Source organism: Schistocerca nitens, chromosome 1, assembly GCF_023898315.1.
Source record: "Schistocerca nitens isolate TAMUIC-IGC-003100 chromosome 1, iqSchNite1.1, whole genome shotgun sequence".
NCBI classification, from domain to species: Eukaryota; Metazoa; Arthropoda; class Insecta; order Orthoptera; family Acrididae; genus Schistocerca; species Schistocerca nitens.
The window spans coordinates 1,219,216,699-1,219,505,056 of record NC_064614.1 but is presented as its reverse complement, the minus strand read 5'-3'; the positions used below and the strand labels follow the sequence as shown (position 1 = coordinate 1,219,505,056).

General features: G+C 40.5%; 3 protein-coding genes across 3 annotated transcripts; 2 read left to right on the top strand and 1 right to left on the bottom strand.

Annotated features, from left to right (window-relative positions):
- Positions 1-26,442: 26,442 nt before the first annotated feature.
- On the top strand, positions 26,443-31,732 carry LOC126201441 (mediator of RNA polymerase II transcription subunit 9). Its single transcript, XM_049936786.1, has 4 exons — positions 26,443-26,667; positions 27,253-27,358; positions 29,574-29,715; positions 31,595-31,732. The coding sequence occupies exons 1-3, from the start codon at positions 26,564-26,566 to the stop codon at positions 29,709-29,711; spliced, it is 348 nt and encodes a 115-aa protein (XP_049792743.1). The 5' UTR covers positions 26,443-26,563; the 3' UTR covers positions 29,712-29,715; positions 31,595-31,732.
- Positions 31,733-31,896: 164 nt separating this feature from the next.
- On the top strand, positions 31,897-33,628 carry LOC126201458 (protein YIPF3-like). Its single transcript, XM_049936787.1, has one exon. It carries the CDS (start codon positions 31,946-31,948, stop codon positions 32,636-32,638), a length of 693 nt encoding a protein of 230 aa, XP_049792744.1. The 5' UTR covers positions 31,897-31,945; the 3' UTR covers positions 32,639-33,628.
- Positions 33,629-52,626: 18,998 nt separating this feature from the next.
- On the bottom strand, positions 52,627-189,133 carry LOC126201425 (GTP-binding protein 1). The gene is made up of 13 exons (XM_049936785.1): positions 188,886-189,133; positions 187,482-187,732; positions 165,060-165,171; positions 157,868-158,048; positions 127,437-127,615; positions 125,004-125,167; positions 111,927-112,165; positions 90,570-90,714; positions 90,304-90,486; positions 75,526-75,661; positions 70,464-70,597; positions 70,210-70,377; positions 52,627-53,049 (listed from the first exon to the last, which is right to left on the bottom strand). The coding sequence occupies exons 2-13, from the start codon at positions 187,596-187,598 to the stop codon at positions 52,840-52,842; spliced, it is 1,968 nt and encodes a 655-aa protein (XP_049792742.1). The 5' UTR covers positions 187,599-187,732; positions 188,886-189,133; the 3' UTR covers positions 52,627-52,839.
- Positions 189,134-288,358: the final 99,225 nt, after the last annotated feature.

The window sequence follows — 288,358 nt, the reverse complement described above, 5'->3', positions numbered from 1 at the left end:
AAACGAATTCCAACTAAATCTGTTGGCTCATCTCCGTGGATTTTCCGACTAGAGGTTTTTAATTTTTGTCTTCTTTGATGACAATACTGGCCAATGATTTTTCTCCACGCGTTTTCGGAAGGATGTATCCAAAATGAAAGAAACCTAACAACTGCTGTTCAGGATCCCCTTTAATTGCATATCCCTTATTGTAACGGTGGTATCAGGATGCACGACACTACAAAACTTCCACTATGTCTTCCTATGCTGTCATATTCATCTGGCAGGTTCTGAGATAATGCACAGATCCTTCTTCCATCATTCCTGTGTCTGTCGCAGGCCACTGCCTCCCTAGGATTGGGAGGTTTTCTTTCAATAACTTCAGCCTGCAGCCTGCACCTCTCTGGTTCAGCCCACTTCTGCCGCCGGCCGCGGTGGACTTGCGGTTCTAGGCGTTGCAGTCCGGAACCGTGGGACTGCTACGGTCGCAGGTTCGAATCCTGCCTCGGGCATGGATGTGTGTGATGTCCTTAGGTTAGTTAGGTTTAAGTAGTTCTAAGTTCTAGGGGACTGATGACCTAAGATGTTCCATAGTGCTCAGAGCCACTTATGCCTCAGCCTGTTTCCGCTGTTGTTTCTATAATGGTTCCAGTCTCCTCAATTTGGTGGGTGTGTTTGAAATTTTCCTCCTTAGATACTGAATTTGTTATTCCTGTGTTCATGAGAGTGACATTGTTCTCCCACAAACTGATACTTCTGTTACTCATTCGTGCACATTGTTCTCTCTTCCGTGCAACAGTGTCCTCACTGCAATATCTCACAAGTATTTGCTGGTAACATGTAGACAGTTTCATATAACAGAACCTAATAATCTGAGATGGATTACATGGCAAATCGAGAAATTATTTTTCCAGATGGTTATAACTTTCCACTTCTTATGATCTCTTGTTTAATTCGTTCTTGTGTTGCCTTTGAACAGCAACTGGTTAGGTAGGAATGCTTCCTTAGTCTCACTGTAGGAAGTGCAATTTAACGCAATAGATCTCATCCTTACCGCGGTTTCCCCTTTGTGGTAGCCTCAAACTCATTTCAGTTTGTGCCTTATGGCCATGATGGTAGCGGTGATTGGTCGAAATGTCCAGTCTTTGCCTTAGGATGTGAGGTCTTGCCATTTTCTCTGTACGCTTGTAATTTGTGAACTGAGAGAAGCTGTTTATAATAAAATTCTTGTTTCTCTCATGCTTTCATTGTGGCTTATGCCAATGGTCTTCCACTTTCTTCTACACCTCATAAAATGGTATAAAATTCTTGACCGAATCTCTCTTGTGATCTGCTACTACTCGTCTCAAGAATATCACGTCTTCTGAGTTGGGTGTAATAGTGTGCAACGTTTGCTTCTTCCTGCCAGCGTAGCACTTATGCTGCATTTTCTGAGTCCACAATAATCTCTCACTAAGGTTTCATTCTTATGTTTTATGTTAGCACCTCTTGCTTTTCTTTAAACGCAAGCGGCTCCTGTGCTTCTGCAGATTTCACAGTTGCTACAGAATACCTTCCATCCAAACCCTCATGTATTTTCCTGACTCCTTCCTCCACAATTGTACAGTTGGTACCTGTAGTTGTTTTGTAGCTTCATATAGTTACGTTTCTATTTCTTCTGGCAAGTGTTCAATCCTTTTTCCAATATCACTGATATGTCTTTCGATCTTCTCACTCATATTTCTCCTGCTCTTCTTGCTTCTCTTGTACATCGTTGACATCTTTCAGAAATATAACTGTGTTGTTATTTCGCCTACCTGCATTGCTAATTTTGATAAACCTTTCTTCTTTGTCTCTCTCTACCTTGAGTCTTTTATTTCCTGATACACATCCTTTAGACATTTCTTCATGTATTCCTTTGACTGTTTTGCCTCCTCATCTATCTTTTTCAAAAATTCTAGAATTTCTGAGGTTAACATTCTTTGGTTCTGATGGTCCGTGTGGTGATGGGGTGACCAGACTCAATTCAATATCTCTCTGTGGGGTGTTATCCACCCTGACACTATTCTCCAATTCATAATTTCTAATTGTCACGATCCCATCAATTTATCATGATGCCATCGTGTCCCCTTCCTCATCAACGCTACCTCTATTGCCCTCTGTTTCTATACTGTTTGCTAATTCTGTCCTGGATACTCTGTCACTAAACGCTATTTCGTTAGTATGAAATATCGTCTGCTCTCTGTCTACTAAGATCTTTTCTCTACCATGATCTGTCTTCACGATTTCTGTCTGATCCTTTCTCGCTGGTATTTTTTCAAATCTGGTCTAACTTAGAGGTTTCATTCACTGACAACAAACCGACGACACAAAAGTTTGACATCGAAACTAAATTCAAATATGCATCCCATGGTACAATGTCTGCCCCGATAGCTGAGTGGTCAGCGCGGCGGTCTGTCACGCCAAGGGACCCGGGTTCGATACCCGGCTGGGTCGGAGATATTCTCCGCTCAGGGACCGTGTGTTGTGTTGTCCTCATTATCATTTCATCATCATCAGTGGAAGCCAACGGGAAACCACCACTGGAATCACTTCCTTAGACGCTCATACGGTGGGCCTTTCTGACGAGGCTTCCCCCATGACGAGACCTACCGTAAGGCAGAAGTTTTTTTATGGTTCAATATCCCACTTTCAAATGCATAAAAAAAACTCCAAAATTTTGAAGCCCAATGACAAAACTGGTAGGTCAACATCGAGTGGGGCAGAATCCACAAAAACCTTTATGAAATCTGGAGGAGAAAAATATATATTAAATATTCGCGCCATTAAACTGAATTCCTGATTGCATTCAATTATCGATGTTAAATTTCAGTTTCAAAAAACTCGATAAAAATATACAAAATAATCGAAGGTTAATTGACTGCATCATAAAAAATCGTCTTAGTAAATTCTATCCTGGCAGGGGAGAAGCCAGTTTATGCGAGCTATGTAAGTCTTAAGTTGAACTGCATCGCATGGTCCTTTTGAGTGACAGATTGCTCCGTGAAAATCAAATAAAATTATGTGGCGGACCTAATTAACACAATTAATGAAAAAGGCAGCAACAGAATTGAATTCTAGGCAATACTATTCCCACGCTTTACTGCCAACTAACTTCATGAAAGGGATTTACTAATTACGAAATCAAAAGCCTGGCCCAGATATATCCCAATATTTATTGCATATTCTTAGAGCACAGACTGATAAAGAACATTACAAAATTCTTAATGAAACATAAACAACATTAGAATGAGACATGAAACTAAGTAATAACAGGCAATGGTATGGTTGGCAAAGATTATTTAACGGGGAAGCTGGGTTAGTGAAACTCAACTTCCTGACTTTTAATACTGTGCAACATAGCCACGAAATGAAAACAGTGTTTACATGGTCGTACCAGAAAGAGAAAATAAGATTTCATGCAACTGAATCTGTCCACCCAGTCACAAAAAAACGAGCGTGAATTTACTGAAACATTAACAAACATTTAACTCTGTTCCACACTACCCAGCTAATGTTGCTTGGTATTCTCATCATTATGCGTGTATGGACGAGGAGATGTAATGTCACAGGTAGATAGATGTTGCTGAAGCTTGTATACCAAATCAGCCTCCCCACTAGCAGTGAGAAATCTGAACACAGTCAGCCATTCTCCACCTAAGTCTCGGCCCTGTCCCCTCTGCAAGTGAACTCCACCTGTCTACTTCCATGTCTACCATCTAAGAGATATCTGCTACCAGACATGTTAGTTCCCCGTGTGTTGTCTGCTCCGAGTGTATATAGAGTACACGTCTCTTTTGGCTGTTTTTCTCCTTTGGGAAACACCAACCACCAATGAGCAAAATGTTCCCTTGGCGCTTTCTGTACTGTAATTTTTATGTTTTTAATACATCCCATGAGTTAGTGCATCAAAATCACCCTCCAGTCATTTGTCTTCCGCTCGCACTGAAAATTAGAAGGAAGTGGGTCTACATCAGAGCCTCATTTCTTTAACTGCCAATCTGCGGTCTGCTCTTGAAAATATTTTTGAAAGTAGTCAATGACCTCCACCCAAGTCGTAACTTTTGGAACCATGGGATACAAAAGCTTTCCTTGATCCCACCTATCTTCCACGAACTTGCTGGCCAACGCACAATGCCCTCTGCTGAAAGTGAATTGTCAAAAGGGAGGCGTTATGAATTATTTATTATTGCGGGACGTGAGTTAGTTGCTGCAGGCTATCTTTTTAGGATACACGCTGGATCCATGAGCGGTTCTCTGCTTTCCAGATTTCTCAGAATAAGGTGACACCGGAAAGGCAGTGCAGTTCCATAGTACCTGCCTTGGACGGTCAGGAGCCCTTTACTCCTTCTTCAGCATCCTGCTTCTAAGTAACTCCAAGTGTGTTCCTGGGAGTGCACAGTATGGTTTGGTTGTCACGTCCCTCACTTTCTGTTAATGCTAGCTGTTCACAGCCTCGGACTGTAAGCGAAAATAATACATTCATACACCGATTCCCAGTTACCAGGTAGAAAGTAGAGTAATAAAGATGGTTTGACCTATACAATCACTGCCATAATCCTCATCATTTGAATAAAAGCAGTGAATTGATCGACCTATACATGACTTTAACCTGTGTCAGATGTGGTTTGCGTATCAGAAAAATGAAAAATGTGAGGCTGGGAGCGGCTTGATACTTTTCAATCTTTTTATTATGGAATGTTTTCTATGTGTTGTGCCCAGAGAATGAACAGGAGTGCGAGAGCATCTTGTAATGGAATTATTTGGAAGCATTGTGCCTGAAGGGTGTATCTCGGTCCTGTGATGGTGCAAGAATTCCGGGCTTCAAAGTTGTGGCGAAAGAGGGAGGACTGGCAGAGAGTCCTGGAGTGGCATAGAACATGTGTAGTGCAGATTTGCGCCTGGAATTCGACTGGCAAGTATTTCTTCATCGCCGGAAATGACGCCATAGAGTGTAGAGTATGTGCATGAGCACAAAATGTGTTAACAGGAACTGAGGAGGCATTTCCACCCTTTTTATTGCTCATGGAAACCACATATTGCATGTAGTACCACCATACAGCGAGACCTTCAGAGGTGTTGGTCCAGACTGCTGTACACACCGGTACCTTTAATACCCAGTAGCATGTCCTCTTGCATTGATGCATGTCTGTATTCGTCATGGCATACTATCCACAAGTTCATCAAGGCACTGTTGATCCAGATTGTCCCATTCCTCAACGGCGATTCGGCGTAGATCCCTTAGAGTGGTTGGTGGGACACGTCGTCCATAAACAGCGCTTTCCAGTCTATACTAGGCATGTTCGATAGGGTTCATGTCCGGAGAACATACTGACCACCCTATTCGAGCGATGTCGTTATCCTGAAGAAAGTCATTCACAAGATGTGCACGATAGGGGCGCGTCCATGAAGACGAATGCCTCACCAATACGCTGCCAATATGGTTGCACTATCGGTCGGAGGATGGCATTCACGTATCGTACAGCCATTACGGCGTCTTCCATCACCATCAGCGGCGTACTTCGGCCCCACAAAACAGCAGGAAACCTCTGCACTCGCTGGACAGGGGGTTTAAGGCGTTCAGCCTGACTGGGTTGCCTCCAAACACATCTCCGACGATTGTCTGCGACACTCATCAGTGAAGAAGACGTGATGCCAATCTTGAGCGGTCCATTCGGCATGTTGTTGGGCTCATCTGTACCGCGCTGCATGGTGTCGTGGTTGCAAAGATGGACCTCACCATGGACGTCGGGAGTGAAGTTGCACATCATGCAGCTTATTGCGCACAGTTTGAATCGTAACACGACGTAATGTGGCTGCACGAAAAGCGTTATTCAACATGGTGGCGGTGCTGTCAGGGTTCCTCTGAGCCATAATCCGTAGGTAGCTGTACAGGGTGCAGCCATCTGCAGGTGGTGGCTCATGTCGGCACCAATGACGTGTGTCGCTTTGGATAGGAGCAGATTCTGTCTGGTTTCGGGCGGCTAGTGGAAATGGTGAAGACTGCCAGTCTTGCTTCGGTCTTAAGGCGGAGCTCACCATCTGCAGCATCGTCGATAGAACCGACTGTGGTCCTTTGGTGCAGAGGAGGGTCTGAATCAGAGGCTCAGGCGGTTCTGTGACCGTGTAGGCTGCAGGTTCCTTGACTTGCGCCATCCTGTGGTGGGTTTCCGGGTTCCGCTTAATAGGTCAGGAGTCCACTACACAGCCGGCCGCAGTGGGCGGGCGGTTCTAGGCGCTACAGTCTGGAACTGCGCGACCACTACGGTCGCAGGTTCGAACCCTGCTCCGGGCATTGTGTGAAGTCCTTAGGTTAGTTAGGTTTAAGTAGTTCTAAGTTTTAGGGGACTGATGACCTCAGAAGTTAAGTCCCATAGTGCTCAGAGCCATTTTTGAAGTCCACTACACACAGGAGGCGGCTACACGGGTAGCGGGGGCTGTGTGGAAGGGACTGGGCGGTTTTTTAGTTTGGAGGGTCTCAGGGAACAACAGAAGGGGCGTCCGTCTAAAAGTGGGCAGGTAAAACACAGTAAGGTAGTTGTAGAAACGATTGGTGTTCTAAATTGTCGTAGCTGTGTTGGGAAAGAACCAGAGTTCCAAGCCCTAATAGAGAGAACTAAAGCTCAAATAGTTTTAGGTACAGAGAGGTGGCTAAAGCCGGAAATACGTACCGCAGAAATTTTTTTCAAACCATCTAACAGTGTTCAGAAAGGATAGATTAAATACAGTTGGTGGTGGAGTATTTATTGCTGTCAGAGGTAGTTTGCCTTGTAACGAAATTGAAGTAGATAGTTCGTGTGAAATAGTATACGTAGAGGTTATACCTCACAATAGGACTAAACTATTATTTGGATCGTTCTACCGATCCTCCCCCCCCCCTCCCCCCCCCCTCCGACTCAGAAGATATAGTTGCTGAATATTCGGTGGTGACTTCAATCTACCCTCGATATGCTGGAAAAATTGTACGTTTAAAGCCGGCGGCAGGCGTAAAACATCATCCGAAATTGTACTGAATGCTCTCTCAGAAAATTATTTTGAACAATTAATTCATGAGCCCACTCGAAGCATAAATGGTTACGAAAGCATACTTTCCAATCTGATCATGTAAGTGTAGAATAGTTGTTGAATGTTTTCAAAGAGATAGTATCGACAGCAGTTGAGAGATATGTACCACATAAATTAATAAATGATGGTACTGATCCCCCATGGTACACAAAACGGTCAAATCGTTGTTGCAGAAGCAACGAAAAAAGCATGTCAAATTTAAAAGAATGCAAAATCCCCAAGATTAAGTTTCACAGAAGTTCGAAATACAGAGCCTACTTCAATGCGATATGCTTTTAATAATTTCCACAACGAAATTCTGTCTCGAAATCTGGCAGAAAACGCAAAGATATCCTGGTCATACGTGAAGCACACTGGTGGCAAGACGCAATCAATACCTTCACTGCGCAATAACAACGGTGAAGTCACTGATGACAGTGCCACTAAAGCAGAGTTATTAAACACGGTTTTCCGAAACTCCTTCACCAAAGAAGACGAAGTAAATATTCCTGAACTGCAATCAAGAACACCTGCCAAGATGAGAAACATAGAAGTAGGATATCCTCGGTGTAACAAAGCAGCTTAAAACACTTAATAAAGGCAAGGTCTCCGGTCCAGATTGTATACCAGTCAGATTCCTCTCAGAGTATGCTGATAAAATGGCTCCATATTTAGCAATTATATAGAACCACCCGCTCACAGAAAGATCCGTACCTAAAGACTGGAAAATTGCTCAAGCCACACCAATACCCAAAAAGGGACGTAGGAGTAATCTGCTGAATTACAGGCCTATATCACTAACGTCGATTTGCAGTACAGTTTTGGAACATATACTCTATTCGAACATTATGAAGTACCTCGAAGAAAACGATTTATTGATACATAGTCAGCAAGGATTCAGAAAATATCGTTCTTGTGATACACAACTAGCTCTTTATACTCATGAAGTAATAAGTGCTATCGACAGGGGATGTCAAATTGCGTGCCTACGGAGTAACGCCTCAATTGTGCGACTGGATTCGCGATTTCCCGTCAGAAAGGTCACAGTTCGTAGTAATAGACGGAAAGTCATAGAGTAAAACAGAAGTAATATCCAGCGTTCCCCAAGGAAGTGTTAAGGCCGTCTATTGTTCCTTCCTCCAAAGTTGTGGGTTCAGTTAATGACTCAACAATGAGAAATTTCAGGGAAAATCTTCAGCAGTTAGACTGGAATGACGTGTACAAGGAACCCGATGCTAATTTAAAATATAACTTATTTCATGATACACTTGTAGCAGAATTTGAAAGCTGTTTCCGCAAGAAAGTAGTTAAATCTAATTATAAGAAACCATGCAAAAAACCTTGGCTTACTAAAGCAATAAAAATATCTTGTAACCACAAAAGGGAACTGTATCTAACAACAAGAAAGAGTAATGACCCAGAAACAGCCAAATATTATAAAAACTACTGTGCTACATGAAGAAAGGTTATGAAAAAGGCCAGAAGCATGTGCATCATATCTGAGATTAATACCTCCGATTACCAAATCAAAACAATTTGGGATATTATTACAAGGGATACAGGGCAACCAAGAGTACAGGATGACGGCATTACCATCAAAGTGAATGGAAACTTGACAAACAACAAGCCGGAAGTCGAAAACATTTTGAACAACCATTTTTTAAATGTTGTGGAGAAAATAGGATCTAAATGTGCATTAGAAGAAGCAAAGCAGTTAATTGAAGAGGCCTTACTCACACAATTTGATACAATTGAAATTCCACCCACCTCTCTTTCTGAAATTAGGAAGATAATAAACTCTCTCAAGAATAAAAGCTCACATGGAATTGATGGCATTTCCAGTAGGATAATAAAAGCTTGTTCCCAAGAGATAAGTGGGATTCTTAGCCACATCTGTAATAGCTCTCTAAAGTAGGGTATTTTCCCAGATAGACTGAAGTATGCCATTGTTAAACCACTGCATAAAAAATGGGATACGTCCGATGTCAACAACTACCGCCCAGTCTCTCTTCTTACTTCCTTATCCAAAATTCTTGAAAAAGTAATGTATTGTACAGTAGCTTCACACCTTTGTAAAAATAAAGTTTTAACAAAATGTCAGTTTTGTTTCCAGAAAGGTTTTTCATCGGAAAATGCTGTACATACTTTCACTAATGAAATATTAAATGCTCTGAGTAACCGGAAGTCACCCGTTGGCATTTTTTGTGATCTCTCAAAGGCTTTTTATTGTGTAAATATTGGGATACTTTTAGATAAGCTCAAGTACTGTGGTATGAATGGAACAGTGCTCAAATGGTTTAAATCATACCTAACTGGAAGAGAGCAGAAAGTTGAAGTAAGCAGTTCACGTAATATGCAAAAAACTGGTGATTTCTCAAACTGGGGAACAATCAAGAAAAGGGTGCCGCTAAGTTCGGTCTTGGGTCCTTTGCTGTTCTTAATATATATTAATGACTTGCCATTCTATATTCATGAAGATGCAAAGCTGGTACTTTTTGCTGATGATACAAGTGTAGCTACCACACCCAACAGACAAGAATTAACTGATGAAATTGTAAACGATGTTTTTCAGAAAATCATTAAGTGGTTCTCTGCAAATGGGCTCTCATTAAACTTTGACAAAACACAGTATATACAGTTCCACACAGTAAATGGAATGACACCATTAATAAATATAGACTTCGATCAGAAATCGGTAGCTACGGTAGAATATTCAAAATTTCTAGGTGTATGCGTTGTTGAGGGGTTGAACTGGAAAAAACACACTGAAGATCTGCTGAAACGTTTGAGTTCAGCTACTCATGCTATTTGGGCCTGTCAAATTTTGGCGACATACACCTCAGTAAATTAGCTTACCACGCCTATTTTCATTCTCTGCTTTCGTATGGCATCATATTCTGGGGTAACTCATCATTGAGTAAAAGAGTGCTCATTGCACAAAAGCGTGTAATCAGCATAATTGCTGGAGCTCATCCAAGATCATCCTGCAGACACTTATTTAAAGAGCTAAGGATCTTCACTGTAGCCTCACAATATATATATTTACTTATGTAATTTGTTATTAACAATCCGAACGAATTCAAAAGTAATAGCAGTGTACATGGCTACAACACTAGGAGAAAGGACGATCTTCACTACTCAAGGTTAAATCTAACTTTGGTTCAGAAAGGAGTAAATTATGCTGCCACAAAAGTCTTTGGTCACTTACCTAATAGCATCAAAAGTCTGACAGATAGCCATATAGCATTTAAAAGGAAATTAAAAGAATTTCTGTATGGCAACTACTTCTACTCATTAGATGAATTTTTGGATATAGTAAGTGGGTAATTTCCCCATCCCCCCCCCCCCAAAAAAAAATATTAAGTATCATGTAATATTATGTTAATGTAATATCTTGTATAGACACCTTTTATTAACCTGACACGTTCCACATCATTACGAAGTGTCGTATTCATGATCTATGAAACAATTACTAATCTAATCTAATCTATATTAACGACATAGGAGACAATCTGAGTAGCCGTCTCGATTGTTTGCAGATCATGCTGTCATTTACCGTCTTGTAAAATCATCAAATGATCAAAACGACTTGCAAAATGATTTAGATATCTGTATGGTGCGAAAAGTGGCAATTGACCCTGAATACAGGAAAATGTAAAGTTATTCACATAAATACGAAAAGAAAGAAGCTAAATTTCGATTGCGCGATAAGTCACAAAAATCTGAAGGCTGTAAATTCAGCTAAATACTTAGGGATTACAATTACAAATAACCTAAACTGGAACGATCACATAGATAATATTGTAGGTAGAGCAAACCAAAGACTGCGATTCATTGGCAGAACAATTAGAAGGTGCAACAGGTCTACTAAAGAAACTGCTTACAACACGCTTGTCCGTCCTATTCTGGAGTATAGCTGTGCCGTGTGGGATCCGCATCAGGTGAGACTGACGGATGTCATCGAAAAAGTACAAAGAAGGGCAGCTAGTTTTGTATTATAGCGAAATAGGGGAGATAGTATCACAGCCATGATACGTGAATTGGAGTGGCATTCATTAAAACAAAGGCGTTTATCGTTGCGACGGGATCTTCTCATGAAATTTCAATCACCAGTTTTCATCTACAATTGCGAAAACATTCTGTTGGCACTCACCTACATAGGGAGAAATGATCATCATGATAAAATAAGAGAAATCAGGGTTCGCACAGAAAAATTTAAGTGGTCGTTTTTCCCGCGTGCCGTTAGAGAGTGAAACGGTAGAGAGACAGCTTGAACCCTCTGCCAGGCACTTTATTGTGAATAGTAGAGTAATCACGTAGATGTAGATGTAGATCCACTGCAGTAGTAGCCCTTGGGCGGCCCGAGCGAGGCATATCATCGACGTTTCCTGTCTCTCTGTATCTCCTCCATGTCCGAAAAACATCGCTTTGGTTCACTCCAAGACGCCTGGACACTTCCCTTGTTGAGAGCTCTTCGTGGCACAAAGTAACAATGCGGAGGCGATCGAACCGCGGTATTGACCGTCTATGTATGGTTGAACTACAGACAACACGAGCTATGTACCTCCTTCCTGGTGGAATGACTGGAACTCATCGGCTGTCGGGCCCCATCCTTCTAATTGGCGCTTCTCATGCATGGTTGTTTACATCTTTTGGCGGGTTTAACAGTCAGAGGGCTGTGCCTGTGATACAATATCCACAGTCAACGTCTATCTTCAGGAGTTCTGGGAATTGGGGTGATGCAAAACTTTTTTTGATGCGTGTATTTGTAACATTTTACTCCTATTCTTACTAAGTTCTTGGCAAAATGAAAATGTACTAACTATGCCTTATCAGAGTAAAATTTCAGTTTAGGCGCTGGTACAAAGTAACAGTGTTTTTCAGAATAACTTTAAACCAGTCTTAAATAACAAAGAATTTTCCTATATCTAATGCTCTGGTTAAATTTAGATCATGCCAGAAGGAAATCAGGTGTTAATAAGAAGTAAAAACAGTGTTAATTCGGTACTGCAGGCTTACTTCGAAATGCCAAGATATTTGTATCGATCTTGCATTGTTCAACTTAAATCACTGTCATCAGATGCTCTATTCACAGCTAACGCGATTAAAGGATAATCACAAGCATAAGAGCTTGTAGGAAGTTGGAAAGACAGGTGAAATACTGACCAGAAATCACAGAGGTAATAAAACTGTTATTTTTAGTACAATGTAATGCAAGTAGTTGGAGCAGCAGCCATTTGAACCAAAAGTGTTAAGTGAAACAGAGATACCCTGACCGCTAAAAAGCATGACTAACTGTACAGCTGTTGGTGGGTGCCTCATGCACTGGCTCTTTCATAGCGAAATGCATTTCATTTAGCACTTCTCTAGCTTTACAAACAGCAAAAAGATATTTCTACTCTACAGTTGTCCACATTTAAACTATCACTTTAGACACACTATTTAACTTCACGAGGTAGATCCGAAGCATGTTACGTAATGGCCCCCACGTATGAGCGGAGGATTTCAGCGCTCTGTTGCCTGCGATATCGCTAAAATCATCGGTCGCCTCGATGCCGCCACACACGAACAGTTTGTCAAGCAGTTTTAACTAGTATGACAAGCACCATGGCGTGTTGAAATCCAGCAATGGGAACTGAACTGCTGTGTTTAGCAGCGGCCATAGTTGTGCTGCGTGAGTCTACTAATACTTGTAAAAGAAAAACTTGGACCAAAAATAGCTTTTAAAGAGAGAAACATTATCTCATACTAATTTACTGAAGGATTTACGATGATTTTAGTTAATGCTATTAAACACAATAATAATTAATGTGGGCTTTAAAGCAATGCTTCCTCATTCCCATAGATGAACTAATTTGGGTAAAAAAAATTGTAACCACATTCACACAAGTACACAAACAAAAACAAATTAGTTTTATTAGCATTATGATAGCGAAGCATTATCGAGAAGTGCAGCGTTATGTGCAGTCTAGAGCTATACAAAAGCGATTGCTTTTTTTAATGATTTTGGTGCAGTCACTGACTTATGTGTTCTCTTAGTTTTATATATGTTTTATTCTATCACTGAATGCACTTTTTAAAAGAGTCGTGTGACTTACCGTCTAGTTTTTTATGTTGAACTAAACTTAATTTATGTAGCCCTGCAGCAACTGGTGGCCCCAACGTGATCTCTGATGGTAACTGGCGTAAAACTCGACAGCGATTAACGCTTTATATCGTGCCGTCTCACGCTAAGTACAAACATCCATGTTAACCATATTGTGCATCTTCTGCATCCCAGTTCACCGTAATTCTACGATGTCAGACCTGCCACCAACTGATACTGGTACAGTAATTAATCATGTGACAGTAAAATTGCCACTGTTTTGGCAACAGAATCCTCTGCTGTGGTTTGTGCAACTAGAAAGTCGGTTTATTCTAGCACACATAACCATAGGCGACATGAAATACAGTTATGTAGTTTCTGCACTCAATGAAGATATACTCACTGAGGCGCTAGACATTCTGACATCATGACCGAGCAGTGACAGTTACATAACCTGTGGTGTCACCGCCAGACACCACACTTGCTAGGTGGTAGCTTAAATCGGCCGCGGTCCATTAGTACATGTCGGACCCGCGTGTCGCCACTGTCAGGATCGCAGATCGAGCGCCACCACACGGCAGGTCTCGAGAGACTTACTAGCACTCGCCCCAGTTGTACGACGACGTTGCTAGCGACTACACTGACGAAGCCTTTCTCTCATTTGCCGAGAGACAGTTAGAATAGCCTTCAGCTAAGTTAATGGCTACGATCTAGCAAGGCGCCATTAACCATTTGTAACGTTGCATGTACCTCAAGATAGAGTCTCACTTGTATCATCCAGAATGCTGTATACCAAAGGACAATATAAAAGTTAAGTGTTCTAGTAGCTACGTTCTTTTCTTTATCACATTCATTACGCATACTGTTCCAGACTTAACGCCAGACGGCGTGAGTTGACGCGTGCCCTTTCGGCTACTTCATTGTGGACTGGCTGCTTTGTCAGTCCACTACATAACCATCAAGAATGCCCTGATAACCTGTTTCTCGCAGTCTGAGGCAAAGACATTGGAGAAGCTACTCCGCACTGAAGAGCTAGCCAATTGGACCACATCGCAGCTATTATGCCATCTGCATACATTAGTGAGCAATGCAGTCTGTGACATTCTGAGCTTGGCACCTGATGCGTAGAAGATATTGACAGTGTGCACCAATGGTCTAGATGCAATCGCGCGAACTGTGGATTGCATAGCAGAAATGTATCCATCCATGTGGATCACTACAGTTTGTCTAAGGCCTCAGGCCGATAACACTGTCACCGTGCAACAACCACAGGCTGCCGTGCTCACTGTGCAAGTTGCTGCATTACAGACCCAGACTACCTGTCACCGATCTCTTTGCCGCCACTAACCAGAAAAGCGTGGCCACTCATCTGCATCAGCAAGAGTCCGCTGGTGCAACTGAAAATATGGTTCTGAGGTGTGGAAATGTAGCCTGCTGTGCAAACAGGGAAACTCAGCAGAAAGTCAGTGACTATGGCCGCTGGCTCTCCAGATGGCAGCCGTCAACTGCTTGTAACATAACATGAAACAAAGTTATAGTTTTTGGTAGACACAGATGCTAATGTGTCGGGTTATCAATCTCCTCAACTGCCATGTCACAACTGTGATGCCACTATCTTTTTGCTGCCAATGGTTCTACAATCACATCTTATGATCATGTCACATTAGTGTTAAACTTAGGCCTATGACGTAAATTTGAATAGTAGTTCATTGTAGCAGACGTCATGCACTCCGTACTCAGAGCAAATGTTCTATCGTTTTATGGACTCCTACCTGTACTCCATCACTGACGCCTTCTTGGCACTACTGCCAACCTAGCAATCCAAGGGCAAGTGCACTGTGTGGAAGACACAGCCGTACGGATGATTACCAGTGATTTTCCATTCATGGAGCTCTGCAGACAGTTGTGAGAGATCATATGCCAAACTCACAGACTAGTACCTGTACGGCACTCGATGGTGCACTATATATTGATTACACCAGGACCATCGCTCCTCCATTACAACCACGCCACTTGATAACCCAGAGACTGAAGATGTATATACACTCCTGGAAATTGAAATAAGAACACCGTGAATTCATTGTCCCAGGAAGGGGAAACTTTATTGACACATTCCTGGGGTCAGATACATCACATGATCACACTGACAGAACCACAGGCACATAGACACAGGCAACAGAGCATGCACAATGTCGGCACTAGTACAGTGTATATCCACCTTTCGCAGCAGTGCAGGCTGCTATTCTCCCATGGAGACGATCGTAGAGATGCTGGATGTAGTCCTGTGGAACGGCTTGCCATGCCATTTCCACCTGGCGCCTCAGTTGGACCAGCATTAGTGCTGGACGTGCAGACCGCGTGAGACGACGCTTCATCCAGTCCCAAACATGCTCAATGGGGGACAGATCCGGAGATCTTGCTGGCCAGGGTAGTTGACTTACACCTTCTAGAGCACGTTGGGTGGCACGGGATACATGCGGACGTGCATTGTCCTGTTGGAACAGCAAGTTCCCTTGCCGGTCTAGGAATGGTAGAACGATGGGTTCGATGACGGTTTGGATGTACCGTGCACTTTTCAGTGTCCCCTCGACGATCACCAGTGGTGTACGGCCAGTGTAGGAGATCGCTCCCCACACCATGATGCCGGGTGTTGGCCCTGTGTGCCTCGGTCGTATGCAGTCCTGATTGTGGCGCTCACCTGCACGGCGCCAAACACGCATACGACCATCATTGGCACCAAGGCAGAAGCGACTCTCATCGCTGAAGACGACACGTCTCCATTCGTCCCTCCATTCACGCCTGTCGCGACACCACTGGAGGCGGGCTGCACGATGTTGGGGCATGAGCGGAAGACGGCCTAACGGTGTGCGGGACCGTAGCCCAGCTTCATGGAGACGGTTGCGAATGGTCCTCGCCGATACCCCAGGAGCAACAGTGTCCCTAATTTGCTGGGAAGTGGCGGTGCGGTCCCCTACGGCACTGCGTAGGATCCTACGGTTTTGGCGTGCATCCGTGCGTCGCTGCGGTCCGGTCCCAGGTCGACGGGCACGTGCACCTTCCGCCGACCACTGGCGACAACATCGATGTACTGTGGAGACCTCACGCCCCACGTGTTGAGCAATTCGGCGGTACGTCCACCCGGCCTCCCGCATGCCCACTATACGCCCTCGCTCAAAGTCCGTCAACTGCACATACGGTTCACGTCCACGCTGTCGCGGCATGCTACCAGTGTTAAAGACTGCGATGGAGCTCCGTATGCCACGGCAAACTGGCTGACACTGACGGCGGCGGTGCACAAATGCTGCGCAGCTAGCGCCATTCGACGGCCAACACCGCGGTTCCTGGTGTGTCCGCTGTGCCGTGCGTGTGATCATTGCTTGGTTCAAATGGCTCTGAGCACTATGGGACTTAACATCTATGGTCATCAGTCCCCTAGAACTTAGAACTACTTAAACCTAACTAACCTAAGGACAGCACACAACACCCAGCCATCACGAGGCAGAAAAAATCCCTGACCCCGCCGGGAATCGAACCCGGGAACCCGTGCGTGGGAAGCGAGAACGCTACCGAACGACCACGAGATGCGGGCTGATCATTGCTTGTACAGCCCTCTCGCAGTGTCCGGAGCAAGTATGGTGGGTCTGACACACCGGTGTCAATGTGTTCTTTTTTCCATTTCCAGGAGTGTATCAATGAAAGAAGACCTGAAAGCCATGAATACAGAACGTGCTTATGACTTGCCATTACGACTAGCCAGCGAGTCCTTTGCCAAGGTGCCAGACGACTACGCTGACCCGCCGGACTTCATACAAAAGCTGCATACACAAAGCTGGCAACTATGCCTCGCTGCTCCAAGGAATCACCAGACCCGTCTGTCTTTTGTTTTTGACGAGCAATGGGAGTGCCATCATGTCTTTGTAAGGCATCATGCAGTATGTAAGCCACTGCAGCCACCCTGTGATAGACCTTACAGTGTCATCAGTATGGAGGACAAAACATTCAAAGTTGTTGTGATAGGTACGCCAACCACCACCTCTGTCGACAGGCTCAAACCAGATTTCTGTGCACCCTACGCCGGTACAGACTCATCTACACAAACACAGACTCAAAAAACGCTCCAGCTGCTCCATCGATCATCACAGATCAGTCACAATGGATGTCAAAGGCTGTTTCTGATATACAGCCAGCAGTTGTGCATGGACTATTGTCACTAGTGATGCGACAGACTTCTGCTTTCGCTTCTGCAGAAGTTCCGACCATTTATTCACACCCGCTTCTGCAGCCAGTTCCGCATTTTTATATAGCAAGTTTATCGGAACTTTCAACAATGAGGAGATTGTTGATGTGCACGCTTCGTGACCAAACGCGGCAGCTTCTCCGAAGATGGGAGTTCGTTGGATGGGGCTTGTACGATTAAGCCGACACATGTCCGTAGCGATTGTTGCCCTTATTGGATTATTACGCAGTGATCCCTGTCCATTGCCGCTAAAGTACGACGTTTTCTCGCTTGTCAGTCCACATTGTGTTGCTGTGTAATATTACTGTACAGTATTTTCTAGCCAACAGTTTTGTGGTGTAACGTTAGTTACGAGTGCAATAATAAAACCAAAAACAAGTCTTATTTGTAATTATTTTGTTGAAATTAATGATCTGAATGAGAAACGCAAAATCTGTTACAAAGTATATCCGCAAAAAGGGCGCATGACCACTACATTGAAGAGACATCTTAAATCATTACATGTCGATAAATTTGCAGAGTTTGAGAATTTAGATGAAACTATCAAGCTTCCAGTGGAGGCGTGAAAACAAAAGATTAGTCAATATTTATACAATAATGATGTCAGTACTAATAATATAGTTCCATTATTATAGGGTGATCTCTGTCCGCTGCTGGAGTAACGCTTTTTTTTGTGAATGATTCACATTACTATAACATTTTACAGAGCTCACGCCACGCTTACTTCTGCTCAGGTCACGTTGGCACAAATCAGTGGATAAGGTGCCTTTTCTCGTTGCTGCCAGCACTTACCGATTTAACCATATAAGTCTGTGGCACGAAATAAATACGCCAATGTGGCACATGAGCTGCACACGAGTGTATGTTGGCGGCACTGTACGAAATATAAACTAGTTTTACGTCCCTGTCATTCACCCAATTTGAGGTGAGCACTTTCATAAGTTATCATACTCTATGTGAAAACGTTTCTAAGAATTTTATTCTTCCATTTAATTATAAAGAAGTGATGGTACTCGCATAACTGTTTATAATATGAACCAATACCAATCACATTACATATATTCAGTAGAATGTTTATGTATTGCATTTTATTCTCCATATTGCGTACCATGTGACAGTAACTTCTTTACCATCATCAGTTCTAAAATAAACGCTAATTATGGCAAATAAGTTACCAAAACCTAGTATGGAAAATGAAGAACAAAGTTCAATATTTATAAATTAACACCCTACTGAGAAACTGCAGCGTGATTTATAAATTGGTTCAGAAACGTTTCCTTTACGGTTGTCGCTTTAGCATGGCATACTGCAAATTATTGATGTGCTCTACTTAACAAGTTGAAATTTTATTTTTGTATTACTTTTTATGCAGTTCATTTCTTGGGTGTTTTACTGTTTTTATTGTGTCATTGTTATAGGTTTCTTTTACTCTGGCCAAAGACGCTAAACAACAACTTATATTGCAACACAGTCTGCAGCTCAGTATGGGGAGTCCTCGCACCCAAAATCTCAACAAATCGATCGTGTGATTGCTGAAATGATTGGCCTCCAAACTCACCATTTAATTTTGTCAAGGGTACCTGCTTTCACAGAGTAAAGAACTATGCTCTTCCAAAGTATAAATTGAAAGGTAATAATTTTTTTACTTCATAGTTGAGTGATATCTTGTACAATAAGTTGGCAAGAGAAATAAAAAATTTATTTGAAGAAAATACCCTTGACAACTGACATATGGTCTGATCTATAGTCTGTAACTTCATAACTTAGTTTGACTTCTCAACATACTTCAAAGGATGTTCACAGGATGTCTATAATTTTGAAATTTAAAGTCATGACTGGACGTCATTCAGGTGACATAATGTCGACAAAATTTGAGACGATACTCCAAGAATGGGTCATAAATCACCAAGCAGTGCACTGCATTGTTCGTGATCGTGGATCTAACATGATTAAAGCATTGCAGTTGTTTGGCTTTGATGATGTGAATTGTGCAATACATCAGATAGGACTTTATATTTGAGTTGCTGTGGAATCACAGGAGTGGCTCCTACAACTTACTGCTAAATTCAGAAAAGTTATCACCCATTTCAATCATTCCTTGGTTGCACAAACCGATCTGGCAAAAATTCAAAGGGCACACCTTAATCAACATACTTTATCTGTCATTCAGGATTGCCTAACATGGTAAATATATAATACATATAAATGAATTTTAATTTAATGGTTTATCTTTAGTCTAAGTATTGTGTGTTTTGTTTTTATGAAAATCCTATCTCTTAATTTAATTTCCAGCTAGAATAGCATGTTCTGTATGATGGAAAGATTTTCAAAGCTTGGGGATTCGTTAATTTTGTATGCATGTTCAAATCTAGTCACAAAATTAATGGTTTCAAGATGGCGGCGAGAACAAATTTCGAGTGTCTTAGCTCCACAAATATGATTGAGAATTGTGATAAAATGTGTGTGATTTGAGAAAAACTCAAAGTTTATTGCTACAGTAAGTGCATATCGTGTTATATCGTTAAAAAAGTAGTGGAAAACAATGCGGAAATAAGAAAACACGTTGATGAGATTGCCTGCTCACCTTCCACATCGTTTTATGATCAAGCATGTGTAATTCAGGATTTGAAACCAAAAGACTGCTACTGCACAAAGCCTGCGACTAAAGGCATTCAGTGCATTAAATGCTAGACCATTTATCATCTGACCTGTGCAAAGGCGAATTCGAAGCGAAAAATCTGGTTCTGTCGTCAGTGCTGCAAAAATGCTTTAAGTCTAAAACTAGAAAATGTCGACAGCAAAAACATTGTCATCTCCATACTACTGGATGAGATAGACGTTTTGAATCATAAATATGACGTATTATCGGAGAAAAATGGACTTAATGGACGTGAAACAATAAAGAAGTGTAATTTGCAAGGTGCTACCAAACATTGCTCGCGTAATTTCAAACTGGCCAAGGAAAAAAATAGCTGTACGCCAACGAAAAACGTAAACGATGATGCTAAACGCACAGCTGATATCATAGAGAAAACATTCAGCCACTTCACAACCACGACTAAAAACGTTGCAGATAAAACTAGTAGAACTTCCAAGAATATCAAAACTATGGCAAACAAAGTAGTGAAGTCGAAGTGTAGTAATAAAAAACTTATGCTGACTGATATCCATGGACGTGGCTGTGCATCAGTCATTAAAGAGATGTTAACCTTGGACTGCAAAGCATCAGCGATAGTTAAACCAAATGCACGTTTTGAAGATGTTGTGAAGGATGCAACTGAACTCACTGGTGACTTCACAATGAATGATTCAGTGATTGTTGTATCAGGTGCTAATGACATTAACCAACAAAGAAGAAACTTTAGTGCTGCTGCTCAGAAGCTAATTTCGGTGATGAACCATACACAGATGATACTATGTACAATACCATACCGATACGACAAGCCATACTTGGACAACTTTATTTTTAACCTCAATAGCATTCTAATGGATGTTATGAGTGATATAGTCCGAGTAGTGGATATCAACTATCTTTTACAGAGGTATGATTACACAAAACATGTGTTACATCTCAATGCAAGAGGAAAACTTAATTTGTGCAGAAGCCTTGCTGTTTCAGTAAATGCACATGGAATAGAACAGAGGTAATGAAACAGTTCCCAGTTCAGAAAATGGGTTTAAATCGGATGTGAGGCAAATTACACAGTTGATGGAATGCAGTAGGACTACTACCCAGCCAGAACTCCCAACAGAGGAGGATGTCTGCAAAAGCCAACACACAACCTGCAAATGTTACTGTGATATATCTTTATTCTCTGCTGAGGTGGTGCAAAAAGAAAGCAACCAGACCATGTGTGGCATGAAACAAACTGCAGTATAGGTGTCCTTTAGGGCAAGAAAGCTACCAAAGAGAAGCAACGGTTTTTTATGGTTAGCTCCAGGGAATCTGCATCACCAGCGCCTAGATCCAGCATCAACAAGGAGTTAGCAGCATGTGTGAGTAAGCCAACTCCAAGTAACAGAAGAATTCACAAGGCAAGTTCACAAACTGATGTACAATTGCAGAACAATTTAGACCAACCATCATGTAACAATGAATCCCTTTTATTCATGCATATAAATATCATGTCTTTAAGAAATAAAATTGATGACTTGAGTATTCTCTTAGGAAAGAACAGAACCACCATACTATGTGTTAATGAACATTGGCTAAGTGAACGTCAGTTGGATTTGTATGTACCACGGGGCTTTGATTTAGTTACAGGATTCTGTAGAAAAACACAACAGCATAGTGGAGTTTCAATTTATATTAGTAGTGATCTAGAGTTGCAATATAGTGTCTTTAACATTGCTGAATAGTGTATAGAGAATGTGCTTGAAGCTGCTGCAATGCTACTTCCAACACTAAAACTCATAATAGTGTCAGTGTGCCATACTCCATATAGTGACAGTGAATTATTTACACTTTGAAAAGTTAAGCAAATATAGAATATTAATATTTGGAGACATAAACATTGATATAAGACTAAAGACATCAAAGCAGCTTTATCTACATAATATGTTAAGATCACATGATCTATATTGCATTAATAACAATCCAACAAGGCAGTTATCCTGTCTCGATAATGTTATCACCAATGTTGAAAAAGATCTGTATTAGCTAGGGTTGTTCAGTACCTATTTTCTTTCAGACCATTAGGGGATATGGTTAAAATTAAAAATCAATAAACCTATATCTAATTGCCCGAAAGCAAAGCATATCAGGCTGCTGTATGATCAAAATATTGACAACTACAGGACACAGTTGCAGATGGTTAGATGGAATGACATCCTACTTGACAGTGAAAGTGTCAAGGATGCATTTACAGTTTTTATCAATATACTCACAGACATTTTTAAGACCTGTTGTCCAAAAGTTCTGAAAAGAAATATGGCAACAATCAGAAAACATGACTCTACACCCAAGTGTTTCACACCCACACTGCAGAGGCTTAGAGCATTGGTTACGATTTATTATGATAAATATAAAAATCATGATGCAGAGAAAGCTAGTTATATTAAGTAAAAGAGTAAATACAGATCAGAAATCAGGTTAGTAAAGTGTAAGGCAAATGACAATTACATTAATAATTCTGACAGCAAATGTAAAGCTGCATGGAATGTTGTAAAGACTGAACTGGGGAGAAGAAAGAACTGTAAAAGTGATGACTGTAATGTGAATATCACACCAGATGAATTCAATGCCTATTTCATTAATGCTTGTGACATAAGTTCCTCTGCTGCAGCTGAGTCAAATAATAAACATCAATAGGACCTAAAGGAGCTGTATCTTTCCTACAACATTTGGAACACATTTCTCCTACATGTGAATGGAAAGAGGTACAGTTAGGTGATATCATGAGATCAATTGCAAAATTAAGAAGTTCAAGAGCAGAAGACATTTATGGTCTTTCTAATTTTGTAATTTAAAAAATAGGAGATATAATAGCATTTCCACTCTGTGTACTTGTAAATTGGATGTTTACTAGTGGTTGTTTCCCAACATGTTTGAAAATGACAGTGGTCACACCACTACACACAAAGGAGACAAGTCATGTCCAAGTAATTATCGACCAATTTCTCTTACACCTATTCTATCGAAAGTAATAGAGCATAGTATGCAACTCCAAATCCATAAGTATCTTTCTGCCAACCACCCCCTTAGTGATCCTCAATATGGATTCAGACCTATGTTATCAACTGTGAAGGCAGTGGAAAATATTATTTCTTTCACTTCGTCTGCATTCGAATCCAAACTTTCTGTAAATGCCACATTTGTAGATCTAAGTAAAGCTTTCGATTCTGTCAACCACAGAATTCTATTAAATAAGCTCTGCTCGTAAGGTTTTGAAGACAAAGTACTATCTCTGATTACGTCTTATCTGAGTGAGAGAAAACAAATAGTACATTTTAACAGAAACAAATCAAACACACTGGGTGTAACACAAGGTGTGCCACAAGGGTCCGTGCTTGGACCCTTGCTTTTCATAATTGATGTAAATGATTTGTCCAATATGATGCCTTGTAAGTCCATACTATATGCAGACGACACCACCTTTCTTACAGTAGATATGGCCTTCATACTTAAGCACAAAAGTGGAGAACAACTCAGAATATCAAGTGTATGGTTCGGAGCAAATGAATTACAAATTAACTGTAAACATTCTATTCAGCCTATGTAACAATGACAACTGTAGTTCCTCAGTTAAGCTTCTTGGCATTCATCTGGGGAACCTGGGGAATTGACACCAATTATGTATGCAAAACTTTATCCCGAGTCACCTATCTGCTAACTAAGCTCAGGACTTGTGTGATGGATGAGCTACTGCTAAATGCCTATTATGCCTTTTTTTCATAGCCACCTCACATATGCAGTGCTGTTATGGGGCAACGCCTCTGGGACAAAAAGAATTTTTCTTTGGCAGAAAAAGGCCATTAGGTGTATTGCTGGAGTGAGAAACCATGTATCATGTAGAGACTATTTCAAAGAGTTAAAAATACTGACACTTACATCACTGTTTATTCTCAGTTGCTTAGTGCACATAAAGGAACACCAAGAAAGCTATAAACTGCACGAGTCTGTATATAGCCATGACACACACCAAAGGCAGATGATGGACATCCCAGTTACTAGGCTTAAAAAAACCCAAAACAGTTACACATACACAGGGATACAATTATTTAACATGGTACCACCTACAGCACACAGTGTATCACTGAATGTCTTCAAAAATATTACAAAAAGGTGGCTTGGACAAAAAGCATTCTATACAACAGAAGAATTTAAAGTATGTAATAAAAGTGATCTAATCTATTAAAACTGCTGTATGACATGACCACCATATTACATGAGCACTTCTGAAAATGTTATTGTATCATGTGGTTGTGATTTATTTACATAATGTATGTTTACTCAATAGTTAACTGCTGTATGACATGACCACCCTATTGCATAAGTTCTTCTGAAAATGTTATTGTACCACACTGTTATGTTTTATTTACATAATGCATTTTCCCCAATGGTTAACATGTATTAAGCCTGTCTCATTTATATTTGTTAAAATGTTTTTTTTAGCATGTGTATTGTGTTACACATATAGTATCTCCTTTTGTCATTCTGCATGACACATGTATGTTTAATGACTACTAAACATGTGCAGTATAAAACATATTTACTCATTCAGAATGTTAAAAATGTATGACTTATTTTGTAATTATATAATGTGTGTAAAATAACGACATCAATTGCATGAAAAATGCCCAAAGATGGATCAATAAATAAATCAACAAAGACCTCCACTGAAGACTGGATAAATGTTTAAAAATTTGTAGAAGTAATGAAACCATTCGAAGAAATTACTAGGAACTTACGCAGTTCTCAAGTGAGCATGTCATCAGTCATACCGGTAATTCAAGTTCTTGTGACGACATAACAGCAAGAAGAAACAAAAAGTGATACTTCAGAACAATTCTAAAATTCTACAAGAAAATTACATTATGAACTGAATTCAAGCACAAGATTTGGAGAACTGACCAAAAACGATAAGTACACAATTGCGACGTACTTACATCCGCAATACAAGTCAAAAGTTTTCAACAGCATCGTCACAGAGCTAGTTGGGTCCCAATTTGATGATGACGAAAGCCAAAGATCCAAACTCATCGCAAGATGGCTGCACACCTACTACCTCTAAAAGATACCGATTTGAAATTGAAAAGCAACCTTCGACAAGTTGTGGCTCAATTATAGAATCTCAATTAGGAACATAGTTACAAACATTGTAATTCTTGTTAAATATGAACAAATATCAGCAAGACCCAACTACGACTAACGAAAACGACAATCTGCATTTGATGCTAGAATTAAACCTACTGCAGTACAAAAAGGAAAGAAGACTTCCTCTAAAAGATAATCTGCTAATGTGGTGGAAATCAAAATCAAGCCCGTACCACTATTTATTGCCAATAGCTCACCACTATTTGTCAGCTCCTCCCAGTAGCATAGCCTGTGAACAATCATTCAATGGAGCTGGCCTCATATATGAAGAGAGTCTAAATGGATTGAAAGGTGAAAAAGCGGCATAAGTATTTTTTGTTAAATATAATGTGCCGTTGATGGATTTTTAGTATTAATATAATAAAAAATAGTGTTTGATGAAGAGTTGTTACTTTTTTCTTAATATATACAGTTCCGCTTCCGTTCAAATTTGCGTTTGACATATGTTTACGCTTCTGCTTCTGTTGTCTCACCACCGTCGCATCACTAGTTGCTAAGTAGTCTGCACAACGCCTCCGATTCAACAGAAAATATCATTAAGTGCAGTGTTATGTGCAGTTAATGCTAAGCACAAGTGATTACTGTTTTAATATTTGTTTTATATATGTTTTATTCAGTTGTTGAATGTGCTTTTAATGGATTCTTACAAGTCACAGTTTAGTTTTAATGTTGCATCTGGATCCGCAACAATCGATTACCAGTTGTAAAACACAATTTTATCTTCGTAAATTAATTTGTAGTGTTCTCTAAACCTTTGGGTAGTTAAGAGTCGTTTCAGTGAGTCGGATGATAATGATACAGTATCAGGGAATTTCAGTTGTATTCATTATAAAACTCTATCATTTTCAAACTCAATTTGCCAAGGGCTGATGATAAAATTGTTTATAAACAAATTGGATTCAGCATGGCAGCTGTACTGCATGCACGTATCCCATTACAGACTTTCATGGGATAAGCGACGCATCGCTGCGATATGCCCCACACGTGTGGCATCTATGAAGCGATCCGTGTGTCGTGTTTGAGGCCCTTACTACAGAAATTTCCGACGTACACTTTTGTGCATTTAAGTCATAAACATATATGTATGTCTGTGATTTAAGTAGTATGCCTCCGTTGGAGTTGATATCTAATATTAGCACAATTTATTTTCACAAATTTCATAAGAAGTAAATAAATTTAAGTTGACCAAAGTCACGTAATAAATAACAAAGACAATTGTGTAGTTTACAAAAATTACTAAAAGTAATCTTTGACATAGTGCATTCTGCAAACAACATCTGAGAAAACCTTATCGTCTGCAATAGTGGCTGCGTGTTGTGCTACATTGGAATTGTTTAAGGAAAATAGTACTAAATAATGGCTCGTTTCTTAAAAACTAAGTGAAATGGAAGCGATAGAGCAAAATGGTTCAATTGCAGCTCCAACTAACCTGACAGTCGACGACGTTGATGTTGATTTCTTACCACTTATATACGATATTATTAGAAGGTTAGTTTTTCACTTCTGTTCAAAAGCGGAAAAAAAGAATTTTTTCAGCCTTCGCGATAATTACTAAAGGTGTTTACAGGGCTAATATGTTAAAGCGTCAGTTTAGAGAAACAACACGTGGGGAAAAATACTATATGCTGATTTCCTGTTGATTTAAGCATAGGACTAAGTATCTTTAAGTATGGCGTTTAGTAATAGCTGAGTTGAATAACGAATGTACCTCGAATTGTGTTTTTCGTCTAGTAGAAACGAAGTTTGTTGACATTATGTTAATGTTTCGTAATTTTTTCAACATAAAAATACATACTCGACAAAGTCCCTGCGAAGTGCATTACAGAGGTACCACCCGTTAGGATTCCTTCCCGTTCCAATCATGGACGGAGCGTGGGGAGAATAACGCTATTCTGTACATAGGAAACGCAGTTTGTTGTACCGGTAATGGTGTAACTCATTATAATGAGTGTTACTATCTTAACACACATTACTTTAATGTTCGTGCAGACAACAAAAGTTGTAGATTATAAGTGTTTGCATTTTTCATCCAAAAACCATTCTAAGTGAATTTAATACCTGTTGCATTTGTAGTGTGGAACGTGATCCTCATGACTCGACACAGAAAACAAGAGAATCTCAAGATATAAGCCAAAAAATTTTGGAACTACATAAGAAGTTTGATGAAGCAAGAGCTCAGGTAAGTTTCACACACTCTGCAAACTTATACTGTTGTTTGTTTCGAAGTGGGTTTGTATCATACGGTACAAAAACACACAGATTACAAAATCTTATTTCATATAGTCTTTTATTTAGTGACATTATTTTGCATATGGTTTCAAAACATTGAAATTTCCCACTGTAGTAAATGTTTTAGAGAGTGAAATGAAAACCAAATATCCATCACATCGGGACCATGGAGTGGTTCCATTCAAAAGTACCACACCATGTTAAGATATTTATCTCTAGATGCAATGATCAGTTTCTGTTTGTAGAACATGGCTGGCTGGTGACAAATCCACAACTGCACTCACCCTTGCAGTTCTTCATCTGACTGAAACAACATTCACACATCTTCCTTCAGCTCACCAAAGATGTGAAAATCGGATGGTGAAGGATCCAAGCTTCCAACCAAATTGCTGAAGTGTAGACTTCATCCAATTGGAGGTGGAGGGGGGAAGGTGGTGTTATGCAACAGCGTGTTTGTATCTGACAGACTCAGGGCAAACAGCAAAGCCAACAGTGGAAATTTCCCACACTGTCCCACCAAAGAAATCCAGAGCTGTTCACACAAGTTCTGGTAAGTCACTATGAACTGCCTCTTCAAGTGGAGGGCCCCTCTGCTCGTAGAGTTCCTGAAGTGTGGAACCACAGTCAAATCGTAGCACTATGAAGACTTGGCAGGAATGCTGTTGGATGGGATCATCCTGTTGCAAGGTAGTTCCTGTTGTCATTCTGCCAATTGGACAAAGGCTACCCTTCACTAATTTTGTTGGAAAACATTGCAACATCCTCCTTCCAGAGTGGATCTTTCACTGCATGATTTTTCGTGCCTTTGGGGACCTGAAGAAAGATACGCATGTAGGCCTACATCTGTTTCAGTTGTGGGTGCATTTGTGGCTCTGCCAGCGACGTACTGTGTTCTGTGAAACAGGAATTGATTATCTCATCTATCCAGATATCATAACGTGTGGTGGTTAGATCTCAATGGAACCACTGCCTGGTCCTGTTATGGTGGCTGTTTGATTTTAATTTGACAGCACGTAATAAGATTTGACAGTGCCTATAATATCAACTGGCAATGTAGAGGTTTGAACTACATTAGCTCCTATGTTCTGAAAGGCAATAAAAACCAAGTGGCATTAAGTTCATTTATTTCGAAAAAAAAAAAAAAAAAAAGATGTAGGTTTAGAAATAATTTTTAAAACTAACATCAGTATTAGCATCTGTGCTCTTCACATGTGTGTGTGTGTGGGGGGGGGGGGATTTTTTTTCTATCTCTCTTCATGCACATGGAGGGGACACATCTACACACTCATTTTTTTGTTATACATTCAATATTTGAAAAGATAGGCATTTTTCAGACCTGTGTTCTCAACAATATGGTTGATTTCGGTAATTATCTGAATTTGACACTAGGAATTTTGTCTCCGACAGCTAAGGTCTGCGAACATTTCTCCAGATATTTTGGCTAATTACAGAAACTTACATGACAATTACTGCTGTTCCACTTCCAGTGATCTGCAGTATGTGAACAACTACAATCATGGGTATTAAGTACATCACCAATAGCTTCTGCTGTTTCAGCAAGATATTAATAAAAGTTGTGAAATTTTAACTTTTATCTGCATATTGAATGTTAACTTCCCTGTAAGGGCTCCAGCCTTACATGGTTAAAAGGCACTTTATGGGAATCCTGTTTGCAATACTACCTGCAGAAGGTAAGAAATCTGTAGACTTAAGCACCATCTTGTCATACTCATCACACACCTAATTCACCATAGCGCAAGGCACATATGATTTGTCTCTCAAGTATACCCATGCTGATGGAAGGTAACTCATGGTGGCCCCTACGATCTAAGATACAAAGTACCCCTCACGCCAAGCTGGATAGTGACAACTGTCAGCCTCAAGATACAAAAGTTTGCTTCATAACAATTTTACAGTCTAAACACAACAACAAAAATAACATTCTCACTTTTCTACTGAAAAGTTTATCCCCATTGAGCTTCTCCCAACATGCCAATGTTCAAATAATATGCATGATGATGGCATAGTTGATTTTCTAGCTGGAATTTAAAAATTTATATTTAATGGCAAAGTTTCAAATCTTTGCTAACATTATTAATGACATAAGAAGTGAGTTGCGTAACTTGTTCTAACTGTGTACTGTTGACAGTGTATTTTTACTTCAGATTGGGCGCCTGCCAGGAGTAGAGTATAGCAAAGAGGAGCAATTGAAAAAATTAGAAACCTTCCGTAAGCAGCTGCAATTAAAAAAAGACTTGTTGAGGAAGTACCGTGAGATGTGTACTTTTGAGATTCCTAAATAACTGTGTAAGTACCATTATCCTGTACAACAGAATTTTATTTAACAGTTCATAATGTGAATAGTTTCTATGTATAGATGATACATATATAGTTTGTTGGGTAGGATGCTTCAAAGTTCATGTATGTTTCTAGTTTTCTGCCAGGTATGGCTCTTTAGTTTTCAGATTCTTTATACAAATAAATGATTGTTATTGCCATGCCCACAATTGTAAAATAATTGTAATGGCATCTGAGATTCAAAGTTGAATAGTTTGTAGACAGTATATGTCAAAAGGACATTTTAGACATAATACATTGTGTGCATGGATGCCAGCGATAAAATAATTTGTTGATTTTTTTTCCTTTCTTTCATTGCTGTAAGTGATTGTTCCAAAGTGGCTGTTGCGTTTGTCAGTTTATTCAGTAAACTAGCAATTTGTTGATGGGAACTATTTCATACTACTGAAGTTTCCAACAAACATTTCTGAAAATAATTTAATTTAAGAAATAGTTACCAAATTGGCAGATATGAACTGCATATTTGATGAACACAACATGACAGTTAAATCTTTGTATAGGGTTTTGCATTTATCTGATGACCATGCGCTCAGCGCAGTATGTGCTGGGCAGCAAGCGCTCTATTGCCCAGCGAATCAGATGCCGTGTGACCCATCTGTTGCTGCAGAACTAAATTAAAATACATGCAAATAAATTTTGTATTCACTTATGCCCTGCATGGAGATGGTGGAACTGCCTGCCAGTATTTTCTACACATTTCAGACATCTACTCAATAAGTTATTAATCGCACGATGTAATTCTCCTTGAGGAATCACATTGACTTGCAAATATTAGTCCTGAGTTCCTGTGACGGGTGTTGTGTACACTTTATCCTTTAGTGCTCCCCACAAATAGAAATCACACGGGGTTAAATTTGGGAATTCGAGCAGCCCAGATATTGTTGGCAATGATTGCCATGGAGCAGGAACAAATCATGACGTGTTCAGAAACGTTGGCCATATGAGCCCTTGGCGAATCCTGTAGAAGAAATGCTAAGCTTCATTCTCTTTCACTGTTAACAGTATCATGTAAAAAGATTGGGCACATTATTGTGTCTCCGCTAACTGCACACAACTCATATTTTCTGATTGTGAAATTGGTTACTCATGAAGAAGAATAGGTCTACTGGCACTCCAGTGTTGACATTTTTGGGAATAAATATACCTATGTAAACAGAACCAAGCCTCATATGAAAATAGAATGAGGTAAGGATCCATTTCAGCATCGTGCACTAGTTTTATGAATAAAATCTAATCCTGTACACAAGATCACCAGGTTTCAGTGCTTTCACTACTGTTAATTTGTAGGGCCTTAGCCCCAGTAACTCAACAACAATTTGTACAAACATGTAAGAAATTTGCATTTGCTGTGAAAGGCAGCTAAGAGACTTTTTAGGGGAATTTTCCAGGCAGTACACAATGTCATCAAGGTGAGATTATGTGAGCACTGTAATTCATCATTTGCAGTTCTTGTCAGGAACATCTTCTGTCTCACGGATTTTATTCACTAATTTGTGAATTTCATAATGAGCTGGAAACTTTTGTCCAAACAATCTCAGGGCAATACAAGCTGACTCTGTACCGACATATGAATTGCAAATACTTTTTGTGGGATGAAATAATTTGGTCTTGCCATTGTTGCTTTTGCAGACTTCTTTTATTTCCCACTGTTTGCATGACACTTACCTAAAAGACTTGTAGTGCAGCATGAAAAGAGAGACATAGGACCCATCTGACTAGCCTAGGCTGCTCCACTGGCCAGCAAACAAAATCCTGCGCATACACTCATCAAATAAATGGAACACCCTCTATATGTAAGTAAAAGTAATTAATTTTTCTTTTCTTTCAGGTGCACACAATTTAGTTGCCAGAGAATGGTGTTACGCTGGGTCATACGTTACCTGGCCAACAATGAACAGCTTGTGAACAGAATAGCAGACTCATACCCTGTCAGAAGGGCGGCTCAACTAGTTGTGTACCTATTCAATGTCGGAAAGTTAGCTGCGTCGAACTCTCGTGTGGCAGACAATGTGAATAAAGATAGTCTGCGATCTTTCATTGCTAGATTCCGAGCTGAACTAAAAGATGCAAAAGAAGAATTTAAAGAAAAGGCTGAAGAACTGAAAAAACAAAATAAAAAGTGAGGGATGATACACAGTCCGTGTACAGCACATGTCTGTGACTCTCTCTTCTACATTGTATGCTTGGATTTTCATTTTTTCTCTTCTTGTTGATGCGACCTAGAAGAATGCAGGGCTCACAGGAGCCCTGTTCTGTGATTTATTTGGGCCGAGACAATCTTGAGAAAACCCATGAGAAATCACTGAAAGAATGGCTGAAAACACATTTGATTGTGCCTCCAATGGAACTAATTTCCCGTATATTACACTCACTATTTCCAACTTCACGGCTGCCCCCTCCAGATCTTTTGGGGCCTGGTTTAGCATTTTTTATCTTAGCGGCTCTCCTTCACACAGGGCATTCAGCTAAAGTATTACAGACAGCATCATCTGCACCATCTCCAATTCTTGCTATTCTGCTATACACAGCCCTGATTCCAGCAGCAGCATATGTTTCTGTCTGCATAGCAGGATCAACATTGTCGCTGATGGAAACAATTTCACTTATGGGTTACGCTTCCTATGGCCACATACTTGCAATGGGTATCCCAGTTCTCTTTCACCAAGAAGAAAGTGAAATATTCTTCTTTTGGTGCCTTACTGTATTTGGAGGGCTCAGTTCTTTAAGAATTATACTTGTACTGCTAGTTTCAGTACGTATTCCTGCAGCCCGGTTAGTAGTGTGTAGTCTCGTAGCAACTTTACATTTGCTTTCTCTTGTATTCCTGCATTTTGTTTACATGCATACGACATTTGTGTATGGTGGAAACTGAAGTGTTGAGGCTAAAAATAAATATTTTATTTGAAGCCCTGTCAGATTTTCCCATATTTTAACTGAAATCAAATCATTAAAAGAGTGTATACAGATAATTTCACTGCCATAAATATGGAAAATGTAATTCATATCATTTCAAGGAGCCCAGCAGAATCTTTGTTAGCAATACAGACCACAGGATTGTGATACTGAAGTGTCAGTGGTGGAATGCACTTCAGCTTTCAAAAAGTTACATAATTCTTTCATAGTGCCTTGTGCTGAACAATTTGTAAAGACTGGAAGCTGATGTGCTTTTATTAAGGTGGCTCTTCGAACAGTTATATCCTGAGTAGTAGTGGTTTTCCCCCCACCCCCAAACTAGTGGAATATCTTCATTGTATTGGTATAAGTGGTTACATCAGAAAAATATGAATGTAGAAGGTAGTTTTGTAGCTGGTGCTGAAAGTGGTATGACTGTGCCCTATAATAAAATATGGAAACAAATTGAAGTATTGTGTAGTTTTCACTGCACAGATTTGTTTAGTCAAACAGGTGAATCATTATAGTGAAGTATTCCAAAGTTCATGTACAGAGATCCCATGAAATTAGTTGCATATTACAAGCAGTATTACCCCTATTTATTTGTATTCTCATGACCATTTAATTGTTGCATTTAGAATATTATTAAATTTTACATAATATGCAGTCTGACCACCAATCGTTGCACATTGTTAGTGCCTGACGTGTTCAGAGCAGCATATGATAGCCGAACAGATTTGATGTTCAGATTGTTGTCTACTGTATTATCAACAGTTTTGGCCCAAAATTGAATTTTGTAAAAATATTCATGTAATACCTCTTAGTAGCATAGCAGAACTACTTCGTGTTGATGTATCAAGACTGAAAATATTGTAATCAATGTGCCCAAGAGTTTCATGTATGCACTTGTAATGTACTTAAATTTCTTGAAGGCATTCATCTTTATTCCAAATAAATTTGTTATAAAATACTTTTTGTGGGATGAAATAATTTGGTCTTGTCATTGTTGCTTTTGCAGACTTCTTTTATTTCCCACTGTTTGCATGACACTTACCTAAAATACTTGTAGTACAGCATGAACAGAGAGACACAGGACCCATCTGACTAGCCTAGGCTGCTCCACTGGCCAGCAAACAAAATCCTGCACATACTCTCATCAAATAAATGGAACACCCTCTATATGTAAGAATAATGAGTTTAAATAATCATTCTGTAAGTAAAAGTAATTAATTCAGTTTTGAATCGTGAACTATTGGTAAATGATCATCTTAGCAATATATTTTCAAGACAAGAAATGTACTTAGCTGCTGGGTATTTGGAATACTGTTGATTTTATTCGAATTACTGTATTACGTCAACTGTTTAATTAGTAATCGTACTTTGAACAGTAAAAGCACAGAAGTTGTATTCGTGACATATTTGCTATAGTGAGATGTTCATTTGCAGTTACAATTGCAAAGTGCTCTCCCCTCTCAATCTTCCTCTTAAAGAATATGGCAGGTGTACAGAATTTCAACTACTTCCTTCCCCACCCCTCAAAAAAGTTTTCAAAATAATGGCAACAGAGATTCTTCCTATTAAATTTCTTCTTTTGTGTGGAAATGTGTAGGATCAGATTACCATAGCACAAATATTTTCATTCATCAGGATTCATTAAGAGGAAAAATATTGGGTTTCCTGATGACATGAACAGCAATTCTTGAATGTATGCATTTGCTGTTGCGCGGGATTAGCCGAGTGGTCTAAGGCGCTCCAGTTGGTGGTGAACACTGTGCAACATTACTGTTACCTTGTTTAATTCCTCTCTTCACCTATTACCCGCTTTTGTGAAGGCAGTGCAGTTGCTGGTTCATTGGAACCTGCAGTATCTTCCATTTCTTCAGCTTGTATCTCTTGTGGAACCTGAAGATAAATTCACTTTTTTGCATGTACCAGCGATTGATGATGAATGACTTGAGAAAGAAACTGTGTTCAGCCAGGTAATCTATTTTCCCCATTGTGTGAGAAGCATATTGTCCTGTTGCTAGTGCAAGTTAATTTTACAATCACAATGGGGCATTTGTTGCCTGCTGATAGTAACGGCAATTATAAGTCTTATATGCTGATTTCGGCTACCAAGGAAGGAGTTTAGATGGAGGAATTGTTACGAATCTGTCACTAATTGAACTAATAAGAAAAAAAGATATGTATTCCTGGCAGATGATGATTTTCCATTACAGGAAAACATCATGAAGATATGTCCCGGAAGGGACAACAAATACTCAAAAGAAATAATTTTTAACTACTGATTGTCTATGGCAAGCATGGTTGTGGAAAATACAGTTGATGTTATGGCCTCAGTGTTTCATGTCTTCGAAAAACCAATGCTGTTGCCACACAACAAGGTGTGAACTATCAGTATGACAGTAACATGTCTCCATATTATTCCCTACAGACAGGCGAAATAATCCCAGAGGCATGGAGACAAGATGCTGCAGCATCATTTATCATTGCACTCATAAATATGTACCACAGATAACTTGAAGCACATACAAAGAATTTCATGACAAACTTGCAAATTGCTTTGTAAGCCCACAATGACTTGTACCATGCAAAAATAATTACAGCTAAATATTGTGGTACAGTACAGCATACTAATAAACATAAACACACAGCCTTGTTTACCTCTTTTTCAATTGTGTCTTGTTTTGTTTGATTTCTGAATATCATCCAAGAACTGTAAATAACTGAAAACAAACCACTTCAGTTTATACAAAGATTCTGTATCACAACCAGATTTCTTGCTCTCTTCAAGTTTCCTTTTAACTTTTGTATTAAGCTACGAGACACTTCAGTTTTTTCTCCTCGTCACTGCTGCTGGTGCTACATAATGCAGCGAATTTCTGCAGAGACCTGCTTCATTTTAGTATTTTTGTAAATGATTTTACATCTATTCCAGAGGCACTCCCCTGCTTCATATGTGCGACAACTTCATACTTCTTAATTGTTGTCCACTCCATTTTTCACAATGCAAGGCAATATGCAAAATTGCATAAGTAGGACAGAGAATAAACAAACACTAGTGTTGTAGAGCAGCTTTTAGGGGTATCAGACCAGATACAGACTTTCCTTTGATCTTTACTGACACAGCCATGGAACACTTTTCTTTTTTTGTTAGCAACATGCTGCAAACATCAGTAGTAATCCAACTTTGTTGCAGAACCTGTGTCAAACTGAGTGTAAACACAAATTTATAGACTGTCACAAAAATGAGTAAAAGCCCTTGTACAAGTGCCTGGGCCCTGAATACAAGAAATTTTATTATTTAAATTTTACAAAGAGTCCGCCTTTTTCATCTGTCGCTTTTCTGCTGATGCAGCGACAATCAACCAGTTCATGATGGCAGAGGCCAAATTGGCACCAGCAAAGCCACCCTGTCAATCAAATCACACCACAGATCACCTGACTTGTAAGACTGATGGACTCTCAGAGTCACAGGCAAAAAGCATCTCTCTCCAATGCTCTGAACTGCCGCTAAGTGGCTTAGTCTTCTTGACCACTGCAAATCCCTTCTCCTCCAAGGTGGGTCTTGGGCTATTAGAGCTACCTTCTCTCATCCTCCTAGCAATCATCACCATGTATCTCCATGGGGAAATAACTGACATGGTTTCTTTTTCTGGACATGAGTATCGTATATTATTTACAAGTCCACACTGCTATCCAATCCTGACAACACCTCCAATCAGATGAACACACTGCTGTCAGAATTGGGATGCTGAATTCGCCTGGTTTAGTTCTGAGGAGCTACATTCAAATTAGTATGCTATGAGCAGATGCATGAAACTGTTGTGCAGGGCTGTCCAGCCCAGTGCTGTGACGCAATGGATGAGTAAAGTGCAGTAAATGGGGCTGTCCGCCATAGTCTACTCACCGTCACCACTGCTGCAACTGTACAAAGCCATCTGAGCTCACCTGCCTCCTCTGCCACTTCGCACAAAGCCATGTCGCAGGTATGATGAGCAAGGGGCCACCATAACGCTAGGTGCTGCTGCCATGTCATCGCCCAATGTTGCCATGCCATTCATCAATCAGCAGATGTAAGTCCGAGCTTTCGCTTTTAGAGAGAATCTTTACTGACACAGCCATGGAACACTGTTTTTTGTGTTAGCAACACCACAGTCCAATGCCACCAGATGAGTTGTTGAGAACTTTGTGTGTAGAAGACATACAGATCACAGGAAAGCAGGAAATGGATCCATAGTTCCAAGTTAGGATGGAGCAACTTTGGGCAAAGAATAAAGATCTGCAAAGATGCCTTAATGAGACATTATTAAATGCAACACCACAAACCAGCATGTGCCTATAGCTAGCCTCGCTTCTCCATTTCCTGAGTTCCCACAGTGGTTCCATCCTGACCCGTAATTGATCTTGCAATAGGTGTGCTGGTTCCCACCTATGCATGAAAACCAAGTGAAAATGTCCACACTTTTATACAAAATTTAATCGATACAGGAAAACTGTCCACATGGGGTACAAAGTGCTGAAAGGTAGTTGCCTACCTAATGTTGCAAGTGGAGGCTCATACTTACGTAAATTCCATAGAAAGGCAGAGATATAGAGTGGTATTTGGAGAGATATGGAGATTAACATAGCATTAGTTTCTATAGTGACAAACTTTCCATCCTACACCAAAATTCTGGAGAGGATTTAGAGCACTTTGCTGACCAAATGAGAGCTTTGTTGTATCATACATGTGTACTGGGGGAAGTAATGAAAGGAATGAGGTAATATTCAGCAAAGCAGAAGCTCGCTGTTTGAATGTATTTGTTCTTGGGATTTAGTAGCGCGTAGGAGCTGAGGTGAAGTGTGCTTCACCCTAAGTGAGGCCATATGACTTACATTTCTGTGTGAGGTGGCTCAGCAATTCGACCAATCTCCCATCACAGAAAAAGTGTGTTGCATGCACTGCGAAAGCCCAGGACACAAGGACCCTGAGTGTTTGGCATGGCATCAACATATCCCTACTGTAGAAAGATGAGAAATGAAAAAGTAAATGGTCCACCTTTACAGGATCACTCGGCTAATAAAATAGGAGCTAGATGAAATGTGAATATGGGAAATGCAAATGGGAGCAGTTCTTTCATTCCCCTCTCCCCCTTCCAAAAAGTAAATCCAGTAAGTGGGTTAGGGCTCCATCAGCAGCAAACATAACTTTGCAAGGTAAAATCAACAGTATCATTGCCACGGGCGTATAAATACGAGGTGTGGCTAGAAAAAAACCGGACTAGTACTGGTGAAACAATAAAACGAATGCAATAAGGCTGAAAGTCGCGTGGCCTGTCACGTGACTCTCGCTCCGCCTACTGCTCGAGTTTCATCTGCCTTCTGCACTCAGTCTGCCCGTGGCGTCTGTTTTAAGTAGTTGACGTTTTGTCTGTGCGTCGGAAAATGTTGAGTGTACAGAAAGAACAGCGTGTTAACATCAAATTTTGTTTCAAACTAGGAAAATCTGCAAGTGAAACGTTTGTAATGTTACAACAAGTGTACGGCGATGATTGTTTATCGCGAACACAAGTGTTTGAGTGGTTTAAACGATTTAAAGATGGCCGCGAAGACACCAGTGATGACACTCGCACTGGCAGACCATTGTCGGCAAAAACTGATGCAAACATTGAAAAAATCGGTAAACTTGTTCGACATTTTCCTTGTCAACTCCTGTTAACTCAGACACTGCTCTGATTGTTAAACGGCGATCTTGTCGAACAAGTTTACCTATTTTTTCAATGTTTGCATCAGTTTTTGCTGACAATGGTCTGCCAGTGCGAGTGTCATCACTGGTGTCTTCGCGGCCATCTTTAAATCGTTTAAACCACTCAAACACTTGTGTTCGCAATAAACAATCATCACCGTACACTTGTTGTAACATTACAAACGTTTCACTTGCAGATTTTCCTAGTTTGAAACAAAATTTGATGTTAACACGCTGTTCTTTCTGTACACTCAACATTTTCCGACGCACAGACAAAACGTCAACTACTTAAAACAGACGCCACGGGCAGACTGAGTGCAGGAGACAGATGAAACTCGAGCAGTAGGCGGAGCAAGAGTCACGTGACAGGCCACGCGACTTTCAGCCTTATTGCATTCGTTTTATTGTTTCACCAGTACTAGTCCGGTTTTTTTCTAGCCGCACCTCGTAAGTCACAAAGGAATTACAGACATCAGCTGCAAGTGGGCATTGATTTAAATCCACAGGGAAAGTTGAAAAATTGTGTTGGACCATGATTCAAACCTGGTCTCCTGCTTACTAGGAAGATGCTCTGACCACTAAGTCGTTTGGACATAGTGGTCATTACAAGTGCATGGACTACTCCAGCACGCATCCCATCAGACACAATTCTCAACTCCCATTACTCACAGCATTTCGCTGATTCCCATAAAATTTTGAGCCTGTTGTGCCTCCGCACTGAAGAGATCAATGACTGTCCTCGAGTTAATTATATATTTTCAAATTTCCCCTTTGATTTTAATCAATGCCCACTCACATCCAATGTCTATAATTCATTTTTGTCTTTATTCATAGTGACTGCTGTACCAAAAACGAACAGAAACCAATTATATATAATCAACGTGAGGATGGTCAATGATCTCTTCAGTGCAGATGCACAACAGGCTTGAACTCTTAGGGAAATTAGCAAAATGTCGTTAGTAATCAGTGTAATGACCGAGGGGCACTACATTCGTAGTTTGTGGATAAGCTGTGAATTTGGGTGGTGTGCTAGGATAGTTTATGTAGTCATAAAGACCACTGTGTGCAGACTTAGTGGTCAGAGTATCTGCCTAATAACCACAAGACCTAGTTTCGAATCCCAGTCCGGCACAAATTTTTGACTTTCCCTACTGGTTTAAATCAATTCCCACTCGCAGCCAATGTCTGTAACTCCTTTGTGTCTGAATTCATAGTGGTTGATGGATCAAAAATGGTGTCTGTTCTTTCAGACATGTCCAAAAGGACACACACACACACACACACACCTGCGCGCGCACACACACACCTGCGCGCGCGCACGCACAAATAAGGGTTTTGTTCATTAAATCTACTCATACTGTTGTAGACAGTGGATCCGGAGAAAAGGTATACCCAATAGGTTCGCAAAATGGGGAACTGGAAATAAGACAGAAGGAAGTACCAGTCCACATTCGAAGCAGTTTAAAAGTATGACAATGATTTTAACATTATTTCAATGTCAATTTTCTATGCCACTGACAAGGTCTAGTTAACTTCTGAACATAGAAAGTCCAAATAGATGGTGATGTTTGCCATTCTGGTAATGTTCCCACTGTAAGGACTCAAGGGGGTCCAGAATGAATGGCCACATTCCGACAACCCACTAAACCATTTACCATTGCAATGAAGTTAAAAAAAATGAGAAAATATCATACGGTACATGATAAATACTTTGTATAGATGCGAATAAACATTTTTTAAGACAAGATATTTTCTTAGTGGATCCATTAACAAGAAATGATATGTGGTAAAAAGACGCACGTGAAGCACAATTTATATAGAATGAGTGTGACAGATGAGATACATTTTTGCCAGTGAGCGTAGATAATTTTGGAAGCAGTGACATTAAAATTCCCTGGGGTACCATCCTCAGCAGCAAAGTGCATGAAGTAAATACTGATAACACCATACCCAGAAAAAGAACATCCTGAAAGAATAGTTTACATAAATTACACCTCAGTTATGTCACCTATAAAAGCAGAAATTGAAAAGAATCTTGAACTTCTGTGTAAAGCAGATAGGCGTTATACCCTGTTCCACCCAAATTTGTGACTTTACGTGAACAAAAGAAACAGCCTCTGGCAGCCTTCTTCACGTACCAAGAGATTCCTCATGTTAATGCTAGGCCTACAGCACAGACACCTTATCAGATACCCTATCACGTGCAGCCCATAGCAGAGAAAAATGTTTCAGGTTTACTAGAAGCAGAAGTGATTCAATCTTCTTTTAGTCCATGGACTTTTCCTATAGTGTTAGTCCCTAAAAAAACAGTAATTGAAAAAAAAATTGGGTTCTCCTATAGTGGTAGTCCCCAAAAAACAGTAATCAAGAAAAAATTAAAGCAACTGTTTAGACATGAGAGTAGTCAATAAGGTCATGCAATCAGATACTGATAATGTATGACACTTTGGATCACCTGTCCAAATGCAAATTCTTCACCAAGTTAGATATGCTCTATGGCTACCATTCAGGAAAAGGCAGATTTTGTTGTGCCCTCCGGGCTTTATGGATTCAGAATGATGTCCTTTGGCCTCTGAAACAGTTCTGTCACATTTCAACATTACACTGTTTTACTTTTACAGGTTTAAAGCCAATCATTTGTCTAGTATATCTGGATGACATATTTGTCTTCTCAAATACAATGAAAGAGCACGCAGAACAACTGAAAAACATGCTAACTTGTGTTAGTGATACTAATCTAAATCTGAAATTAGAAAAATAATGTTTTGCACAGTCACAAGTGCACTATTTAGGCAGATGGTGTACGACCAGATCTCTCATTGATGAATCCAGTAGACAATTTTCCACGGCTGAGGAACTGTAAAGAATTGCAATTATTTTTTGGGTTAACAAATTACTAATGACATTTTGTGGAGAACTATGCAGCTACCACAAAACCTCTCAAACAGTTACTAAAATTGTCTGGTCAGCAGACTGTGATAGTATTCCGTGTTAAAATTGAAAGGAATTATTAGAAGTTCACCTGTTTTGCCTTACACAGATTTAGTGCTTCTTTTTAAATTGTCGTTTGATGCTAGTATAACAGGTACATTCAGAATCAGCCCATGCTGAGCACCAAAATGTACTGGATCAGGGACATCTGTGGAGAAACCAGATTTAAACATGAGCAGATCTTAGATATCAGGATGGGTTCGCACCTTTCCTGCGAGTGTGTTAAGGTCTGTAGATGGTTTGGGAGACAGCTGAAATGTGTGGGAAAGCTTCATACAAATCAGCAGTGATCACACACAGTCCTTTATTCAGTCATTAACAAGATCCCTCAACACACATAAACAAGTCTTTAATTATTCCACCCAGCTAATACAGTCATTCAAATGTGTTTCCATCCTCATGTAATATTCTGGCACATACGGATAAGCTGTTCACACAGTGGAGCACTGACTCAATGGTGGTGACGCAGGTGCTACATGGGCATACAGTGGTTGCTGTGCAGAACTAGGCCGGCCAGCAGCATCTTCTGTCTCTACAGCACGCTGTGGCATTCCCAGTAGGGTAGTGACGACTTTTCCCAGATTCAAAGACTGGATAAACAGCCAAAAGAAGGGGCAGACAGGTTGCACGGTGTTGGCTATCCAGGCTGGGCAGTCTGGCAGAGGTCCGTCGGTCATGTCCCGGTGGCAGCAGAGGTACAGGGAAGACTTGAAGGTTGTGTCAGTAGACTCGTAGCGACAACTGTTACACGACAGGCACCGTGCATGGCCCTGCTAGTCAAACAAGACGTATTCAACTGGGCCATCATTTAAATGGTAGTTTTCAGCACTGGATTTGTGGGCCACTGCGGACTATCTGGAACAGGGCAATGATCAAGGCCTGTCATAGTAGGTGGTGCACATCGGTGACGCAAAAGTCAGTCAAGCCAGAGTGACATTTCAAAAGCTGACCCCAGGCTATTGACACCCTGAACTGCGATCACGGAAGTCTTATTACTGCTGAGGAATGCTGATCAAGCATGGGTGATGATCAGCTGTGGCCGATGTCCATGGCTTATGACCTGATTTTGACGCTTATTGCAGTTCTGGGCTTTGATTTCTGCTTCGAGTGCCCAATAGTTTCGTCCGTTACAATATCCCCCCTCTTGGGAAGAAAATTTGCCCCTGAATTTTACTGGCGCGCACACACACACACACACACACACACACACACACACACACACACACACAAATAGTTTATTTACACTTTTTTTTAATTTCAAATTTCCAATTCTACTAATAGTATAACTTTGCACTATTTACATTTCCTCTCAACCACAGAGTCCGTATTTTCACATTTGCACACATTTTACTTCATCTTGCTTTTAGTTCTATTAGCAGTGAAATAATTTCATTCCTTGGGCAAGGAATGGGGCCCTGGCGGATTAAAAAATCCCCCATGTTCTTCTAACAGCTCTTCCGTACCTATACCATGTCCTTTCAGATGCGACACTTTTCCCCTCACTGCAGTTGAATTGGCAGATTGTCCCAGCTTCTGGTATTCTGCATTGAAATCTATTTCTATTTCATCTTCTAAAACCTCTAAATTAGCTACTAGATTTCCTTTTGCTAGCCTCACTGTTTCTGAACCAAAATTATATATACTGAAGGGCACTATCCACCTACCATCTAACTCTTGCACATATGACAAACTGTGCTGTACAAAGCACTGCACCCAATCCAGTGTCTTGTTCTCTGGCAGGGGCTCTACAACACATACAGTATTAACCAGATCAGCTCCTATGTTCATCCGGATCAGCCTTCCTGTAACTTTTGGTCTCACACCAGTTCAGCTCTTTCAGCTGTAAAACTGAGACCGAACAATGTATCATCCAGCTCTATCATGTGCTGCTGCAGAACAATTATGGCAAGATGTTTACTCAGGAAATCCAGACCCAGAGTGACATCGTAGCAAATGCCCATGGAAGGCAGAACTTCCACACAAATTCGGAAGTCTCTCCCTCCCACTCAAAACTCAATAGTGTGGAACCGAGAGAATTCACACTTTTACCACCCACACCACTTAGCCAACAGTGTGATGAGATCAAATTCACTGTACTCAATATACTCTGGCTAGCTGCAGGTACCTATGATCCCGTATCCAACAACAACTTATGTGACCATTCCTTTACATAGATGAACAGACAAATGTCTGAGACTGATTTTGCAAATGGGGTATCCCATAGATGAACAGGGGCACAAGTGTTATGGTGATTCCACCACCTATGCAACAGTGTATTCTTTTGAGCAGCGTGCCTCACTTGCCTGCACTTCTGAAATTCTGAATTTATACAGAAACACTGAATGTGACTTGGAGCACCACACCTACAACATACAATCTCTGCATTAAACACTACCCTTCGTCTAGTTACAGAATCAATTTCATTCTAAGATACTGCAGTTGCCACTGCCCCATCCAGGGTTCTTGGCAACTCCATGCGTATTTTCCATGATATTTAGGGCAGCAGGCCCCGCAAAAATGCATCAACTGCCAGTTGATCTGCCTCTGCAAAATGGTTTTATTGGCATGATCATCATTCTTAATTCATATGTACTGACAGTGACTTGCCTGATGTGGTCCACAAAACCCTCTACTGATTCCCCTTAATTCTGCACTACACCATTAAGTTGTTCATAATAATGCTGCGAGGTATTCTTCCTGTAATGATCCACTAACCCTTCCTAAAAGTCTATGAAGGACTGAGCTTCCTGGAGTTTCTTATTGCACATCATGTATGTCCTGGTATCCCCTATCAATTTTAAACGAGCTGTTTGTCACTCCAACTTCCTAATTTCATGACCATGTGCAAATTATCTATGAATACAAAAGTATCTCCACCATATTTACCAGAAAATGGAGCTATCAATGAGGCTATACCAGCATCAAGGATAAGTGCACATATGCCCGAAGATGACCCTTCTCTTCTTTCACCCTTCAAACAATTCAATTCTCTGCACAAAACTACATTGTCAGCTATAATCTTAGCTACTTCATTTAATAGATGCTGAATTCTCTCCTGGGTTGTTGCTTTCTCAGGAATAGCCATTTCATTTGTCACTATCACCACAAGCGTACAGTATACCAAAACAGAAAAGTAAAGAACAAACATCACCACAAGTGTACCCAAACAGAAAAGTAAAGAACAAACACGAGACAATCACTGGAACTTACTTGAAAATTTGCATTGAATGCCACTGCTGCACTTTCTTCTCTTCAAGACTCCACTGAACAACCATTTCCAGCTCCAACAGATATTCTGACACCAACATAGTATGCCAATGCAAGCATTCCCCTTAGAAGATAGCAGTTGCCTGTCTATCACAGTAGACTGGTGGTTAGTGGCTGTTGGTGGCTGGGTAGTGGCGCAACAGCATGGTGAAGTCCGTTGGCCCAGGTTGGGCACTCAGGCAGCAGTTGTCGATTCGCAGCCCAGCACAGGCAATGACATAGATGCGGTGATGACTGACAAAGACTGTGCATCATCAAATGGTCCAGATGTGACTACCTGCTGATGGGCTGGTCCTGAATATTTAAATCCCATTTCCACATGCTGACAGCTGAGGAAGATCTCTTGCACGAGGTCATGTTGAAACATCTGAAGTGGGGTCAATGGCCTGGTGCAGCATGGTGTAATTGGTAGGTTGGTTGATCATGCAACTGGAGTCTGTGTCACATCTGTCATGCGGAAGCACAACTGTGAAAGCCATGTTTGCTGACGCTTCTGAGCTGTCAGGTCATTGGCTGGCTTGACTGTGGTCCCCGCTGCCAGTGTCTGGGACATTACACTAACAACATCGCTGTTGGCTACATTTTGAGTCAAATACAAGAAGTGAAGAAAAAGCAATTGTTCATGCATCGCATCTGATGGGTAATGATGAGTACAACTACAGAACTACAGAAAAAGAACTTTCGGCACTTGTTTTCGGCACTCATTACTTTCAGTGTTACCTATATCTGCAACAGTTCATAGTAATTATCGATCATGTGGCTTCACGATGGGTATTGAGTTTGTAGGATCCCAGCAGCAGACTTGTTACGTGGACCTTAAAACTCACTGAATATGACTATATAGTCAGACACAAACCTGAGACGTCAAATCAGAATGCAGTTTTCTTCAGCATGTCAATTAAGATCCTGCAAGTAAACGACATGCTTATTGAGGAATAAAAAAGGCACTAGAAACTGATGCTGAGTGTAAGAAATTGGCTACTTTCCAGATTTTATTATAATAGATATGTTTTATATAAGGAAACACCTCTTGACGAATGGATAGTAGTAAGAAAGACTATCCAAAAGCGCAAACAGCTACAATGTCATGATAGGATACAGGAGTGTATAATGGGAAAAGTGCTATGCAAGCATGCATTGCAGACAACAATGAATGAGAGATGTACAAAATTACATTTATAATTGACTTCCTTGCACTAAAGCCATCGGCACGCCGACCGTGATTTAGAACGACAACGCTGAGCGTGCCGAGTTCAATGTGCTGCTCAATACTCAGAAACAATGTCGCTTGTGCATACGGTACATGAGCCCCAAGCAAGGTACATGTGATCACATGCCCCTGCGGCAATTGTTGTCTGTATGACAAATCACATTGTTTACAAAATGGATGGGTGTAAAATTCCTACATTAACTCGTTTCTTCCCTTGTCCATATGCTAGTCATATTGTTCTTCCTGTAGTATGCATAAATAAAAACTGTGAACATGTTATATAGCAGCAAAAAAGAAAGTACTACGTCCACTCAATAACGTCATCTGCTTATAAAAGTTCCATTACAAACAGTGCGATACAACTTTACAATAGCTCTCCACACTTTTTTAGTAAAACCCTAGGATCATTCTTATTTGATCACATTTCCTATTCTGTATCAGAATCTTTACAACATATGAAATACAAAACTTAAAACAAGAAGCAGTGCTAGCTCTCCTGTAGATTAAGTCAATCGAACAAACTCACTCCTCAAAAAAGAGTGGGCTTATATTTACATAACATCGAATATTATACTATGTACTTAAATGAAACTAATAAGATAGTATCAAAACCTACTAAAATGCAAAGACAGTGAAAAAAAACACATGTATGAAGTTGGACACAAATCATTTGCACTTCTCACTTTCACTTACGAATCTGTGATGCTACTCACTGTACTAGACTGACCACAAGTTGTTAATGACTATACTTACTATGTTACATCTCCTGAAAGCGTTAACTGTAGCTATGTTACCAACTGAAATTTAATTATAAGAAACTGTACCAAGGACAATACTTTTTGGTGGATCCTCAATGTGCTGTTGCCTTCAAACAGCATACTCTAGTAATATGCAAGTTACAATAATTCTTTAACCATAAATATGATGCCGAATCATACAATTAACAACAGGTTTTTGAAATACGCCCACTTTGCTGGCGCTCAGAAACGGCATACATACATATGAGCTTCAACTGACAGACAATATGGCTCCTCTTGCTCTGTAATGAAGGGAGATGGTGTGCATGTGACGTAGGTGGCTTCCTGCTATGTCTCTGGTCAACATTCAAACACATGTTCAAAATATCTGACATTCTAGATATTGCTCTGCATGTTTAGAAAGACTGCCAAATGTGCTATTCCACACTATGACGTCAGAAACTAGGCATGCTCAACGTTCCATGTTCGAAAGCATGATCTGTGTGGCAATGGCTTAAGGGAGCACGGGGACAAAAACTAAATATACCCCTTCAAACTTTACTTGACACAGCAGAACCTACAGAAATCATAACACTCAATATTAGACCATTTCCCACAATAGCCAAAAATAACATATACGTTTTATTGATCACTGACCATTTCTCCCGTATTATTAGGATACCAACTGATGGCATGACCACTGGGACAGTTACTAAAGCATTCATCACTCATTCAATATTACCATTTGGAAGCCCTGAGACCATTATAACAGATCGAAGAACAAGCTTTATTCCAATTTTATTGTACAGGTATGTCAACTACTTAAAATAAAGAAGCAGGTAACTATGCTGTTTCACCCTAAGAGTAATGGAAATGACATTATGTGAACAGCTCACTTTTTGACAGGAATCGTCTATTGCCATACGTGATTTCATCCTACGACAGGTTTAACTCCCTATGAGGCTGCTTACTGATGCAAACTGCATTCCCCTTCTGAGATCAAGAAGTTGCCACCTGGGATAAATTCCAGCACAGTGAGGCACCTGGCTAAAAATTGATTTTTATTTGGAAGAGAGTTCAGTAGAACAATGCAGACATGACACAGAGAAAGAGGAAAAGGAAGGAAAATTGGGTTTAATGTACCATCAACATCAAGATCATTAGAGATGGAGTACAAGCATGGGGAATGATGTCGGGCATGCCCTTTGAAAGGAACCATCCCTGGCATTGCTTGGAACAATTTAGGAAAATCACAGAAAACCTAAACCTGGATGGAGAGATGTGGGTTTGAATCACCATCCTCCTGAATGGGAGCCCAGTGTGGCAACTCGGTGAGACAGAGTTTATTTTGATCACTTAACCAAGTATAAAAGTAGCAATATACTATCTCTTGTTGTGTATCTAGCTCAACTCAAAGAATCTGTTGGTATAAAAGGCAATACCAAGTAAAACTGTTACACAGCAACCAATGCATTCTGATCACTATAATTTATGTTCTGCCCCTCCGTACAATTTAGTCTATGGATGAAAACAATTTTATTTTTCCTTGAGTCTTAGGTGGAAGAGTCTGTCAGAATTTCGTATGTCATTCTAGTTTATATCCATACTGATGATTCTGTTGTGCATTTTTGTCTAATCAGGCCCTGATTAGCTAAAAATTTTGTTTAAGCGTTGCATATATGTCACTGTTGTAAAGTTGCCCCTGTGACTTACAGGTTTTTAAGCGTGTTAGTCTGATATTACCACTTCCTGGACAGAACTTCTCCCCCACTGATCTATTCACTATGAATAATAGCTTGTCTGTTGAGGGCAATTGGCCTTCATCATACAATGCCAGCCATAAATCTGACATCTTTTTTTCATTGCATGTCACTCTGTGTTTTAGTGTGACTCTCTATGGTTATAACTTGGCTCCCTATGTCTAGGTGCTACTAATGCATAGTGTACATTACTCTTGTACATTACACATTACACGCTCATTGTTATCTCAAAATTAACTAGTATGCCCTTTTCAGCTCCATTTTGCTTTACTACTTAATCCTCTATATTTTATTATCCACCTTAATCATTGAACAGTTCTGTCATATGTTCACATTATTTTGCTATGTTGAGGCACTGTCGCCACACATTGACTTCCTTTACCAGTTTAAAAAAAAAAAAAAAAAAAAAAAAAAAAAACTGTTAACATGTGTTGATTATTTTCAAAATATAATCTAGTCCTTGTCGTATGGGTGTTTCAGTTGCTTGTACCCCTTGAAACTGCCTCCGAAACCAACGTTGGCTACCTCTGTAACACTACCACCGCCCCAGTCCTGAGTCATCAATCATAGCCCCACAGGGTTACTTAACAATTGTACTCACATTTCAAGATTTGAATTGTTACAGAAAATAAAAATATGTTATCCTTAGATTTCAAGTTCCATTGATATTGTCAAATCCACCTGCAATAAATTCTTTCAGGGAAAGAATATGCAAGAAATTTTACTACTTAAATTTTACAGACAGATCACCTTTTTTTTGTCTATCGCATTTTCACTGATGCAACAACAAACAACCAACTCAAGCCAGAATAGATCCAACTGTCACTGTCGTTGATCAAACCGTGCCACAGGTTCACCTATCTTGAGATTGAGGGACTCTGAGCCGCAGTCACTGCCACTGCCACTGCCACTGCCACTGCCACTGCCACTGTTCCAAGCCACTGCCTCAAGCAGACATTAAATGGCTTGGTCTTATTTACCTTTGCACATTCCTTCCCTTCTGATGCGCATCTGGGGCTGCAATAATTACCTTCTCCTGTCCCCCTGGTAAGACTGCACCCCCAAGAGGGTGTACAGTTTGTTCTGCAAATCAGCTACATAAAAAATTAAATACACGCATTACCTTTTTCTCTTATCTACACTACTTAGCTGAGGTGACTCCCATATCTTCATAGTCGAAGCCACATGAGCTGAAACAGTGGTAACACATCTGCTTTGCATTTTGGAGGACAATGATAGAAGTCCCCAACCAGCCAACCAGATTTTGCTTTTTTATGAGCTCCCTATAAATAATTTAAAGTGGATGCTGGGACAGTTCCTTTTAAAGAGCACTACCTATTTCCTTCCTAAAACCTGACCTTGTGCACAGTCTCTAACAGCCTCATCGGTGGCAGCACATTGTAACATAGTCTTGCTTTCTTCCAAATTCCAATGAAGATCTTTTAACTGCAGTGCGACAGCAGCTGTAATTTTCAAACTGAATATACTCCATAGCACTCAGTTAGTATTAGCACATGATCTGTTTTTATGATTTTAACAAAAACCTTTTCACCTGCACAGCCTACTGTCTGTCCACCACCCTTCTCTGCATTTGAAAAACATGAGATGTGAACAAACAGTCATGATTTTTTAAAAATATTTTTTGGTGATATATGAACAAAGCTTTAAAATTCTTCAAAGTAGTTACCATTAGCATCTATATATTTTTTCCAGCATTTCACCCATGATTGGTAAGCCCCCTGGAGGCCCTCAACCAGTACCTCATTTAAGAGCATTGTCACAGCCTTTTGAATGTCCTCAATGTTCTCAGCATCCTTTGAGCGCAGTTTTAATCCTGGGGAACAGGAAGAACTCCAGCGGAGAGAGTTCAGGACTGTAGGGTGACTGCAGCAGCATTGCCAAGTTGTTCTTGGACAGGTACTCACGTACATGCAGACATGTGGCTGGGCATGTTGTGGTGATGCAGCAGCCAAGCAGTGGAAACCTCTTTTCACACTGGTAGGACCCTTTTTCTTAATCTTTCCAGAACATCGATGTAGTGAAGAGACCTAACGGTCTGTCCTTGGGGTACAAACCCTTTGTGCACCACACCCTTGCAGTCAAAGAAGACAATTAGCATCGTTTTCACTTTGGATTTGTTCGTCGTCACCTTCTTGGGTTTAGTGGGTGTTGAGGTACCCCATTCGAAACTTTGGTGCTTTGTTTCTGTGTTATACACAAAAGTCCATGTCTCACCACCAGTAATAACACTGTCCAAATAATCCGGTTCAATGTCCACACGTTCCAACAGTTCATTTGCGACCAACAGTTGACTGGCCTTTTATTCGCCCAACAGAATTTTAGGGACCAGCTTGGTGCATACCTTTCTCATGTGTAACTCCTCTGTACCAATGTTGAACATGGAACTTTTTGGAATGTTCAGACTGTCGAGTGTCAGCAAAAAACTGAACACTCAATTGGTGGACAGAATTATTCAACAATTCACGAAGACAATACACATTCGCTTCATTTCTGCTTGCTGATGCTCTTACAGAGTTCACCCCTTCATGGCCATCCTCAAACTTCTTCACCCACCTCATAACCTGCACATAACTCATCGCAGACTCCCCTTAGGCTTGCTTTAACATTGTGTGATTCTCGGAAGGCTTTTTATTCAGTTTTGTGCAAAACTTGATTGTCCAACATTGTTTGACTGAATCAACCATTGCGTGTCATGACGAGGTCACAAAACAAAAGGTGCACTTATTCAACAATGCTAATGCTGCCGGTGCTCAGAGCAAAAGCTGCCCCCCCTCCACCACAACTGTTCTGAGTGCAGTGTGACCAATACCTTGTGTATGCCTGCTACAACATAAATCACACAAGGTCACGTTTTCTTTCCTGCTAGTATCGGTACACTCTACATGAGTCACAGTGACATGCAGAGTTTTAAAAAAACTATTCAGTATGAAAATTACGTATTTCAAATTGCATAAAAAGATTCTATATAATACACCACAACAAAGAACACTAATGTATTAAAAACTGTGCATGAAAGTAAAACATCTGAAGTTTCATATTAACTTTGAGACATATTTCGGATTCTCTACTTTGAATCAACATCATTACTAGTATTGAGCAGTACTCAAGCTAACAACCTATTCGTAATTTTCATCCTTGTGCTAGCTAAACAAAACATTTTTTGTTTTCCATGTTTCTTTAACTACAAAAGTGATACCTAGCATCAAACATAGCCATGCTGAAATATCATGAGTACAGGGTGGCACAAAAGTCACTGGACAGCTGGTTAAAAGAAAACAAAAGTAACAGCAAGACGAAGCACACTAAAAAGTTTTAACCCGTTATTACCAAAATGATGATAATTACACCTTGTCAAGGTGGAATACAATGCAATGACAAACATAGTGCAATGACAAACAAAACAAACACAATAATCAAACTAGTGAATTGTTGAAAGCATGATCCATGAGATGTGTTTACAGCTGTAGTTTTCCAAAGTGTCACGATGTTAATGAAAGAAGAAAGAATTTTTGCTTTAAAAACATTTTATAAAAATGGCACTACTGCAGTTCTTAATGACTGACCACCATTGGTATACTGACAATCAAAATCTTTTGTTACGCCAACTACTAAATCAACCTGGTGTGAGTGTTTGGGGTGGGGGCAGGGAGGGGGGGGGGGCAATATCGTCATCTGGTGCACTTGAACCATATCTTTTTCGAGGAACAGCAACAGCAAATAATTATTTGAATATGCTTCGGAATTACATGGTACCAGAACTAATGATGTGTGCTGAAAACTTTCAAGAAATTTACTTTCACCACAATGTTTCCCCACCACATTATGCCATTGCAGTATGTGATTACTTAAATGAAAATTTCTGAAGAAAAGTGATTGGTCAAAGGGGAGATATTGACATTCCTCCATGTTCACCTGCTCTCATTCCCATGGATTTTTTCCTATGGGGTGTCACAAAAACTCTGTTTATTCTCAAAAGCCTTAGACCATTGCTGAACTAACAGTTACATACACAACACATTTCATGATTTGGGTAGTGATACCATACTATGCAATAGAGCATGTAATGGTGTTCCAAAAAGACTACAGATATGTATTAATGAAGATGGAAAACAATTCAAACATAACAAATAATTGTTTAGTATTATTTGTATTTTCAATAAGACACAAATTCAATATTTTGTTTAAATTAGTACCCACTGTCCAGTGACTCTTGCGCACCCTGTATGTGGGATTGTATCAATGAGGATGTTAAAATACAACCAATTAATGTATTTTTGTCATTACAAAAAGGTGTACGACATCCTTTTTCAACCTGAAAGCAAACACTAGATCACATATTTAAATACTGAAATCTCATCAGAAAAGGACAAATTAAGAAGTTGTACTTCTTGACAGTTCATATTCACCTGAAGGCATCATCAAAAACTTTTTGAGATAATAAATATCTTCATTGGCACCAAAACCTATCTATGTTTTTGCACTCCGACCAGCAATCACAGGATTCTGCTCTGCAAGAGGTTTTGGTGTTGTTCCTGTTCCCGTTCCTCCTCCCCCCGATCTCCCTCGGCCACCCCTCCTCCCCCTACTCTTCCTGCCACTTCGCTGAGCCATATTCTCTCTCTTATCAGCAGACACTTCAAATGGCGAGTCGGCATCTGCTCTGTGGACTGGTGAAACCTGCAGAGAAACAGAATACCTCATGAACACAACGAAAAGCAGTACTATCGTCAGTGTTCACATTTTGATATTGGCATGTTACAGTCGTTAAAATCTGATATGCAGATCACATATTTACATCACTTGAGAGAAACATACAATTTAAAGACTATAAACAATGTGCTAGATGTGTTTAAAAAACATAACATGTAAATGATGCTCTGGAAATGGTTCCTTTGCTATGGTTGCTGTCATATATTTCCACAGCATTTGCTGAACTGTGAGATGTGGATATATGAGGATCACATTTAAAATAGGCATTGGAGGATTCTGTTTAGCATCTTCCGGTGACTCTGCACTGGCAGACGTTTAACACAATTCTGAGTACTGTTTCCTGGTACATAAAGGAGAACACCATAAACTATTTACTGAAGTAAGTTTAGTGGATCTTTTAACTTGATATCTGTACATTACACTTCTCTTCAGATTAATGATATTTTGAAAGAATCAATGTTTCATGAATTATAAAAAGGACAGCAACTATCAAACTGTCTCCCAATGAAACTGAGCAATCAAGTCAGCTTACACCACCCATATATCCCACAGGCCATAACTGGAATGTGTTAAGAGAGGTCAGAAGCTGATGAAGTATGTCATAACTACATATCTGCAACATTCCAAAATGGTCTGTGTACTTCTTTGTTTGAATCTAAATAAGCTCCCAGACAAAATATTAGTCACAAAGCATGTAAAGCTAATAGCAACTTTGCTCTTTAACATGGAATGCAATACCAATGTAACAGTGTGCTTTTTAATGGCACTGTAATGTGGGGTGCAATACTCATGGAACAGAGTCAAAAGTGAACAACTGACATTGGGCATACCAAAAGTTAGTTAATGAAGAAAATGGAGGATTTCATGGGTATTTTACAATGAACTGTCCTGAACTGTCCTCTCAGTTCGCCAAAGTGGCAAACAAACACAAACAAGCACACGCACACACACACACGCGCACACACACACACACACACACACACACACACACACACACACACAAAGAAGAAGGGATCACCAGTGATTTACAGTTTGTGTCTAAAAGTGTCCTTTACTGCAAGTAGGAATTGTGGAGGACATTAACAACAGGTTTTGTTTATCTGTTTCCAAATTAACAGACAAGCTCATATTATGTAAGATGGATATTTGGAGTGAAATTACAAGTAAGAGACTCTTGCTCTCACTTGCCCACAAAGTTGCGATATCACCCTGACTTAAAGTACAACAACAATTGGGTGTAGGAGGCTGAATACTTGTTATCCGAAGAGATCAGTCATATTTCTGTTCACACACAAATTATGTGTGACACCACATTTACCACATGATAAGCCTTCTGGAGGAATTGCATCCGACTAGTGGTGCAAACCTATGGACATTTTATGATATTCTACACATGTTTTAGTTACGGAGAAATGAGCTCTTTGGTCAAGATGCCGTGAGTCAAAAATGCCACACTGAGTTTCTGGTGAATGCTGTTTGAGATTCTACCATTTCTGGGTCTACCTTCCACCAGGATAAAATTGTGACTTTATGGTGAAGGGTGCTCAGAAGCAAGACCACATCTGGAGTGCCGTGCAAAGTTTCCACATTTGAACTCTACTGAAAAGATTTTACATTGCCCAGAGCAATGTGCCAAAGATGTGGGAGACTATTCATGAATTTTAGTCAAAATATATGGACTGATGTGCCAGGAAAGTGGACATCAATGTCTCCTACTCAGTACATTCCATGTGACAGGGAAGCACACCTGTTATCTGTGCTTAGGGAACTGACTTGCACTTTTAGGAGAGACGTGAGTAACCTTTTGTCTGGTGAGCTTGCATATCATGCAGAGGACACCACAGCGTGCAGTAAACACACATTCGGCATATTGGCTAATAATGTGAAGTGCAATACAATACAATACATAAAATAAATGCTTACAAGAAAATAAAAATAAACATTTCATATATATCAGAAGAAAGCCATAAAAATTGTGGATAGAAGACATGCAATTCTGTTCCAATCAGTTAAGATAAAGAAAGGCAGTGAACGTCCCACAAAACTATTCTTCCAGAATAATGAGTAACACCAATTCATTCTTTATAAATTGCGTATACACTTGTGCTACGATGTGCTTCATATGTCATTTATTATTACGCTGAATTATCCCAACTTACCATAAGAGTTATGAAGTAACTACGGTATCTGTGCATCATATTTAAACAAGGCTGAATACTTCTGAATCAAAATCAGAATATGGGGTTACAGCCCGCAACTACTCACCATATAGGAAAAACTTTTGCAGCAAACAGGTGCTCAAAAAAGTTGTGGCTCTGTACATTAACACTTTTGGCACTAATAGACATGTTTACAAAAAGTAAGTTTGAGAGAGAAGAATACTACTTACAAGGAGAGGTCCCCAGTGGTGGGATTGACTTTTTGAAAGCATCTATATGGCGACGAAGTTTAAGGTCCCAGATATTACACCCTGCTATCATTCATCCCTAGGGCTCTTGTTTGCGAGTAATTGATGATACAAAATTTCAGAATTTTGTATTCTGCTCTTGAGTTTTAAAAAACGGATGTTTAACAGTCTGGTTGCCCAGTATAATGGTTAAGGTAGAGGCCTCGTGTGCAAAAGTTGGGGGTTTGAATCTCATAATCTTTATCGAAATGAATTTGATGATCATTTTTATTCAGTCAACTGGATTGAACATAATTTGTTTACTTCCACTGCTTTATCACATCATTTTAGTTAACATATTAGCTTTAACAGTTGCTCTCATTTTTACTTCCTATCATTCTTTTTCCACTTGGGATCTTTGTGCATATGAATTTAATTATTTTTATTTATCTAGCAGTCTTCAAAGAAGACTGGAATAGAAGGGAGGACCAACAGAGGTACCAATAGTACCCTCTGCCACACACCTTCAGGTGGCTTGCAGAGTATGGATGTAGATGTAGATGTAATATTTAAACATTTGAAACGCTGATCTATCGGTTGAAAAACAAAAGGCCTATTTGCACTGACTGCAGAATTGTGTCAAAAATGTATGTATCATTGCAAGATGTACATTTTTTTTGGATGACTCATGTCATAAAAACATTAAAAACATTCATTCTTATTTCACCACGGACAAAATAATGCAGATGAAGATTTAAATGGAAGTAGAGATTACAAATAAAATTAAATAAAACAAAATGAGAAATATCATTAATTAATGCAATAATATGGAAAAAATTTATTATAATAAAATGGAAGAAATCAAATCGAAGTTAATACATAAAAATAATGAAAATCCCATGCACAAAGCTTCCAAGTGGAAAATGAATGACAAGAAGAAAAAATGACAGCCATATGAAAAAGTTACTGTGTAAGATTTGAACCCACAACCTTTTGCACATGAGGTCTGTAACTTAACCATGAAACTGTGCAACCAGTCTGTTAAATGTGTCTTTTTTATAGCTGAAGAGCATCACACGAAATTCCGATTTCTTCCTTTTTGTCAGTTACTTGCAAATGAGGGCCCACCATGGTGAATGGCTTCACGGTGTGAAACTTTGGACCTTAACCTACATCACCGTATACATGATTTCACACAGCAGATCCCACCAATGGGAACCTTTCCTTGTCAGTAAACAGTTGAAGAGACACAGAGAGAGAGAATGAGGCTGATAAGAATAGCACAAGAAAAAAAAATGAAACAACAAGTTTCAGTGTCAAGAATTTATTTAATGTCGAGGTAGGAATGGGGAACAACAGGAACAGGGGTAGGAGAATGAAAATGGTCACGAGGATCTACAGGGATGTAACTCGAGTGATGGAGTACTGCTGTGGGAAGGACAATAAATATTTTGTTAATGATATTTCTCATTTCAGGATATAAAGAAAGCGAGTGAAATGTCTTCTGGAAGATGTAATTTAGTTGTTCAAGTCTGCAACAGATCAGCTTAATAAGGAAAGTGCCTGTGGGAGTAATTTCTATCTTACTTCTCTGATTATTTGTGCAGTAATGTTTGAATAGCAGACAGACTCCCAAATGACAGATATTGATAGAAGCATCCTAGTAATGGAAAAAATTAAGACTCTTCAAAGCACGAGGCCCACACTAAATTCCACCTAGATTTTACACGGAATCCACAGCAGATTAAGTCTCTTTTCTTCTTCAAATTCATCAAAAATCTCTTGCACAGCAAACAGCAACATGACTGGAAAAGAGTATATGCCACAACTGTTTATAGAAAGGATGAAACAATTGATGCACAGAGTTGCAGACCAGTATCACTTACATTCATCTGTTGCAGGATTCTCAGCTCGAACGTTATTACGTTTCATTAGGAGAAGAAACTCCTCTTAAAGAATCAGCTGACATTCATGAGAAACTACTCATGTGGAACACAGCCTGCTTTATACACACACCAGAGCTTGCAGACAGTAGATTCAGGTGAACAGGTAGGCTGTTCGGCATGATACCATGCGGTCAATTGCTGACCAAGATACCATTATACAGAGTATCTTCATAGGTATATGACTTGCACCACGAATAACTTACTAACAGAACCTAGTATATTATCAGGGCGTATGTGCGAACAAGGGGGAAAAAAATCCTGGATTTTTACTGAATTTTCCAGTTAAAAATACACATTTTCCTGGGCAAAAACACACATTTTCCTGGGTGAAAATACACTTTTTCCCCCATGTTAAGCGACAATATACTTTCCCTAGGAGCCATAAAACTTATCAATCTTTTGTATGGTACAGGTTTTATACACCGACATAGAACTTCCCTGCACTTTAGGAAAAGAAACCCAGCAAAAAACACGGTTTGGACAGCTCTTTGATGTGCACTGTAAATTTTCATATTATGAAAGCATAAATACGAATTACACCAAATACAGCACGGCAGCTTCCGAAGCACTGAAAACGAGATTATGACACACTTTTGTCAACCAAACATAGCTCACATCATGTGATCTCAGCAGCCAATGGCAGCAGATATTCAGAGGATAGGACACATGATGTAGTCAACGAATAGTAACATCAGTGATAAGTGGCGCGAACACACAAGTTAATGGTGTAAATTAATATACATACAGTACAGCTACCAGAAACGCTAAGCTTTCACACATAATGTTGGTCTATTTTACTGTGTACTACCCTTTAAGATACATCAAACACAAATGTGCAAGTGAAATTTTAAATAATGGCACAAAAGGGTGGTCTTCTGGGCCCAAAATTTTGCTGAGTAGCTGGTCCTCAAAGTGTTAAGTTCTGAATGAGAGTCAAATGCTCCTTGATTTCAGAAATTCATCATACATTCTCACGTGGAACATAATTTATCTTACCTACAGGGAAATTTGCTTTGAAAGTAACACTTCTCAAAGCACAATTCGCAATATTTTCCTGAGACCTGTTAGAAATGTAAACAAACAGCCTTGCCACACTGGTAACACCAGTTCCCGTCAGATCACCAAAGTTAGGTGCAGTTGGGCGTGGCTAGCACTTGGGTGGGTCACCATCCAGGTCTGGCAAGTGCTGTTGGCAAGCACGGCGCACTCAGCCTTCGTGAGGCCAATTGAGGAGCTACTTGATTGAGAACTAGCAGCACCAGTCAAGAAAACTGGCAATGGCCACGAGAGATGTCTGCTGACCACATGTCCCTCTGTCTCCACATCTGGTGATGCCTCAAGGCTGAGGATGACATGGCAGCTGGTCAGTACTGTTGTACCTCCAAGGCCTGTTCGGACAGTGTTTGTTTGTTTTTGTTAGATGTAAACCGTTGTAACATCATGTTCATCAAGAGCAGTCTGTTGTTACAACTTTGACACGTTTTGCTGTCAGCAGATGGCTGTGTGTGCACTGTGTTTTGTCACTGTAAATGGCACATTTCCTTTATAACTAAGTTTTATTTTGGTGTTATTCTCTCATTCATGTTTTATTGCTGCAGTAGTATTCTCTAGTGACAGGCTAAAGTAAAATTCTTTGCTAGATTATCAGTTCCAACCAATCAAAATTACTAAAATTGAACTGAAAACTAAAGCAATTGTAAATTCCCAGAATTCTAAGAAGTGTCTGGGTTTTTCCTGGATGTTTCCCCAATGAAAAAATTCCTGCATTTTCCCCAGATTTCCCATGGTTACAGTGCTGGTTATTGTGCAACAGAAATTAAAGCAACGAAGGGTGTGCCCCAAGGAAAGATAATAGAACACGTAATGTTCTCAGGATATATAAACAGGTTGTTTGTTGACAGTGCTGTTGCTACATGGATAAGGAAACGCAGAAACACTTGGCCACTTTCCACTTGGTGGAATGAATGGCAGCTCTGATTAAATGTAGATAAATGCAAGACAGTGCTTATAACAAAGAGAAAGAACTCTATTTTATCCACTGACAAGATTAATGGTGTGCATTTTGAGCATGTCACATCATATAAATATTTACGGGTAACAAAACAAAAAATTATATGAAATGGGATGAACGTATAAAATTAGTATTAGGGATGGCAAGTGGAAAACTTAGATTTGTTGGAAGGGATCTGGGAAAGTATAGCGCACCTGTAATGAAACAGCATACAGAATTGTAGTGTGATAAATACTAGGATACTGTTCCATTGTTTGGAGTCCTTATCATGGAACTCTGACACCAGACACTACACAATTTCAGGGATGTACTGTTACAAACGTAACAAATTTGTATAGCCCATATGAAAGTGTAACAGAGATATATGGGAAAAATAAACTGTAATCTCTGAAAAAAGACATGGAGTAAATTTAGTGAACCAATATTCATGGAAACCTGTGGGACTATTCTGCTGATACCATCACATATATCACACAGAAGTCATGAGAATAGGATAAGGAGATCAGAGCACATAAAGAGGCAGACAGACAGTTGTGTTCTCTTGCTTAGTACATGAATGTAATAGGACGGAAAACTGCTAATATTGGTGTGTACAATGGTTTGCACAGTAGGTACACATGTTACTCCCTCAACTACTGTGCCTTGGTCTCTCTACCCCTTGCTTCATCAGTATTCTCCACACCCATCCGAAATGTAATTGGTATTCAACTGGCAGGCCTGCAGCGCAACTAAGGGAGGCTGTGCATGTTTCTTCACAGAGTACACTTTTTCAACAAAGCTAAGCTAACACTGATGTTACATTTTTTCCTTGCCTGTGAACTGCGCCACACATAATCTATATGGTGAGTGGCTGTCTGTTCTCTCACAATTTTTATAATTACATTCTTTTGAAAAACTGACTGCTGGACGTTTTCCAACACTGGGAAACACGGTGACTGGTGAGTATGGTACACATTAGGATGTGACGCAAATGACTGTCCTTGGCTGGAAACATCTAATACAAAAACACACCCATGCATATACTTTCCTGCTTTATACTAACAGAGAGAAATAACTATCCATCACAGATACGTTGAATGACACACACATACTACAAAAGAAAAATTCAATGAACGGAAAGACTCCACCGAGAAACATAATTTCTGTATACAACAAAAGTACATCAATTATTGTGTATTGTTTGCCATCAACTTACGTGCCCCACTATGGGATGAAGATAGCACGCCTTATTCATATCTGAAATAGAAGGTATTGCACTTAAGACCACTCAAATATTTCTACATATTTATTTCTGTGAGGAAGTGAAACAAGATGGGAAAAAGAAAATTGACATTTCACTTAAAGCTCACAATGGTACCTGCAGCCTGACAACAAAAACAATTGTGCTTTCAGATATACTGTTAGCTGGGTCTTAACACACTACAAACACAAATTCACATGCACAAAAAAGTAGTATATTATATTAACTGTTACACCATGCTCTTCACACTATCCATTAAATGGGAACACAACCCCTCCCTTTCTCCCCACCATTCATTTTTAAGTCTTGTTGCTGCACTACGTCATCAATGACAATTTACATTAAACAATGGACAACATTCACTGCAAGTAATAACAGAAAAGAGGCTGTCAAAAGGAGAAAAATTTAACTGGAAAAGTTACAATTTGAATGTAGCATATCATTACATTTAATATTAACTGAAAAATATGTTAATATGAAAGCTTAATAAATTTCATTTCTGTTCAGTATGTTTTAGGCACAATATATACTTTCATCGTCACAATTTTTAAAAAAAAAGACAGAACAAATATTGTCATCATCTTTCAGTTAAAGTTTTAAAAGAAGACTTTAAGAGTAGTAAGGAAATTATGTTACAAAATATATATTTTAAAGAAGATAGCTCAGCCAGATGTTGTGGAAGGAAAAACAAAATTGAGAATCAGGCACAGGAATTACACGTCACCAGAGGTGTGCAGATGGAAAGAGAGGAAGAGAAGTGAAAAAAAGAAAACTGGAAATTCAGGGTTGCAGAATATCAATCTATTAAGATTTACTCCAAACTACCTTTATAATAGATATGTCTATTGTAAGTGGTAAAATGTAGCTAATCAACAACCACCAGAGTTCTTGCATTTCAAATAATCCCATGCTGTCATTAAAACAGAATGTCAGTGTAGTAAATCTTCAGCCACATTACTGATTTAAGAAATAGTTACTACACTGATAAAGGATTCACCCATAATATGTACTTCTAACATAATATTATTGAGCCCATTTAACTTGCAAGGTGGTGTGACTTCCGTGCCTCAGTGATACAGATAGCTGTACCATATGTGCAACTACAGCGGAGAGGCAAGACAAGCCATTTGGTACTTGAAAAGGGGCAGCACCCTTTTCAGTAGATGAAAAGGCTCCCCTTGCCATGCTGATACTGCAAAGTGCTGTAAGCAAAGGGAAACTACAGCCATTATTTTTCCCCGGGGGCAGGTAGTTCTCCTGTATGGTCAAATGACAATGGAATCTTCTCGGATAAAATATTCTGGAGGTAAAATAGTCCCCCATTTTGGATTGCAGGGCAGGGACCACTCAGGAGGATGCTGTCATGACGAAAAATAAAAGTTCTATTCTATAGGTTAGAGCATGGAACACTGAACCCCCTAAAAGAATAGGTAGTTAGAAAATTTAATAAGATAAGTGGACAGGTTGAAGTTATTTGTAGTGGGAATTAATGAAATTCAGTGCAGGAGGGACAGGACTTCTGGTCATGTGAGTACAGGGTTATAACTGCAAAATGGAATAAGGGTAATGACGGAGTAGATCCAATAATGATTTTAAAAAATGGGAATGTCGGTATGCAACTACAAACAGCACAGTGAACACATTAATGCCGCCAATACAGACACAAAGTCAACATTGACCACAGTAGTACAAGTTTATATGACGACTAGCTCAGAAGATGAAGAGACTGGAGGTATGTATGGTGAGTTAAAAAGAAATTTAAGGGAGGTTTAAATCTAATCATGTTACAGGACTGGAATTCAACAGTAGGAAAAATTAGAGAAGGAAAAATAGTAAGAGAACATGGAATGGAGTAAAGAGTGAAGGAGAAACACACCTGGTAGAAATCTGCAAATAGCTTGATTTAATCATCACTGACACTTGGATTAAGAACCTCGTAAGGTTATAAGTATATATGGAAGAGACCTGGAAACGCTGGAAGGTTTCAGATTGATTATATAATGATAAGATAGAAATTTCAGAGCCAGATTGTAATCTGTAAGGCATTTCCAGGGGCAGATGTGGTCTATGACCACAATTTACTAGTTATGAACTATATATTAAAAGTGAATAAACTGCAGAACAGTAGGACATTAAGGAGATGGAACTTGGGTAAATAGAAAGAGTTAAGAATTTCAGAGGGAGCATTAGGCAATGACTGACTGAAATAAGGTAGCTTGGACGGTTTTTTAATTATTTTTTTTAAGAAAAAAGACTAATAGAAATCCTTGGATAACACATGAGATATAGAAAGTAACTAATGAAAGGAGAAAATGCAGCAAATGAAGCAGGCAAAATACAGATGCGTAAAAAGTGAGATTGGCAGAGAGTGTAAAATGGCTAAACAGGAATGGCAAGAGGACAAGTGCAAGGCTGAAGAATCATGCATAAGTAGGGGAAAAATAGATACCACCAATATGAAAATTAGACAAACATTTAGATAAAAGAGAAGCAGCTGTATAAATGTTAAGAACTCTAATGGTAAGCAAGTACTAGGCAAAGAAGGGAAGCTGAAAGCTGGAATGAATATATGTTGGGTGGGCGAAATAAAACTGGCCTGGAAACTATTTTATGCAGCCTAGCTTATATTATCCAAACCGACGGTAGATTACATAAGTTGGGTTGCCTATCTTATGAAATATCTTCCAGGCCAGTTTCATTTTTCCCACACTTTATAAGCATTGTACAAGGGAAATGAACTTAAAAGTAATACTATAGAAAGAGAAGAAGAAGAGACAAAGGTGAGATGAGAGATGATATACTACGAGAAGAATTTGGCAGAGCACTGAAAGACATAAGTAAAGAAAGGCTCCTGAAATAGAAATCACCCCTTATAGTTCTTGAGATCCTATGAAGAGCCACCAATACCAAAACTATTCCACATGTAACATACACTATGTGATCAAAAGTATCCAGACATCCCCAAAAACATATGTTTTTCAAATTCCGTGCCCTGTGTTGCCACCTCCTGTCAGGTACTCCATATCAGCGACCTCATTAGTCATTAGCAATTGTGAGACAGCAGAATGGAGCGCTAAGTGAAGCTCACAGACTTTGAATGTGGTCACGTGATTGGGTGTCACTTGTGTCACACGTCTGTACGTGAGAGTTCCACACCCTAAACAACCGTAAGTCCAATGTTTCCAATGTGATAGTGAAGTGCAAACGTGAAGGGACAAGTACAGCACAAAAGCATACAGGCCGATCTCGTCTGTTGCCTGACAGAGACCGCCGAGAGTTGAAGAAGGTTTTAATTTGTAATAGGCAGACATCTATCCAGACCATCACACAGGAATACCAAACTGCATCAGGATCCACTGCAAGTACTAGACAGTTAGGCGGGGAGGGAGGGGGGGGACTTGGATTTCATGGTCAAGTGGCCGCTCATAAGCCACATATCATGCTGGTAAATGCCCAATGACGATTCGCTTGGTGTAAGGAGCGTAAACATTGGATGTTTGAACAGTGGGAAAAAATTGTATGGAGTGACAAATCACAGTTCACACAGGGTGTGGGTATGGTGAATGCCCAGTGAACGTCATCTGCCAGCATGTGTAGTGCCAAGAGTAAAATTCAGAGGCGGTGGTGTTATGGTGTGGTCATGTTTTTCATAGAGGAGGTATGCACCCCTTGTTGTTTTATATGGCACAATCACAGCACAGGCCTACATTGATATTTTACGCACCTTCTTGCTTCCCACTGTTGAAGAGCAATTCGGGGATGGCAATTGCATCTTTCAACGCGATCGGGCACCTGTTCATAATGCACAGCTTGTGGCGGAGTGGTTAAACGACAATAACATTCCTGTAATAGACTGGCCAGCACAGTGTCCTGATCTAAATCCTATGGAACACCTTTAGGATGTTTTGGAACGCCGACTTTGTACCAGGTCTCACTGATGGACATCGTTACCTCTCCTCAGTGCAGCACTCTGTGAAGAATGGGCTGCCATTCCCCACGAAACCTTCCAGCACCCGATTGAATGTATGCCTGTGAGTGTGGAAGCTGTCATCAAGGCTAAGGGTGGGCCAATACCATACTGAATTCCAACATTACAGATGGAGGGTGCTACGAACTTGTAAGTAGTTTTCAGCCAGGTGTCCAGATACTTTTAATCCCATAGCATATACGAGACAGGAAAAAGACTCTCAGACATCAAGAAGAATGTACTAATTCCTGTTCCACAGAAAGCAGGTCCTGACAGGTTTGAATATTATCAAACTAACATTTTAATAAGCATGATTGCAAAATACTGAAATGAATTATTACAGAAGAATGGAAAAACCGATAGAAGCTGACACCAAGGAGGATTAGTTTGAGTTCCCAAGAAATGTAGGAATACATAAAGTAATACTGACCCTTAGTCTTATTTTAGAAGACAAGTTGAAGAAAGGCAAACCTACATTTATAGCATTTGTAGATTTAGAGCAAGCTTATAACAATGTTGACTAAAATATACTCCTTGCACTTCTGAAGGTAGGAGGAATAAAATACAGAGAGCAAAAGGTTTCATACAACTTGTACAGAAATCAGACATCAGTTGTAAGAGCCAAAGGACATGAATGGGAAGCAGGGGTTGAAAGGGGAATGAGGTAGTGTTGAAGCCTAACCCTGATGTCGTTCAACTTGTACACTGAGTAGCAAAGGAAACAAAGAAGATATTTGGAAATGGAATTAAAATTCAGGGAGGAGAAATAAAAACTTATTGGTTTGTCAACAATATTATATTCTGTCAGAGATGGTACATCAATTATCTAATGAGGAGGTTGTGAATAAAAGTGGGGAAAAAAGAAATTTATGGCTCAACTTGTGTAAAAGATGAGATTGCAAGGAACTAATAAAGTATGCAGCTTCAAATGCATGTGGGTTGCAGTAGTTACGTCTGCACAGGATAGACTAGCATGGACAGCTCTATCAATCCAGTTTTTGGACTGAAAACAACAATAACAACATCATTTCATTCACAATTGTGATTGTCCTAGGACATATCAGAAACGCTCAAATGGTTCAAATGGCTCTGAGCACTATGGGACTCAACTGCTGAGGTCATTAGTCCCCTAGAACTTAGAACTAGTTAAACCTAACTAACCTAAGGACATCACAAACATCCATGCCCGAGGCAGGATTCGAACCTGCGACCGTAGCGGTCTTGCGGTTCCAGACTGCAGCGCCTTTAACCGCACGGCCACTTCGGCCGGCCCAGAAACGCTCACAAATACAGTATGTGGTTTGGATGAATTAATCAGTACATGTAAAGTGAAACAGAAAAATATACATAATGCTACAGGCTTAGGATGGAAAGAACCTTAGCTTTCTTATGAACACCGAAACTGATCCACTGTCTTTCAGATAGATACAGCATACCAATTAGTGGTGTGTTAAATGCAAGTAAATAACTAACTAGCTATACAAATAAAATAAAAATTCTTATCTTATAGTAGATCTAGATTCTTCTTCTACTTCTCTTTTGTTAAATGCTCTGTAGACCACAAGTACTCTTCACCATTTGCATTTTCTTCTTGTCCTCTGAGAACCTCTTCATTCTCTCACTTCTCTCCTGCTCTTCAGAAATCTTTACTATGCTCTTCTCTTATCTTCTCCACTGGTGGCACTATATCCTTTCTTGTATCCTTCTCTGTTGTCAGTCTCTGCTGTATTAGTTGATATACAAGGTGGGGCAAACAAAGTGGTTGGAGAACAGAGTTCCAGGGAGCAAAGAAAAACAGCAGAGGAAAGGGAGTATAATACTAACCTGATTATAGCAGATGAAAGTGACCACCATTCACCTCTTGATTTTTGGGCCTGGTCAGCAAGTTGCTTAAGGCAGATTGAAGCTGGACTGCTGGAACTGCTGCAGTCTCATCCGAAATATTCTGGTACAGTTCTTGAAGAGTATGAGGGTTGTTCTGATATACCTTAGAACTGAGGACTCACCACAGAAAGTAATTGTTTGCTACCCTCTGTCAGGTGTGAAGATTGTGTAAATGTGCTCCACAGTTTGGTCAGCTGTATAGGCAGCTGCTTCATCCTGGCAGAAGTAACTGTAGATCTTTTCCTCTTCCACTAATGCTGTCACAAATTCATGTCCAATCATATCCACTCGCCTGGGCCACTTTTATTTGCCACACCCTGTGTTACTTCCTTCTCCAATTTTGTTTCTCTCAATTCTGACCAATCCTTCCTGAATTCGACAATGCATTTGGTTCCTGTCATACGGGAGGCTGACCTCACGTTCTTCATCCTCTTTATTGTCCCACGATTTCTTCCATTTCTTCCTGTTAAATATTCTCTCATATTTCTCTCAACTGTGTCTTAATTTCTGGCTATCTTGATGTTTCTGCTTGCTCCATTCATCTGTGGCTCTCTATCCCTGTTTGGAATCCAATAGCACTTGTACAATAGTGATCCGATTCTATTCTTGTGTTGTTCCTGACCTTAGTGTTTGCAGTCTCCTTACTGTTTTTCCTACTGATTGCTATGTGGTCAATCTGGAACTCCCCAATGAGGGTGGTAAGTGAATTTGCCCATGTCATTTTCTTACTTGGTTTGGCACCAACGTATGTTGCCATCAGTTCTAATTTCATGTCTTTGAAACAGCTGAATTAACCTTCCCCCATTCTTTGTTTGCCCTCTAGTGTGCTGTGTATCCCTCTGCTATTCCCTTATGCCAATTCTCCATTCCAGTATGTGCATTATAACTGCCTATGAGTATCTTTGCTTATCTATGTTGTATGTTTTTCAGTGTATATTGTAGCATCTCCCACAAAACGCCTAACACTTTCAGGTCCTTCCTGTTCTTGTCATTAGTTGGTGCATGGCTGTTTACTACTATACACATTTTGTTCTCTGCTTGACACATCATCGATATCCTTTCTGACTCACTCCTCACTTCAGCTATGCCATCCTCACATCTCTGATCTACTACGTATTTCTAGTTTGCAACATACGTTTAGCAGGAACACCTCTCATTGTCTGACCAGATGTGGTCTGTTGACTGGCCACTGCTATGAAGTCTACATTAAATATCACTGGGTATCAGCACTGCAGTGGCGTGTACTCAACACATCAATTGTTTGGTCATTAACACCCTTTTCCTACATGACCACTTTTCCTTAAAGTAAATACCTAGTTACTCTCACAAGTATGAGTGGGCCTTGTTTCAGTCACTTCAATAAAGAAAAAAATATTGGCAATAAACAAGTAAATGGCAATAACAAGTAAATGTATTGCAGGTGGCAGTCACTGTGCAGACTGTTCAATCACAGAGGTAACAACAGGGAAATTTTTGGAAGTGAACAACACACCTCAGTTAGATTAACAAAATATATTATTAATGATAATATTATGAGAAGATAGATTGCTACTCACCATATAGAGGAGGCATTGAATTGCAGACAGGCAGAACAAAAGGACTGCTGCACTTTTGAGCTTTTGGCCAGAAGGTCTTGTTCTACAGTAGAAAACACACACAGACACAAACTTTCACATAAGCACAAATGCCTTAATCCATACAGCAACTGCATCTGATGGAAGAAACAATCTGGTGGGGGTAGGAAAGAGACTGGAGTGTGGAGAGGGAAGGATAATATGTTAGAGGAAGGTGTAGCTCTGCTTATGGGAGCATGCAGGGACATTGTGTGGACAGGGTAGGGCTGCTAGGTGCAGTAAGGATATTTGAGGGAAAAGGAGAGGGGGAGGGGGGGGGGGAAGCAGAGAGGGAGAGAAATAGAGAAGTGGGTGCACTGGTGGAACAGAATGCTGTGTAGTGCTGGAATGGAGATAGGAAGGGGGCTAGGAAGGAGGAGGACAGGAACTAGCGAATGTTGAGGGCATGGTGGTTATGAGAATACAGATGATATTGTAATGAGAGTTACCAACTGCACGATTCAGAAAAGCTGTATTCTTCCTACCACTACCAGCTTTTCTGAACTGTGCAGATGGGAACTCTCTCCGCAATATTCCCTGGCCTCAAACTTTGTTAGTCCCTGTCCTTCATTTTCCTATCCCCTTCCCTATCCCCACTCCAGCACTCTACACAGCCTTCAATTCCACCAGCACACCCACCACTTGTCTTTTTCCTGTCCTCTACTTCTTCTCTCCTTTTCCACTGCCTCCCCCTCCATGCCCTACTGTATCTAACACCCCTTCCCTGCCTCTCCACCATATCCCTGCATGCTCCCACAAGCAGCACTAACATTCTCCGGTCTGTACCCTACTATCCCTCTCCCCACTCCAGCCTCTTCCTTACACCCACTACCCACAGACCATCGCCCTCCATCAGGTGCAGTCTGGCCTCAGTGGTCAGAAACAGTGCTCATGTGTATGTTGTGCTTGTGCAAATATGTATATGTTTTCTACTTCACAAGAAGGCCTTTTGGCATAAAACTCATATGTATAGCAGTGATTTTGCTGTACTTGTCTTTGATGTCTCCTCTATACGGTGAGTAGCTATCTAGCATTTTCATAATATTGTCGTTATTACATCCTGGATTTTCCACTGTTTAAAATAGATTTTTACTTGCAAATTATGTGGTACCAACCACTGAATGTAGTAGCACCAACATTTGAAAGTGAGTATTTTCACTATTAACACATACCAGACGTCTACTGTCAACCACTGATAAAATAATATTTACTGTGTTATATAAAGGAGAAATAGGTCATGGTTTATCCAAGAGTGATCATAATGTGAAGGTCCCTCAGCTGCATATTTTATAAAACATAAGAATTTCCCACAGTACTTGCAGGAAGAGATTTATGTCTTCTCCTTTTTTTGCGTAGGTATTAGTAAAAGCTCTTGTCACAACTAATATTCACAACTTGAAACAGGATAAATAATGTCACAAATTACTGCTCCTGATTATGAAAAAGTAATAGGCTAACCACACAGCAAGTGAGACGCATCTGTGCTTTCCATGCATTTAGGACTTCACTCTGAAGCATGACAATGCTTTGCTGCAAACACATTCTGAGGCTAATCCTATGATGTCAACATAATACACTGTTCTGTTTGATCTTCACATTCATAGTCTTCATGAAGTAGCAGTAATGTCAAAATATGTGATTCCGAACAATAAATTGGAATGAGCTGAACACCTTACAGGTGAGCCCATTACAGATGTAGTCCCATATAAAGCATTTAAGTTGCATCCCCATCTAATTGTTCTTCAAACTATTATGTCATCATAGGGTGCGATTTTCCATAAATGGACCTAGTCCAACTTTAATACGTTAATGCAGCTATCCCTGAAATGGTATATGTTCCGCACTTGGGTGTACAGCACTAATAAACAGCCCAAGCAACTAATCAAGATTCATTTCTATCTGTATATTCTGTAAGATCATGCAGCTCAGAAACATAGCTGAGACAAATAATACAGTATCTTGAGGACAAATGGATACTTTTGGTCCAAACACTGTCAGCTGCAAGAAACCTCACACGAGCTTGTGTGCACCATTATAGTATAATTTCTTTTTTTGTCTCAATGTTTTGTGGTTGGCCTACCTGCTGAGGTGACTGTGGAGCAGCAGAGGAGTGTGATTGCACTGAGCAGCTGCTTTGCTTCGACTGCATCTTGTTGGGTTTGGATCGTGCTACCTGTGCCCCTGGGTTAGCCTGGGGAATCAGCCTCAAGATGTTACCGACAGCTTTGGTGCGGCCTTCACGGAAGACCTGAAACCGTGGCAAGCTATTCATAATAATTCAGTTTAAACAACCAATCACAAAAACAAGTCAAGATGATGAAATATAACAATTACCATTCGCTGTCCTGGCTTTATGTACTCCGGGTGCTTGATAAATCGGAAATGGACTATTGCTTTGTCCCCCGTTCGTAAACATTCTTTGGACATTGAGAGAATAGACGCAGTTTGTCGGATACTTCCACAGTGAACTGGCAACAAAAGTTTTACATGATTATGAATTAAAATCAACTGCTTCATGAGACCATTAAAATTTTTATGCGATGAGCAGTAAAACGTTAAAGACTCCACAATCACTTGTCATGAAATTTGCAAAGTAAGAAACTCAAAAATACAATGGTGACTTTGCTTATCATTTGTTTAGAAGTCATTCCAGTCAGAGTTGGCAGCTCAGTGGGATAAATCTTATGAGAGTAATCCTTTGGCCTTTGAATTTTATTCGACTAACATAATTTCATCGCTTTAAACTCATTGTGATTTGTGAAAAGTATCTATCAATACACTTCCCTGAATTTACATTAAATCTTACAACTAAATATTTTTTATCTTAAGAGAATGTCTCAGAGCTACTAACTTTCAATTCAAAAAAATAGTGATTTATAATAATGAAAAGTATTGGTTGCATCAAAGACAAGACTAATATTTTATGCAGAAATATCACTACAAGTTGTTCTTCGTATTACAGTAACAAAAATTAAAAGATGAAAAACAGAAATGAGTCTGGAGTACACATATGTGCATCAATGCAGAGACGTAATAACTTTTTGAGATACCACTCTTTTTCTACTGTCAATACCAACTCGCACACTTACTTGTACTAGAAAAAAGAGTGGCATCTCATAAGCTAGTAATGAGTATGTGCTGTTGCGTAATTCCATTCCATGCACCACACATCACTCACCTACAGTTGAGTGGTAGCCTCTCCTTATCCTACCCCCCCCCCCCTTTTCCTCCACTTGTACTAAACTGCTGTTGCTATGAGAAGACCTTGAAGCTAAGTTCCATCATCAATTCCATAATCAATTCTTAACGAGATCCAACGCATACTCTGTAATATTATGTAGCCAATGGGTACCAAGAATTACAAAGAAACACTGAATTATTATTAGTAATGACATATAAAAGTTCATGAAGATCACACACAGGATGACATCATTCGAACAACAGTTTTCATTTTGGATCATCTATTTTTCACATGGTTTTTGTCATGACCGAAAACAAACTATAGTCTACAAATATTAAGAATGACAGAAAGCAACCATCTCAATTCTGCTATTTGTCATTAAATCATAATTAAATAAGAAAATCTGAATTTGGAATTGTAAATCGTGTTAAAACATAATTAACAAATATCACAGGAGGGATTTCAAAGTTGGCAATTCATTGCCATTCTATCACAGTGACTGCATTCTGCCTTCAATTGGAAATGGTATGTAAATGGGAAGAACATCTTTGCAAACTTGGAATTCATACAATAGCAATTTGTGGCTATCAGTAAAAGTGCTAGACATTACAACGATTTGTAAGACTAACTAAAGTTGGGAGATAGAAAACCTTATTACTCAGAACAATTAAGGGTACTCGTAACTGCAGTTGACAATGATTACATAACAGATGAAATCACAGCTTCGATAGAAGAATAGTTAAGTGAGTTCAAACTGAAAACAGCACAATACTCTTTTGGAGCTTGGGTGTGTATTCATCAATTTCATAAGAGTCCAATGTTTTTCAAGAAACTGTCAGGAGACTACATGGGTCAAACAGCAATGTAGTTTGAAACTTCCGGACAGATTAAAAATGTGTGCCAGAACGAGACTCAAACTCGGGACCTTTGCCTTTCTCATGCAAGTGCCGTACCAGCTGAGCTACCCTAGCATGACTCGCAACCCATCCTCACAGCTTCAATTCTGCAAGTACCTCATTTCCTACCTTCTAAACTTCACAGAAGCTCTTCTGTGTACCTCGCAGAACTAGCACTCCTGGAAGAAAAGATATTGCGGAGACATGGCTTAGTCACAGCCTGGGGGATGGAAGTTTCATATCAGCACACACACTACTGCAGAATGAATATCTCATTCTCGAAACATCCCTCAGGCTGTGGCTAAGCCATGTCTTCGTAATATCCTTTCTTCCAGGAGTGCTAGTTCTGCAAGGTTCGCAGGAGAGTTTCTGTGAAGAAGCACTGGCAGAATTGCAGCTGAGGATGGACTGCGTGGGTAGCTCACCTGGTAGAGCACTTCCCCGCAAAAGGCAATGGTCCCAAGTTCGAGTCTAGGTCCAGCACAAATTTTTAACCTGCCAGGAAGTTTCACATCGGCGCACACTCCACTGCAGAGTGAAAATCTCATTCTGTAATCAGCACCATAGTTAGTTGAGCATCTCTGTAATGCTCTTGCACTGATTGAATAATACCGTGAGAAGATGTGCTGCTCTTCAGTGGATCTTCTCTATCTCTTCTATTATTCGTACCTGGTAAGGATCCCAGATTGATGAACAAAACTCGAGAATCGGTCGAACAAGCACCTTACGATTCTTGAGTATTGTTTATTAGCTCCAACAAAAAGAGGCACTTTTCATCACACGATTGTTTAATCGACACAAAAGCATTACACAGATGCTCAACAAACTACAGTGGTAGATGTCACAAGAGAGGCATTGTGTTCAAATGTGTGTGAAATCTTATGGGACTTAACTGCTAAGGTCATCAGTCCCTAATCTTACACACTACTTAACCTAAATTATCCTAAGGACAAACACACACACCCATGCCCGGGGGAGGACTCGAACCTCTGCCGGGACCAGAGGCATTGTGAATCACAGTTACTTTTACTTCCGAAAGTTTGAGAAAGCGCTTTCTGAGAAGTCGGGCAACGTGTTAATTCCTCCCATATTAATCTCACGAAATTAACATGGTGAGAAAATTTGAGGCTTACCGTCAATTACTCTTCCCATGTGTCATTTTCGAGGGGAACAGGGCAGTGGGGGAGGGAGGGGGGAGGGGAGAAAATCAAATTGTGTTACAAGAAGTACCCTACGGAACACACCGTTAGGTGACTTGCAGAGTATGATGTTGATGTGGAAGGTTCTGCAATTGTCACAGATGACTGAAGCTCCACCAATCTTACCTCAGACAGGCCAATCGGGATCAACTGACCACCATGTCATCCTCAACTAACAGCACCATTTGGATGCAGTATGGCCATCAGTGGCTTTGCTGGCCTTGAGCCACCACTTCTCATTCAAGTAGCTCCTCAATTGGCATCACAATGTGGAATGGACTCCATTCCAGTCCTCCCACCATAGAAAAATCCCTGGTGGTACAGGGAATTGAACCCAGGTCCTTCATATTGCAGTCACCTACAATGACCGCTCAGCTACGGAGGTGGGCTGTAGATGACTTAACAGGTACATCATTATTACAAATGGGATGCAGACACAGGGATGGCCTCTAGTAATGCAAATAGGCATGCGCCATGGAATGCAGTACAGCCCATAGAAGGTGCAACCCACATGGTCTGGAGAATGAATCTTTCAGTCGGTAACACAGTCCACATTGTTATAAAAATTCGTGACATACAGGGTGGGCAAAATAAACTCGCCCAGAATATATTTATAAAAAGACTGACACAGGATTGATCCCTGTTAATGAACACAGAAGATGCTGGAAATGGCCACTATCAATATCAATGGAGTGCTGTGTTCAATTTATCAAACTGTGAGACATGCAAAGCAGCTCTGCATGAGAGATAGCAGCAATAGTATTTTCACTGTTCTGCTGTATTTCTTCCAGTGAACGAGGATTATCTGAGTACACCTGACCCTTCAATTAGCCCCACAGGGATACAGATCAAACGATCAAGAAGGCCAGGCTACTGCACAGCCTCTGTTAATCCTCCTCTCCTCACCAAGCATCGAATGCACTACTGACAAGGTAGTGTGTGCTGTTGCTCCATCTTGCTGAAAACATGTTTATAGTCATTCATCTCCAGCAAGTTGATCCACATATAGACTACAAACAGTTTCTGAACCTACTGGTTAGCAGCAACAGTTTGGTGAAAGACTCTTGTTATGATGTGGATACCACACATTGTGTACCAAACACCAATCTTGAGATTATGTAATGGCTCTCCAAAGTACTCATGGGGATCTTCTTAATGTATAACAGTGCATGTTCTGCAAGTTCACATGCCCTGACAGGCTGAATCAGTCCTCGTCTGAAGAAATGAAAAACTGAGGATCCAAATAAAATTACAATGAAATGACTGTACAACAGGTTGTGGAAAGAATAATGTAGTTGAGGAAGAAGTGTGGACACTGATAAGGAATTAATTTGCTACACTGAACATGTACGGAAAGGCGAAAAGATATGGGGAAGACTGGAATGCAGGAATTATAGAGGCCATGCAGGAAAGGCAAGCTAACAGAAGATATTTATAAAGATGCATGGAAACTGGGTTGCAGTAAGTGGATAAAGATGCTGTATAACACCACTGTAATACAAGACTATAATATGGCTCTAATTCTTGTAGTTCAGTGAAATTAGCTTGTGGCAACTAAGGCAGTCGCGCGGCTGGCAGCCGCAATCAGCTGAAGGAATGCAAGTGTCAACGAGGTTTGCCCGCCGTGAGGAGTGCTGACATGTACTTACCCCATGCTGTGGCGTGCAAGGGTTCCATGGCTTTTAAATGATGTGCTACGTTTTAACTGTTCCATTGTTGATTTCACAGAACGTTTCTTGAGACTTCTACCCAAGATTTCAGCAACGTTCCATTGGTTATTATTCTGTAATCACTGCCTATGTTATGTGTTCTTTCCTGAGTGATCTTCATAAAAACATGATAATCATAGAAGACGTACTTCTTCTACAATAAGAACGCGATAGATAATCGCGAGCCTAACGCACAGTGGGAACGCAATGAGCTCATCTGTTCAGTTTTATGCTGTGCTAAAGGTTTGTATGAAGTCGGATGTACCAAGAAATCATGTTATGCAGCAGCATCTTATGTTACAGTGAAGGCAAGTTCAAGTTTCTATGCTTATTAAAGCTATCTCTTCGAAAACTGTAAAAAAAATCACCACTGCTAAATTTAATTAACTATTTAAACAAAAGTTTACTTACCCATTGCCTGATAACGAGAGCTTATGGTTGTTGGATGATGTAGTACAAGAATTTCACCTTCAAATTCCCAACAAGCAGTTGGATTTAATGCAGGTGACACCATGACCATGCCTTTTCTTATCTGCGAACGTTTGATCTGGAATGCAACAGAAAATAGCACAGCACATAATAACAGCAAATTTTCAGCTTGTCAGACATGAATTCTGAATAAACATACTGTTACTAATGCTTGCTAGCAAGTGCCCTAACATAAAGTATCCCATTCTATGGTAAAAAAAACTTCCGTCTTCTGATACTACTGTACTTCACACATCTCTTTTACTGGAAGGGTGTCCAATTTTATCGTTACAGTTTTACATCTGTTTACTTAAAACATTACCGCTTCTATTAATCTCAAATCAGTGACGAAAGCTTCTGCTAGTCTTACAATATGAATCATCTCTGTTGAACATTCCATGAATACTTTGCATGTGTGTGAACTGTCACCCAACAGCTGCTGGTCATAATAGAGGATGTTTCAGGATAAACAGTAAGTATTTTAATAGTAAATAGTACAGACTAATTTAATTAAAACCTCCCATATCACAAGTGTCCAGTTTTTATTGGTCATTGAGATGCAGTTGTATGTAATCCATACTGACAGAAAGTATTATGCAAAGGCTAATGATTAAGTTGTAAGTTGATTTTTTACAAATACCACCTGTGACATCAATGCATTTTCGAATTCTCTTGACAATACCACAAGTAGCTCCTCTGAGGTTTTCTTGGCACTCTTTTATCAGAGCAGTGCTATTTGTAATCCAAATGGTTAATTTGTCTCTTGCTTTCACTTTTTCTGTGCACTCTTTGCCTTGTCACCCATCCCCACTGCCAAAAATCTAAAGGAGTAAGGTTCCAGGACATTGTTGGTGAACTATCTCCCTTTCATTCTTTTATTGCTGATAGGGGGTTTATCTCCTTTAATGCAATGTCTGATATTAGAAATCATTCTTTCTAGTATTAATTTGCAATTTGACAGAATTCATTTGCTGATTATTATTTTACATTTGATTAACAGGATAAAGTTTTGGCACTCAGTTGGAAGATCTTGAATTAATCAAAATACACTGAGATGAAAAAAGTCATGGGATAGCAATATGTGCATATACAGATGGCAGTAGTATAGCATACACAAGGCATAAAGGGGGAGCACACTGGCAGGGCTGTCACATGTACTCAGGTGATTCAAGTGAAAAGATTTCTGACATGATTATGGCTGCACAACATGAGTAAACAGACGTTGAACATGAAATGGTTGTTGGAGCTAGACACATTTTGAAAACAGTTAGGAAATTCAATATCCTGAGATCCACAGTGTCAAGAGTGTGCCAAGAACACCAAATTTCAGGCATTACCTCTCACCACAGGCAACAGAGTGGCTGATGGCTTTCATTTAATGACCAAGAGCAGCAATTTTTACATGGAACTGTCAGTGCCAACAGACAAGCAACACTGTGTGAAATTACTGCAGAAACCAATATGGTAAGGGCAATGAATGTTTCCATTAGGACAGTGCAACGAAATTTGGTGTTAATGGGCTATGGCAGCAGATGACTGAAGCAAGTATCTTTGCTAACAACACGACATCACCTGCACAGCGCCTGTCCTGGGCTCGTGACCATAATGGTTGGAACCTAGACAACTGGAAAACTGTGGTCTGGTCAGATGAGTCCCAATTTCAGTTGGTACACGTTGATGGTAGGGTTCGAACGTGGCGCAGACCCCACAAAGCCATGGACCCAAGATGTCAACGAGGCACTGTGCAAGCTGGTGGTGGCTCCATAATGGTGTGGGCTGTATTTACAAGGAGTGCACTGGGTCCTCCGGTCCAACTGAACCGATCGGCCTTCATGCTCTCAAACAATGATGGAATTTTTATGGATGCCATGTCCCCAGGCCACAATTGTTTGTGATTGGTTTGAAGAATGTTCATGACAATTTGAGCGAATGACTGGGTGACCCCTACTGTCTGACATGAATCCCATTGAACACTTATGGGACACAATTGAAATTTGAGTTCGTGCACGAAGTCTTACATCGGTACCAGTTTTGCAATTATGGATGGCTACAGAGGCAGCAAGGCTCAATATTTCTGCAGGGGACCTCCAATGACTTATTGAATCTGTGCAACGTCAAGTTGCTGAACTACCCCTGGCAAAAGGAGATCCAACACGATACTATGAGATATTCCATGACTATTGTCAACTCCCTGTAATGGAAAAGTTGTCCTTACTAAATGAGTATCACTTTCAACCAACATGATCAATTTTTCTACTACTCTGCTTACTGTTTTCTAACAGCATACACTGCAGTATAGATAATGCATGCATGTATTATCTGAGACCACTAATATAGACAAAGTAGTTAAAAATTTGTTACTGACCAAATACAAAGACATCATCAAATAAAGCAGGTTTGACTTAAATTGAAACACTTTTAATAACAGAGCCACAATAATGCTCAATTGTTTGGTTGTCAGAGAATACACTCTAAAATTCTACAAGACACTCTCACATATTGCTATATAAAAGAAAAACGTTTTCATCATATGGGGTTAGTGATTACTTCTGCAAATTAGTAGTACAACTATTTCATAAGAATTATAAATGGCGCGGGTCTGTGGTGGCAAAGACACATGAATTGCAATTAATTCAAAATAACAAACGGAAGTGGGAAGAATGCAGCACTTGGTACTTTGGTACTTTTATAACAAAACCATACATACAAACTTATCACACAATATAGACGTAGCCATATACTGTCACTGACAAAAGTAAGAGAAATATTGGTAAACTGATGATTTCTCATACATATATTACACTGTCAGATAACTTCTGGAAATCTATTACAGTGTCCACAAAACACGAAAATTTCTGCTGATCCATCTTCCATAGAAAGCTAAATTATGATGATATGTCACCTGACAACTAGAATTTGATCTGGGGTAGGGTACCAAACAGTGAGGTCATCGATCCCATTTCATTGGGGAAGGATGGGAAAGGAAGTCGGCCGTGCCCTTTCAAAGGAACCAACCTGCCATTTGCCTGAAGCGATTTAGGAACATCTTGGAAAACCTAACTCAGGATGTCCAGATGCAGATTTGAACCACTGTCCTCCCAAATGTGAGTCCAGTGTACTAACCACTGTGCCATCTCACAGCCCCATCGTGCTGGAAGAGTATAGTTTTCACTACATAAAAATGTACTTCTTCCAATAATACTGGAAGTTCATTTTGAAGAAAGTCCAGGTAACAGGGCACAGTCAGACGATGCAGTAGCAGATGAGACCCAATCAACTGATTGTCTATCGTATCAGTCCACAAATTTACACAGAAATTTTCTTCAAAATGTATCTCCACAAAGACATGTAGGTTTTCATAGGGCTATTGACGAGATTTACAATTGTTGCTGATACCATCACAAGTAGATGGGCATTCATCAGTATACAGTATTAATGAGATTACTCGGCAAGTTGGGATTAGGCTATTACGAATACCTGTTGTCTATCTTCATCTCCTTCTCAAAAGTGTTGAAACCACTGCAAATGATATGGATGGATGTTGTGTGTTCATAATGTCTTCCATATTACTGTATGTGAAACACTGATATGTGTACAAATTGTTAGGAGACAATGTTCTACACATCTGAATAACACTTTTACTTCATCCATTCCCATGAGACATGACTGCTGGGCACTACACCAGCCTCAATGCAATTTAGTGAAAACATGAGTAAACATTCCTGAATCTGGAACTCTAAGGTTAGGTAATCACCTGTAATATTTTCAACAAGCGGCAGCAGTGTTTCCATTACAAAACTCCAACACAAATACCATATTGGCATACTCAGAATCTGTAACTATGTGTGACACATTGGCCAACAAATCACAATCACCGTTGAAATCCAATTATGTAAACTCTAGCACAGCTTCACAACTTTAACATAAAATACCCTAGCAACTGAAGTACCAGAACATGAAACAAAAACTTATATCTGTAACCAGCTGTTTCTCTGAAACCAATAAAAACTGGAGACATGTCATTTGAAATGTTTTATTCAAATTAGTGTATAATATCACCACCACCACCATCATCATTTAAGACTGATTATGCCTTTCAGCGTTCAGTCTGGAGCATAGCCCCCCTAATAAAATTCCTCCATGATCCCCTATTCAGTGCTAACATTGGTGCCTCTTCTGATGTTAAGCCTACTACTTCAAAATCATTCTTAACTGAATCCAGGTGCCTTCTCCTTGGTCTGCCCTGACTCCTCCTACCCTGTACTGCTGAACCCATGAGTCTCTTGGGTAACCTTGCTTCTTCCATGCGTGTAACATGACCCCACCATCTAAGCCTGTTCGCCCTGACTGCTACATCTATAGAGTTCATTCCCAGTTTTTCTTTGATTTCCTCATTGTGGACACCCTCCTGCCATTGTTCCCATCTACTAGTACCTGCAATTATCCTAGCTACTTTCATACCCGTAACCTCAACCTTGTTGATAAGGTAACCTGAATCCACGCAGCTTTCGCTACCATACAACAAAATTGGTCGAAAGATTGAACGGTGCACAGATAACTTAGTCTTGGTACTGACTTCCTTCTTGCAGAAGAGAGTAGATCGTAGCTGAGCGCTCACTGCATTAGCTTTGCTACACCTCGCTTCCAGTTCTTTCACTATGTTGCCATCCTGTGAGAATATGCATCCTAAGTACTTGAAACCGTCCACATGTTCTAACTTTGTTCCTCCTATTTGGCACTCAACCGGTTTATATTTCTTTCCCACTGACATTACTTTCGTTTTGGAGATGCTAATCTTCATACCATAGTCCTTACATTTCTGATCTAGCTCTGAAATATTACTCTGCAAACTTTCAATCGAATCTGCCATCACAACTAAGTCATCCGCATATCCAAGACTGCTTATTTTGTGTTCACATATCTTAATCTCATCCAGCCAGTCTATTGTTTTCAACATATGATCCATAAATAATATGAACAACAGTGGAGACAGGTTGCAGCCTTGTCTTACCCCTGAAACTACTCTGAACCATGAACTCAATTTATCGTCAACTCTAACTGCTGCCTGACTATCCATGTAAAGACCTTTAATTGCTTGCAAAAGTTTGCCTCCTATTCCATAATCTCGTAGAACAGACAATAACTACCTCCTAGGAACCCGGTCATATGCCTTTTCTGGATCTATAAAGCATAGATACAATTCCCTGTTCCAGTCATAACACTTCTCCATTATTTGCCGTAAGCTAAAGATCTGGTCCTGACAACCTCTAAGAGGCCTAAACCCACACTGATTTTCATCCAATTGGTCCTCAACTAATACTCGCACTTTCCTTTCAACAATACCTGAGAAGATTTTACCCACAACGCTGATTAAAGAGATACCTCTGTAGTTGCTACAATCTTTTCTGTTTCCATGTTTAAAGATTGGTGTGATTACTGCTTTGTCCAGTCTGATGGAACCTGTCCCAACTCCCAGGCCATTTCAATTATCCTGTGTAGCCATTTAAGACCTGACATTCCACTGTATTTGATGAGTTCCGACTTAATTTCATCCACCCCAGCTGCTTTATTGCACTGCAATCTATTGACCATTTTCTCCAATTCGCATTTTCACCTACATTGAGCAACTCTTCAAAATATTCCCTCCATCTGCCCAAGGCATCCACAGGATTCACCATCAGTTTTCCTGACCTGTCCAAAATACTTGTCATTTCCTTCTTACCTCCCTTTCGAAGACTGCTAATTACACTCCAGAATGGTTTTCCAGCAGCTTGACCCATAGTCTCCAACCTGTTTCCAAAGTCTTCCCAAGATTTCTTCTTGGATGCTGCAATTATCTGTTCGGCTTTGTTTCTTTCTTAAACATAACTTTCTCTGTCTACCAGAGTTCTAGTATGTAGCCATTTTTGATACGCCTTCTTTTTCCTTTTACAGGCTGCCTTGACTGTGTCATTCCACCAAGCTGTTTGCTTCATCCTACTTTTACATACTACTGTTCCAAGACATTCTTTAGCCACTTCTAGTACTGTGTCCCTGTACCTTGTCCATTCCTTTTCCCATGACTGTAATTGACTACATTCAACTAACTGGTACCTTTCTGAGATCGCTGTTATGTACTTGTGCCTGATTTCCTTATCCTGAAGTTTCTCCACTCTTATCCTCCTACATATGGACCTGACCTCCTGCACTTTCGGCCTCACAATCCCAATTTCACTGCACATTAAATAATGATCAGTGTCATCAAAGAATCCCCTGAATACATGTGTGTCCCTCACAGCCTTCCTGAATTCCTGATCTGTTATTATATAGTCAATGACAGATCTGGTTCTCCTGCCTTCCCAAGTATACCGGTGAATGTTCTTATGTTTAAAAAAGGAGTTTGTGATTACTAAGCCCATACTGGCACAGAAATCCAAGAGTTGTTTCCCATTCCTGTTGGCCTCCATATCCTCTCCAAATTTACCCATAACCTTTTCATACCCTTCTGTTCGATTTCCAATCTTGGCGTTAAAATCACCCATGAGCAGAACACTGTCCTTGTCCTTTACTCTAACAACTACTACATCACTGAGTGCCTCATAAAAACTATCCATCTTATCTTGATCTATCCCTTCACAATGCGAATATACTGACCCAATCCTAATTTTCTTGCTAGACACAGTCAAATCTATCCACATCAGTCGTTCGTTTTGCAACTACGCTGGGTTCCATTTCTTTCCTGATGTAAAGCCCTACACCCCATTGTGCTATTCCTGCTTTGACTCCTGACAGGTAGACCTTGTATTCTCCCACTTCCTCTTCTTTCTCACCCCTTACCCGAATGTAACGGCTAAAACGTCCAGTTCCATCTTACTTGCAGCCTCTGCCAGCTCTACCTTCTTCCCAGAGTAGCCCCCATTGATATTAATAGCTCCCCATCTCATTACCATTTGTCTGCCAAGTCGTATCTTAGGAGTCCCTGGTTTGTCAGTTAGAGGTGGGACTCCGTCACCTCCAAAGGTCCGAGGCATTTTGCTCTGATTGTTGCCAGCATCATATATAAAGTACCAGGGAAGCAGGTTGCTAGCCTTACTTGCCCCGAGTCCCATTGGGTTTTACCCCTAACGGCTGAGGGACTAGCCGGTGGATTTGGTAGTCTTTGCCGTATGAGCACAAAGGTGACAACGACTCAGAATATGTCCGAGATGCCCAGCCTTATTCCAAAGTAACTGGTATCCCGACTGTCGGGACCACTTACTTGGCCACTCATACGTTGCCCGTGGTTCATGAACTAGGACATGACTACAGGAACCCACACTCGAGCTCTAAGTGATTTATCCTTCTTTCTCCAAACATTTCAACATTGCATACTCGTTTATTTCTCACATCCCTCTTTAAGCAGTGCAAGCTGGGGAGCCAGGATTATGAACATCACAAGTTGAGCAAAGGTAAGAGGTATCCCTGCACATTTCAGAATACAGCTTATTTTCAGCATTTCAAGCATTACATGTCAGCATCCTGCACTCAAACCTGCACATTAAAATAGCCTATTAAATTATAAACAGACAGAATGGCTGGCACTACTTACCTTCGGGAAGTGAAATTCTAGTATTGCTAACAGTTCTGAAAACTATGAATGAGTTTTTTCCAAGTATGTCTATCAACAATACTGTAATTTCCCCTCCTGAAGTACCAGGTAGCCATTCTGTCTCTTAGAAATTTCAAGTTTTTCTCAAGTGAATTTTCCTTTTGATAAATTGAAATCTTCTGTCACTTAGCAGGATTTGTTTGTTTGTTGTTTGCTTATGGAAATCACAGGCATACTACTTTCTACAAAATTATCTTTTCATACTTTACAGGAAGAAAGTCTTGATATTCAGTGTAGTGGCCTGAATATTTTCACGGAACAATCAAACACAAGATGAGAATATTAACACACTACTGGAAAAACTTGGGTGGAGTATAAAAATAATTTGAAGCAGTGAGAACCATAACGGCCTATGTTCATATACACTATGTGGGCCTACAGCACAGAAATCTTGGCTCAACATAAGATCAATAGATGTCAGAAGCATGAATAAATGCTACAATCTCACAATTGATGCTGATGTGCTTTCAGCCCTTACAGTTCTAAGTCATGTGGAACATTCTGAACTTGGTCAAATTATTATGGACTGTCACTGTCTGCATTCCGTGATAGACTCTGAGTTTCTGTAATTACTAGTGTGTGTGTGTGTGTGTGTGTGTGTGTGTGTGTGTGTGTGTGTGTGTGTGTGTTGACTTTAATTTTTCCCAGGTACGAGGATCCAATGATTTATATTGTATTAATATTTGACGGCCAGTAAATACTGTAACTATAAAAGTGTTTATTTAGTGCTGCAGGTTAAAGCAGCTAAGGATTCCTCCCTGTAGAAAGTGGAAAAAACTCAGTTCATATGTTTGATACTTGCGGGATCTGTAGTTTCCTATTGAGTAAATTTTTTGAGTTCAAAAAGGTCTCAATACATAAGCGTAATATTTGTTACACATTTCTAAAGCTATTGAATCAAGTATATTGTACTGTGCATTACATTTTGTAACTGAATGATCAAGATAGCACTTGGAGTTTTTTGGGCAGTGACCATTCATGCTAGTGATTAAGATCATGTAGAAGGGCTGTCAAATGCTGACAATGAAACATGTATCAAAGTATTGGAGTAGGAAATTGTTATATTAAATTTTATGCTTAACTTCATGTGTTCAGTTGTTACATGTTCATGTTCTCCATAAACAAACAAATAAAATTAATCTGAATACAATGGGTATATATGTTTCACTTTTTCTTGTTCTTCTGTCTTCTTCTCGTCTCCTCCTTCTTCACCACTACAGGGATTAGGTTCTACAAAATTATCCATCCATCTCTCCCTACATGTCTCCCACCTGCCAGTTAATAACCTAGTGCGAAATTTAGAAGTCTTATGTTTGTATGCCTTAATAACAAGTGTTGCAACGTTTGCCTATTCAGTTCATTCCACTAACTATTGCCTTTCTTGAGAGGTCTGCTCTTGAGTATCCTCTTGGTCTTTTCACAAATTTCATTCCTGCCTCTTGTATTTTACTTAAGGTTTTTTTGTACGTTACCAACATTCATTCTTGTTATCCACAAAGATATTTGTTTAGACTGGATCTATGGCAAAGAAAGCCACTACTCCAGTCTTGGTTTTAGAGATCTCACTGCCATACAATTTACACTAATGATTCAAGTGGCTAATTGTGCACATTATGTCATTATCTTTTCCATATAGTATAGAGACATCATCTCCGTACAGTAAAATACAACAAGCTCCCAATTATGGGGCTGTGCATTACCTGGTTTGCGGATTACCCATGCACAGTTTGGAAATTTTTTGAAAAAGTAAAATAATGAAGCCTGTTTAGTCTGTTATAATTAAAATAAATGTTTTTGTTTGTAACACACTAATATGCATGTGGCTTGTGTTTTACAGCTCGAATATGATTCAGGCCCCAATCTCACCACCTGATGTCCATGAAGTACTTTTCCATTTTTTCCCATTTCACGTTCAGGCAAATGCAAAGTTTCTACACTTGTAACATGTCTGTTGCTGCTTTCCTTAATATATGCTTGCCTAGCCCTTTTCCTATAATCTAAATAATTTCAAACACAAAGCTGATGTAAAAATAAAATAACTTAGATTTTCTTCCAGGACAGTTCCTTTCAGAATCCTTGTTATGTGTTGATAGGAAACAAACACATTGCTAAACATTACCAGGAGAAATGCACTGTTTCTAGCATCTGACATATCTCAAAACACCACAGCTTCTAAAACAGCTCACTGAAAGTGTGTGTTTACCTCTGTCACACTTCTTTTGTTGTTACTGAAGTTAGGAATGATTTATATGTGCTACTAATACGAAAGATAAATGTAAATCTATTGGTCCGATGATCAAAAGGAAATTACAGGTTATAGATTAGTTAGAAAAGAACAAATCACGGTAAAACTTTCTCAGGATCAAAGTATACACAAACAAACAGTGCACAACTTATAGAACATAAAAAATTATGGAAAAAGGTCAAACATTTTGTGAAATGCTTTGTCCAAAAGTAAGACATAAAACAGATCAACTACACATTTAAACAATGGTAAGTCCAGGATGGAATAACAGCAATATGGAAAGAATTTATTGCTATTTACCACTTAGAGGTGGCATTGAGTCACAGGCATACAGAATTAGAAAGACTGCACTCTAATGTTGTGTGGCCTTGAGATACTATTGGTATGTGATGTCAGGCAGTAACACATTATACCAGTTGAAATACTACTGCCACAAAAAGACAAAAAATTAAATGCTTTTCTGATTCAGTTACTTGGGTTATGCAAATGTTAACCGTAACAGCTCAGATGCTCATACACTATGTGATCAAAACTATCCAAACACCCCCAAAAACATACATTTTTCATATTAGGTGCATCATGCTGCCACCTACTGTCAAGTAGTCCATATCAGCGACATCAGTAGTTATTAGACATCGTGAGAGAGCAGAATGGGGTGCTCTCTGGAACTCACAGACTTCGAACATGATCGGGTGATTGGGTGTCACTTGTGTCATACCTATGTATGAGAGATTTCCACACTCCTAAACATCCCTAGGACCACTGTTTCCAATGTGATAGTGAAGTGGAAATGTGAAGGGACAGGTGCAGCACAAAAGCGTACAGGTCACCCTCGTCTGTTGATTGACAGAGACAGTTGAAGAGGGTCATAATGTGTAATAGACATCTATCCACAGCATCACACAGGAATTCCAAACTGCGTCAAGACCCACTGAAAGTACTGGACAGTTAGGCGAAGGGGGGGGGGGTGAGAAAACTTGGATTTCATGGTCCAGTGGCTGCTCATAAGCCACATATCATGCTGGTAAATGCCCAATGACACTTCACACTTCGCTTGGTGTAAGGATCGTAAACACTGGATGATTGAACAGTGGGAAAACATTGTATGGAGTGACGAATCACAGTTCACAATGTGGCAATACAATGGCAGGGCGTGAGTACGGCAAATGCCCAGTGAGCGTCATCTGCCAGCGTGTGTAGTGCCAACAGTAAAATTCGGAGGCAGTGGTGTTATGGTGTTGTTATGTTTTTCATGGAGGGGGCTTGCACTCCTTGTTGTTTTGCATGGCACTATCACAGCACAGGCCTTCATTGATGTTTTAATCAGCTTCTTGCTTCCCACTGTTGATGAGCAATTCGTGGATGGCGACTGCATCTTTCAACATGATCAAGCACCTGTTCATAATGCACAGACTGTGGCAACAGAGTGGTAACATGACAATAACATCCCTATAATGGGCTGGCCTGCACAGAGTCCTGATCTGAATCCCATAGAACACCTCTGGGATGTTTTGGAATGCCAACTTCATGCCAGACCTCACTGACCAACCTTGATACCTCTCCTCAGTGCAGCACTCCATAAGGAATGGGCTGGCATTCCCCAAGAAACCTTCCAGCACCTGATTGAATGTATGCCTGTGAGAGTGGAAGCTGTCATCACCGTTAAGGGTGGGCCAACACCATATTGAATTCCAGCATTACCGATGGGGGGTGCCATGAACTTGTAGATCATTTTCAGCCAGGTGTCAAGGTACTTTTGATCACGTAGTGTACGTTAGTGATGTAAGGAGACCAATGAGTGAAAGTCTGCAACTGATTCCAACTGCTATCTGAATGAAGGGTCCAATTTTATCCAATTATTAGCCTTTTTCTGTCATCACACATTAGTGAAGAAGAACAGTGTTATTTCAACAGCAATGGGAAGAAATGCACTATTTCCTTCACCACAGATACCTGTTTCCTAGTACTAGTATGGTTCACTAATGCAAAAATTTTCAGAACCTACTACAGGCCTTGAAAAACATTTAAAAATTGAAAGTTAGAAACAAAGAAATATAGTAGCTCAAATGCTTATACATTACTGAAGTAGGAAGAGCAGCAAATAGAATCTATTTTTTTTTTTATATTCACTTTCTTTGTCAAGGAAAGTGATTGAGCACGAACAATGATGTTGACAGCACTTGTGATGAAGACATTACTTCTTATTCCATAAGAACACTCTTTTCATAATATTTGAAGAATCTCTATCAGAAAATTTTTTAGACTGAAAAATTTGTGGCACCTTTTATACCTCATGGCATAGATAACAGATATATGTCAATGGGACACAATAACAGACTGCACAGCCTATACAATTTGTCAGGCAAATATCCTGTGGAACTCTTAAAAACTGTAAGAATCTAGGTAAAACTGAACATTCTCCATAAGCACTGCATTTGCTGAACATAATTTCAGAGATAATGCAAAGGAGTGTCAAATGTTTCTCTAACCTATTTCATTTCTTACTTCAATGTAAATCATTTCACAAAACATTTGACCATCCCCCCAAAGAAAGCATGAAATATGACATATTATATTAAGAGTATACAGATCAAGAGAAAGATGAGAAGTTTCAATTTATGTCATGATTTGAAATTTATTTTATTTTTTCAACATGAAAAAAAAATGTCCATTTCCCACTCTTCATTTGGTATTGAACATTTGGACAAAAATACATTGCGTAACTTTTCCACAAACTACTAAGTAAGTTTTTCTTAGTTAACCACAATACTTTCAAGCAATTAAATCCTTCTCTGCGAAATTATGCCTCATGCTGATCAATTAGATGCCCCATTTGTCTATTTCCCACTCTTTTTTTGGCTATAAAAATTCGCTCAGCTTGAACATTTGACAAAAAATAAATAAAACCTGTTAAATTTTGCAACATCTCTATAGGATTCAAGAAACTGCTGTTCAAAGCGAGAATCTTGGCGTTAATAAATAAACAGCTTATGCTTTTCGTGATGAATTCTTCTGTTACACTGAACAGAACAATTTTCTCCCGTAACAGATTTACAATGTTAATGAAACTGTAAAAGAAGTGCATGTTAATGGACTTAAGCCTAGTAGCGAAATGCTAGATGGTCTTTTCTGCACCATTTAACAAGTGAACAGTGATTGAAGCCAGCTGTTATTGGAAAATAAAAACTAAATAAATGAAAATATTGTGCAAATTTGAAGGAATAATGAACTTAGTATTTTTTTTTCCATGCATTAGAAAATAGCCTGGTTGGGCAGTGTTACCTAAGAGATTGGTTTTAGTTTATGTTTATTCTAGTTGTGTGTGCATATTTGGAAAGAGGTGTTCATTTACTTGACAATGCACTTTCTCATTCCGCATAAGATGTAGTTGCTACAGAAGACTGAACAATTTTTGTGAGGTACTCAATTTATGATAAATCATGCATACAGCCAATGGACCAAGGTGTGATTTCATCTGTGAAACATTACTGGCTGAATCTCATGAGGCAGCCTGTGCATGAATGTTCAAACATCCTCAATTACTGAAAGTCTCTGAATATGGACGATGGAATACACAGTATTTTTAATGTCTGGCAAAACATGAATACAATAACACTAACTTACTCATTAAAGGAAACTGCAATACCCTCCACTGAAAGTGGTTTTGAAGGTTATAGCAATTGGAATGTCATACCGCTGCTTGTCTGATCAATCTTGTGAAACAAATTTCTGGTTGTGAGAATGTAGTGATGAAAACATCTGTGAGTGGTTAAATACTGATGTCTATGAAATGGGATTTGAGCAACTAAATGACAGATATAGTGAGCAAAGTGTGTTTGGTAGAGGAAGAGAACAAAGACAAGGTGACTGAACCACTGTTTCATGCACACCAAGACAGTGAAATACATTGATCTCTTATTACAGTATGCAGAACAAAAGTCAATTACTTTACCTATGTCTTGACTCTCCGGAAATGAGAACCTTCATCAGGAAAAAAATGAATGAAAAACAGAAAGAGAAAAATTGGATGATTATTTTTGAAGAGAGAACTGGAAGCAGGTATCATGAAATACAGTGTGTTCTAAGTATCATCATCATCATCATCATCATCATACCATAACCTTCACTTTTAGTGAGAACGGACCTGTAGGCATAAAGTTAAAAATTTACCAATGGATACACCAATGGACGGTTAATCTTACATGGACATGAGGCATCACCTACAAGGCATACTATAGGCTTAAGTAGCTACTGCAGAGCGAAGTACATTTGATTGTGATATACACAAATACCTCTATAAGCAAGTTGCCTGTTCTCCCTGTAAACACATACGATCATCAAAAATCTCATCACCCCAGTACTTCAGCTGACAGATGAACCTCCATAATAACCACAGATCTTAAGGAGTAACAGACACACAATCAAAATCATACAGTTACACTAATATTCATATTATTAAAAATTTAGATTAAAAACATAATGTGGAAATTTTTGGAACAATCAAAGAAAAGATGGAAATTAGTTTTGAACATCCAGCAGGCACCTAGCTCATTAGAGACAGGAACACAGTGGTCCCTCTGGACACAAACAGAAGGAAAGTATCTGCCAGGAGTATCTGTGATAGGCGCAGCTCTGTAAGTGACCCCAAGCATACTGCATTACACTTCTAACAACATAATGTTGAATTTTGTTTATATATGGTACTGTATCATAGGAATCAAGATCTTTCTCAAAAATTAAGCACAAAGTCAATTCTTATGAAATATTACGTCATCAACAATGACAGGTTGTAAATGCATTCAGAGCATTAATATTATACTCACAGTACATGTACTGGAAGCAAACTGACCTTTTTCAGAGCAAATGAAGCTGTCTGTCCACCATGAACTTCACGGACAACCATTCTCTTCCGATGAATACTTTTAACAGCTATGGGCATGAAATGACCCAACGGATCTGGCCCAAGCATTAAGGTATCATTCAATCTGATCACTCCTTTTAATGTTGTACCAGACACAACTGTGCCAACACCCTGTCAGAGGGGTTAAATTCATTAATGCATTTCACACAAAATATGGCTCTGCAGTATATTCAGATTGTATACATTACACTTACAGGTACAGAGTAGGTGTCATCTATCTGGAACTCTGCTGGTTCATCATCACAGCTAGAAACGCGAGTTGTAAGTAAGTTCAGAAACATTTTCAATAGTTCCAGGTTCTCTCCAGTAACATTTGAAACTTGAAATATGGGGCACAACCTGAAACAATCAATGGAAACACTATTAATATCATTAGTATCTTTATTTTCCATAACAGTGATTATAATGTTGGATACGGTGAAGTCTACATGATACCTACAGCTTCCTCAAAAGTAGGCCTGGGTACAGTGGTTTTACAAGGCTTTACACTAGATATGTGTGGTTCTGAACAACAGTATTATACTTTGACTAAAATAACTTTGTTATTCGCGTTTGAGTGAATCGAGTGGTAGGAGCCACCCGACAGCCAATCGTAGTTCTTTCTCAAGTGTCACAAGCTCACTGGTGGCCTGTTTTGCAGATGCACGAAACAGCCTACTCCGGCGTGCCTGGCTGCAGTCTGGTACCAATGCCCCTCATCGCTGCAATCTGTCACAGTTATTTTAACCGTGCTGTATGTTTTGTATTTCACTATGTTTACTACATCCTGGGTTTCTAGACAGAACACTCTTCAGGTTGTGTAGTACTGATCCCAGGGCATCAATGACAATGGAGATGACATCAGCTTTGAAATCCAATATTTGCCTGAGCTCGGTGCTTGAAGCCTCATATTTCACGTTGTCCTTAGCCACCTTATCGTTAATGCAATAAAGAGACATGATCTTTCATCTGGCTGGTGTAAAACAATGCTGCGCTGATCAGTCGATATGTATTTGTTGGTTGTAAAGGGTACTCTTGCATTCAGCTGTTGTGATGCTATAGGTGTGTGGTCACATCACTTGTGGAGAGATCTTGTGCTCCTAGGGCTCTACATGAGCACACAATATTGTGTACATTCAGGTATTCATTTTTCACTAATATTAGACAGCCTGATGTTATATGGTCCATAGTCCCAAAGTGTGTTTCAAAAAGTCACCAAGTATCACCTTAAGTGGTTTCCACTGTAATTATAGCAAAATTCCCTATCATCAAGGCCTGATCTTGGGCAGGTTCTATTACAGCTCCTGGGTTGACTCTCATTATTTGTGTGTCAAGCCAAAGGTTGTGTAGTCTGTTTCAATATTTAAGTTATCTAGGCAGTTTGGGTACTGACCCTGCAGAGATCCCTATCTTCAGGTTTGTTTTAGCTTATTCTGAGTTTCCACTTTGATGTTACCTTGCAAAAGTGAGTCAGTATCACCAGCTTCTGAATTCTGTGAGAACTTTCTTGCAACTTTTTTAGCTTGGCCAATAATTCCTCTGTTTCAATGTGCCCTCCCAGCCTGCATATTTGACACATTAGTTGATCATTCTTAACCTGTGTCACATACCAACAGTGGCATTACAATGTACTGCCTCTATTTGTCTCAGCCTTCTCACATTAAGTACAGTCTGTCATTGTCAGCTCTGGGGTGAATGAACTACATGATACACAGTAATCAATTTAGAAGTCTTATAAACTGCAGATCAAGTATCTTGTTGGGTGCAGCCTAGCATATCAAACCTGCATTCAATAACAGGAACTGACAGTGATCCTATAGTCATAATTTTGTTCTTGGAATTGAGTTCAGTTCTTAGCATAGTGTTCTCGAATAGCTCTTTTCTTCACTGTTTCTTACACAATTTCATTATCTAGATTTCTAATGCTGGTATCATCAGAGTTCTGCCTTCGAAAAATTGGTGGAGTTTGAAAATTGTTTTAAACACTCAACCAAACCTCGTCTATTATTAATTGGAGTTTTTCCAGTTTTATTCCGATTTCTCATAAACCAACCTTTAACTCAAAAGTATACCAAGCATAAAATGTAGATGATTAAATTCTGAGATGATTAAATACTATGTTTCAACACTAAAAGAGCACAAAAGATGACTTCCCTAGGAAAGCAGGAAGAAGATATTCATTAATAATACATAAACATAATTAAAGGAGGTGTTGAGCTGCAGCGAAGCACAATGCTAAACATTTAAGCTTTCAAACAAAGAAACACCTCTTCTCTCCGAAACATAAATCACAACCCAACAAGCCACCTTCCTCAATGCTACCTCCACCTCAACCTGGCTGTATCAGTACCTCTGTCCACATCAAATCTACCACCACCAACAATCCCTCCACTTCAACAGCTGCCACCCATTCCATATAAAGAAGTTCCTTCCACATAACCAAGCCACATGTGGTCAATGTGTATTTAGTGATGAGCAGTCTCTGTCCAAATCTGCCAAGGGCCTCAGGGAGTCCTTCACAGATCGGAATTACCCTCCCAACCTTGTCCAGAAATATATCTCCTGTACCTTGTCACTCCAGTCTCTTATCACATCTCACTTACCTATTGTCTGCCCGCAAAGGAGCACTTCTCTTGTGACTCAATAGCACCCTGGACTGGCGAAACTGAACCACACTCTCTGCCATGGTTTCAACTACCTCTTGCCATGGCCTGAAATGAGGAATATCCTCTCCAGTATCCTCCTCACCCCTCTCACAGTGGTATTCTGCCAATCACCCAACCTACACAATATCCTTTTCCATCCCTGCTCCCAACCCCTAACCTCATGGCCCATACATCCATTAAAGGCAGAGCTACCTGTGGCAGCAGCCATGTGACCTATAAAGTAAGCTGCAACCACTGTGCCAGTTCCTATGTAGGCACAACAAGCTATCTGACCACATGAATGTCCTGCTTGACACAGTTATGTTGTATAAATATGTGAGTGTAATGTTGCAAAGTGATATGAAATGGAATGAGTATGCAAAGATTGTGATAGGAAAGGTGAATGGTCAACCTCAGTTTATTGGGAGAATTTTAGGGACGTGTGGTTCATCTATAAAGGAGATCACATCTAGAATGCTAGTGCGATCTATTCTTGAATACTGCTCGAGTGTTTGAGATCCGCACCAGGTTGGATTGAAAGAAGACATCGAAGCAATTCGGAGGCGAGCTCTTAGATTTGTTACATTAGGTTTGATCAGCATGCAAGTGTTATGGATATGCTTCAGGAGCTCAAGTGGGAATGCCTGAAGGGAAGAAGACATTCATTTTGAAGAACACTACTGAGAAAGTTTAGAGAACCGGCATTTGAAGCTGACTGCAGAACAATCCTACTGCTGCCCACATACATTTTGCAAAGGGACCATGAAGATAAGATACGAGTAATTAGGGCTCACAAGAAGGCATATAGGCAATCATTTTTCCCTTGCTCTATCTGCGAGTGAAACAGGCAACATACCTCCGCCCACCCCTACCCTGCTATCTCTCTCCTTCCCCATGCCATGCCACCTCCTCAACCCCACAATCAACTCCAGCAGATTGCTGCTTACATCAGAAGCAATCACAGTCCACAGTTGCGCCCCGGCGCCCGTAGCCTTGTGTATGTGTGAGCTCTGTGAATGTGAATGTGTTTTCTGATCTGGAAGAGGGACTTCTTTGTCTGAAAGCTTAAATGTTTAGCGGTCTTTTTCATTGTTGCTGTGTGCGACTCAATGCCTCCTCTACAAGGTGATAGCAACCTGTCCTTTTCATATTGTTATTTCAGCCTGAACTTTCCATTGTTTGAAAAAAAAATTATAAGCAAAAACTGTCATTAATGTGAGTAGCTATGACAGATTCATTGGGGATGTTGTACCTAATTACATTTACAGGTTCTTCAAACCTAGTTCAAAAGCTTCGTCCAGTCTGACCCACATTTTGTAGTGACAGTTGGATTTATAGTGTGTGACAGTCTACTACATAATTAATTGCTGATGGGTAAAGCATCTCTTACATTATATGGTCTAAATACATTAGCAATTTTCTGTGAAATGGCATCAAAGTAGAGAAGGCATACTGCCCTGGTGTCTGTCTGATTGCTGTTCTTATTTTTGTTTTTACTTATTCCTTTCCTAACTTTCTTAGACATTTGAGAAGTCCAGGATGGAATGTAACAATATAATGAAAAGGAAAGTTGCTACTATAAGGTACGGATGCTGCATCGCAGATAGGCACAAATAAAGTTTACAGCCAGTAAGCCTTCGTCAAAAATATACCACACACACACACACACACACACACACACACACAACTCATACACACATGACTACAGTCTCAGGTAACTGAGGCCACACTGCGAGCAGCGGCACCAGTGCATGATCGGAGTGGTGACTGGGTGGGGGTAAGGAGGTTGCTGGGGTGGGGAAGGGGACGGATAGTAGGGTAAGAGAGGCAGACAGTGACATGCTGCTCGGGAGCGCGTTGGTACGAGATGCAGTAAAAGTAGGGCAGCTATGTGCAGTCAGAAAGTTAGACGGAGAGAAGGAGAGAGGTGAGAGGTGGGGGGGAAGGGGCGAGGGGGAGGGGGGATGGAAAAGGAGAGAAGTAAAAAGAATGGGTGCAATGTTGGAATGAGGGCTGCATAGTGCTGGCATAGGAACAGGGAAGGGGGTGGATGGGAGAGGACAATGAGTGATGAACGTTCGAGGCCAGGATCCTTCCCACCAATACCAGCTTTTCCAAATTGCGCAGATGGGAACTTTCCCTGCAATATATCCTATGTTCTAGTAACACTCCTGTCCTCAACCTTCATTAGTCATTGACCTCTCCCATCCACTCCCTTCCCTGTTCCCATTCCAGCACTACACAACCCTCATTCCACTATCACACCCAATCCTTACCCTCACACAGTCGGCTCTCCCATCAGGCACTGGTGCTGCTGCTAGCAGGGTGACATCAGTTGCCTGAGACTGCAGTCAGTTTTGTGTGTGTGTGTGTGTGTGTGTGTGTGTGTGTGTGTGTGTGTGTGTGTGTGTGCGGGCGCACGCGCGTCTGTGCGTGTCGTATATATTTCAAGAAGAACTTACTGGTTGAAAGCTTTGTTTGTGTGTCTTTTTGTTGTGCCTATCTGCAACTCAGCATCTGTGCTATATGGCGAGTAGCAACTTTCCTTTTAATTATATTGTTTCTTAGACATTTTGTCTGTGAGAGCAGGTTGAAAATAATTTCCAGCTGCCATTTGTTTAATTACTCCCACTTCGTTTTGATGCATTTCATTGCTCAATGGCATTTTGTGTACTCTGTGCAACATGTATCAGTATGCTACTAATTTGTGTGTGGGAGCATGGCACAAAGAAGCTTGGATGTTTCTACCTGTAGGAATTAGTGCCTCAACTTCTTACTTCTATTCCCCCTCTATTATTAACAATGCATCATCCACATACCTTGTGTCAAACTTAATATCTTGTGAACATGTTATGATGATTTTAAATAATTTTTTCTCATGGTGGTTTAGAAAGTTCCTAACTACAGTACAATATGGACAACATAAGGTGGGATCTAATTACTGCCCCCACAGCATAGGTCATTTGGATCACTCTTCCCAAAACCAATAACTGAAATTCCTCATTATGATAACTCACTCTTCAATGCAAAACTGGCTCCCATCTTTCTTTTACTCCTCTATTCTCTCCCAAGATCTTTCTTCTACATTTTTTCTATTAATCTTCTACATTATATCTCTATTAATGTCAATCTATATTTTTTTAATATTTTATTTTTGTCCTTAATTTCTTCACTTTCATCCCTTTTTTCCTTTCTTTGTTTATATCTTATTTGCAGAGCCTAATTTCCTTCTTTTTATGCCTTTCCGGCAGTTTCCCATTCAGCATTGGTATATTTTGTCTACTAAAGTCTCGCGCATCTCTTTCAAGCAACAGTGTCAACAAGGTAACCAGAACATTCATCTTCACCAGCCATTTGTAATCTAGTTTTGGATGAGATCTCCTCCAGACTCTCAATACATTGAAATCTTCAGCTATATGCATCCATGTTGCTACCAAATGTTTTCTAATATTATGTACCCACTTTCCATTAAGTTAGCCCCTCAGTCTCTTTTGATGAAAAAGAACTTTCTTGGTCTGCATACCATCTGCTTCCCTAGTTACATCTCCCTCACTTCAATTTCATTGTCATTACATACATAATTACATCTTCCAAGCCAGTCTGTCCTCATACCCATTTGTTTGCTTTCCTGTGTTTCTTAACAATTCCCTGCATGCATCACTCAATGGTTTGCTGAGCAATCCACACTTTATAAATGGCCATGGCTCAGTGCTGTAAGTCAAGGCTGGCAATACACACTGATTGGAAGCTTCCCATTTCATATACATCAGGAGCTTGACTTTGGAAACCTTACTTAATTTACCACAAAAAGTCGACCCATGTATACTCTCATGATTATTTCTTTTGTCCAGTTATTGTTTTCAACTGCACTAAATATAAATGTCATCAATTGGTCCCATGATTAATTTCTTTTCAGTATGCTGATTAGACATAATTTTAGCTATATTTTAACTGAGTTTCTGGCCTGCTTTCTAACTTGCTACAGTAATTTCTTCCACTCATTGTTGAAGTTTATCTGCACTAACTAGATGAAAACTGTTCAAGGCCATAACTGACAATGATTCACGTACATCCCATTAACATACACTCCTTTTCTGTGTACCCCATTTAACTATATGTAAATTTCCTCTGGGAATTCCAAGAATAGTCTTGATAATATGCAATCTTCTTGCTTGACTAATTTTTCCATTTTATATTTCTCACTATGATGCGGAAGTCTGTTGGGTACAAATACACTCGTACTATATACTGGTAGCACATATTCGTATTTGCATGACTTTACTGGTTGGGTGGTGACATGAATATATAGCATCTTTCACCCTTGTGTCAACCTCACCTGCCCAGCCTAGATGATGAGCCCCAGACAACTGATACTGGCAATATAACTGTAATAATCTGGAGCAGAGGAAATGCTATACGCACTCCTCAAGATCAGGGGCTTGGATACCAAGCTCAGGGACGGCTAATGTCGCTCCTGCTACAGGTTGGTCCCTCATACAGGGACAGGTAAAGACTCCTAATATTACAAGTTTGGATAACTAGATTGAATCTCTAATGACAACAAATGGCAAATAAAAATGCAAACAGTTTTGGGTCCCAGAAAAACTAAAAATGTCCACATGGAATGTTACGTGATTAAACAGAAAAGGACATGAGTTAATAAATATACTAGCAACTATGAAAACAAGTACTGATGTAATTACGAAGGACCTACTCATATTCGGAAAGGATGCATTAAATTCAGTTTATGGTGGCATGTTTGTTGCTATTAGAAGTAGTTCATCTTGCAATGAAATTGAAACAGATAGTTACTGTAAGTCAGTATGGGTGGAGGTCATACTCAACAACTGGAATAAATTAATAATTGGTTCCTTTTAATGATTCAGATGATCGAGGGTTCAAGGAAAATTTGAGTCTCATTTCGAAGAGATACGTGACTCAAACTATTATAGTTGGAGATGACTTCAATCTACCCTTGATATGTTGGCAAAAACGAATGTTTAAAGGTGGTGATAGGCATAAAACATCATCCAAAACTGTATTAAAAGCCTTTTCTGAAAATTACTTTGAGCAGTTAGTCCAAGCTTCCACACAAAGTATAAATAGTTGCAATAACATACTAGGCCTCTTAGCAACAAACAACCTCTTAGCAACAAAGCAAAAAATCATCATGATGGAGACAAGGATAAGTGGCCAAAGTGCACTGGTTGTAGCGAGATTGAATACCATAATACCCAAATCCATTAAAAATAAATATGAAATATATTTGTTTGAAAAAGCAGATAAAAATTCACCTGATGCCTTCTGAAGAGACAGTCTCCCTTCCTTCTAAGCTAACTACAGGGTGACAATTATTGAACTATACGAAATAAAATTGTTATAACTTCTGAACAGTTTGCATTAGGACGTTCAAACTGCACGATTGGCCACGGGGCATGATGGGAATTAGTATGCACTTGCGTACGCACCTTGTTGTTGTTGGCCATATGCATGTGAAAAAGTCACAGTAAAGTGTGCCCGAGTGTATAGTGCTTGTGAGCGATAGCAACCCAACTACAGCTCAAAGGTAGTTTGCGAACGAGTTCAAGCTGAAGACAACCGGTCCAAGTGTGCTCACAGTCAAGAATTTGATTCACAAGTTTAAGAGAATGGGTAATGTTCGTGATGACAGTGTTGCAATGCAAGTCACTGAAAGAGGGTGAAAACACCTGAAAACATTGAGAAGACACACACTGTGTTTCAAACCAGCCCCAGGAAATTAGACAGGGTGCACAACATGTGGGAATCAACCAGGAGACACTGTGACAAATTGTTGTTGAAGACCTGCATCTCTTCCCATTGGCCATTATGCCCCAGGGCCATGGGACAGTGGTTGTGTTTTGCCAACACTATTGTCCACAGAATTGATGAGCAGAACTTTGATATGAATATGGTTTGGTTTAGGGATGAAGCCCATTTTCATTTGGATGAGTTTCTCAATTAGTAAAATTGGTGCATTTGGGGGACTGAGAATCCACATTTCACGATCGAGAAGTCTCTTCACCCTCAAAGGGTGACTGTATTGTGTGCAACGTTCAGTCACAGAATAATGGGACTGATACTCTTTGATGGTACAGTCACTACAGAACAGTATGTGAAGGTTTTGGAAGATAATTTTATCCCCACTATACAAAGTGATCCTGATTTCAACAAGATGTGGTTCATGAGGGACAGAGCTTGACCGCATCAAAGCAGGAAAGTGTCCAAGTCCTGGAGGAGAACTCTGGGGACTGCATTCTGACTCTGTGTACCCAGAGGCCACTGACATGGGCTTTGATTGGCCACCATATTCTTTGGATTTGAACACATGTCACTCCTTTTTGTGGGGGCTATATTAAAGACAAGGTGTACAGCAATAACCCCAAAACCATTAGTGAGTTGAAAACAGCCATTCAGGAGGTTATCGACAGCATTGATGTTCCGACCCTTCAGGAGGTTATGCAGATGTTCACTATTTGTCTGGACTACATCATTGCCAACGATGACAGGCATATCGAACATGTCAGAACCTAAATCCGAATATCTGTAATGACAATGGAAAATCCAGGATGGAATGTAACAATACAAGAGAAGGAAGGTTGCTACTCACCATATAGTGGAGATGCTGAGCCGTGATAGGCACAGTAAAAAGATTCACACAAACATAGCTTTCGGCCAGTAAGGCCTCTGTCAGCAGTAGACACACATACACACACGCACACACACACTCACACAAGGGCAACTACCACACATATGCCGTCTCAGAGAGCTGAAACTACACTACAAGCAGCAGCACCGGTGCATGATGGGAGTGGCGACTGGGTGGGGATAAGGAGGAGACTGGGGCTGGGAGGGGGAGGGATAGTAAGGGGAGGCTGGCGGACAGTGAAGTGTTGCAGTTTAGACGGAGGGTAGGAGAGAAGATGCGGAGGGGGGAGGGGGTAAGTAGTGGAAAGGAGAGAAATAAAAATAAAGACAAACATAAAAGAAATTAAAAGACTGGGTGTGGCAGTGAAATGATGGCTGTGTAGTGCTGGAATGGGGACAGAGAGAGGGGTGGATGGGTGAGGACAGTGACTAACGAAGGTTGAGGCCAGGAGGGTTACGGGAGCGTAGGATGTATTGCAGGGAAAGTTCCCACCTGTGCAATTCAGAAAAGCTGGTGTTGGTAGGAAGGATCCATATGGCACGGGCTGTGAAGCAGTCATTGAGATGAGGGATATCATGTTCGGCAGTGTGTTCAGCTACAGGGTGGTCCACTTGTTTTTTGGCCACAGTCTGTTAGTGGCCAATCATGCGGACAGACAGCTTGTTGATTGTCATGCCTACAAAGAATGCAGCACAGTGGTTGTAGCTTAGCTTGTAGATCACATGACTGGTTTCACAGGTAGCCCTGCCTTTGATGTGACAGGTAATGTTAGTGACCAGACTGGAGTAGGTGGTGCTTAGCTTGTAGATCACATGACTGGTTTCACAGGTAGCCCTGCCTTTGATGTGATAGGTAATGTTAGTGACCAGACTGGAGTAGGTGGTGGTAGGAGGATGTATGGGACAGGTCTTGCATCTCGTCCCCAGCTTGCTCATCTGTCTCTTGTCTGCATTTGTTAGGCAGTTAGTGTCTGTCTGTCTGTCTGTCTGTCTGACGGTCTGCTGTACGTTAATAGCTGCCTCTGCCATGTTTGTTGGATTTGGTGTTAACGAATTTATTCCTTAAGGTGTAAAGGCCGAATTCCTGAAATTAGTTTTTATCTTGCCTATCATCTTGAGAGGCGGTATATGTGTAATGTAGAGCATGTTTGCACATTTTATGTAAGACTGCATGGATTTTTATTTAAATGGACATTTTAGTATATAAAGTTGCCACCCTTCCACCGTAAGAGTTCTTTTAAAAACAAAGTTGCACTTTCGGTGGCAAATAATTTTTAATGTGAGTGTTTTGTACCATCTCCATCCCTCCTACGGGGTGCATAGTTTACGTGTTTGTGTAAGTTGTTAAAATTTTTAGTTTAAAGTAATCTGGTGTGTTGCAGATTTGGACCAGTGTAGTCTTTCAGAGGTCGTTGTGAGCGATCATGACCACGGCCGTGTTAAAAAGGGGCGGCAAGGTTCTCAGCCCAAAAGCTCATACTGTCAAAAAAAAAAAGAAATTTTTGTTATTTTTGCCTCTGAATAAATTGTAACTTGATATTTACAGGGTGCTTTCTGATTATAATTTTAAATGTTTCAAAAAAAAAAAAAAAAAAAAAAAAAAAAAGGGGGGGGGGGGGGCTTTTAGGAATAAATTTCCATTTATTGAAAAAAAAAACTTAATTTGTTTTCATCAGTTACCCACAGGCAACTACTTCCACACTCACATAGTGTGATTAAATGCGTTAATGTTCTTGATGAATTGCTAGTGAATAAAGTAAATTGCTTACGAAAAGATTTTGAAAGTAAATTCACAGTTCAATGGTGAGTAGCAACTTTCCTTCTCTCCTATTGTTACATTCCATCCTGGATTTTCCATTGTTTGATTTTTGCCTAACGGCTTTTCTTCTATCCAAACCCTGTGCTGTTTTGCTTTGTAACTACTTTCATTTGTGTCACTATACTCAATGTCCATCCTTCTTTCTTTTCTTTCCTGTGTTTCTGTTGTCGCCTTACGAACCGCACTGCACGAACTACTTATGAGCCACACTCTATCAACAGACTTGGCCGCGTGCAACAGACGGCATCAAGAACACGCTGATCGTTGGTATAGCATCCCACTTTACTCCCTACAATATAATTAAGCCTATACCTCCAAACTGATCACGCTCCCTGTGTCGGTTCCCGTATTTTTGCGTGTTATCTCTTGCACTTTTCCGGTGCCACACGATCTTACATTTCTAACTACGAACCCCTACCCAACCCCCACACTTTCTCCGTTTTATCCCTGTTCGCACCCACTACATCCGCCTCATCCAGTCACATCTGCCGTCCCCCTTCTCTATGCTTATCCGCCCTCAAACCTGCTACGCACATTAATATACTGATATTTATTAATGATCAGTTATTCTCTACTTTGACCTTTGTGACTCTCACCAATTTTAGTGCATTTTCACCTTCCTCTATCGTCGTCTTCCTCAGATTTCATCTCTTTTTTTTCCCCCTGTGCATCCATTTCGTACTTTACACACTATTTGGGTGTATTTTTGCGTAATTTTTCGGACATAATTCTACTTTCTTACATATTTTTTTCGCATTTTTGCACCACCATGGATCCTTGCCCCTTCCATCTGCGTCAATACTGAAAAGTTCCCTTATCCCTGGCCCACATTCTGTTCCCGCATTGTTGCTTGCCTCATGAAATCCCCCCTAATGGCCTTACCATCAAATTACCCATCACTGGTTGCCACCCCCCCCCCCCTTTCCACAATGACCTCCACCTGTTCAGATTCCGCCAATCCTTAGCCCTCACCAACATAATCCAGCAAAACCATATCAACCAAGCCAAATCCTCCTTGCAGTACCTTCTCTCCATCCGCAAAATTCTCCTGCTATGTAATCCCAGATTCCTGGAACCTATCACACAGATTGAAACTCTTGCCCTGCAGGAACTTGAGCAACATGCACAACACCACCTCAAAAGGTCTCCATCCTGCTCACTTCCTACTCCCGCCTCGGAGTACCACTGACCACCACTTCTACAACCACCTCCAAACCTCCCCCACGCCCTCTCATAGCTAACAAACCTTGTCTCGCAGACCTACTACACTTACCCCACCCTCCGAAACTCCCTCCCACCACCACACAGAACTCAAATCATAAACAGACCCGCAACACAGTCATGAACCTTTCCTCCAGAAGCCTTAGTCCCACAGAAATATCAGTCTTTTCCAAAGGCCTCACCTTTTGCCCCACTCCCAAATTCAACCATGCAGGACTAGTTAAAGACATTCTCTCCTTCTTCCGGTCCCTACAGTAGAAACACTTTTTCGCCACCAACCCGACCAATCAGACTCAACCAAAGACCAACATTGAACCTTGCCTAACTCAGTTCACTCCTCCATCCAACCGTGATCCACCCCCACTGCCTCCAAACGACCCTCTATTAACTTTCCAGAATTTCTTATCCTCGAACCTTGCCTCACCATCATTCCCCAAATCCCTCAACATGCATACTAACCTTACATCCGCAGAAAGAACCGCAGTCCACCATCTAAAAACTGATCCCAATCTTATAATCCTACTTGCAGACAAAGGCTCCACCACTGCAGTTTTGAACCGCAAGAATTATGTGGCAGAAGAACTCCGTCAGCTGTCAGATACTTCCACCTACAAACCATGCCACAGTGATCCCATTCCAGTCAGTACTCAAATTCTTAGGCCCATCCCAGAACCTCTCCCCAGAGTCCATCTCTCTACTTACCCCTACCGCTCCTGCATTCCCATCTTCTACATGCTTCCTAAAGTCCATAAACCCAACCACCCAGGACACCCCATTGTGGCCAGTTTCTGTGCCCCCACTGAGGGAATCTCTGCTCTCACAGACCAACACCTTCAAACTATTACCCGGAACCTATCCTCCCATATAAAAGATACCAACCATTTCCTAGACCGACTCTCCACAGTTCCTCTCCCTTTACCAAATGGTGCCTTGCACGTCACTATTGATGCCACCTCCCTGTACACTAACATTCCTAATGCCCATGGCCTTACTGCTATCGAACACTACCTTTCCAGACGCCCTATGGCAGGCTGTTCCAACCAAGCTCCAGGGAGCCGGAGCGCTCTGGAGCGCACACTGCGGCAGCTCGGAGCCCGCGTGGAGGGGGAAAGCGAACTCACTGTCCCCTGGCCGCATGCAGCCGTAATGATCCGTGCTCAATGACAGCTATGACTAGCCGCGGGAGCTCTGTACCTCTATTGGAGGATACCTTTCTATTCATTGAGAGGGATGGTCGACCGCAGTGTTTTGTATTTCATAAAGTATTTAATTCTGCGAAGAGGTACAATATACAGAATTAAATACAGTCAGGTAGAAGGCGTTGCACGCAGAGAACTGGTAGCCAGGCTTAAGAACGACATACCAGTAGACGTATGTTTAAAAGCGGATTCGTAATACGGAGGGTATCAAAACGTGCAACATAGTTCGTGTTCTGTAATGCACCAAGAGGCACTGTGTGCTGAAACAGTAGAGCTAGGTGGCGTAATGAAAGATGTCATGAAGTGTGTGAATTTTGTGCGTCGTCAAAGGATTCCTGAAAGATGTGGAAGCGGAGTATGGGGATATATCTTACCACAGTACAGTTCGTTGGCTGAGTCGGGGAAAAGTTCTTGATGTTTTCTTTGCCATTAGTGAGGAAATACCCATTTCAAAATGAAAGGGGAAGAAATGCGTTGTCTGAAAGATATAAAATGGATATCAGACCTGGCGTTCCTAGCTGACATAACTATGCATCTGAATAATTTAAATCTGTCATTGCAGGGCAAAGGGCAGCTAATTGTTGACATGCACGACCAGATCAAAGTGTTCATGGAAAAGTTACGTGTATTTGAGAGACAGATGAGTAATGGACATTTAACGTTCTTCAACCATCTTTCTTCTTTAAAGCCACCTGAAGGTACTTCTTTCTGCGATTACCAAGCAAACTTAAAGCAGCTCATCACGTAGTTTGAAACACGATTCCGAGACCTCACTAGTTTGGAAATGGAACTTAAGGTGTTCAGCACTCCTTTTTCAGTTTCCACCGATGACTTGTCATCGTCACTTCAATTGGAGATTATTGATTTGCAAAAATCAACTTTGTTGAACGAGAGGTACTACAACACGTTGTATTTGTCACGATGGTAGTGTTCATTACAGAAAAAACATTTCCCAAACTTCACAACAATGCCGCTCAGATCATGTGCATGTTTGGATCTACGTTTTGATGTGAGCAGCTTTTCTGAGCAATGAAAACAGTTATAAAGTAAGGAACGATCGCTTCTTCAGGATGCAACAATGAAGGCCATCCTCCACATTAACGCTGCGAACACTTTGACGCCTCATATTTCCGATCTTGCAATGAAAAGAAAATTTCAAACTACAGAGGCCCTATAAATTTAGTATGCAATTTCTTGTAAAACATTTGTTTCTTATTTATTTCCTGAAGATCATATTTCCTGGTGTAGCACGTCACCACGTCTTAGCAGCTAAGAGTGTGAGGTTGTCGATCTTGTAAGACGCAGCTGGCACTTCAAAACCCTTGCCTTGCCGCCTGCCTCAGCCAGATGTGCCACGTGCCGGCCCACTTGACTGGTCACAGCGAGCGACGCGGCTCCCTGGAGCAGGGAGCGCTCCGCGGCTCACAACGGAGCCCACGAGCTGGAACAGCCTGCCCTATGGATTCCAAACCAACAACCTCCTTCCTAATCTCCATGACCAACTATATCTTCACCCACAATTACTTCTCCTTTGAAGGCATTACCTACAAACAAATCCATGGTACGGCTATGGGCACCCGCATGGCACCATCCTATGCTAACCTATTCATGGGCCATCTAGAGGAAACCTTCCTAAAAACACAGAATCCTAAACCCCTCACCTGGTTCAGATTCATTGACGACATCTTTGCTATCTGGATTGAAGGTGAGGACACCTTATTCACATTCCTCCAGAATCTCCACAACTTCTCCCCCATTTGCTTCACCTGGTCCTACTCAACCCAACAAGCCACCTTCCTAGATGTTGACCTCCGCCTCAGAGATGGCTACATCAGTACTTACGTCCATATCAAACCTACTAACCACCAGCAATACCTCCACTTCGACAGCTGCCACCCATTTCATACCAACAAGTCCCTTCTGTACAGCCTAGCCACCTGTGGTCGTCGCATCTGCAGTGATGAGCAAAGGGTCTGATGGAAGCCTTCACTGACCGTAATTATCCTCCCATCCTTGTACAAATACAAATCTCCCATGCCTTATCTTTCCAGGCTCCCACCACCTCCCCAAAGTCCCACAGTCCGGCCGCAGAGGAGCATTCCCCTCATAACTCAGTACCATCTGGGACTGGAGCAACCGAATTACATTCTCAGCCAGGGCTTCAATTACCTCTTGTCGTGCCCTGAAATGAGAAATGTCCTACCCACTATCCTTCCCACCCCTCCTACCATGGTATTCCGCCATCCACTGAACCTGCACAATAAACTCATCCATCCTTACACAACCTCCCAGTCCCTTACCTCATGGCTCATACCCCTGTAATAGACCTAGATGCAAGACCTGTCCCATACATCTCTCACCACCATCTACTCCAGCACGGTCACTAACATTACCTATCACATCAAAGGCAGGGCTACTCGTGAAACCAGTCATGTGATCTACAAGCTAAGCTGCAACCACTGTGCTGCATTCTATGGAGGCATGACAACCAACAAGCTGTCTGTCTGTATGAACGGCCACTGACAGACTGTGGCCAAAAAACAAGTGGACCACCCTGTAGCTGAACATGCTGCCAAACATGATACCTCTCATCTCAATGACTGCTTCACAGCCTGTGCCATATGGATCCTTCCTACCAACACCAGCTTTTCTGAATTGCACAGGTGGGAACTTTCCCTGTAATACATCCTACGCTCCCGTAACCTTCCTGACCTCAACCTTCGTTAGTCACTGTCCTCACCCATCCAGCTCCCTCCCTGTTCCCATTCCAGCACTACATGGCTGCCATTTCACTGCCACACCCGGTCTTTTAATTCAGACTGTTCCAGGAACAGTCTGAAAGTGATTCTGTGAAACTTCTGCCAAGCACTCACGCCAAGGAGAAAACTCCAGGGAATGAAAACAGTAGATAATAACTACACTATGATACACTGAGGAGTTAAACAAGAAAGTAGAATAACAGCTGAGTCGATAATATTAATGAGCAACAAATGGAGACAGAATTTCATCTTATAACTGGACAAATGAGAGACTGTTGCTGCAAGATTCAAAGTCACCAGAAGAAGCCTTTTGATAATAGCTGCATTTGCACTAGAAGAAAGTTACAAGGACAAAACAGACAAATATTATAAAGATTTACAACTCAGATTAGTTTCAAGCTAGTTACGATTGCATAATCACAGCAGCAGACGTTAATGGCAGAACTGGAAATGAACGATTAGGTAAGCTAATAGGAAACAATGTAGAAGCTACACTAAATAGAAATTAAAGAGTTTCGTATAATTCTGTAGCTTTCTGTAGCTTCCAATAAACTGGTAATTATAAACTCGTAATTTAAGGAATAACAGATCATAAAGTGATGTGGATAGTCAATGAGAAAACTGCAGAACTGTTCACAGATGCAAGGGCTCAGAGATGAAATGTACTGTGATCACTAATTCATGATTTCAGATATGAATTACTACTTAAATAGTTCCAAAAAACAAATGAACATAAACTGAAATTCAGAAAGAGAAAGTGTCTGTATATGTGTGGATGGATATGTGTGTGTGTGCGCGAGTGTATACCTGTCCTTTTTTCCCCCTAAAGTAAGTCTTTCCGCTCCCGGGATTGGAATGACTCCTTACCCTCTCCCTAAAACCCACATCCTTTCGTCTTTCCCTCTCCTTCCCTCTTTCCTGATGAGGCAACAGTTTGTTGCGAAAGCTTGAATTTTGTGTGTGTGTTTGTGTTTGTTTGTGTGTCTATCGACTTGCCAGCGCTTTCGTTCGGTAAGTCACATCATCTTTGTTTTTAGATATAAACTGAAATTCAATTTGACAGTGGAAAAAATATCTTCTGTAAGGATAATCAATAAACAAAGTACATCAGAAACGAATAACAAAAACAGAAAGTTCAGATGAAGTCAGTTAATGACATTAAAGAAGAATGGAACAATACCTAAACACAATTTAACAGCAGCTGGAGAAGCCCTTGGACCCTTAAAAAAAAAAAAAAAAAGCCTGAAAGTAACATTATGAAATAAAAAGCAGTAGAAAGAAAGATCGAGGCCTTCAGAAACATGCTACCACCTGAGAGCAAAGTATTATATAGAGGACTGTTAAATGAGAGTAATCAAATAATTAGAAAACATCAACAGGAAAGCTGCGATGTAAACATCTCTAATATTAAAACAAACATACAGGGTTGCAGCATCAGCTTGTAAGATATTGAAACTTCTTTCGAGACACGTAAAAGAAACAACAACAACAATCCAGATAATACAAGAACAACAGTGGTACTACAAAGACCTGTGGACAATTATAAAGGAAGAAGTATGTTGCAAGTACGGAAGAAACTGCTGTAGTGGATAACAGAGCAGTAAAATGTAGTACAAGCTTTAAAACAGATAAAAAATACACAAAAAACTTACTGGCATACACAACATAATGCTAAATTACTGAAATGCTATCAGATAAAATACTAAAAAGAGTTATAACATTTAAAAATGTGTTGGGCAAACAGATATATTTCACTGCAAAGGAACAGGCCCTCCCTACACGCAAGAAAGGAGACTAGTCAAACTGCTGATGAATACGCTTACTGAATACAGACTGCAAGTCATCTTGAAGTTGAAGATCTTTGTCGATGTTTGCTTAAAAAATACATTTGTTTTTGGAGAGGGTCCACCTTGAGCAAAACACCATTTTTATTTTTATTTTTCTTCCCCACACGTTTCACAGAAGTTCAGCATCATCACTGGGTTTCGAGTTATCTTATCTTCTTGTTACCACTCCACGGGTTTCCTTGATTTTATGTAATTTAATGCAGTGAATTTTATATTTAAAATATTTTGATGTAATTTTGCTGTGGTGTCTGGAATTCGTTGTAGAATTTGCTTGGAAATGCCTGGCAAGGCACTGAAATAATCATCTTGAGGTTGAAGCTCTTCTGTCTCTGTCTGCTTACAAATAGATTTGTTTTTGGAGAGGGTCTGCCTTGAGGTAATAAAAAGAAAAAGAAAAATTGAGTTTTGCTCAAGGTGTACCCTCTACAAAAACAGTCTACAAGGTATACAAAAAATCATTAGAAGGTGAATCAGCAAAATTGCTGAACTTGTCTGAGATATCATAAATCATGTGGGGGATGGAGCTGTATTGATAAAATATGGAGCTTGAAGGGACTTACTGGAAAACATGGGCAGAACAATAAGGAAACACATGTAATTATCACCGATTTCATTTCAAGCTTTCGATTGTGTTAAAAAGAGACATGCTCTTCCGTATACTTGACAACCAGAGCTTCACTCAACATTAAATAGAAATCATAAAAAGAAGTGCATGCAAAATTAATTAAAATAGAGAAATATCATCCTTGGTTTACAAATAAGGCTGCAGTTTACCCTCTGTGCCCTTTAAAATTTATGAAAGTTTTCTGGAACGGATAGATGAACTACTATTTAATCTTAAAAATGTAGACCGCACACTGATAATGCTACTTGCAGGCAACCAGGTAATTATTGCTAACAATGAGAATAACGTACAATGAGTAACAAATCAACTGCAAAGACTCTGTGCTTCATACAACTTGCAGACAACTTACATCAAAACAAGGGTGATAGCATTTTATGGGAAAATAAAATTAGATCCAAAACTGTAAGAAATGGAAACATAGTAGAAAGGTAGCAAATTTCAAATACTTGTAAAGAAATACATCACATGAAGCTGAAATTGATTTTCAATGTAAGATAAGAGAAATTTTAACTTAATGAATGGTACAACTAGAAAAAAATCTTACAAAGGAAAGAAAGGAAAGAGACACATCTGAAATTTTACAAAACACTGTCACTCCAAGTCATAATGAACAAAATCTGAATAACAACAATAGAAGACACAATAACAATTCACAGAGTGCAGAAATAAGGTTTCTCTGACATGAAGCAGGATGCACAAGACAAGATCAAAACCAAAATACAGAAATAAGTGCAGCACTAAGGTTATTATCTACAATGACGACGATGATGACAATAAACTTCACACACAGTAGTACTTACAACTACTGCCCAGCCTGGCCACCAGATAGGTGCTGACTGGCTTTCTTACAGCAGGTAGCATATGGTAAGCCTGTGCCCTTAAGTTGCTGGTTCCCAGGCATGGAAGTGTAGGCTACTGAGTTGCTAGAAGTATAATGGAAGTGTAACACTACCAGAGAAGGAAAGTTGCTACTCACCATATAGCAGAGATACCATATAGCAGAGATACTGAGTCACGATAGGCACAATGAAAAGCTTCACACAATTAAAGCTTTCGGCCATTAAGGCCTTTGTCAGCAGTAGACACACACACACACACACACACACACACACACACACACACACACACACAAATGCAACTTGCACACACATCTGCAGTCTCAGGGAGCTGAGACCACACTGCGAACAGCAGCACCAGTGCATCATGGGAGTGGTGACTGGATTTTCCATTGTTGAAGTGTAACACTGACAGACATATTATTCAATATACTAATGTATTTTCAGTCACTGCCTCATTTCTCAAGAGCTGTCAGCATAGATTTTGTTAAACTGGGTCGAAAGCTTTCTCAAAACTTCATGTATATCAGATAAAACGGTAATTTACGTTAACTGCACTGTTCTCTACTTGCAAACAGTTCATCTTCCTATATCCACTTCTAAGGCTAGCATTTTCCTTTCTCTGATGAAACCCTAATAGTCAGTTCCATGTGGTTGATGATAACTGTAGTGAGTATCTTGTAGATTACGGGTCCACATAGCACCTTCACTTTGTTTTTTTTCCCCTTCTTTTTTACTTTCTAGAAATAGTTACCCCCCAGCTATGCACAGCACAATACTAACACCTCTTCCTCTTTCGGAAATCAACATGTCACTCATTATGAAGGGATGCTGGCTCAGTTTTTCAGGATAGCAAATGGGAAGTTGCGGTACAGATAATGGCCCATACATCACCAGTGTGTGTGTGTGTGTGTGTGTGTGTGTGTGTGTGTGTCGTGAGTGAAGTGTTATGAAACAATGTGTGTATAGTGTGTGCAGTGACTGATGGTGAACAGTGTGGCATTACATTATTTAACAAGTTATTTGTACAAGAAGTATTACATACCAGGAGTAAATCTAATGATTATGTCTACCTAGAAGTCTGCAAATATATATGTATATGAATTAGCTTATTTTAAATTGATCTACACTTGTAAATACTTTTACATGTCCTATATCCTTGTAAAAAGAGATCTATGGATGAATAAAGCTACTACTACTACTACTACTACTACTACTACTACTAGGTAGGAGGTGACATGTCTATAGACTGTCCCCTTTTCTATGGAGGAGGCTAACTACAGCATTTTTCCAGTTTTATGGAATTGTCCTCTCTCGCAAACATTCAGTAAATGCTTTTGTTTAATTTTCCCTCCAGCCTCAAAAATTATTACTGAAACACCCAGTTCCTTCCCTTGCTTCAAACCCTGGATATACATAATCTGGCATCTGCGTGGGTTTCTCATTTATGCTGTTACTTAGAAAGTGATGTACAATAAGAAAACTGATTTCAATTATTGTAACATTTTCCAAAGTTAACTGAGTCACTGAAAATGTCTACAAAAATAATCATGATACTGACTTCAATAGTATTTTTTGTTGTAATAGGCATCCAATAGATTTGTCAAGTGATCAAATATCTACAGCTTTCATTACTTTAATTACCTGACCCAAGCAATACACACAAAGTACTAACATTCTCTACAGTCCATACATTAACGAAGAACAATTGGTGGTAGGTGAGTGTAACCAGGAACATTAAAATACCGATAAGATCAGTCTGCAGACTGGTTATCACAATAACAAGAGAAACCTTTATGTTGCATGAATCTAAGATGTGAAATCTATCATCTCAACTATAGCTAGATAACCAAGCAACACATATAAAAATTTGTTTCAAAAATGGAAGACCTGCTGTACAGACAAATAGTATACATATATTTTCCTTCAAGTTTTATACTGTTTTATGAACATACCTTTCAGAAACAAAGTTTGTAGCACTAATTACCACATCATCATTTGTTTTGACCATCACTGGTACTTTCCTGCAACCTGGCGACTTTAGTATTCGAACTAGGAGTCGAAGGGTTTCCTGAAGAACATTGGGTGGACACATATCAATCTTTGTCACAACTACAAACACTGGAACACTCAAGGCAAGAGCAAGACCCAAATGCTCTTTCGTCATTCCTACAACCCCTGCATTGGCTCCAACCTGGCAAAATGGAGCAAAATTACAATAACAATAATAATAATAATAATAATAATAATAATGATGATGATGATGATAAATAAAAGTACCCAAAATGAAAACAGAACAGTATACACGATCTTCATGTTGTTCAGTCACATTACAAAAACAAAACAACCAACATGTTCACTTCTGATTCAACTGTGTAGACAACAAATGAAATGCTATATTGCTTTTAAATAAAAACAATAATAAATGTGAAAAAAATTGCATGACACAGAATAAGTTACTTGCATTTTGACAAGCAAATTGCAGTTTCCAGCATAAAATAATGCATTTACTTCTGTTTCTCAGACCACTTAAAAACACTGGAATTGAATTTTGATTAATTAGTTCTTCTGCCCTTTTTCACATTTCAGAACTAATTTTAGGAATTCTTGTAGTTACCATACATTCAACATAATATTCTTAGCTAGGCCAACATACAGTGGCCTGACTAAGAACTTAATGTTGACTTTGAATAAACATCCTTAAAGTGTCATCAAAATCAAAAATCTCGACCTAGCTGAAGAAATGGTAATATTATAGGAAAGAAAATAACACTCACCCTTCCCACTGTGACAATTATGTCAGTTGTACATTATTTCATAAGATTACTAGTTTAAAGTTAGCTTTTCATTAAATTCTCTTCCATATCTTGTGTTTTAAACTTACATAAATTTCAAAACTTGACAGAAAGAACAATTTACAAAACCGTTATTCTATGGTCTGCAAACTTTATTCATTGTTGTTGTTGTGATCTTCAGTGCTGAGACTGGTTTGATGCAGCTCTTCATCTCCCAGTACTTATTGTAGCCTAAATCCTTCTGAATCTGCTTAGTGTATTCATCTCTTGGTCTCCCTCTACGATTTTTACCCTCCACGCTGCCCTCCAATGCTAAATTTGTGAAAGGTCAATATTCGACATTTCCCACTAACTACAGAAAAATTTTGCCTTCTGTATGCAATAAATAGTGATGACAAACAAAATTTCATTGTTTGTGAAGACTGGAATGTATGGTTAAATGGATATATCACAATCAAAATAGGATATATATTATTAATCAATCTGGAACATGACTCCCAACTATTTAAGTCCACTGTTCACACTCTCTTTTCCTACTATACTCTTCTCTTCAGGTCCATCATCCCCACTTGCTGAACATATTATTCTCACTGCATTATATTTGCAAACCTTTTCCTTTTGTTTTTATTTCTGGGCCCTGATAAAAGCACACTCATTTGCAAAATGACAAGACTAATATGAACTTATTGTAAAACTACACTACAATCTGTCTGAGATGGCTGTTAGTTTACCATACGTCTGATTCACTGGTCCTACATATTGCTGCAAGCAGTGCTGCATGCATCCATATGTGGAGTAGCGGTTAGTGTTGCTGGCTGGTATGCAGTGGGTCGATAGTTCAAAGCGGACTACCAGCACACATTCATTACTTTGTATTTATCATTTCTGGAAGGTTTTCATAAGTTTTTTTTTATGTTTGTGAAGGTTGCATATTCTGGAATATTCAATGTTTTTATAAATAGCAGCAATCTTAGTCCAGGAGCAGTTCTATTTGGAGTGTACTTTTGTGTTCATAATAACTGTGCATTCAGTGTTGGGTGTTTTATTTCACTGATTGCTCTACTTTCGGATTTGGACTCGATTATGGTTATGATGTGACAACAGTTTGGGGAGATGGCGGATAAATCGAAAAATCTGCATCAGCGAGGCTCCAATTAGGTAGCTTTTAAAGCCATAATCTACAAGGACAGGAACCAAAATAAAAGCAGTATACCGTTCCTAAGGTACTTCTATTCAGGAGACCAAGCCATTTCAAAACAGCAGTAAGTCAGCTGTACAGCACGCATCTATCAAAGTTTCTTGGAGACACTTGCCAGGACCCAACAAAATGGTTAAATGAAATCAACTGAGTCACCACGTGAGAACAATGAAGAGAAACTCAATAGCTGTGGCAAAGTCCAGGGTGAACTGCAGAAAAATATTGGTTATGATCAGCAGTAAGTCTGCTAACTGCAAGAACAATTAAAGAACAGGCCCACAATCATGGGGAAAGTGTATACCTTACATACAGAATGATCTGGCCCTATGCCACATTGTGAATCTGGATATGACAGAAGCTGACAAAATCTCACACTTTATGAAGGGAGTCACAGAAGACATTTAACAAGGTCTTCTTGTAATAGATGTCTCAACAACACAGGAATTCATCAATTGGTGCCACCGTATCAAGGAAATGCAGCATATAAGAGTCTAACATCAGAGGTCTAGCAAGAGAGGAGATACCGTATTTTATGGCAGCCAGAACTGTTGGACCCAGTACACAAGAGATATAAACCACGAATGTTGACTCATACCATGAAGTAATAGATAATGTTAAAGAAGAAGTGGTTAAATCTATGGCGCCAATTTTCATACCCAGTTAAATACGTCATGAAGAATAGACTCTGCCAATGCGAACTTATGATGCAGCTGTCAAACAACAACCAAGCATCGGACCTACATTGGTACAATCAGCTCCTGTGCAAGTATAATGCCCCACAGAAGGACAGACATTGGGAAGACAGAGAACTACAAATCAGTATGTTTCCACTGAGGACTCCCTGGACACGTACTCTACTGCAAATAAAGCAGACGAGTATTTGACAACTATTACACTGGATGATGTCAAGCATCAGCACATTGCTATTCATGCCAAACAACTGCGTATGATTATAGGTTATCTGTGGGATGAAGCCCTTAGCCTTATCCGGGATGAGGTCACTGCCCAAAATGCTGTAGCCATTCCCTGTCATATAAAATTACCAACTGTTCATCTACACATCCAATACACAAAAACTAACGTGACTATGAAGGTGAGGTCACCACAGATGAAAACGCTCCATGGACAACAGCTGCCATGATGTCAAGGAATCTCACTGATGATGTTATTGATGGCCAATCTTTCCAGGTGCAATTAGAATCAAAGGCTTATCTTCATCAGCTAATGAAGATTAAGTTCCATGATACAAAAGCAATTATGTTAAAGGACACAAATGGGAAATAAGCCCAACCAACTGGAACATGCAAGAATAACTATCAATAACAGAACACAGCCCTTTGACTTTATTGTTCAAACAGAATATTGTCGTGATATTCAAATGGCTCTGAGCACTATGGGACTCAACATCTTAGGTCATAAGTCCCCTAGAACTTAGAACTACTTTAAACCTAACTAACCTAAGGACATCACACACACCCATGCCCGAGGCAGGATTCGAACCTGCGACCGTAGCAGTCCCGCGGTTCCGGACTGCAGCGCCAGAACCGCTAGACCACCGCGGCCGGCTGTCGTGATATTCTAAGATGGGACTTCATACAGGCATCACAGGGAATCATACACTGTGGAAGATAAAAGCTTCAGACTGACAAAGCTATTCCAATAAGGACACACAACAAAGATTGCTCTGGGCAGTTGTTTGCCACTGAAAACATTGTTATCCAGCTATCATCAATTAGATGTGTTACAGTCATCAATCTAGATGCTCAGGTACACTGTAAGGCTTTAGTAGGTTGCAAAAAGCTCACGAAATAAATATACACACCAGCAATGGTCATAAGCATTGGAGAAGTTTGGATCACTATTTGTCATAAACAGTCATAATTCAGTGCTAAATGTATGTGCATACGAACAGCTAAACCAGTGAAGGAAGGGCAGCTCAGTGCCATCAATGAAGACTTTTCACTGCTATCACTACACATAATGCAGTACAGAAAGCTACTATCAAATTGCCAATAGGATCTGATAAAACCAAGCAACATCATGGGTGTAAGCTGTTCTGTATCAATATTCAGATTTTTTCATATCCAAAGTGGAGAAAAAGACAGACCACGATTCATAAGAAAACATCATCTCAATACTGCAGCGCTTGCATAGGGTGCCACTGTGCGAACAGCATGTAATTCAAGAGTAAGTTGAGAAGACGCTGCTGGATGACAAAGCTGTATCTTCAGAGTGTCTTTGGTCCCTTCCTGTGGTCCTTGTGAAGGAGGAGGACAGCACATGGTGTTTGTGTGTTGACTAATAATGAGGGAAAAAAGTGATGAAAAAAGATGTCTGCCCATTCCCATGCATTGATGACGGTTTAAAAGGAATAAAGTACTTCTCAACTATGGACATGCAGACAGGCTACTACAAATTAAGGCTGAGGAGGTTGACCAGGAGACTCCCTTAATAACACCCAACAGGTTTTACGAGTTCAAAGTTATGTTGTTTAGGCTACGTAATGCTCCAGCCACATTTGAGTGTATAACTGACAACGCGCTTTGTCACCTTACATGGACACATTTTTTTGCTAACTGGATAACAATGTCATTTTTTGAAGAAATGTGAAAAACATGTAAGGTGCCTGACAACAGTGCTGAAGGGTATTCAGACAGCATGCCTCTGCCTGAGTGTGAAATAAAAACTTTGGGACACCTAATTAATGGCGATAGAGTCTGTCACCATCCGAAGAAAACAAGATCGCTCACAGATTTTCTGACTCTTCTGCAAACTCAGGATGTGACAAGTCTTCACAGACTGTGCTCATAGTACCGGCAATTCATAAAGGACTTCTGTACCAATTCATGTCCCTTGCAAGAACTACTGTAGGGAGATGTCAAATTTTCTTGGAACAAGGAGCAAGAAAGATATTTTTTTTTTCTTTTTGTCCTTAAGGAGAAGCTAACACCATCTTTAGTCCTAGCATTATATGGCAAGAATGATGAGGGAGAACTTCACAGCGACACTAGCGGTTTTGGGAACAGTCCAGCTCTAGTCCAAATTCAGGAAGGTGCTGAAAAGGTGATAGCTTACACTTTAAGGGTACTCTACAACTCTGAAACGAACTAGGCACTACTCTACAGCTGAAAAAGAGTGCCTCACAACCATTCTGGAGGTAAACAAGTTCTGACATATTTATTTGGCACACCATTCACCACTATAACAGACCATTGTTTACTCTGCTGATTGACTATCCTGAAGGATCTGTCGGGTTGAATGGCAAGACAGGCACTGAGGCTTTGAGAGTACGACATCATAGTGGTATACAAAAGTTGATGAAAACACAAGAATAACTGCCTTACAAGGAATCCTTTGCAGCATATAGCAGCGTAGATGAAATCACAATTACCACTGCATTAAGTGGCACTGCTGCTGAATGGAAGGAAGATCCAGCACTGCTGATAATGATAGAAGCCTTGAGGAAGGAGGAATCAACCAAAGGAGAATTCTAATGAATAAACCAAACACTGTATAAGACGAACTACAATCCTATGGGACAGAAATAGTTATTCGTCATCACAGCTATTCTGAAGTATTTCCACGATGTGCAAACATCTCGTAACCCGGGATTTGTGTGGACCCCAGACAGAATCAGAAGCAATTATCACTGGTGACACCTCTATCTATCAGTTAGACATTATGTGAGTCACTGTAAGGAATGGCAATGATGGAAGTATGTGCCATAATTACCCCCAGGGCAGCTGATACCTTTACCACCTGTAGCAATGCCATTCCACGGAATCGGAACTGAGCTCATGGGAAAGCTCCTGAAGTTGACAAACAGTCTGCACTGACTACCCACCAGTTATGCTGTCACCAAAGTTGAGCTGACTACCAAGGATCCCTAAATCCAAGCTTACTTGTAGAAGACATTATTTTGAAGTGCAAAGCATCCTGTGCAATGGTCTCTGATCACGCAAAAGTTTCTGAAGGAGACTATTAGCAGAGATAATTTCACACTGCAACATCACCCAAAAGATAACAACTGCCTACCATCCACAGATGAATGGCCTCACAGAATGTTTTAATAAAAAATTGGCTGGTATGCTCTCAATGTATAACAATACCAAAGAGACAGATTGAGATGCAACACTATCATCCATGACACAGCATATAACACAGTGAAGCAAGACACTACAGGCTTCACATGGTTCTTTCTGCTCCATGGTTGTGAGGCTAAATAGAGAGTGGATACACAGTACCTGATTCAACTAGATGATACTCAGGATGCAAACGTTTTCCGAACACCCAGTACAAGGACTGAGAGTGCTGTAACACCAAGCACGGTCAGTGATATACAGCCTTGGAGACTTAGTATGGATATTCACAGCTAAGTGGAATGTGGGTCTACAGGAAACATTACTAAAACACTACTTGGGGCCATACTGTATCCCTCGTCACTTGTCGGACATTACATACAAAGTAGAAAATTATGATCCCTCGTCAAGAAGACAAAAGAGCAGATATGTTGCCTATGTCTGAATTATAAAGCCATATTTGAGTCACAAGATGCAAATCGAAAATGGGGGCTTCTCATTCAAGAAGGTTTTCTTGATGATCACAAAGCTTCAATGGGAGGTGTTACCTTTGACACTCATCATAATAAAGAAGATATGACAACATCACCTAAACACGAAGAATCTTCACCGCTGCCATATAGGGGATCACTGACAAGATTTAGAGCTGCGATTCTGTTGTCAGCTCCAATAAAACAGCAGGTCAGGTCACTGTTTCTCCTGGAGAGGGAGCAATGCAGGAAGCGATGCTGCGTGCAGCTGCAGCAGCAGGTGGAGTAGTGGTTAGTGTCACTGACTGGTGGGCTGGGGGTCACCAGACCAAACCCAATAGCCAAAAAATATTTGTTATCTAGTGTTTATTATTTGTGGAGGGTTTTCAAAATTTCTTACGTGTGTAGTGTTTGCATATTCTGGAATATGCAACATGTGTATAAATAGCAGCACACTCCATCCAGGAGTCAGTCCTATTCCGCCTGAATTTTGGTCTGTGATAAACATGCTTTCAGTGCTAAGTGTTGTACTTCACTTATGACCCTGTTTTTCGATTTGGTTATGATGTGACACAGAGCACTAAAATCACATGGAGAATTTTCAACATTAAACAGCCTAGTTCATAACTCAGAAACTAAAAGTGGAAAGGATTTCCACAAAGATGTTCATAGCAATGCCTTATATCATAAAAATATAGCTCTCCAACACAAAAATTTCAGTTGTGATATAATTCTGTTCTTCATCACATTGACTGCAAGAACTTAATTTTTGCCATCTAATCAACTGCTCCCAAATGAAAGCTTGTTGCTCATCTTCACCAAAAATTTTATGTATTAAAAGTTGATTCCGATGTAATGTAACAGACATTTTGGCTAAAACATAAAAGTGCTTGAAATTATTCATTTTTATAACAATTACTTAACTTATATTTACTATATCAGTTGTCATGGTGTGATTCAATTTTCACTTTTGGTTTCCTTTTTAGAAATAATCCTCAACATTGCTAATAAAACCACCATTTATTCACAGGGAGATAATAGGCTTTGTGGGTGACAGTTTTCTTTAGCTAATTCCACCAAGCTACTTGCTACACTTGTTTTCTGACACTTTTTAAAAACAGCCTTCTGAAACAAATTAAGTTACCTCATTAAAGCAGTGTGCCAAAATACCTCAATTTGGACAGCTAGTTTCTCGTAGAAGATTATGTTTTACTTAAAAATTAATTACAACATATGGATTGAATTTTGATGCAAAGACAGGTGAAGTAATGGTGTCACTGAGGAATAAGAATACAGTGGCAATGGATATAAGTTTCAGAGGGCAAGCAGAATGTTTCCAGTACCTAGGTGACAGCAGAAGGAATGATAAGGAGATTGGTGAAAGGGGAAGACAAGCCATGGACTCCTGCAGAATGTAAGGAGTCTGGTCTGGAGCATGGATGTACCACCAAAATGCAAACATATGTTATATCAAACATATTATGCTCAAATAATCACATATGCTTCAGAAACATGGGTAATGGAGAGAAGGCAGGTGAAAATGAAATGAAATGTCGTGTGGCTAGGGCATCCCGTCGGGTAGACCGTTCGCCTGGTGCAGGTCTTTCGAGCTGACGCCACTTCGGCGACCTGCGCGTCGATGAGGATGAAATGATGATGATTAGGACAACACAACACCCAGTCCCTGAGCGGAGAAAATCTCCGACCCAGCCGGGAATCGAACCCGGGCCCTTAGGATTGACAGTCTGTCACACTGACCACTCAGCTACCGGGGGCAGACAGAAGGCAGGTGAGCAAGATACAGGCTCGTGAGATGAAATCAGAGATGCAGGATATGATTAACAAGAACAGAGTAAGGAATGAGACAGTGACAGAAATTGTGAAAGTGAAGCCCATGTAAGAGATCATAGAAATGACAAGATTAAGATGCTATGGACATGTTAAAAGAATGGGAGTTGGCTGGATACCAAGAGATGCTTATGAAATGACAGCAGAAGGCAAGAGACAACGGACATTACAGTGAAGGAATGTGTGAGGAAGAGAAGAGAAGACTGGAACAGAGTGGAGAGAGAAGAATGGTGGGGGGACAGGAAAAAATGGAGAGGCCTATGTTCCAAACTGGCTCAGACAGGAGCTGGAAATAGTAGATGATGATGATATGCTAATAAAACATGAATGAGAATATATTAACTACTTTCCAATTGCATTGTCCTAAAAAAAATTTGGTTGCAAGCTTGTACTTCCTAAATCAAAGGTCATCATTTGATATACTTAGGGCCATGAAAATATCACACAATCAGCGTTTTCTACACTATAACGAGAAATGGTGGTTTTTATGAAATTTCATAAAATTTGTCATTTTCCCAGTCCCACAACAAAATTTCATAGCTCTGAGGGCAGCAGTTTACTAACACTGGCAACTGACTGTTATTTAATATTGAGATTTCATTTTAATTCTTTTCTCAACCCTGTGGTTTATATATAACCTTAAAACGCCCGTTCATTTCTCATACAGCATAACAGATGCCTTAGGTGTCAGACAAAAATGCCCTACGTGCAATGAACTGCAGTCTCTTAACAGTTTTATTTCAAAACTCTTATTTCCCAAGACTTTCAGACAGCAAATCATACAAAAAATGACATATTTTGGAGTGTTCTTAAATGTGATGCATTAATTAAGCTGCTACAGAACTATAAAAACAAAAACAACAAATACAGCATTTTAACTCTGAAAAGGCATTAATCAACATGGTATCTTCTCGATTTCTTTCTATCAGTGATGAAAAATAATGAAATAAAGAAAAACTAAAGAACTATTCAAAAACAAGCAGTCAGAAAATAACACCATAACTGACAAAAAATTTACCAAATTTGGTAAAAGTTAATACCAAAATTTCCTGTTCACACACAATATAACAGAGAGATTCTGCTCCATTTTTATCATGGCAATTTTACAATACATTTTGACAATATTATGTAAAGGATAGTTTCTGCTCACCATGCAGTGGAGATAACCCACACATAGACACAACAAATAGACTGTCAAACAAAGCTTTCACCCAAGCAGGCCTTCATCAGAATTAGACCCCCCCCCCCCCACCCAACCACACACACACACAAATGCACCTCACATACACCTGACCACAGTATCTGGCCAAGGAGAAGGCTGGGGCAAGGAGTGAGAGGGATAGCAAGGTAGGGATTGGGGATGGTGAAGTGCTGCTTCTTGGAGCATACAGGAATGAGGTGAGGAGAGGGAAGGACAGCTAGGTGCAGTCAGGAGGTGAGATGGAGGGGTAGAGAGTGGGGGGAGGGGGGTAGAGGGGAGGGAAAGGAAAGGGGGAAAAGAAGTACAAAAACTGTGGGTGTTTGGTGGAATAGAGGGCTGTGTAGTGCTGGAATGAGAACAGGGAAGGGGATATGGGTAAAGAAAAATAACTAACACAGGTTCAGGACAGGAGCATTACAGGAACATAGGATATATTGTAGAGACAGTTCTCACATTCAGAAAAGCTGGTGTTGGTGGGAAGGATCCTGATGGCAAAGGCTGTGAACCAGTCATTGAACTGAAGAACACTGTGTTGGGCAGCATGCTCAGCAACTGGGTGATCTAGCTGTTTCTTAGCCACTGTTTGTCGGTGCTCATCCATGCGGACAGACAGCTTGTTGGTTGTCATGCCTGCATAGCATACAACACAGTGGTTGCAGTTTACCTTGTAGATCACATGACTGGTTTCACAAGCAGCCTCGCCTTTGTTGGGATAGGTGATGCTTGTGATGGGAATGGGTTAGGTGTTGGTGGGAGGATGTTTGTAACAGTCTTGCATCTATGTCTATTACAGGGATATGAGTCATGCGGCAAGGGGTTGGGAGCAAGCAAGGGTTGTGTTGGGATTGACAAGAATATTGTGTAGTCTTGGAGGACAGCGGAATACCACTGTGAGAGGGGTGGGAAGGATAGTGGGCAGCACATTCCTGATTTCAGGGGACTAAGAGAGGGAGTCGACTATTTACAAGAGAAAAATATTTTTGTTAGTAATGTGTCGTCTTCAGTCAGAACGTTTTATTTATTTTCCTGTTTTAATCCAATTTGTTTCAAAGCTATAGCTCAATTGTCAAGGTCTTCATGATATTTTTGGGTATTTCACCTGCTTCATTTTATCATCTAGCAGTATATTAACAAAACAGTTTTTAGTTTTATGTGAAGAAACATCTCAGGCAAGAGAAACAAAATAAATTAAATACTTCTATTAGCTTCTCACAGAAGCAGAGCAACATTTTGTAGTCAAATGAAGATTAACATTAATAATACTTTATTCATTCTGTTTATCTAGCTTAAGATATTTTTCACGTAAAATGAACAACTATGTCATTCACATAGTGTGAGGTGATACAAGTAGATGTAATGCCAAAAAAAACGTGAATGGAGTCCACAAAAATGGAGTTATAGCTCCAAAATACGTTGCACTAAAACGAATTGGACTTGTGACACAAGATGACACATTATGAACAAAAATATTCATAAAACTACCATCTACCATCCTCATGTCAGTCCTGTACAATCAACATGATTTGTACGCCTTCAAAACTGACACTCTGAGGGGTACTCCCATTTTCACTAGCATTCTAAATCATATAGAAAACTGGCCCTCAGTTTCACTGAAAATTATTTACTACATAAATTGAATTGACAATCATACCATTATTATGAAATTTGGCTCAGCTGGTGGTATAACAATGTTGTCACAGGCCACAATTTCAAAAGAACAGTGGAAGGACTTAAAGACATCAAAACGCACTTAGGATTACAACTATTCAAATTAGCAGAAGTCTACCATTTTACTAATTAGCTTTAGTACTCTGTGCCCTTTGTATGTAAAAGAAATTAAAAATCTGCTGTTGCTTTTCTGCTTGAAGGTTTCAGTAAAATCAGTAATACACCAACCAATTGAAATGAGCTTCACAAAGCAATAATTAGTGAAATGTTGCGAGTGAAGATATCCACATCCACATACAGACCACCCTGCAGAGGAAGCCTTATCTGTTAACTGTTGTGAGACAAGCCTCCCACACTGCTCCTAACAAACGTTTTTACCACTGATCAATGACCAATGCAAAACTAACATCTTTACTACGACAAAATTTAATAAATGTAATTAATGGACTTATTATTTATGTACTTTGTGAGATTCAACTGTTTTCTAATTTTTTCATATAAAAAATGTCACAAGTAATCCTGCAATTTCTGTGATAATAGAAAGTAGGATGCACCTATTATATGCCTTGTTTCCAGGCTGGTCTAATTTTATTTTCACAGGCAGGACCATACATTGTTCGTCTTGAGAATCCCTAGAGCTTCACGTTATTCTGTGTGAAAGATCCCACTTACATCAAAATGTATGAACAAAAGAGAATAATCCTAAAAAAATTTGTGGAATGATTATTCGTGAATAGATATTCAAAAAGACAACAACTTCTTCAGTAAGCTGAAATCTTAATATGATTTAATGTAAAAAGCCAATATATGCTATTTAAATAACACACCAGAGTAATACACGCAGCATACAACTTATTATTTCAAGACATGAAAATTTATTTTGGAAATTATGATGCTGCTGTTATCGAACTAAAATTACACCAGCCAGAGTGAACGTCTGATTAAAAAAGATGAGCTGTCAGTTTTAACTGAAAAAAAAGTTAGACCTCTTTGCTCAGAGAAAGGACATTGTTTAAAACCTTAGTGACAATTTTAATCTTGCTGCTGTGCCTGTCGACCAGTCGACACCTCAACCATAAGATGAACTGATACCTCTACGCCTTCCATTATTTGTGCTCCACCTAAGACTTTCCTGGAGCACATTAACGATGTAAAATAGAATAAATGAGGAATGATGATGCAAAAAAGATACGAGTGTCAAGGTCTGTACAAAGTAAAAGGACTTTCTATGGAAAGGAACAGCTGACAGGTTACAAAAATATAAATCTTGAAACCAGAAACAAAATCACGAAGAGCTGTGTTTGGAACATAGCTTTATGCAGGTGTGAAACATGGACAATTGGGGAAAACAGAAATTAAATGATTACATGATGGGATGGCAGAAGGAAAGAATTACAGAGGCAGGTTTAGATATGATTGTATAAGGTAGATCACTGATGACGTAGTATACAGCATTTATTCTGGATCAAAACATAATTAGCAAACACTAGGAATGGCAAACTGCATCCAGCATTGGGGTTAATGGCTCAACAAACTACAATGTAGATGTAACTGTAATATACATTGTCTTTTTCTACACACATTAAGGCGTCCAGCATCATCCAAGCATTTGGCATAAGCAATTTAGGGAAGCCATAGAAAATTTATATCTGAATTTCTGGACGAGAATCTGAGCCCTGTCAGTGTCTTCATTACCGCACCACTTCACACAGCCCAATGACAAATAAACTTACTATTTCATACTGCATTCATTTTATGTACTCTGAAACTCACCATCAGCATTCCAAAATCAGGAGCATGACCGGTCATCCCAAATACTGTGGTCTTGAGGTAACGCTCATGCCCTGCCAAGTCAATAAATGTTATCACTTTTGAAGAACGTTCACAGATCTTCACCCAGTCAAGTGAACCATGCTCGGGCTTGTTTACAACATTTCCTGCAATAATAAACTAAATTTCATTTGTGTTAAAAAGGTTCCAGTGATTCAAAAAAAAAAAAAAAAAAAAAAAAAAGTTCAAATGGCTCTGAGCACTATGGGACTTAACATCTTAGGTCATCAGTCCCCTAGAACTTAGAACTACTTAAACCTAACGAACCTAAGGACATCACACACATCCATGCCCGAGGCAGGATTCGAACCTGCGACCGTAGCAGTCCCGCAGTTCCGGACTGCAGCGCCTAGAACTGCACGGCCACCGCGGCCAGCTTTCCAGTTATTCAACAATTTACCACACAGCATATGGGGTAGTCAGTTCCAGCAAGAAGTAATACAGTGACACCATATACAATGACCATAATGAAAACTTCCATGATTAGATAGAGCACTGATGTATAAACAAGAAGCACAACACAGTATAGTAAACATCGTATATTGTCACTAAAATTATTTTCTCATTAACATTCAGCTTGTCTTGGGGTTACGTGAAATAAAATTCCTTAAAAAATAACTTTAAAAAAATAACCTAATAATATGAAAGATAGAGAGACAGATAGAGACAGAGAAAGAGATAGTGACAGAGAGAGAGAGAGAGAGAGAGAGAGAGAGAGAGAGAGAGACTGGAACACAAAATGGAGTCAATCATTCACAGTACAGTAGTGTCATACTACACAACAATCACATGTTTAGAATATAAGAGAATACATCATGTACACATTAAACACAACAGCTTCTGTATAGAACTCATTTTCTTTGTCACATGTTGTTTATCTTTCAAAGAAAACACAAAATGTCTTTTTAAAGTTTCCATACATTGCATTTCTTTCTGGAGCAACACACGTTTCACTATGTCCCAGTCCAGCACACAGTTTTAATCTGCCATGAAATTTCAGATCAGTGTATACTCTGTTGCAGAATGAAAGATTCATTCTAGAAATGATATCCCGTGACATGGCATAGTCATTTCTCCGCAATATACTTTCTTATACGAGTGCTATCCCACTACCTAAGCATGAGAACGTCTGGGAAGTTTGGAAGGTAGGAGATGAGGTACTGGCTGAAGTAAAGCTGTGATGGTGGATCAGGAGGCAGTAAGAGTACTACCTGCAAAAGGTGAGGTGGCTGGGCACACAGCTTTAATCTTCCCAGAAGTTTGAAAGATTAGGATATGCAAAATAGATTGCAGAAAATGTTGACCGTAGTGTTCTGCGGGTATGTAATGATTATCACAAGCTGGAAAAGATGGAGTAACAGTCCCACAATATCTCTGCAGATAGACGCCAAAATTACAGATCAGTGTATCTGAATGTTGCAGGTGACATTATCAAAACACATTACAAAGTACGCTTAAGAAGTTGGGAGAACAACACCTGCCATTCCATGTTCACTTAATTAAGTATATTACGAACAAACTAGCATAGAACAGGGTACGAAGAAAAGCATCAGATGAAATTCGTAACGATGTAAGAAAATTATTGTGTTCATGAAAGAAGTAAATGAAAACACACACACACACACACACACACACACACACACACACACACACACACACACAAACTCTCACAACAAAAACGAATACCAGTTGCTCCGTCTGGCAACACCTGCCCCTCCATACCCAATTTAAGTGATGTATACCCGCATCCCATATTAACAACAAAAGATCACCACATTTTGAAATAAAACCAAAAACAAAATACAACAAAAAGCCACTAGACAGCTGGAAATGCCATTTGGCTCCCAGTAATTAGAAAATAAAACAACATACATACAAACTACTAATATTACACTATAAACACTGAACTATGCATGCCAGTGGTACACAAACACACAGTAGTGAAGCACCAAATCAACTCAGGAGCAAGTCCAACACATTGTAGACATAACAACAACAGGATTAAATAGTAGGTAACCTTAGTAAGGCTTAAAAAATATAGGTAACAAGACATAAAAGTTATTTTATGACAAAAAGCAAGTGCAGCACTGGAAACCAATTGTGAGTACTGCTTCAGAATTTCGAATGTCTAATGCATTTATCAATTTTAGTGGCATATTACAGGCCAGCGACAACGTTTCAGATGAATAAAGGGAACAGATCCAGGTACTATTAAAAACTATTTTATTCATTTAAAAAGCCGTAATTTACAAATGACAGGAAAAAAAAACTTATTTTAAAAATGATAGCAGAAATATAAAATAATACATATGTAAACTGGTCAATTTATTTGGCCACACATATGTTAAATATAACAATCAAATGGTTTGCTCCTACCTAAACTATCAAAACCCAATATGTCATTTCCAACTGAGCTCGTACGTCCGGATTCCATTTCATGCTTGTGTCGAAATAGCCTCTGACGAGCATGTCCACGTCCATTGTCCAGTTCTCCATGTGTCAGCACTCCCAGAAGCGTCGACTTCCCAGCATCGACGTTTCCCACAACTGCTACCCTGTGTAAATAAAACAAATGGCATTGGCGCAGGTAACTTGTTTATCCAGTGAAATGTTTTGCACAATGTTTGCCAATAAATTAATTATATCAAAAGGAAAATTCATTCGAGAACACTATATAGAATATCAAAATATCCACGGGTGTACTGCCGGTCTACAGTGTCCAACGGGCACAATATTTCGGCGATCATACATGTCACCATCATCAGGTGAACTGACAGACTGAGCCCCTGTGAACGTGCCGGCACGGAGATCCGTACACTATGGCTGCTCAGGGGGAACTGGGTTCGGTCGCGGCAGCGGGCCGATTTAAATACCCTCTGCCCGTGGCACACTCCCTCCGCTGTCCGCGTCCCGCGCCATGGTCACGCGGTGGAACAGATTGCGACGGCATCTGAGATGACATCGGTGTGATGGCTCTGTCCGCCGTGGTCATCACAACTATACGTTTGCTCAATTTACTCTTGATTAACCCAATCACTGGTTCCCAAGCCTTACTAAGATTATAGCCACAGTCACGGTTTATGAGGTCATCATTGGTGCGAATTTCGATGGCCTCTCTAACAACGCTGTCCCAGTAGCTCGACATCTGTACCAGAATCCTCGTGTGTCATACTCCATAGCGTGATTTTCCGACAAACAATGTTCAGCGACTGCCGACTTGCTCGGATACATCAGTCGAGTGTGCCTCTGGTGTTCACGGCATCAATCCTCGACGGTACGCATCGTCTGACCAATATACGACTTGCCACATTGACACGGAATCTGGTACACGCCGGCCTTCCTCAAACCAAGGTCATCTTTGGCACTCCCCACCAGTGGACGAGTTTTATTCGGAGGACAAAACACAGTTCCGACCCGGCGTTTCTTCAAAATGCGGGCGATTTTCCCCGAGAGTGCACCTGTATATGGAATAAACGCAGTGCCTACCTCCTCCCTCATGATTTCATCCATCTCCACAGGTTGTGCTGTAGTGGTTGGGCAGAGAGCACGTTGAATATGCCACTCTGAGTACCCATTTTTTTGAAATACAGTCTCAGATGTTACAATTCCTGGGGTAGACTCTCTGCGTCAGAGATAGTGCACGCCCTATGTACTAGAGTTTTAAGTACCCCATTCCTCTCTGAAGGGTGGTGGCAGCTGTCTGCGTGCAAATACAGATCAGTGTGCGTTGTTTCCGATACACCCCATGACCTAGGGTGCCGTCAGCCCTTCTCTTGACCAAGACGTCAAGGAAAGGTAATTTACCCTCCGTTTCAGTCTCCATAGTGAATTTGATGTTGGGGTGTATGGAGTTTAGATGTGTAAGGCAGTCAAGGAGTTTATCCATACCATGTGGCCAGATGATGAACGTGTCGTCCACGTAACGGAAAAAGCAAGTAGGTTTTCATTCGGATGACGACAGGGCTTCCTCCTCGAAGTTCTCCATGAACAAATTCGCTACCACCGGTGAGAGTGGGCTACCCATGGCGACTCCCTCTGTTTGTTCGTAGTATTCTCCGTTAAAAAGAAAATACGTGGAAGTCAGGACATGCCTAAAAAGTTCAGTGGTCTTCTCGTCAAACTTCTGACTGATCAATTCTAGTGACTCTCGCAGGGGTATCCTCGTAAACAAGGAAACAACGTCAAAACTCACCATGGTATCTGACTCATCCAACCTGAAGCTATCAAGGCGTTTAACAAAATCCATGGAATTACGGATGTGATGAGGGCATTTACCCACACAAGGACTTAATATTCCCATCAGGTATTTGGGCAACAAATCTGTAGGTGCCCTGATGTTGCTGACAATGGGGCGTAATGGTACCCCCTCTTTGTGAACCTTCACGAGTCCATACAGTCTAGGCGGTACTGGACCTTGGGGTAACAATTTCTTAGCATCATCCTCCGGTAAATCTGCGTCCTTGAGAAGTGACCTCATGTTGTTCTCCACCTTCTTTGTAGGGTCAACACTGATCTTTCGGTAGGAATCGTCATTTAGCAGGCTCTGCATCTTATCAGTGTAGTCCTTATGGGAGACAACAACTGTAGCATTGCCTTTGTCAGCCGGTAAGACAACAATTTCAGAGCGCTCCCTCAGATCACGAATGGCCGCCCTCTCTTTACTGGTGATATTTGACTTCATTGGCTTGGATTTCGTCAATGCACGACAAGTTTCACGACTGTGGCTATAATCTTAGCAAGGCTTGGGAACCAGCGATTGGGTTAATCAAGAGTAAATCGAGCAAACGTACAGTTGTGACTACCATGGCGGACAAAGCCATCACACCGACGTCATTTCACACGCCGTCGCAATCTGTTCCACCGCGCGATCGTGGCGCAGGGCGCGGACAGCGGAGGGAGCGCACCGCGGGCAGAGAGTATTTAAATCTGCCGCCGCGGCAACCAAACCCAGTTCCCCCTGAGCAGCCATAGCGTACGGATCTCCGTGCCGGCATGTTCACAGGAGCTCAGGCCATCAGTTCACCTGATGATGGCAACATGTACGATCGCCGAAATATTGTGCCCGTTGCACACTGTAGACCGGCAGCAGACTCGTGGATATTTTGATTATCAAATACGCCGGGAGAAACTCAAGAATCACACTATATAGAATAGTTTATAACACATTAATGACCCAGTAATTTTCTTAAAATTATGCAACGAAATAATGACAATATAGAAACCTATCCTTTATTTTAGTTATAACTGGTTGTTCTACTTTATTGTGATATTACTCCATTTCTTTTAATTTCATGGCAACACAACAAAGCAAAGATGCCTTACTGTTAAATTATATATATTCACTATGTACCTACAACAAATAAAAACCCAGTATGTTGCAAAAATATGAGAGAAACATTACAGTATTTGATATACTAAACAAACTCGGTACTTATGTCCTTGCTAATTTTTGTATTATACGCATTATACTAGGATCTAAGTCATAGAATAGAATAGTATCTTTACTCACCTTTCAGTATTTATCACAGAATTGGCTTTGTCAATATTTACAGTGGAATCAAGTTTTATACAATAATCGATTACATATGCAGAAAATAACAAGCTTATTTAACCATTAAAACCTTTTCTTTATAACTTAGAAAAAACATATATTATTATAACTAAACAACGGAAAATCCAGGATGGAATGTAACAATATTGTGAAAAGGAAAGTTGCCACTCACCATATAGCGCAGATCCCGAGACACAGATAGGCACAACAAAAAGACTCACTTGACGCCAAAAATGGACCCCCCCCCCCCCACCCCATACACACACACACACTCTGCAGTGTAAAAGTGTGGTTCAGTTGCCAGCGACTGCAGTCGTGTGTGTATGTGTGTGTGTGTGTGTGTGTGTGTGTGGTTCATTTATTTATTTATTGTTCCGTGGGACCAAATTAAGGAGAAGTCTCCATGGTCATGGAACGAGTCAATACAGGAAATTACAACACGATATTAGAAACAGATAAAATGAAATATTAAAAAAAAACATATTCAGGTGACAAGTCGTAAGTTTAAATAAAGAAAATCAACAGTGTAGCACTGGAATTTGCTTAATTTTTTAGCTCTTCCAGGAGCTCCTCGACAGAATAGAAGGAGTGAGCCATGAGGAAACTCTTCAGTTTAGACTTAAAAGAGTTTGGGCTACTGCTAAGATTTTTGAGTTCTTGTAGTAGCTTATTGAAAATGGATGCAGCAGAATACTGCACTCCTTTCTGCACAAGAGTCAAGGAAGTGCATTCCACATGCAGATTGGATTTCTGCCTAGTATTAACTGAGTGAAAGCTGCTAACTCTTGAGAATAGGCTAATATTGCTAACAACAAACGACATTAAAGAAAATATATACTGTGAGGGCAATGTCAGAATTCCCAGACTACTGAATTGGGGTCGACAAGAGGTTCTCGAACTTACACCACATATAGCTCGAACAGCCCGTTTTTGAGCCAAAAATACCCTTTTTGAATCAGAAGAATTACCCCAAAAAATAATACCATACGACATAAGCGTATGAAAGTATGCGAAGTAGACTACTTTTCGTGTTGAAGTGTCACTTATTTCAGATACTGTTCTAATGGTAAATAAAGCAGCATTTAGTTTCTGAACAAGATCCTGGACATAGGCTTTCCACAACAGCTTACTATCTATCCGAACGCCTAGGAACTTGAACTGTTCCGTCTCGCTTATAATATGCCCATTCTGTCTGATCAAAATATCGGTTCTTGTTCAATTGTGAGTTAGAAACTGTAATAACTGAGTCTTACTGTGATTTAGCATCAAATTATTTTCCACAAGCCACGAACTTATTTCACGAACTACATTATTTGATACTGTTTCAATATTACACACAAGATCCTTCACAATCAAGCTGGTGTCATCAGCAAACAGAAATATTTTTCAATCACCTGTATTACTAGAAGGCATATCATTTATATAAATAAGAAACAGCAGTGGCCCCAGCACCGATCCTTGGGGAACACCCCACTTAACAGTGCCCCATTGGGACTGAACATCACTACCACTCTCAATATTGCGGAGAATTACCTTCTGCTTTCTGTTCTTAAAGTAAGAGGAGAACCAATTGTAAGCTACTCCCCTTACTCCATAATGGTCCAACTTCTGCAGTAATATTTTGTGGTCAACACAATCAAAAGCCTTCGTTAAATCAAAGAAAACACCTAGTGTTCGCAACCTTTTATTTAATCCGTCCAAAACCTCACAGAGAATATAGCATTTTCAGTTGATAAACCATTTCTAAAACCAAACTGAACATTTGACAGCAAATTATGTGAATTTAAATGCTCCAGTAACCTTGTATATACAACCTTCTCGATAACTTTAGAAAACACTGTGTGTGTGTGTGTGTGTGTGTGTGTGTGTGTGTGTGATCTATTTTTGATGAAGGCCATACTGGCTGAAAGCTTATTTGTGACAGTCTTTTTGTTGTTCCTATCTATGACTCGGCATCTCCGCTATATAGTGAGTGGCAACTTTCCTTTTCATAATATATTATTACGACAATTTTTAGGAATTCTTCAATTGAATAAAATTCATTGCATTTAGGCAAGTTTGTAATACACTCTAAATTTATTTAGTGGTACTGCACAAACTGAGTGTGGCAACTTACTGAAAAATTTTGTGCTGAAGTACTTGTAGTTATTATGGACTATAGCAAGGAAGGCAAATCAACCAAGTGGCTGTTTCTGGTACTGTGTACATGAACATCTTGTGTCACATGCTGAGAAATAACTGTTAAGAAACAAATTCAAAACATTGCATCATTTGCAAGTTATTTAGAATTGAAGTTAGCCAATCTGGTCACTGAGTATGCAAACTCAAACATTGTGTGCGCTAAGATCAGTGAAGCACAGATGTGGACTTGTGAGTTAACACTTGTTGAAATGCTCATTTTGAGTTCAAATGTGCCTTATTTGGAAGTGATAAATTTAAGCTCGGTGAGCAACAGCTAAGTTCATTCGGTTTGAGGAAACCAAATGTGGAAGAAGTTTGGCAACACTGTCTCTGGGAGACTACTTGAATTTGCATGTGCATCAACTTGATCCGTAACTTCAATGCTAAATAAACTCAGTAATGGTACAACATATCAATTTTTTTAAACTATTTTTTCCAATAACCTCCCCTGCAACACCCTTACAAGCTTTTTAGCCTGTTTCTGATCACACTGTATAAACAGAGGCTAAGCACCTTTATAATGCCGACTCATTTTGCTTTCTTCTGACATCTGAAAATACATTTAGGTCCTGTGGAATTACCCAAAGGAATGTTCCATACTGCAGATGGAAACAGAAGAGAGCGAAGTATGACTGGAGTAACAACTGTCTGCTCACACTATTTCTTAACTTATACAATAAAAGAAGTACATGGGCTAGTTTACTGCACAGATATTTGATGTGTCACAAGAGAGTTTCTGGTCTAAGATCAGTTTCACTGTTTTATTTTAAATTTTAGTTACCTCAAGATTAAAAATTATTTCTCCTGTTTTTGTCTGGTTTATGCATAGCTGATTGGCATGACATCAGTGACCAGCCATTTACATAATTTATCTGTTGTTATCTGGTGCACTTAGTAAATTCTCTCCAGCGGTTACTAGCATCGTATCGTCAGCATACAGTATATTCTTGCAGAGTACATAATTCAGAAAGTCATTAATATAGACAATGAACAGGAAAGGTCCAAGAGTAGAGTCTTGGAGGTACTCCTCTTTTAACTGGGAGTAATGCAGATTCCTGCTTATTTGCATATACAAGCTGCAACCTACTGCTTAAATAAGATTTGAATAAACTGGCTGATTTACCCTCAGTATCACAGTATTTTAACATTTTGATGATTACGTCATGCAACACTGAGTCAAGTGGTTTGCTTAAATCAATAGTGAGAGAAGTGACACTTTGACTTCCTGTGCTTTATGATGAAACTAGTTGCAACCTACAATGTAACCCACGGATAAACAGTCAGCTGTAAGAAAATGTTAATGCTGAAACTCGCTACCCACATATATGCGCTATCACAAAAGTTCTCTTGGAGGTACTGCGACATCAGCTACTTGCGGTCCAGCAAAATGGTTGCAGAAAACTGGTCCCTCAAAATTCATTCATTTACTTGAGCAAAAATTTGTACGTGATTGAGTAGCAAAGTACAAAATGTGCCAAGAAAGGGAGCAAATAACTGCATGACCATCTGCGAAATGTCTAGCACGGAAAATATCGTAATTATCTTAGTATGTATGGAGAGCCAGGATCTACTGCAATAAGTCTCGGCAAACAACATTCCAAGACTTCTTGTCTTCCTTGAATATGTACAGATCTTGAGCTATCAATACATGTGAGCAGCCAATGTAGAGCTGTCCGTGCCAGAAACATGGGGTGCCCAGATGAATACCGGCCACTTTTAAAGATTGTCCCTGACTCTTATTTATAGGGATCAAAATGGCTACTATCATTGGGAACTTCAGGTGTTTAAACTGGAATGGCAAGCTTGTTGGGATAATGGGAATTCATAGTATTAATACTCTCTCTCCCCTGGCTACGCTGGTGATGATAGAGGCCTGTACGATATGTCTTCTCAGGTCCGTGACACATAACTTGGTGCCACTGCACAATTATGGTGCATCCAGGTTATGCATCAATAACACATGCACACCCACCTTTAGCTCCAACTTGTGGGATGGCATCCTCGACAGCTCTAATGAGTTTTGAAATTCTACAAGATATGAAGTTGCATCATCTCTTGTCATCACTGTATCAATTGATGTGTAGGTGGTCACCTCACCATGTACCTGAGCATTAATTTTTTTATTGATGTTTCCCACCAATTCATTCTTAGGCGGCAAGATAACTCTTTCACATAACCACTCCTCATTGTTCAAGTTTTCATCTAAGCTTGGAAAACCTTGTTAATTAGATTATCTTCTGACTAAAGCAACAGAAATCAATGTTGAGGATGCATTGAACGGTCCAGATAGTCAAGAACGGTTTAGTGCTATATACGATGAAGTCAAGTCGCTAGTCAAGAATGAAACCTGGGACATCATGGACAGACAAGCAAACAGAAAAATAATTGACTGCAGAACTGTCTTAAGAAACACAAACGGCAGTGATGGATCCTTGCTACAAAGAAAGGCCAGAATAGTTGCATGAGGATTCAACCAAAGACCTGGAGTTGACTTTGTGGAAACATTCCCTCCAGTTGCAAGAATCGAATCATTCAGACTCCTCATGGCTCTGGCAGTGAAGGTTAACTTGTTGTCTCACAGCTGGATATCACTACTGCATTCCTCAAAGGTGAAGTTGATACTGAAATCTTCATGGAACAGCCGGACTCATTAGCCAAGTTCTTACAGAAGATGAGAGATGTAGAGGAGGACCATCACATAGCCAAAAAGGCAGATTATATGCTCCAGAGGGTAAAGATAAAAGCAGGATGGGCAAAGGTGAGCACTGTTAATGCAATGTCTCCATGAGAAAAATTGGTCATAACTAGTGGTAATGGTGAAACCATTGTCATCCCATCTGTCACGTAGAAATATAGGCACCATTAATTTTGTTAAATATTTGACCAGTTCATATGTTGGAGAGAGAGTTCTGTATTTCACGCACACCAGCTGTCAGTAGCACCATGAATTTATGAAGGTGTTCACTGTTTATTAGCAGACTGCCAACATATTCAAAAGTTGACTGGTTTGTCTTCTGTATGTATTTTATTTATTAATCCTGGCAAGGTAATGACCATCAGGCCCACTTCTACATTTAACAAGGAATTCTACAAATTTTCAATTTGTTCCTAATATCACATGTTATTGGAAGACCATGAACCATGGACCTTTCCGTTGGTGGGGAGGCTTGCGTGCCTCAGCGATACAGATGGCCGTACCGTAGGTGCAACCACAACGGAGGGGTACCTGTTGAGAGGCCAGACAGACATGTGGTTCCTGAAGAGGGGCAGCAGCCATTTCAGTAGTTGCAGGGGCAACAGTCTGGATGATTGACTGATCTAGCCTTGTAACATTAACCAAAACGGCCTTGCTGTGCTGGTACTGCGAACGGCTGAAAGCAAGGGGAAACTACAGCCGTAATTTTTCCCGAGGACGTGCAGCTTTACTGTATGATTAAATGATGATGGCGTCCTCTTGGATAAAATATTCCGGAGGTAAAATAGTCCCCCATTCGGGTCTCCGGGCGGGGACTAATCAAGAGGATGTCGTTATCAGGAGAAAGAAAACTGGCGTTCTACGGATCAGAGCGTGGAATGTCAGATCCCTTAATCGGGCAGGTAGGTTAGAAAATTTAAAAACGGAAATGGATAGGTTAAAGTTAGATATAGTGGGAATTAGTGAAGTTCGGTGGCAGGAGGAACAAGACTTTTGGTCAGGTGATTACAGGGTTATAAATACAAAATCAAATAGGGGTAATGCAGGAGTAGGTTTAATAATGAATAAAAAAATAGGAGTGCGGGTTAGCTGCTACAAACAGCATAGTGAACGCATTATTGTGGCCAAGATAGACACAAAGCCCATGCCTACTACAGTAGTACAAGTTTATATGCCAACTAGCTCTGCAGATGATGAAGAAATTGAGGAAATGTATGATGAGATAAAAGAAATTATTCAGGTAGTGAAGGGAGACGAAAATTTAGTAGTCATGGGTGACAGGAATTCGTCAGTAGAGAGAGAGAGAAGGAAACATAGTAGGTGAATATGGATTGGGGGGAAGAAATGAAAGAGGAAGCCACCTGGTCGAATTTTGCACAGAGCATAACTTAATCATAGCTAATACTTGGTTCAAGAATCATAAAAGAAGGTTGTATACCTGGAAGAATCCTGTAGATACTAAAAGGTATCAGATAGAATATATAATGGTAAGACAGAGATTTAGAAACCAGGTTTTAAATTGTAAGACATTTCCAGGGGCAGATGTGGATTCTGACCACAATCTATTAGTTATGAACTGCAGACTGAAAATGAAGAAACTGCAAAAAGGTGGGAATTTAAGGAGATGGGACCTGGATAATCTGAAAGAACCAGAGGTTGTACAGAGTTTCAGGGAGAGCATAAGGGAACAATTGACAGGAATGGGGGAAAGAAATACAGTAGAAGAAGAATGTGTAGCTCTGAGGGATGAAGTAGTGAAGGCAGCAGACGATCAAGTAGGTAAAAAGACGAGGGCTAATAGAAATCCTTGGGTAACAGAAGAAATACTGAATTTAATTGATGAAAGGAGAAAATATAAAAATGCAGTAAATGAAGCAGGGAAAAAGGAATACAAACGTCTCAAAAATGAGATCGACAGGAAGTGCAAAATGGCTAAGCAGGGATGGCTAGAGGACAAATGTTAGGATGTAGAGGCTTGTCTCACTAGGGGTAAGATAGATACTGCCTACAGGAAAATTAAAGAGACCTTTGGAGAGAAGAGAACCACTTGTATGAATATCAAGAGCTCAGATGGAAACCCAGTTCTAACCAAAGAAGGGAAAGCAGAAAGGTGAAATGAGTATATAGAGGATCTATACAAAGGCGATGTACAAGGACAATATTATGGAAATGGAAGAGGATGTAGATGAAGACGAAATGGGAGATAAGATACTGCGTGAAGAGTTTGACAGAGCACTGAAAGACCTGAGTCGAAACAAGGCCCCGGGAGTAGACAACATTCCATTAGAACTACTGATGGCCTTGGGAGAGCCAGTCATCACAAAACTCTACCATCTGGTGAGCAAGATGTATGAGACAGGCGAAATACCATCAGACTTCAAGAAGAATATAATAATTCCAATCCCAAAGAAAGCAGGTGTTGACAGATGTGAAAATTACCGAACTATCAGTTTAATAAGTCACAGCTGCAAAATACTAACGCGAATTCTTTACAGACGAATGGAAAAACTGGTAGAAGCGGACCTCGGGGAAGATCAGTTTGGATTCCATAGAAATGTTGGAACACGTGAGGCAATACTAACCTTACGACTTATCTTAGAAGAAAGATTAAGGAAAGGCAAACCTACGTTTCTAGCATTTGTAGACTTAAAGAAAGCTTTTGACAATGTTAACTGGAATACTATCTTTCAAATTCTGAAGGTGGCAGGGGTAAAATACAGGGAGCGAAAGGCTATTTACAATTTGTACAGAAAGCAGATGGCAGTTATAAGAGTCGAGGGGCATGAAAGGGAAGCAGTGGTTGGGAAGGGAGTGAGACAGGGTTGTAGCCTCTCCCCGATGCTATTCAATCTGTATATTGAGCAAGCAGTAAAGGAAACAAAAGAAAAATTCGGAGTAGGTATTAAAATTCATGGAGAAGAAGTAAAAACTTTGAGGTTCGCCGATGACATTGTAATTCTGTCATGAGACAGCAAAGGACTTGGAAGAGCTGTTGAACGGAATGGACAGTGTCTTGAAAGGAGGATATAAGATGAACATCAAGAAAATCAAAACGAGGATAATGGAATGTGGTCGAATTTAATCTGGTGATGCTGAGGGAATTAGATTAGGAAATGAGACACTTAAAGTAGTAAAGGAGTTTTGCTATTTGGGGAGCAAAATAACTGATGATGGTCGAAGTAGAGAAGATATAAAATGTAGACTGGCAATGGCAAGGAAAGCGTTTCCGAAGAAGAGAAATTTGCTAACATCGCGTATAGATTTAAGTGTCAGGAAGTCGTTTCTGAAAGTATTTGTATGGAGTGTAGTCATGTATGGAAGTGAAACATGGACGATAAATCGTTTGGACAAGTAGGAATAGAAGCTTTCGAAATGTCGTGCTACAGATGAACGCTGAAGATTAGATGGGTAGATCACATAACTAATGAGGAGGTATTGAATAGAATTGGGGAGAAGAGGAGTTTGTGGCACAACTTGACAAGAAGAAGGGTCCGGTTGGCAGGACATGTTCTGAGTCATCAAGGGATTACAAACTTAGCATTGGAGGGCAGCGTGGAGGGTAAAAATCGTAGAGGGAGACCAAGAGATGAATACACTAAGCAGATTCAGAAGGATGTAGGTTGCAGTAGGTACTGGGAGATGAAGAAGCTTGCACAGGATAGAGTAGCATGGAGATCTGCATCAAACCAGTCTCAGGACTGAAGACCACAACAACAACATGCTCCAGAAGTTAAAATCTGGTGATAAAGTGTGCAAGCTTATGATAGCCATCTATGGATTGCGCCAAGCTGGCAGACAGTGGCATGCCAAATTAAATGCCACATTGATGTCAATCGGATTGCAGCCCACTAGTGCAGATCCTTGTGTATATGTGGACAGTATGGGAAATTCCCAAGTCTTCCTGCTCACTTATGTTGACGACATCGTAATTGCGTCATCAGACCCGGAAAGGACAAGGCAGATCCAGGACAAGTTATCTGCCAGATTCGACGTCAAGTATCTTGGTCTTGTGAAATGCTACCTGGGCATTGACATAAATCAGTCTGTTGACAAACTCACGCTGTGTCAAAGTGGCTACATCAGAGAAGTTTTACACCAATTCCGAATGGGTGACTGCAAGCCCGTAAGAACCCCATTGGCGACCGGGATCAAACTGAATGTTGCAGCTACAAGTACAGTGAATGGGACTCAGTATCCATTCGGGGAACTGCTCGGAGTGTTGATGTACATCGCCATTGGCACTCGCCCTAATATATGCCATGCAGTCAACAAGCTTAGCCAATACAACAGCCATAATCTTGTTCACTGGTAGGCAGCTAAACAAATCCTTACATACCTCAAGGGAACAACTGATAAGAAACTAACCTACATAAAGGATAAAGAGGGAATATTCGGTTTTGCAGATGCTGACTGGGGAAATTCTAATGCTGACAGGAAGTCGTATACTGGTTACAAATTCATCTTGTGCAAGTCAGCAATCTCATGGTGTTTGTGCAAGCAGAGGACCGTCGCTCTCTTATCAACTGAGCCTGAGTATATGAGTATCTCCGAAGCAGCAAAGGAGGCGATTCACCTATCAACCTTTGTGAAGGAGCTGCATTTAGTGGAGCTATCAAACATTGTACTGTTCAATGACAACCAGTCAGCTGGAAAATTAGCAAATAATCCAGTTTTCCACTCAACGACAAAACATATTCACATAAAGTACCACTTCATTCGCCAGGCCCTGCAAGATTATCCACTGAAACTGGAATATCGGTCAACAGAAGATATGGTAGCAGACATGCTGACGAAGGCCCTTCCTGCGCCGAAGCATGAGATGTGTGTTGTTAGACTCGGACTGCAAACCTAGAACCACAAACTTAAGCAATCAAGTTCAACGATTTACACCTGTGTGTAAAAATTGAGGGGGCGTGTTGAGATTCAAATTTTACTGCCACATAATATTGTTGGCATCCACAGATGTTGTTATGTACACAGTTGTCCTGGCAGTGTGTGGTCTCTGTCTGTGTGTGTTCCTTGTTCAGTGTGTGGTCCTTTATGAATAAAGTTGTTCGTTAAACATGTGTCTTTGCTGTAATTTCAAGTCCTAATCCTAACATCTACATCTACATCTACATGCTTACTCTGCAATTCACATTTAAGTGTCTGAAAGACAGTTCATCGAACCATTTTCATACTACTTCTCTACCATTCCTCTGTCAAATGGCGCGTGGGAAAAAGGAACACCTGAATCATTCTGTTCGAGCTCTGATTTCTCTTATTTTATTATGATGATTATTTCTCTCTACGTAGCTGGGTGTCAACAAAATATTTTCACATTCAAAAGAGAAAGTTGGTGACTGAAATTTCATAAATAGATCTCGCCACAAAGCTTACACTACACTCGTTCGCCCTCTGTTAGAATATTGCTCCGCGGTGTGGGATCCTTACCAGGTGGGATTGACTTAGGACATCGAAAGGGTGCAAAAAAGGGCAGCTCGTTTTGTAATATCACGTAATAGGGGAGAGAGTGTGGCAGATATGATACGCGAGTTGGGATGGAAGTCATTAAAGCAAAGACGTTTTTCGTCACTGCGAGATCTATTTACAAAATTTCAGTCACCAAATTTCTCTTCCGAATGCGAAAATATTTTGTTGAGCCCAACCTACATAGGTAGGAATGATCATCAAAATAAAATAAGAGAAATTAGGGCTCGAACAGAAAGGTTTAGGTGTTCGTTTTTCCCGCGCGCTGTTCAGGAGTGGAATGGTAGAGAGATAGTGTGATTGTGGTTCGATGAACCCTCTGCCAAGCACTTAAATGTGAATTGCAGAGTAGTCATGTAGATGTAGATGTAGAAAGCTGCCTTTGCTTCAGTGACTGCCACCCCAAGTCCTGTATCATATCAGTGACACTCTCACCCCTATTGCGCAATAACACAAAACGAGCTGCACTTCTTTGCACTTTTTCGATGTCCTCCATCAATCCTAACTAGTAAGGATCCCATACTATACTGCAATATTCCAGCAGAGGATGGACAAGTGTAATGTAGGCTGTCTCTTTAGTGGGTTTCGAATTGACAGCCCTTAGATTTGTGTGATTTATCGTATACCCAAAATTTATCGGATTTCTTTTAGCATCCATGTGGATGACCTCACACTTTTCTTTGTTTAGTGCCAATTGCCACTTTTCACATCATATAGAAATTCTCTCTAGATAATTTGGTAATTGGAATTGATCATCTGCTGATTTTACTAGATGGTAAATTACAGTGTCATCTGCAAACAATCTAAGGGGGCTGCTCAGATTATCACCCAGATCATTTATGTAAATCAGGAACAGCAGAGGACCTATGACACTACCTTGTGGAACGTCAGATATCACTTCTGTTCAACTCGATGATTTACTGTCTGTCACTATGAACTGTGACCTCTCTGAGAGGAAATCACGAATCCAGTCACACAACTGAGACAATCCTCCAGATGAACGCAATTTGATTAATAGTTGCTTGTGAGGAATGGTATCAAAAGCCTTCTGGAAATCTAGGAATATGGAATCAATCTGAGATCCTTTGTTGACAGCACTCATTACTTCATGAGAATAAAGAGCTAGCTGTGTTGCATAATAACGGTATTTTCTGAATCCGTGTTGGTTATGTATCAATAAGTCATTTTCTTCAAGGCGATCCATAATGTTCAAGTACAGCATATGCTCCAAAATTCCTATTCCAAATTGAGGTCAGTGATATGGGTCTGTAATTCAATGGGTTACTTCTATTTCCTTTCTTGAATATTTGTGTGACCTGTGCTACTTTCCAGTCTTCAAGAACAGACCTTTCGCCAAGTGAGCGGTTGTGTATGATTGCTAAGAAAGGCACTACTGTGTCTGTATACTCTGAAAGGAACCCGATTGGTATACCATCTGGACCAGAAGACTTTCCTTTCTTAAGTGATTTAAGTTGTTTCGCAACACCTAAGATATCTACTTTTATGCCACTCATGCTAACAGCTGTTCTGGTTTCGAAATGAAGGAATTACAGAAAACTGTATTTAGTAACTCTGCTTTAGTGGCACCATCATTGGTAACATTTCCATCACTATCACGCAGTTATGGTATAAGTTGTCAGCTCTAAATTTTCTACGTGTACCTGCAGTGGTGATGATTTGAGGCATGTGTTCGCCTCATCTGCCATAGAGCCTCGTTAGATGACTGGCAGCACCTGTCAGAAGTGGCCTGCGAACAAGACAATGACTCCACCCATCAACATTCAGTCATTGCAGATGTCTTTCAAGCTTCAGCCGAGCACCTCAATCGCAAGCTTGTGTGATATCCAGCATTCACCCCATGCAATCAAGAGTGGCATGACCACTGCTCTTGCTGACATTGCAAGTGAATGTTTCCTCATTTGCAAGGTTCACAGGAAGCTTGAACACTGAATGGGCAGTTCTTCCTCTACTGCAAGGTTGTGGCTATCCCAGAGGACGCAATAAATAGCACAACATTCCTGTCCTTGAGCAACTGGGCCAGCTGCAAATTCAACAGAAATGTCTTGCCATTGCCCCCAGGTGTGCACAAGAAATGAACTCATCCGATCTCCACATTATTCAAAATTTTATTGAAAATGTGCCTTTGCTCTGGTAATAGTAGGGGATTAGCTTGGGCAACTTGGGCCTCCAAGGCTGCTGTGTCATAACTATGAGTTCCCTGACCAAATCAGTGGACAGCCCTCCTGCCCATTGTAGTGTAGGCATGCTGAAATCAGAAAGCTGTTTTCCCACCACCAAGAAAACTTTGTTCTCAATAAGCTTCAGCACTTCATTAAAATATGTCAAAACTGGACTGTGCTGAACCTTGGTAATAATGCTTCATTTCTTCGGATAATGTTTTATATTTATTCCACAATGTATTCGGGTTCAAGAGTCGACAGGTGTTCAACATGATAGCAAAGAGCTCTCTCAACTTCGCTGGTGACCGGCACAAGATGGCGTCCTCCATTGTAGCGTCATCTTCCAAAACTCCCATCGCCTCACATGCTTCCTCAAACATGGCTTTTCCATCTCCGTCAACTGTTTTCAGGGTCTGAAAACTGATGGGGGCCGGATGCGGGTCAGAAGCAACTATACACAATAACACTCAACGTGTATTACAGGTGTGGTGTAAATTCTACCCAGGGCCTCAGACACCTTCACAGCTTGCCAGCCCTCAACCAGGGTGTCCTGCACATGTCTTTTCCATTCTTTCTGTGACACTTTCCATGTGTGACATTTTGGCACATAGACATACAGTAAAGTTCTGCCAAAGTCGTCCATCTGGCATACATGGAAAAATGTGGTGAGGGTAGTAGTGGGCAGTGTCGCTATTCAATTGTGCAAACTGCCTCCATGAAGCACGCACACTTACTGTTGGGAAGGTGCGCCACTAGATGTGTCATGTCGGGTGCTTCTCGTGAAACAGCAAGCCCGATATCCACCATGTAGCTTTGTTGCCGTTCACAAATCGATCTGCTCTAAACATCCGCACATCGTCTCTTGGATCAATATTAGCACAGTCCTGCTGTTGCACAATAAATATTGCCTGGTCATTGCCTCTGTTTATGTATTTGCAAATATATTTAATTGCCTTAACCAAGTTACAAATCTCTACATTAATGTGAGCAATAAATATAATGGAAAGGCGTGGTGAGCACGGAATGATGCAGCTGTTGTCCAGTACAACTTCTTGTGCCATACCTCTCACTTTCATTGTGACTGTACATCCCTTGTTCTTGTACACTCAAGGTCTGTACAATGGATATACATTGTCGTTCGCCGTCCGCGGTGGTCTAGGGGTTCTAAGCGCTCAGTCCGGAACCGCGTGACTGCTGCGGTCGCAGGTTCAAATCCTGCCTTGGGCATAGATGTGTGTGATGTCCTTAGGTTAGTTAGTTTTAATTAGTTCTAAGTTCTAGGGGACTGATGATCACAGATGTTAAGTCCCATAGTGCTCAGAGCCATTTGAACCATACATTGTCGTTCATTTGGGTCTCCCTTAAAAGTGGCCCAGGATACTTTTTGGTGAATTTCTTGTCCTTCATGGCTGGCGGCACAGGTTTCAATGCTCTGCAAGGACCGTGGAGTATAGGCTCTTAGTGACTGTGTCCTATAGCTTTTTGTCCACATTGGGGTCAGGCAACTCTGGTAATGTCACATCATACATTTATTTCAGCCACAATTTCTGCTTTAACCAAGAAGCAAGTGCACATGGAGCAAGCCATGCTTTTGCCACTCAATGGAATACATGAAGCACTGTTGTATCACCAAAATCTTGCCCTGTCACCAGCTTCTGCACTTTAATCCCTTCCTGGCCATTCCAAAACAGGGCATCACAATAGTGGTGCATATCAATGATCCTGGTGACAGAGTCATCGTGCTCATGATCCTGCTGGTGGAGTTGTCATGCTTGCGCAGGACAATGTTCCCAGGGCAGTTGGGTTATCATCCGTGACCACAGCTGTGACATTGGTCACGGCCATTGTGCTGTAGCAGCATGTGTGCTGCCCGCTTGGCACATTATCTACATGGATCACCAACGTGCAGGTCTCATCAGGCATGTTCTCCAGAGCTGTACCAATACATTGTGATTTTGCAGAACTTTCTGAATTTTCAGTACAGTCACCTGTTCAACTCCCTGAATAATTTGACACAGCGTTTCAGTCTCCTGCTTGTCATCCCCATAAAATAAACTAGCAAAAATTGTGCTTCACCATTGGACAGAGGGAAAAGCGACCCGATTTTATGGTGCTCTTGCCCCTGCACTGTAAAAGTAAATGAAAAAACAGGCATAATGAGAATTCTATTGACCTCAAAGGCGCTCATGTGAAAACATGAATTATATTTTTTGTACAGTGCCTCATCAGTCTATCCAGAAAATAATTCCTTTAAAGGATCCACCAGCTCTTCTAATGTAGGAACAGATACCTTGCCCCCAGAGCAACACATTCCCACTGTTTCCTACTTCCATTTCAAGGACCCACAAAATCTGCACGCCTTGTTCATACTGTCAATTTTGATGAGCCTGTGGTCACATGGTCACTGTAATCCAATGTTGGATTATGGTCAAATAATCCCCCCCCCCCTTCAAAACCCCAGGTATTCATTGCAAATATTTGCCGATGTTCAACTTGTCACTGAGCAACAGTGTGTCAGTGTGAAGCTGCTTCTTTGACTGTTTCAGTGGCACACACAGATGTTATGCATGCTGCATTCACCTGACGCCAAGAAGCCCCATTTTCAGTGGTCTCCGAAACATGCTGAGATGCAATGCATTTAGTATTCTGCTGATGTCAAGCATAAGTCTGCTCAGGAGTTTCAGCCACTCATGCACTTGCCTGATGCTTAACTTCCATGTATGACATTTTAGTCATATTATCCATCACATGGGAACAGTAGTCATGCTGGCCATCCCATGGGAACAGTTGTTTGCTTCAGAATAAAAGACAGCCTGTGTGTTAATTCAGGGTTTAGATTATCTACATTCCAAAGTTCCTCTAAAACCATATACCTGCTTCAACATGAATGGGTAGCAAACATACTAACTCTATAGAGAAGGAAAATAAGCAATTTTTTGATTCAGTGCATCACAAACTTTATACATTTGCTTGTGAAGCAATGTCATGAGCCCTCATGTGTGTGCCTGTTACCAGCAGATAAGCTTGCATATCATAATCCTGCCCCAATAAAGTTCTAGGAACCTTTGCATGTAAAAGATGTCTCTTTGTTTGTCACACAGCATTTACATAACGCGATCATTGTGAGCCTTCAAGGCGACTTCATAGATGCCCAGGAGTTTCTGACACAATCGTAATATAAAAAGGAAATATTAGTGGGAAGCAATGTTGTAATTGTACCAATTTCTAATAAGAAAGTCCCAGAACCTTTTCCAAACATATGAAATAAGGAAAAAAGATTGCAGCAGGGTGTGAACCTGGGTATTACATAATTCAGTTTGGCAACATGACATCTCTGACAGCGTGGTTACGCAAAACATTCTAATGTTGCTATTTCATATGATGTAATAGCAGCTTGTTAAGATTGTTACTGCCAATATAGTTTTAAATGATATTTAAGTAGAACAAATCATACCAAGGACGTTGAGTTTGTGTTAAATCTTCAATGCTGTGTTGTCTTGAAATGCAATATTGTCGTAACACAATTTCCAATCTGGAAATTAGCATTTAACAGCGCGCTTTTTGATTGGCTTTCCTGCTGTGACTTTTCATTGGCTGTTGCTCACAGTTCACTTATTGTTCCATATTTCATGTTATATCCTTCATACAAATACATACTTTGTATCACACACTTTTAGAAACAAGCTGTATGTTAATCCAGGGTATAAGCTATGTCCACGTCAAATTTTATCCAAATCTGTCCATCCGTTTTAGCCTGATGCAGTAACAAACATACACACAAATTCTTGCATTTATTGTATATATGGGAAATGAGATTACTGAATACAAAGTAGGACTGCTTAGTTTGTTTACCAATTTGTAAATGTCATTTAAAGTGATTAATATCCAAGTAATTCCTCACTTCTTGTCTGTTTTGCATAAGTAAGGAGGGCTTCTGCATCTAATGTAGAATTATTGAGTGGAATCGTGCTGCTGGCAATATTTATAAAATATTCAATGAGAGTATCACAGTCAACAGGCATATTACACAAATGGCCATTAAAATTGCTACACCACAAAGATGAAGTGCTACAGACACGAAAATTAACCAACATGAAGAAGATGCTGTGATATGCAAATGATTAGCTTTTCAGAGCATTCACACAAGGTTGGCACCAGTGGTGACACCCACAACGTGCTGACATGAGGAAAGTTTCCAACCGATTTCCCATACACAAACAGCAGTTGACCGGCGTTGCCTGGTGAAACGTTGTTGTGATGCCTCGTGTAAGGATGAGAAATCCATACCATCACGTTTCCGACTTTGATAAAGGTCGGATTGTAGCCTATCCCAATTGTGGTTTATCATATCACGACATTGCTGCTCGAGTTGGTCGAGATCCAATGACTGTTAGCAGAATATGGGATTGGTGGGTTCATGAGGGTAATACGGAACGCCGTGCTGGATCACAATGGCCTCATATCACTAGCAGTCGAGATGACAGGCATCTTATCCGCATGGCTGTAACGGATCGTGCAGCCACATCTCAATCCCTGAGTCAACAGATGGGGACATTTGCAAGACAACAATCATCTGCACGAACAGTTCAACGACGTTTGCAGCAGCATGGACTATCAGCTCGGAGATCATGACTGCGGTTACCCTTGACACTGCATCACAGACAGGAGAGCCTGCGATGGTGTACTCAACGACGAACCTGGGTGCACGAATGGCAAAAAGTCTTTTTTTTTTTTTTTTCCAGATGAATCCAGGTTCTGTTTACAGCATCATGTTGGTCACATCCGTGTCTGGCGACATCGCGGTGAACGCAAATTGGAAGCGTGTACTCGTCATCGCCATACTGGCGTATCACCCGGCGTGATGGTATGCGGTGCCATTGGTTACACGTCTCGGTCACCTCTTGTTCGCACTGACGGCACTTTGAACAGTGGATGTTACATTTCAGATGTGTTACTACCTGTGGCTCTACCCTTCATTCGATCTCTGCGAAAACCTACATTCCAGCAGGATAATGCACGACCACATGTTGCAGCTCATGTACGGTCCTTTCTGGATACAGACTGCTGCCCTGGCCACCACATTCTCCAGATCTCTCACCAACTGAAAATGTCTGGTCAATGGTGGCCGAGCAATTAGCTCATCACAATACGCCAGTCACTACTCTTGATGAATTGTGGTACGGTGTTGAAGCTGCATGGGCACGCCAGTCACTATTCTTGATGAACTTTGGTATCGTGTTGAAGCTGCATGGGCAGCTGTACCTGTACACACCATCCAAGCTCTGTTTGACTCAATGCCCAGGCATATCAAGGCCGTTATTGCGGCCAGAGGTGGTTGTTCTGGGTGCTGATTTCTCAGGATCTATGCACCCAAATTGTATGAAAATGGAATCACATGTCAGTTCTAGTATAATATATTTGTCCAATGAATACCCGTTTATCATCTGCATTTCTTCTTGGTGTAGCAATTTTGATGGCCAGTAGTGTATTTTTCTTTACTGATATTATTAATTTTCCTTTTAATTACCTTCCACACTGCTTTACATTTATTGTTAGGACTTCAAACAACATATCACTTGCACTGCACTTAGCATTTTTTATTTCAGATCTGTAGAGTTTGTTCGCAGCTTGTAGTCTAGTGGTTACCACTGCCGCCTATGGAACACGGGGTCCAGGATCCAATTCCCAGTCCGGTTGGGGATTTTCTCTGTGTGGGGAATCATCATCATCATCATCATCATCATCATCATCATCTGTACAGTTTTTTCATATTTACATAATTTTCCTTGTCCCTATCACTTCCATGAGGCTTACCTCTCAGAATAAGTAATAATATCCTGATTTTGATTAGTTGTGGAGTGTGGCACTTGTTGATATGATGCTGCTTATGTATAATATTAGTACATCTTTTGGTTACAGTGGGGCATGCATTTGATCTCTGTCACAAAAATTGAAAAGCATTCATCAATTGTTTTATCATTATCCTTTACATGAGACCAATCCATTTCTTTTAACTAATCTATCATATTGTTTACAATAGATTCATCTACAATTCTGTACATCACTTGTCTTTCTGTGGTACTGAGAGCTGAATTTTCTATCTGAAGCCACAGCCCTGCACAGTCTGATATTCTTATTTCTACAACATGACATTCAAGAGAGTATCTATGTACATTACTAATTATGTTATTAAACCATGTATTCAGTCCAATGTGTTTCTCATTGAGACAGTAATAGTTCAATGACTTTAGAGAATTAACCATGTGAATCACATTTTTCTCTTTGCATTATTATATCCACATTAATATCACCTACTGTACATCAACAATTTTATGCTGTTTAAATTTGGACAACTGCAACATTAAAGTGGTAATTTTTTTCTACAAATGCTATCTCATCAGAGCTTGGAGTACAAAAAACTGAGACAATCACAAGTAATGTGTGTGTGTATTAACACTTCAAATGTGCCTTCAAGGCATATTCTGGTAATATATGATTCAGGTATGTAAATCAAGGTTTTATATTTATATGAAGAAGAAGAATATTGGTACAGAAGTGCGTTTTGGTTTCACTGAGTCTTGCACGCTTGTTTATTTTCACTTGGTGATCTAGAGCAGCACAATTATCTGAATGAATTAGTTTGCTGCAGTTTTATAATTTTGTTTACCTCCTGGCACAGAAAATTTTTCCATGCTCATAATGTTCAGTGTGCAAATTTTTTCGAGTCTACTAGTATCCACCACATTGCATTTTGCACAAGTGGAGCATAGTAATCTGATTTTGATAATGGTTTTATGGCTCTCTTAGTTTACATGTGAATTAAAGAACAGGTCAGATCTCTGTGTAGAGTCACAAGTGCGTGTTTCATCTAATTCATATTAACAAATTCTTCATACCCGCTACACATGTTTTGGATTCTTTATGTTCTATGTCATTTATACCAGTCGCACAAGCACAAATTCACTGCCCTTCAGTATATTCCTATGTTCCAAAGACAATGCCATTAACACTTTTCATCCTCATGCCAGGTGTCATGATGCCAGTTGCACAAAAGCCCATATTCATATCACATACAATGCTAGCTAGTTTTCTGCTATGGCTGTCCACTACAGAAATAATATTGCATTTCTTTGTATGCTGTTTGTGATTGCTGCCGACATTAAATTTACAAGTTTATATTTTGTTTTGAGTTTCATGTTGGCTGGAATGTTCACTTTCAATGTTTACAGACTTATTGCTGTTTCCCGCCAACACACTGAACCTGTTTGTGCACATGAGATTAGATTTATTTGACGAGTTGACACTTTTTTTAATTACTTTGTTTGTCATTTCTAGAGAAAAGGAAAGTGTGTTTCAATTATTCCTGCTCTTTTGCCTATTATTTTCACTGTCAAATGTACTTGAATTGTTTACAGTACTTTTGGCCATTAATTTATGTCTAATGTTTCATCTTCCAATGCTGGAGACAACGTCAGATGCCATAAAGACTCACACAACAGTTTCAAACCTACAACACTGCAGCACGCCAAGCTGCTTATATGTACCCATGCAATGGTCAAATCATGACGTCATCAAACCCATGCCTAAGATAGCAGATTCATACTAACGTGTGTTATGGAAAATATAATGGAGAACAGTTGGTCCTGTTGGTTTATTTAGCACTAAGGTCTACAACTTGCATAATTTCAAACCTTCTTCTTTTCTGTTAAAAGTTCTTTTTGTGCTTTTGAATTTATAGGGCCTCTCTTTGTTGTAGAAATCTGGATACTGTTTGACCCCTCTCCCACACCCTTTTCAAGGTCGCATTAATTCCAAAATCTGAATATAGGAACTGATTCTCTCCCAAGTATTTAACTCTCACTCTTCACTATGCCATAATTTATTTCCCCTTTGATCTTCTCCTTCATTCTCTATGCCTTTTACAACAAAATCTCTCTCTCCCTTTCCAATATTTCTTTTTTTGTCCCGCAAAGCTTAATCTTCTGCAATCCTAATTTGTCTTCAATTTTTTCACCTCTTTTGGTCTAATTTTCTTTTAAACAATATCATCTATTCTTATTTAACTTTCAGCTACGACCAATGATATAGTCTTCTGGACGTGATTTACAAGCTAAGCTGTAACCACTGTGCTGCATTCTATGTAGGCACGACAACCAACAAGCTGTCTGTCCGCATGAATGGCCACCGACAAACTGTGGCCAATAAACAAGTGGACCACCCTGTAGCTGAACATGCTGCCAAACATGATACCCCTCATCTCAATGACTGCTTCACAGCCTGTGCCATGTGGATCCTTCCCACCAACGCCAGCTTTTCTGAACTGTGCAGGTGGCAACTTTCCCTGCAATACATCCTACGTTCCCGTAACCCTCCTGGCCTCAACCTTCGTTAGTCACTGTCCTCTCCCATCCAGCCCTCTCCTTGTTCCCATACCAGGACTACCCAGCCGTCATTTCACCGCCACACCCAGTCTTTTAATTTATTTTTATTTTTATTTCTCTCCTTTCCGCTACTTATCCCCTCCTCCCTCCCCCCTCTGCACCTTCTCTCCTACCCTCCATCTAAACTGCAACACTTCACTGTCTGCCACTCCCACCATACTATCCCTCCCCCTCCCCGCCCCAGCCTCCTCCTTACCCCCATCCAGTCGCCACTCCCATCATGCATTGGTGCTGCTGCTCACAGTGCAGTTTCAGCTCTCTGAGACTGCAGATGTGTGTGCAACTTGCGCTTGCATGTGTGTGTGTGTGTGTGTGTGTGTGTGTGTGTGTGTGTGTGTGTGTGTGCGCGCGCGTATGTGTGTCTACTGCTGACAAAGGCCTTAATGGCCAAAAGCTAGGATTGTGTGAATCTTTTTATTGTGCCTATTACGACTCAGCACCTCTGCTCATAGAGTAAATATCTCTGGAGTGAGCATTGTGTTCTGCGCATGTTGTCAACATTAAACCAGGATTGTCCCGTGTTTTCAGGACTTTTCTATGCGTGTGTGCTTTCCGCAGAGTTTGAAGTTTATAATATTGAGTTTTTGTTGTGTTTTCACCATTTGTTGATAGTGTAATAGTGATGGTGAATTACTGTTGTTGCTACGGATGCAAAGAAAAATATGTGAATGGAGGGATAGTAACTTTTCATGGGTACATACCATGTAGCTCTAATTATAGTTATCGTATTAGTAAGAGACACTGTATATGTTTAAAAATTTCGAGACGCATTATAATTAAGGCTTGATTCTGTAGACCCATTTTTCTACAATTTTATGACTCTATAATAGATACTTCGGCTCGTACAAAAGCTTACAAACAATCACTTCCTCTCATAAATTTGCTAGTGGAACAGGAAAGGGAGTGGTTAGTTGTTTCAGCAAATACTATCCTCCATGCATTTATCAGTGACTTGTCGATTATGTATATAGATTTGAAAGACGGGAGACAGAAAAATACAATAGAGTGGGAGTCTGTAATTGTCTTCGTATAATATGTGTCCAAACCTTTTTGTTTACTATAAAGTTACAGTAGGAGACCATGTTAAGTGTGTCTAGGACATGGAGAATGATTATTTGTGATTTATATTTTAGTAAAGATGTGGCTCCAGAAAATAAGGAGGAGTAATTTTGTCCCCACAAAATATTCCAAAGTATGTTCAAAACACTACGAAGAGGAATGTTTAGACAGAGAAAAATTTGCATGTGTGTGGCTGAAGGTAGCTAATCGAAGTACACATTCATCTTCTTTGGTGAATTTTACCTTCATTTTATTTTCTTCACCATTTGATTAAGAAGCGTTAGTAAACATGTCCCCAAACTCTTTCATTTGTGTCAATTTCCACTTCCCTTAATAGTGTTATATGGGTTGACTGTTACATGACCAACTGCATTTGCTTTACAGTACATTTATTCTCCGATCGCCTTTTTTCCCCCCTTCTTACTCAGTCTACTATTTATTTAATAAACTGGGAACAAGTGTGTAAAATGCGTTAAATAAATACTTCAAAGTATCACCAGTAAGAAAAATTGTGCTTTAGGTCGTAAAAATGAGAAAATAAATACGCAGAAATAGCAGAAAAAAAGGACGAATTAGCAGGGATATAATCGCTAATGTGTGGCAAATTCGGTGTTTTTCGGACGCTTGCAAAAGTACTAGCGTACTGTCAAGTCGTTTTGCAGGACTATCGCTGCAAAAATGTACGTCAGGCTCTGTAATACTATAAAGTGCTGTATCATACCGAAAACTACCAAAAATCGAGTGCATCTGAACTGTGACGCCTATCGCAAAGAAGCAGAATGCAATATCACTTGCTCTTAAAAGATACATAGCTGATTTATTCCCGGTATCAAGTGGATACTGTTAAAATGTCTGCACAACATATATAAATAATCCACGACATGTACAAAAAGAATCCGTCTGTACTAGGGATGTAGTGACATTCTAAATATACAGGGCACTATGCGGACAAACACACGACATCCCGAGAACACGTGACCAGGCCGGCAATGTATGTTGACAACACAAAATCTGTTCTGCGCACGTGAATGCTCACTCCAGAGATATTTACTCTATGTCTCCGCTATATGGTGAGTAGCAACTTTCCTTCTCTCGTATTGTTGCTTCAAAATGATGTCTTCTCCTATCAACTTGGCAATTTCCAGAGCTTTGGCAGTCAGCACTTGTTTGGCGATAACATAGTGGGTGAGACAGTCAGTCCCCTATTACCTGTCTCTTCCCAACTAATGACTTTAGGAACCTCTCCAGAAGATTGGTTCCTATCCGGTTCTGTATGGTCTTCACAAATCCTAGGTGAAAAAGTGTTGGTGAACACAATGGAAAGTGCAGAACAGTTGGCCACAGATGAGCTAGGATGACAAGATACCATTTCTGCCTCATTGGATCATAGTCCCCCATAACAGAGAGTGCTGTTATTTATATGAACATTGAATATTCCAGAATATGCAAACATTGCAAAATAAAAAATTCTGGGAACGAAAAATGATAAATACTAAATAACAAATATTTCCTGGTGACAAGATTTGAACAGGCAACACCACCTGCTGCTCCACATTGCATACAGCACACCCCACACCACTGTTCTGGCTCCTGGAGGAACAGTGGTCCTGTGTTTCAGAAGCTCTCACTGGAGCCAACTACAGCAACCTGAATCTAGATCTTGTCAGGCGTCCTCTGTATGGTAGTGCTGGAAGACCCTCATGTTCTGCTCATGTTTTTACATCCTCTTGGCTATGATGGGCTTCGAAAGAAGTGCCTCCCATCAAAACTTCATGAAGGAGGCAGGAAGGAAAACGTTCAATAGACATTGAGGTCATTAGAGGTGGAGCATAAGCTCAGAATGATTCAGAAACGGGGATGGAAATTGGCCATGTCGGACATGGATTTAAACCACTGTCCTCCCGAACGCAAATCCACAGTGCTAATGACTGTGCCACCTCACCCGGTCAAACCTTCATGATCACTGAATGGCTCTTCCGTTTCCTTCAACAAGAATTACTTAACTGTGCCTCAAGACTGTAGTGGGGTTGCATACAGAGGATACGGATGATGCCTATGTGCTTTTGTCTTCTCGATGACAGGTCATAATCAATGACTTCATATGAGATGTCCAACAAGCAACAAAGGACACAACACGGCTCAAAGTAGTATTTTAGTTACTTTTCTGACAGTTCCATTTTCTGCACAGTCATAAACATTCATACCAAGTTTATGACACTGTATCTCACTGACTGGTCCTTGGTGTTGTAGTGCTCTCAATCCTTCTCATGGGTGTCCAGGGACCATTTGCCAGCTAGCTGTCTTCTTCTTCAATCACAGTGTTTTACACAGTCATTCTGGGTATTGTCCAGTTGTCACAATGATGTGTTACATATGGAACTTCACAATTTCTGGAGCTTTGGCAATCAGCATAGCTTTGGCGACAGCATAGTGGGTGAGAGAATCAGTGCAGACTACTGTCCGTCGATCCTCGTTTGATGATTTCAGGGCATCCCCAAGAGGTCGCTTCTCAGCTGGTGGAATGATGCTGCAAGTGGTTTTGGTATCAGTTGCCCTGAAGTAATTTTTGTCACTAACATTCCTTACAATGGCTCACATAGAGTCTAACAGATAGGTAGAGATCTATCTACAGTCTTCGTAAGCCGTAGATGACCAGACATTGGAACATTGCGGAAGTACTTCAGGATAGCTGGGAATGGTCTGATTATTAACTGGAAACCTTCTTTGGAGGGTTCCTTCCTTTTTCAAGGCTTCTATGGTTTTCAGCAGTGCTGAATCTTCCCTCTGTTCAGCAGCAGTGTTATTTAATACAGTGATGACTGAGATAAAATAAAATTAAGTGGGCAATAAACAAGAGAAATTCATGCTCCCATGAAACATACTGAAACCAAATACAAAAAAGGATTCGAAAAGTTGTGAAATGTCTGTCATGTCTACTTTTGTCTTTGGTCTTAGATTCTCCAATCACTGCATCATACAAATTAGAGGGCTACAAGTTCGTGGTAGAGTCGCATTCTCTTCACTCGGCTGCAGGGTGAGATGGAGAACATATCAGCTTCACACAGGTCACCAAGATTTGCCAATGACCAATAGTACCTCATCTAACGACATAGCAGTATGGTCAGCACATATCGTCAAGTGGCAACCATACAGCTCAGTGCCGGCTCACACCTAAGTTGCATAGTCATAGACTGATCACACACAATACACTTCCATTATTCACTATTACACTTAGTGCTACATTGGGATGTAGCCTGAGGTGTACACATTTTGCTTTTAACCTGCCCAAGTTTGCCTGTTAGCTAAGCAGGCAAGCTGACGCACGTAATCACCAGAAGGGGTAGTCTGCTCTATTCCCATCCAAGCCAAGCTACGCCCAACCCAAGCAGGCTACAGGAGTCTTGTTTGCTTCCCTGTCTTCCCACTGCACTACACTGCGTAGCAGTTTAATCTGCACGCTTTAATTGTAGTGTTATGAGTAGGTTTCCAAGTATTGCAAGTATTGCAAGGTGTGTTCAATGAAAGATATATTCACTTTAGGTACTTGTAGTCGAGGAAATGGTGGATTTTATTTGACCTTTTTCTCCTCTCCAGCATATTTCAGGCTTATTTATATATTTTGATATGAACTGTTTTCTCAGCAACTTCATCCTTTTTCGACTAGTATTGGTTACTCTCCATTTGAACCATCATCAGGTCACCTGTAATACTGTTTTCTGCAGTATGCAGAAACACCTCTGCAAGTCAAGATCATTTGTACCTAAGAACTGGAAGGTGCCTACTGTACTCCAACACCAATTGAAATGAGGTTTCAGAAGTCTACTTTCTGAAACCTTTGTGGGTTCCAGCCAAATATGACCTCACCTACACCAATTTTAATTACTTTTCCAGGGTGTGTGTTATGGGTTCACTGAATTCATTCTATGTGCACAAAATAGTTAATTCTAAATTCACAAAATGCATTTTAGCAAACATGAAGTCTGTTTTCCATATCATGTTAATCTAAAAAGTACATATCTGAAACAAGAAACTTTTCTTTCATACTAAGCTTTCTTTGCACTAAGTTGCTTACCACAAGAACATGGTTTTAATATCCACTAAGCCTATTTCAATCAATGTTTACTCTCAATTCAGAAATCCTATATACCACTAAATGGCCTCAAGTCCTTAGCACACATTTCCATATGCTTTTCAGTCACTAAGTCTTTGTCCTCTTTCAGAATATTTATGGAGAGAGGAAACTGCTGGTCTAATTTACAAACATGTCGTAACACACTCAAGATTCACAAATGGGTGTTTAGTAACTTTTTACACAATTTGCATTGTGAAACACCTACCAATTTACTTGAAGCTGCCTCATAAACCCACAATAACATTTCCCTTCTGGATTTGGGCTCTCTTTCCTGTCGGGGATATATTCCCCAATTCTTAATTTATGTCCGTCTCCTTTAAGTTTGGTTTGTTCATTCTGTTGCATCCACCGTTATGATGAATGAGGTGACTATTCTATAGTCAAAGTGGATCAATAGTGCAACCTGTCATCAGGTGCAGCAAGCTAAACGGGTCACGCAAAGGAGAATTTGTACGCCTCTGAATGTTCCCTCAGCTGCTGGGAGATCTACCCTTGTCAGTTCACACTCAGCAATTACTCATCCACAAGGCAATAAAAAGAACTGCCAGTTGCATGAGGGAAAGCTGCAAGGAAAGCAACTGAAAGGGAATGAGTGCTGCATACGCAGCTTCCCCACACAGACCCAGTGCCCTAACTACAGATACAACCAGAATGAGCAATCCACTCTCTGAGCATTCTGCTCAAGCAGTGTGGAGTTGCACATTAACACATACTGAATGTAGCTAGTTTTCATTGCATATTGGCAGCCAGCATCGGATAAACAGCAAGAAATTACGCGACAAATGCACCTACATACGTTTGTTGGTGTGTTACCTTGAAAATATGCCCCTCCCCAAACTCCCTTGCATCAATAATGCCCATCAAAGGACTTGTGACCAATGTTCCTGCTGAGATTTTATGCTGAAAAATGGAATTAAGTCATGCTCACATGGTCTTAGTGGCTCCAAAATTCAAACTTCATCACAGTTACTCAGAGATGACATTACTCTGCTGGACAACAGTGGTCTCTTGAGAGAGTGTAAAGTTTAACTGGCCTTGCTTCTAGTACATAACACAGCAATGGAGAATTTTCCAGACCAAGGATGTAAGACTAATATACCGTATTTCCAAGAAGTCCTGCTGATCTATTCGCCTTCTTACAAGGTACTGGCCTGTAAGTCCTTTCTCCACTTTACGTTCCCTTAATAGGACACAGTCTGCATCCAGTGTAGCTGCAAGGGATTTCAGTGTTGCAACAGATGCTTCATAATCATTCTGTGCAAGACCACTCTCCCCTCCATCTGAAACAAGTTAGGTTACAGTTCTCAAATGTGTAAATGTGCACAAAACAATCTACAATTCATATCCTTTTTAGTACACTTTACATCTTTGAAAAAGTTCTCTTTTGAATGGCACTGTTTCTCCAGAGTTAAGCCCACACATGATAGGTTCCAGTTTGAATCTTAACTTTCAAATGCACTCAAGCTAGACCTCAAAATGACTCTTTCTGAATAAAGAATATGCATCTGATTATAATACAAAAGACTGTCACCAGCTTAATAACACTTTTTAAAACATTTTGCAAACAAAACTAATTTAGTTTGCATTGAACAAAACAAGTAATGTTAACAATTAGATTCTCTCTTGTTGAAAGATGAAAAGGTCATGGATAATAACATGCATCTGCCAATGATTAAAAAACACATGGTCTGAACAATTATTTAATTGTTCAGATACATCATGATTGCTTATTTTATGGGTCAATGTTATAACTAAGACTGCCCATAAAAAATATGTTTTCATAGCAAATAATGATCGATCCACATAAAAATCTGATTTATGAACAAAGAAAATTGCATTTTTCAGGTGACTGTGGTAAGCAACTATAGAAAATAAACAGAAACTAAATACTGAAATTCACACACGGAATGCTTTGCAGAACAAATCAAATAACAAATGAAGTGAAGTAGTGGTAAGGGAGCAGACATCTCATAAAGGAACTCACATTACAAACGACTGGAGACCAAACAATTTCCAGAGAAAATAAACACATGAGAAATAGGCCAAACAACAACAGACTAAAATTACATAACTATACGTGAATTTCCTTTGCATTGTTGTTGTTGTCTTCAGTCCTGAGACTGGTTTGATGCAGCTCTCCATGCTACTCTATCCTGTGCAAGCTTCTTCATCTCCGCGTACTTACTCCAACGTACATCCTTCTGAATCCTTCTGAATCTGCTTAGTGTATTCATCTCTTGGTCTCCCTCTACGATTTTTACCCTCCACGCTGCCCTCCAATGCTAAATTTGTAATCCCTTGATGACTCAGAACATGTCCTGCCAACCGGACCCTTCTTCTTGTCAAGTTGTGCCACAAACTCCTCTTCTCCCCAATTCTATTCAATACCTCCTCATTAGTTATGTGATCTACCCATCTAATCTTCAGCGTTCGTCTGTAGCACAACATTTCGAAAGCTTCTATTCCTACTTGTCCAAACGATTTATCGTCCATGTTTCACTTCCATACATGACTACACTCCATACAAATACTTTCAGAAACGACTTCCTGGCACTTAAATCTATACGCGATGTTAGCAAATTTCTCTTCTTCGGAAACGCTTTCCTTGCCATTGCCAGTCTACATTTTATATCTTCTCTACTTCGACCATCATCAGTTATTTTGCTCCCCAAATAGCAAAACTCCTTTACTACTTTAAGTGTCTCATTTCCTAATCTAATTCCCTCAGCATCACCAGATTAAATTCGACCACATTCCATTATCCTTGTTTTGATTTTGTTGATGTTCATCTTATATCCTCCTTTCAAGACACTGTCCATTCTGTTCAACTGCTCTTTCAAGTCCTTTGCTGTCTCTGATAGAATTACAATGTCATCGGCGAACCTCAACGTTTTTATTTCTTCTCCATGGATTTTAATACCTACTCCGAATTTTTCTTTTGTTTCCTTTACTGCTTGCTCAATATACAGATTTAATAACATCGGGGACTGGCTACAACCCTGTCTCACTCCCTTCCCAACCACTGCTTCCCTTTCATTCCCCTCGACTCTTATAACTGCCATCTGCTTTCTGGACAAATTGTAAATAGCCTTTCGCTCCCTGTATTTTACCCCTGCCACCTTTAGAATTTGAAAGAGAGTATTCCAGTTTTCTCTAAGTCTACAAATGCTAGAAATGTAGGTTTGCCTTTCCTTAATCTTTCTTCTAAGATAAGTCGTAGAGTCAGTACTGCCTCACGTGTTCCAACATTTCTACGGAATCCAAACTGATCTTCCCCGAGGTCAGCTTCTACCAGTTTTTCCATTCGTCTGTAAAGAATTCGCATTAGTATTTTGCAGCTGTGACTTATTAAACTGATAGTTCGGTAATTTACACATCTGTTAACATCTGCTTTCTTTGGGATTGGAATTATTATATTCTTCTTGAAGTCTGAGGGTATTTCGCCTGTCTCATATATCTTGCTCACCAGATGGTAGAGTTTTGTCAGGATTGGCTCTCCCAAGGCTGTCAGTAGTTCTAATGGAATGTTGTCTACTCCCGGGGAATTTTTTCGACTCAGGTCTTTCAGTGCTCTGTCAAACTCTTCACGCAGTATTATATCTCCCATTTCATCTTCATCTACATCCTCTTCCATTTCCATAATATTGTCCTCAAGTACACCACCCTTGTATAGACCCTCTATATACTCCTTCCACCTTTCTGCTTTCCCTTCTTTGGTTAGAACTGAGTTTCCATCTGAGCCCTTGATATTCATACAAGTGTTTTTCTTTTCTCCAAAGGTCTCTTTAATTTTTCTGTAGGCAGTATCTATCTTACCCCTAGTGAGGTAAGCCTCTATATCCTAACATTTGTCCTCTAGCCATCCCTGCTTAGCCATTTTGCACTTCCTGTCGATCTCATTTTTGAGACGTCTGTATTCCTTTTTGCCTCCTTCATTTACTGCATTTTTATGTTTTCTCCTTTCATCAATTAACTTCAATATTTCTTCTGTTACCCAAGGAGTTCTACTAGCCCTCGTCTTTTTACCTACTTGATCCTCTGCTGCCTTCACTTCATCCCTCAGAGCTACCCATTCTTCTTCAACTGTACATCTTTCCCCCATTCTTGTCAATTGTTCCCTTCTGCTCTCCATGAAACTCTGTACAACCTCTGGTTCTTTCAGTTTATCCAGGTCCCATATCCTTAAATTCCCACCTTTTTGCAGTTTCTTCATTTTTAATCTACAGTTCATAACCAACAGATTGTGGTCAGAGTCCACATCTGCCCCTGGAAATGTCTTACAATTTAAAACCTGGTTCCTAAATCTCTGTCTTACCATTATATAATCTATCTGATACCTTCTTGTATCTCCAGAATTCTTCCATGTGAACAAACTTCTTTCAGGATTCTTGAACCAAGTGTTAGCTATGATTAAGTTATGCTGTGTGCAAAACTACCAGGCGGTTTCCTCTTTCATTTCTTAGCCCCAATCCATATTCACCTACTATGGTTCCTTCTCTCCCCTTTCCTACTCTCGAATTCCAGTCACCCATGACTATTAAATTTTCGTCTCCCTTCACTACCTGAATAATTTCTTTTATCTCATCATACATTTCTTCAATTTCTTCATCATCTGCAGAGTTAGTTGGCATTTAAACTTGTACTACTGTAGTAGGCATGGGTTTCGTGTCTATCTTGGCGTTCACTATGCTGTTTGTAGTAGCTTACCCGCACTCCTATTTTTTTTATTCATTATTAAACCTACTCCTGCATTACCCCTATTTGATTTTGTGTTTATAACCCTGTATTCACCTGACCAAAAGTCTTGTTCCTCCTGCCACCGAACTTCACTAATTCCCACTATATCTAACTTTAACCTATCCATTTCCCTTTTTAAATTTTCTGATCTACCTGCCCGGTTAAGGGATCTGACATTCCACGCTCCGATCCGTAGAACGCCAGTTTTCTTTTTCCTGATTACGATGTCCTCCTGAAACTACATTAGTTAAAAAATGGTTCAAATGGCTCTGAGCACTATGGGACTCAACATCTGTGGACATCAGTCCCCTAGAACTTAGAAATACTTAAACCTAACTAACCTAACGACATCACACACATCCATGCCCGAGGCAGGATTCGAACCTGCGACTGTAGCGGTCACGCGGTTCCAGACTGAAGCGCCTAGAACCGCACGGCCACACTGGCCAGCCTACATTAGTAGACTGAATTATTGAAATTAAAGTACCTGATTCTAAAAATTAATGGAATATAGCAAAATTATTACATGTAGTTTCTATCCGAAAATGTGTGTAACAAATGTTAGAACATATTTACAAAATCTGTACACAGAAAACTGACTGTAATTATGGTTCACATATACATAAAGAGCCACGATTCATGTTAATATCAAAATCAAGCCTGTATTTAGAAAGTTAATAACATTTGTAAATCAAATATTGTTATGAAAAGGTATTAGATGTATTTTGGCAATGATAACTGTAATATTTGGTATGTTTATTGCTCTGAAATGTTTGTGACAAATTATAAATCCAGATTTTGTAATTTGCTTTGGGAAACTAACCAACTTTTAATTGAAAACTTCAAAATTACTGTTTGAAATGATGAATTCTTTTATATTTCAATTGTTAAAACATATATGAGGTACAGTGGTGGTAGCCCAGGCAAAGCTTGTATCATCTCCGGTTTCACAGAGTCAAAGTTACATCATATTTGTGGTCCGAATAAACACATTGCTAAGCTCATTTTTGTTTTGGTCACATTACTCAGTGGATCTGACTAATCCGGGCAACCACAGCCTGATATTATGAAGAGCCTAAGACTTTCTTACAGGTGGAGATAAGAGATACACATCCAGACCACGAACTTCAAGAAACAGCAAATATCTATTTTAGTGACCACAAGCGGCGGTTACTTTTTAAACTGGCCCTAAATTATTGTACATTCTACAGTCAATTTCCTGTGGGATTCACAAGCTTATAATATGTTATGTCTAACATCTGAAAACATTTAATAAGAAGGGTTGTAGTAGTAATAGCAGTAGTAGCAGCAGAAGCAGAAGTAGGTGTTGCTGTCATCTTCAGGCTGACCAGTTTGATGCAGCTCTTCACCACCCACACTTCTCTAATAAGCAAATTGACTTTTCATTAATGTTTCATGTTGTGCCCTACCAACGGATTCCTTCTTTAGCTCAGATTCTGCCACAACATTCTTTTCTCGCCTATGTGACTCACTGACCGAAGCAAATGTTATAAAATTAAAATACAAGATACAGAAAATACTAAAGTAAGTAGATTCACCAACTGTGTGTCGTGGGAAGTGGAATGAAGGAAGATAAACATCCCACTGGTGAGGTTACTGAAGGTGGTCATGTTGGTTAATTAGTACTCCAAGAGGTATAAAGTCCGCTGTCAACATTTCGAACAGCGGTGTGGATAGGACAAGAAATCGCAAAGCAACCACCTTGGTATTTATCTCTAGTGACTTAGTGAAAACTGTAGGAAAACCTAATTGTCTGGCCAGAGAGGGGTCTTTAAGTCAGTTTTTCTAAATGAGAGACAAGTATCTTAACCACTGCACCACACCACCTCATTCGGTTCAAGAAGTGAGAGCTAAGTGAAACTAGAAGGTGTGCCACTAACACCTGTAAATTAGTAATGGAGAATTACACTGCCTAACAAAGAAAGGGAAGCACCTAGAAGATATGGCTGGATGTCGATGAAACCACCAGAGTTCATTAGTGCTGTTTATGTTTAGTGTTCTTGCCAGGCCTTATAGGTGACACAAGAGGGATGAACAGCATCAGATGCTTAGTGATCACTGCAAAGAACATGGAGATGTTGCATTCTCATGTGAGACAGAGTAACTGGCATCTGACAAGAGTTTCAAAGGGGCCTCATTATAAGTCTCCATTTGACAGTTGGTCAAACTGTGCAATACATAGATTTGTGTGGCATTTGGGTATAACAATGACCCAATGTTGGACTGCAGGGGGACATGATGGTAGACATACTTGCCAAGGTTCCACCTGACCACCATAAGGAGAGGTCACTGTATTGTGCAAAATCTGAGAATAAGTGAAGCACTTCAGCAGCATTCTGTGTGGTGGTGGTGGTGGTGGTGGTGGTTAGTGTTTAACGTCCCGTCGACAACGAGGTCATTAGAGACGGAGCGCAGGCTCGGGGTAGGGAAGGATTGGGAAGGAAATCGGCCGTGCCCTTTGAAAGGAACCATCCCGGCATTTGCCTGAAACGATTTAGGGAAATCACGGAAAACCTAAATCAGGCATTCTGTGTCATCCTTAATGACTGGTCAGATACTAGCAGCAGCCAGACTATGGAATTACTGCCCCACACACAGACTGCCATTAACACAACAGAAATGACTGCATTTGGAGTGGCGCCATGACCTGCAGGCACGGTCTTCTGAGGAATGGTGTCACATTGTGTTCAGCAATGAATCATAGTTCCGCACAACCTCAAATGACCATGTTTAGTGAGTCTGGCAGCAACCTATGGAGAGGTCCCATTTTTCCAATGTTTTGGAAAGGCACAGTGGCATTACTCCTGGCTGTCCTAGTGTGGGGAGCCATCGACTATGACTTCAGGTCATGACTGAGAGTGACTGAAGGAACTCTGAGAGCACAACGGTACTTCATGGACATCTTGGTCCTCACGTGTTACCTCTCATGAGACAGCATCAATGAGCCATTATTCAAAATGACGACACTCGTCCACACGTGCCATGCATCTCAATGAACTCTGAGTAATGAGAAACTCCCATGGCCAGCAAGAACCCCAGATTTCCCGTGATAGAACACAGAACTTCAACCCAAAGCCAATACCAAGGATATCAAGGACCAGTGAAAACAACTGTGGACCTGCTTGCCTCAGAAGAAGACTAAACACTTTATGATGTCCTTGCTGCAAAATCAGTGCATGCATTCAGGCCAGGCAACATCATACTGATAATCACACTCACTTTGAAAAATTCTTTGTAAATCTGGATGAAATTTGTAATCAATGAGACAACATCACATACTCTTTCAACACTGGAAGTTGCATTTCATTTCCTCCTCACCTTCTGGATGCTTCACCTTTTTTGTGAGGCCATGTAAAATTTGCAGCAAACTGTGCCAGACACAAAAGATACATGAAATCACTAAGTCCTTACTAAGCTTAGACTGAATATAAATGGTACAACCTGTCATCTGCCAAGCTAAATTCAACAAAATATAATTACTGATGCAGGTTACAAAGTTTCCACTGTAAGAAAAATTTCTTTCATGAGGTTACCTTCACCAATGCCAACTTCAAATATTGTCTCTCCTCTTCCATTGCCAACCCTTTCTTTGAGTTTCTGCAGCAAAAGCTCATACTGTTCTTCTGTTGGGCTTATCAGTGCTGTCTAGGAGACAAAAGGAAGAAAAATGTGAATACAATAGTTAGACATAACATAGTATTGGGATACAAACAATGGAATTATGGTTAATTGTATCAAAAGGAAAATTCACTACACGAAATAAAATTACAAGAAGGCCAAACAGTTGGCCACTACATACCCTGATGGAGCGAAATTCAAAGTGTGACTAACATATACAAATAAAAGTACATAAAACTAGACTAGCATTTGAAACTGAGAGTTCCTTCCCAAGGGAGGTAAGAGTAACAGGCAGGAGGAGATAAGAGAAGAGGTGAGAGGTTACTCTGACTGTACGTTTAGATGGATAGTTCCTCTAAGTGTTTCAGGTGTTGTTTTATGCTCAAGTTATATCTAGACAAAGAAAAGGATGTCTGATATGAACAATATCAAGCACACTCAACAAAACATAATCGCTTTAAGGAATAACTAAGAGTTAATATCAAGAGTAACAAAAAGCCATTAATAAATAACATCCTTTCCTGTTCCCTCCACAAATACAGTTAGGGAAAACTGACTATCTATAAGCCTGCATATGAGCCCTAATTTCTCTTATCTTAGTGGTCCTTATGTAACATGTACATTGGCAGCAGTAGAATTGTTCTGCAGTCAGCTTAAAATGCCAGTTCTCTAAATTTTCTCAATGGTGTTTCTCGAAAAGAATATCTCTTTCCCTCCAAGGATTCCTATATGAGTACCCAAAGCATCTCCGTAAAACTTGAAGCTGTTCAAACTTTGGTAACAACTCTTGCAGTCCACCTCTGAATTGCTTTGATGTTTTTCTTTCATCTGTCCTGAAGCAGTGCTCAAGAATACATTGCACTTATATGCGGTGCCCTTTACAGGCAAACCACATTTTCCTAAAATTCTCCCAATAAACTGAAGTCAACCATTTATCTTCCCTATTACAATCCTTACATGCCCATTTCATTTCATATTGCTCTGCAACGTTACGCCAAAATATTTAATCAACATGACAGCGTCAAGCAGCACACTACCAATGCCGTATTCAAACATTATATGGGGTTCCCCCTACTCATCTGCATTAGCTTACAAATCCATTTGATGGGAGAGAAAACTGTGTACTATGGAAAGAGTACAAGATAACCATGACAGTGGTAGTGACATTGGAGATTCTGTGGAAATTCCAGTCAGGAGGGCTAAGTGGCATCAGTATTTGACTAAGGGAGGTCTTTATCTGGCTTTGTTTTCTGTGTACTGGTACATTTATAGTCTCCTTCAGTTACCCGTAAAAAGGTGACCATTTGTAAGCTTTCAAAATAAATGTAGTATGTGTCTACATGTTTTCTGTAATTCCTTACTGAACAAGGCGGGGGTGGGGGTGGGGGGTGACCTTTCATTCAGAATCATTTTGTATTTGGAGATATATATAGTATATGCTGAAAGTAAAATGATACTTTTTGCAAATGATACCACTAGCATAACCATTAGCACAAATTTACATGATACCATAGCAAAAAAGCAAAATGATACCTACATGAGTCTATCCCTCAATAGCTAGGAAGTAACAGGCTAATTCTCAATAAAGAGTAAACTAAAATGATGAACAATAGAGAAATCGCCACAATTACAAGAACTGGATATGAATGTCATACATGAAATGTATTCACAGTTGTAAATATGAAAAACCATCAACTGTATATGGGAAGGACAACAATGAAAATTTGTGCCAGACCGCAACTAGAACCTAGATTTTCCACTTTACGCAAGCAGTCACTTTAACCATTTTGGCTATCCATGCATGACTCACAGCCAGATCCAAACTTCCACACATCGTCATTCCTTCGTCACACTGTATACTCGTACAGACATTATGTAATTCTCAGACAGAGGAGGGCATTTTAATTGAAACTCACTGCCTGATATCAGCAGATAAATGCAATATTCTCCCTAACAACAAAGGCACAGCAATACTGTGTCTATCCACTAATAGCAGGCAGCAACATTCACTTAAAATGTCCTCTCCTGTGTGGGAATTACATAATGTGAGTACGAGTACAGGGTGTGATGCACAAACAACGGCATATGGAAGTGTGGGTATAGTTGTGAGTAGTTCACAGATAGCCAAAACAGTTACCATGACCACTCGAATAAAGCGGGATATCCGGGCTCGAGTCCAGTCCAGAACAAGCTTTCGTTGTCGACATTTCTTTATACAGCTGATGGTTGACCACATTTGCAGCTGAGAACATATTTCATGCATTTCATAATAGCTGCAATAGCCACAGAAGGTTGTTTAAATTCATACTGAGAATACATTTCATGTATTTCATAATGGTTGAAGTCGCTGCAGTGCCTGTCCCTTCAGAAATGCAAGCATGTCTAAGGACCACTGCATCATTCTTCTTAACAACACAGCCATTGCAATAACAAGGATATGAATGTAGTTCAGTATGCAAAGTTTGGACTCACTATAGATAACTATTTACTATGGAAAGACCACATTGCTATCCTAACAAGCAAACTAAGTTCAGCTATATTTGTTCTCCAAAACACTAACCACTAGTAACAAATGATGCTATGTGAATGGGGTATTTCTCATACTGTAATGGTATCATGACCTATGGAATAAAAATACTACTGTTCGGATGGGGGCATAAAACAAATTCAATAAAAATGAAGATATAGATAGCCATGCTGCCAGAAACAGTGTAAAGTTATGAGTTCCAGAGCACAACACTGCTAAAGTTGAAAGAAGTACCGCTTCTATGACAATAAAACTGTACACTTGTTTACTGTTTCATATTTTAAATATTAGCTTGAAGCAATAAAATTATTCTTCACAGAAAATCATTTCTATTCAGTCAATGAATGCATATTAAATGCAAAAAACAGGAAATATGCATCCAATGCAATAGAATTAAAATAAGCATAGACAGACAGGTAGTAAATTCAAGATATGTGTTCTTACGTATGATAGAACAGAAACAAAATGTATAGGTAGACTGTACAGGAGACACAAAATGTGTAACTATGTATGATGCCATTGTATTTAAAAATGATATACCATGATGTAAATAGTGTGTTGAACTGACAACCGATCTGACCCATATAAACCTCAACTACTTGAATGGGTCATAATTATAAATTTCCTTTACTTTACGTCTATGGTCACAAATTTTTGTCATCGGTTTATAATGTCCATCTTCTGATCTGTTTTATGAAAACATATATTAATGTACTGCAGTCATAGTGGCATTTAACATTTGATGATGCCACTATGGCTGCAGTACATTACTACATGTTTTTATAAAACAGATCTGAAGTTGGTCACCAGAGACTGAAACCGGTAGTCTGATAACAAAAAATTTGTGACCATAGACGTAAAGTAAAGGAAATTTATTCGATATTTGGGTCACATTTTATTCACAACCATATCACAACTTGTGGGTCATAATTTCCCTCCAAAAGCTTCTAAAAATTGGAAAGCTGTTTTAATGATCTCAGTAGCTCTGGGAGAATCAGAAGTACAACATGCTGTTGCAAGTTGATTATTGTTTCTGGACATAATCCACTCTGTCTGGTATAATGATGCATTTGCTCAGCTACTGGTAGTTCATTCATAGCCTCGTTGGTCATGGTCTGTGAAGTCTGAGAGTGTGTAGTTCAGGCTGCATTACAATAACGAGCAAACTAGTGAATCGTTCAGTCTTCAGATGGCAGAAATATGCAGTACACACTTCAAGAGATGGTTTTTATTCTGAAAATATATTGAAAGTGTTCCAGCATAACATCAAGCACTGGCACATTGGCCTGGAACGATACAGCAGAGAGGGCTGTGGGACAACGTCAGCCAATAGTATGCTGACTAGGACAACACCACAACAGGAGCGGTCCCTGTTGTTGTTGTTGTGGTCTTCAGTCCTGAGACTGGTTTGATGCAGCTCTCCATGCTACTCTATCCTGTGCAAGCTTCTTCATCTCCCAGTACCTACTGCAACCTACATCCTTCTGAATCTGCTTAGTGTATTGATCTCTTGGTCTCCCTCTACGATTTTTACCCTCCACGCTGCCCTCCAATGCTAAATTTGTGATCCCTTGATGCCTCAAAACATGTCCTACCAACCGATCCCTTCTTCTAGTCAAGTTGTGCCACAAACTTCTCTTCTCCCCAATCCTATTCAATACCTCCTCATTAGTTACGTGATCTACCCACCTTATCTTCAGCATTCTTCTGTAGCACCACATTTCGAAAGCTTCTATTCTCTTCTTGTCCAAACTGGTTATCGTCCATGTTTCACTTCCATACATGGCTACACTCCATACAAATACTTTCAGAAACGACTTCCTGACACTTAAATCTATACTCGATGTTAACAAATTTCTCTTCTTCAGAAACGATTTCCTTGCCATTGCCAGTCTACATTTTATATCCTCTCTACTTCGACCATCATCAGTTATTTTACTCCCTAAATAGCAAAACTCCTTTACTACTTTAAGTGTCTCATTTCCTAATCTAATCCCCTCAGCATCACCCGATTTAATTTGACTACATTCCATTATCCTTGTTTTGCTTTTGTTGATGTTCATCTTATATCCTCCTTTCAAGACACTGTCCATTCCATTCAACTGCTCTTCCAAGTCCTTTGCTGTCTCTGACAGAATTACAATGTCATCGGCGAACCTCAAAGTTTTTACTTCTTCTCCATGAATTTTAATACCTACTCCGAATTTTTCTTTTGTTTCCTTTACTGCTTGCTCAATATACAGATTGAATAACATCGGGGAGAGGCTACAACCCTGTCTCACTCCTTTCCCAACCACTGCTTCCCTTTCATGCCCCTGGACTCTTATAACTGCCATCTGGTTTCTGTACAAATTGTAAATAGCCTTTCGCTCCCTGTATTTTACCCCTGCCACCTTCAGAATTTGAAAGAGAGTATTCCAGTTAACGTTGTCAAAAGCTTTCTCTAAGTCTACAAATGCTAGAAACGTAGGTTTGCCTTTTCTTAATCTTTCTTCTAAGATAAGTCGTAAGGTTAGTATTGCCTCACGTGTTCCAACATTTCTACGGAATCCAAACTGATCTTCCCCGAGGTCCGCTTCTACCAGTTTTTCCATTCGTCTGTAAAGAATTCGCGTTAGTATTTTGCAGCTGTGACTTATTAAACTGATAGTTCGGTAATTTTCACGTCTGTCAACACCTGCTTTCTTTGGGATTGGAATTATTATATTCTTCTTGAAGTCTGAGGGTATTTCGCCTGTCTCGTACATCTTGCTCACCAGATGGTAGAGTTTTGTCATGACTGGCTCTCCCAAGGCCATCAGTAGTTCTAATGGAATGTTGTCTACTCCCGGGGCCTTGTTTCGACTCAGGTCTTTCAGTGCTCTGTCAAACTCTTCACGCAGTATCTTATCTCCCATTTCATCTTCATCTACATCCTCTTCCATTTCCATAATATTGTCCTTGTACATCGCCCTTGTATAAACCCTCTATATACTCCTTCCACATTTCTGCCTTCCCTTCTTTGCTTAGAACTGGGTTGCCATCTGAGCTCTTGATATTCATACAAGTGGTTCTCTTCTCTCCAAAGGTCTCTTTAATTTTCCTGTAGGCAGTATCTATCTTACCCCTAGTGAGACAAGCCTCTACATCCTTACATTTGTCCTCTAGCCATCCCTGCTTAGCCATTTTGCACTTCCTGTCGATCTCATTTTTGAGACATTTGTATTCCCTTTTGCCTGCTTCATTTACTGCATTTTTATATTTTCTCCTTTCATCAATTAAATTCAATATTTCTTCTGTTACCCAAGGATTTCTATTAGCCCTCGTCTTTTTACCTACTTGATCCTCTGCTGCCTTCACTACTTCATCCCTCAGAGCTACCCATTCTTCTTCTACTGTATTTCTTTCCCCTATTCCTGTCAATTGTTCCCTTATGCTCTCCCTGAAACTCTCTACAACCTCTGGTTCTTTCAGTTTATCCAGGTCCCATCTCCTTAAATTCCCACCTTTTTGCAGTTTCTTCAGTTTCAATCTGCAGTTCATAACCAATAGATTGTGGTCAGAATCCACATCTGCCCCTGGAAATGTCTTACAATTTAAAACCTGGTTCCTAAATCCCTGTCTTACCATTATATAATCTATCTGATACCTATTAGTATCTCCAGGATTCTTCCAGGTATACAACCTATACGAAGACAAGCCATATATAAATTATATACCAGTGACTTGTGAACTGTTATTATTTGCTTGCATGGAAACTGTACATATTGAAGGACATTGATTATTTGCATGTCACCATTTGCTTGAAGCCCATCTTCGTAAATACGCCAAGTTAAGTATTGTCTATTTAATTTACTGTAATAAACTCCATTAATAAGATTTGCTTATACTGTTGTCTAGCTATCCAAGAAAAGAGCTTCCTAGGCACCCTATATTAGATGAGTGGGCCGGTATGACATGAAGACAGACTCACTGGTTACAACACAATGGCATTTTGAAGAGAATTCAGTGTGTGCAATTTTTCAACAAAGGCAACAATTTTATTGATTGTACAGAAGCTGGAGACAACTGGTGCAATAAGCAGTGACAGTGGTAAACATAGATCATCACCAAGTCCAGTAGTTAGTGATAAGGCTAGAAGACACTTGGAGAACTTTCCAAGGAAATCATTGCACTGATTGAGCCAGATGACAGGCATTTCATATGGCACATGTCAGAGAGATGTGAAGAAAATGGCATTGTGACAATACAGAGTGTACATGATGCAAATTCGCAAGTAACAGACCATGAGAAAAGAATGTGTTACTGTCAATGGTTTCAGGAGTTTCTCATACAATGTCCAGACATTCTGTCCACAACATGGTTTACAGGTGAGGCATGGTTCCATCCTTCAGTTACATCAACAAACAAAGCAGCAAATACTGGGATGGTGTAGGCCCCCATATCATGCACTAAACACCACTGCCCAGTAAAAAGATTGGAATGTGGTCCATGCTGTCAGCTTCCAGGATTGCTGGCCCCATTTTTCTTGAGACAACCGTAGACACTACAGTTCTTAATGTGTCATATGTCTAATGTTTTTGTGCAATTTGTAACCAGTGTGTTGTATGTTTGTACTGTGTGTGTGTGTGTGTGTGTGTGTGTGTGTGTGTGTGTGTGTGTGATGTCTCAATTGTGTATTATCATTTCCCAAAATTGCAAATGTGTCCCACTACGGGTTCAAATGTTATATAACTCATTAAAGTAGGTCAGATTTACGTGGATCGCACTGTATGTACATCCAAAGCTGCTAAATAAATAATTAAATCCCTGTAGCATGAGAATTTTCACACAAAACTAAATTTTAGAGTTCAAACTCATACATAAAATAGTGTGTTAAACTTGCATTGCAAATATGTCTACAGTGCGGCAAGTTAAATGTTTATCATTTCTGTGTTTTCCTCAAAGTAAAATCACTAAATTCCATGCATGTTTCTCTGCTTTAAGAGGTTTAGTCTTGAATCTTTGGATGTGTAAATCCACTCAGTCTGTGGTGCAATGGTTGCTCACTGAACAGCCAGCTACATAGCTCATTAATGCATCAGGGTCCATAGGTGACACATCAGAGAGAGTAGCAAGTTGTATATCTAGGATTGTCTGCTTTTTGAGTTCACATCTTCAGTTAGTCTTACTAGGATGGCAAGGATGTGTGCATGCTGTGTGCAGTCGCAGGAAGTGCTGCCTGCATGTCACAAAGAGCTTAATGTGTTTTTGGCTATGATCAGTCACCTTCAGGATGCTGCCTTGGGGGGTGGGGGGTAGAACTGGTGAAGAATCTGGCATGTTGCATGGAACACCTCAGGTGTCACTTGTTTTTCCCACAGGCTATGCTTCCGAGGTACCTCCCAGTGCATCCAATGCTGTGGATCTGCCCTCACAGCAGGGTGACTGGCAGGTGAGAATGAGTTCACATTGCCGGAGACGAAGAGCCAATGTTGAGACTGGCCGTCTGGCCTCACACATTCACCCTGTGAGTGGACAGGTCGCTGCTCCTTCAACAGGGTCTGAGCAGGCACACGCAGAGAGGGGTTTACTAGTTATTGGAAGTTCCAATGTTAACTGCGTTATGGAGCCCCTTAGGCAAATAGCGTTCAGGGCCAGAAAAAAAGCCAATGTGCATTCGGTACATCTGTCGGGGGGACTCATCCGAGATGTGGAGGCAGACATGCCTGTGGCTACAGAATGTGCAGGGTGCAGTTGTCTGCATGTTGGGCTCACGTTAGTGCCAACGTCGCCTATCACATGGGTTCTGAGGCGATCTTCAGTTCGTATAGCCAGCTGGAGGAGGTGGTAAAGACTGCTGGCCTTGAATACGGGATGCAAGCAGAGCTCGCAATCTGCAACAAATGGTTCAAATGGCTCTGAGCACTATGGGACTCAACTGCTGAGGTCATTAGTCCCCTAGAACTTAGAACTAGTTAAACCTAACTAACCTAAGGACATCACACACATCCATGCCCGAGGCAGGATTCGAACCTGCGACCGGAGCGGTCTCGCGGTTCCAGACAATCTGCAACATTGTTTCCAGAGTTGATCGGGATCCTTTGGTTTGGAACGGAGTGGACGGTCTCAATCAAAGACTTTGTCGACTCTGTGATGGTCTCGGCTGCAGATTTCTAGACCTGGGTTACCACGTGGGGATTTGTAGTACTCCCCTTGGTAGATCAGAGGTGCACTACTCAAAGGTAGCAAGTACTCGGGTAGCAGAGAACTTGTGGAGTGAACATGAGGGTTTCTTAGGATAGGCAGTAATTTTAAGGGCTCTGAAGAACCCTTGGCAGTCAATATGCAGAAATGAAATTCAAATGGTGTTCAGGATAAAGACACTTTGACTGTCATAATTTCATCAGTAAACTGTCAAAGTATTCATAATAAAGTTCCCAAATTTACTGCCCTCCAGGAAAGTTCTCACGCTCAAATTTTTCTTGGGACTGAGAGCTGACTGAAACCTGAATTGGAAAGCTCTGAGATATTTAGCGAGTTGTGCATGGTATATTGGAAAGACAGATTAGAGGCCACAGGAGAGGGAGTGTCCACTGCAGCTGACAAAAACAGTGTCTCCACTGAGGTTGAAAGTGTGACAGTGAAGTCACCTGGCCGTGCATAACAGGTGTAGCTGAAACAAAGTTAATTGGTGGATGTTTTTACTAGCCACCCGATTCTGCTGTGGTAGTTCTAGAGTTATTCGAAGAATGTCTATGGTCAATAGCGCGTAAAACCCAGATCATGCAATACTAGTTGCAGGCGACTTTAACCTGCCGAGTATTGTACAGGAATTATGGACAAAGTTTAAGCAGATTGTAAATTGTGGTGTGGAGAGTTATGTGCCTAATAGGTGGATAAAAGATGGCAAAGACCCACCATGGTTTAATAACGAAATTCGGTGGAAGCAGAGTGTGTTGCAGTCTCAGTTCAAAAGGGAATGCATAAACGATTACAAGCAAATCGTGAGAGAGATTCATGCGTCCATGAAAAGATCAATGCATGAAGCACACGACAACTACTACTGTCACACCATAGTAAAAGATCTGGCAGAGAACCCAAAAAAATTCTGGTCGTGTGTAAAATTGCTAATAGGGTCTAAGGCTTTCATTCAGTCCCTTGCTGACCCATATGGTGTGACAGCTGAAGATAGCAAAACGAAAGCCGAAGTTTTAAATATCATGTTCCAGAAATTGTTCACACAGGAGAATCATACAAACATACTGTCATTTGAGCAGCAGACAGACTCCCGTATGGAAGACATAGTAATAAGCATACCTGGTGTAGAGAAACAGCTGAAAGATTTGAAAGCAAATAAATCACCAGGTCCGGATGGAATTACAGTTCTACTTCACCAAGATTACTTTACAACATTGGCCCCTTACCTAGCTTGCATTTATTGTGAATCTCTCGCCCAGTACAAAGTCCCAAGCAACTGGAAAAAAGTGCAGGTGACTCCAGTATATAAGAGAGGTAAAAGAATGGAACCACAAAATTACAGACCAACAACTCTAACTCCTGTTTGCTACAGAATCCTTGAACGTATCCTCAGTTCAGATACCAACTTTCTTAAGATTGAGAAGCTTATGTCCACGAATCACCATGGTTTTAGAAAGCAAAACTCAGCTTGCCCTTTTCTCATATGACTTACTGAGAACTATGGATGAAGGGCAACAGGCAGATCCCATATTTCTACATTTCCGGAAAACATTTGATTCAGTACAACACTGCAGGTTGTTAATTAAGGTACGAGCATATGGAGCAAGTTCACAGATATTTGGGTGGCTAGAAGACTTCTTAAATAATAGAACATAGTAAGTTGTCCTCGATGGCAAGCGTTCACCAGAAACGAGTGTATCGTCAGGAGTGCCCCAGGGAAGTGTGACAGGACCTCTGTTATCCTCCATATACATTAATGATTTGGCGGACAGGGTGGGCAGCAATCTGCGGTTGTTTGCTGATGATGCCATGTTGCATAGTAAGGTGTCGAAGTTGAGTGCAGGGTGTATAGGCAGACAAGGAAAAAAAATTCCCGGATTTCTCGGTTAAAAATACACTTTCTCCCAGGTAAAAACACGCTTTTTCCATGTTGAGTGCCAGTATATTCTCCCTTATCAATCCTTTGAATGTGTATGGTTTTATACATGGGCGTAGAATTTCCTGGCACTTTAGAAAACGAAGCTCAGGGAAAAAGACACGTTTTGGAAATATCTTTGATGCGCAGCAACATGTAGGCTGCGTATTTTCATATTACAAAAGTTTAAATTGGAATTCCACCAAACATCACACGTTACTTTCTGAATCATTGAAATCGAGATTGCGATGCGCTTTTGTAAGCCAGTCATAGCTCATGTCACATGATGTCACCAGCCGATGACAGCGGATATTCAGAGTATAGGACACGTGATGTAGTCAGCCAACAGCAACATCACTGTTAAGTAGCACAAACACACAAACAGGGAAAGTTAATAGTTTAGAGTAATATACATAGTGTTGCTACAAGAAAAGAAAAGGTTTCACATATAATATTGGTCTCTAAGGTTAATAAGCTGTAAGAGAAGCTAAGCTTTCGCATATAATGTTGATCTTTTTTTTGGGCGTGTTACACTTTAAGAAATATCACACAAATGAGCCAGTAAAATTTTTAATAATGACATAAATGTCTGATCTTCAGGGTTCCAAATTCTTCTAAGTGGCTCATCATCAAAGAGTTGAGTTTTAAATCATAGTCAAACGCTCTGTGATTTAATAAATTCATGGTACATTCTTGCATATAATTCAACTTACATAAAAGGATATTTACTTTGAAAGTAACGCTTTTCAAACCACTATTCGTAATATTTTCCAGCGACCTGTTAGAAATAGGTTCATTTCAGCAGTTGCCAGAGAGCGCAGATAACAGGTGACACCGCGCTTGCACAGCTATCATGATGTAGGAAGCCCTTACATATGTACGTGTAAAACATTGAAAGATCATACATTACGTCATAAAAGAAACAAGACATCAGAGGATCCTCCAGGAGCATCAGAATTTCGTGAACCATATCAAAACGTGCACATTTAAAGTGCATACTTAAAGTGCACATTCCTATGTCCAGATTCCCAATGAAGTAGACCTTGACCTCATATTAAGCTTTTCAGTGTGATTTTCGGAATGTAAATTTTCTTGGAGCACCCATACTGTATTATATCATGTTTGGTTCTTTATTGTGACATAATGCCATACATGCTAGAAAATGAAAATGTGCACTTGAAATGCAGCGAACAGTTGAAAATAGCCAGTACTGTGGAATTAAACATTTTGTTTCAAATACATTGACTGCCTCTGCAGAAAAGGTTATTAAAAGTCAAATTTCTTTAACAAACAGACAGAAATCACTTCATTGTTCCGCAAAGTGATTAATGCACGACTGTCAGAAAGGTGGAAATAAAGTAAAATCTTAAACTAATGACATATTTTAGCCTTCCGTAATTATGTGAATGTATTTTAATTCACTTGATAGCTCCCGGCCACAGATATCTGTTTTGTTTTCATTTGACGTGAGAGTAAACGAAGGGGAAACAGTGAAATCACTAAATGTAAACACGGGTCATGAAAGTGCACATTCCTATGTCCAGATTCCCAATGAAGTAGACCTTGACCTCATATTAAGCTTTTCAGTGTGATTTTCGGGATGTAAATTTTCTTGGAGCACCCATACTGTATTATATCATGTTTGGTTCTTTATTATGACATAATGCCATACATGCTAGAAAATGAAAATGTGCACTTGAAATGCAGCGAACAGTTGAAAATAGCCAGTACTGTGGAATTAAACATTTCGTTTCAAATACATTGGCTGCCTCTGCAGAAAAGGTTAATAAAAGTCAAATTTCTTTAACAAACAGACAAAAATCACTTCATTGTTCCGCAAGGTGATTAATGCATGACTGTCAGAAAGGTGGAAATAAAGTAAAATCTTAAACTAATGACATACACTCCTGGAAATTGAAATAAGAACACCGTGAATTCATTGTCCCAGGAAGGGGAAACTTTATTGACACATTCCTGGGGTCAGATACATCACATGATCACACTGACAGAACCACAGGCACATAGACACAGGCAACAGAGCATGCACAATGTCGGCACTAGTACAGTGTATATCCACCTTTAGCAGCAATGCAGGCTGCTATTCTCCCATGGAGACGATCGTAGAGATGCTGGATGTAGTCCTGTGGAACGGCTTGCCATGCCATTTCCACCTGGCGCCTCAGTTGGACCAGCGTTCGTGCTGGACGTGCAGACCGCGTGAGACGACGCATCATCCAGTCTCAAACATGCTCAATGGGTGACAGATCCGGAGATCTTGCTGGCCAGGGTAGTTGACTTACACCTTCTAGAGCACGTTGGGTGGCACGGGATACATGCGGACGTGCATTGTCCTGTTGGAACAGCAAGTTCCCTTGCCGGTCTAGGAATGGTAGAACGATGGGTTCGATGACGGTTTGGATGTACCGTGCACTATTCAGTGTCCCCTCGACGATCACCAGTGGTGTACGGCCAGTGTAGGAGATCGCTCCCCACACCATGATGCCGGGTGTTGGCCCTGTGTGCCTCGGTCGTATGCAGTCCTGATTGTGGCGCTCACCTGCACGGTGCCAAACACCCATACGACCATCATTGGCACCAAGGCAGAAGCGACTCTCATCGCTGAAGACGACACGTCTCCATTCGTCCCTCCATTCACGCCTGTCGCGACACCACTGGAGGCGGGCTGCACGATGTTGGGGCGTGAGCGGAAGACGGCCTAACGGTGTGCGGGACCGTAGCCCAGCTTCATGGAGACGGTTGCGAATGGTCCTCGCCGATACCCCAGGAGCAACAGTGTCCCTAATTTGCTGGGAAGTGGCGGTGCGGTCCCCTAAGGCACTGCGTAGGATCCTACAGTCTTGGCGTGCATCCGTGCGTCGCTGCGGTCCGGTCCCAGGTCGACGGGCACGTGCACCTTCCGCCGACCACAGGCGACAACATCGATGTACTGTGGAGACCTCACGCCCCACGTGTTGAGCAATTCGGCGGTACGTCCACCCGGCCTCCCGCATGCCCACTATACGCCATCGCTCAAAGTCCGTCAACTGCACATACGGTTCACGTCCACGCTGTCGCGGCATGCTACCAGTGTTAAAGACTGCGATGGACCTCTGTATGCCACGGCAAACTGGCTGACACTGACGGCGGCGGTGCACAAATGCTGCGCAGCTAGCGCCATTCGACGGCCAACACCGCGGTTCCTGGTGTGTCCGCTGTGCCGTGCGTGTGATCATTGCTTGTACAGCCCTCTCGCAGTGTCTGGAGCAAGTATGGTGGGTCTGACACACCGGTGTCAATGTGTTCTTTTTTCCATTTCCAGGAGTGTATTTTAGCCTTCCGTAATTATGTGAATGTATTTTAATTCACTTGATAGCTCCCGGCCACAGATATCCGTTTTGTTTTCATTTGACGTGAGAGTAAACAAAGGGGAAACAGTGAAATCACTAAATGTAAACACGGGTCATGTGGAGACTACCCACTATAACTCAGACTGCTCTGCACATCAGCTCCGGATCTACGATATTTGCGAACCGGGTCAATAGTTAAAAAAAAAAAAAAAAAAATCTAATTTTCAAAAACATGTTCTTCTTGTAGTGCACATCCTTCTGAAAAGTCTGAAACATAAAACGTGCGTTTGAGGAAATGTAATACATATCACTTGGTCTTAGGTACGCCAAAGTGCACGGCCACGCCTCTTCATAAAGCATTCTTCTACCGCATGTCACTGTATTTCGCTCTGTGATATTAAAATGTGTATATTTTGTTATGGATGCCATCAAACTATATTCAGGACAGTGGGAATTGAAATGTCCTGTGGTGCCTCTCCTGCTCCCAGTCGGCCGGTTTGACAGCCCGCCCCTCTTAAAAAAAAATCTCGCAATTAATAGCAGATGGGATTACTTGTAATCGGCAGAACAAGAACTCTTCAGAAAGTCTGAACTCTTTATTGCCTATTAGCTAATAACTTGCTATTTTGTGTAACATAAAATTAAATATAGGATACATAAAAGCAATAAAGACAAGAGATAAGCAAGAAATTACACATTTCTTCAATCCTTAGCTCCTAGCATTTTTTTCTCTCTAGTCTTGCTACAGCTTTACATGCATTCCTTTCTGCGAAAAAGTCTACTAACTCATCAAAGTTCATCAAACATTTTGCTATATGAAAAATCGAAATGCCGTTATCTAATACTGAAAAAGCTGTTAACACAAATAATACCCAAGATTGGTGTGGTTTCTAGATCGGATTACGTCTATTTTGTCACTGTCTGCTAGATAAAACAAAATAGGCCTTTCTAATATGGCAGCAATTTTGTAACACACACCAAATAACCAAGACTGTTTTGGCACAAATTGCCATCTTTATAACATGACAGAATATAATTCACAAAGTACCAATATCAAATGCCTATTAGGCCTCCTGTTTCACATTTCATTCATATGCACCAGTTTCTCAAGCATGAGATAGTTGTATTACGAAATTTTTATATCCCCATTTCTTCTCCTTCCTCATTCTAACAAACAATCTTGTCATCACCAATTCTGTAGCTATTCTCATTATTGTCAAATTTTGTACACCAATTAAATTCACTAACCCTGCCAGAATCACAGGTTTAGTCATCCCGTGATTATTTTCAGGTTATGCGTTATTACGTGTTCGTACATCACGTTTTCCGCGTTACTTCCAGAATAGAACTTAAGTGGCTGCAAGCAGGGGACAGTACTACTGGTTCTTACTAGTGTAGCGATCTGGCCAAAAATCTTCTATCAAAATTTCATTTTCTTGGATACACCGAGAAGATAATACATAATCTTTCTCACTTGTTATTCCTGTCAGTCATTTATTTCCATTCTGGTAGTATGAATCTATGGATTTCACTAGTAATTATAACAATGCTGATCATTTGCAAACCCAATCAACCACATAATCAGACAGCAATTGGCATTCATCCATTCAGCTTTACTCCGCTCAGCTCATGCAGCCCCGTCCCCTTCTGTCTGCGGAAAGTTTATTTCTAGATGTGACGAGGATTCTCCTGACAGACACATCACTTACACTATACATGCATTCAAAAATCAACTTATGATTCATTCAGAAATCAACTTAAAATGTGTTCAAAAATGTTCAAAAACCAACAGGGAAGTGTTGCAAAATCATATGAATAAACGATAGACAAACGTGCACTGGATGCTAGGCATTTTGTGAAACAAGTTTTTTTCCTCAAGAATACGAATTTGGCACCCGCTTTTCCCGGTAGCATGTAGCCGCTTGTTGTGACTGCTTGCACAGCCAACAGCCACATTCCTGTAGCCAGAAGCGGGAGAATCTACCACTCAAATGCGAGTCAACTGCACATGCGCATGAGCCCGCCTGTGACTGCTAAAACTAATCTAACGTAAACAGTTGTGACTTCATGCTCACGGAGGCAATTTGTTGTTATGAAGCATTGCATAGTCGTCCTAAAGGCTTTGACACATTTTGCAGTTGACTTCATTTGAGTGGAGAGGGAACAGTTTTTATCCTCTGCTGAGAGAGTTTTTCTATTAGAATCCTTGCTTCTGTAAATATAGCCATTCAGAAAACTAGGAGTCAACTAGGCTCTGAATATTTACTGCCTATCTGCAAGATTTATTAGGAATGCAGACCTTGAATCTACCCTTCCCTCAGAAGAGCACTAACATTCCATCAATGGTAGCACATCCAAACTACCTGGCAATTTTCTACAAATTTTGCAAAAATGTCAGCTATAGCTAGCTGCTGCTGGTTCAACTGCCCCTCATTCAGCTCTATCTTGTCAGTCATCGAAATGGAGGCTCAAAAACAGGATGCCGAATCTGTTTTGGCTCACAATGCTGCAAAAAATATCCTTTCCTGCTTCATCTGTCACCCAAAGAGCAGAAGTGTCCAATGTAGAAACAGATATACAGGGTGTTACAAAAAGGTACGGCCAAACTTTCAGGAAACATTCCTCAGACACAAATAAAGAAAAGATGTTATGTGGACATGTGTCCAGAAATGCTTAATTTCCATGTTAGAGCTCATTTTGGTTTCGTCAGTATGTACTGTACTTCTTCGATTCACCGCCATTTGGCCCAATTGAAGGAAGGTAATGTTGACTTTGGTGCTTGTGCTGACATGCGACTCATTGCTCTACAGTACTAGCATCAAGCACATCAGTACGTAGCATCAACAGGTTAGTGTTCATCACGAACGTGGTTTTGCAGTCAGTGCAATGTTTACAAATGCGGAGTTGGCAGATGCCCATTTGATGTATGGATTAGCACGGGGCAATAGCCGTGGCGCGGTACACCTGTATCGAGACAGATTTCCAGAACAAAGGTGTCCCGACAGGAAGACGTTCGAAGCAATTGATCGGCGTCTTAGGGAGCACGGAACATTCCAGCCTATGACTCGTGACTGCGGAAGACGTAGAACAACGAGGACACCCGCAATGGACGAGGCAATTCTTTGTACAGTTCAAGATAACCCTAATGTCAGCATCAGAGAAGTTGCTGCTGCACAAGGTAACGTTGACCATGTCACTGTATAGAGAGTGCTACGGGAGAACCAGTTACTTCCGTACGATGTACAGCGTGCGCAGGCACTATCAGCAGCTGATTGGCCTCCACGGGTACACTTCTGCAAATGGTTCATCCAACGTGTCAATCCTCATTTCAGTGCAAATGTTCTCTTTACGGATGAAGCTTCATTCCAACGTGATCAAATTGTAAATTTTCACAATCAACATGTGTGGGCTGATGAGAATCCACACACAATTGTGCAATCACGTCATCAACACAGATTTTCTGTGAACGTTTCAGCAGGCATTGTTGGTGATGTCTTGATTGGGCCCCATGTTCTTCCACCTACGCTCAATGGAGCATGTTATCATGATTTCATACGGGATACTCTACCTTAATCATAGCTAACACTTGGTTGAAGAATCATAAAAGAAGGTTGTATACATGGAAGAATCCTGGAGATACTGGAAGGTATCAGATAGAATATATAATGGTAAGACAGAGGTTTAGGAAACAGGTTTTAAATTGTAAGACATTTCCAGGGGCAGATGTGGACTCTGTGACCACAATCTATTGGTTATGACCTGTAGATTAAAACTGAAGAAACTGCAAAAAGGTGGGAATTTAAGGAGATGGGACCTGGATAAACTGAAAGAACCAGAGGTTGTACAGAGTTTCATGGAGAGCATAAGGGAACAATTGACAGGAATGGGGGAAAGAAATACAGTTGAAGAAGAATGGGTAGCTTTGAGGGATGAAGGAGTGAAGGCAGCAGACGATCAAGTAGGTAAAGAGACTAGGGCTAGTAGAAATCCTTGGGTAACAGAAGAAATATTGAATTTAATTGATGAAAGGAGAAAATATAAAAATGCAGTAAATGAAGCAGGCAAAAAGGAATACAAACGTCTCAAAAATGAGACAGACAGGAAGTGCAAAATGGCTAAGCAGGGATGGCTCGAGGACAAATGTTAGGATGTAGAGGCTTGTCTCACTAGGGGTAAGATAGGTACTGCCTACAGGAAAATTAAAGAGACCTTTGGAGAAAAGAGAAACACTTGTATGAATATCAAGGGCTCAGATGGAAACTCAGTTCTAACCAAAGAAGGGAAAGCAGAAAGATGGAAGGAGTATATAGAGGGACTATACAAGGGGATGTTCTTGAGGACAATATTATGGAAATGGAAGAGGATGTAGATGAAGATGGAATCGGAGTTACGATACTGCGTGAAGAATTTGATAGAGCACTGAAAGACCTAAGTTGAAACAAGGCCCCAGGAGTAGACAACATTCCATTAGAACTACTGACAGCCTTGGGAGAGCCATTCCTGACAAAACTCTACCATTTGGTGAGCAAAATATATGAGACAGGCGAAATACACTCAGACTTCAAAAAGAATATAATAATTCCAATACCAGAGAAAGCAGGCGTTGACAGATATGAAAATTATCGAACTATCAGTTTAATAAGTCACGGCTGCAAAATACTAACGCAAATTCTGTACAGACGAATGGAAAAACTGGTAGAAGCCGACCTCGAGGAAGATCAGTTTGGATTCTGTAGAAATATGGGAACACCTGAGGCAATACTGACTCTACGACTTATCTTAGAAGAAAGATTAAGGAAAGGCAAACCTACGTTTCTAGCATTTGTAGACTTGGAGAAAGCTTTTGACAATGTTGACTGGAATAATCTCTTTTAAATTCTGCAGGTGGCAGGGGTAAAGTACAGGGAGCGAAAGGCTATTTACAATTTGTGCAGAAAGCAGATGGCAGTTATAAGAGTCGAGGGGAATGAAAGGGAAGCAGTGGTTGGGAACGGAGTGAGACAGGGTTGTAGCCTGTCCCCGATGTTATTCAATCTGTATATTGAGCAAGCAGTAAAGGAAACAAAAGAAAAATTTGGAGTAGGTATTAAAATCCATGGAGAAGAAACAAAAACTTTGAGGTTCGCCGATGACATTGTAATTCTGTCAGAGACAGCAAAGGACTTGGAAGAGCAGTTGAACGGAATGGACAGTGTCTTGAAGGGAGGATATAAAATGAACATCAACAAAAGCAAAACGAGGATAATGGAATGTAGTCGAATTAAGTCGGGCAATGCTGAGAGAATTAGATTAGGAAATGAGACACTTAAAGTAGTAAAGGAGTTTTGCTTTTTGGGGAGCAAAGTAACTGATGATGGGCAAAGTAGAGAGGATATAAAATGTAGACTGGCAATAGCAAGGAAAGCGTTTCTGAAGAAGAGAAATTTGTTAACATTGAGTATAGATCTAAATGTCAGGAAATCGTTTCTGAAAGTATTTGTAAGGAGTGTAGCAATGTATGGAAGTGAATCATGGACGATAAATAGTTTGGACAAGAAGAGAATAGAAGCCTTTGAAATGTGGTGCTTCAGAAGAATGCTGAAAATTGGATGGGTAGATCATATAACTAATGAGGAGGTATTGACATAGGATTGGGGAGAAGATGAGTTTGTGGCACAACTTGACAAGAAGAAGGGATCGGTTGGTAGGACATGTTCTGAGGCATCAAGGGATCACCAATTTGGTATTGGAGGGCAGCGTGGAGGGTAAAAATCGTAGAGGGAGACCAAGAGATGAATACACTAAACAGATTCGGAAGGGTGTAGGCTGCAGTACGTATTGGGAGATGATGAAGCTTGCACAGGATAGAGTAGCATGGAGAGCTGCATCAAACCAGTCTCAGGACTGAAGACCACAACAACAGCAACTCTACCTGTGCTGCTAGAACATGTGCCTTTACAAGTACGACACAACATGTGGTTCATGCATGATGGAGCTCCTGCACATTTCAATTGAAGTGTTCGTACGCTTCTCAAGAACAGATTCAGTGACCGATGGATTGGTAGAGGCAGACCAATTCCATGGCCTCCACACTCTCCTGACCTCAACCCTCTTGACTTTCATTTATGGGGGCATTTGAAAGCTCGTGTCTACGCAACCCCGTTACCAAATGTAGAGACTCTTCGTGTTCGTATTGTGGACGTCTGTGATACAATACGCCATTCTCCAGGGCTGCATCAGCGCATCAGGAATTCCATGCAACGGAGGGTGGATGCATGTATCCTTGCTAACGGAGGACATTTTTAACATTTCCTGTAACAAAGTGTTTGAAGTCACGCTGATACGTTCTGTTGTTGTGTGTTTCCATTCCATGATTAATGTGATTTGAAGAGAAGTAATAAAATGACCTCTAACATGGAAAGTAAGCGTTTCCGGACACATGTCCACATAACATATTTTCTTTCTTTGTGTGTGAGGAATGTTTCCTGAAAGTTTGGCCGTACCTTTTTGTAACATCCTGTATACATGAGGAGGCCATAAAAAGCTTTGAATTCAATCATATCCACATCTCTCATACCTGTGACGTTTGCACTTCGCCACTGTACTCACTCACAATCAAGTTTGAGGCTAGTGAATCGTGGTATTCTCTCCACCATTGTGTCATCAATCAGTAAATTTCAGATTTCTTCAGGCTCCATGGCCCGAAACCTCTAGCAGGGGTATGAAGAACAGGAAGCTGCAAGACAATAATGTGCCTCAATGTCCCTGAAATTCAACATCAGCAAGTATCCCTTGACCACCTGAAACCATTCTTGTCATAGCAATATTCTTTCTGTGTAGATGATCCTCATCTAGCTCAGAAGAAACAGGAATGTCCCAATAACCACTATCCTGAAGTTCTTCCTCTGAATCATACTCTCGTTCACTAGCTGAATTGAGATCACTGGCAACTGCAAAGTCGTCCCCTATTTCTTGATCTATATCACTAATCTCTTCCTACCCCCACTGGCTAACAATTTCATCAAACTTAGGATTCTTAAAACTGACACATCTGTGTTAACACATTTTGTACTCTACTGGAAAAAACAGACATGTAGTTCACAATGCATCATCTTTGTTTGTTGACAAAGCAATAAAATTTTGTTGTGTTTGTTTTCAACTTACAGAAAGAAGGGGGAGTATAAAATGTAATCCATCTGAAGTGACCTTGGAGAGTGAGGTCAAAGATTGTTGCGTGGTCTGAGAGACCACATCTCGTGCATCAAGGGTTAATTCTATTGAACATGTTAAAAACTAGAAAATATCATGCCACATTGGAAAAACATTGATTCTGATCAGAGCTGTAAATGTAACTATGGAACGTGCAATGTATATACAGAAAAAATCAAACACGAGATTGTCAAGATACATTCATTGGGTTCACCAAGTCACAACTCATCTGTCATATTCCCAAATAATCTAGGGCTTTGGGCATTGGTACAGTTCAGACTGCACCCACAACAACACAAAAAAACAAAAAAATGTATGTACGTTTAGCATACAACACAGCCCTCAATAAGTAACCATCTACACTACACATGTGTATGTCTACAGTAGTCAGTAAATGGAGATCCCTGGCTGTTGTAGTGGACTTGGTGCAGCTCCTTTGAGTGTCTACCCGAAGCAATCAAGCACTACAATTTTGTACACATCTCTATGGCAACACCTAAATGGTGTCACAACTCTGTAGATTACTATTGTTTATGTCTGTTTGTGCTTCGCAACAGCATAGCCAGCTGCCAGTGATCACCTTTTGCCAACTTCATAATAAACAATACAATCCAAGCCACCACCTACAGGAAGTGAACAACATGTTTTAAGCAAAACATATGATTTACTGTAATAGAATTGAAACTGGTTAATTGATGAATTTCACACTGTCAGCTTTGACCAGTGACGACATGAAAAAGACAGATGTAAATGAGTAGTGAGATCCAATATCTATAACATACACGTCACAACAAGAATTTTAATTATTCTCACAAAATCACATCTATAGGCTTTGCCAAACCATAAACTGTAACCATTCAACCTAACTGAAACGTGGGGCTACACAACAAATCAGTTTGTCACCACAACATCTATTTCAAAAAATAATACAGAGGTAAAACTAATGTTGGCAGTATCCTGCTTTCTTTCTGTCTGTGTGTACGCATGATGCCACAAGTCACATCATCATTACATCACGGATCAAAGCTGACATCAGCTGTTATTGTCAGGGTCAAATGACCCACTGAAACATACAAAAACATCCCAGACACCATCTGCAAAATATATGATACCATATTTCAAATAATATTCCAATGGCTTGCATTGTTTACCTTCACTTTTCAATTTCCAATCTGAATGGTTAATAAAATAGGTTAGTTACCTTGGCACGTATTGATGCATAATCATGAGGCTCACTCATTGGCATGTCATTTGTCAATGTTGGAGAATCTGCACTAACTTCTGGCTTTGCAGACATCTGTTCAAGGACTGTTGCCATGTTTTTAGCAATTCAATATCAGTTTTGACTACATTCCACGCACAAAAAATTTCAGATAATATTAATCATCATTATCTGTAGATTATTCACGTCATGTTTATGTGACACCGTGTCATATATAGAAGCACAATAATCTGTAACATACGAAAAAATTCAGTTCAACTAAGAAGCTGAGAGGAAGAATTTCGCAAGAAATGTTAGTAATTTTAAATATACATTTGTTTGGTAGGTTGTTTCCATGACTGACTATTTACCATATAAATAAAATAGAACGTAAATAGCCACTAAATTTTTTTTTTATTTACAACACATTTCGAAGGTTTTTTTCATCATCTGGGAGCAGTTATGGTGTTCCGGTCATATTAGGTCTAATAACAATTACTCTGAAAGAAACTTAACCGACATCATGTAAACGTCGCGAAAATCTACGTAACAGGACGAGATAAAATGTGGCAAATGAAATAAATTGAGAGAAATATCGTAAAAGACTACTGATGCAAGTTGTTTACGCGTGACGCAACTTTGGTCGCAATCTCTAAAAAACCGAAATGAACAGTGCTCGTTGTGAAGTCAATTCATAATTTCGCGGACACGTTTTCATAATAAATTTTTATGAATCGATGAGTTAATTGAAAATTCGAACATTTCTATTACAATATAATTGCTTATGAAATATATGAAATCAAGATGCAATGTGATTTGAACGAGTTTAAAAAGTGGAAGAGATCACAAGCAATTGCAAAATAATAATGTATCTTATTAAACACTTTAACTATAACAGATAACATTTCTTTCTTGTTTTTTTTATGCATCAGTACAGGATGTCGGCACAGCTGTCATGAACCAAGCGGAGCATTCCTGCTGCGCAATACAATAGGTCAATATTTAAATTTAAAAAAAAAAATTGAAACTAGCCTGGTGGTTCTTGTTTCAACTATAAAGCAGTGAGTTATTTTAGCAGTTCAAACCGCGCAAAACGGTAGTGTTGATACATCCGAGAACCAATGCACATAACGTCACACTGCAATAAAACTTGCTTCAGTATTTCCAACTTAATGACACTAGTTGAGGCTGTTTAGCAAACTAAACACCCAATCAAATATAAAGTTCACTATATAACATTATAGCGTTAAATGTACACAGAAAGATACAATACACCACTTAAAAACAAATAGCGTCGGATATCAAGTTACACTGATAACAACTACAGTTCACAGGAATGAAACACACTCCCGCATCAAAAATGTCGATACATTTTAGTACTAAAATAAAATCATATTGCATTACCATCTGCCTAAAGATTAGATCCTGTCCTGGCGAGATCGCCAGATGGGAATATCCGCTCGTTAGATTAATGACACGACGAAAAATCAAAAAAACACTACTTATATCAGACACACTCAGCAAATTAACTGCTACAACATAAAAAAATAAGATGTTGCCAAAACACAGAAACTAACAGTTTCTAACCACAGTGTACATCCACAATACACAAATCACTTGTATGTGTCAACAGAGCGCAGATTATGCTACATACATTTAAACAAAGAATTTCATCACACGTAACTATGTCGAAGATATTCTTGGAGCAATATTAAGGCATAGAGTCTGTGGTAGTTTAGCTTAAAGTCTATGGAGTTCACAGCGGCACTTCAAATTCCTTAACCCGTTACTACTCACTAAAACAAAATTATTTCGTCCAGGTACTTTGAGATACGCGTAAGTATTTCTTTCACTGCACAGTAAGTACATTTTGTTTGTCTAAACCTTTCTTCTAGAGAATGTGGTTGAAGTTCTGTTTGTGAAAAAAAAAAAACGAAAGTAAATTTGTCCCTCCGCTGAACGGTGTATGATGTCAGCTAATGACTGCGCAATATTTCCTTTCGTTCGCTTATCGCCAAATTCTCATTAACGAGAGCTTGGTTTTGCCATGGGAGCAGAAATAAAAAATGCAGATTTCAGAGGTTTATATCAAGTTAGTAAAAACAAGTGAGCGTTTGAACAAATCAACATGGACAATAAATACGTGCATCTAACGAATATTCATCACGATAAACAACTATCAAATTAGAAACAACACATAGAACCCGATTCGCACTTGACTTAATGGAACGTTAAAACTTTCCGCAATGCATTTCAAATGACGATATTCACACAAGCTGTCAACACTGTGGAATGGAACGAGACGTCAATTGTAAGGTTTCTCGGGAAGAAAATTGGACTTTGAAAATAGTGTCAGGGACGTCGATTTTGTCGACATTGTCTGCTAATATTAGAAGTTAACCCATTTTTCTAGCGTTCACTCCTGTTGTACTTGTGGAGTGCACGATTTTGCGCCTTTTTGCCTTTATTTTTACTATTTTTCTTTCTTTTCGTTACACGTTGGAAATAGCCCATGATAACTTCGACATTTTTTCCCACTGGAAGTTCTTCCACAAGAGAGACCAGATATCTGAAAGCGAAAAATGATATAACTTTTAGAGTACCTGGACCGACAAAAAGCCTATGTGCTTAAAAGGAAGAACACAAAGTGATTTAGCAATTTTCATTACATAACCTTTTATTCCGTGACAAATTCGGCTTCGTTAAAGGAAAAAAATACATCTTTTTATATTATTTGATACTTAAGAAACTTAATGGATGGGGTTGTAGTTCTAGATAAAATAACTATTTATTTAGCACCACTTTCGTTACCAGAACGGCAGAATATCAATACAATACTATGCTGAACGCAGATGTATTATAATGTAGCGACGCTGCCGCGCGCTAATTCAAGCTCGCCGGTGTGTTTGTGTGTGGTGTGTGCGCGTGTGTCAGTGCAGTGCTGTGCGATCATAATTACTGTACACGACGTCTGTGTAGTTCCGCGCCCAACCTCTAGAGGCGCTGTGTTTTCTAGCTTTTATATACGTTCTTTTTATTATTATTATTCCTTGTTTTTTGAGTTAATTGGTGGTTCCATGCCTCCTCGCTTGTTTGGACGAGTACTGCTTTCTCTCCAATAACTACGGAAGTTTTCCCAGGATTAAGGATCCTTCTGTAGAGGCCGGAAGCAAATTTTGTAACTCCGATCAGTTCATGCATGCCGGGCGTCGTCAGCCACCAGTCGGACAGCCACCAGTTTAGCTGAACCCGACGATAAGAAGAATGTTATAGTCGATACTATCAACAAATGCCGTCAATAAAACCAAAATTCTAGCTAATCAAAAGTGTACATATACTTTTAATGGTGCTTATATTTCAACTGCATCATTTACAGCTCCATCCTACTAGCTCCCCAGTGATAAAAATGAGGTACCTCTTTGGGAATTGGCGCTGTGAGACCAGACGTGTACTTCGTAGGATTGGTGGTAACAGTCTGGTGGTTTGATGACTGGAGCCAGTTGTTTACTTGAAGTTGATATTGGTGATCCGAACTCCAATTCTTCAGCATGAAGGCTGCGTTTAGTTTACTGTTGTAGGAGAATGGAGAGATTAGTGTTTAACATCCCAACGACAACGAAGCGATTAGAGATGGAGCACAAGCTCGGATTAGGGTTAGATGGAGAAGGAAAGCGGCCATGTCCTTTTGAAGGAACCATCATTGCATTTGCCTTAAGCGATTTAGGGAATCACAGAAAATCTAATGCAGAATGTCCAGCTGCGGATTTGACCTGTCGTCCTCCTGGATGTGAGTCCATCTGCTGATGGAGATAGTATCTGACCATGAGGCGTTTACATCAAAGTGCTTTCCAGAATGCGAATGTACCAGATATGATCAACGTAGATAGAATCCAGAGGTTTCCCATGTGCAACAAGTCTTATGAATATATATAAACTGCTCATAGGTTCAGGATCGATTAAGACGACGTTGGAGCATGATGTCAACATTAGCTGGTTTAAGTGATGTAACGTGCTGCTTCAGGTTGAAAAAGAAATCGGCGAAATCAAATGGGAGTCTTAGTTGTCATGCAGTGGACCATTTCTGCAATAGCGACATTATATTGGATCGCAATGCACACAGCCCCATTAAAGTTGTTTGTAAATTGTCAACCCAGTCATTTGAAAGTCGGGCTCTAAATGCTGCCTAGATATTGTGATGACACAACTCAGCTTTGGTGTTCGATGTCAGATGATAAGGGGGGCTTCGATGAGGTCTATGCCTAGAGCCTTTGGGAGGTGAGTAAACAACATAGAATCAAAGTGGCATTCTCTGTCAGTGGTGCTGATTTTTGGGACTCCAAAATATGCAAACCACAGTGATGAGAGAGTACTGGCAACACTTTTTGCACAGATGTCCTCTGGGCTACCTGGAAATCAGTCGATCATTCTTAAGAGATATGTAGAGCCCTGACAGCAAGACAATGGTCTCAATAGATCGAAACGAAAATATGAGGAGCGATTGTCAACTTAACTGAAACTTTCACAAGCTTTGATGGTATGTTTTGCTCATTGACAATGAATACATGTTTTTACCTATAGCTTTACACCTTTTTTCAATGAATGCCAAATGTCACACTGTTGTATCAAGTCAATTGTGCATTTCATACCAGGATGATCCACGTTATACTGCGTATCGAAGATGTGTCATCAGTAGAATGGAGGAACATATGGCCTCAGTTTATCTATAGCATCATCACAGACCAGCTGTGAAACATCACGTGACAATATAATTACAAATGCTAAATAAGAGGAGTCTAAGTTTTTCTCTTTAGGTTATCTGGATCATCGCTTTGTGCCTTAGCAATATCTTCATACGGAATTCTGGCTGAAAAATGATGTCTGTATAATTGGAACATGTATCTGCAGGGAGATCCTCGCCTCTAGGAAGATACAGAATATTTGTGCTGAACTGAATGAGAAACTCCAGAGGGTATAGTTGTCTGGCTGTTGCTTTTCCTGGACACTGTTTAAATTGAAATTAAATGACTTCTGATCTGTGAATATTGTCAGTTCCATGCCTCTCAGAAGAAAATGGATGCGTTTTACTGATGAACAAGCTGCCAACAATTCGTGCTTGTAGGTACAATAGTTACTCCATGTGTCACTGAGCGACATGGAGATAAACACAAGTGGTTCAGATGTTTCTTCTCACAGTTCGTTTAAAGAAGCACTAAAGTCATATTGAGAAGCACCAACCATAAAAATTTAGGGAAGATCTATTGAGGAACGAGCAAGCTAAGTTGTATAAGGTAGTCCTTTTAGCTCCATGAATAATTTGTCTGCTGTATCAGTCTGTGTAATAGGGCATTTTGTATATTATGGGAAGTTCACTTGTTTCAGGAGAGGAAGTGGTGAGTATTTGATGGCTCAGCCAGCTCATCTGACCAAGTGAGCAGAGCCAGGAATGCAGAGCATCCATGTGCCTGAACATCAGAAATGGTTTTTTCCTTGAGGATCAGATCATGCACATTAGCTGATGGGGGTGGAGAGGAGACAGTGACAGCTAAGACAGGCGAAATTAAAAATGAGTTTTTTCAACAAAATTGCATTACAAATCCTACAAACATGGTACAGAAAAATCAAGTTCGCCAGAGAAGACGCAGTGAGAAAAGAAATTGATTGCAACTACAAGTTTGACTCTGGGATAATTTTTATAAAAATTAATATTGTTTTAGATAAGACATATTATAAAATTAATAGCTACTAAATCATCGGAGGAGTCTGAGAATATGATGCTCTATACAGGGTCTGGCAAAAAGACATCCTGTCTTTGGAGAGGCCATTGTCTGAGTTGTGGTAGTGACAGTGATGTGGAGGGGGATATAAATTGACAATGGTGTATGTGAAGTTTTCAGTAAGTGCAATGGCTTGGCTAGATGAGTGTCATGAATTTGCTGTGGAGAACTATTTTCATACTGGTCATTTTGTGATTAGTAGTTAGCAAATATATCACATTCAGTCTAAACTTGGCCAGCATGATTCAGTCCCTGACAAATGAACTATCTGGCCTTAGAGCATCAGGTTCTGCACTGAAAAGAAAATCTACTGGCTGACCTCTGACTTCACAGCCCTCGTGTGACATTGGTGAATTTGGTGTGTGGGATCCATACTTTTACGGAGAACATGGCATAATGGTAACAGTTAATTCAGATCGCTATTGACACATGACAGAGACCTTCTTCTGACCTATATTAAACCAGTCTGTTGGGGACCATGAAGAGGTAAAAGTCTGGTTCTGGCAAGATAGACCCCTAAATCATACTTCTCAGTGTTCTCTAGAAACTTTGAGAATGTTGTTTCATGGACATATTTTCTCTTCATGAGGAGACATCGTCTGGTCCCCAAGGTCAGACGATTTATTAACTTGTGAATTTTTTATTTGTGGAATTTAAAGGCTTTAGTGTGCAAATATCACCCTATAACCTTGCAAGTACTTACAGAGGAAATCATTAAGCAAGTGGCTGCCATTCCACTGGAAATGATAGGAAAAACTATGCACAATTTGTGGGAAAATCTTCATCAATAGGTCACCACTGGAGGATGCCATTTACTGGACACAATATTTAAAACCAGCTGATGTAAAATGCCATAGTATTTGTTGTTCACAAACAAAAGTACTTTCTCTGTATCTTTCTGTGTTTGTTTGTAACTATCTTTTGAAATATGGGAGACTTTTTGTCAGACATTGTATGAAAGCTGATAATGTCAATAATCATGATAGCAAGCTACTTTTCAAATCAGGCATTTGTATGGAACATTACAGGTAAGTTTATTAAACGATGACATGCAAATGTGTCCTCCACAGTTACATGGAATATGAGAGCAACATCAATTTCCCATATCCTAATATCTAATATTTCTAATGAATGAATAACCACAATGAACTATTTTGCAAGTATTTACAATGTAATGTTTCTCACATTGTAAAACCAGGTATAGGCATCCATATTGAATTTTGTTAATAACTTGCTCGGTTCTGTGTTGATGTCTTAATGAGGGGTCACAAAATTATTGCAAGAAACCTCTGTCTTCTAGTATCATACAGGCATGTGTAATTAGCTTTAAATTTAAATGGAGGTCATTACACAAACAATTAACTTGGACTCAGTAGTGTCCAGTCTCATAGAGAGAGTTCAAGCATGCGTATGGATCTAAAATAATTTTGTGAGTATGGACTTTAACTTCTTGTGAGACTTAGGTTGTCCAACTGTGTTTTCTGCTGACTGATTTTGCCCAAACAAAAAACAGGCTTTAATTTGGTTCATGTGATCTAAGGTGGCTGTGAACTGTGATTATTCACTGTAGTGATTAGTTATATTTATATGTGGTAGATTTGTTGAATGTTTTTATAGTGTTTACTTGATATAACGAATTTAAATTTATGTTGTGACACACAGAGAGAAACTGCACTTTTGGATTTTGAATGTTTGCTGCTAATTTTCGTGAATTAATGTGCAGTTAATTGAAATTTGCTTATAAATGTTTTTGTATTCAATGCTCTGCTCACACTACAAACTACATAACTACGTTCTTTTTTTTTAAATCTGCAATCCATGTGAGGCCACTATTCTCATATGTGTGAACTTTAGTAGTGAACATTTACTTAAATCAAAATATAGCTCTTTGATTTCCCCAACACCATTAAGCCTGCATGATTCACCCACTCATTTTCTTATTGATATACGATTATTTTGGTTCTGCAAAAATATTAATTTACTAGAAGTGGTATATAAGCAACTGGTGTTGAAATTTTATTCACAATCAATATTACACTTCTGGAACCTGTGTCAGCATGCTCCATCTTCTGGACAAGATATAAAAGGTATAATGATTATTTGTCTGTTACATGTACAGGCTTTAAAGCTTCCCACACAAATTAAACAAAGGTTGTTGGGTTTATCCAGTAGATGGTAACAAGTGTCTGTAGGAATTCACCAGTCCTTAAAAGGGTGTAGTTCTGTTCCTTTTTTAAGATGAAGTAAGCATTTGATTATTTTCACTTTTTCTTCTACTGATCAATAGCTTTGGCATTAAACGTTGTAGCCTACGAATACTATTTATTTCTTTCCAGAACTGCGTTTTCCCACATTAACATTAAGGTGATTTTTATCTACCTGTTCATAAAACAGATGGAGATGCCTTACAAGTCATTCAGATGGTGCTGAAACTACTAGAATATCATCTAAGCTCGAATAAACAAAAAGAAAATCATGGAAAATACTGTGAACAAATTACATGAATGTTTGTGCTGCTTTGCAGAAAGCAAACATCATTTTGCAGAGTTCTAAATATCCAAATGGTATAATCACGGCTTTTTTGGGGACTTATATGGTGCAACAAGAGTGTGATGATATACTAGAATAAGGTCTCTTTAAGAGGAATATCTTTCTGTTGAAGAGTTGACAGATGAAATCTTGTAACGTATTAGATAGCAGTCTATCACTGCCAAAGCAGATAAAGCTCGAAAATTTCCACAGGAATGCAAATTCCGTCTTTCTTTCTGATAAATCGGAGAGGAATAGACCAGTAGCTTTCAAAAGGAAGACTAATACCAACGTTGATCGTCTTGTGAAATTAAGTTTTGCGGGAGCTAATTTTTCTGGTGATTAGTGCCTGACTTATGCATCCACTGGAGGTCCCATAGTTGCGATCATTTGTTGAACATTAACTTCAGGAATACTGCATTTAGATTTCTTTGCTGATGATACAAGTATAGTAATCACACCTGACAAACAAGAATTAACTGATGGAATTGTCAATAATGTCTTTCAGAAAATTACTAAGTGGTTCCTTGTAAACGGACTCTCACTGAATTTTGATAAGACACAGTACATACAGTTCCATACAGTAAATGGTATGACACCATTAATAAATATAGACCTTAATCAGAAGCATATAGCTAAGGTAGAATATTCAAAATTTTTAGGTGTGTCCATTGATGAGAAATTAAATTGGAAGAAACACATTGATGATCTGCTGAAACATTTGAGTTCAGCTACTTATGCAATAAGGGTCATTGCAAATTTTGGTGATAAACATCTTAGTAAATTAGCTTACTACGCCTATTTTCACTCATTGCTTGCATATGGCATCATATTTTGGGGTAATTCATCACTGAGGAATAAAGTATTTATTGCACAAAAGTGTGTAATCAGAATAATAGCTGGAGTCCACCCAAGATCATCCTGCAGAGATTTATTTAAGGATCTAGGGATATTCACAGTAGCTTCTCAGCATATATACTCTCTTATGAAATTTGTTATTAACAACCAAACCCAATTCAAAAGTAATAGCAGTGTGCATAACTACAATACTAGGAGAAAGGATGATCTTCACTATTCAAGATTAAATCTAACTCTGTCACAGAAAGGGGTGAATTATACTGCCATTAAAGTCTTTGGTTACTTACCAAATAGTATGAAAAGTCTGACAGCTAACCAACAAGTATTTAAGAAGAAATTAAAAGAATTTCTGAATGACAACTCCTTCTACTCCATAGAGGAATTTTTAGATATAAATTAAGAAAAAAAGAAAAAACCTAACAAAAAAATTATAAAAAAATAAAAAAACAAAAAATAAAAAAGTTGTTATATTAACTTAATTACATTGTTAAATTAACTTAATTATGTCATGTATTGGAAAATTTGACTCGTTCCACATCATTACAAAATATTGTATTCATGATCTATGGAACTAGTATTAATCTAATCTAATCTCTAATCTAATCTCTGGGAGAGGGCTAAGATAGCTCTCTAGCAAGCCTCGATATTTGTATTGTGTGCCACTTAGAAGGACTAAACTGTCAGTATGTACATCTTCAAAACGTGTAGTAGCGATTAGTGTTCATTAGTCAAGTAACTTCTTGGATTTAACTTCAAGCAATACATCACAACAGCTCAAAAAATCAGCACTGATACCTGACTGGCGAATATCTGCAAGCAGAAATGGCCATGGAAAGCTTCTGATAGTTTTTTTGAGTTTCGGTAGGTGATCACCGTACATTCGTGTTACAGAATCGTTTGCGGCATACAGTCGCTGTTTTTGAACGTTTTTGCGATCTAGTAGCCAATTGTTGCTGGTAGTACAGAAATATCTGCTCTGAAATCAATAGAAAAAGGAGCCCGCATCTCGTGGTCGTGAGGTAGCGTTCTCGCTTCCCACGCCCGGGTTCCCGGGTTCGATTCCCGGCGGGGTCAGGGATTTTCTCTGCCTCGTGATGGCTGGGTGTTGTGTGCTGTCCTTAGGTTAGTTAGGTTTAAGTAGTTCTAAGTTCTAGGGGACTTATGACCACAGCAGTTGAGTCCCATAGTGCTCAGAGCCATTTGAACCATTTTTTGAATAGAAAAAGGAAGATTAGTGTTGCAGTCTGTTATGTACAGACGGCAAGATGATTTAACCACAATGTTAGGTGTGGCGCCATGTGAGAAGCATACTAATTTGCTGTCTGAACGTTATGAGACGGCTGAGAAACAAACGAACATGGTGGTGCGGATTTCTTCGCGTTCTGCTTGGATTTATAACGATGCCAACACTAATGATATGTTTCCGTGCTCTGATTTCGATTTGGATTCCGATCGTCTTCAGGTTCGTTGGTCCTGAATTTGGCTCGTTATTTCTGAAACCTGCATTCCAAAACGGGGAAGTTTCTCATCTTAAGATGGTAGGAAACAGTACAAGTGCAGTGCATGAACTGACTGGGTGTCGTGACCTTTGAGATTTTGTGAGTCGTAGAACCCATTCCACTGGGACTTAAATTGTGACTAGCTGCATAGGTACAACATGTATTGGTTGCTAGTAATTGAAAAAATAAAGCTCTTAAGAACTGCCAGTTAATTGCTTTCTGGGAAAAGCATGCATCTCTCTGACCAAAGTGTATGGCTTTAGTCTTCTAGTTCTAATTCAGTTAGTATTTATTTTCCTTTAATTGACTATGAATCTTCAGACTCTGAGATAAGGCTTGTTTCTAAGTCTGTATATGTAGAAGCTCATAATGCTTTGTATGTTGTTGTTGTGGTCTTCAGTCTGAAGACCAGGTTGATGCCATACTCTACACTACTTTGTCCTCTGAAACCATCTTCATCTCCAAATAACTACTGCAACTCACATCAATTAGAACCTGCTTACAATGTTCATCGTTTCGTCTCCTTCTCTAATTTTTACCTCCCCTCACTTCCCTAAATTATCAAACTGATGATTCCTTCATGCCTCAGGATATGCGCTCTCATCCAATCACTTCATTTAGTAAAGTTGTGCCATAAATTTAGTTTTTGCTCAGTTTGATTCATACAGAGTCATTCATTACTGAGTCTACCCAACTAATCTTCAGCATTCTTCTGTTGTACCACACTTCTAAAGCTTGTGTTCTCTTCTTGTCCGACTAGCTTATCATCCACGTTTCATTTGCATACAAAGCTGCACTCCAGACAAATACCATCATAAAAAATTTATTAACACTTAAATGTATATTATATTTTACACAGTTCTTCGTTTGTAGAAATGCTTTTCATGCTATAGCCAGTCTGCATCCTGCATTTTATATCATCTATGCTTCGCCCATAATCAGTTATTTTGCTACCTAAATATCATTTCCATCACCGTTGTTTTTATTTTTTGGTCACAAATTTGAGTGGAATGAAAACAAGACCCCTTAAAAATTACACAATACATCCTTTTCCGAATTTTCATAGCCATAATAAGAGTGGAAAACAGGCAAATATGGAATCACATTGACCAGAATGAGATCAAGTTTTATAAAAAAGTTTAATTGCTTGAAATTAATCAAAGTAATTAAGAAAAATTTTATTGGTGATTTGAGGAAAAAATTTTGCCTGAGTTTTCATAACCCAGTAAAGAGCTAGAAATGGACAACTGAGGTAGGTGTGAAGCCTACATTCGAAAAACAAGATGTAGTTGCTTGAAAGTAATCAGTTTAATAAAGAAAAAGTTAATTAATGATTTTAGAGAAAAGAAAACTGTTTAACAAACAGCTGAGGCTAGCTATGTAAAAAAAAGGTCCTATCTCCAGTGCCTGACGTTTCTGCATATGAAAAGTCACACTAAAATAAGAATTGCTGACTTCATTGTTTCATAATTAAAAAATTGAGTAAGTACCAAATGACAATATATAGGAATGTTTCAAATTATTTGTATCTTTAAATGTTTCTTACATGGAGGATTTTTTCTTTCAGGACAAAGTTATTTAATATTAATGACCCATTTCACAGTTTGGGGTATCACCAGATTGTCTGTAAAAACATTAAACCAAATAATTAGAATCGAACAGAGGAAGGGGCATGATTTTATCTTGTAGGACTATGCAGGTAAAAGGATCAAAAAGTAATAGAAACTTACATAAAATTACCTGGCTATATAACCATCCATCATAAAACCGTACAAAATGGAAATTTTCACAATGGTATATGTAATTTATCCACCACAAAAACATATAAAATGCAAAGTGAACCTAGTTAAAAGCGAAAAAACAGCAATATATTATGAAGAAGGTACAAGGAGGTGGCGGAAAACTTCAATGACTATTCCATGTGACCTTGAGAACATGAGCTGATTCTGCTATAGCAGCACAAAACAGGGCCACACTTACAAAATAAATCAAGTAAGAGCTTTACACAGCACAATACCTGTTTGGTGTGCACCCAAACAGTTCTGTGACAGATCAAGATGTAAACACTGCTTTTACTGCAGTAAGAGGTGACCCAGTGGCACACATGACTGCCGTAAGGCAAATTAACAAAATACAAAAACTACATAAAACTAATAAATTAATATTCATATATCCAAATCACCCCAATAATGTGCAAGCAAAAGTATATTAAGGTATTCCCACATAAAGCAAAAAAATTAGGTAAAATTGTTGTTGTTGTTCTGGTCTTCAGTCCAGAGATTGGTTTGATGCAGGTCTCCATGTTACTCTATCCTGTGCAGGCTTCTTCATCTCCCAGTACCTACTGCAACCTACATCCTTCTGAATCTGCTTAGTGTATTCATCTCTTGGCCTCTCTCTATGACTTTTACCCTCCACACTGCCCTCCAATACCAAAGTTGGTGATCCCTTGATGCCTCAGAACATGTCCTATCAACCGACTCCTTCATCTAGTCAAGTTGTGCCACAAATTTCTATTCTCCCCAACTCTGTTCAATACCTCCTCATTAGTTATGTGATCTACCCATCTAATTTTCAGCATTCTTCTGCAGCACCACATTTCGAAAGCTTCTATTTTATTCTTGTCTAAACTATTTATTGTCCATGTTTCACTTCCATACATGGCGATACTCCATACAACTACTTCCAGAAATGATTTCCTGGCACTTAAATCTATACTCCATGTTAACAAATTTCTCTTCCTCAGTCTAAATTTCATATCCTCTTCGACCATTATTAGTTATTTTGCTCCCTAGGTAAAATTATGACATTAAAAATAGTAAGTCAAAATCTGTTATTAAATTTTTCTTTGTGTAGTCGTCTCTAACAAGAGGAACATTCATTATCGTTTTATAAAGTCTTTTCAGAACACTGTCCATTTCATTCAATTGCTCTTCCATATCCTTCGCTGTCTAAATGTCATTGGCAAACCTGAAAGCTTTTACTTCTTCTCCCAGAACTTTAATTCCCTCATCAAATATCTCTTTTGTGTCTTTGCCCAATGTACAGATTACCTGATGACAACATTCTCCTGATGAGTCTCTACATTGAGGTCTGAATGTGGACTGTTTTACCTCTGGAATATTTTACCCAAGAGGACATCATCATCATTTAACAATGTTGTAGACCTGCATGCTGTCAAGGAAAATAATGGATGTAGCTTTCCCTTGCTTTCAGTTGTTTACAGTACCAGCATAGCATAGTGAGACAATATTGGCTAATGCCACCAAGGGCAAATCGTCCAATCATCCAGATTTTTGACACTATCACTATTGAAAAAACAGCTCTAAAACTTCAGGAACTGTAGGTTAGACTGTCCTCTGTCTCATTTATCATGCAGCTATCCTTAATCACTGAGGCATTTAAGCCACCCACCCTGGCAAGGGCTATGGTTCCTAATTTGAATATCAAATCCAAAATTAGATCAACAACTTCGCTATCTGTTGATCGCAAAATATAATAATATTTTGGCACTTCTTTGCTAATATTCACTGTAAAGAATATGTATTCCACTTGCAAAAACATAGTTTCACAATTCTCTACCAGAAAGGTGATATTTTCATAGCCACATACGATATTCAATGCCGACAACATTTCTACATCTACAGGATGGTGAATTTGTCATAAAATCACACACTTAAATTAACACAATAAAGTTTGAATAATGATCATGTTGGGGTCACCAGTTGTGAATCTAGTTAATATAAATATTTATTTAGCACCACTTTTGTTACACAGAACTACACCACAACAAAATAAAGCTGTAGTGAATGAACATGTACTTCAACAAAAATGTGTATATGATAAACAGATATATAAGTGTAACTAATCCAACATATATCAACACTTTTAACAGAGTTTATATTTCAGGATATCAGTTACAACCACAAGGTAAGCAGGCTCTACATATTGCCTTATAAATATTTTAGATATGTTAGTATATATATATATATTTATGCTAACAAATAAATGCTCATATTTTGGAGTGTTTGAACGACACTTTAGCTTCTCTACAGTTTACCATACAAACTTTATTTAAAAATCCTTTTTCATTACTAGCCCTTTTCGCGATTTTACATATTTAATCATCTTTCCCTCAATTGTATGTATTTTACATGTGGGTTGGAGTAGTACATGGAATTGTATCCTGACTTCGAGTTTCCAGTACATCCATCATCTGCATAACTCGTTGAGCCTCATATAGGTGCGAAGTGACTGTTAGTTTACTTTTCATGATCGTCCTACCCAAAATGTATGCTTTTGGATCATTAGGAATATAGGAGGTCTCAAGATTCTTAGCAGGTTCGTTTATAAGATCCGCAAATATTCTCGTAGAAAATCAAACAGCACGTGGGTCTGTCAGCAATATGACCATGTACATATGGGAAACTGTCGAGAAAATATGAAAAATGACATAACATCGGTAAAATTTGAGGTAAACCTGGTATAATCACGAAAAATTGATGTGCAATACGTAAAATTGAGGGAAATACGATGAACAATGTAAAATTGCGAAAACCTAACAAGATTACAAACATTGGCTGAGAATACACAATATTAGAGAAAAAATACCATGAAATGTGTACCGACCGAAATAAGCAAAATTGGGTGTTCTGGAGGAAATTGGACTGATGCTACATATACATAAATTAATAATGGAAAGATGAGGCATTCTAGAGACCTGGTGTCAAGGAAAAATGGTCATCTTACCCCACACATGAGCAATACAACCTATCATCAGACAATGACTTGTGTGTGCAAGAGGAAGGTTACCAGGGGCGGTGGTAAACTGTGATAAGAGTGTTACATCTTCACTGGCTACTGATCGTGGTGTTTATTTCCTGGTAAAATGCCGCTGTTCTTCATTCATTTCAGTTGTCGATGATCATTTTATAAGACCATTGTGAACACATCATAATTACAGAACTGTAATCAGGCATGAGCTTCATAAACAGCAGGCGTAACCATCTCCAGAAACCTATGTAGTGTTTGTGTTACAAGGATTCGATGTTTTCTTTTGTGTGCAAAGTAGCTGTTTTATCGCCTTACAGTTTGTCACCATAGTTTTTTGGAGATAAACTTGCAGGGATAATGTATGTCATGCGCTGGAAATATATTTCTTACATTGGAATATTAACTGTGTTGCACTCCACATGACTAGTGGGTCGGAATCTGTACAGCTCTGCCATTATAGCATGTTTAAGTACAGAACTGTATAGCTCTTGGAATGTGAGTTTATATTTTAATATCAGTTCTCTCTTTCCAATACCTTCTTGGTACAGACTCCTGACACTAGAACGATACTCGAAAATTTGTAAGTGATTTAAGTAATGTGTTTCATACTCTGTCTGTCTGTAGCCCCACCATGCATAAACCACACATTTCTTCTCCTTCTTAACCATCAGATATATCACCACAACACTGCCAAATCTTTCGGGCTCATATCTGTTACAAATCATTAAGGAGTGCTAGCTTCCACAGCAAGCATGCACCTAGAGGATGATGTGTACTCCACATGACTAGTGGGTCGGAATCTGTACAGCTCTGCCATTATAGCATGTTTAAGTACAGAACTGTATAGCTCTTGGAATGTGAGTTTATATTCCGTGAATGGAAATGTCTTCGCTATATGGTAGTGACGATACTGGGATGAGAATGCCAGTCTGCAACACTGACATCAGTCGTTTGTGCCGGTGAGGGAAACATACTATGCTCTTTCGAGAACAGAATATGAGAGTGTATTGATTACCTCTTCCAGTTTCCATAGGTTGCAAATCTTACACATTTTGTCAGTAAGAAACATTGCCTCTGTCTTCTTTTTCTACCATCCTGTATGTGTTTTGGGAGCAGCTTACCCAGCACTGTCCGATGTCCAGCATTCTGTAATAGCCAATGAATCAAAATGTATTAATGTCGGTTCAGCATCTGACCGAGACCTCCGAGTCATGGCAGAAAAAAAAAGTATGGTGCTGTAACACCTATTGTCATACACTGCTTGGCTGTGTTACAGCGAAAAAACAGTGTATGAAACTTCTTACGAAGATGTAACACAAGAAACCTCTGCTGCGAACGATGGTCTGTGGTGTATGATCTTCTTCCAGTATGGGCGATGAAACTTTACACAGGTCTGTGGGAGCGTCTTTGATCACTCGTCACCTGCTCAAATGAATCAGTAGGTGTATATTTAATGGGGCCACAACATATTCTCGATGCCGACACGCAGTCTGTATTTGTTTTCGATATATCGGGAGAGACATCGTAAAATCTCATAGAGCTCTCTACCAGGCGGCATTAGCGAAGTGGTAGGGAGCTTAAAAGTTTGGTTGCATATATTTCGTAGAGTCCGTAGTTTTTCTCTGTTGGATGGTACAAAAAACGAGAAGAGAGAGAGAGAGAGAGATGTTTAGGTGACAGACATGAATGCACTCTGAGAGACGCAGATCTCCTTTGGACTGCAGTACCTGTATGTAGTTTGGAAACGCACCGCTGTGCAATAGCAAAATACTCGTTCTTCTTCCAGGTCCCATACGATGTGAAGTCTTCTTAATTTTCCCGATAAGAAACACTATCGTAACTGCTTGTACTGTCTTTTCTACTGCGTCGTTTGCAAGAGAAAGCTTAGTTTGGCGCTGGCCTTACACGTTGTACAAGGTTGGCACAGCTATGACAAAATGTTTCCATTTCCACCGAGTGTTAAGAACACAGTGCTGTCAAGTTAACTCAGCTCACCCTGTTTCTCCACGGGACGCAGAAGGTGGTAGACATAGCGCTCTCCGACTTCCGCTCAGTTCAAACATAAATTGGAATGATCATATGATCAAAGCTGCAGGGAGGGAGGGGCAGAGACAGGAACAGTTACAAGATGCAGGAAGACTGTCTAAAACAACGCTAGAGTTCTGCTGTATGGGGGGCTAAGCAGATAGTATCGAAAAACTGACTCGTTTCGAGATAAGAGAGCGCCTATGATTCACCAGTAGCTGTAATCATTAAATGACTTCTTCATATGATCCAACGTAAGTGTGTGGTTGAACAGAGACACTTGAATCCAAATCGCAGACAGTATTTCTACGAGAAAGCATAACACGATAAACCCGAAAAGCCACTGTACTGGTCATAGGATTTTGCATATTTCTTTCCACTTCAATCTAGCGTTGCATTTTTAAGTGATTCCTCACATAAGACACCATCTACTGTATGTGATCATTCTCAATCAATCATCATCCTCGCTCACCTATAAGCCCATGGATATGTCGCAGAACCTCTGTTACACCACCTACATGGCACTTTCTAATTTCGGTGAGAAGGGTGATTTTATTACGAGCTTACACCGCTGGCGACGTACACCGGCAGTTTCGGTCTGTTAATACACACCTCAGCGATCACCATCTGTATTCAATGTCGCGGTATTTGTGTGGAAGGTTACTCCATTCGGAAACAATACCACTCCACTGTTTATGAAGCATGTATAGCTTTTAACATGGATAGCATTAGCAATACTTGTGTGCACCTGTAGAACCAAGACCTCTTTATATGCAGGGTTACAGTAACATAGCCGCTGCGATCGTGTTTTTAATGTGTGTTCGCCTATAAGACGATTATGTCTGTCTTCCTAAAACACACTGGTACCATTTGCAAGAAAACAGATGGTGCGCGTCCATGCATTCTAGAATTTTCGCTCAGTATCGGTTGCTGCCATAAGCATTCAGTTATTGACGAAGTATTATACTTATTGGGGAGGGGGGGGATAGATTCGCTATGATCAGTAGACTTATGATGTATGTGTTGGGGAGTAAAGTTATTATGGTGAGTGTTCCGACATGTGCAAAGAAAATGACTGCATCCAGTCAGTCATAAGATAGATATGCATTTGACATGGGAAACTGCGATTTCAGTGCACCGATAGCCGTAAGGGGGATGAAAGATTTTTACGTGGCAAATGATGTCCACGCATAAGAAGGATGTAGATATTGATATCAGGAGGAGGTATTTCTGATACTTCACTCATTGTCGAATATCACCAGATTCGGGCGCAATCGTAAAATTTCATTGTAATTACAGTGATAAGTACGTGGCTTGTTTCCTAGGACGACACCATTTGGCGTTTGTAGCACGCAGTGGAAGTAGCCGGTAGTCGGAACGAACTGACATTTCTGTGTTGGGTTGGGTTGTTTGGGGAAGGAGACCAGACAGCGAGGTCATCGGCCTCATCGGATTAGGGAAGGACGGGGAAGGAAGTCGACCATGCCCTTTCAAAGGAACCATCCCGGCATTTTTCTGGAGCGCTTTAGGGAAATCACGGAAAACCTAAATCAGGATGGCCGGACGGGGATTGAACCGTCGTCCTCCCGAATGCGAGTCCAGTGTGCTAGCCACTGCGCCACTTAGCTCGGTAACATTTCTGGTTGTCGCAAGCGGCGGGTACAAAGAAAATTTCCACCTGTCCAGCTAGTCAGCTCTTGCCCCCAGCCCCCGGGAGAAGTCCTGGAGATGGCCCTCGCAGTACCCTCTGGATAGCTGAATAAAGAACTAGTCAGTATGTTGGTAGAACAGTGACAAAAGTGGATGTGTGTGTTTTATGAAAAGATTCAGCATGACGGGTGTTTGCGCTGGACGATTATTCCCTCCATGTAAATTGATCAGTTGACTGCTTGGTGACACTCTCTCCGACCTTGGAGGCCAAGGGGTGGACATGCAGCTGCCGACACTGCCGGCACAAGTGGGGTCTCTCTCGGTCGGAGCGGACGTGGCTACTAGGCACTCGGTGGACGTTGCGAGCTTACGACCGCGAGTGTGTGTGTGATCGGAAGGAATCAACTAGCGATACACGACCTGTGCCATGGGGCACTGCCTGCGGACATTGGGACATGAGCATGTGGGATGCTTGAGTGTTCAGCAATCTCCGAGATCTAAGCATGGCAAACTACTACTACTAAGGAATAGAATGTGGTATAAGTATGTGTTTACTGCTTCTCAATACACTGAAGTGCATGCTGTTTTCGAGTCGTATTCGTTGTTGTTACTATCCAACCATGTGGTAGACCCCTCCGTCTCCTTCTTTGTCCTGATCTAGCTGAGAGAACAAACTTAGGGATTATATAGTGTTTTAAAAACCAATTCGCAACATAAAATTCCCGATTGATCAATTTGTTGTTTCCGATAGTGCTAATGTGAGTAGTATACACCCCAGTCTATGCCCTCCGCAGATTTTTTAAGGATATAGAATGGAACTGAGCTGAATTTGACACTTTCAGTTACCCCTGATGTAATGGACTTCCTTCTAAATGATCTGACAGTGCCAGTATTCAGAAATGAGAGGCAAGGGAAAAAAAATACAGAAGGATTTGGAAATTGGGTGGTCGCAGGATAAAACCCCACCAAATATACCAGTTCTAGTATCTATCAATAGGATGCAAGGAAAAACTGCCCACACACAAAGGGTTTCGAAACCAATTAGTCAATCAGTCTGATAGTTTGAAGGAATATTTCCAGGATATCCACAGCCTTCCACTTTCGGATGTACTAGGAGTTTCCCAGGCATCCATTTACAAGGAAGTGTTTAGTGTGGCACACAACAGACACTACCTACTTCTTCTTGAATGTCTTTGTCCCATCCGCTACCGGTTTTCTTAGCAGTGGAAGTGGGAGAACAATTGAATATACCGACTACCAGCTCCAGGCCTGCATGAGTGGCGAGAGGGGCAAGGGGAGGGGGATGGATGGGAGGAGGGCTGGGGAGGACACCTTGGCTGGGTGTGTTTGCATACGTTGGTTCACACACAAACAGGAAGTAATTGCTGAGAAATGGCGAAGGTGCTTTCTCAGTTATCAAATATCAAAAGGACACTGACTTCTGCTGTGAGGTCGCTGAACTGTCCACGTGGCAATATTCTAGGTGCTCCCTGGGTGTTGAATAGTGATTACTGTTTAGTATACAGTTGGCTGCCTTCCTGACCGTGCACATTATGGGCAGCACATGGTGGAGTGTGCTTGTGTTCTCATACGGCTTTGTATACAAGGCCCCCTATATATGGAGAGTGTTCTTCAAATTTAGTTACTTGATTTGCTTTCGTCAATCTATATGCGTGGGGAAGGGCCACGTCACTCTTTGTGATGTGATCACCAGTCAGTAGTTCCATCGGATGTTGCTTGGGGACCCTGGTATCAACCACTAGTTGTCTGCAGGTCTGAGCAGAAAGCTTCGGGACAACACGTGAAGCAGATGTGTTGTTGTGAGGGTCCCAGCAAATTGTAGTGATGGAGTTATTTTTCTTGCACCATGCATTTGCTCAGAACTGTCGGCGTGTGTGTGCTTTATTGAGTCTATTCGCGGTATACATTCCCAGGGGTCATAAATCAACTCTCAGGGGGTTGTAAACAAATTAACAGAACAATATGTTAAAGGGAGGTGTGGAGTTATGAAAAACCACAAAGCAGAACAATAGATTAAAGTCATAAATCAATTAGCTCTTAAAATTTAATTAATTTTCATATCAATCTCATATCAAAGGTGATGTAGAACATAGTTTCTTCCACTACTGATCTCCTCATTACTTCTCATTTTCTAGCCATCTGTAGTTTGTATTGCCGGCCGGGGTGGCAAAGCGGTTCTAGGTGCTACAGTCTGGAACTGAGCAACCAACATGGTCGCAGGTTTGAATCCTGCCTCGGGCATGGATGTGTATGATGTCCTTAAGTTAGTTAGGCTTAAGTAGTTCTAAGTTCTAGGGGACTGATAACCTTAGAGGTTAAGTCCCATAGTGCTCAGAGCCATTTGAACCGTCTGTAGTTTGTATTGCACCCATTATTTTTCTAATAATCTATCTTTCAAATATCTGTATTCTGTACAGCTTAAAGTTTATCATTAGACTTTTACATCCACATAAAAATTCTTATTGCACCACTGGGGTATAGTGTTTTTCTTGTTGTAAATAGTTTTTGTCAGACTTTATGCTCCTTCCTTTTTATTAACTCATACATCTATTGCTGTTTTTCTTATCCATTCCTTTTTATAGTTCCTTCAAGATAATTAAAATTTACTCACTCTATTTTAACTATTTGTGTTTCTTCGAAACTCTTTGCATTATTTATATTTGCCATTAGGTTTATTTCTTCAGGTGCAGTTTAGAGACTAGTTCTATTTTCTATTACTTCTAGATGATTTATTTGAATAATTGCTTATGTCAGATTTTCTGAAGGTATTGCAAAACCATCTGCAAAAGCCAGGCACTTTACCATAATTCCATTTTTTCCTTCCCAGAATTATTATTATTGTTGTTATTATTTTATTATTACTATTGTCATACAAATTATTTTACATTAATAATTTATAACTTAAATGACATCTAATAAAATATGGGTGAAAGTCTAATACATAGATAATTCACATCTACATTCAAATTTCATTTGAAGTTGTTGTTATTATTATTATTATTATTATTATTATTACTATCAGTCATTATTATTATTATTGAAAGATTAACAAAATTACAAAAAAATGCAGTATGTACACACATGAGTGCGAGTTTTGTAGAGGTCCTACAGTGCCATGAGCAGCCCCAGATTAACAGTGGTTTCAGCCACATGAACACTACGTTAAGCACACTGCTGCTGACTGAAATGAAATCACATATGAGTGCAGTGACAATTTGGAGATGAGGATAAACACTGTGCAAATAATACTCAACTGCAGTCTATAGAACATCACGTCCATTTTATTCAAAGAAGCTCTACATTAGCTCACTTTAAATGGCCTGTCCCTTAATGTTAACAACACTCAGCACACAATAAACAGGAAGATGTTGAAAGAAAATGTGGTGAAAACGAAATATTGAGTGTTGAATCTTCCAAATTCTTGTAACAACATATTAAAAATAACCTAAACTGGTCAGTTCACATTTTGACCTGTGGAAAGATCGAATTTGACAGTGTTTGCCATTCACTAAATTGCATCTGTTTGTGGGTTGGAAACAATTGAAGCTGCCTACTTTGGACATTTTCGTTGATTTATGACACATGGCATCATATTCTGAGGAGACCAGTCACAAGTATACAGATTCTTTGTTTCACAGAAGAGGGAAGTCAGAATTATGAATAAAGTCCTCCGTAGGTGGTCTTTCATAAATTTATTGAAACTGCTAGGAATCCCCACCATGTCATGCCAGTACATGTTTTCACTTGACAACAGGAATCACACAGTTTACAAAATAAACAACATGTACCACAATCATAATGCAAGTATGCAAGCAGTAAACATGATCTTCTGAAATATACAAAAAATCTCAGCTTGGTACACAAAAAATATTGATCATTCAAGCATAAAAGAATAGAATAAACTTCCAGTTCATGTCAAATCAGTCATAGGGGAGCTGACTCGAGTTTTTTTGTGATAACAGTTTTCTATGACTTGATCACACTTCATGTCACTGTGGTGCATCAGGGTTTTTGGGTGTAAGGGCCGCTGTGAATGGCATGTTGGCTTTGCGGACATGGGTTCAGGATGATAACTGCTCAGTTTGCTTCTGTCACCTGGACACATAGTCTGGGTAGCCAATCATATTAGATCTCTGGCAAGCTACATATTAGTTTGTCATGACAACCAGATTCTTTTCTGGAAACACAGCTAAATATCTGTGACAACCATTACAACGTGGGAGCACTGTAACAAATACGTACGAAAAGGCTGGAAGTAGAATGGCAGTTTGGGGGTGGGTCGTCTTGATGCTTGGTTCTTACTGCTGGTCATTTGTATAGCCATTCAAACAACCGACTTACTGGAGCTTTGCTGCAGTATATTAAGCAAGGTTTCTATACCCAGGAAAACAGTGTGAATCAATTAACTTTTTTTGCAAAATTTACATGTGCACGATTCGGATTTTACTTGCAAAAAAAGTTACTCTTAAATAATTCCAGACTGGAGAGAGACTCATGGTTAAAATATGGCCCATCAGTGTATCTGACACTGCTATAACATTAGTTTTAATCACTAGAGTAAATCTTGCTTTGTTTGGATTAATTTTCCAAAACACGTTTTTCTGAGATTTTGAAGATGCGCTCCACTTCTATACTTTAAACTTATATGGATCTATTCAGACTTTGCATGTAGGTAGATAAATGAATAAACTCAAAATGAAATTTTTGGCCAATAATCTTCACCCATTGTCGAGATATGATGGATTAAAGTCGAGCTAAATGTAGTACATAAAATTCATTCTTAAGTGAAATGAATGTGCAGAAACGGTATAAACGGTATCAAATCAATAAAAAAAGCATTCTTACAATAAAATTGAAAACTCACTTTCACAGCGAGCTTCATTCAGATTTTATACGCAAAAACATGGTTTGAATGTGTGGAAACGGTATAAACTGCATCAAATAAATAAAAAATGAAATTTTACAATAAAATTGAAAACTCGCTTTCACAACGAGCTTCATTCGAATTTCATATGCAAAAAACACATTTTTGTGAGAACTTTCCACACGCTGCTTCTATATTTCAGACTTCTGCGAATTGGTTCAAATTTTGTAAGAAGATAGACACATGCATGTAACTGATGGTCGTCCTGTAGTTTTGTGAAAGCTTTAATCGTTATCACGATATAGTGGTCTAAAGTTGCACATATAATGTGGATAAAATCCGGTTTTAAGCGAATCACATGCGCTGAGATGGTTTGAAGTGATGCAGATAATAACAAAAACATAGTCTTACAGTAATTATAAGAAGCATTTGCTTAAATCTTTTCACGATTTGGGTTTTACATGTAAAATACCATACATTTGCAGATGAAAATGCGTTTTGTAGAAATGTGTTGCATTTTAAACACTGCATTTGTATATAATTTAAAAAACTGTTTGTTACAGTTGATTATCTTTTCGTTGTTTATATGTTAAAGCTTTGTTCATCAGTGGCTTGAAAACATTAAAAATCTTCAGCATTCAAAACAATGAATATACCAAACCAGAAATACGCCCATCCCTGCAGAAAATGTAGTGTTTCATCAAGCATTTAATGCTTTAAAGATGATCATGCAGAAAAATAACTAACCCGAAAATTGCCATAAGAATAATTTTCAAAAAAAGGTAACCTTATTTCTAAGTAAAAAAAATCTTTTATTGCATTTTCTTCAAAAACTACTATGCTATCTTGTATAAAATTTATTTTCGGGCAAAAGAAGCTTAATTTCGTCAATTTTCATACAGGATTGAAAAGTTGATAGTATTTTGTCTTGTATACATTGTTTTACTGTTTTTCTGCTTATTTCAGCCAGTCATACTCATATTTAGTTCCGATTAGTACTTGTAACGTTTCATGACAAATAATTTGCGAGAGTTTTTGTAGCAGCAGTTTCTTAAGTTTCAATTTTTGCTTTAAATAAAAAATGGCAATAATTTTAAGATAAGAGAAAATAGAAGAATGTGTGCTTTCAAATAGTTAATTTTTTTGTTTGCAAAAATTGTTCGGTGTTCATGTAGTGTGTGATTTATTACACAGCCTCCTTCATTCAGGAAATTTTCAAATATTTCGAAACGATACATTTGCTCAGTTGATAGGCGAGTTACGTTTAACCACTGATCAGTAAGATTCCCAATAAGTTAGGCATATTTTGGTCGATCAGTTATTCGGTCATCACGTTAAATCCCCAACTAGAAAATAGTTGAGTGGATTGTCTATTATGCAAATTAATTAAATTGTCAGTTTGTTCTATTTTTGTCTTATGTTGTGTCATCCTGCAGGTTAGCAAATCATTAAATGTCGAATGCCAGCCTATTCTAATGCATTATTGACCACATTTCGTCATTCATTATACATGCATCAAAAATAGTTTTGCATCTCCCCAGTTCCCAGAACTCCTGAAGATAGATGTTGACTGTGGATATTGTATCACAGGCATAGTCCCTTTAACTGTTCAGAGATGTCACTAAATAGGCCCAAAGATGTAAACAGCCATGCATGAGCAGCGCCTTTTATACGGAGGGGTCTGACAGCTGATCAGATCCAGTCATTCCACCAGGAAGAAGGTACATGGCTCAAGTTGTCTGTAGTTCAACCATGCCTAGATGGTCAATACCGCAGTTCGATTGCGTCTGCATTATTACTTTGTGCCAGGAAGGGCTCTCGACTAGGGAAGTGTCCAGGCGTCTTGGAGTGAACCAAAGTGATGTTAAACTTCCTGGCAGATTAAAACTGTGTGCCCGACCGAGACTCGAACTCGTCTTGGAGAGGTCCCGAGTTCGAGTCTCGGTCGGGCACACAGCTTTAATCTGCCAGGAAGTTTCATATCAGCGCACACTCCACTGCAGAGTGAAAATCTCATTCTGGAAACATCCCCCAGGCTGTGGCTAAGCCATGTCTCCGCAATATCCTTTCTTTCAGGAGTGCTAGTTCTGCAAGGTTCGCAGGAGAGCTTCTGTAATGTTTGGAAGGTGGGAGACGAGATACTGGCAGAAGTAAAGCTGTGAGTACCGGGCGTGAGTCGTGCTTCGGTAGCTCAGTTGGTAGAGCACTTGCCCGCGAAAGGCAAAGGTCCCGAGTTCGAGTCTCCGTCGGGCACACAGTTTTAATCTGCCAGGAAGTTTCATATCAGCGCACACTCCGCTGCAGAGTGAAAATCTCATTCTGCAAAGTGATGTTGTTCGGACATGGAGGAGAGGAGGAGATACAGAAAGACAGGAACTGTCGATGACATGCTTCGCTCAGGCCGCCCAAGGGCTACTACTGCAGTGGATGACCGCTACCTACGGATTATGGTTTGGAGGAACTCTGACAGGAAAGTCACCATGTTGAATAATGCTTTTCGTGCAGCCACAGGACGTCGTGTTACGACTCAAACTGTGCGCAGTAGGCTACATAATGCGCTACTTCACTCCCAATGTCCATGACAAGGTCCATCTTTGCAACAACGACACCATGCAGCGTGGTACAGATGGGCCCAACAACATGCCGAATGGACCACTCAGGACTGGCATCACGTTCTCTTCGCCAATGAGTGTCGCATATGCCTTCAACAAGACAATCGTCGGAGACGTGTTTGGAGGCAATCCGGTCAGGCTGAACGCCTTAGACACACTGTCCAGCTAGTGCAGCAAGGTGGAGGTTCCCTGCTGTTTTGGGGTGGCATTATGTGGGGCCTACATACGCCGCTGGTGGTCATGAAAGGCTCCGTAACGTCTGTACGATACGTGAATGCCATCCTCCATAGTGCAAACCATATTTGCAGCATATTGGCGAGGCATTCGTCTTCATGGACCACAATTCACGCCCCTATCGTGCACATCTTGGGAATGACTTCCTTCAGGAGAAAGACATCGCTCAACTAGAGTGTCCAGCCTGTACTCCAGACATGAACCCTATCGAACATGCCTGGGATAGATTGAAAAGGGCTGTTTATGGACGACATGACCCACCAACCACTCTGAGGGATCTACGCCGAATCGCCGTTGAGGAGTGGGTAATCTGGACCAACAGTGCCTTGATGAACTTGTGTATAGTATGGCACAACGAATACAGGCATTCATCAATGCAAGAGGACGTGCTACTGGGTATTAGGGATACCGGTGTGTATAGCGATCTGGACCACCACCTCTGAAAGTCTCGCTTTTTGGTGGTACAATGTGTAGTTTTCATGAGAAATGAAAAGGATGGAAATGATGTTTATGTTGTTCTCTATTCCAGTTTTCTGTACAGGTACCGGAACTCCCAGAACCGAGGAGATGCAAAACTTTTTTTAATGTGTGTAAATAAACTTTCATATTTTATAATGGGAGATTGTCCTTCATCTGTGTATTATTTCGTAGTATTTCATCATGTGGCTGGCACATCGTTCTTGTAGGATACTTTGCAACTACTTCTACAATGCGCAATAATGTACAGTCTCATGCTGCTGATAAACTAGGTGAAAGTGTTCTCCCATCCAGACATCATTTGACAGCAGTGTGTGGGTATGGAGAGATTCACACAATTTGCCAAGATTTGAACCAAGTGTCAATGGTTTTTTTTATGACAGTGCCACATTTTTGATCACATTGTAAGTTTATCTATGTAGAAGAGCTGGACTAAAGATGCCTAACTCAAGTAACATAGTTCAGTAGATAATAAAAGATCCTATACCAGGTCAGCTGTTGCCCAAGTCAACAAAATCTACATCAGTTGCCAAGCAATTGTGGTCTAATGCCAAAACTATGTTGGAGTAAAAGTTGGGAACCAGATTGAAAAACGCTCCTCTCACAGCACGAAAAAGGCGAATATCTCCTGCGCAGAATTAGGCATATAAATGAAGAGAATTAGCTTTCCAACTCATTTGGTAGCTTCAAAGAAATTTAAATCAAAACATCTTGACTCATTTGCGCTTTTTTATGAGTTAACCCTAATTCCCCAATGCAGTGAACTCTCTTAGCTTCAAGGTGTTCATGTATCTGCCCCTTGCAATTTATAGGGCAAAAATCCCTGATCCCATGCCGAAAAACTAGAAAATTCATCAGCTGTAATAAGCAATATATAAGATTATATGGCTCAAGGGCATACATGTAACAGCCAAAAATGTTTTACTGTGAGGGAGGACTATATTTCTTGGGGTAGATTTGCTCTTGGGGAACACTGAAATAGTTTTTGATTTCTGGGCGGTGGGGTTGAATTTTTCCCTAAGGGGAATGTTTATTCCCCCATATGCAACCTCTGTTACATGTACAGTGAGAGCTGTAAGAACAAACAGACACAAATTTATGTGCTTATACAGAACTGGTTGCAGTTACAGTAAGAAGTATCCAGGAGTGGGGGTGCATCAATAATAGAAAGTCTCCCAAAGTGAGGATGCATGCATCCTGAAATTTAATGACAAATGAATGTCAGATGACATGATGGGATGTGTCATGTTATACAACATGACATCATGTATCGTGTTACTTTACTTAAGATGATGTATAATATTACATGTCGCAGGTACTAATAATTAGAAATATAAAAGTGCAAATATGTCTAGTTGTTTTGATTTAAATGTGTTTGAAGTTACCAGATAAATCGAAAAGCTAGTTCTCTTCTTTTATATCTCTAATCCTGCCCATGACATATTCGCCTTTTTGTGAGATGATGTGAGCACTTTTCATTCTGATGTATTCTACGATTGGCTGACGAGATCATATGTCCTGTACTGTTGTTGGGCTACAGAAGCAGCTCGAGTGGCCTCTTGAGTTTGGTGCCTACAAAGATTCAATGCTGTATTTGATGGTTTTTGTGTTTATACTTGCGTGTTGTGACAGTGTGTGGATCCAATGATGCTCTGCATACAGGAATGCCCATAGGGCAAGTCATTTTCAATTTGATTTCTCGAGCTGGGGTGATGGGACCATTTACATATGGTTATTACTAATAATCAGATATGTTGTACATCCTAATGGTACATTCATGTTAAGGATCCATGGAAATCGAAAATAAATAAATAAATGTAATACCTATGGATTTTATTGGTGAGAAGGAGAGAGTCATATCAGACATGTTATTGTAGCAGTACTGTTGTAAGGAGTGGTTCTGTGCTTTTGGTATATGTGAGAAGCTATTAATAAAATGTGAAAAATGCAATGAATGGCCTGTAACATTTCATTTACTAATTTATACTAAAAAACTGAAACTGTGAAATCTGTTTTAGAAGCAGGATCATTCTACTATATATATCGTGCCACCAACAAAAACTAATAATAAGTCAACACTGAACAGAAATAAGTGAAAAAATCATTTCTTTCAACATCAACTAGAAAATGTTAATGAACAATCCTAATTCTAAATCTTGTCATCGTTACCGAAGGCATTGAGAAGTATTAATCCAAGCCTATCACTGTCACAATTAGTGGGGTTTTCTAGGTATTATTATTATTTCGATTAGTTCAGCATTGTACTAACAAGAGATTGGTTAGACATAGTGAAATAAAGTGTGTAGTAATGAAGCATGGAAAGACCACATTAGTTAACAAATTTAGATGGATAGAAGAATGGTTCAAATCAAATGGACAGGCAGATTGGATAAATTTAAACATATGAAACTGGTGTACAACCTTCCATAGAATAGCTACAAGGAAAAAATCTTGATCTTTCGAAACAAAATTGAAATAAATACATGTTAATCACGACTGGCACAATATTAAACATTGGCACAAACAGATCATTGTCTTACACCATGACATTTCACCTATAAAGGATTAAATGCTGAATGATAATGATGTGATCTGTATTGTCTATGCCTATATGCATACTCCATAAGCTACCATATGGTGCATGACAAAAGGTACATTATATTACTACTAGTAATCTCCTTTCCTGTTTAGTTCCCAAATAGAGCAATGGAAAAAGGACTGCCTATGTGGCTTCATATGATCCCTGAATTCTGTTATCTTATCTTTGTGGTCCTTACACGATATATACATTGGCAGCAGTAAAATCACAGTCAACTTCAAATGTTGACTCTCTAAATTTCTCAATAGTGTTCTGCGAAAATAACACTCTCTTGCTTCCAGGGATTGCCATTTGATTTCACAAAGCATCTCTGTGACACTTGCATGACTATCGAATCTGCCAGTAAAAAATCTAGCAGCATGCTTCTGAATTTCTTCGAAATCTTCTTTTAATCCAACCTTATAGGCATCCCACACCCTAGAGCAATACTCAAGAATGAGTCACACTAGTGTTCGAGAAGTGCTCTTCCTTAGAACTGAACCACATTTTCCTAAAATTCGCCCAATGAACCGAAGTCGACCATTCCCCTTCCCTGATGCCATCCTCCTGTGCTTATTTCATTTCATATCATTTTTAAAGGTTGTGCCTAAATATTAAATCCATGTAACAGTGTTAATCAGCATGCTACTAATGCTGTATCTGAAAATTATCTGCAGTGACTTACATCTTTTTAATTTGAGGTCAAGCTACCATTCATCATACCAACTAGAAATTTTATCGACATGATCTTGCATCCTCCTACAGTCACTCAATGATGGCGCTTTCCCATACATTACAACATCAGCAAACAGCTGCAAATTGCTATTCATCATGTCTGTCAGCTCATTTATGTATATAGAAGAGAATAGAAGCTTTCGAAATGTGGTGCTACAGAAGAATGCTGAAGATTATATGGGTAAATCACATAACTAATGAGGAGGTATTGAATAGAATTGGGGAGAAGAGGAGTTTGTGGCACAACTTGACTAGAAGAAGGGATCAGTTGGTAGGGCATGTTCTGAGGCTTTAAGGGATCACCAATTTAGTATTGGAGGGCAGTGTGGAGGGTAAAAATCGTAGAGAGAGACCAAGAGATGAATACACTAAGAAGATTCATAAGGATGTGGGTTGCAGTAAGTACTGGGTGATGAAGAAGCTAGCACAGGATAGAGTAGCATGGAGAGCTGCATCAAACCAGTCTCAGGACTGAAGACCAGAACAACAACAACATGCATTTTGACAACTTTTTCTTTTCAGCTTGTAATATTTTTACACCTTGACGCAAGTTGATCATCTACATTTTTATGAATGTTGTAAATAATTGCATAAAGTAAGTTACTTCAATACTTTAATGTGTTTCTATTTAAACAATTTCATTTCAGACTTTCTCTTACTGTTCTGCTACACCAGTGATGCACTGCCAATTCCATCATGTTAAGTTAATGACTGAGAGATGATGATTTTTTTGTCTTGTCATTAAACAATACTGAAGCTCAGAAGAAGTTTTTTGCTTTATTTTCGATTAATAAACCATTTCTTTCAGCTACTACTGAACATTTCGAGGGTTAATCTCTTTTGTGTTGCATTGTAGAGTAAGTTATGTCATTATTATTTGCTTTATAAGACATGGCTTTTGAATGTTGTATTTACTTTTCTGTTTTGAGTTACTATGTACAGCCATACGATTCTGACTCCATAAGATTATGACTCTGTTCGATTCTGATTCCACACACAGACAAGTTGACATTTAACATCTGATGATTTTGACCTTGTGATGCTATTTACTATTTTCTATTCAATGATCATCATGTAAACATTAGTATGATTTTAAAAAATGAAATAATTGCGTTGTAATAATATGGAAGTACTTGTGATAATCGCAGACTCGTTACTCAATGATTGAATGTGTAATAAGTTATGAGAACTAAACTGAATCTGTAGTCCTTAGAAATGACATTCTTTACTAACTTACGTTGATTAGAGCTCGACTCACTTATGCTACATAAGGAATTGCCTGTTTACTCACGTATAGTTTTTCTTAAATATCTACCACAGAAATTGGATTATATGAACTTCATATTTTGATTGTTTATCTGCAAGTTTACTATGTATGTGATTCAAACCATAGTAATTTACTATTGTATGATAATTTAAGCCACATGTAATTACTATGTATGCATCAGCTCTGTGATCTATAATTAATTGTAACCACTTTATAACAATATGTTACCATTAATGTCTTTGGACAAATCTGTATGTCATTCAGTGATGTTATATGTCACATTTTGATCCAGAGACCAAAACATGTACTTTATGGTACACTGTATACTTTACCATGAGAAAATGAATTTATGTAGAACAAGTTTTCCACTATGTGGTTGGTCTAAACTTCATATTTACAATTGTACTTCAAGAAACTTGCCGCACTTATATAATTACTTGTGGCCATACCTATTTTGAGTCATTTACTGAGAACTGAGCTTATGTGCCTATTCACATAATATTGACTTTTTTATTCAAATGTATATAACTTACTATTATTCATTTTTCAATATGATTAATATCTGTTAATGTTTCATATATGAGACATTTGATCTTTTATGTCAATTATGAGAGGCTGTTTTCTCAGAGGGATACAACATCAATGCTTTTATGATCTTCAGAAATTCTTTGGTACTCAACAAGTTGTACTTGTGCCTTATGCTACTACTACTGATTCTGTTCAATATCTTTAAATGAATATGAACAGAAGTGATACACTAAAACATTTTGGTTTGATTATCATTGGACATATTGTATGTGATGAGTCCCTGTGCCTGCTTACACTTCAAACTTGCATGTCATCAAATGAATATTTTACTGTTTCGGTGTGGTTGTCAGTGGAAATGTGTGAGTTGTCTCTGAGTCTGCTGCACCTAAATCGTGTTTCTTTACCTGGTTTTCTATTACCAGATGAGTTTTGCTCTCTTAAAGAACTGTAAATAACATTTTGATATCTTGTCTTGGCTACCGTCAATATTAATGATTACCTGCAGAATGAGACTTGTATATTTGTTTCCTCTCTCTTTCCACTATTAACAATGCTATGTAATATTTGTATCTACACAACTGAAAGACATTTTTTGCGCTGTTGAAGAACTATAAATAACATTTCGTTATCCTTTGAAATGAAGTACTATCAATGCCAGGTGAAGACAGTACTTAGATACACAAGATGATACTTGCATATTATTTTTTCTTGGCTACATTGTACAGCTTATCATTTTCTTATTATGTACATAACTTACGTAATATTATGCTTATGTTTATGTATTCTACCACGTTTGTAAAGTATCTGATGCTATTTTTCTCAATTTTGTTATGTAAGAATTTTGTGTTTGCTCCTTGCAACATATTAGGCAAGTATCGCCTCACAAAATTATTGATGTGATGGTGGGGGTTAAGAAAGATGGACATTAATACTTCTTTGCAAAGTTGATCGATGATTCTGCGGTATGCATACACAAACTTTGAGTCTGAGATATTATTATCACAAATAGTAGCGAGCGAACAGTTGTTGAGAGGAGTTGGAAGTACTCGGACAGCCTGCGGTGGAGAGAAGCCGTGCGACATGAGAAGTCACAGCCTACCGTGATCATGCTAGTAGCGCCGGAGGAGGCTTTGGTATTAAATGAGGATTTTTGGTAATTTGCCTTTCTTATACACATTTTCCTTTTGCACTGGAGGGATTTTGTTAATTTCGTGTATGCATAGATTGAGAGTAATATCCGTGCCTTTGTTGTGGTCAGAGGCATGTTTACTGAGTATGAATAATTAAGGTCTGTATAAAGTTAGTTAGGGTTTAGATAATCTAGTTTTGCAGATATAGTAAACTAAAGTCTTTATTGGTTTCTTCCATTTTTTACACTGTTTAAGGCTTGTTGACCAAACCCTCCTTGATCATTCAATTTATATTAAAAAATGAGTCACTAGTTAGCGCAGTAATTGTGACCTTGCATTGCACTCGGCATGGATCGCAGAATTGCTTTTGAATTATTTTAAGCGTGTTACTGATCACGTAGTTGCAGTGTCAAGACGGGTTAAGTTGTCTGTCGCGTATAGAAGCATTGCAGAGCATATGTCAGTAGTTGTTAGAGAATATTTTAAAACACGCAATCAGATACTTGAGACTTGATTTCTTTGGGGTTTGTGGGAATAGTAATTCATTAGTGTTTCTTTTTGTTCTCAGAATTCAATTATTGTCAGAGGTGCAACGTCACGTAATTCGGTGCGTCTTTTAAATAATTACGACCTAGTCTCACTGTTAAACGGTCAAACAAAGTGTGAGTTACCGAAAATTTTAAAAAATGAATACGCAAAAGGTTGAAAGTACACTTTCTATGTTTATATGTAAGCACGCTTCTATTTTGACCACTGACCATTTATAATAAGAGTGTAAAAATAACGCTGAGCCATAATCAAAGTGCTGACTTCTGACTACACAGAACAAAATGCACAAATATAATCAAAAAGCGTTGGAACCAATCTTTTATCGAGAATTAGTAGAGGACATTGGAGGTTAGGAGTACAGTGTATTCACTGATGAATCATCGGATGTTTCAGCCAGCATACTATTAGGCTTATCAGTCAGATATTTCAACAAATCGCAGAAGAAAATCGTTACCACCTTTTTGGATTAGTTGAATTTTAGGATGGAACAGTGAAAAGCATAGCGAATGGCTTGAAGTCATGGCTTTCCAGATTAAATTTGAACATCACAAAATTAATCGATAATGATACAGACACCATCTCTGTTATGGTAGGAACCATCAACGGTGTTCCTCAATTTCTTGAAACTGAAAGTAATAATGAAAACTTAATATTACTACGCTGTGTTTGCCATTCCTTGCAATTAACTGCGTCGCAGATCTCGGAAGAGACTTCGCCGAGGAATACTGATTTTCTGATTCGTGAAATTTGTAATTAGTTAAGTCATTCATCGAAGGGACAAATTTATTATAAAAATTTATGTAAAACCTAGAACTGTGTGTCAGACCCTGTAATGATTCCACAGTTGTGCAACAGCAGATGAATCTCCATCGAACCAGCTGTGTATCGCGTTTTATGAAAGTGGAAGCATTTAAAACAGTTTTACAAGTTTCCAGAGGAAATGAACATCGTTACAAGGTGGAAATCTTCCACAGCATGTATTGTGACCCTAAAAACCGTTTATATTTAATTTATAACAAGCGAGTAGTAGATAAACCTTACGAAGACCTGATTCCCTGAAGGTCTCTACAGCCAAAATTAGCATACGGGAACAAAATATTGCTATTTGCTTTGATCTGTCGTCGTATGTGGCGTACGCTTTCGAAACAAAGTTAAGTAATATACTCTAACACGTGAAGTACCGCAAATATTAAAATGCGATGCATAAATTTTCCTGCGAAACTGAAGCGAATTACAAGCAACACTGCCTACGAATTACAAAAAATGTCAATGTGTTCCATACAAGAAACCCTTAAGATTATTAAAGCATCAGTTGTCGAAATAGCACAGCCGCGCGGAGTGGCCTCGGGGTTAGAGACGCCATGTCACTGATTGCGCGGCCCCTCCCACCGGAGGTTCGAGTCCTCCCTCGGGCATGTGTGTGTGTGTGTGTGTGTGTGTGTGTGTGTGTGTGTGTGTGTATTGTTCTTAACATAAGTTCGTTTAAGTAGTGTGTAAGTCTAGGGACCGATGACCTCAGCAGTTTGGTTCCTTAGGAATTCACACACATTTGAAAATTCGAGATCGGATTTTGGTGTAAGTACTGAACTATAAAGACGCTGCTGGAAACAATCCTTTTCAGAATTGGCTGGATTTGGAACAAAATTAGAAAGGGTATTCGTAAAGTAAGGTTCGATGGGTCGTGAAATGGAAATCGCTTGAAAAACCAAAAATGTTTTGTTTGTGACAGTTAGCTGCAGCTTCCAGCTACTTCCCTACATAGTTGCTGCACCGATTTGAAACATTATTGCTGTGGCAATGCATTAACTTTCCAATACCCTCATCATAGAATGCAGCCGCCTGTGCCTTCTGCCAATTCTCTACAATGAGCTGCAGCTTCTTGTCTGTGCCAAAATGTTGTCTTCATAGCCAGCAGTTCATGTGAGCAGAGACGAACATCAAAGGGAGCCAAGTCCGGGCTGTATGGTGGATGATCAAAGACTTCCCATGGAAAACGCTGCAGGAGCATCCACATTGTGCGACCGAGAACTGTAATTAAGAAGGAAATGCATAACAGTTACATAGCGTGGACTGCATGAAATCAGGCGAAATGTCCGACAGGCACTCAAAGTTGGCGGGAGACACTGTTTTCTAGGCATCTTTAAGTGGTCACACTGCCTCAGAACTGAAAAGAGCGACGTGAAGCGATCGACTGGCATCCTAGAGACACTGTCCAACACATCTGTGCAAACTTCACCCGATTTTCGCTGTTGTTTCCATGTCGCGACCGTTCGGACCTTACTTTCCGAATAGCCCTTGTATTAACTTTACCAAATTCAAATGCGGACATCGAGCCGATATTGGACCAAATCAACTTAGTTAAAACTAAACTCAGGAACGGTTTGTCATTCTCAACACCAGATGCAGTTTATTAGTAAGCTTTGGATTGGAAAGGAGGAACAAATGCTGTCCCACTTAAGATGACCCAAGCCTCGTCTTAAAGAGAGGAATAAACAACACACATGCATCCACGTCTTCAGGGCCAGGCTCGCGGTTGCATCTATTCAAGAATATACAAACGAAGGACTAAATATTTCATTCGTGTAACAAAATGATTCATGTTATTGTTTGAAACTTATACCACAGGCGTACACTAAGATATTAACAGAAAATTATTTATTTTAAATACGAAATGCTGATGACAATTGAAATCATGTACACAAAAAATCTTGGGCTTTAACAAGTAAGTCCTATTTACTTGGAGTTAAAGTGTTAGTATTACTCATTTATTTGTTTATTTATTAGAATAATCTATCACAAAGAATTGTTACTAACAATTATTACTTTTAAGTTGGTTATTTTAAACTTTTTACGAGTGTAAAGCATCTCTATCAAAAGATTTAATAAAGAAATACTTTTTACCAAATTAAAATAATTCAGCGGTAGGGTTCTAAATTGGTAGAGATGTTACTAGATAGATATAATATTTGATAGAATTGTTTGTTAGAATAATTATTTTCTGGCAGCTAAGATAATTGTGTTGGCATTTTTAGCATTTTCGTAATCTTTAGCATGTTCTTGACATTTTGGGACGTATGTATTGCGCAAATGAGACGGAACCGTTAAACACTCTGTTTCGTATTTGATAACTTATTTACTAACCTGCGACAGCTACAGACCTCTCCTGAGCCTTTCGGAACAGGATACTACCAACAATTAAAGTTTGGTAGCTCGCTCCCTATGCAGGACGCACGTTCAGAGGACGATAAGAATTTTATCCAGCGACAAAATAAAGGGAAGGGCTTTGCGAACTTCCTGTGGTTTGCCGGCTCCACCTGCGAACTTGCGAATCATCCCTGACAGGCATCGTCAGTCTATGGGTGGGTATCTTGCCCTGCTTTTCCTGGCTGGAATATTTTCTGAAGCCAGTCAGAATGCATATCAAATCACGTGAGCGAGCCCTCGGGAAAGCAACTGAAAAGTACCCAGGGTTAAATAATTCTTATATTTTTTTAGGATTTCTTGCCATTGTCGAGATTCTTCATGCTACTTTATTCTCAAGAAAGTTAATTGAAAAATTAATTAATACACTGGTGAGAAAATGAAAGTAACTTTCGGATGATGTGTAAGTGCCAAGTAACATACTTCGATGAAACTTGCACCACACAGAGAAAGAACTTCTACATTATAGTACAGAGGGTAACTGAAAGAAATAACTACATCTACACACTCCGCAAGGCACCGTACGGTGTGTGACAGATGGTACCCTATACCACAACTAGTCATTACCTTTCCAGTTCCATTTGCAAAAATGAGAGAAAAATGATTGTGTTTATGCCTCCATATGAGCCGTAATTTCTTGTATCTTATCTTTGTGCTCCTTATGTGCAGCGTATGTTGGCGGCAGTAGAATCGTTCAGTAGTCAGCTTGAAATGCTGGTTCTCTAAAATTTTCTCAAAAAGAACATTGTTTTCCCTTCAGAGATTCCCATTTGAGTTCCGAACGAAGCATCTCCGTGACACTTACGTGTTGTTCGAACTATCGGTAGTAAATCTAGTAGCCCGCCTCTGCATTACTTTGATGTCTTCCTTCAATCCAACCTGGTACAGATCCCAAACACTCGAGCAGTACTCAAGAATAGGTCGCACCAGTATCCTATATGCGGTCTCCTTTACAGATGAACCACTCTTTCCTAAAATTCTCCCAATAAAGCGAAGTCGACCATTCTCCTTCCGTACCATAGTCCTCTCATGTTTGTTCCATTTGATACTGCTTTGCAGCGTTATGCCCAAATATTAAAATGACTTGACTACAAATGCTTTAAGTGACTAGATTCATGATGGTCCCCCTGACATTACAAAAGGCGGGACATGATTTTTAATAGGGTGTATGTGATCACGACTGACGGCAATGCGTGTTCTGGAACGTGCTCCCATGCTGACACCAAAGTTGGTAAGCAGTTCTTGTGGAAAAGCGTTCCATTCCTCCACCGGCGCTGTTGACAACTGCTGGATGGCCACTGGTGCATGTTGACATGCTGCAGTACGTCTACTCAACGCATCCACACGTGCTCGGTGGGACTGAAGCTGGGAGAAAGGGTAGGCCAATCCATACGCCGAATATCCTCTCATTCCACCTGCACTGTTCGACGGGGTCTCACATCGTCGTTCATAATGAAGTCTGGGTAGAATGCACGCCGGGGAAGGAGTACAGTGCCACGATAACGTTGATGGTGAGTGTACCGCGTTCCAAGATTTGGAGGTCAGCACGCCCATGCAACATTATGCCTCCCTACACCATAAAACATGGACCACTAAACCGATCGTGTTCCTGGGTGCATTACGTGTTCCCACCTCTCACTATGTCACGGTACGTCCAGAATCGCTACTCAGACTATACAGGGTGGCCCATTGATAGTGACTGGGCCAAATATCTCACGAAATAAGAATCAAACGAAAAAACTACAAAGAACGAAACTTGTCTGGCTTGAAGGGGGAAACCCGATGGCGCTTTGGTTGGCCCGCTAGATGGCGGTGCCATAGGTCAAACGGATATCAACTGCGTTTTTTAAAATAGGAACCCCCATTTTTTATTACATATTCGTGTAGTACGTAAATAAATATGAATGTTTAGGACCACTTTTTTCGCTTTGGGATAGATGGCACTGTAATAGTCACAAACGTAAGTACGTTCTATCGCGTAAAATTCCACCAGTGTGGACGGTATGTGCTTCGTGATACATTACCCGTGTTAAAATGGACCGTTTACCAATTGTGGAAAAGGTCGATATCGTGTTGATGTATGGCTGTTGTGATTAAAATGCCCAACGGGCGTGTGCTATGTATGCTGCTCGGTATCCTGGACGACATCATCCAAGTTCCCGGACCGTTCGCGGGATAGTTACGTTATTTAAGGAAACAGGAAGTGCTCAGCCACATGTGAAACATCAACCAAGACCTGCAAAAAATGATGCCCAATTAGGTGTTTTAGCTGCTGTCGGGGCTAATCCGCACATCAGTAGCAGACGAATTGCGCGAGAATCGGGAATCTCAAAAACGGTGTTGAGAGGAATGTCGTTACACGTATTGCCAAGTGCATTGAGTTGACGGACATCATTTTGAGCATTTATTGCATTAATGTGGTATTTAGAGCTAATCACGCTATAACAGCATGCGTTCTCAGAAATGATAAGTTCACAAAGGTACATGTATGATACTGGAACAAAATAAAATGTTCAAACGTACCTACATTCTGTATTTTAATTTAAAAAACCTACATGTTACCAACTGTTCGTCTAAAATTTTTTGAGCCATATGTTTGTGACTATTACAGCGCCATCTATCACAAAGCGAAACTAAAACACTCATATTTCTTTACGTACTACACGAATATGTAATAAAAAAATGGGGGTTCCTACTTTTAAAAAAACGCAGTTGATATCCGTTTGACCTATGGCAGCGCCATCTAGCAGGCCAACCGTAGCGCCATCTAGTTTCCGCCTTCTAGCTAGACAAGTTTCGTTCTTTGTAGTTTTTTCGTTTGACGCTTATTTCGTGAGATATTTGGCCCGGTCACAATCAATGGACCACCCTGTATAAGTTCTTATTCGAGAATAGGGCGTGACACCACACCTCGTTGGTCCAGTCTCTATGCAAAGAGACCACTCCACGCAGTCGCCGTGGCACTGCGGAACGTGTGATCATGTGTCTTGCAGTCCTGTTGCATCAGGTTGCAACTGCACCCGCTCATTGATGTGGGCCCCATCTTACCAGTCGCGCAATGCGGGGGTCACCTGACTATGTTGACCGTGATCGATCACCTCCTCTCCTTCGGGCAGCAGTGTCTGTGGTTCGAAACGCTCCTCATGCACGTCACACAATGCTGAGAGCAATATCAAACTTCGGAGCTATACTCGTCACACTTTGTCCTCCTTGCAGTTTCCGTATAATTCTTCCTCGCGTGGAGTCATCCAAATGTAGTCTTCGGGTCATGTTATAATAAAAAAACACCACCACAGTGCACCATAACATCTATTTGATTGACACACACTGTCTGCTACCGTTCCTTCACTTGCCTCTTGTTGCGGAGCCAGCCCCATCTGGCACTAAAGTCACGCCACGAAACGTCCAACGTTCTGTGTGCGACTTGGAGATCTCTGGCAACATGCTCCTGCACTTTCAGTTATTTTCACCGACTAGTTAATATGTTATGTTATCTTGTCTATCTCGTTCTCAAGATCTGCAGGGCAGTATTATGTGTAAAGATACGAATACATCTAGTATTTTTTGGAAAGGGGATATGACATCCAAGCTGAAAGCAGGACTGAAAATAATTTATAATGCATAAGAAGAATCAAAAAGTTTTCGTTCGAAGGCCGTAGTCCAAAATTGGTATGCCAATCAAACAACATCGCCGTGAGCATTGAGGCACCGGGTGGAAGATAACCATTTGGTAAAAAAAAACATCGTCTTGCTCTGTGAAGAAGTCCGTAACTGTCTACTGCCCATCCTCGTCCGACAGGAATCGCCAATCGTTTAAGGCCTTTTTTTAAGTGACTGAAGGCATGATAGTCCCATGGGGGCAGACGAGGACTGTAGGGCGTGAGCTCGAGTGTCTCCCACTTGATTTGGCGCGTCTACCGCATTACGACATTTGCGATTTGGGGACATGGATTGTCATGAAGCAGCAGCACCTCTTTGGTACTTGTGGCACCATTCCACAACGACAGTTTTCGACAGACATGCTGCTCCGTATGCATTCTCATTCTCCCATGGGTGTCTACCGGTGATTATCCTTCGGCAGTGAAGGAAAGAATAAGTGCTTTTGGTGTACAGGTGTACAGACACAATGACACTGAGGCGTTTGTTCACAGCAAGTACAACAGCCTAAGTTTACGTCGTGTAGTACAACTAACGTCCTCTATGTTACGAATTAACTAACAGAATTTTGTTTCAGTACAGTACTTTAAAAAGCCTTTTTTAATATAATATCTAAAATCAAAAAGCATATTTCCTTATCACTTTGGGTGCCACAGGGCAGTGTCGTAATGCAATGGCGGTAGTTGAAAATTTGTGACGGATCGGGGATCGAACCAGTCTAACGCCACGGTCTTACCAGCCTGGATTCTGTGCCTGTGTATGGAACACTGAAATGACGATCTCTTCCAAGGCGCATCGCACGTTGGACAGCCACAACGCTTTGCACTACTCAGCTAAATGGAGGAGGAGAAGGTGATTAGTGTTTAATGTCCCGTCGCCAACGAGGTTATTAGAGACAGAGCACAAGCTCAGGTTAGGGAGGCATCGAGAAGGAAATCGGCCGTGCTCTTTCAAAGGACTAACCTGGCATTTGCCTGAAGCGATACGGAATACCTAAATCCATTCTCTCAGCAACTAATCCTGTCCACCTGTATTTCAAGCTTGTTACAGTCATAATAAAATTTTCCTCAGCATCCTATTCCCCAGTCAGTTTGCCTTCTTGTCTCCTGTAGATCTCCCAGCATGCATTCCTCCATTTCTGACTGAACTACGTTTAGTGTTGCAGTACTTCACTCAGTTATTCTCCATCTCACACTGTAAACACACACGGAAGGCAAACTTCCTATTTGAGGCGCATCAGAAGCTAATTTTTGAAAATCGTGTTCAGCTGCCCACAAGCACTCCAATCCATTTTCATTCTTTCATTTGCTTATTTTGCTGTTCATCTTGTGTTCAACCGCTATAAATACAAACATTCGCTTCTGGTTCTAGTATAACTGTACTGTTTCCTTTTAGGCGTGTTGAATATAAACAGCTGATCAATCATGATAGTGACTATAACCTTGATAAGACCTGGGAACCAGATCCCACAGCGAACCGACGCGGGCCAGGTTTCGCAACAGCAGAGAAGCCGTCGACACGCATCCCTGGGTGTAAACCCAGCCTAAACCTCCTCTTTGTCATGAGAGGCACCCACTTGCCTTTCTCATACTGTGGCATCAAGCAGTCAGGCCTGCAAGATGAGTGGTTTGCCAAGCGAGTGGATTCTTCCTTAATTTATCGAGCAACATGAATTCTCGTATCTTACTATTTAGTTACAAATTATCCTCCTGCATGAATAATACGCAACGGAAACACGCATCTGAGTATCAGTGATTTATAGAACTCTGACTGCACACTACGCACTGGCAATACCACATTTACTTTTTTGTCTTTGATTTAACGGCTTTTATATAAATTCGGGACATTATGACAACATACAACTTAATGAAAAAGGCCACCAATCTCTTTCTATTCACTATCTGATTTATTCCTAAACACACAAATTCTACAACCTACAACAAAATCACATGAGAAATTCCGCCCAGTGGGCATGGCTTTACGTTAATGAATCTCTATACTATGGTCTCGTAATCTATTTACCGCAACAGTGCACTCCCTGGATCGGATGGTGGATCTTTTATTATACCTCACACTTCGCCTCTCACAATCATCCTCACGAAACTTTCCTCCAGATCGAGCGATACAGAAGGAACAGGCATACCCACAAATCTTTCGAAACTACCTTGGTACCCCCATGCAAAACACACATATCCAAATTACATGACATATACAACACAACAATATGAAATACAACACAAAGAACCGTTACAACATCATCACTTTCCGCTTTCCCACTTCAATCAATATCTATCCCAGTTTCACACGACACTGCCCCACTTTGTAATTCTACTTTCCTACTGTGAACTCTGGAGATAAACGCACGTCTTCCTGTGCAATGCAAGCCAAGTGGCGCTGCTGGAAAAACGGCCGACTCACCTTGATTCTCTCTCAGAGTTTAAATTTAGCGTTACACGGAATGATATTTCTTAAATACTTCAACTTATGATACACACGCTATTTCTTAAATATTTCAGCTTATTGTACACACGCTATTAATTCTTAAATATTTCAGCTTATTGTACACACGCTAGTATCTCAACTTATAACTACACGTGGGCTCATTGTGACCGTTGGTTTACTGCAATCCCCTTAAAATTACCTGCCTCACTTTGTAATTTTCCCCACAAAAGTTCCTGGGAAAGAGAAATGATTAGTTCTAACTACTCTTAAATATTCCACATCCATACCATGCCTCCACACTTTCATTACGGAGCACAACAAAAAAACAGGTCTTTACAGCAGAAGGTTCAGCGCCAGAGTGCCGAAACATGGCCGTATTCCGGTTCTCTCGCACCTCTGTCGAAGTGGGAGAAGCACCTTGCTACCTTATTGGTCAGCCACATTTCAGACGCTCAAAAGCTCTGGTAACTTCCATCTCTTTGATCTCACCAAAGGTAGCCAAAGGATCGACTCAAAGATGATCATATATTCCCATTCACTATCTGTGGTTAGCAGACGACCATACATTCATTCATTTCACAGATCTCACCAAACTGGATGTAGGGATTTATTTTGAGGGAGTGCACATGTGATCAATTAAATAAATAAATTGTCATTCTTTCCCACACTGGTATCCGGCTTCGCTGTATTAATTGAAATTGAGTTACTTTTACACAAAAAATGTGTTGTTCTGACAAGAATTTCGTACCTATTTTCAATGTTGGGCGGTACTGTACCCTTTCAGTCAATGCGCAAGGAGTTGGGACAACACGTACTATCCTGATGCTCAAGCAACAGCAGGATGATATCCATGTGGCAGGAATCGTCGAAATATGGATAACGGCCAGAAACAAATTTGACCTCCCCAAATACTACACTTTCCGGAAAGACAGGCGAGACAGCTGAGGCGGAGTGGCGAATATACACGCGATTCAATAGCAGCGAAAGAAGTCCCTGTTCCGGCAACACATCAGAATATTGAAGCCATCATAGTCAAAAAACGAGATAGAAACAGTTGCACCCTCATCATGTTCGGCATCTACAACCCTCCAGAACGGCGCCTACTTACCCAGTTTTTAGATACGTAACGACACTCAACCGGTTTCTAATACTAGGTGACTTAGATGCAAGACACGATATGCTAGGGAACAGAGGAGACAATGGAAACGGACGCCGACTCTTCGACGTCCTTACAACAGAACCAATCAACAGAATCCCAGTAAGTCAACCTAACTTCGTCGGCTTTGGTGGAGATTCGATACTAGACCACATACTGCACAGCCCCAACACCAGCGACAAAATGTCAGCACCTAGCATCGGTAATTCTATCACAAGAGACCACCTTCCTATCCTTTTCGCGACCAGTGTCACCCAACCAACAGACCAGCAGTTCACAAGACGAATAATACGAAAATACGCCAGCGCTGTGTGGGATAGATACAATTTATCTTCTCAGAAAGCTTAGCGTTCCCCATAGCCGTAACAGACGACGATGGCCTTCAACAGGCCGTTAACAGACTCGAGACAGTCATACAATAGGCTAGAGATGACGCCGTCACAGTCATAGAGATCTGGACACAGGCAATCCCTCAGGACGCCCTCAACCTAATGCGACAGAAAAACGAACGGAAAACACAGAACTCAAAATACAGTGGAACAGACTAGCCGGCCGGTGTGGTCGTGCGGTTAAAGGCGCTTCAGTCTGGAACCGCGTGACCGCTACGGTCGCAGGTTCGAATCCTGCCTCGGGCATGGATGTGTGTGATGTCCTTAGGTTAGTTAGGTTTAATTAGTTCTAAGTTCTAGGCGACTGATGACCTCAGAAGTTAAGTCGCATAGTGCTCAGAGCCATTTTTGGAACAGACTAAACGCGAGGACAAAACGAACCATTTCCGTGCACCTACAAAAACTGTGGGGTGACAAGACCAGACAGCTAAACTACAGACCGGGAGGCACGTTCTGGAAGCGCTTCAGAAAACTGACAGGCCAAAGACAATCAATCAACACGACATTACTAACAAATGACGAAACAACAACAGACAAAACGGAAAAAGAGGAAGCCTTCAAACAGGTATTACAACAGATTTACTGCTTCCCACAAGACAACAATGAACCGTGGATTTACTTTCAAAAGCCTTTCTTAAAGAATTTACTTTATTTACTAGTGATTCATCAAGAACATTAACACATTTAATCACACTATTTGAGCGTGGAAGTAGTTGCCAGTGGGTAACTGATGACAACAAATTTCTTTCAACAAATGGAAATTTTATTCCTAAAAACCCTTTTTTTTCAAAAAAAGATTTAAAAATAATAATCAGAAAGCACCCTCTAAATATCAAGTTACAATTTATTCAGAGGCAGAAATAAAATTTTTTTTCTTTTTTTGACAGTATGAGCTTTCGGGCTGAGAACCTTGCCGCTCCCTTTTAACACAGCCGTAGTCACGACCGCTCACAACAACGTCTGAAAGACTACACTGGCGCAAATCTGCAACACACCAGATTACTTTAAACTAAAAATTTTACTCACTCACACAAACACATAAACTATGCACCCCGTAGGAGGGATGGAAATGGTACAAAACACATTAAAAAAAAAATACTTACCACCGAAAGTACAACTTGTTTTTAAAAGAAAACTCTTACGGTGGAAGGGTGGCAACTTTATACACTAAAATGACCATTTAAATAAAAACCCATGAAATGCAGTCTTACGTAAAATGTACAAACATGCTCTACATTACACATATACCGCCTCTCAAGATGATAGGCAAGATAAAAACATAATTCAGGAATTCGGCATTTACCTTAATTCTATAAATTCGTTAACACCGAATCCGACAAACATGACAGAGGCAGCTATCAACGTACGGCAGACTTACAGACAGACACTAACTGCCTAACAAATGCGGACGAGAGACAGAAGAGCAAGCTGGGGACGAGAGACTGACCAAGAACACAAGTAGAATTTAACAAGTAAATGATACAACATATCACGAATCACTTAACTTTTAATAAACTGCGATGTCTGTCGAAGACCTGGCGCAGCACGCCCAAATCGCTCTCCCGCACCGTCCGCTGCCAGCCGCTTCAACGGACGCAGGAAGGAGCGCCGATCTCCCGTCTCTCGGCGTCGCAGCTCGCGCCGGCCAGACCGATGTCGTGGGTTGACTCCTGTTGCTCTCGTGTCGGCCACGAAGCCACTACCCCTCGCTATACGGCACGGGCCACTGGACTGACGTGCGACTTCATATGCGCCGACGCTCAAGACGGACAAGTCAACGTGTGTCTCAGTACGCGACCGACCAACCGATCGATCCAACCGCCAATGGTCATTGCCTGAACAAACTGGAGCAGACTGGCGGCCTAACACATACTAGCACTCCGGACGACAGACAGACACTGACTGCCCACACTGACCCGGCTGACCAACTGACGAGACTCACCGAGACTGACAGACTGACGTTTTTCCGAGCTCATAGAGCCCCTTAAATGCACGTGAACAGGCAACTTTTCCCCTTTCCCACCAGAAGGAGACACCAACGCTGCTATCGCCACAGCGGCGCCACCGCCAGAAACGGAAGGCGCGCTCTTGAAAACAGCAAATTTTACCACGGCTGAAACAAATTTGACGAAAACTTCAAACTGCAAGTGGAAAACCAACTAGCACAGACTCTGAGCCCCCCAAAAACAGAAACAGAAGACGTGCATGTCGTAACTAAAGAAATAACCGAGACAGAAATCCACTCCGAGCGGATGTCAGCCCCTGGAGAAAACGACATAAAACGATTCCACGTACAGAAAGCACCATTACATCTCCACACACCCATACTCACCTTCAATTAATGCCTGACTAATGAGACCATACCGACTAGCTGAAGAACAAGTGAGACAATAATGATACCCGCGCTCCTATAGGCCGATATCTTTGTTCGACGTCTTGGGAAAGACATACGAACGAATTGTAACCGACCACCTAAAGACGTATTCAAAGACACAATCAGGTTTCCGATACAACCACTCGACAAATGACCCGCTGCTCAAACTGACTGACGGAAGGGTCTCAATAGAGGTCACTGCAAGCTCGCAGTCTTTTTAGAGACAGAAAATGCCTTTGACAAGCTCTGGCACACCACACTATTTCACAAGCTTACACAAATGGGTCTCCAGAACAAAGTAGTTGTACACCTAATACGGGCATACATCTGAGACATATGCAAGGCCCATGTCTGCGTTACAACGTCCCAAAAATTCACACCACAGGCATGACTACCACAGTCACCGCTACTGCACGCGCTGTCCACTGCCGACATACCCACTGTAACAACTCTCTCAGAGACAGTAGGACTTTACGTTGACGGCACTGCCTACTGGTGTACAGAACTTAAAACAACCACTATAGAATGGAAGACAGCCTGCTACCTACAACGACTTGAAGACTGGATGGCTATATGGAGAATTTGGCCAAACCCATCCATGACTTTGATCAATCCTCTTTCAGACACCTAACTAAAAAAACGACAACAAAACAACGACGACGTACAGCTGACGCTCTGGGACCCGTCACTAAAACTTAACGACACAGTTAGGTCCTTGACGCGTTCCTACACAAACACATGAACTGGAAAACACACCTAACATATCTACTCAACAGGACCAAATAAAGACAAAATTTAATAAGATAGGTTCAAGGACGACTGTACGGAGTGACGACCAAACAGCCACACACACATATAAGAAGTACATAAGACCAGTAACAGAACATGTCGCAGCGCCCCTCTGAGGCATGCAATAAAACCAGTAGCAGAACGACTATGCTCGAACGAAGGGCGACTTCTATGAAGCATCACCAAACTTCCAAGATTTACACCCAGTAATGACGTGTACGGCATCACTGCAGTGAAACCCTTGCAAACACGACTAACCAAACTAAGAGCCAACTACGGAAGACACATTCTCATTAAACGATCAGACGTGGAAAAAATTCTGACAATTAGATCACGACTAATCAGGTGACCCAAATTCAGATACTTTCAGCCAGCGGGTACTACTGTACTGTAAACATTAGAAATAAGACAGCTATAAAACCAAGAAGGAAGGAAGATTGAATTTAACGTCCCGTCTACATCGAGGTCATTAGAGATGGAGCACCAGCTCGGATTGTGCCCCAATACTGCTCCTCACCCATAGTGACAAGTGGATAAGCTGAATGGAAACAGTCCTCACCTAATCGACGCCAGTAGCTACCAACTGTAATGGATCACTGAGTGAGCAACTGTGATTGTACCCTCTAATATGGCACCAACGTCCAAAGATGTCGCACCCACTCTACTTAATGATACACTTATCCAGCAATAATTTATTTAAACCTATTCGTTCCTTGTATACGTTTACTCGACTTAATTTACAACATTTACCTGTGTAAATAATTTATCAATCTCAAGCATGTAAACAAAAAAGGCACCTTTATATAAATTAACTTAATATCTCTATAATCTGTACAATAAGAGTAATATTAGCAATATATTAGATAATGAACCTTCAATTTAATCCCGTTCTTATTAAATGTCAAACCACAAAGTAAATTTAAATTTTTATTTTACTAGAAAACATAATATTGTAAAGCTTTTGTAAAGCATGACTAATTGCACTAACGCAAAAATATGAAATAAATAAATTGTACTATACCTATACACGAATTGCCTAGGAAGAGCATACTGCAAGCTCACAAGTACCTCGCTCCACTCCATCAGGTATGGTGACATGAACTGCCGTGACTCTGTTGAACTGTAACGCTAATGGTATGTTGACCAGAATGGATTGCTGTTACGTAATAACATGGTGTTTACTTATTGTTCTATGTAAACTAAATTAATTTTGATTCTGTAATTTTCCTTATATTGTAGCACTGAAGTTGGTTATTTATAGCCGAAATCTGGATTTGCAAGAATAATAAAAACTAATGGCATTGCGACTGACTGCTGTGTGCCTCTCCCTCGTTAATGCTTTGTTTGCTTTAGGTGGGTTTAAGCACCCTCCACCCCCACCCCCACCCGACTCATTCCTTCTTCCCTTTCGTTCCACACACATCCGTTCTCTTAACTGCTTACTTTGTGACTTAGGTTCCTTCATAGCTACATTTCCTCACTTTTTAGTAAGTTGCATATGATGGCACGGTAATTGACATATTTTTGATGTATATTCTTTCTGTTTAGATACAAATTTTGAAGTTCCATTTGACGACCCCTATCACATACTGTAATATATTGGATTATTCATTATTAAGGACATATGTAATACGTGCATATTCACTTTGTACTAACATTCAAACCTTCTAGACTTTTAATGTTTTACTCTTCACTTCGTCACTGTAGACTCTACCTCTCACAGTAATTAATGACTGTTGGGTTCTTTCTCAGGTTGGACACATTGTTTTGTAATAGAGCTATGTTTTGATGTTTTTTCATGAATTGTTTCCTATTATGTGATAGGCACTTACTCGTACCGCATGATACTTCAAGTTCGCTCACTTTGTACATTACACTAAGACAGACAGTTTTATTTTCTTTTAGAAATATGGTTGTTCTCACTGGCATATATTTCTATTTAACTTCAAAGGTATCAACATATTCCGTATTTTATAATTAAAAAACATTGCATTCTTTTGTACATCTATATGTTTTCTGTTTCTCATGTGTAATTTCGTGATGACTCATTGTATAGAGACCACACGTACTAACATATTTACCTCTTTCTTAGAATGTATTACTTACTTTTTACCATTGTGTCCCTTTGATTTTACCGAGCGAGGTGGCGCAGTGGTTAGACACTGGACTCGCATTCGGGAGGACGACGGTTCAATCCCGGGTCCGGCCATCCTGATTTAGGTTTTCCGTGATTTCCCTAAATCACTCCAGGCAAATGCCGGAATGGTTCCTCTGAAAGGGCACGGCCGACTTCCTTCCCCATTCCTCCCTAATCCGATGAGACCGATGACCACGCTGTCTGGTCTCCTTCCCCAAACAACCAACCAACCAATCCCTTTGATTTTGTGTATTACTTGACTCATTTTAATTATAATTTTCTTGTATTGTTTCATTAATGCCAACCTGTCTCTGATTATATGTTTAGTTTATTATCGGTCGGTTGTACATTCAACTCTACATATATGCTGTATGTTCATGTGTATGTTTTAAAAACTATTCTTGTCTTTACTTTGTCGTTATAATATCACCCACATTTGTATACCAGACTTACACTATATTGTATGTTTGTTCATTTCTGATGTACAGGAGCCTGACATTAATGTCGCGACGAAATTGGTTGTCTAAATAATAAAAAATGTTCAAGAAGAATTACAGCTGTTGGCATCCTTTTTCTCCAACTTCTATAGCATAGTCTATTCATTCACAAAGAAGTTTTTCAACGGTATTATAACAACCGCTTCACTTTCAATGAATTTGTTAAAAAAAGCCTTATTTCTGGCAACTGATCTGTCTCACCTAGTTATTTAGTGAAGTAAATTTTTGTTGCCGTAAACACTGCCGACAATTGCTGGAATGTGCCCATGGAACGCTCCAACCACCCTCCGGCGCGGGCGTCTCCAGCATTTTACCTTACCTGGGCCACATTGGAAGATCAGAAGATAGCATCGTGTGTCGGAGTTTCAGATTGAAGATATTCATAACTTTACATAAACCGAATTTTGTGTTTGTGTGTTTTTTTTTCTTATCGTGTGACAGATGCTCATTTCTTGGGCTGAGCTGATACTTGCTTTGGGCCGCATCGGGCCCCAGGGTTGGACAGCCCCGCGCTAGCTGTTTGTTGCCCTCGCATCGAATCAGCGTTACACTCAGTATTGGTTACTGTTGGATGCCTCCAATGTTTGCCCAACTACAACCACTAATCATCACCTGTGCAAAAGGAACAATTCCTCCCCCCACCCCTCCTAAATCGAGCCTTCTTTTGTTATTGAGTCCTCAACTCCAAGCATGTTTTCTCGCCTTGAGTCTTCAACCTCTGATTCTGTCTTTGATTCATCTAGATTATCTTCTTCTCTTCTTTCGCTTTCCTTTCTTTTTGTATTCTCGTCCTGTTGTAAAACGAGCCATGAATGTGGTGTAAAACGGTTTCCTCGTCACTACGAATCTTTGGTAAAGAATGCAGTTTATAAACTGACCGTGTGCTATACTGTGCCGACTACATCTGACTGTACATCGTTAATATCGTGAGTGTTTGCAGGTTTCGCTCATTTTTTAAGGAAGAGTATGATAATAAAATAAAATTATTTCTTTATTTACTACCGGAAGCTATTGCAATATTTCATTATTGATTCCTTTCGTTTCCCACGCCGTCCGGACTGGCCGTGCGGTTCTGGGCGCTACAGTCTGGAACCGAGCGACCGCTCCGGTCGCAGGTTCGAATCCTGCCTCGGGCATGGATGTGTGTGATGTACTTAGGTTAGTTAGGTTTAAGTAGTTCTAAGTTCTAGGGGACTGATGACCTCAGAAGTTAAGTCCCATAGTGCTCAGAGCCATTTGAACCATTTCAACAAAATACTGTCTATTTGCCTCATCTTTCACGTTAAATTCCAATGTTAGATCTGATGATGGGGAATATTCGTTAAGTCCTTGGGGCATCCGAGATAGGGCGTCAGCAACAATGTTGTCCTCACCACTAATATACACTATCTCGTAACCGTATTCTTGCAAAGCAAGAGACCACCTGGCAAGTCGTGCATGTAGGAGTTTGCAACTATGCAAAAAGCTTAGCGCCTTATGATCGCAATAGACTTTGGTATGTGCACCAGCTAAATAATAATGGAATTTTTGGAACGACCACAGAATGGCAAGTAGTTCCAATTCTGTAGTATAGTAAGATCGTTCACATGAGGTTAAAGTCCTACTCGCGAATGCAATTATGCAAAAGGTGGGTTGTCCATCAATATTTTGAACTTGGAACAGACATGATCCTAATCCCACATTGGATGCGTCTGCATACAAACAAAATTCAATACTCATATCAGGATGATAGAATAATTTTGCATTTAATAAAGCCTCCTTGATTTTTTTCAAAATTCGAATGGCATTCCGGAGATCAATTCCAGTACGTATTCTTTTTGAGAAGACGTAATAACAGCTCCGCATTTAGTATTTGATTTGGAACATATCGGCGATAGAATGACGCCAGTCCCAGAAAAGCTTTTAATTCCCATTTTGTTCTGGGCACTGGAAATTTCGCTATGGCATTCAATTTTTCACTATCTGGGAGGATACCATACGAATCAATCATATGGCCCAAAAATTTAATTTTCTCTAGTGCAAACTTCGATTTACACAGATTAGCTGTAATACCAGCATGCAAAAACTTATTTAATACGTTCTCCAGTATTTCCATATGGTCCTCCCAACTATTTGTGGCGATTAAAATGTCGTCTACAAACAGTGATATCTTACTCACAAGTTCGGGACCCAACGCTTCAGCAAGTGCCGCAATAAAGACACCTGAGCTAATATTTAAACTGAATGGTAGAACTTTGAATTGATAACTTCTTCCTGTGTGAATGAAGGCTGTATATTTCCTACATTGTGTGGCAATAGGACTGTCAGATGGTTCTATGATGTTCCATGCAACCATCTTTTGAATTTCATTACTAACTGCGTTTCTTTTTGTCCATGGTGCTTGGTACGAACTATGACAGAAGGTTTTATTTGGCATGACATTCATCCTATATTCATATCCCCCAATCGCACCAGGTTTTTCTTCGAATACTGGTTCGTATTTCAATTCAGAACGCTGCTCTGAGGACAGCTGAGCAGCTTCAGAGACTATTTTTAACATTTGTTCATGTCGGTCAGATTTTATTTCTTGAACCTGATTCCCTGAGCCTGTAGTTTTATTTTTTGAAATGAACTTCATTTGTATACCCAGGAAAAACCTTCCATGTGTGTCGGTTATCCTCAGTAATTTTAAAGAGACGATTTTCTGTTTGACCTTCAACTCACATATCCCATTAGAAAAGTCGACCTTTGCGTCCTTTTGTTGCAAAAAATAAAACCCTAAAATACAGTCCACTATCAGCCCATCAGTTATGAGGAACGTGCATTCAATCGCTACATTTCCAAATTCCATCTCTAATTGGGCTTGTATTTTCACGCTTCTACTTCTCCCTCCAATCGCTCCCAAAACCTTACAATTGCTAACCGGCAATATTGGCACCCCTTTTGCTTTAGTGATCTGTCTAAATAAGTCCATAAAAATGGCTCTGAGCACTATGGGACTTAACATCTATGGTCATCAGTCCCCTAGAACTTAGAACTACTTAAACCGAACTAACCTAAGGACATCACACAACACCCAGTCATCACGAGGCAGAGAAAATCCCTGACCCCGCCGGGAATCGAACCCGGTAAATAAGTGCATAGAAATCACATTAACATGCATGTATTAAATATTGCATTCACTGAAATACCTTCGATTAATATTTTAAAGGTAGGTTTTATAACTACTGGATGATTGGTGCTGTATTTAGTGTCCTCCTTATACAATTCATTTCTCGTGTCAGTGCCATCATTGTACCTTAACATTTTTTATTTTAAATCAGAATCGCCCCTATCTCGCCCACCCGCCTGCACTTCGAGACTTAATGCGGCGGTAATTTGTTTTCTGCTGGTTGAGAAATCGGCCGCATTTCGGTATCATTTACTTCATCGATTACTGTTGGTGCCGAATGCTGTCGCCAGTTTTGATTTATTGGGTTTTGTGTCTGGGTATTCTGTCTCCCTTGATTTCTGTTTTGTGTCGTTTCTTTATTATTGTGGTATCCTGGAGTGAACCTACGGTCCTGCCTCCTATCCGCAGTACCTCGTTCCCACCGGCCTGTTCTACGCGTTGTTATTGTCTTGGCTTTGGTACGCCGAGCTGGTTCAAAAATGGTTCAAATGGCTCTGAGCACTATGGGACTTAACATCTATGGTCATCAGTCCCTTAGGACTTAGAACTACATAAACCTAACTAACGTAAGGACATCACACAACACCCAGTCATCACGAGGCAGAGAAAATCCCTGACCCCGCCGGGAATCGAACCCGGGAACCCGGGCGCGGGAAGCGAGAACGCTACCGCACGACCACGAGTTGCGGACACGCCGAGCTGGGTTCTCTGCCAGCCGGCTCGCGACGCTGAATGTTTCCATTCCTCCACGACTGACTGTGATTTAGAGATCTTGCCCGCACATCCTCCTGCATCAAATCAATTGCATCTAGGATGGGAATAAACTAAAATGGCTCTGAGCACTATGGGACTCAACTGCTGAGGTCATAAGTCCCCTAGAACGTAGAACTACTTAAACCTAACTAACCTAAGGACAACACACACATCCATGCCCGAGGCAGGATTCGAACCTGCGACCGTAGCGGTCGCGCGGTTCCAGACTGTAGCGCCAGAACCGCTCGGCCACCAGCGGCCGGCGGGAATAAACTCATCAATGTTTGCGTCTGGGGCGTGAATTAATTTTTCGCCTATACCAATAGGCATCTTACTTTTAAGAATGCACAACAAATCTTTATGCGAAATTGGCTCGTCCCAGTATTTCGTTTTATTGAGATACTTCCCGAAATACTTTCGGAGCGTTCCTTTGCTATAACTAGACTGTTCGGGGTTCAATACAGCCTCACGAAGTCGTTGCTGTACCTCTAAAGACCAATATTTCGCGAGAAACCTTTTTTCAAACTCGTCATATGTGGAACATTTTTCAATGACTTCAGTGGCCCACAAGGCCGCATCATTTAACATGAATCCACTTACGTAACGCATCTTTTGTAATTCCGTCCATTTTATGGGTAACACACCACGAAAAGAACGAATAAATACTACTGGATGCACCCCACTCATGTCAGGTGAGAATGACTGACCCTCCTGTGTGTGATAATGTTTTCGTCCATAATGACATTTACATAAGGTGTCGTAGCCCCCGGTGATGAATATGATTCTTGATCCCGAGTTACCTCAGAATTTACTTCGATGGCTTGCCCCCGCTTTTGTGTACTAGCATCTACTAGGTTCTCTCCACGTGTCGGCGTGGAAACATCACTCTTGACTACCTCTTTAATATCGGTAAGTTCATTAGTAAATTTGTTTATTTGCTCATTTACTCCCCTTCGCCATTGAGATAATTCCTGAGAAATTTGCATTTTTACTTCAGAAATCTGAGCAGTTGGATCTATCGATTGTCTTTCTTGTTCTTTTGAAATGGAATTTACGGCTTCCTTTACCCGAGTATCTATTTCTACAGGTATTTGCTTATGCTTTAATGACAATTCGTCGAGTGTCGTAGACAACTGATTTACTATGACCTCGAGAGCGCCTTGCTTGCCTTTTAACTGTTTTACTTCAGAATTTAAGTCTCTGACCGCGTCCTCGTGTTGGCGTCTGGGATTTATTATTTCTTGAGCCATTTGTGTTGGATTTTGAGAAATTTGTCCTATCTTACGAGACATTTCGCCTACTTGTGCCGACACTGATTCCTGACTTTTATGTATGTCATCTACTCGTGTATTTATGTCATCTACTCGTATCGACACGGCTTCCTGTTTTTTATTCATCTCCCCTATTTGAAAAACTATAGCGAAGATGGTACCCGTCATGATTCGTAATTGCTGTTGTATACTGGAAAGATTATCAGCAACTTCTAATTCCTCAGTCTCACTAGTCTCCAATTTGAAACGTCCCCTTAGAACAATTATACATGACTGTGCTTAAACTGACACACAATATTTTTGGCGCAACGCAATCTGACTTTCATAAATCCCTACAAAAGAATGGCCCTGACTAACATTAACCTATACGTTTCACAAATCACTTACCTAACAAAAATCTTGGTTACTCTAGAACTACTGCAATACAGCGCGCGCCACTACTGCCAGCTAAATAAAAGATTCAAACTACAGAAGGCACTAACTACTGATAGGCATAGTTAGCAAATGAAATATTTTTTATAGAGAACAAACAATGTATTTACCTTAATAGTCATCAAAAGTCACAATATATATAGGAGTTTATAACATCCATTCTTACAAATATCAAAACTCCGCCATTTCTCTCCCCACATCCACCACTGCTGGCGGCTCACCTCCAACTGCGCAACGCTACGCGCTGTTCACATCCAGCTGCAGCTGCCCAACACTACAATGGCAGACAACAATGCAAACTAGCCACAGACTGTACACAGCACAGCCACTGCAGAGCGCTACGTAAAGTTGCCAATAAGAAAACATAAACAGCCTACTTACAAATTTTACTTCACCTACTTCCTTTAAATCCATGATTACACACATCAATTTCATTTCTTGGGCTAGTCGTCACACGAAATACGGATAAATATTCAGGGACGCATGTTCGTCACGCTTACGCGGCGGCCTGTTTTCATTATACTTGGCTGCGGTTACTCTTATCTACAGCACTACCCGCTACGCTGCGTACCGTAGGAAACGAAAATTGTTCACTGAGTATCGGCTGGAAACTATTCACTACACTTGGGTGTTCTACAGGTAGATAAACCACTAGGACAAAATAAAGTATGTCGCTCACCAAATACCTCGTTTAACCAGCTGAACCGTCGATTTTGAAGAATCCATTTATAATTACAATTGCTCATACACTCGTTTACAAGCCGGTCGAAGTGGCCGTGCGGTTAAAGGCGCTGCAGTCTGGAACCGCAAGACCGCTACGGTCGCAGGTTCGAATCCTGCCTCGGGCATGGATGTTTGTGATGTCCTTAGGTTAGTTAGGTTTAACTAGTTCTAAGTTCTAGGGGACTAATGACCTCAGCAGTTGAGTCCCATAGTGCTCAGAGCCATTTGAACCATTTGAACACTCGTTTACACGAAACAGAAAAGAGACATAGATTAGCAGAATGCCAGTTTTTACCAGAAAAATAGAGATATACATATAACTCCTATTTTGATGAATAAATTGTGAACTTACTTTAGAAATAGGCTTAAGCTAAATCCGTCCGGTGCCTCCAGTGTGACGTATAATTTTATATATATAAATTTTCGGTGCCTACAGTGTCACGTCTTTCGGTGTCACACAAATTTTTATTTTCAAAGGGGATCACTTAAGACGATTTCCATGAGTTCTCCCCTCAAATTTCTCCCTCATATCACAGAATTGTCGTCTGATGTAGTACAAACTGAAAAAAATAAATTCCTTTTGAAGCACAGTTTCGTATATAATTTATATTCAAAACCTTACACCTGTGTCACAGAACAAATCCTACGTCGAGAATACTTTAGACAAGTTTAAGGGAAGAAATCCTTCCGATAATTATTACAGTATTTAAAGAACATCAAAATATGAACAGGCTGAAATGAACAAACAGTACATGAGACCATGTCAATCAGTTCAACTGTAAAAAGCTAAGTTAGCATATTATTAGCAAAATGAGAAATATGCAAAAGTGAAATGCCAAAATGAGCACTTCTCAATTGAGAGTAAATCAAAACAATGGGAATGGCTGAAAGAGATCACAATAACATGAGCCGTAAACGAATAAGAACTAAGCACCTAAGCAAATAAGAGAATAGACAAAAATGAGATACCAAACAAAATGAGAGCTGGCCGAACTCCGTCGGCACTTACATGCAGTTGCGCTCGTGGCGGCACCTCGCGGCCCGTACGCAACACGCGCACCTGCGATCGCAATGCACTCTTAGCGCTCGCGGCGGCGTCTAGCGGCCCGTACGCAAGTTGTGTGATTGCTGTCGCAGGTCGACCCTTAATCTGTTATGATGTTACAAGGAGTACGCCTAGTACTGGAAAGGCAAATATGAATGCGTGTTCTATGGTTGGTTGGTTTTGGGGAAGGAGACCAGACAGCGTGGTCATCGGTCTCATCGGATTTGGGAAGGATGGGGAAGGAAGTCGGCCGTGCCCTTTCAGAGGAAACATCCCGGCATTTGCCTGGAGTGATTTAGGGAAATCACGGAAAACCTAAATCAGGATGGCCGGACGCGGGATTGAACCGTCGTCCTCCCGAATGCGAGTCCAGTGTCTAACCACTGCGCCACCTCGCTCGGTCGTGTTCTATGAACAGTACAGTGAACGCATTGCAGTACCCAAGATAGACGCGAAGCCAACACCCACCGCACTAATACCAGTTTATACTCAAGCTAGCTAGGTTGATGAAGAAGAGATTGAATGAATACACAGCGTGGTTCAAAATGACATTTTAAAAATTTAGGGCAAATCACTTACATCAAAACAAGAAAAAAGTTTCTAACATGGGCTCTAAACTGTATACCTTAAGAGCTATGACTACTTGTTCATCCTCGATACTGTGATCCACATCTCTTCTACTACAAGCTCTTTGGTTTACCACATATTGAGTGGAAGTAGTATGCACCGAAACAATGAAAAGATGTACAGTATATTCAGCAGAAGTGTGTTTTACTGTAGCGATGATGAGAAAGTGCTCGTATCTCTTTAAGGTATATATTTTACAGCCTATGTTTACTGGACAATTTTTTCTTGTTTTGGTCCATACTATCTCCTCTCAATATATGGAAAGCAAAGAGCTTGTAGTAGAAGAAATGTGGTTCACAGTATCGAGGATGAACAAGTGCTGAAAGCTCTAAAGGTATACAATTTAGAGCTATGTTTATAAGACATTTTCTTTCTTCTTTTGGTGTATGGAACTTGCCCCAAATTTTTAAAACGCCATTCTGAAACACCTTGTGTGATGAATTAAAGGAAATTATTCTAGTTGTTAAAGGAGACGAAAATTCTATTGTGATGGGTGATCGGAATTCGACAGTAGAAAAGGAAGAGAAGAAAAAATTGTAGGAGAACATCGACTGCGGGAAAAGAGTGAAAGAGGGAACCCCCTAGCAGAATTTTGCATAGAGCGTAATTTAATCACTGCTAACAATTGATTACACAATTACGATAGTGGGTTCCATACATGAGAGGGACGTGGAGACACTCGAAGGTTCAGGTTGATTGTACACTCCTGGAAATTGAAATAAGAACACCGTGAATTCATTGTCCCAGGAAGGGGAAACTTTATTGACACATTCCTGGGGTCAGATACATCACATGATCACACTGACAGAACCACAGGCACATAGACACAGGCAACAGAGCATGCACAATGTCGGCACTAGTACAGTGTATATCCACCTTTCGCAGCAATGCAGGCTGCTATTCTCCCATGGAGACGATCGTAGAGATGCTGGATGTAGTCCTGTGGAACGGCTTGCCATGCCATTTCCACCTGGCGCCTCAGTTGGACCAGCGTTCGTGCTGGACGTGCAGACCGCGTGAGACGACGCTTCATCCAGTCCCAAACATGCTCAATGGGGGACAGGTCCGGAGATCTTGCTGGCCAGGGTAGTTGACTTACACCTTCTAGAGCACGTTGGGTGGCACGGGATACATGCGGACGTGCATTGTCCTGTTGGAACAGCAAGTTCCCTTGCCGGTCTAGGAATGGTAGAACGATGGGTTCGATGACGGTTTGGATGTACCGTGCACTATTCAGTGTCCCCTCGACGATCACCAGTGGTGTACGGCCAGTGTAGGAGATCGCTCCCCACACCATGATGCCGGGTGTTGGCCCTGTGTGCCTCGGTCGTATGCAGTCCTGATTGTGGCGCTCACCTGCACGGCGCCAAACACGCATACGACCATCATTGGCACCAAGGCAGAAGCGACTCTCATCGCTGAAGACGACACGTCTCCATTCGTCCCTCCATTCACGCCTGTCGCGACACCACTGGAGGCGGGCTGCACGATGTTGGGGCGTGAGCGGAAGACGGCCTAACGGTGTGCGGGACCGTAGCCCAGCTTCATGGAGACGGTTGCGAATGGTCCTCGCCGATACCCCAGGAGCAACAGTGTCCCTAATTTGCTGGGAAGTGGCGGTGCGGTCCCCTACGGCACTGCGTAGGATCCTACGGTCTTGGCGTGCATCCGTGCGTCGCTGCGGTCCGGTCCCAGGTCGACGGGCACGTGCACCTTCCGCCGACCACTGGCGACAACATCGATGTACTGTGGAGACCTCACGCCCCACGTGTTGAGCAATTCGGCGGTACGTCCACCCGGCCTCCCGCATGCCCACTATACGCCCTCGCTCAAAGTCCGTCAACTGCACATACGGTTCACGTCCACGCTGTCGCGGCATGCTACCAGTGTTAAAGACTGCGATGGAGCTCCGTATGCCACGGCAAACTGGCTGACACTGACGGCGGCGGTGCACAAATGCTGCGCAGCTAGCGCCATTCGACGGCCAACACCGCGGTTCCTGGTGTGTCCGCTGTGCCGTGCGTGTGATCATTGCTTGTACAGCCCTCTCGCAGTGTCCGGAGCAAGTATGGTGGGTCTGACACACCGGTGTCAATGTGTTCGTTTTTCCATTTCCAGGAGTGTATAATGGTAAGAGAGACATTTCGAAATCAGATTTTAATTTGTAAGACGTTTGTAGGAGCAGATATGGACTTACATCACAATTCATTGGGTACGAAATGCAGGTTAAAATTTAATAAACTGCAGAAAGGAGGGATGGGTTGGGTTGTTTGGGGGAAAGAGACCAAACAGCGAGGTCATCGGTCTCATCGAATTAGGAAAGGATGGGGAGGGAAGTCGGCCGTGCCCTTTCAAAGGAACCATCCCAGCAGTTGCCTGGAGCGATTTAGGGAAATCACGGAAAACCTAAATCAGGATGGCCGGACGCGGGATTGAACCGTCGTCCTCCCGAATGCGAGTCCAGTGTGCTACCACTGCGCCACCTCGCTCGGTCAGAAAGGAGGGAAATTAAGGACATGGGGCCTGAATTAATTGAAAGAGCCAGGGCTTGTTCAGAACGTAGGAACACATGAGTCGTTACTGACCCTACATTTTACCTTAGAAGAATGGTTGAAGAGAGGCAAACATGCATTAATCATAAAATGTGTACATTTTGAAAGGAAGTAGCATAGGGTTTTAAGTCCAGTTGACAACGAGTTGATTAGAGACGGAGCACAAGCTCGGATTGTTTTTTAAGGACGGAGAAGGAAATTGGACCTCATCATTCAAAGAAAACGACGCAACATTTGCCTGGAGCAATTTAGGGAAATCACGAAAAACAAGAAACCCATGGTCGAAAGCTGATTTGGTCCGTTGTTCTTGCAAGTGAGAGTGTAATTCGAGAAAAAGCTTATAGCAATGTTGACTGGACTACATTGTTTGCATTTTCTAAGGTAGCAAGTTTGAAACACAGGGAGGACAAGATTATTTACAACTTGTAAAGAAATCAGAGTGCAATTATGAGAGTCGAATGACTTTAGAGAAAAGCAATGGCCGAGAAGAGAGTTAGACAAGGTTATAGCCTACTGCGATGTTATTTAGTGCGTACATAGAGCAAGCAGTAAAGGAAACCAAGGACAAATGAGGAACTGGATTAACGCCTAGGGAGAAGAAACAAAAACTCTGAGGTTCAGAGATGGCGTTGTAATTTTGTCAGAGGCGGCAAAGGACTTAGAGGAGCAGTTGAACGGAACTGATAGTGCCTTGAAAAGAAGTTATAATGCGTACCTCATCAAAAGTAGTACAAGGTTTTTGAAATGTGTTGCTATAGAAGAAGCTGAAGATTAGATGAGTAAATCGAATAACTACTGAGGAGGTGCTGAATCGAACTGGGGAGAAAAGAAATTTAAGTTAACTAAAGAAGTTTAAGCTAACTAAAAGAAGACATCGGTTGATAGTATACTACTGAGCCATCAGGTAACAGTCAGTCTGGTGATCGGAGGGAAGCGTGGGGGTTACAAATCGTAGAGGGAGTCCTAAGCACGAAGACAGTAAGAAGATTCAACTGGATGTAGGTTGCAGTAGTTATTGAGCGATGAAGAGACTTGCACAGGGCGGATTACAATGGAGAGTGCTTCGAACCCAGTCTTCAGTCAACATCAACACATGTACGTGCCCGTCCAGTGATGCTGAAATGCTGATTAAGAAAGACGCTGGTGTGCAAAATGTACGGACGAAAGTAACTTCCGCTTGATGTGTCACTGGCAAGTAGCATAGCTCGATGAAACTTGGACCACACATAGAAAGACCTGCTACAGTATAGCACAAAGAGTAATTGAAAGAACTACTCACTGAGACCAACAGAAATTACACTTTATTCAAAGACAATAATAACACTGATGTGACCGCGATTCATGATGGTCCCCTGTACGTTGCAAACAGTGGGATATAATTCTTAATAGGCTGTGTGGTGACCAGGGACAGCAATGCTTGCTCTACAACGTGCTCCAGTACTGGCCTGAAGGTTGGTAATAAGTTGTTGTGGTAGTTCGTTCCATTCCTCCACCAACACGGTTGACGACTGCTGGATGGACGTGCTGCGATATGTCTCCAAAATGCATCAGACGCGTCCTCGATGGGGTGTAAGTCGGGGGAACTGGCAATGTCAGGGGAAGATAACATCAATGAGGAATTATTTAAATATTCTTAAGAATCAATACTCACAAAACTACTGAATTCTGTAAATACTTGTTGGAAATACAGCAGCATACCAGAGGATTGGCAAACAGCGATTGTCATCCCATTATTTAAAAATGGGGATCGCAGAAAACGTGACAGTTATCGAGGTATTAGTCTTCTGAACTGTGGATACAAGATATATGCAAAACTAATAACAAATACGCTAACGGTACTTTTGCAAAAGTTTTTTACTGAAGAATGGAATGGGTCTCGGATGGGAAGATATTGCTTAGACAGCGTTTTTCCCAGACTGCCAAATTACTGAAAAACATAGAGAATACAACCATCCCAAATACATAGCCTTTATTGACTATGAGAAAACTTTTGATAAAGAAGAGAGTTAAATTATCGGAAGTTTTAGAAAAGAATGTTATACCCCGGGATCTAATAATTGTAATTCAAAGTATGTATATACACAACAAAATAGAAGTACAAAAAGAAAGTCTTTTTGCAAGGAACGTCTGCCAAGGAGTGAGACAAGGGTGTCCTTTATCGCCCACGTTATTCAATATACCCTAGGACGACGTCATAAAAACATGGAAGAATAAAGTAGTGCTCTATTATAAGCTTAATAACAAAGTTATAAATACACTCCTGTTTGCTGACGATCAAATAATTACAGAGAGAAATTTGGTTCTTGCACAAGATGGCAGATGATTATAATATGACAACAACTAAAAGTAAAACTAAGATAATGGCATTCCGGCATAAGGAGCATTTAACAGCAAAAATAATAATTGACAATAAACCGCTAGAACAAATAAATGCTTTTAAGTACCTGGCGTGCGAAGTCTCATATATCACACACAATGATCAAGAATACAAACTGCAAAAATTCCAGCGGCTGGCGCACTCCCCTCAAAAAAGCTAGAATAGAGAGTACTAAAATTTTATAATGTGATGGCAATACTATCTCTAATATGTTGGTCGGAGACTTGGACCCTGAAGGCAAGTCAAAAGAAGAGGACTGAGGCAGCAGATATGAAACTTCTAAGACCTCTAGCTGGTTACAAACTCATAGATCGAAAAGAAAAATAGTGAAATAATGAGTGAACTGGGAATAAAAAGCACATGTCAGAAAATATAGTAGAGAGAGAAATGGGATGAACACATTCAAAGAATGTCATAAGAACGAATACCTAAAATGATACAGATATACACGTCAAGCGAAAAGGAATGTTGGCCTATCTGAGAAGAGATGGAAAGGTCAGTTTCAATCTGCTTGAAATTGGAACAGCCAAGGATGCCTAAACCAAAACTGGTTATGTGATGATGGAACTGGCAAACAAGTCTGTTTACCGAATATCCCCTCGTTCCAAAAGCTCCTCCGCCAGTGCTGTCCGATGCGGTCGCCCATTGTCATCCACAAAAATGTAGTCCAGATACACCCCTGAAAAGACGCACACGCGAATGAAGTACAGTGTCACAATAACGTTGACCGCTGACTGTAGCGTGTTGAAAGATCTGGAGCTCAGTACGCTCATGTAACATTTATTCATTGGTTTATTTCGCCTGTCACCTGGCAAGATTAGGCCATCAGGCCCTCCGTTGCATGTAATCAGGCATTGGGAAGGTTGCAACACTAGGAATAAAAGAAAATGCATAGACACACTTTGTATTCGTATATCATAAATACAAAAATAACAGAAGGATTTTAATTATAAATACTAGCAGCAATGGGATGAACGGAGATGGAGGGAGGGAAACACGAATGTGATAACATATAGTTGATGAATATAAGGAAAGAGGAGGTAGAATTACTCACGGAGAAAGGAAAAGAGAAAGAAGCATCGACAGAGGTAATGTTTGCCATGTTCGTAATGTTTGGGGAAGCCTATGAGGGTGACAAAAGGAAGTGTTCCAGCTGCTTAAAAGTAGCAGTCATCGGATTGTGCACATAGCCCAGGACAGCTTCTTCGAGAAGCCGAAAGCAGCGACAGTGAAGGAGTTCCCAAATGTGTCTGTTTTACGAATGAGCACATCTGGGATATTAGATAACTGAGAAGTTGTGTTTCTGTTATGGTGGCACGAAAGGTGCTATCTGTGATGCGAGGTTCTGGGATGCTTGTGCGCGGAGGAGCCGGTGAAGCATGCATAGTGTACGATAGTTCAGTAACATGTCTGGTCGCAGCCACTCTAACTGGGCATATACACTATGTGATCAAAAGTATCCGGACACCTGGCTGAAAATGACTTACAAGTTCTTGGGGCCCTCCATCGGTAATGCTGGAATTCAATATGGTGTTGGCCAACCCTTTGCCTTGATGACCGCTTCCACTCGCAGGCATTTCAATCAGATGCTGGAAGGTTTCTTGGGGAATGGCACCCCATTCTTCACGGAGTGCTGCACTGAGGAGAGGTATCGATGTCGGTCGCTGAGGCCTGTCACGAAGTCGGCGTTCCAAAACATCCCAGAGGTATTCTATAGGATTCAGGTCAGGACTCTGTGCAGGCCAGCCCATTATAGGGAAGTTACTGTTGTGTAACCACACCGCCACAGGCCGTGCATTATGAACCGGCGGTCGATCGTGTTGAAGGATGCAGTCACCTTTCTTGAATTGCTCTTCAACAGTGGGAAGCAAGAAGGTGCTTAAAACATCAATGTAGGCCTGTGCTGTGATAGTGCCACGCAAAATAACAAGAGGTGCAAGCGCCCTCCATGAAAAACACGACCTCACCATAACACCACCGCTTCCGTATTTTAATGTTGGCACTACACACGCTGGCAGGTGACGTTCACCGCGCATTCGCCAAACCCACACCCTGCCATCGGATAGCCAGATTGTGTACCGTGATTCGTCACTCCAGACAACGTTTATCCACTGTTCAATCGTCCAATGTTTACGCTCCTTACACCAAGCGAGCCGTCGTTTGGCATTTACCGGCGTGATGTGTGGCTTACAAGCAGCCGCTCGACAGTGAAATCCAAGTTTTCTCACCTCCCGCCTAACTGTCATAGTACTTGCAGTGAATACTGATGCAGTTTGGAATTCCTGTGTGATGGTCTGGATAGATGTCTGGCTATTTATTACATATTACGACCCTCTTCAACTGTCGGCGGCCTCTGTCACTCAACAGACGAGGTCTGCCTGTACGCTTTTGTGTTGTACGTGTCCCTTCACTTTTCCACTTCACTATCACATCGGAAACAGTGGACCTAGGGATATTTAGGAGTGTGGAAATCTCGCGTACAGACGTATGACACAAGTGGCACCCAGTCACCTGAAGACGTTCGAAGTCCGTGAGTTCCGCGGAGAGCCCCATTCTGCTCTCTCACGGTGTCTAATGACTACTGAGGTCGCTGATATGGAGTTCCTGGCAGTAGGTGGCAGCGCAATGCACCTAATATGAAAAACGTATGTTTTTTGGAGTGTCCGGATACTTTTGATCACATAGTGTATGAAGCACTGACGTAATCATATTGGCGAATTTTGCAGATGTACCGCACACAAGCATTCACTGGTAGCTTTAACCATCTTGCGTTTTCACTACTCGTGTCTTGCTGAATTACATCACAACAGTGGAGGCTCGGCAGAACGAGTAACAGCACGAGTTTGCGTTTCACATCCTGTGGAAATATGTTCCGAAGCTTTTGAGGACAGAGGAGCAAGCGGAAGTCTTCCATCGCATGATGGTAGCATTCTCTGCTCCGTTCAGATGCTCGTCCAAAGTTACACCCAAGCTGTTCCCTGCTTTCTAACAGAATATTGGGTTACCGTGAAGTTGAGTTGGAGGGAACTGATTGCAGAATTTTTAACAAATTAGTTTCTGATGTGCTACTACGATTACTTGTAACTTTTTTTGCATTTAGTTTAAGCCCCAAGGCTTTCGTCCATGCTACCACTTAAGACAGATCACCATTCGTCTGGACAATCGAAATATTTACATCTTCAGGTTTGGGACTTACGTATTCCTGTAGGTCGTCGGCATAGAAATAATATTTAGAGAAAGACAAGAAATACCATTGGCATACAAGGAAAACAAAAGTGGCTTTCGCACCACTTTAGCGCACTATCTCAGAAATTAAGCTGTCGTACTTTTCTACGAAGAATGTCAGAGTTAACAATGTCATTAGGTTTGCTGAAGTCTAGTAGTGACAGTACTGTGGCCTCACGGCTGTCCATGGCACACTTCAGGTCATCAGTTACCTTGATGACTGCAGTGATTGTGCTATAGTGCTTACGAAAGCCAGACTGGTATTCGTCAAATAAGTGCTCACAAGTGTTCAGTAATTTGGTCGCGATCAATATACAGTACTCCAAGGCTTTGCAAACAGTAGAAAATGGTTCAAATAGCTCTGAGCACTATGGCACGTAACAGCTGTGGTCATCAGTCCCCTAGAACTTAGAACTACTTAAACCTAACTAACCTAAGGACATCACACACATCCATGCCCGAGGCAGGATTCGAACCTGCGACCGCAGCAGCAGCGCGGTACCGGACTGAAGGGCCTAGAACCGCTCGGTCACAGCGGCCGGGTATAAGAGTGTGACTGTACGCTGTATGATATGTAGGTTTCAATGAAAGGATATTCATGTTGTTGCAACCAAACAAACTTCTTAGGTTTATTGTGGGGAGAGTCTCTTACCAAATCTATGCTCATGTCTCGTATTATGATGAAGTGTTCGTACTGACGCTGAAAATATAATTCAGACTGAAAGGAAGTGACTGAGCTGGTTTTTGCTGGCTTGTAGACGACACCAGTTAAGCACTTCTGGCTTTGTTAAGGACTGGTTGTTAAAATGCGCTATTAGCAGCTCTGACGCATCCTGCTGAGCTGTTTGGAAGAGGCTGTTTGATAGGTAAGTCCTTTGTTATGCGTCTACCTACCTACTAAATAGGGCAATGACTTACATTACCGAGAAGTGGCCTACCTCAGGAGTGGCCAATACTTTTGCTTATGGAAGTTGAAGCAGCGGAAATCGAAAAGGTAAGATTTCCTAAGATGCGTCAGAACACCATATGACCCGGACGACCAAAACGATCATGTTCGACAATGCTCCTTGGTGCATTTAGAGTTCCCACCTCAAGCCATATTGTCGAACATGATCTTTTAGTGGTCCAGGTTGGTTGGTTGATTTGGGGGAAGGGACCAAACAGCGAAGTCATCGGTCCCTTCGAATTAGGGAAGGATGGGGAAAGGAGTCGGCCGTGCCCTTTCAAAGGAACCATCCCTGCATTTGCCTTGAAGCGATTTAGACAAATCACGGAAAACCTGAATCAGGATGGCCGGACGCGGTTTGAATCGTCCTCCTCCTAAATGCTAGTCCAGTGTGCCAGCCACTGCGCCACCTCGCTCGGTAGTAGTATAGGTGCTACGGCGTGGGGAGGCATAATGTTGTATGCGCGTACTGACCTCAACGTTATTGTGACACAGTGCTCCCCGCCACACCACCCCCCACCCCTCAATGTGCGTCTTTTACGTAATTTTTGTGGATGACAATATGCGACTGTATCGGACAGCACAGGTGGAGGAGGAGGTCTTGGAACAAAAGGGTATTCGGCGAATGGACAGGCCTGCCCGTTCCCCCGGCTTAAACCCCACTGAGCATGTGTGGGATGCATTGGAGGTATTTACTGCAGCAGGTCCACCATCCAGCAGTTGTCAACTACACTGCGAGGAATGCGACACTCTACCACACTATCCCTGTGGCCAGAATGGAAGCAGGTTGCACGGCTTGCTTTGTTGTCTGTGGTGATCACACATGCTATTAAGAACTATGTACCGCCGTTTTTAGCATCCAGGGGACCATCATGAATTACGATGACTTCAGTGTAATTATTGTCTTCGAATAAAAGTGTAACTTCTGTCCGTCTCATTGTGTATTTACTATGAAACGGTACAACGAACATTTGGATAACTAAACACTGTTATATGGTGCTGTCGCAAAGAAACAATTTTGTATTCATCTGCATTTCGACCTACGCAAAGAAAAAATCAATTTGCCTCATTGACTATATTCACTTTCTGCCTATTCTTTCGTCGGTGATTTTTGTCATGCATGAACGAGAACTATTTTCAGCAGAACGTCTGTCCTCTTTAAGGAAACGTATTGTGTCAATTGTAAATAAAAATTCATTTACGTCGTTATCGCAGATAGTAACTACCTTTTCCCAGATTCTAATTGGAAGTTTTTCTTTTAATATTTTAACTCAATCAGTGAGAGACGTTTTCGTGATTCCAGTACTTTATTTTCTTCAGATTCTTTCCAAAGTAATCATGCAAACTGAATTGTCAAAGGCAGCCGGAGTGAAAACTTCACTGGTAGTGTTTAGACCATTACCTTGCTAAGAAAGCTTTTCCAAAGTCGTCCTATGTGGAATACTTTTCTGATGCTTCTGTGTTCCAAAGAACGGAATCGCTCTGAGCATATCCAGTTATAAACATAATCTTTTATACCACAAAAAAAAAAAAAAAAAAAAACGTTGAAATGTGTGTGAAATGTTATGGGACTTAACTGCTAAGGTCATCAGTCCCTAAGCTTACACACTACTTAACCTAAATTATCCTAAAGACAAACACACACACCCATGCCCGAGGGAGGACTCGAACCTCCGCCGGGGTCAGCCGCACAGTTCATGACTGCAGCGCCTAAGCCCGCTCGGCTAATCCCGCGCGGCTTTTGTACGACATTTCAGCTATTCGGAATGATGGCACAAAATGATTTTATGAAAACTACGGGATGTCCCCGGCACAAAATGAGTAAATTGTCTTTGCATAAACATGCTTTGTTCCATCATGCAGGTGGGAAAATAAGGAAGTGCCCCCGTGTCATAAGGCACATTAGCGCCATTGTATCAGTTTATGCTAGACGCACTGTCTTCATCGAAGACAGACGCACTTGCGTCCAATAATTTCAAATTAGTTTTACGTTCAGGAATTTCATGATTCGTGGTGTTGATCTCTTTCTTGACAGCTTTGTTAATCGTACGTTGAACACTATCAGCATCGTCGTTGTGACTAACTTCAGTCTCACACAGTGGTTTAGCCATTACTTCTGTTTCTTTTAAGTGGCTGCGGAGGATGGTTTCGAATTCGTTTCATATTTGTTTAGCATGTTCGGTTGCTGACTTTTCTAATGTTACACTCTTTTCATCTATCGTTTCTAGACTTTCTTGGTTGCGTCGCTCTTTCCAGTTGAAAACATCTACCTTAACTATGGAAACTCGTTCATCACATTACTCAGCAGTGTGTTTTCGATCTCAATTGCTACGTTGTCCATACGATGAAATAAATCGGTAATACTCTGACGTAACAGAATTTGTTCTGCCATAATAATATCTGTTTTGTCTACTTTTTGTGCAATGCGGTTCTGTTCCTCTGTGATGGTGGTGATAACACCTACAAGGGGCTCTAATTTCGTAAACATATCTGTTATTTTGCCACGTGAAATTTAGGCAGATGCTTGTCGTTCCACTGCTTCAGCCTCAGCAGCCATTGCCTCATCAGGTTCTGGCCTATCGTCAGTCCTGCTGCATAAATCCATGATAAATTCATGAAAAATCAAATTAAAAATAAAATAATATTTATTACTAATGATAATAACCACCTTTGAAAATAAGTCCAATTTATTTTTAGGTTAACTACTAGTTGTTCACAATAATGGCTGATCATTAATTTTAAAAAATCTCATAGCACTGGTCTCGGTAATAGATCCTATCATCCGCCCATTCCGTTCCACTCGAGAAAATTCTGGAAAATCACTAAATTTACCCCTACTATACATTCTGCACGTAATTATAACTACTGTTTGCCAATTGCTACTGAAGGAGAATACCTACAACTAAGGCTCAGTGCCGAATTAATAGCTGTAAAAAATTTATTACGGACCAGCGTTTAGACCCAGCGGAGATTTTTATTGGTTTGATTTTTGTATCCTCCTGGATTTTCCCTTTGGCTTCTTTTTCTTCTGCAGTCAGAGTTGTATTCCATGCAACAACATCACACAAATAAATGTATTAGATAGTTGAACAAATAAAACTGTAAATACATTTCAACTAATACAGTTATCTTTTATAGTTAACGTTGTCCTTCTAAGTGATGCCAGTTTTTTACAAGAACCACGTCTGTTTTTTGTGGAATATAGTTTATGATATGTGTGCCCCAGGAAAGGTAGATATTATGTAAAGTAATCTGTAATTGTGAGTTCAGACACAATCTTGGAAAACGACTTTGAGTAGGAATAGTACCATACGTGAAATAATGTTTTACATACCTTTTTATTGTTTTTCAAGACCTGTAGAACAACGTTTGAATATGCGACTTGTATTGTTTTATAACTTCAATGCTTCTTATCTTCAATTTAATTAATGTTTACCAATTTCAGTTGTGTCAGCTAAATTCTATAGCTCAGCACAGTACAACGGTGACTATAGATCATTTGCTTGTGCTTCTTCTCTCTCCCTCCCCTCCCCCCTCTCTCTCTGAAGAAAATAGAAATACATCGTCTTCATCTATGGAAAGGAAAAAATAAAAGGTAGGCAGAGATGTGCATTTGATACTTATCTTTGATTGTGTTTAATTTCGGATCGAGGTTACTTACTGAATTACTACTCCAATTCTTTATTACAATCTTACGACATAATTTCTACCCATGATGGAAGGCAGAAAACATACAAGATGTTACAGAAATCGATGTGTGACGTTGCGAAAAGGAGTGAACACTGTGTGTGCGTTTTACAATATACATTCGTTTATATGTTTTCAAGTAGGACTACACAAAAACTCAGGTTTCGGTATAGTAGACAGAATTTACATGTTACTTTTCCTGCATCTCATCTTTAAGTTTCAAACGTACGTGAGCGTTGTTCTGCCATGGAAAACATCTACCGCCTACTGGCACGGGAAGCTCAACCTTTGCGAGAGAAGATCTGTTCCGATCACTGGCTAATTTCGATATTCGGATCTGTTGTTGTTGTGGTCTTCAGTCCTGAGGCTGCTTTGATGCAGCTCTCCATGCTACTCTACCCTGTGCAAGCTTCTTCATCTCCCAGTACCTACTACAACCTACATCCTTCTGAATCTGCTTAGTGTACTCATCTCTTGGCCTCCCTCTACGATTTTTACCCTCCACGCTGCCCTCCAATACTAAATTGGTGATCCCTTGATGCCTCAGAACATGTCCTACCAACCGATCCCTTCTTCTAGTCAAGTTGTGCCACAAGCTCCTCTTCTCCCAAATTCTATTCAATACCTCCTCATTAGTTATGTGATCTACCCATCTAATCTTCAGCATTCTTCTGTAGCACCACATTTCGAAAGCTTCTATTCTCTTCTTGTCTAAACTATTTATCGTCCACGTTTCACTTCCATACATGACTACACTCCATACAAATACTTTCAGAAACGACTTCCTTACATTTCAATCTATACTCGATGTTAACAAATTTTTCTTCTTCAGAAACGCTTTCCTTGCCATTGCCAGTCTACATATTATATCCTCTCTACTTCGACCATCATCAGTTATTTTGCAAAACTCCTTTACTACTTTAAGTGTCTCATTTCCTAATCTAATTCCCTTAGCATCACCCGACTTAATTCGACTACATTCCATTATCCTCGTTTTGCTTTTGTTGATGTTCATCTTATACCCTCCTTTCAGGACACTGTCCATTCCATTCAACTGCTCTTCCAAATCCTTTGCTGTCTCTGACAGAATTACACTGTCATCGGCGAACCTCAAAGTTTTTATTTCTTCTCCGTGGATTTTAATACCTACTCCAAACTTTTCTTTTGTTTCCTTTTTTGCTTGCTCAATATACAGATTGAATAACATCGGGGATAGGCTACAACCCTGTCTCACTCCTTTCCCAACCACTGCTTCCCTTTCATGGTCCTCGTCTCTTGTAACTGCCATCTGGTTTCTGTACAAATTGTAAATAGCCTTTCGCTCCCTGTATTTTACCCCTGCCACCTTCAGAATTTGAAAGAGAGTATTCCAATCAACATTGTCAAAAGCTTTCTCTAAGTCTACAAATGCTAGAAACGTAGGTTTGCCTTTTCTTAATCTTTCTTCTAAGATAAGTCGTAGGATCAGTACTGCCTCACGTGTTCCAACATTTCTACAGAATCCAAACCGATCTTCCCCGAGGTCGGCTTCTACCAGTTTTTCCATTCGTCTGTAAAGAATTCGCGTTAGTATTTTGCAGCCGTGACTTATTAAGCTGATAGTTCGGTAATTTTCGCATCTGTCAACACCTGCTTTCTTTGGGATTGGAATTATTATATTCTTCTTGAAGTCTGAGGGTATTTCGCTTGTCTCACACATCTTGCTCACCAGATGGTAGAGTTTTGTCAGGACTGGCTCTCCCAAGGCTGTCAGTACTTCTAATGGAATGTTGTCTACTCCGGGGGCCTTGTTTCGACTCACGTCTTTCAGTGCTCTGTCAAACTCTTCACGCAGTATCATATCTCCCATTTCATCTTCATCTACATCCTCTTCCATTTCCATAATATTGTCCTCAAGTACATCGCCCTTGAATAGACCCTCTATATACTCCTTCCACCTTTCTGCTTTCCCTTCTTTGCTTAGAACTGGGTTTCCATCAAAGCTCTTGATTTTCATGCAAGTGGTTCTCCTTTCTCCAAAGATCTCTAATTTTCCTGTAGGCAGTATCTATCTTACCCCCAGTGATATAAACCTCTACATCCTTACATTTGTCCTCTAGCCATCCCTGCTTAGCCATTTTGCACTTCCTGTCGATCTCATTTTTGAGACGTTTGTATTCCTTTTTGCCTGCTTCATTTACTGCATTTTTATATTTTCTCCTTTCCTCAATTAAATTCAATATTTCTTCTGTTACCCAAGGATTTCTATTAGCCCTCGTCTTTTTACCTACTTGATCCTCTGCTGCCTTCACTACTTCATCCCTCAGAGCTACCCATTCTTCTTCTACTGTATTTCTTTCCCCCATTCCTGTCAATTCTTCCCTTATGCTCTCCCTGAAACTCTCTACAACCTCTGGTTCTTTCAGTTTATCCAGGTCCCATCTCCTTAAATTCCCACCTTTTTGCGGTTTCTTCAGTTTCAATCTGCAGTTCATAACCAATAGATTGTGGTCAGAGTCCACATCTGCCCCTGGAAATGTCTTACAATTTAAAACCTGGTTCCTAAATCTCTGTCTTACCATTATATAATGTATCTGATACCTTTTAGTGTATCTAGGGTTCTTCCATGTATACAACCTTCATTCATGATTCTTAAACCAAGTGTTAGTTATGATTAAGTTATGCTCTGCGCAAAAACATGGTATTTTCGCATTAAAGGACCAATCAAAATTTTCGAGAGCGGTTATCGTTTGTAATTCGACTGTTTCATTGCACTGACGATGTTTGTGTGGCATTATGATGTTAATCTGGTCTATAGTGATGTACATACAAGAAGGTGGATGATGAGGCGATGCGCAGTACCATGGAACACTAAACCATGTCACGGTCCAGCGAACAGCGCCATTCCGTCGCAACTGCCTCTAGCGTATCCGTCGGGGAACCCGTAAGTTCATTTAGCACTGATTTTCGCTTTATATTCGGTATGGTGAGTGAGTATAGTGTTCATTATGTGCGGCATGAGAGACACAAGTATTATGTTAAGAAGCGACAGAGGCAGCCTTCCGAGCGAATAATTGCTACTTTTGGAGAGTCAGAAGCAGTGGCAGCGTGGCGCATGACCCAGTGTTGCCAATTACCAGTGCATACGCGACGTCTGGGGCGTGATGTGCGAGACAGGGACAGTATTCTCCACTTTCTGTGCAGAGCGCATCAAGCAACCGCCTTCTTATGTGCACATCACTGGAGGAATGTGCGACGTTGGCAAATCATGGACCCTAATTTCGATTTCGGCATCGATACATAAATATCGATGGCCGAAAATTATCGACCCAAAGGAAACAATGTTTTTAACGTCGATGTTAGATGATTATTTAGGCTGGCATAAATATCAGCATACAAAAAAATTTAATGTCATATTTATCAATCAATAAATACAGTAATAATTAACATCAATATCCCACAACTTTTTGTCTGCAGACTGTAATGCTCTTTTATTTCCTGTCGCTAGATCCAGTAATGCATCTGATATATAATGTATGTTAAAAAATGACGAAATTCCTCCATCTGTATTAAGATGTTGGCTATATTGGCAACTAGTTTCGATGTTGTTACAATATCATCTTGAGGCCCATACTTGTTGACAGTAACCGTATGTGTCTAACACTAGTAGTCAGTGGTGAGATAGGCATGTTCCATGCGGAAGGCAGGTAGTAACTCAACACGCTTATCTCACCACTGACTACTGGTGTTAGACACATACGGTTACTGTCAACAAGTATGGGCCTGAAGATGATGTTGTAACAAAATCGAAACTAGTTGCCAATAAAACCAACCCATTAATACAGCTGGAGGAATTTCGTCATTTTTCAACATATATTATACTCCAGAATGAGATTTTCACTCTGCAGCGGAGTGTGCGCTGATATGAAACTTCCTGTCAGATTAAAACTGTGTGCCCGAGACTCGAACTCGGGAACTTTGCCTTTCGCGGGCAAGTGCTCTACCAACTGAGCTACCGAAGCACGACTCACGCCCGGTACTCACAGCTTTACTTCTGCCAATACCTCGTCTCCTACATTCCAAACTTTACAGAAGCTCTCCTGCGAAAAGGCAAAGGTCCCGAGTTCGAGTCTCGGTCGGGCACACAGTTTTAATCTGCCAGGAAGTTTCATATATTATACTAGTTGACGTCCCAAGTCGTCCGTTTCAAATATGGATATACGAAGATGATATATAATGATTCTTCTTGCGAGTTTCAAATTTAATAACTTTGAATTCTCCTCCAGTTCTGTGGAGCGTTTCGAAACAAAGTAAGTGTTAAAACAATAAAAAATACACTCTAAGAAAAAAACAACAACAAGGCACTACAAAGCAGTTATGCGAATTGGACGGAAATCGATAGATGTAATGTACATGTACAGGCGAACATATTATTAAATTTCAGAAAAATTGAATGATTTATTCAAGAGAAAGAGCATCACCCGATGAGAAAGTTAATAACAGGTTGGTCCAGCTCTGGCACTTGCGGAAACAGTTACTCAGCTTGACATCGATTACTAGAGTTGTTGAATGTCCTCCTGAGGGATATCGTGCCAAATTATGTTCAGTTGGTGCGTTAGATCGTCAAAATCCCGAACTGGCTGGAGGACCTGCCAATAATGCCCCAAACGTTCTCAATTGGGGAGAGATCCGGCGACCTCGCTAGCCGAGGTAGGGTTCGGCCAGCACGAAGACAAGCAGTAGAAATCCTCTCCGTGTGCAGGTGGGCATTATCTTTCTGAAATGAAACCCCAGCATGGCTTTCCATGCGGGACAACGAGACGGGGCGTGGACGTACCGCTGTGCTGTAGGGGTGCCGAGGTTGACAAAGGGGTCCTACTGTGACAAGAAATGGCACCCCAGACCATTACTTCGCACCATATGGCAGGCGACAGTCAGGTTGATATGCCATTGCTGTCCGGGGCGTATCCAGACACATCTTCGCTGGTCGTCGGGCTTTGTTTAAAGCGGGACCCGGGACAATTCTACTCCAGTGAATGAAATTCCAGTGTAAAAACGTGTCTGGAAGCGCCCAGGACAGCAGTGGGGTACCAACCTGACTGCCGTCCGCCATATGGCGCGACAACCAGGACTGTTGGTCTGGTGTGCCATTTCTGTTCGTAGCAAGACTCCTTTGGTTGTCATCCGCGCTACGTCGACGATATTCTACGCCCCGTTTTGTTGTCCCTCATGGTAACTAATGCTGGGCTCACATTTCAGCAAGATAATGCCCGCCCGCACACGGCGAGAGTTGAAACTCCTCGTCTTCGTGCTTGCCAGATCCTAGCTTCGTCAGCCACGTCGCCGTATCTCTCGCCTTTTGAGAACGTTTGCAGCATTATGTGCAGGGCCCTCCAACCACCTCGGGATTTTGACGATCTAACGCACCAGTTGCACAGAATTTTCCACAATATCCCTTAGGAGGACATCCAACAATCCTATCTATAAATGGCAAGCCGAATAACTGCTTGCTTAAGGGCCAGAGGTGGACCAACACGTTATAGACTTGCGCAACATGTGAAGCTCTTTCCCTTGAATGAGTAATCCAATTTTTCTGAAATTGTAATCTTTTTTTTTTGTCCGTACATGTACATCTGGTGATTGCCGTCCCATCCGGTTAATTCCTTAGTGGTGTGTCGTTTCTTTTTTTTCTTTTTCTATTTCTTTTGTGTAATACATCATCAACTTGTTGACATAGATCGTTGGTCAATTCGACATTCCAACACATTATCATCTCGTAACCACCCTAAATGTTAACACAGTCTTAAAAGAGATTTTAAAATGTTTATTATTCGTGATAATTATCTTCCAAAGTAACAAACGAAAATAGCAGGATTATTCGAGAACTGAGAGAACATAATCATCTGAAAACCTTAAGCGTAAAGATATTGGGTTGATTTACGTGGGTCAAGTATAGGCTCAGGTCTACAACATTAACGGAAAACGTTCATAATTGGAAGTATCATGCTTATTAGTTATTAACAAAAGAAAAAATTCCGAACAATACGGACACACGCTAGTTGACACCATGAAATCGTGAAGTGAAAGAAGAACGAAAGGTATTTTATAGCGCAGGGCTTCCCAACCTTTTCAGCTGGCGGACCCCTTCTTCAGTCGAAAATCCATGGCGGACCCCTAGTCAGTCAAGAGCACAGTAACTTTGAATTTCAGAGTGCCATGGGAACTGAAAGCTTCTTAATGTAAGTGCCATGTTCCCAATCACCCCCCCCCCCCCCCCCAAGTCCCGAAGTAACAATAGTCTTTGGTGTACAGATGAATGAAAACAACTTGAAGGTCAAAAATCGACTTATGAAATTTAGGTAGTGCACTGACAAAGCAAGTTTAACATTTAATGATGCCTGGGGCCGCATACGTGCCAGCGAGCGCTGTGATTGGTCGACAAAGCTCGCTTCGCGCATGCGTAAAAGGTTTCAGCGCATCTATCGTCGTGAGCCGGGGCACAAACGACCCCCGTATTGTTGCGAAACAGTCGATCAGAGAAGCCGCATTCTCCGGCACTAAACTGTGTATGCGTTCTCACTTAGGAACTGCAAAGGTTGCTTGGGAATACGACCTGAAGTAAAAGTACACATGTTTTTCACACGAAAAAAAGTGATGAATTTGTTTACATTTACATTACAAATGTAAACATTTGTTTACATTTGTTTACATTTACATGAAATTGTTTACATTTTACATGAATTTGTTTACCCCTAAGGGGTCCGCGGACCACACGCTGGGAAGCCCTGAGGCCGGCCGAAGTGGCCGTGCGGTTAAAGGCGCTGCAGTCTGGAACCGCAAGACCGCTACGGTCGCAGGTTCGAATCCTGCCTCGGGCATGGATGTTTGTGATGTCCTTAGGTTAGTTAGGTTTAACTAGTTCTAAGTTCTAGGGGACTAATGACCTCAGCAGTTGAGTCCCATAGTGCTCAGAGCCATTTGAACCATTTGGGAAGCCCTGAGCGTATGCTTAGCTACAACCACGGTTACTAGAAACGCGGTAGAGATGATGGGGTGTGTGCACTGACGTCACCCACATTAAGCCTCGTCTCAGGACAGGCAATGGTTTCAAGGAAACTAAAGAAGCAATTGAGTTAATTGTAACAGCAGCCAGTAAACCCGCCGCACCGTCACCCCCCCCCCCCCCACGCCACCCCCCCCCCTCCATGGTTACGTATTGGTAAGACAATGCACGCGTTTTCAGAATGCTTCTGCTGGAGAGGATACGACCGATCACATTGCCTTCCCTCTACACAATCCGAGATTGTGCTCCATCGTCGACGGGAAGTTAAGCTCTTAATCTGCTTAATCTGCTTTCGTCTTTCCACGCTCGTTTTTTCCCTATCGTGTAACGATGACGAGGTCTTTGCACCAACATCAAGAAGTCCCTCATAAACTACGTTTATGTACTGTCTACTGTTCAATATTCGTGATGTACTCATTATTCTGTGTGCTTTTTCCGCCACTCTTTCAGTGTCTGAAAGGTTTTTTACTGATTAGGTAGTGATGACACGTTCATTAAAGAAAAGACAGTTGCTACAATAGTCTGGTGGATTGATTTCGAGAAAAAACCGTTACAGCCACCACAACAAATATTGAATCCCGCGTAATGATGAAGTCTGCATGCGTGTACACAAGACCTTGTGCACAATGCAACAGTATGTCTACGAATAACAGTAACGCCCCCGAAGAAGAATGTTACAAAATTACTTAGCACAGCGACTAAATGAGACAAGCTATAGACTCTTGGCTTCGAGTAGTACCACAAAGGTGTACTTACGGCCGTGGTCCACCGTTTCAACTACGCCGATATGGTACAACACGCAAACGGCGAAACACAGACAGGTTCAAGTACGGCATTCAGTTTCAACTTACACCAAATTGTCAGCGTAGAGTACAAGCCGCACAAGCTAAAGGAATTTCCTCACGAAAAGTCTTAAACGTTACACACTTGATATCTTCCCCTTGTGCGGCAGGAACATATTACGGGCAGTAATGAGTTTAGGATCCAATGACACTAATAAGATACTCAGCCCATTTTACTAAACGATTATCCCGGAACCCGATGCAGGGTACATAGATCCATTTGCAGGTTGCTATAACGGCATCCAGGAGCAACAATATTTTGATTATCAGTATTTCATATAATTTTGGACCGAATTTAAAAATTTAAAATGCTCTCATAATCTACCTGTTATGAGGTGTAATCTTGACGATAATACAAGTATTACAGTCAGAAACTGTTTGTCTCGAAGCAACGTAACAGACCGCACTCAAATGTCCGAATTTATTCATCTAGTATTCGAGAATGAGAGGACTTAGCGACTTCCAACATGTTGTACACATAATTTAAAACATTTTCGAAACTTTTTCTCCATGACACCCCTTACAAAATGATGAAAGAAAGTTTATCAATTACTACATTTCCGCCATTCATGCACTAAAACGGCAGCCTCAGGCAGGACGTTTTAATTTATTGCCTCTTTACTACTAACTCAATCGGTAATAAACTTTGTCGACATGTATCACTAAATGCTCCAGCAGAATTATATCACTGTGTGACACGCAGTTCGGGATATATGAAACCATAAACATTTAGATGTGTGAAAAACTGCCGTTTACTTTAAAAGGCGCGCAGTAAAATTTCAGCATGAGGCATGACGTTTTAATTTGTTAATTCTTTGCTACTAACTCTATTCGCAACGCCGTTTATATACACGTATATCACTGAATGTACCTGCAAAAGTATATCACTGTACGACATGAAGTTCAGGAAATAAGGCATCGTAAACAAAGAAATGCGTGATAAACTAGCTTTCGTTTAAAATACAACGCAAATTACCAAGTTTTTATTCATCCAGTGTTTCATAATGAGAACACTTAGCAACTTTTAACAAATTTGAAGCATAATTTCAAATCATGCGTCAATTTTTTCTCGCTTAAATGCTTCAAGCAAATATTTAACAGCTTAACTCATTTGCAATCATACGTTTGAAGCTGCTTCATACAAGGGAATTGGATTCTTTAAAGAATCGGGGTTTCACTCGTATTAGCAGAGTGCAGGTAGGGGTATTACGAAATTGTCATTATAAATGAGAAAAGCTCAAATCAGTAACACAGTTCACTTCCTCCAATACGATTGTTACCCGCAAGATACAAACGTTAATTTTTAATGTCCTGTGTTAACTGAATACGAAAACTTAACAGTAAGACATTCCTACCGATAATCTCGCCTCGGCACGTAAGGAATGCTCACTGTGCTCGCCCACTTATTTGTCTGCCAGTTTATCGTTTACCGATGTAGTTTACATTTACTGAGATATTACGATTAAAAGAAAATAAATTGAAAATACTCAGGTCAAATGTGAAAACGTTGATGGCATGCATGATCTTTTTCTTCTCCGGGAAGCTGCCTCAGAAACCACGGCCGCTGGCGAAATCGATTATTCCCCACCGTTGTAGTTCAAAGATCTACTCCACAGATGGCGCGGAGAGGAAAACTACAGCAGCTCTCTCAGCGGCAGGTGTCATAACTACGCGTCTGAAGTTAGTAGCGTCCTAGCCTTGATCGTTTGTGGATCTACTACTACATGTGTTAGTGTTCATTGAGACTTTGAAAGTGAAAGGTGGTGCCAATGTAGTTGTGGTAAATATATTACTGTGGGTTTTGGGCTGATATATCTTCAGACCAAACCATCAAAATGCCGGGTTTGATTCGTGTGAGTGAATTCGTCGAAGAAACTCGCGAGGATTACAATTCGCCAACAACTTCAACCTTCGTTTCACGGATGCCACAATGCAGACAGACGATTGCATCGCTGGAAGAAGTAAGCAAATTCTAAAGATTGTTGTTTCTCTAGATTTTTTCTTTATTTTAAAGACAATGAAATCTTTTATGTAGCATAATGTTGTCATTAACGATGAGATAATACATGAATGAGGGGAAAAAACACTGAATTCTTTGCGTACGCCAACTGTCAAAAATATTTTTTCGCTCTGTCGTTTGATATTTCATCTCTAGAAGTGACACGTTTTAGCTATGACATTCTTTTCTATCTTGTGCGTGAGATAAACTACGTTACAATCGTTGTCAGTGCAGTTCACTTTCATAGAATAATTATTCCGCTTGTCTTGTTGAGACATTCTGAACGATATGTGTTGATAGCGTCCTACAGCATGGATAAAAATATTTACAACATAATGCTATATCTCTAGTAGAATAAGAATCTTCCTCTGTTTAGTCCTCAAAAGAAGCAATTAATTACGATGGACTATGAATACAATATTTCTATAAAGCAGCGAAACACTGGAAATGAAACTATTTAGCGATATGACATACCGGGTTTGTTATAGTAGTTAAGCAGCCGTGGATTAAAGTTCCTGCCCGATCTGCAGGTACAGATGACAGCGTATCCTTTTTCTGATTTGTATTTCGCTACGGAACTCAAGTATTCATGTGACACAGAAACGTCTTTCATTGTATTGGCACTACCAACACGGTCATGCTCAAACATATGTCATAGTACACTACGCAAGTGTACTATAGACAGCTCTTTCAATAGAAACGTTTGTTTACATTACACACACACGCACTCACACTCATTCACTCACACATTCTTGTCGTTCACTGGCAGGGTATGCCACAGTTTTTCTGTTTCTTGATGTGTTTGTTTTAGACAGGTATGCTTATTTATACTACTACAACCACTATTAAAAAAAAAGGAAAAAATGATCACAGTTAGGTACTTACATTAATTGTGATATGGATTCGAAGTACAGTCGGTTATTTAAGATTGGAATTTTACAGCTGTTGATTTAAGCGATTCGAGCATGCTCTATTCACGACGTATTAATACAAGAAACAAACGGTTATGCAGTCCCGGAAATGATTTGATCCGTGATTCATTTCTTCAGCAGAAAACAGAGCTGCAGTGAAAAGCAGTTATCGATACATCGTCAGGCTATGTTACTGACTGTTTGTAAGTTTCCCGCATCACTAATTATCAGTAGTGCAAACTGAAGGCATCGATTGACAAATCCAACACACTTATTTACCACTCAGTTATCCAGTGATGTGGTTTACTGTGGTCTAACAATGTTGTCGTCATTGACCCGATGTATTTTCACGACTGATGAGCTAATGAAGAGATTTTAGAGGAAGTGGCAAATATTTTCGCATTAGTCATCGTGTTGGTTTGGTGGTTATAAGTCGTTTCAATTCGCCAATTCGGAAGACGCTTAAGGACTAATTACAGAACCATACGGTGAAGAATGCGGCAACGTTCACCTTTCAAGCCATACACACTTCGCTGGCATTTCAATTTCAGTAACAGGGCAACTTCACGTTAATTAGCGGGTATAGGAAACCTGCGAGGAAGTTGCGAAGGCACGGAGTAAAACTGTCTCTTGGACAGCGACACAGTTTTCCATGCAGATAAATGATTATCTTCGCCATAATACTCCTCTAGATATGAACCATACCAAAATATTAGAACTGTAAATTGATCCAGATCAAAAATCCCAATATAGACAGCCAGGTATTCCTCTACCCCTAGTCCTTGCTTCAACATTACTTGTCCTCCGCCGGCCGCGGTGGTCTAGCGGTTCTAGGCACTCAGTCCGGAACCGCGCGACTGCTTCGGTCGCAGGTTCGAATCCTGCCTCGGGCATGGATGTATGTGATGTCCTTAGGTTAGTTAGGTTTAACTAGTTCTAAGTTCTAGGGGACTAATGACCTCAGAAGTTGAGTCCCATAGTGCTCAGAGCCATTTGAACTTGTCCCCCTCCCTTATCATCCAGTAACATATCCGAAGTTCATAATCTCTAAAATCTTAGATTTGTTGGCTCCTTGATGAATTCTGTTGTGGAACACTATCGTTAATAACTTTTTTCGTATCGTACTTGGTAGACGCCGCCTTTCGTGTGATTTTCTAGCAGGAGAATGCTTTTCAACATAGCGAGTCACCATTTTCAACCAAGCGGCAGAACAATAGGTCTATATCACTGACGTAATTATGATGTACACTTCCGATGTATATCCTGCGCACGTGTGAGGGCTTGGACTAGGGACCAATCAACTGCTCTCTAAGAATCGACACTACCGCATGCTTCGGTTGAGTGATAACCCAGCGCACTTAGGGGCGTTCCAGTGCTAGATTCGATACATTAGGTGTCGATATCAATATCTAAAACTGTATCGATATTTGAATGCCGGAGCGAAAGTGTAGATACCGACAGTAGCAAAATGTGTTGACTACTTAGGCTGCGGTCACAGTGGCTCCGATATCGATGGATTCCGCCGAAACGACATCGGTCGGAGACGGCGGATCTTTTCAAATCAGTATGGCACTAAGTGTGCGGTCACGCTATAGCGGTATAGCCCATCTCATTTCCCGAACGTACAGACCCCCCAAACGAAAATGGGCTGAAATTCAGATCGGTTTGTTTTCTGCAGTCAGGACGACAGACATTCTCGCTCACGAAATATTGAGCGAGAGAAACTCGTAAGTTTAGTCAAGAAAGACTGAGTTTGTGGTATTCTGATGATGAAAATATCATTATCGGGATATAGTTCGAAATCTATGGGCAGGAATCTCAAGTTTATTCGAAACCTCAAATAGGCAAAAGCTTTATTGAAAATTTTAGGCGTAGATTATAGCTTCAAAAATAATTTGTTCAAATGAATAGGGTGAGCGCATCTGTATGCTTATAGCTACTGTTCTGGATTTTTTTAATGTAGATTGTCATTAGTTCTCTAAATTATTATTACTGCTTACTCGCGCTTTATGTCAGTAGGGCAATGTGGTTTAAAAATGTGGTGTGCGGTATGTATTTCCAGTTTTAAGGGCTTTAGATTTTCAGTGTATCTTTCGATACACTTTATACTTGTCTTTCACTCGTGTGCTAAATAATAGTCACTTTAAATAAATACAGCGAAACAGTGTGTTCGTAACTTGCTTTTCAAGGCCACCACGAATTATTTCGAGTATGTAACAGAACATATCTCCCGTCATCTCATATATTCGAAATCTCGTCTGGTTATTACTGAGGACAGAGTGTATAGTGCTCTCCACGTTCTTTAGAAAACAGGAAAGTTCGTTCACGTGCATTCGGCGTCTCTTTAATAGCATAAGCCGCTAGCAGCACTCGTATGCAAGCACAGAGGCGTCGTGGTATCCACTCCACACTGAAAGTTTTGGAGCAAGGCAACCAGGTAGATGCAGTGTTTGTTGATTTCCGAAAAGAATTTGTCTCAGTACCACACCTACAGTTTTTGTGAAAACTACCATCATATGGGGTGTCAAGTAATTGGTAGGGAGGACACATCATGTTATCTTGGATGGAGACTCATCGTCACATGTAAAAGTAACTTCGGGTGTGCCCCAGGGACGTCTGTAGGGACCCATGCTGTTCATGTTGTACAGTGTATTAATAACCTTGCAGACGATATTAATTGTATAATCAGGCTTTTTGCAGATGATGCAGTTACCTATAATGAAGTACTATCTGAGATAAGCTGCATAAATGTTCATTCAGATCTTCATAAGATTTCAACATGGTGCAGAGAATGGCAACTTGCTCTAAATGTTCAGGAATCGAAACGAAAACACGTAGTATCCTTGACTGTAATGTCAATGATTCACTGTTGGTAAATGCCACATCATACAAATGCCTTCGTCTAAGTAACTCTTGTAGGGATATGAAGTGGAATGATCCCAAGGTTGAGTCGTCGGTAAAGTAGGTGTTAGACTTCAGTTTATTGGTAGAATATAGGGTAAGTGCGATTAGTCTACTAGAAACATTTGCTGACAAATCATTCGTGCAACCCATGCTAGAATATTTCTCAAGTGTGTGGCACCCGTACCAGATAGGGTTAACAGGGAATATTGAACGTATACATAGAAGGGGAGCACGAACGGTCACAGGTTTGTTTAATCCATGGGATAGTGTTACAGAAACACTGAGGGAAGTGAAATTGCAGACTATTGAAGATAAACGTAAACTATCGCGAGATAGTCCGTTAACAAAATTTCGAGAACCGGCTTTAAATGATTACTCTAGGAATCTACTACACCCCCTACGTATCGCTCACACGGGGATCGTGAGGATAAGATTAGAATATTTATTGCACGCGCAGAGGAATTCAATCATTCTTCGCGTGCTCCATACGTGAATGGAACAAGAAGAAACCCTAATAACTGGTACAGTGGGGAGTACCCTCTGCCGTGCACACACGCAGTGGTTTGCATAGTGTAGATGTAGAAGATGCTAAAATCTAACCTACTTCATATATAGATCCTTACCTAACCTCCTTGACCCTGCCATAAACTAACGGAGGAGGTCGGGCGCACTGCAACCGCGCTGTCGGCCGATGTCATCGGGCGACCTCTGGAGACGAGGTCTGACTACCGTTGTCGGTGCCACTGTGAACGCAGCCTTATGTGCGAGACTCGCCATTTAAATTTTTAGAAAAATTATTAGAGAAACCGTTTTATTTTACAAATATTATTATTTTTGTTAAAATATTCACTTCCTAAATGTACGCACTTTTGCTTTGATTTCGAGCCAACTCTAGGCACATTTTTTACACTCTTTCTTCGGTACCGCAGAAACATTGTTTTGGAAGATTAGTGGCTATTTGAGGTAGTGAAAATTGCTGTCACTGTATATTTTTTTACAAGGGATCGAAGGGAAGTCATTAAGCGATAAATCAGATAAGCCTGGATAACGAGATAATAATTCCACGATTTCTCCGTCAAATAATCAATCGTTTACTGGGCTGGCAACCTCGGATTTTTAAGTACTATGTCTTGAAAACGATTTGTCTTATATATACGGTGAAATATGCATATTATGATTTGTTGTCATTAACTTCTTGAATATAAAATCAAATGAAAACATAAGGAGTAAAGAACAAACATCCCAACCGAATAAAATGTATACCTCGACAACTTTCTTCCCACCCATAAGAGCCATTATTACAGATTGTTTTCGAGGCGAGAACACTATTTTACAATATTTTTTTGAAAAGTTAAAAGCACTCATTGTGAATACATAGGAAACCGTGAGAATTATGATATTGTATGAGGGGGCGTTCAATAAGTAATGCAACACCTTTTGTCTGAAAGCGTGTTGGTTTTATTCAGGACTCCAGTACACCATATTATTCCCAACCTTTTTGTCTGCAAAATCCTATTTTTCAACATAATCTCCGTTCAGTGCGGCGGCCTTACGCCACCTCACTGGGAGGGCTGTACGTCCACATGCTACCACTCTGTTGTTCGGCATGGGAGCCAACGTTTTGCAGCATCAAAAACCTCCGTATCATCCACGTATTGCTTCCTGCGTAATGGATTTTTCATTGGGCCAGGCAGTTGGAAGGTGCGAGATTCGGACTGTAGGGTGGATGAAGAAGAACAGTCCAGTGAAGTATTGTGAGCTTCTCTTGGGTGCGCAGACTTGTGTGAGGCTTCGCGTTGTCTTGGAGAAGGAGAAGTTCGTTCGCATTTTCGTGGCGACGATCACGCTGAAGTCGTGACTTTACCGACAGAGGGTGCAGCGCCACCCCATGGATTGCTGTTTCGTTTCCGGTTCGAAGCGATGAACCCATGTTTCATCGCCTGTGATGATGATCGACAAAAACATTGTCCCGATCAGCCTCGTAACCCGCAAGCAATTCCACACAGATGGTCCTTCGTTGCCCTTTACGGTCTTTTGTTGGGAGGCGAGGAACCTTTGAGTAGCCCAACAGGTGGACCAGTGCGTTAACACTACCAACAGAGACGTCCTGTTACCCGGCGAGATGCTTGATTGTAATCTGCCCATCACCTCTAATGAGAATGTCCAAACTTACCAATATTGCAGGAGTCACAGCTGTGTGCAGCCGACCAGCACGCGGAATATCGGACAAGCTACGCAGCCTTGTTGCAATGATGGTAGACGCCTCGCCCAACGACTCTCCGTGATTTTGTTCACTGCCAGGTCTCCACATACAATCTGCAAGCGCCTATGAATATCTGCGATGCTCTGGTTTTCCACCAAAAGAAACTCAATGACAGCTCTCTGCTTGGAACGCACCTCCGTTACAGACGCCATTTTGAAGGCTACGTAAAAATATGTGTTTCATTACTATTATTGAAAGCAGTCCTTTATATTACCGTGGCTAAACACATTTTTACCTTGTTTCACAAACTTGTTAGACAAGTTTGTCAACATCGAGTATAGATTTAAGTGTCAGGAAGTCGTTTCTGAAAGTATTTGTATGGAGTGTAGCCATGTATGGATGTGAAACATGGACAATAAATAGTTTGACAAGAAGAGAATAGAAGCTTTCGAAATGTGGTGCTACAGAAGAAAGCTGAAGATTAGATGGGTAAATCACATAACTAATGAGGAGGTATTGAATAGAATCGGGGAGAAGAGGAGTTTGTGACACAACTTGACAAGAAGAAGGGATCGGTTGGTAGGACATGTTCTGAGTCATCGAGGGCTCACCAATTTAGTATTGGAGGGCAGCGTGGAGGGTAAAAATCGTAGAGGGACACCAATAGATGAATACACTAAGCAGATTCAGAAGGATGTAGGTTGCAGTAGGTACTGGGAGATGAAGCAGCTTGCACAGGATAGAGTAGCATGGAGAGCTGCATCAAACCAGTCTCAGGACTGAAGACCACAACAACAACAACAATATCACTGGAAATTTCTACAACCTTACACCCTCGCTTCTTCAAGGTGGCGACTTAACTAAGCACGTTGTGCCGAATCTCTGCAACTAGTGACCTTGTCATTTATGTTACAGTCTTCTAAAGGTTTTAATCGCCGAAATGTTATTAATCGACATTTTTATGACAAATTCTAACTAGAACGACACATTTTCATGAATCTTCAATGCGCCCTTTCTTTAAATCAGCTTACACTCATAACACCCGAGCTATATTGCGAAAATAGCTAAATAAGAAAATTCCGTAACCACCCATATGAAGTTACCCGGCATTTTATTACAACATATTGTACCAATTACGATTAGTACTCGCGTTTAATGTGCTGGTGCTTGGAAACACCATATATTCATAGGGTGTAACGTATGACATAAAACCCAGCAAAGGTGGGCTTCTGCTGAATACGACGAATATGATGCATGTTCTACTTATGTCGTAGAGAGCGGTCTTACTTCCTATTAGTTCTACTTTTCGTGACACGTTGCCGAAATATCGCATAAGTTATTTTGTGTTTCACATAAAGAAATGATTCCTCAGCGTGAAGCAGCAGAAAGTGATGTCACAAAACTTGTAGAGCGCCACGTCTATGTTAGCTAACTTGTCCTACGTGTCAACGGCTTTATTCGCAGGAGTCCTACTCCGCGAGGGTATGCAGAAAAATTTCCGTGGAGTTTGGAAGGTGCGAGAAGAGATACTGGTGGAAGTGAAGTTGTAAGGGCAGGTCGTCGTACATGGATATCGATTATTCGGTAGGGAACTTTCGTATGAAATGCAAAGGTCCAAAGTTCGAGTCCCGTTCCGGCACGCCGTTTTAATCTACCACTTAGTTTCGGGTAGATTGTTGCTGCGGAGTGACAACGCTGAAAAAAGTGCGGGAGAGAGAGAGAGAGAGAGAGAGAGAGAGAGAGAGAGAGAGAGAGACGGTGGCGCCCCCCGCGGGCACTGCAGTGGCACTGCGGCGCTCTCCGACAAGTGGCCGCCCGCGGCAGCTTGCCGCTGCCCTTCCAGGCCTGACGGCGCCGCGTCTGCTGCTGAGCTAGCCATCCTTCGAGTGCTGCCAAATCCGCAACATTACGCCACGGAGGTGCCGCTGCAGGCTGCGGGAAGACCAGACCACAGAGCGGGTACAAATATGGGGCGATGTGTCTGTTTGTTAAGCCACTTTTACACTAACGACTTTCTTGTCTTTATCCTGTACTCGGGCCGTTGGCATCTACAGCAGAACTAATGGCCTGTGATTCCTGTACACAGACTCGCTCGTCACGCGTGGTCGTTTGCTCCAAAACTGCGTGCGTTGTGAGAGCTGTCTGCTGTGGGATTTGGCTCCAAAATAGTGGACGTGAGCCTATGAGGGACCGTTCTTCTTACAACACATAAGTTGAAATATGCTCACAGCACCACGAAAACTCATAATGGACGTTCTCGGCAGAGGAGGGTCGGTAAATTCTACACACTGCTGAGAGCTGAAACATTACAAAACATCAACATATACACTCCTGGAAATGGAAAAAAGAACACATTGACACCGGTGTGTCAGACCCACCATACTTGCTCCGGACACTGCGAGAGGGCTGTACAAGCAATGATCACACGCACGGCACAGCGGACACACCAGGAACCGCGGTGTTGGCCGTCGAATGGCGCTAGCTGCGCAGCATTTGTGCACCGCCGCCGTCAGTGTCAGCCAGTTTGCCGTGGCATACGGAGCTCCATCGCAGTCTTTAACACTGGTAGCATGCCGCGACAGCGTGGACGTGAACCGTATGTGCAGTTGACGGACTTTGAGCGAGGGCGTATAGTGGGCATGCGGGAGGCCGGGTGGACGTACCGCCGAATTGCTCAACACGTGGGGCGTGAGGTCTCCACAGTACATCGATGTTGTCGCCAGTGGTCGGCGGAAGGTGCACGTGCCCGTCGACCTGGGACCGTACCGCAGCGACGCACGGATGCACGCCAAGACCGTAGGATCCTACGCAGTGCCGTAGGGGACCGCACCGCCACTTCCCAGCAAATTAGGGACACTGTTGCTCCTGGGGTATCGGCGAGGACCATTCGCAACCGTCTCCATGAAGCTGTGCTACGGTCCCGCACACCGTTAGGCCGTCTTCCGCTCACGCCCCAACATCGTGCAGCCCGCCTCCAGTGGTGTCGCGACAGGCGTGAATGGAGGGACGAATGGAGACGTGTCGTCTTCAGCGATGAGAGTCGCTTCTGCCTTGGTGCCAATGATGGTCGTATGCGTGTTTGGCGCCGTGCAGGTGAGGGCCACAATCAGGACTGCATACGACCGAGGCACACAGGGCCAACACCCGGCATCATGGTGTGGGGAGCGATCTCCTACACTGGCCGTACACCACTGGTGATCGTCGAGGGGACACTGAATAGTGCACGGTACATCCAAACCGTCATCGAACCCATCGTTCTACCATTCCTAGACCAGCAAGGGAACTTGCTGTTCCAACAGGACAATGCACGTCCGCATGTATCCCGTGCCACCCAACGTGCTCTAGAAGGTGTAAGTCAACTACCCTGGCCAGCAAGATCTCCGGATCTGTCCCCCATTGAGCATGTTTGGGACTGGATGAAGCGTCGTCTCACGCGGTCTGCACGTCCAGCACGAACGCTGGTCCAATTGAGGCGCCAGGTGGAAATGGCATGGCAAGCCGTTCCACAGGACTACATCCAGCATCTCTACGATCGTCTCCATGGGAGAATAGCAGCCTGCATTGCTGCGAAAGGTAGATATACACTGTACTAGTGCCGACATTGTGCATGCTCTGTTGCCTGTGTCTATGTGCCTGTGGTTCTGTCAGTGTGATCATGTGATGTATCTGACCCCAGGAATGTGTCAATAAAGTTTCCCCTTCCTGGGACAATGAATTCACGGTGTTCTTATTTCAATTTCCAGGAGTGTATTTGCTTCAGAAAATATGTACGTTCAAAGATATCAAACAATATTTAGAAGACAATACATAGCATGTTTTTTTACTTTATTCTCTCTCTCTCTCTCTCTGTGCCAAATAACATCCTAACCTATTTTCTACTCAATTAGAGCAAACATTTTACTGTCGAAACACTTTTAATCAACCAAGTTTTTAATCTATTTACATTCTCATTTATGCACAATGCAGACGTATTTTTGTCCAGATATTGTAAAACATAAATAAGGCATTTCTTTCAGATATTTGGCATCTCTTGTAAAGGAGCATCCGTAGCACATTCAATGGATTCCTCGCGCAACATTTGCAATGTGTCACGAAAACGAAGCAAACAAGACTAAGAGGACACAGAAGCACGAAATCCATTACTGTTAACAATAGCGAACGGGACGAGAATTGGTTGACTTGGCGATGTTAGCGGACGAGCACCGTCCTGTGTGTCTGCACAATCTTTCAGCTTACTCGTGATTTTAGAACTGCACACTCGGCACAGTCAATTGACCAGTGACGTCAATGACCCACCCGTGGCGGGGTTGACGGCTGATCCACAAGCAAACATGCGGCGCGCGCACCCATCAGTAGTCAATTTAGACAAGAAAGCATCATATGGAACAGGCTTTAGGGGCATATCAGTCAAAGAACACCGTTCGATACAGATTTTATGTGCTTCGTGCAAGGAGTGTAGTATTTACGATAAGTGAACGCTACGAAGTAAATTCGCTCCGTATTCGGTTGTCATTATTTTTTTGTCAGATGGCTAATATTTTGATCAACAGCATGTCGTCTGCTCTACAATACGTTCCAGTAGATGGCGATATGCTTTGCTGTGACCGATGCAATTTTCTAGCTTGATATATATGATATTCAGATCCACACAGCACACATATTGTTGCAAATTACTGTGGCACATTTCACAATATTCTTAAAATGAGTGTTGAGCATCGCACATGTGTTATACACTAAATGTTTACGTTTACAATGCAAAAATTGCCAATAAGGCCGCGCAGTTCACAACACTCAATATTGATAAAATAACATTAATTTTTTTTCTATTTTTGCGGGCAGAGGGTCGAATAGAGTAGGACGTTAGAAATTATACTAACAAATTTATTATTAACTAGCTGACAAACCCGGCATTGCCGAGGTATTCATTTTTCAGATTTTCTGTTAGAAATGAAAACAAAAACAAAACCAAAATACATCGTAATATCGAAACATTTCTTTTCCATGTATTCGTGAAAACACGTTTGAAATTTTGAAACAATTGTCCAAAGAAATGCATGTGTAGAGCTGCTTCGCGTGTCTATAACGCGCTTTTGTAAATGTCCCTATGGCAACGCCTCCTCATAGCTTACTCCTGATTTTAGGATAGTTGATAATGGGAGAGAGAACATCTCTGTCACTGGTAGTCTGCGAAAACCAGTTATAGATGTTGGCAATTGATGAATCGCGTATACGGATTGTGTTAACTTCCTTGGCGTCAGTTAAGGCCTGAAAATGTTGCACTGAAGCACCGAAACTGGTAGCCATATAACAAATGACATCGTAAAGACGGCCGTAGGTGTTCCATTTTGTTACATTCTGTACAAACTCTAACTAGCTATACTAGTGCTTGAAAAATTATTTACCAACCGGGAGGCTCAAAATAAATGTTGGCAAAAGTCAACCAATTTTTTATACAAGAAAAAGTCAATACTTACAAACCCATCTGCTGTTAGTCAGTGAAAAGATTCCTTGGACTGAATCCACCAAATATCTTGTAGTTCCCTTGTACAAACGTTTTACCTTCAAGAAACGTGACACAGAGACTAAAACAACGATTATGTAAGCTGCTTTATATCTCTTAATGAACAGGAAGTCATATCTCTAAATTGGAAAAAGTCTTCTATGTTACAAATTGCTACTACAACTATTAATGTTGTACATATTCCCCATGTGGGGACGTGGTGCGTCTGTGCATATTAACAATCTTCAGGTTGCCCAAAATACGCCATTGCGAATAATATTAAATGCTCCATGGTTCATTAGGAGCTCAACAATTCACAGTGACTTGAAAACTAAAACTGTTTCAGGAGAGACTCACTCCGTGTCTGCAACTTTTTACACAAACTGCCTTACATAGCCAGCACATTAATTCACCGTTTATCCACATATGACATCCATGTCCAACACAACCATAAACGTCTAAATTCGGTGCCGTTCCACGTCAGTAATCCAGAATGAAGCTGACATACATCACCAAAAATATCATAAACACATGTTCATGTATGTAACAGGTCAAACATCATTGTAGATAATACTTTGTTCCTTCTTTAGTAATGAAGCGTGTTGTTTAATAAAATCGTTGTAAACTTACCATTGTTTAGAATTTAATTACAAACTAATCCATTGTAATTCTAAAACTTGAATTTCTTTCATTGAACTGTACTTCGTCATGTCGCGGTTTTTTTATTACCTACGTTGTAAGTGTTTTGCCCCAATATTACGACATTGTGTTAGCTATACAAAGTGTTTATGTTGGATCGGAATAATGCAAAAGCAAATCAATTTAAAAAAAATTCACCGGATGGCATGGACAACACCGGCAACTAATTGCAGCTACCTACTCTATCAGAAATGTGGTCTGACTATTAGTTCATATTTCGTCAATATTTACGTGTATTGCAGCAGTGCTGCCAAAAATACCGTTGCTGTAAAATATGGTCAGTCTAAGGTAACTTTAAACCACAGCTGATTGTAAATGACACTTTTCCGCTCAGTGAGTTTGATGCAAAAGTCTTTGAAATCGTATGCACCCCTCAGATGCATTGCGTGTTCAGGGAGTTGCATAACGGACTACACGACCACAATGAAATTTCGGTGCATTGTATCAATTCTCGCTCAGTGACAAAACAAACGTGAGAAACCAATTATAGTATTAACCCGTGCGTATCCTGTTGCGGCTGCAAACATGTGTGACAGTTTGTATGTGGTTTTATTGCGGTTTTGACTCATCCCGTCGCTCTGATGCGCCAGTCATTTGATAAAGATGTGTAAAATAAATTTCGTTGTGTTTAATGAATAACAATGCCTCTCGACGATACAGCTTTTTTGTGCCACTTTCTGTTCTACGGCAATCTGTATACAACGAAAGCTTTTCCATTTTGTACGTTTGCGGTCGGTTCCTTAGTCATTGAAAACGATTATATTCTACTTTGTAATGCGTCTTTGCGAGTTATAGCATCAAGACAAACACTTAAAAAATCAGTTGCTTGGTCGCAACGAGTGACCACCCAGAAAAAGAGAATCGTAAATAACTATTTTCTTTTGTTAACATCTGTAAAAGCAGCGACAAAGTATTTAAAGATTACTGCTATAAGAAAAGTGGTGAACTAAGACGTGGCCAGGACTTTGGGCGTCTAATAAGTTGGTATAAATTTATTTCCTGTTGGTTGGGAGACACGCACACGCGCGCGTCTGATGGGGAGAGGATTGTCGTGCGTTAGCCATATTTGAATAACTCAAACCCAATAAAGGACTGAACCTATTACCTCTCTTTCGCTGCTGTAGAAATCTGCTAGTAGGCTCAAGACCACCACAACAAAAACTCGAGGCGTGCGAAATTGCTTTTGTTTTGTATTTCGAACTAATGCCACACAAATGGTGTTATTACCGGCGTAATCTTTCTTAATAATTTTTTTTTCATAATGCGGGGTCACAGTCATAATATATTTCTTTAAAGTCAGTACCGCCATTAGACTGTTTTTTATTTCCAGTGTTACATTTACTCGATCATGATTTCGGCTTCAAAGTGCCAGTGTTTTAATTGTTAGCCGGCCGCTGGTGGCCGAGCGGTTCTGGCGCTACAGTCTGGAACCGCGCGACCACTACGGTCGCAGGTTCGAATCCTGCCTCGGGCATGGATGTGTGTGTTGTCCTTAGGTTAGTTAGGTTTAAGTAGTTCTAAGTTCTAGGGGACTTATGACCTCAGCAGTTGAGTCCCATAGTGCTCAGAGCCATTTGAACCATTTTTTTAATTGTTATACAGTGCCTAAGATGACATACTGTCGCATTTAAATTACACTATTAGACATATTGTCTAAGGGTCGATATTTCTGGTAAAGCCTACTGCTTTGTTTTAAGGAGTATACTCAGTGATAAAGCAGTAGGCTTTACCAAAAATATCGACCCTTAGACAATGTGTCTAATAGTGTAATTTAAATATGACAGAATGCCATCTAAGACACTGTATAACAACTAAAACACTTGGTAATGGCACTTTGAAGCCGAAATCATGATCGTGTAAATGTAACACTCCAAATAAAAAACAGTCTAATGGCGGTACTAACTTTAAAGAAGTAATCTTTCTTCGTGGAAGGGGAGGGACTGGAGGAAAAGAAGCGCAATTCCTTAAAAAATAAAACTCAAAACTACTGGGAAACTATAATTATCAACCACATTGAAACACTTTTTATTAATCATCCAACATATTATGCCTGTATGGTATTTGTAGGTACCAGGAGACCTGAGTGAATAGTCACAGTATTTGGAAGAAGCATAGTCGTTAAGTGTAGTTGTGGGAATGAAGAGAAAACATGTTTAAAAATGAAAAGAACCACATGAAATAATAATCATGTATTTATGATACATTCTTGTGTATAAATAGTGGTGCACGTAATTTTGAACATTTTTTACAGGGCGTTACAATAGGTTAGAACGTAGTGGTAGCTTGTTACCTGGTATATCGCTAAGACCACAATAACCTGTAACTGTATTTTGAGATTTTAGTTGTATTTCGTACTTCATGCTGTAGTAGCAGTGCATAAGTGCGCTATAGAAGCAGCAACTACACACACACACACACACACACACACACACACATATATATATATATATATATATATATATATATATATATATATATGTGTGTGTGTGTGTGTGTGTGTGTGTGTGTGTGTGTGTGTGTGTGTGTGTGTGTGTGTGTGTGTGTGTGTGTGTGCATTCGGAATGTTTGTTTCGGCTTGTGCGACGGGCCACATACCTAGAACTTCAAGCTGACAAGCATTTTCAGTGGCAGTAAGCACATTAGACCGCAGTAGTAATAGCTAAATAACAGTTCAAGGTGACAATGACAAATTTGTGTGTCGTTTCGGAAAAATATTCGTTTAGAAAAGTCAACTTGTACGACAGGGAGAGATAATGGACTACTGCAGTGATCAGGGTTGTGCTATATAGTCAAATTATCCAGTTAATAAGTACTTTCAAACAAATAAAATGGTGTTTTTAATAAGATAATATGAAACGGGAGTCTCTTGTTCCTGATTAATAAGTTAGCTTCGTGAAATGTAGGTATGATGCTGGTCATCCATAATGTCCTTCCACCTATGGTAATCTCTTTTATGTTAAAACTTTCTACAAATAATAGATTTTACGCAAAATCGATATGCAATGTTAGAAGCCGGTTCAAAAATCTTTCTAACGATAACTCATTCATCCCTGTATGATTAGCATGTATCGAGAAAAAGGGATATTGTCTTCAGAAATAGTATGTTTGTCATAATATGTGTGTCATTCGGATAGCGTTCGGATGCATGCGAATACTTCATAATTTATATATTCAATTTTTAGTAGTTTTGACGTGAAAAAGTTTATTCACTCGCCGGTAGAACTTTCTCGTGTGACAAAATGCCGTCAGATTTGAATCGCTAGTAACTACTAGACTATTGATGCATAGACAGTGGATAGGCAAAATAATGTGAACACCTGTAATTACTTGTGAATGGTTTATTAACAAGGTGGTGGATCCCCATTTGCCAGTATTACAGCTGCGATTCTTCTTGGTATACTGGCGTATAATGATAGTATAGTCTCCAGTGGAGTGTTATGCCACTCTTCGATTACAACCTCTTCTAACTCCTTAAGTGAATCTGCTCCGGAGTCTGCGCTCCAATACCGCCCACAACGGGGACTGTGCTGGCCAGGGAAGACGCTGCAGTTCAATTGCATGCTCCTCATACCACGATTGTTCTTTCCTGGCTGTGTGGATGGGTGCATTATCGTCCTGAAATATGGTTTCATTGTTGGGGCACAACATTTGAATCAAGGGGTGTACCTGATCACCTAGAATGTTCACATAATCGTTGGATGTAACACAGCCTTTAATGATAGGACCAGCAGAATGCCATGATATGGCTGTCTACACCATCACACATCCACCTCCACGCTTAACCGTTGGAGTCAAGCAATCAAGACTGTAGGTTTCTTATGGCGTTCTCCAGACGTAAACCCGGCCCTATACTGGAAATGACGAAAAGTTTCACTCGTCGGACCATATGACGTGTTTCCAGTGATCAGCCGTCCAGGGTTTATGCTCACAACACCACGTTTTACGCTTCTTTGCGTTGGTTGTCGTCACTAATGGTTTCGGTATAGCAGCTGGTTCATGAATATTCGCTTTATGGAGTTCTCGGCAAACAGTAGCGATAGATACGGGGTCTCGAAGATGGCTACTGAGCTCCGCAGTCACCTTAGCCGCCGCCGCAGTTTTTGTGTTGTATTGACTCAATTCGTGTTGGCGTACGACGATCTCTGTCATTTGGATTTTGTGTAGGCTGTCATCACTATTGAAACAGTTGCTCTTGAAGCATAGAATAAGTTAGCTGTCCGTTACTGATGCTCCAGCTAATCGGGCCTCCACAATCTGCTCTCTTTGGAAATCTTAGGTCTATCATTGGACGTCGCCGGCCGCTGGTGGCCGAGTGGTTCTGGCGCTACGGTCTGGAACCGCGCGACCGCTACGGTCGCAGGTTCGAATCCTGCCTCGGGCATGGATGTGTGTGTTGTCCTTAGGTTAGTTAGGTTTAAGTAGTTCTAAGTTCTAGGGGACTTATGACCTCAGCAGTTGAGTCCCATAGTGCTCAGAGCCATTTGAACCATTGGACGTCGACTTCGGCCTCTGAGAGCAAATACGACGTGTGTACTACTCGCAAACAACCTACACTGATGCCTAGTTCGTACTGAACATGCAGAGTCCAGCGCGATTCGTGCCTTATCTGCGTCGTTGACTGTCAAAAACAACCACCCCACTAGTAAAACTGTTCACATTATTTTGCCTATCCCCTGTACAGTTATTGAGTCCACAACGGGTAGATCATGTCTGTCCGTGTTTGTAGCAGATTTCGGTAACTGTTGTTGAGTTTGACTCACAACATACTTTTTTAAAGAGATATTGATGTGTAAGTGAGGTCGTGAACCTAAAATATTGAATATGACATTAATTAGACAAGGTGACACCCACTACTACCACTTAAATTTTTGGGTTAAGTTCAACTGAAAAATTTAAAACATTTATGGAGTCAGGTAGAATAATTCATTAAGAACAATATTTTTTTCAAAATTTTAAATCATAAAGTAAATGACTAGACGAACATATTTTCAAAATGTGTGCATAAAAAAACCACTCCCATGATATTGCGAGCGTTAAGGCCCAAGCAACACAAGCCATTGCTTGGAGCTTGGAGTGCCACGCTGCGTGGGCCGCCACTAGTGTAATATTAATATACGGATCGGGGCGCGAATCTGAGGGGACCGTCAGGGGTACCCAAGTGCCAAGTTTTGTGCACAGTGCGTATCACAATTACTAGCGAAAGCTGACACGGGTGAAAGTATGTGAGGGAAGAGGGGGAGGGACGACAAATAAGAAAGATTTTTTTTTAATTTATTGGTTATCGGTACATGCTCGTACAGCCATCTCAACAGTGTTATGTCAGTTACAATGGCACGAACGAAAGGACAACGCGACACCTAGTCCCCGAGCGGAGAAAATCTGCGACCAGGCTGGGAATCGAACCCGAGGCCCTTCGCGCAGCTACTGAGGCAGACTGAAAGAACCATCTGGAACCGGCCCTGCGCACAGTATTTGTTTTTTCTGTGACGTCATGGCGCCAGTGTATCCGCATGCGCGTGGTTGTTTTGAGTTGGTGTAGCGTGGGAAAGCGTTTACGTAGGACATTGATTCATGTGCCATTGTGAAGAGCTCGCGGAGGGCTACTAGAATCCGAAAGTGGGAGTAAAAATATTCGCGCGAAATAGGAGTGAAAATAGGTAATAAATTGAAAATTACAAAATTGAAAAAAGTCGTCTTGTGTACGGAATTATAGAAAACTCCAGTCAGAAGAAAGCTTGCGTCGAAAGCAATTCAAAAAGCCCAACAAGTCCAGTGCTGAACGAGTGTGAGGGCTGCGGCAGTGTCGAAATGGAAAACAAAACAGGACGAACGGCGAAATATTTCTGAGAATTCTCGTCAAATAGCTGTGGCTATACGTGCTGCATGCCAGTAACCTTTAGGGCACCATGTTCAGGTGTTCTCCAAACAAATTAAAATTTTGTTTCTGTGCGGATCCGCAGTATCCAAATCCACATCCATACTAATATTATAAATACGACAGTAACTCTGTCTGTTAAACTCTCACAGCTGAACCGATTTTTATGAAATTTGGTACGGAGATAACTTGAACGCTCTGTTTATTGATTTGAAGACTATAGCGCGAGATACGGAACAATAATTACTCTTCGAAAAAGCTGGTTAGTTTTGACTGTTGAACTTTATTATATTTGTAAAAGTTTTTTTATTGTTTGATATATTTTACATGATACGGTTCGAGGTAATGAATAAAATGCTCACAAACTGCGACATTGTCGCGAATCAAACAGTGACTCGCATATAGAATAAATTTCTTTTAATTTGTCTGTGGTCACAATCGTTTTGTTCTCAGGTTACCGCTTTCGATCTATAATGACCATCTTCAGATCTGTGTTTTATAAAAACAGTGTCCTAATGCACTGCAGCCAATGTGGCATCGTCAAATGTTAAATGCAAAATCAGCACCCACATTGTCAAATATATATAAATAACAGCATATGCACGAGTCATGTTGAGTGCTACTGACAACATGACTCGTGCATATGATGACGATGCTGGTGCTTTTGAGACGTTTTAAGACTGACAACGGCGGCGTCATTTAAACGCTGTACGTTAAACTGAAAGACGGCGTGCATCTAAATATAGGACGCGGGAGGCTTCATTTGATTGTGATACGCGAGTAGCCGCAGGTAACAGGCAGATACGTGAGGGCAGCTGACGTTATTGTACGTAAGAATATGATACAATTTGCACTGGACTGAACTACAAATTAGTTATTTTCAGTCTTCGTCAGTTTAACGTTATTTAATAACTTTAGAGATTCCACGTTTTATTTTAGTACTCTCACCATCACTCAGCATAACAAACTTCTGATTTACGTCAAAAACTCGTGGTTTTATCATTAGCGATGCTGACCATCTATGACGATTTCCCGGTTTCGATTCCTGACAGGCTCGGACTTTCACTGCCCTAGATTGCGTGTGTATGTTGCGCTCGTCATCATTCTGTAGTCAGCAGCGCGGAAGTTGCGAAGTGGCGTCAAACTAAAGGCCTTCGACCAAGCAGCTGAACATCCCGAACAGAATGTTCCTTGGCCAAGAAAGCCATATGCATATTACATTTTACTGGTATGCGGGTGTAGCCGCGGGTAACAGAATACAACGCTTATACAATCCTCAACGTGTTTAATCCATACTTCCATACTAATGTTATTAAATGTGGACATAACAAGTCGGTTAATTTTTCACGCCTAAACCACTGAACCAAT

Bases quoted from the DNA above. Each gene is read 5' to 3' on its own strand.
- LOC126201425 (XM_049936785.1), bottom strand. From the start codon at position 187,598: ATGGCAACAGTCCTTGAACAGATGTCTGCAAAGCCAGAAGTTAGTGCA. The intron at 165,172-187,481 runs GTAACTAACCTA...TTTGTCTCCTAG, and splicing joins ATGCATCAATACGTGCCAAG to ACAGCACTGATAAGCCCAAC. The intron at 70,598-75,525 runs GTAAGTAAACTT...TTTTGTTGCCAG, and splicing joins CTCTCGTTATCAGGCAATGG to TTCACTGTGGAAGTATCCGA.
- LOC126201458 (XM_049936787.1), top strand. From the start codon at position 31,946: ATGCTTGGATTTTCATTTTTTCTCTTCTTGTTGATGCGACCTAGAAGA.
- LOC126201441 (XM_049936786.1), top strand. From the start codon at position 26,564: ATGGAAGCGATAGAGCAAAATGGTTCAATTGCAGCTCCAACTAACCTG. The intron at 26,668-27,252 runs GTTAGTTTTTCA...TTGCATTTGTAG, and splicing joins ATATACGATATTATTAGAAG to TGTGGAACGTGATCCTCATG. The intron at 27,359-29,573 runs GTAAGTTTCACA...TTTTTACTTCAG, and splicing joins TTGATGAAGCAAGAGCTCAG to ATTGGGCGCCTGCCAGGAGT.